This window comes from Spermophilus citellus (assembly GCF_964194105.1).
Source record: "Spermophilus citellus genome assembly, chromosome: 11".
NCBI classification, from domain to species: domain Eukaryota; kingdom Metazoa; phylum Chordata; class Mammalia; order Rodentia; family Sciuridae; genus Spermophilus; species Spermophilus citellus.
The window spans coordinates 44,884,814-45,173,171 of record NC_138192.1 but is presented as its reverse complement, the minus strand read 5'-3'; the positions used below and the strand labels follow the sequence as shown (position 1 = coordinate 45,173,171).

The 288,358-nt window shown below is 35.6% G+C and overlaps 1 long non-coding RNA gene across 1 annotated transcript; it reads right to left on the bottom strand.

Annotated features, from left to right (window-relative positions):
- Positions 1 to 105,365: 105,365 nt before the first annotated feature.
- On the bottom strand, positions 105,366 to 267,894 carry LOC308631030. The gene is made up of 4 exons (XR_014018096.1): positions 267,823 to 267,894; positions 160,170 to 160,245; positions 109,812 to 109,914; positions 105,366 to 105,870 (listed from the first exon to the last, which is right to left on the bottom strand). It is a non-coding gene; the product is annotated as an uncharacterized lncRNA (long non-coding RNA).
- Positions 267,895 to 288,358: the final 20,464 nt, after the last annotated feature.

Sequence of the window (288,358 nt, the reverse complement as noted above, 5' to 3'; positions counted from 1 at the left end):
TCTATATTTTCACATTGTAACTACAAATCATCTTATGCATTTGTCTTGTAGTATATTTTCCAAATTGTTTGTTAAATATGCACAGAAAAATTAGGAAACACATATAAACAAAATGAAGAAAATAAAAATCATTTTTAGCACATCTTCTGAAACATCTATGTACATATGATTTATACTAACTTTTCATAAATGATATCAAGCAGGGCAAGCTATGCTACTTTGCCATCTGTTCACTACTTAAAATATTGTAAATACATTTAAATTTTGTTACATATAATTTTGCAATATTTTAAAATTGCTATTTCGGCTGGTTGTATTTAAAAACATATGTTCAACAAATCTCTTATAGTTGAATGTATATGTTTTTTTCCTAAGTTTTACTATTGCATATAAGCCTGAAGTAAACATTCTTACCATATTGGTGCAAATTCTTAATTATTTGTGAGCATAAATTTATGAATGTAGAATTACATGTCAAAGTGTTTTTTTGCATGAAGTGCAAAATTATTCCTTCAGTGAGACTGGGCTATTTTATAGGAGTGTTACATTACACAATAAGGTTGATTTTGATGTCAGGGAATTAGGCAAAAATCACATGTGGGAAATTATCTTAATATCTACTAGAGTATAGCATACACAGTTTTATGCAAATGAATTGGAAATAGCACATAAGCCAAGGTAGTTTTACTGGAGCACACTCATGATCATGGTCACTTGATGGCACATTTAGAGACAGTAACAACATTCAGAGTCCCCCATATCTTGCTCTTTCCAACTCTCCTAGGAATTGTGATTATTCTAGACTCTGCTCACATACTTCATTTTTTTTACTATATCATATTTTATTATGATTATTTTTTAAATGATGAACTTTACTACATGAATTAAGAGATAATTGAAGTCCAAAAAAATGTCTATTTTATTTTATCAATTAACTCAGGATCTAGCATGAGCTTACCTAGAATAATTAATGTAGTAAACAAGTATCGATTGAAAGAACAGTTACTTCTACATAAATACCATAGAACACATTTTGTTTCAGGAACTGTGTTTCTCCTTGCACAATTTCATCTCAGACCTTATGATATTTGTATCATTATTATGCCCTATTACAGAAGGGATATCTGTCTTAGTAACCCAACTAGGATTTACAACTAGGCTGTTCCAGAAAGATATTACAGGGTTTTTTTTTTTTTTTTTTAAAGGCATAATACTGGACCAGCCTATAGCTTATTTATGGATGTCGGTGAAATTTTGTCCCATCTTTTCAAGATATACTGATTTTTTTTTAAAGCTGCCAAAATACAAGGGGGACATCTGGTCTAATTCAGGAAGGCTAGTTCTTTTCAGGAAACTTAACACAAGTTTGGCATAATTTTTCCTCCTTCATGTTTATATACTTAGGATACATTTAACTGTGACCTAGCTCTAAAATTTTGCCCATTATATTCTACTATCAGTTCTGATATTTACAGAATGAATGTAAAGAGAAAAGTAGGAAAGGTAAATTCATATCAAAACTCTAAACCTTGGAATGCAAATGGGTAGTTGGGAAATTTTATAATCTACTCATAAACCACAAGAATTAATATCTCTTATTCAACAAAAAATTTAGCATAAGACAAAACATCTTCTGTGTGAAATATTTCTGATACATTTATATTTATGTCCTATGCAATAAACCCTAAGGAAATTCAGGCCTAAAACTAACACATAAAAAGGTTAAAAAAAAAAAAAAGAATTCATATTCATGACATTGTGAGTACTCCAAATTTTGTTGAAGTCCTGCTTCCTAGTATCTATGAATTTGACCTTATATAGAAATAAAATATTTACAGATGTAATCTCATTAAAATGAAGTCATTTGATTGGGTCTCAAAGTGATATGACAAGTAAAGAGAAACAGATTGACACATGAAGAAGCATATGTGACATATGTGACAATGGAGTCACAGGTTGGAGTGATGTATCTACTGACCAAAAATTGCCAGAAACACTGGCACCTAAGAGAAAGGCTTGGACAGACTCCCTACTAGAGCCGACTGAGAGAGCATGGCCCTCCTCACACCTTGATGTCAAACTCCAGCTTCTACAACTGTGAAGCAATGAATCCCTGTTGCTTCAGTCCACTCAGTCTGTGTGCCCTTTTACAGTAATCCAAGAAAACTAAACACACCCCCCACTGACAGTGGGAATAAAGCTATTAACCCTCCAATGTGAACAGAAATAGGCATGTTTTTCATTAGATTTGGAGTAGGTCACCATTTCTCAACTGGACATCATTCCCCATAGTTAGCTCATGAATAGGAGCCAATGTGCATGAAAACAAGGTAAATATTTCAGACACTAAATTTGCTCTTAGTGCAGTGAGCTGTATATGCTCTGAGGGGAACCATGGGCTGTAGACCAGATAAGGTACGGCATTGCTTCCCATCTCTTCTCATATGTATCCCCCATGATGGGTGAAAAAACAGAGTGAATCACCTGTTCTGAAATCATTCTCTCTCCTTTTCTCTTGTCATCAGCCAGACTGAATTTGTATAGGTAACATCCAATATTTTGACATTTGCACAGTATTTGGTACTTTATACTTCATTTATTTTAGTTGTCTCACAAGAATATGATTTACCATAAGCATTCCAGTTTTCTGAGATCTTCAATTATGTAATTTTCATTGCCCTTTAATCTACCTAAAATTAATTTTAAATTTTTGGAGTATTTTACATATAATACATAACTTTTTTGCTCATAAAACTATTCTGCTTGCTTTACCGAGTACAGACATATGGTTCATTTGGGCAGATAATACATACCACTTTAATTTACTTTTAAATCAATTTAAATTTAGTTATCAATGCAGCTATGAACTGCTTAATTTTAAGAAATTTGCATCACATTTTTATCTCATTTCAGAAAAGGCAAAACTGGGAACAAAATCTACCTTCAACATAAAAAGAAAAATTTAATAATTCTTGTTGGACTAAATATTTCCGTTCTGTCAAGCACTGCTCATTTTATAAGAGGAAGTGTTTTTGAAATAAATTACCCTTTGCCAGCTACCAAAAATTTTTTATAAACAGATGCTACTAATGGATTCCATGCCAGCATGAGTCTTTTCAGATCTACTTTGCAGGACAAAAACACCTCCACCAAACACAGAAAGAAAATAAAAGTGTGTGTGTGTTGGGGGAGGGGGTAAGAAGCCAGTAATTCCACACTTCCCCATGTAACAATAAAGACTCCACAGAAGCAAAAAATGCTTGTCGTTTAGTATGGACCACAGTACACGCTTTGTCCTCACTGAACATGACCATAATGTTTCAACATAGTTTAGTATAAAAACCTGCTAGTCATGCCCTTATAGATTTTTTTTTTAAAGAGAGAGTGAGAGAAGAGAGAGAGAGAGAGAGAGAGAGAGAGAATTTTTAATATTTATTTTTTAGTTCTCGGCGGACACAACATCTTTGTTTGTATGTGGTGCTGAGGATCGAACCGGGCCGCACGCATGCCAGGTGAGTGCGCTACCGCTTGAGCCACATCCCCAGCCCCCTTATAGATTTTATTTAAAATAGAAGCCATAAAGAAACCTTGTATGTAAATACTTTATTCATTTTCTCAAACATGAAGTATAAACTCTCATACTTTTCAAGCCAAAAAGTGAAATTATATATTTTTTTAAATTTCCTTAGTTTTGACCACTTTTACAGATTGAATCTTTACTGACACCATGCCATGTTAGACCTTTACACAAGGACTTAAATGATTATTTTAAAACCCTTTCCTGTATGCCATTTTTTTTCCCTTTTCTTGACAAGGTATGTAGAAAAGGCTTAATAAAAAATGTGTGATATTACTATACACCTTCTACTATTTTACTTGTAAATAAGTCAGCAGAATTCAACTTTCCAACAAGTGAAATTTAATTTACCACTTTATTTTGTTCTAAAGACTCCTATGATGCAGCTAATAATTAACAGATCAATTTCAGATGTCCCCACTTTTTGAGTCTCTGAATCACACTTAATTTAATTGTTTAATAATCTGCCCATCCATGCATGGGAAGTTAATATTCAGCTGCATTAGGAGAATCTGTATGTGTACTTCATAATGTAGCTTATTTACAGAGGAAAGATGGTCAAATTCATAAACATTAAATGTCTGTATTTTTCTATCTGACCATACTTTCTGCAGCATAGATATTACCTATGTTTTTCCATCTGATTCATAGCTACATATATCCTAAGGGATTTATCAGAAATAGATATCAAGTGCCGATTCCATCCAGATTTTATGAAATTCTGAAGAAATTAACTTTTAATTAATAGACTATTTTTGGGTGGAGTAGACTCTTTTCCTAGCACTCCTGAATACCCATAAAATATAGGACAAGCTCTCCTTCTGCGCCATTATACTAAAAAATTTAATTAACAGAAAATACTACATAAATATATCCAGTAGTATGTAGCAAGGTCCTTATTACCTCTCTTCTGGAAGACTATAAAAACCTCCTAATATTCCCTTCACCTCTGTTGACTTTTTTCCCCAGGCTCTGACTCAGCATCACATTTATCTTCTTAAAGCAAAACCCTTCAATGCCTCCTATTGTTTAGAAAATTAAATAAAGTTCTAATTAAGTGTTTAGGTGCTGAGACATTCTATGAAAACTTTTACTCTAAGAAATTTATTCCTCTCACCACCTAGAGATTTTTTTTTCTTCCTAACTTGTTTTCTTTTTGCATTTGCTCTCCTGTTGTAGAACTTTACTTAAAGAAGTGAACTTCCTTTTTCTCCAAAGCCCAAGCTGGATGCATCTTCAAAACAGGCACTTTCCTCTTTACCTCACACACCAAGATCACTCAGCTCAGGAGGGGAGCAGGAAACTCAGCCTACCTCCTGCCACTTGCCTCAAGGAATTAAGTGGTTATCAGTTACAGTAGCTGCTGTCTCCAAGCATCTTGGGTCAAGCCACCATGCTGATTTTTCAGACACACATTTTCTACCCTTCATTGTACACCATGAACACATGTGAATTCTGTAAGGATTCCAGGGTAGAAATTTTCCTAGAGGTGACCACATATCTCCAGTTTTTCAATTATGTTCTTGGGTTATTCAGGGACAGATTTGCATCCCCCATTACTTACTTGTTTACTTGCAGAGCGCCTTTGTCCACTCAGTTCTCAGGCCTTGCTCCTCTCTTTCTCTGAATTCTTGCATAGGTATATGTGGACATAAAGAGATACAAACAGATAAAGCACATAATAAAGTATACATATAAGTATGTAGATACAGGTAGAAAGTCTTATTTTAACACCAGAATTGAATTAATGAGTAGATTGATATGAAAATGTAAAGTTGGTAGACATTGTTTTCTTGCATCTCTCATATTCTTACTTCTCTTTGTAGTGTAGGGTCTTTCTTTAAAGCCTGAGTTTCCTCCTAAGACTCACAATAAGAAATCTTATATATGTCCATTTCTAAATAATGTTAGGGGACGAAGAGATGTGAGTGGTGGGAGCATGAGATTAAGGGAATTCTCTAAGATGGACCTACTGCGCTGACTCTCACATGCTTTCTTTTCTAAAAAGCATTTACCTGCAGTTCTGCCTCAATTAAGTGGATAGGTTATGTCACACTCCTCAGCAAATTACATGTTATCTCCAGGAGAAATTCAGGCCCAAAATAATGTCAAGAGGAACCCAAGTTACCCTGAATGGGGGAGAATTTTGTGACCCTTTTTCTAGACTAGATACCAAAACTCAGAAAGATAAGGACAATTCTTCCTAGCCATAAAATCTGTAAGAATTTATGGTTAAGAATACAATTAGAATTAGTTAGCATGAGCCAAATGATAACTGTTGGTTGTGGGTGATGAGTTGAAGTCTGAATGTTAGGAAAGCATGCCAAGGCAAGCATTATTAAAGCAGGGTTTATTTAAAAAGGGGTAACTTAGACTTCTCCAGCAGGAGAAGGGGGCCATAGCTGGTATCCTGGCATCCCAAGAAGCGAGGTGTTCTGTCCTTTATATATTTCCTAGGTTTCCTTTGTTCTCCTATCCTCTTCCCCTTTTTCCTTCCTTCTTACTTGACTAGGCCTAGGAAATCCTGGGTGGGATAGCCAAAAGTTGGGAAACAGGTGGGCTGAAGGGGGAAGGGCAGGATGCAACAGCCAAGTACACAACTTATAGCTTCCTGTAGGGAGGGGCAATTCCTGGGACAGGTTACCTTAGCAACAGGTTGAAGCAGGGGGAAGTTTTTCATAAGAGTAGAGGAAGGGCTCTGAAGGAATTAACATTTCCATCCCTCAGGGGACAGTCTGGAACTTGCAGACTCAACTCAAAATTGGCCTTCTTGATCTGACCTGACTGGATTTACCTATCTATATTGACTGTCTGTCTAATTCTTGGCTTCACAAGGTGAGGTAGAGTTGTCATGGCAATGAGGACTTGAAAGTCTGATGTCATCATGCTATTGGTCAAAAGTCAAGAAGTGGACCTGGGTGGCACTCTCTGGAAACTTCTCTGAGATTCCCAAGAAAATTAGAGTGCAGGAGATACACATTACACCTGTCCTCCCTGAGAGGACCCACTCTCTCCCTTGAGAGTATACCAACCCCCTTTTTCTATTCCTTCAGTAAACTCATTCCTGTTACTGTGAGCAACATGTCTGAAATCTTTCTGACTCGATTCCAGGATTCAGGGTTTGAAGGGAATTCTTCATACTGCCTCAGTTTCCTGGAAGGCCCCAGCTCTGTAACAATAGCATCTCATATTATCCTTCATCTTAGTTCAACTAAACAAACTTTTACAGAGATTCCATCTTGAAAAAAATTGTTTTCAGTCTCTTACAGAAGCATAACAGTTACATGGGGGAGCTCTTTCTTATGGAGAAAAATTTAAGCCATGAGACACTGAAGAGAAGTTTCACTGGTAAAGTTGATTTCATGTCAACAAAAGTGTGGCTGAGCACAATACATCCAAATGATCAGAGAACAAAACTAGTACTTTTCTTTTTGTTAAAAAAAAAAAGTAGGGGCGGTGAATGAGAGGGATGAAAGAGTGATTTGTAACTATCTAGAGAACTCAAAAAATAAGTAAGTATTCCCCAAACAGTAACCTAACACAATCTCTGCTGAAAACGTTGTTTGCTACTATTGATTTGGATCAAAGATATGACATCACTACTTTTAGATGACATGATTTTATGAAAGTTTCTTAATTCAAATGAAAGGTTAATAAAATAGGTACTTGTCACTCCGTTTTTCTGTATGCTTAACAAAACACTGCTGAAATCTTGAGAACTGTTTGCTAATCTTGTTCCCAGAATGTGCTGTCCCCAACTGCCAAACTGCAGAATGCACTCCCTTACTTGGTTGCAGGCAAACCGCCCACTCGCCCTGACCCGTCAATGAACTTCCCTCCCTGCCCTCTCCAAGGAAAGTATATAAGCTCTGCTTAAGCTGTTCTCAGGGCTCTCTCTGCTCTATTCAAGTGAGCTCTGAGCCCCAGCATGCTGGTCCCAAAATAAACCCCTTGCTGTTGCCCGACCTTTACATCTGGAGGTTCTGCCGAGATCTGGCAGCGACGGACGAAAGACCCCAAGGGGCTCCTCTCAGGGTAAATAAGGTGCCTCTTTCTGGTTTCTGGTTTCAGGTTTCAGGTTAGGGCTTAGCAAAATGGCTGTCGGTGAAGAGCGTGAGCTCTCTCCGACAATGGCCGGCTACTCAGTCCTGGTCTCATTGTTGGACATCCATTGTCTGTCTTTATTGTTTTGTCTGTGTCGTTGCTTTCAATGTTTGTGTATCTTTCATTATGGGACAGAGCACTTCAACACCTCTGTCCCTGACCCTTGATCACTGGACCGAAGTCCGCTTAAGGGCTCAGAATCTTTCTTTTTCAGTAAAACGCCGGACCTGGCAGACTCTCTGTGCCTCAGAATGGCCCACCTTTGAAGTCGGATGGCCCCCAGGAGGATCTTTCTGCTTCCCGCTAATTCGAAAAGTCAGAGATATTGTCTTTCAGCCGGGGTCACATAGCCATCCAGATCAACAGCCGTATATCTTAACCTGGCAGGACCTCTGCAAGTCTCCTCCTCCATGGGTGAAGCCTTTTCTTGTCCCTGCCCCGGCTCTACTCCTTCCCCCACGATTCTATCTCTCAAACCCTCTGCTCCTCCTCCTCCACCCTCTGTTCTCCCTGAGTCTCAAGATTTGACTGTACTGGACTCTCCTCCCTCTCCTTATCCCCTACCCTTGTTCCCCAACCCCCAACACCCTCTAAGTGATTCCCCTGCTGCTGACTCAGCCTCTCCACCATTGGAGGAGGCTGAACCGGCCCAGCGCCCTCCAGATGACTCCCCCGCGGCACACACAGCCCCTCCTCCCCTGGAGGGAACTAGCCCAGCTAAAACAACTCACCAGTGGCAAATGATTAAAAACCCTGAAGCCCCCATGATCCTCCCCCTCCGTCCGTATGGGCCAATGATTGATGACGGCCATGGGGGAGAAATGCAAGCCTACCAGTATTGGCCTTTCTCCTCTTCAGACCTATATAACTGGAAAAATAACAATCCCCCTTTTTCCAAGGACCCCACCCGGCTCACAGGTCTGGTTGAGTCATTGATGTTTTCACACCAGCCTACTTGGGATGACTGCCAACAACTCCTAGGCACTTTCTTCATGACAGAGGAATGAGAGAGAATCCTCCTGGAAGCTAGAAAAAATATCCTCGGACCAGATGGGCGACCGACTCAACTTCCCAACATAATCGAAGCTGACTTCCCCTTGAACCGACCCAACTGGGACCCCAACACCTTTGAAGGTAGGGAGCATCTGTCCACTTATCGCTGGACTGTAGTAGTGGGTCTCCAAGCGGCCGCTAGGCGGCCAACTAATTTGGCCAAGGTAAGAGAGATTATTCAAGGGCCTGATGAATCTCCCTCTATGTTTCTAGAGAGAATTATGGAGGCATATAGGAGATATACTCCTTTCAATCCTCAGGCAGAGGATCAAAAAGCATCTGTCATGATGGCCTTTATTAGGCAAGCTGCCCTGGATATTAAAAGAAAGTTATAATGCTTAGATGGATTACAAGATATGACTTTGAGAGATTTAGTCAGAGAAGCCGAGAAGTTATACTATAAGAGAGAAACTGAGGAAGAGAAGGAACGAAGGAGGGAGAAAGAAAGGGAGCAAAGGGAGGATGGGAGAAGCAAAAGACAGACTAAGGCATTAACTAAAGTCCTGGTCACAACAACAAATAGGCCAGAAATTAAGAAACAGGGAGACAGGAAGGGATACCTGGGCCCATGCCAAAAGCCACCTCTGGCCTCAGATCAATGTGCCTACTGTAAAGAAAAAGGACACTGGGCCAAAGAGTGCCCTAGAAAGAGAAAGCCACGCCAACCAGCCATTCTGACTCTGGAGGATGACTAGGAAAGTCAGGGCTCAGATCCCCTCCCCGAGCTAAGTGTAACTTTTGAAGTGGAGGGGACCCCAGTAAACTTTGAAGTGGATACAGGGGCAGTATACTCAGCCCTTAAGGCCCCATTGGGCCCTCTATCAAATAAAAGGTCTCTAATTCAAGGGGCTAATGGCAGTTAATATCGGGCTTGGACAACTAAGAGGACCGTGGACCTGGGGAAAGGAAAAGTCCATCACTCCTTCCTAGTGATCCCAGAATGCCCGGCCCCATTGATGGGCAGAGATCTGCTCACCAAGCTCTGGGCCAGAATAACTTTTAACCCTGAAGGCCCCCAAATGGAATTTCTAAATCCTTCAGTAAAAACTCCTATAGTCATGGCTTTAACTATGTCAGTAGAAGATGAACATCAACGCTTCACACACCCCAAGACTGATCAAACAGGCAAGCTACCCCAGAAATGGATTGTTACCCAGATGCCTGGGCAGAAACTGCTGGGTTAGGCCTGGCCATTAAAAAACCTCCAATAACAGTGGAGTTAAAAACCTCAGCCTCCCCAATTAATGTCAAACAATATCCTCTGAACAAAGAAGCTAAAGATGGGATAAGGCCCCATATTCAGAAATATCTGGCCTTAGGGGTCCTAAGGCCCTGTCAATCGGCCTGGAACACTCCCCTGCTACCAGTAAAAAAGCCAGGAACCGGGGACTATCGCCCCATTCAAGACCTAAGAAAGATCAACAACAGAGTGCAGGACATTCACCCCACGGTACCTAATCCGTACAACCTGCTTAGCACTCTGAACCCTGAGCGAAAATGGTATACTGTTCTGGACTTAAAAGATGCTTTCTTTTGCTTGCCTCTACATAAACATAGTCAGTTGCTGTTTGCTTTTGAGTGGGTAGACCCAGAAACAGGAACGTCTGGTCAACTAACTTGGACCAGACTCCCACAGGGGTTCAAAAACTCCCCCACTCTCTTTGATGAAGCCCTCCACAGAGATCTCAACAACTTCAGAACTACGCACCCCGAAGTCACCCTACTTCAATATGTGGATGACCTGCTACTGGCAGCAGACACCAAGGAAAACTATGAGTCTGGGACCCAAGCACTATTATCTGAGCTTCCTCAACTCGGGTATAGAGCTTCTGCCAAAAAGGCCCAAATTTGCCAACAAGAAGTAATCTTCCTGGGCTATTCCCTTAGAGGCAATAAACGATGGCTCACTGAGCCCAGAAAACAAACCGTTGTGCAGATACCACCCCCATCTAACAGGAGGCAACTCAGAGAGTTTCTTGGGACTGCTGGCTTTTGCAGGTTATGGATACCTGGGTTTGCGTCCTTAGCTGCTCCTTTATACCCGCTGTTAAGGGGAGATGCCCAATTCCAATGGACCCCTGAGCACCAGCAAGCTTTTGATAACATCAAAAGAACGCTGCTATCTGCCCCAGCCTTAGCACTCCCGGATGTAGAAAAACACTTTACTCTCTACATTGAGGAAAAGAAAGGAATAGCACAAGGAGTGCTCACTCAGACTCTAGGACCCTGGAAAAGGCCTATAGCCTACTTGTCTAAAAAGCTGGACCCAGTGGCTAGTGGATGGCCCCATTGCCTAAAAGCTATAGTGCTAGGAGCCACAAGCAAATATACGATGTATGGCACCTTTGGTTGTAAAGTGACGCCAGCTAGCCACTGAGATGATTATGTTAAGATTTACATTCATATGGAAATTGGACTCCCGCTGTTCACCTTGGCCTGCTACGGGATTCATGTTACGGGACTCATGGAGAGTTCCCATTGGTTGGGGAAGGATAGTAGGAGGGAATTCCGGGGGAGGTCCGGGGACCCCCGGTTCCGGGGGACGCGCGGTTCCGGTAGGACGCCCGCGTGGGAGGACCGGTTTTGGCTTGCTGGCGCTGAGAGTGTTGGCGGCCTTTTCAAAATAAAGTTTTGTTCCTGCTTGAGTGGCTCGTGATTCTGTGCCCAGCCAAGACTGCGTCATTTGGCGGCCCGCACAGGGAACGCCTGGAACTTAGAGGTGAGTAAAATTGCTCGCCCCTGAGGGAAGGCGACAGGATTGGTGCCCATCTCAAAAAACAATGTGTTCTTGTTTTGATTTATTTTGTTTTTATTTCGAGCTCCCTAGCCCTAGAATTTTCTCAGGTGAACTGGGAAAAATGGTTGGCTCAAGGTTTGAAGTTATTCGGCCCTGAGAAAGAAAAAATCGATACAACCATTCTCTGCTCCGTTTTTGTTTCATTCTGTTTCGGCTTTGTTTTATCCTATCTTATTGGGTTACGTTACCTTTATAGTAGATTAGAATCCAGTAAAAAACAAACTGAAAAACTGCTAAGTAAATTGTTAGAGGTCCAGACTATGGTAGAAAAAACGCTAGGTCAAGCAAAAGAGAAGGTCTCTCAAGCTAGTCAGACAGAGGAAAATTTAAAAAAAGCAAGCTTAGAGGAAAAGCAGCCATCAGGTGGAGAATTACAACAGGAGGTTGCTACCAACTCCGTTCTATCACCAGAGGGCATAACTCAGCCAACAGCTCCATCTACCGCTGAGCGGCCCTCAACTCCCGTAGTTGATGGACGGAATTCTGAGGCAGGACCCCAAAGATTAGCATGCCCTGTACTTGAGCAGGCAGGAGGACAACGAATTCACCGTGCTTTAGATTTCAAAACAATAAAGCAATTAAAGGAGGCTGTAACGACCTATGGGCCGCAAGCTCCCTTCACAATAAGCATGGTCGAATCTGTTACCAACTTGGACATGACACCAGCAGATTGGGCTAACATGTGTCGATCTGTGCTAAACGGAGGACAATATTTGTTATGGAAGGTTGCCAATGAGGAATTTTGCATGGAGACAGCTAGGCGAAATGCAGAAGCTGGTTACCCTCAAAGAAATATAGAAATGCTTTTGGGAAAGGGACCTTATGAGGGTCAAAGACAGCAAATTGAATATGACCCTGGAGTATACGCACAAATTGCTGTAGATGCAGTTAGGGCATGGAAAACTTTACAGGGGCATGGAGACTTACAAGGTCAATTATCTAAGGTAATACAAGGAACTAATGAACCTTACGCTGAATTTGTAGATAGACTTATTCAGTCAGCCTCTAGGATATTTGGTAATACAGAACAGGTAATGCCATTTATAAAACAACTGGCTTATGACCAAGCAAATCGTTGCTGCAGAGAGGTCACTAGACCATGGAGACATGAAGATTTAAACACATATATTAAATTATGTAGAGACATTAATGAACAAGGGCAAGTCTTAGCAGCAGTACAACAGGCTTTAGATGCCAGGCCAAAAACATGCTATAATTGTAATCAAACAGGACATTTTAAAAGGAGTTGCCCCGTAAGAGGAGGGTTTAACAAAGCTGGATATCAAAGGAATAGAATACCAGGTATTTGCCCACGATGCCATAGAGGAAAACATTGGGCTAATGAATGCCATTCTCAAACCACCATAGAGGGTATTCCGTTATCAAAAAACGGACAAGGACCAAGTGTTTACCCACGATATCATGGAGAAAGGTATCAAGCTCCACTGCCAAAAAACGGATTAGAGGGCCCAATGCCCCGGGGCCCAAAACCACAAATATATGGGGCAATGGAGGAACCCAACAGCACCATCAAGGTAGTGCCCAGGACGCATTATCCATTAAATCCCTCATCAGACAAACTAGAGGGAATGCAGGGCTGGACATCTGCTCCTCTGCCAGAGCAGTACTAACTCCAGAGATGGGAGTTCAAATCATTCCCACAGGAGTAAAAGGACCTCTTCCCAAAGGAACAGTAGGCTTATTACTGGGACGCAGTTCTTCTACACTAAAAGGACTTATGATAAGTCCTGGGGTAATTGATCCCGATTATGAGGGTGAAATAAAAATTATAGCTAGTTCTCCAAGAGGTATATCAGTAATTTCACCAGGAGATAGAATAGCACAGGTATTAATAATACCCAGCCTGCATGATAAATTTTCCAGTTGTAATGTAGAAAGAGGTTCCAAGGGATTAGGCTCCACAGGTGTAGATTGGGCTATGCTGTCTTTAAATTTAGATTCTCGCCCAATGCTAAAATTAAATATTCAAGGACATGACTTTAATGGGCTGCTGGACACAGGAGCTGACCTTAGTGTCATCTCTCGTCAAGAATGGCCAAAACATTGGCCATTACAACAAGCCACTCAAACGCTTCGAGGCCTAGGAGTGGCGACTAATCCCGATAGAAGCGCAATGGTATTAGATTGGAGGGATCCTAAAGGATGTGAAGGAACTATACAACCCTATGTATTAGATCATCTTCCTGTAAATTTATGGGGACGAAATGTCCTAGATCAATTAGGATTGACATTAACAAATAACATCAATCCTAACGCGCCCACTACTAGGGCTAAACAAGGCTTTAGGAAAGAAAAAAGATTAAGAGAACAAGAACAAGGTATGACAGCACCTATTCAAATAGATCAAGAAATAAATAGACATGAATTGGGTTTTCAGAAAGGGCCACTGAGACAATCAAAATTACTTGGAAATCAGAAAGACCAATGTGGGTTCCTCAATGGCCCCTGACTAAAGAAAAGATACAAGTAGCCCATGACTTGGTCAGACAACAATTAGCGGAAGGACATATACAACCTTCCGTATCCCCCCATAATACTCCCATTTTTGTCATTAAAAAGAAATCTGGTAAATGGAGATTATTACAAGATTTAAGAGCCATTAATAATGAGATGGTTATTATGGGACCTGCTCAATCAGGGATTCCTCAATTGTCTGCTTTACCAAAAACCTGGCATGTTTTAGCTATAGATATTAAAGATTGTTTCTTTTCAATTCCAATTCATCCCGAGGATAGTCCACATTTTGCATTTACTATCCCTGCACTGAATCATGAAGGTCCTGATCAGAGATATGAATGGAAAGTACTCCCTCAAGGGATGGCTAACAGCCCAACTATGTGTCAAATTTATGTTAATAAAGCAATCCAGCCACTTAGAAACCAAAATCCTGAACTACAAATATTTCACTATATGGATGATGTGTTATTGGCACATAAAGATAAAAACACATTACTAGAATGTTATGCCACACTTACAAACTTATTGAAAAATTATAATCTAGAGATAGCAATAGATAAAGTACAATTAAATCTTCCAATTAATTATTTAGGAGTTCTATTATCCTCAACCATGGTCCGTCCGCCAAAAATTCAAATACGAGTAGATCAACTCAGATCACTTAATGACTTTCAAAAGTTATTGGGAGACATAAATTGGATAAGGCCTTATCTAGGCATACCAACAGGAGAGTTAAGACCTTTATTTGATATTCTAAAAGGTCCATCAGATCCAAATTCACCCCGCATGTTAACGCCTGAAGCAAGAAAAACATTAAAAATCATTGAAACATATATGGAAAATATGCATTTGGATAGAATTGATATAAGTTTGCCTTTATTATTTATTGTACTACCAACAAAAAATATTCCTACAGGAGTATTTTGGCAGGAAGGTCCATTATTGTGGATACATTTATCTTATTCTCCTAACACTATTCTTACTAGATATCCTGAGGCTGTAGGACAATTGATACTCAAAGGAATAAAAGCAGCTAAGGGAGTATTTGGGATTTCTCCCAATAAAATTATTACTCCATATACTATGGATCAAATTGATGAGTTAGCTAATGAGTTAAATACTTGGGCAATAATCATGTGTAAAACTAGTGTTTCATTTGATAATCACTTACCATCTAATCCTTTGTTGTCTTTTTGGTCTAAGCATCCTGTAGTTTTTCCAAAAATGACAAGAAAAACCCCTATCATAAATGCTCCAAATATATTCACTGATGGGTCAAACAATGGTACAGCAGCAGTAGTTACTCCTGATCAAACTTTTACATTTTTAGTACCCAAGCAATCAGCTCAAAAGGTAGAGCTTAATGCAGTATTACAAGCTTTTATGATGTTTAAAGATTCTGTATTTAATTTATTTTCTGATAGTCAATATGTAGTTAATGCTATAGTATCCCTTGAAGATGCTGGTAGGATTTCACCTTCTTCTACTGTTTTCTCTTTGTTTTCCGCTATACAAAGTCTAATCTGGGACCGAAAAGATCCATTCTTTATAGGTCATATCAGGGCACATACAGGATTGCCTGGAGCCCTTAGTATGGGCAATGAACTAGCAGATAAATCTACACATGACATACATATTTTCTCCACAATAGAAGAAGCTATAAATTTTCATAAAAGGTTCCATGTCAATGCTAATACTTTACAAAAACATTTTAAAATAACTAAAGAACAAGCTAGACAAATAATAAAACAATGTCAAAATTGTGTGACATTTTTACCACAAGTTAATCTTGGAGTCAATTCTAGAGGACTGATACCTAACCATATTTGGCAGATGGACGTCACACACTTGCCAGAATTTGGAAAATTAAAATATTTACATGTTACAGTTGGTACCTCTTCCGGATTTTTGATGGGTTCCCTTCATGCCGGAGAAAAAACTAAAGATGTTATAGCTCATTGCTTACAAAATTTTGCCACTGTGGGCATTCCAAAACAGTTAAAAACGGACAACGGTCCTGGTTATACTTCCTCCTCTTTTAAACAATTTTGCTCATCATTTGGTATTACTCACATAACAAGAATTCCATACAATCCACAAGGACAAGGCATAGTTGAAAGAGCTCATCAAACTATCAAAATGTACTTATTAAAACAAAAGGAGGGAATTGGAAAGGGGTATATATCCCCCAAAGATAAACTTAAAATAACCCTTTTTACTCTAAACTTTTTAAATTTAGATTCATCGGGACTTAGTGCTGCGGAAAGACATTTGTACCCCAAAAATGTACATAAGCCTAAGGTACTTTGGAAAGATATTGTAACAGGACAATGGAAAGGCCCAGATCCAGTGATAGTCTGGAATCGGGGCGCTGTCTGTGTTTTCCCACAGGATGAACAGCAACCGATTTGGATTCCAGAGAGATTAACTAAAGCAATATCTACAGAAAAAGAAGATGATTTGACTCAAATCCATAACAGCTGACATCCAGAGCTCCGGCTTGGCTATTCTTACATCTGCGACAGTGATTAACCAAGGTGGTTTTTTTTTTTTTCAATATCTATTTTATTATTGCATTTTTCCACATCATAAAGTTCTATTTTATTTTTGAGCTCATACAAACCTAGGTTAATGTTTTTCTGATCAGTTTTATTTTTTGACTGTGTTTTATTTTTTTGACTGTGGAGTTTTTAAACATTGCAATGGAGATTTCACCTAGGTATAGTTACAAGGCCTTTATTTACTATTGTCTTATGTGTTGTATGTTGTGTGCACACTTCTGTTTAGTGTTGTATGTCTGTATGTGTGTATGTCCATATTTCTTATATGAGGAGCGCTCATGAAAAAATGGATCCAAATTTTTTCTTTATTCACGTGATTTATATGGTTTAATTTAAATTAGGTGAACAGCTGTTTATGATTGTTTTTAAAGATGGTTAACAGATCTGTTTGTTTACTAATTTAAATTAGGTAAACAACTGTTAAGGATTGTTTTTAAAGGAGTTTAACAGATCTGTTTGTTTACTTTCACCTTTCCTTTTCATTATATTTAATAATTCTGTTCAGGATAATGTCTCTTTAGCATCATTGCCAGAATTTCCATCTCCATCCCAATTCCGGTGAAGACTGAGATAAAACCAAACTACAGCTTCTATGATAGCTATCACAGTAAACTGTATAAACTGATGCATCAATGAATATAATTCAACAAGTAATGCTCAATCAAGGACTTGATTTACTTTGGGAGGAAATGGACATATTGATAGACTCCTCCAATTTGAACTGCTTACAAAACTTGCCTGGACTATATATCAGTTGCATACATTGTAAAATATCATCTGGTGCACCGAATTGTGGTACTGCTGGCATATATTTGCTGATGGTGTCACCAGTGATGCAATTTCCTTGCCAGCTCACCCCATGTTTATTGTGGTAATACTGACATATCTTTGCTGATGGTGTCACCAGTGATGCAATTTTTCCAAAGGAGCCATCAATTGGCTTGGTGTCGTGGCATTTCTGTATCCTCCTCCCTTCTACTAGTGATGGTCTAAAATTTGGGGGCCAACAGAGGTGAGGCAAAGAACCTCACCCCCCCACTGGCACCAAGGCAAAATTTGGGGGCCAACAGAGGTGAGGCAAGAACCTCACCCCCCCACTGGTGCATAGGCCTATCCACAAACATGGCTGAATGCTGGACCGGTAGTCAGTGACGGGTTGCTCTGATTACAGTGGATTCAACCTAAGACAGGAAGCTGACGCCTAAAGGTCAGTTCTCCCATGACGGGTAAGAACCATATGTTAAATTGGACAACCTACCAGGCACGGTCCCTAGCCACATTGCTTGTTCCTTAATTAAACAGAAGGGGGCAGATGCTAGGAGCCACAAGCAAATATACGATGTATGGCACCTTTGGTTGTAAAGTGACGCCAGCTAGCCACTGAGATGATTATGTTAAGATTTACATTCATATGGAAATTGGACTCCCGCTGTTCACCTTGGCCTGCTACGGGATTCATGTTACGGGACTCATGGAGAGTTCCCATTGGTTGGGGAAGGATAGTAGGAGGGAATTCCGGGGGAGGTCCGGGGACCCCCGGTTCTGGGGGACGCGCGGTTCCGGTCGGACGCCCGCGTGGGAGGACCGGTTTTGGCTTGCTGGCGCTGAGAGTGTTGGCGGCCTTTTCAAAATAAAGTTTTGTTCCTGCTTGAGTGGCTCGTGATTCTGTGCCCAGCCAAGACTGCGGCACTATAGCATCGGCAGCCCTACTAATCAAGGATGCTGATAAGTTAACGCTGGGGCAGAAGCTAACCATTATAGCCCCCCATGCCCTAGAGAGCATCATCCGCCAGCCACCAGACAGATGGCTATCAAACTCTAGAATAACACACTACCAGAGCCTGTTGCTCTACAAGGACAGAATAATGCTGGGACCTCCCGCCCCGCTTAACCTGGCTACACTACTACCTGAACAATCTTCAGGACCCGTCACTCATGACTGTCAACATATACTGGCAGAAGAAACCAGTATACGACGGGATTTAAAGGATCAGCCACTGCCACACCGTGAGGTCATATGGTTCACTGATGGCAGCAGCTTCCTCCAGGATGGTAAGCGGTAGGCTGGGGCAGCAATAGTTAGCAGAACTAAAGTCATCTGGTCCTCTAGCCTCCCAGAGGGAACATCGGCTCAAAAGGCAGAGCTGATCGCCCTCACGAAGGCATTAGAGTTAGCGGCAGGCAAAAAGGCCACCATATACACAGATAGCCACTATGCCTTCACTACCGCTAATATACACGGGGCTATCTACCAGCAAAAGGGACTATTAACCTCAGCGGAAAAATAAATAAAAAACAGAGATGAGATCCTCCGCCTCCTCTCAGCATTGCAAAATCCTAGGGAACTAGCTATAGTGAGTGCACTGTCCAGGACACCAGAAAGTCAGGAACAGGAGGGCGGATGAAGAGGCTAAATTGGCAGCCCTAAACGAAGTAACCATGTTAACACTTTCCACACGGGGGGAACATAAGTCAGAAGATTTAACTACGTCAGAGCACCCCAACAACTTAACATCTAAGGACACTGACACTGAACTCCTCGATTTCACTGAGCCCAGCCTGCAATTTCAGAAAGCCCTACACTACATTAAAAATGTACATCAACTCACTCACCTTGGTTCAAAGAAACTGCAGGCACTCCTGAAGGATCAAGAACAGAGTTTTCCACTAACCGACTCACAGCGAAAGGAAATAGCTGAACGGGTAACAAAAGCCTGTCGGGTCTGTCAATTGGTTAATGCTTACCCTTCCAAGCTTCCTGCAGTAAAGTGCCTATGAGGAACCAGACCAGGACAATTCTGGGAAGTGGACTTTACTGAAATTAAGCCAGCAAGGTATGGACTTAAATATCTCCTAATCTTTGTAGATACATTTTCAGGATGGATTGAAGCCTTCCCCACAAAAAAAGAAACGGTGCAAATGGTGGTCAAGAAGATCCTGGAAGATATTTTTCCAAGATACAGCCTGCCTAAGGTAATAGGGTCTGATAATGGACTGGTGTTCGTGGCCCAGGTAAGTCAAGGGTTAACCAGGACCCTGGGGATTAATTGGAAATTACATTGTGCTTATAGACCCCAGAGCTCAGGACAGGTAAAAAAATAAAATAAAATAAATAAACCATTAAAGAGACCTTAATGAAATTAAGCTTAGAGACCAGCATAAAAGATTGGACTATGCTCCTGCCTTATGCACTGTTTCATGCAAGAAATACTCCCTCTATTTCTTTGTGTAACCTCACCCCTTATGAAATTCTCTATGGTGCCCCTCCTCCAGTAAGGGACCTAACCCCAACTCTAAGACCTAACAATTCCTTTCACACCCCCTTGCTTGACAGACTTAAAGCTCTTGAAAGAACCCAGCAATACCTGTGGAAACATCTGGCCACTGCCTACCAACCTGGGGACGAAGGGACTCCACACCGATATCAAGTGGGAGACTTCATCTACATAAGACGACATCAGGTGTCATCCCTAGAACCCCGCTGGAAAGGACCATACCAGGTGCTACTTATAACACCTACAGCGGTAAAGGTAGACGGAATCACTTCCTGGATCCATGCCTCTCATCTCAAGCCTGCACTCTGTCCAGACTCTGGCTGGAAATTGGAAAAGACTGGTAACCCTCTCAAATTGTGTATTCACCTTGTGGATAGAGCTATGGACTCTCCCCTTGACCACCAGTAGTCCTAACCCTCATCAGCCCGTTCAGCAGCGATGGCTGATCACAAATCCTTCTGGACAGGAAGTATGGTCTATCTCGCATACAGCCCCCTTAGGGACCTAGTGGCCATCTCTCCACCCAGACATTTGTCAGCTGGCTATAGGTCTTTCCTATTAGGATATCCCTGATGAAGAGGATCCCACTAAAATTCCATTAAATCCCTTCCGTACCATAGATAATGGAAACAAACATTATGGATGTAGAGACACGCAAGCCAGATGTAGGTTGGCTAGCCTGGATTACTGTTTGCCCAGCGGACTATCGAAGCCGCAAACAGTCACGGCTGTGTGGGGGAAAAGCCGACTTCTTCTGTAAGTCATGGGGACGTGAGCGTACAGGGGCTGCCTGGTGCACCCTGATAGTCTGATTCAGGTAAGAAGAAATAATACTAAGTTAAGCCCCAAACAATGTCTCCCATTTAAACGGGACCCCCAAGCGGGGACTTCTGGACTAGCTGACCCTACTCCATGTGATACAAGTAGCCTATGTAACCCCCTAAATATAACCTTCACCTCCAAAGGAAGAAACCAAAATATCTAGACATGGCTTTCAGGAAAAACCTATGGAATGCGATTTTACACCACAGGATATGATTTTGGCCTTTGGTTCACTATCTGGTTTGAAAGAAAAGAAATTCCCTTAGCCATAGGGCCCAATCCCCTCAAGCCAGGAATTGGGCCTCATAGACCTCCCGAACCTAAATCTACTAGGGTTCCTTCACTTTCCCATACTCCTCAAGTTTCACCTTCGTTTACTTCCCCAATCCAGAGTGAAGTCAACCCCTTCCCCTGGGGGCTAATTGAAGGAGCCTTTGCGGTACTGAATTCCACGCAACCAGACCCCACTCAGTCTTGTTGGCTGTCTCTCGGCTGCTCCTCCTTACTATGAAGAGATAGCAATTGACAGGACTTATCCAGTAAAAGCGCAGAGTTCCTCCTGTAATTGGGGTGGAAATCCTAAGTTAACCCTCCCAGAAGTAACCGGGGCAGGCTTATGTATAGGGTCCCCACCTAAAAGTAAACAACACTTATGTACCCAGATTAAAAAAAAAAATTAGCATCACACAGGGTTTCCTTACCCCTGAAAATAGAACCTGGTGGGCATGTGACATGGGGTTAACTCCTTGCATTTCAGCCCAGGTATTTAACAGCTCTGTAAATTATTGTGTAATGGTGCAGATGTTCCCCAGAGTGCTCTATCATGACACAGGTTAATTTGAAGATCAAATAGGGGGGCATACAACCCGGTTCCGCCGGGAACCTGTATCCCTCACTTTAGCCATCCTATTCGGAATAGGAATTGCTGCAGGGGTGGACACAGGGACCACTGCCCTGGTCCGTGGGACACAACAAATGACCCAATTAGAAGCAGCAATGGACCAAAACTTAAAGATATTAGAAACCTCCATCACATCTTTTCAGGCATCTTTAACCTCTCTCTCTGAAGTTGTTTTACAGAACAGGCGAGGGTTGGACCTCCTCTTCATGAGAGAAGAGGACCTTTGTGCTGCATTGAGGGAAGAATGTTGTTTTTATGCCGACCATACTGGAGTTGTAAAAGAATCTATGAGGAAATTGAGAAGACGCCTTGAAGTGTGTCAACAAGAGAGAGAGGCCCAAAAAGGGTGGTATGAGTCTTGGTTCACACAGTCCCCCTGGTTAACTACGCTTTTATCAGCCCTTCATATTATTGCTAACTGTAGGACCCTGTTTGCTCAACCGTGTAGTTTCCTTTCTCCAAGCTCAAATTGGACAAGTCAAACTTATGGTAATCAGACAACAATATACCCCACTAGCAGACATAGAATGTGACACCCCCCAGTGATCACTTTTATGATTAAAAGTAGCCAGAAGAAGAAGTGAAAATTGAAAGGTTAATAAAATAGGTACTTGTCACTCCATTTTTCTGTACACTGTTGAAATCTTGAGAACTGTTTGCTAATCTTGTTCCCAGAATGTGCTGTCCCCAACTGCCAAACTGCAGAATGCACTCCCTCACTTGGTTGCAGGCAAACCGCCCACTCGCCCTGACCCATCAATGAACTTCCCTCCCTGCCCTCTCCAAGGAAAGTATATAAGCTCTGCTTAAGCTGTTCTCAGGGCTCTCTCTGCTCTATTCAAATGAGATCTGAGCCCCAGCATGCTGGTCCCCCAATAAACCCCTTGCTGTTGCATGAGACAGTCTCTTGGTGGTCTCTTCCTCAGACGCTCGCCCAACCTTTACACAATGAGACAAGTTTTTGTTGTTGTTGTTGTTGTTTGTTGTTTTGTTTTAAATCTAATTTGTTTAGGCTGGATTATAAAAGTATTAATGACATTGACCTTTAAATCAAATTTTGGGTAACTCTTGGGTCCAGCAAGGGTGCTTCAGGGATTCCAAAAAAATGTATTCATAATTTGTTTTATAATATATTTGAACTATAATAACGACAATTACACTCCACACACATGTAAAATGCTAGTTAGAAGTCAAGCGAATGGGTAATAAGAACTTCAAACAAGAAGTTAAGCTAAGCAGAAAAATATAGAATGATGTCAAAGTAAACCAATGTTTCATTTATCTTATGATTCTCGCAACATAGTTTGAACTTGGTTTCAGGGAGAAGGAAACAAAATCTTTGGAAGTCCTGCCACTTCACTCTTTTACCATTTCTCAATGGATCAACCATTATAACAATATGCTGCACATTTCTAGTACTGCCTCCTTCCATTTATTCTGAAATAACCCATTTCACTCCTTAATGATTATTTTTGCCTTCTGCAACTCTGAGACCTTTCCATTCTCTTCCCTCATCTCTATTCTTGGTCAGCCACATCTATGTTAAAAAAATGGTTAAAGTAGTTATTTACTTATTTTTGCATGAAAAAATCATTTCTATTCTAACATGAACACTTAATAGCCTTTGGTCCCTTCCTCAATACTTGGCCAATACTTGGTATCTGCAACATGCAGGAGGTCCTCATTGTGTCTAAGCTTCAATAATCTCTCTTAGCCCTAGGGCCAGTTTTAGATATGGTTATCAAGATATTAAATCTGGTCTTGCAGAAGAATGTCATTAGTAAAATAGGTCTTGTCCTATATTATATTTCACTCCCCTTAATATATAACCACTTATATAAGTGTTCCCCTGAAAAATACAACTTCTTCCCTGAGCATAATATTTTCTCTTATAGTGTAGGTAACATTTTCTCACTTGGGCTATAATGAGAACTGAATCTATGAAGACAAGTGAGAGTGAGCTAGTGAATCCTGAGAGATATCCATCTCAGGAGAGGCTTTTGTGTGGTTTATCGGCAAATGGAGGCTGGTTTCTTCTAGTGGGGGTTGGGATCATCTTGCCTGGAAAGTTTGTTGGAATCTGGAAAAGCAATGTTCTCCAGGTCAACAATTCATATACTCTACCCCATCTCACAGAGGCCTGCATCTTCTAGGACCCTATCTTTAGCACAGGGCATATGTCAAGAGCCATAGTTTAATATCCTTTACAAGGTTGGGCAATCCTTATGATTCAAAGACAAGTTTTTTTTTTTTTTCAGCATAGACTGCAATTCAGCTTTAGGAGACATGGTCAGTTATAAATACTGCCATTAGGGCTGGAGATGTTGCTCAGTGTCAGAGAATTTACCTAGCTTGTCCATGGTCCTGTTTTTAACACCCAGCACTGTGGAGGGAAAAAAAAGAAAAGTGGAAAAAAAAAAAAAAACTTCCATGAGACTTTTACAGAATTCTTGAGTAAATATTTGACCCAATTGTTCAGTGGTCGAAATTTCAGAGCAGTCAACAAATCAGTCAAACACATAATTTTTATAATTACCATTGTGCCATAGATATCAAAGAATAAAGATTTGACATAAGCTAATTTTTCCTTCAATCTACAACTCATTCCAACCCACAACTGTGAGTCTTAGTCATTGTATGCCAAGAGATATAACCACCCTACTTTCCATGAATAATGAAGACATAGTTGCCTTCTCACCAGTGAGTAACCAGTTCTATAATTCCATCGTAAAGATCTGTTTTGGAAAGCTACTTCTAATACTTACTGTCTTAACCTGAATTTCCCTGAGAGGAGATACTAAGAAAAGGACTTGAGTGTGGGTAATTTATTTGGATCCTAAGATACAAAAAATGAGGGATTAGAGCTAATGATTTATGGGAATGGAAGAAAGGAATGTTTATGTTAGTAAGTTCCTTATTGATGTGCATAGCTGGGATTTATTCCTGCTGGGTATCCTTTGTAGAATTGGTCTCAACATTGTCCCATGAGGTATACTGAAACTAGGGTGTTTATCCTCTAATTACCATCCCCTACTGATTTAGGCCATTTTTTTTCACATTAATTCTACCACACATCCACTGGCATGCAGACAGCTCAGCTTCCTCCAAAGTTAGAGGAGAAAGCTCAGCAGAGGAATACCTTTGCTTGGTTTAGATATAGGTCATTGTTAATGGTGCATGGAACTGTCTATCTTAGTGATGTTAGAACCAATAAGGGATTATGTGGTGTAATGTGGTATATCATGAGATCAACTTGATATAATTTAGTAGCATTTTTTAACTCTCATATTACATGAAACTCTTTGTAGTATTTAATATTTTTACCAAATTCTACCATAAAATGTTTTTTGTAGTTTCCATAAAATGGTAGATTTTTTAGATCCCTTTGTATCTCTTTCTCCTGTAAACTCACTTTTTTCCCCAATGTATTGGAAATATTTCTCATGTATATTTATCACAATCATATTATTGTTTCTAGTCTTTCTTGCTTTCTATTTTTCAACTTCAACGATCACCTATTAACCTGTATTTCAGTGCTCTGGCTTCCAATCCCTCATTCTTGAAAGCAAATAAAAGAGAAAGAAAAAGAAATGGAGACAGACCTCAATGGATCAGCGATTCTTTATTAAGCAGCAGAGGGGCACATTTTCAAGAGGAAACTGGCAACTGGTTACAATAGGGGTCTTAGTGTTATAAGGTTCAGTGAGACTGAGACATAGCAGAATGTGTCAGTTAAGCAGTCAGGGGAAGAACAGTTGTATGTATTGTGAAAGTCCTGAGCCCATTTTTCTCCGTTTTTCCCTGGGAATTGTTAATTTGCATGCGCTTCAATTTTTACCTCCTATGCATCTCCAGTGAGAAGTGCCCAAAACAATATGACTCAATGTGTCCAAAATGCACAGATCCAGAACTGCTCATTTTTCTGATTGCTGTTCTGTTTAGCTGTCATCTTTCCTTGCTGAGAATAAAAATCTCAATTAAAAAAAAGTACCAATCCCTCTTAGCCCATTCCTATTGAGTTTCTAACTTCTCTCTATGGCAAAGTTTACTTGGGTCAGTTCCCTCAACACTTAATTCTCGCACTTTCTATTCTCATTCATGCCCTCCTTCCCTCCAATTAGAGGAATTGCAAAAGCTTTTCTAACATGTTTCTTTTTGATTTCTCATACCCAGAGCTGGCACACTATTTCTGGCTCAAGCACATCATTGGTTCAGACATATTCTTGTAAAATATGTTTGATGACCAATCAATATTAATAAGTGATGTTTATATATTTAAAATGCTTTCTACATGACAGGTACTATTCTAGAGCATTTGAATGTATTAACTAACTTGAGTGTCATAATAATTATCCTCCCCATTTTAGAAGTGCAAAAAATGAAGCCCAGAGAGAATAAGTGAATGGCCTAAGATTATATACTTAGAAAACAAGCAAATAAGAGATCAAATAGGGAGTTGGTTTTAAAAATAGGCTCTTAGCCCTCAAACTAAAATGACTCAGAGTCGACATAGCACCAGTGACTAAAGAAAAAAAAAAAAAAACAACTACAAACATTTAGGGCCCTGTATAACTTTAACACAATTTTTCAGAACTTCCATTTTTAATAATTTATGAATTTCTCTACTAAATTTTTAATACACATTATTTTGTTTTCTCCTCCAATGACCCTACAGGTTGTTATTACACTTATCCTTATTTTTCTCAGTTAGCTGAATCAAGGCTTGGAGAGAAGATACTGTTGTATAGTCCCTTAGCCAACAGACTGAAGATCTAAGAACTGAAATAATGACTATGTGGCCCCTAAACCTACATTCTATATAGATGTACCATTCTGCAACCATTCCTTCCTCCCTTAAGAGAAATAGTCAACTAATCCCTATTCATTTATGTTTCTTAGTATCCAACCCCCATGCCATTGTCTGTATTTTTCCCTCCAGAGAAAGTTCTGACTATAATTCAAATCTTAAATTCAGTAAAGTCTTCCTAGATTTTTATGTTAGTTGGAGATAATCACACCATGTTCCAGATTTGAAAAACCCTGTGCCTCCTTAGGTATTCTATCATGTTTTTTATAGAATTTAGCCATCAAGAGGAGAAAATTACATATACTGTCCTGAAAAAGTTACCTGCATGCAGAAAACAAATAATACTTAGGAAAAAAAATATAAAACAAGTCTCATACTTTATAACGATTGCATTCTGAACTGAATAAAAGTGAATACATAAAAACAAACATTATGGAAGAAATATAAGATGTTCAGATGCCTTATTTTAAAGCCTATAAGCATAGGTGTTCAACTTTTTAGGAAATATATAGAGTTGCCCTTATGGGCCATGCACCATGTGGAATACTGTGGGTACAATACTGAGCATCAAAATGACTTTATCCCCTGACCCTAGGCCCAGCCTGGTAGAAGAAACACTAATAAAAAGATCATGCAGATACATGAAACTACAATTACAGTAAGTCCCACAAATAATGTTTTGAATAGGAGATTCTGACAGGTGAGTAGAATCAAGGACACTGTTGCTGAGATCTGAAGTTTTAATTGCAGTTAACTGGAAGACAAGGAAAAAATATGTGGAGAATATTTAATGGGTCAGTAGGGTGACTAGTGCAAAAGGCATGAAGAGGTTGATATTTCAACGTTTCCAGTTATACAACTGGATGATGCAATGGATTGGACTTAAGGATCAGATCTGTGCACTTGAGTATAGAAATGTAAATGACATGAAATGAGAATATGAGTCATAGCAAATTAATCTATGAATATTCCTTAGATTATATAACCCCCATCTCAGTATTAATAACTATAGTGAAATAATATTTTATGTTTACTATTTTATCATTTGAAAGTACTCAAGTGATCCTCTAAAGAAATTTATTTATGTCCTTTGGACTCTTTAATGTGATAGCTGTCACAGAATCTTAAATATTTTCAAAATTCTATTGAATTATTTATTGGTGACCTGATATAAGTTAATTTGTTTCTTCAATACTTTTGACGGTACAGCCCCCAATTATTATCATTTTAAGAATAATTTTAACTTTTTACTAAAATTTAAATTATCTTAATACAATGCTATCATAAATATTTTTATCATTAATTTATATATTCATGACAAAACCATTAACGCTAATTAAATTTATTTTCTTTCCCCCAATTTTTTTTGCTGAAAAAATATATATATTCAGTAGAATTACAAATCTATTAATTTGAAAACACTTTCAGACTGTTGTCATATTTGCACAAATTATTGGTAGCAGAAGAGAAGATTCAAGACCACTCTTTACTTAACCTGTGCTTTCCTTTAGAAATGTGCCAGCCACAAATGTAAAGTACGTTTGAAATCTGAAGTCTTTTATTAGCCAAATTGTTTTAGTCAGTGTTTGTGCTGCTGTGACTAAAAGATCTGACCAGAACAATTTTAGGGGAAAACGCTTTATTTAGAGGCTCATGATTTCAGAGATCTTAGTCCATAGACAGCAAACTCCATTCCTTGGGGCTCAAAGGAGACTAAACAAATATCATGGTGGAAGAGTGTGGCAAATGGAAGCAGTCCCCATGATGATCAGAAAGCAGAGAAAGGGACTCCATTCTACAAATACAAAATATATACCCCCAAAGAACCATTTCCTTCAGCCACACCCCACCTGCCTCCAGTTACCACTCAGTTAATTCACTGATTAGGTCAAGGCTATATATACCCCAATCGTTTTTCCTCCAAACCTTCTTGCATTGTCTCACACGTGAGTTTTGGGGGACATCTCACATCCAAACCATAACACAGATTAAAAATAAAAAGAAATAGATGAAGTTCATCTTAAAATGTTACATTTAATACTATACAAACAATATAAAAATCATAAATTAGAAATTGTACAGTTTGTTATTAAGTCTTCAGATTACCCTGTGTATTCTACAGTGCATCTCAGTTCTGACTGTCATGATAGCACTTGCTTAGTACACATGGTTGTATAGTGCGTACTGTACCAAACATTGTCAGTTGTAGGCTAAATCAGTCCTTGGAACAGTTTTCTCAAGTTATATCCTACTAATTGGTAATCTAAACTGCTGGTCAGGATATCAACCCACTTCTCCCTGTTTACTTAGAGGTGCTTACTTAGTCACTTCTAGGATTTACTCTCATCTTTACACTTCTCTTGACGTATATCCCATGATTGCAAAATTGTATTCAGTGTGCTCACTTTTAAATACTGTAATATCATAGATATAAACATAGATATTTATGGGTTTACTAAGCACTCTCTGTATTGAGCTCAGAGTAAAAAAAAAAAAAGATGAAACCTAGTGTTGCTGCCCTCCAGGAACCATGTAATCTCTCTGTGGCCCTCAGTCCCTGTGAGTACAGGTACAACCACTTTGTGTTTCTCAGTAAAAAACATAAAGGTACTACACTGATCCTCTGTGTTTGCTATTAATCACTTAACCAAATTACTTCAGTAGCATAGACACTTCGTTGATTACCGAAGTTTAAATTATTGAGTTCTTTTTTAATTACTTTCTCATATTCTCTCCACATTCACAGATATTCTATACTTCATAATTTCAAATTAAAAATATCACTCAGGTTTGTCTCTTCCCATTTTCTGAAGTACTCTGCCTCTCTGCATGCTTTTTTTTGCTCTTGTCAAAGTACCAGTATATAGTATTGTTCTCTTCCTTTCCCTCCCCTCAAAATGAAAATTCATTTGAATATAAATTATAAAATCACACATGTTTGTTGTAAAAATGACAACTGAAAAGTTAATGTAGCATAATAAAATCTCTGCATTTCCTAGAATTTCAATTTGCTGGGAAAAGTGGCAAAAATTGTAATTTACAGTATTAATCATTTATCATTTTTCTGAGTGTTTCTTTTATGAACCCACAAAACGTTTACATTATAATAAAAAAAGTTTGCAGGCTTGGGACTATATAGAACTATACAGTTTAATAATTAGTATATTGATGTTGGTAAAACTATGACACTTAAAAAAATGGATAAATTATATTTGTGGAGAAAACTAATATAGAAGTTGTTCCTAACAGCTGAACTTGAAGATTGTTATAAGTTTCACTTACAAAAGTTTATATTCTAAATTTAATTAGATTACGCATTGATGCATCCACATTAGATTTCTTGGTTAAATTAATGAGGCAAAAAAAGTGCTTGATGTTGAGATCTTAGTTTAATATCTTTGATAATATGTCATTAATAGCAGATCAGTGGAGAAAGTGCAGCTATTAAGAATAAATATTCATTATTTCTGAATACAAAAATAAATATTGATTGTATCACTATGCTTCCCTTTCACAAAAGGGAAAGGATGGAAAACTGCCAGAATTCAATTTCTGAAAATTTATAAAATGGAAAAAGTTATTCAATAAGCAACTTGTCACAATGAGTATCATTCACAATTGTGATGCAACCACTTTTTATGTGACTGGAAAAGAAATACAATAACATATATAATAAAAATATAAAATTCTATAAGTTTATTTCTCAAACTAAAAGTAAGAGAACATATTCTTATAAAAAATGTCTATGCATGTCACCAAGGCATAGTGATGGAAAATAAAATAAAATAAAATAATAAATGATGTTTGTTGAATGATTATTTCTGATCCCTTAAACTACCTTCTCCATCATCAGATGAAATTAGTTTAGTCTGGTATGACTTATACTTAATAGTGATCACTGATTTCATTTCTAAGTACACATACATCATCCCTTTAATAATATTTGTTAGGATCTTCCCCAAAACTAATATTGAGAGTTTCAGACTCAAATGTCTAGAGACCAAGATGGTGACAGAAACAAAACGGCAGGATAATGTGTAACATTTTAAAGGTAGCAGATGTGACTAAGCTCTGGCCAACCACAGAGGTGCAATCTTTTGATTGCAAATGTTTGTCACTAATTCTAGACTTCTGATCATTCATCTCTTCATGCTATTTTAAGCATTGTATTCGTTTTAAACTTGGAAGAAGTGACAGCTCCCCTCCTCCACTTCCCAAACTCTGCACACACTTTGCCAACAGGTAAGATAGTATGGGCCTAGTCAATAAAGGTTGTATACAGATGGTCTCAGATGCAATTACTACTGAGACAATCTTTACTTGGCATTTCTGTTGATGACACAAGCTCTTAAGCAGTAGGCATTCAATTAGACACTGAAAACAACTTGCATTTAAATAAAAAAATTTAAATTATCATTTTTTTAAATTCTTGTTTTTAGGCTCTACTTTCACAAGTTAAAAATTACTAGCAAATGGATTTGTTCAAAGAATTGGTTCATTATCACTAAGTATGCAATTATTGTATACTTGATATAAATTATTTTAGTATTTCTCAGTGAAAAGATGAATCAGGTAATTTATATGATTTAAATCACTGAGCAATTGATTCAGTTGTTTAGTGGAGATGCAACCCTATTGAATAATCCTGATATCATACCACAGATGAGCAACTTTTATTAATTCCATTGCAATGAGCATCCTTCCTCTGAGCAATTTTCCATAACTCTGTTTAGAAATCTTTCCTTTACGTGGTAAGGTCCAAATCTTCTCACTTTCCTCTTTAGCTGCATTCTCCACCTCATGTTTTTATCTTCCTGAACATGAGTGAGTTTATCTTGTCAGAATTTTTTTGTTGTTGTTCATGACCTTATAGATTCTAACTGCAAGAGGAAGACAGAATGGAGCTTGCAAGAGTCAGTTTTGTGGTTTGGTCATAAGATGTAATTTAAGACATTCCAGGTGGAAATGCAAGGCATCTTTATCTTTCCAATTTGCCAGTGAACACTTTGATTTCAATCTTTAGTAATGCCATCTTCTCACACAGGGTTAGCTATCTGAATTCCACTCAGGGTGACAGCAGACCATGACCTAAAATAAAGATATGTTAACTCTGGAAAGGATCTCTTTTCCCCATTTTATCAGTTTCAACCTTTTATAATCATTTTAATTCTTGTGAATCTTATAAAGCTCTTTGTTTAGAAGGCTGAGCAATCCAACAAAGATTTTTACAGAAGCTGTGGAATTTTTTAAGCCACTTGTAATATATTTTTCTGATTTCCTTTCATTTAACATTTATGTTTGTGAGGATGACAGGTAAATTAAAGAACTAATAAGATCCTTGTTAGCAGATCCATAACAATAACCTTAATATTATAATGTCAATTTTCTAAACAACTGCACTAACCAACTACTGTGGTAGCCAAACCATTGTGAAAAAGAATGTTCATCTATTCATCTAGGGAATCATAGATGGGCTCTTGACTTAGCTGTAAAGGTGCTCAGTGTTTTTGAACAAATGACTACATGCTAATGTTTATTCATTATCTGCAAACATTATCAGTTCTACTAAATAGTAATGAAACCAAAATCAAATGCACATTTTCTTCTTCATTTCATAATTTACTAAATATTGTGATTGAAGAGAACTGGGAAACCAAAGCTCAACATATTTAAGATTATAAACTGACTAATCTATTTCTCAAGGTACTTTCCTTTTGACTGCATATTTATATTATGCAAAAATATGCACATTCTATATCAATATTTGTAATGTAAAAGCACCCAAGGTAGAAAGATACTATTTACAATAATGTTGGGATATTCAAATCTGTCTGGTGAATGCAGTGATGTTAATACAGAGAATGCAGACAAAACCCACTGTGAAACCATTAATATTCATCTTCAGTAAAATGTAAAAAAGTCTCAATATATACAACATCAGAAAAAATACAGCCTTCACCCATTGTATATTACTTGATTTCCAAAACATGCCTTACAATCTCATTACTGAAATGCTTTATTCTAGTTTAAATGTCATGTTGGTTGTGACAAAAAAAAAAATATCAATTTAGCTCTGAATGTAAGGAGTTGGAATATTTTACAGAGTTTTTTATTGGTAAACAATATCAAAAACTGGATAGACTAGGGAATTAAAAAAAATACCTTAGTCAACTTTTCATATTCCAGCCAGGAATTGCAAGGTAGTGGTGTTTTACTTTGTGTTTATGGCAGTCAGAAGTATGATTATGACAACATTAGAAATCGTAGACACAAAGTTAAAAAAGAACCTGATGCTTTGTATGAAATGAATATTGAAGTTGATATTTACATTTTATGTTGATCTCTCCATTTTGTGATGATTTTCAGTAATTATACTACATATTCTATTCTGATGTCAGTAATGTTTAATTTAGCACTTTATTGTTTATTCCTGTGATTATTCTTTTTTTAATGTGAAATTCATTTCCTCTGCAAATGATATCCTGAACCAAACATTTATAATTTTTCTCAGTGCAGACAACATTTCACATAACTCATTTACATTCCCTTGCTGGCACAATTCAAGTCAAAAAGTAGATGTTTAATAAGTATTTGTTGAACTAAATTGATAACATCTTGAATAATTTATTCATATATTTACTAAATAAATAGTGCAATTACTATGTATAAAGCACTTTGATGTAGATGAGTTTTTCCTCATTCAGAACACAAATACATTTTAAAATTGCCTTAGATTATATCTACATAAAAAAACTTTTAGATAGGGGCTGGGGATGTGGCTCAAGCGGTAGCGCGCTCGTCTGGCATGCGTGCGGCCCGGGTTCGATCCTCAGCACCACATACCAACAAAGATGTTGTGTCCGCCGAGAACTAAAAAATAAATATTAAAAAAAAATTCTCTCTCTCACTCTCTCTCCTCTCTCACTCTCTCTTTAAAAAAAAAAAAAAAAAAACTTTTAGATGAAGATTTCAATGGATGATTATTCATCATGAAAATTTTTTTGAACTCTGAATTTTTAATTTATACATATAATATATATAATATGCATACATATATAATATATATATAGGTAAAAGATTTTTAATGCATGCATGCTCTGTTTTGAAGATATTTATGATTTACTGGAGATATATTATCACTTGTAGATACCTAATTACTTGCAATAATAAATGTTTAACTTGAAGGATAAAAATGCATTTGCCAGAATGTATAAATTTAATTAACTACTGAATTCAAAGATGATTTTCTTTTTGCATCCAATATCTGGGAGTATGATAAGTCTAAAAAATTATTCTTTCTTTGTAAATAAATTAACAGATTTTCCTAATATTTTGCCAGTATCTGATATAGATGGGCCACATACACCTTATCTGATTATTATGTCAGTCAACAAGAAGTTGATATGATAATGAATCATTTCTCACAAGCTCCAGCTTCTCCACTAAAAGCTACATGTCACTCTTAGTTGATACCTGTATAGTTAAATATTCCCTGTACTGGTAAGTCCTGACACCTGGTCACTAGACATATATCTTATAAGTAGCTTATGCTAATGGATTGCACCATTGGAGCTCCTAGACATCTGTTGAATTTCAAGGAAGAAAATGGAGCTTGCTATAAATTTGATAGAATGATACACGTTGATAGGCAAACTTTGGTATATACACACAATGAAACATTACTCAGTATTCAAAGAGAATAAAATCATGGCATTTGCAGGTAAATGGATGTAGTTGGAGAATATAATATTAAGCAAAGTAAGCCAATTCCCAAAACTCAAAGGCCGAATATTTTCTTTGATATGTGCATGCTGACTCATAATGGTGATGGGGGGGAGCATGGGAGTAATGGAGGAACTTTAGATAGGGCAAAGGAGAGGGAAGAGAAGGGAGGGGGCAAGGGGGTAGAAATGATGATGGAATGAGTTAGACATCATTACCCAGATACATGTATGAAGACATGAATGGTGTGAAAATACTTTGTGTATAACCAATGACTTGAAAAATTGTGCTCTATATGTGTAATATGAAATGAATTGCATTCTACCATCATGTATAACAAATTAGAATAAATAAATAATTTAACAAAAAAAGAAAAACTGGATGAAATTATATGATTGTTTTTTTGTAAAAAAAAAAAAAAAAAAAAGATCTAGTCCTGTGCTCTCAAACATAATAATCATTTGCTATGTGTGACTGTTTTAGTTTAATTAAAATACAACAAATCATTATTTTTCTTAGTGACATTAACTTCACTTGAAAATTTAAGTAACCACAAAGCTAGGAACTGCCATTATGAACAAGGAAAATTATAGAATATTTCTTTCATCACAGGAAGTTCTCTTGCTCCCTGCTGATTTTGAAAGTCTGACCTGTTTCATGATTAGTGAAACAAAGTCTTGGAAACTTAAATGATTAGCCTAACGCTCAGATAGATTGACAGAGAACTATGCATAAAGTCCAAGTCTTCTGAATTCAGAAACGTTCTTCTATTGCATACTGATCTAAACCATCCTCAAAAGCAACCCTCTCTCTCAAATGCATGTGGGCGAGGGCTCGCACACACATACGCCCCCCCCCCAACCTAAAAGCATTAGTTCTTCCTTTTCTAGTTTGCATTCAGCATGAAGTTTACATTCTACTTTTAAACTACAGGTGATGGAATAGAGAAAAGTTTACAGCCTGTATTCATGACATGAATCAGGAATACAAAGGGAGACAGTGAAAGTGCAACTTTTCTTCCAGAACATTCTTAGAATGAGACAGTGTTGAGCATTATTAGCCACAGAGAGAAGAGAAAGTAGAAGAATATGTATAATTGATATTATTCATAGGTGTCAGCTCTGGGTACTCTGGTTTCTCCCAGAAATGTATTGCAATAAATTTGCATAAGAATAGTCTGTACTACTTTGAATGTTTTGTAAGGATTTTGATTTGAATTAAGTTTAAGCATACAGAAAGGTTGCAAGAGTAGCACAAAGACCTTTTGTCCTTCATCCATGTTTTGATTTATCATTTTCACTTCTTCTCCTCCCCTTCTCTCTCTTCCACCTTCTCCCCCCTCAATATATTTTTATTTGAAAATAAGTTCCATAAGTCATGACTTTTTAACAACAAATACTTCAACATGTGAAACTATATAATCACAGAGAAACTATCAAAATCAAGAAGAAATAACCTTGAACTAATAATTTCTACACACTCTAACCCTTATTTTCACATGATAGATTCCATAAATTCCCTGTAACAACTAAAGAAAGATATCCTCTTAATGTCTTCTTCTAAAGCTACTTCCCCATATGGACCTTGTTTACGTAAAATATTTGCTAAAGTTTTCCAGGAAGACCTTGTCATCATATTTGTTTTATTTCAGGAGTAAACCTCAGGCTAAGCAAATATTTACTCATTAGCATATTCAATAATCTTCTCCAAGGTCAATCACCATGTATTTCCCTCTTCTAATTCCGTCAAGACAAGATCATGAACATTTAGAAATTAAATTAATTGATCCCACCCTCAAATCAAAGAGTTATAAAATTCTGAATCTCCTTCTTTTATTCTTAGTCCTTCCCTTTCTGTTTGTGGGATTTAAAATCTTGTTAGACATTAAGGAAGTAAAAAACTAGAAATTAAAGCAGGATATGTAAAAACAAAATTGCCCTTTCGCGTGGCAATTATCATGCTCTATGTCTCCATTTTATCACTGCATTTTTAATTTTTTAAACTAGACACTGGGTTTATTTCTCTCACATGAATATTAAGTAGATCATTTAGGTTAATTTGGGCTCTAATATTCTGGTTTCATACTGTGGTGTATCAGTCAGTCCGTTCCGTGCAAAGGACAGACCTCGCCCTTTAGAAGCCGTGCTTATGCTCTTAGATGAGTGGAAATGCTCTCTGCCAGGCATATGTTCAGCAAAGATGACATGTTTCCTCAGGATGAGTTATTTAATTGTATTTACAGTGAATGACACATCTATATCTTAGATGTAACTGTTAATTATTCTCATACAAATTTGTTATAGAATAGTTACATCTATGCCCTAGATTTCAATATTGATATGTTGGTATTAATATTTGTAAACATTAAATCAACAGTTCTTTTCCTTCAGGAAAAAAAAGCAAAACATGCATAGGCTTTCCCTAGCTACGACTCTTGCCTCTTGAAACGAGTAGGTAATCCTATCCATACGGAAGTTTTAAGAACTGGGCATTGGCAAAGCCTAAGCATGCATTTCAGTTTTGGATATTCTGTGATCTCTGAAGTCTATTTTGTACACAGGGGGAAATTGTTTAGCTAGCTCAAGGCTGGCAAAAGAAATCTTCCCTTGACAGAGAACAGCTACAAATTCTCAGTTCCTTGTTTCTAAATTCTCCCCTTCAATAGTTTTTTTTTTTTTTCAATTGTGGCATTTAGAAATTAAATTAATTGATCCCATCCTCAATTCAAAGAGTTATAAAATTCTGATATAATATGCACACACAAGAAATTGCTTTTCTTTCCTTAAGTTTTTGAAAAAAAAAAATAAATTTCCCCAGACTCGAAATCCTGCTTTTCTTCCCTGTAGTGGAAGTGCAACATTCTGCGCAAGCCCCATGGAGCCACCGTGAAGCTTTTCTGATAGAAACTGGTTGGAGCAGAATAAAGCAAACAAATGCTATGTGCTTGATTCTGAGATTTTAGAGGAAAGTCTTTTTTCCTAACTCCAAGCACTGCTACAATGAAAGAAAAAAGGAATACCAGAGTAATTCATAATATGAAAACCAGCTTAAAGGGATGTCGGTTTAAGTCATCTTGTTGCTCCGCCAAAGAGTCTTTTGTCTCCATTTATTCCAATTCCACCACACAGCATATTTACAACACTTTTACAGCCCTCTTTCTTATATCGACTGCTTTGGTAAATAGGATTTGCACACAGAAAAAGATTCCAACACCAGGTGGCTATTTGTGTGTATGGATGGGGTTTTCTGTTGGTGGCAGTGCTTCCAATTAGAATTTTTTTCTGAATTTCCCATTGTTTGTCTGGGCTACCAATGAAGAATAGCATGTATTGTATTTCGCACTCTATTAGACTCCTCGATGTGTAAAGCCCCAAGGGACTTTAGAGTTCATCTAATCAAATTCACCCAATAAGTTTTTAAAGACTTACAGGGCATCTTGCTTTGTTTCTTAATCTTAGCACCTCATGTAGTACTCAATTCACGGCAGGTATTCAAGAAGCATTTTAGTATTTGATGGTATAAACCAACACCTTTACTGACTTGATAAAACAGTAAATTCAGATCTAGAGAAGCTGAATAATTTTGCCGTTGTCACACATTCTGTGAATGAAAGAGCAAAGAGGTTGAAGTACACAGGCCAGTATTAACTCCAGGGTGCATCTATTCCTCGGTAGGACATTGCTTTAACCCAGTTGATGCCAAACAACTTCTATAAGTACACTGCTTAACTCAGCAAGCTGTCACTCACTTAGTATCATTGTTTAGAGCAGACAGAGTTTCCTTCTAGGTTGCAGATAGATGTGCATGATGGAAATAACCCTGAACTTGGAGTCAAGTAGCAGGCTTATGGATTAGTCCCTTCATATTTAGGTGAATTATACAAAAAATGTAATAATTCTGGCAGAATTAGGAAGAGTTGGAAAACATTTTGTGGTCTTAGATATCCTATTACTTAACCACTAAAGTGCTTAAATATAATAGTGAAGCAGGTGTTGTTGTTTTTTTTTTTTTATGTGTGCTCTTTCTAATAAGGGAATTGTATTTTCATCACAAATAGTATATTTATTTATAAAATAAATTAGTAAGATAATTAATTTATTTTGTACAATCTGAATCAAAAAGGACCTGTCAGGCTTATGAACATGAAAAACTCCTTGCTAAAATTTCAAAATACAGGTTCATATATGGGTATATATCTGTTTACAGGTAAGGTCAAATAAGAATAATTAACACTAAATAGGAATCTCTCCAGATTTCCTTTTTGCTCCTCCTCCACCTCCATATTATTCCCTGAGAGGCCTAATTTGACATGCTTCATTACCTTCCTGGCCCAGCCCTCATGAGCCAGGAGAATAGTATATGCTGTGTTCTGAAGCAAAAGCTCTTGGTGTGAGACAAATTAACACAGCGCCGGGAGCCATTTAACAAATTACCTCTTGCAGTGCCTACACTGGCACTACAGTTCCCCCTAAAGCCCAATGTTCACATCAATTGGATGAGCAGTTCAGTCCCCCAGGTGGTTTTCTTCATGCCGACTCAGGCGGTGAACTTCCCTTTAGAAGCAGAAAACGAACAGACCTAAGATGGGCAGATGAATATTTGAGATGATTTCTTTAGGGAAGAAAAAAAACATATACCTTAGACTGTCTAGCTATTTCAGTTTGGCTACTTCTAACTGTATCCACAGTTCTTACTTTCTAAGTACACACACACACATACTTACTTCAAGGTCTCTCGTATTTATTTCTAACCTCTGTAATTTTTTTCAGTATGAATAATAAGCAATTACATAATAAAATTTGATTTTGGAGATTTTTTTGTCCTTTTTGTTTTTCTCTAATTTAGTTGACCACTATTTTCTTTTCCTAACCCTGAGAGTGTTTAATTGACCTAGATACTAAACTGCAAACTAGGAAGAAGTTTTTTATCATGAGAATTCTACATAAGGAAACCAAAATAGATAAACTAGAAAAAAAAAGAAGAAAAAAAAATAAAGTTCAAAGTATCTAAAAATATTTCTGAAGAGGTGTACAGATATAACACCTTTACTACAATCTTGGGGTGTTTATGGCAGTGCAGAATGTTTTGTAGGAAAAAAAAAATCTAACATGGGACTTTCTATAAATACAGCACTTTTCTTCAAGAACTCAGAAAGAATTTTTTCATTTATTATTTAGTTGATCCTCTCACAATTCTTACAGAGAGACTCTGGAATGATAAAAGATTTCTCATTTTATCCTCATTCTTTTGTGGGAGGGTGAGAGGAGGAGGGATACAGACAAGAGACAGGAAAGGCAAATGATCAACATGTCTGTGCCTCACCAGTGCTTCCAGGGTCAGGAGCAGTGCCTATACTCCCAGGTGTCCTGGCACCTTGAATAACTTTAGATCACTGAGGGTTATAATAAAAGAGTCGCGGCCACAGAAGTCCCAGCCAACTCCCTGACCCTTAGATTTCATGACAAATCCCCACTTCCACACAACACTAAGACGACCAATGCCCTTACACTCACTAGCTGCTTCCTTTGCTTTCTCTCTTTATTCCTTAACTCCCACGCAAGCCTTGTTTCTGGTACACACACACACACACACACACACACACACACACCCCACTTGGAGGGAATAAGTGAATTAAATAGATACAGAAAAAAAAAATTAAAATCCTCACCAATCCCCCACAGCGATCAAGCAGACAAATTTTCAAGGCAAGTATACACTCCCCAAAGAGAAAGGGGTTAACTGGTCTGTTAATAAAAAGGAAAATGAATAATTTCTGAAGCTATTACAGTGTTTCTGGGGAGAAACTAAGGAGGTAACAAAGGAGAGGTAAGGCAAAAAGAAAGTGGGAACTTGCAAAGCTATTCCTCTGCTAGAATCCCAGCAAATGATCCCAGTCAATGTGACAGACTGACATAGTAACTATCATAAAGCACATGAGTTTTCCTTATTTGTAATTAAGGTGACATTGGGCTCAATTAAATGTCCAACACTCAGGGTCAAATTTTATTTTCTAGTTCTAAAGGGGCATATTTGCACCTTAAGGAGATAGAGTGTTTCCTGGCCATTGTATGCCTAGGATTCAAGGTCATGGTCTTCTTAAGGTCATATTCTTGAACAAATAAACTGGAAAAGGGACTGGGAAACAAATCAAACAACATCATATGATACTTCAAATGAGCTGCTTTGTACAATTTTCTGATCTTAACACTGAGTTCATAATTTCTCCCAGACAACTGGATGTGGGTTGAATATAAGAAGTCCGTTGAACTCTAAGGGGGCATTTTAATTACTCTGGTGATTTATTGCTTACTAGGGGTAAATCCTAAGAGTCAGCAGAATTGCTTACTGGAGCTATGAGAAATTGCTGGTTGTGAGTTACAGGTGTGCCACATTAATCATTTCTGGAGCTTCTTCAGTGTGGGTTTTCACTCTATGAAGCTCCTACCCCATATAACAGCAAGACATAATATGTGAACCTGGCATCACAATGCTTTCAGGTTAGAAATCAAGATATTTTTATCTCTCCCACCTTAGTGGCACTTTAAAATTCAAAAATATTGGCATATGAGATTACTCTGTCTAAAAGATAATGAGATAGGATAGAAAATATCTGTCCTAACTTTGAGTACACTTTTATTGATTGATTTTAAAAAATCAGTTTTGTATTGTTTTGTTTTAAACATCTATTTTTTTTTATTATTGTTGTTTTTCACTATTCCAAGTTCTTGGACCACAGTAGAAAACAAAATCCTAATCCTCACACTCATGGACCTTACATTCCAGATTACTAAATTTATAAACCTCCTATGTGACAATAACGAGATAGAAAGCAAGAATGAAAAACGCTACTTTATGTGGGGCAATCTGTAAAGATTCTTTTGCTAAGGGAATATTTGTACAGATATCCATAGAACCTGAAGGAGAGATAAGTAGCAAATCTGAGTAACTAGAATATTCGGTCCTCAAAGGGCCTGATATGAATGTGTTTAAGAGGAAACAGTAGAATGATAGAGCTAAAGTGATCAGAATAGGGAATAATAGGAAAGGTGGTCAGGAAGTTGATGGAAAGTAATGATCAGTGGGTACTTTTGTACATAATTTGAAGGCATATGTGGTGACAGATCATCCACGAGTGGGAGAGTAGTTGTGGATGAGTTTAAGGTGTACAGACCAGTCAAGTAGTAGAATGCAGATACATCTAAAGAGCTAGCCAATTGAGGATAAGGCAGGTTACGCACAGTTTGAATTAATAATTTATTTTGGAACATGTCAAATTCAGGCTCTTTTTTGGAATCAAAACAGAAAATTCAAATTAATACTTGTACATAAGTCTGGATTTCATTAAAGAGGTATAGATTGGAGGGATAAGTCTCATAAATCTTATAAATCAAGTTTATTTTTATTTCAAGCTACAAGAATAAATGAGATTGTTTAGATATCAAGAAGACGATCAAAAATGGAGTTAAGAAGATCAAGGACTGTTAGAGTCTGTAAATAAGTCAGGATGGTGCCTGGCATTTTGCCAGAGGGAGTGGTTAATGTTAAGGTCTGTAAACAAGTCTGGATAGTGCCTGGCAAAATGCCAGAGGGAGTGGTTTGTGAAGTAAGGCCAGCGAGCCATTAAGTGTAGAGATTTCTTATTGGTTGACTGATGTATCTAGTTTATGCTAATTAAGATAAGCTGTGTGTCCTACAATAAACGCTTCCACTTCTGCTGTATCAATCTACACAAGTTGCTCGTCACCCCCCTGGTTATTTTGCTGCAGCCGGACTGTGGCAAAGGACCTTGTAACTCATATATTTAGACTGCAGGAGAAAGAAGTAATAAAACAAACAAAAATGGAGAAGCATCTGGCAGTTAGAGAAGAAAGTAAACTAGGAGTAAACCAGTGCGCTGTTGACTGCTGAAGTGGACGTGAGAGCTCAGAGGTTTATTCTGGGTTTGACAACATGGATGTCTTTAGTGTTGTTGGAGAAACCCAAAGTATCCTCTCCATCATTTATCTGAAGGATCAATTAGCCACAGTTATCTCCTTTACAATCAAGAGGCCAAAGTATTTTTTTTCAAAAATGTAGTATCTGAAATAGCCAATGCCAATATAAAAATTACACACTGTGATTAATATTGACATTGATATTGTGATTAATAGGGAGAATGTTATGATTTGATATGAAGTGTCCCCCCCAGTGCTCAGGTGTTGGAGGCTTAGTCCCAATGCAGCAAAGTCCAGAGGTGGGACTTTTAGGAAGTGATTGGATCATGAGGGCTCTGATCTGGTAGCTGAATGAACTACTGGGCTTTGATGGAAACTGTAGCAGGTGGAAAGAGTTTGAGGTAATATGGCACTGAGGGCATGTCCTAGAGGTCTTTTACCTGGACCATTCTTCCATTCCCCTCTCTCTTTCTATGTCCATCTCTCAGTGTCTTTGCTTCCTGGATGTCATGAAGATAACAGTTTTCCTCCACCAAAACTTTCCACCATGATGCTTTATCTCATCTCAGATCTAGAATAATGAAACCAGTTGATCATGAACTGAAACTTCTGAAACCATGAACCAAAATTAGCTCATACTGCTTTAACTTATTTATGTCAGGTGTTTTGGTCACAGCACCAAAAAGCTGACTAACACACAGAGGAAAAAATGAATCAACATCTCCTTTTCTTTCTTTCTTTTTTCAAATAAAATCACACGAATTTTCAGTCATGTAAAAATAAGATATTTTTCTAGTTTCTCCTGGGAGGGGAATATATATTAATAAAAAGTTGTTTTTGTTTAGTTTTATTTGCACCAACTATAAGCAAGTGAGTTGGACATTCAAGAAATTAATTAGAATGATTGATCATTCAAAATAGTTATTTTTGACCATTTGAAATCAGAATTATCCATTAAAAGGATATGCTTTATTCTCTTGAAATATTGTTTGTTGGTTGCTTAAGTTTGAATATTTTCTTCTTTTTCCCCTATTATTCTTCTTAATGAGTGGCAGTTGATTCATCTGATCAATAATAATAGTAGTCAAAATGTATGATTACAGTCTAGAATTTGTCTTTAATTATTGCAGTTATGTTGGAACCTGAATGACACCTTTATCTTATTGTATTTTCAACTTATATATTTGATTTTATATATCCCAATAGAGAACTGGTATGGTACCTAGTGATATTCAATCAATACCCGTGTAATAAACAAAAGCATGAGTAAGCAGATTTTTCTATGGTCTATTCCTTAAGTTTTGGTTCAACATGACTGAATTATCTGCCTACTCAGTTTTGATGCAAGGAAAATAGCATCTGGCTAAAACAAATATTTTGACTTCATATTTTTATCACAAAATAAAATATTAAACTCTCACATGCCAAGATTTTATTTAAAAAGTTAGTAATGTGGGTTAACATTCAGAGAACATTGCCTAAAATATATAAAAATCCCATATGTTCTGCTAATTTTTTTAATTGCTATTATTGAATGTTTCTCATTAATTCCTTAAGACCAACCTATTCTCTTCAGAAATCCTTTCTTAATCCACCTTAATACCTAATCCACCATTCTTGCTATTTCCCCAATTCTTAGCATCCATTTTAATTTGACTTATTTGTATCATTGCACCTAAATCACTTATTTGATATAAACTGACTACGTTTTGTGTTCTTTGAAATTGAAGCTTTGATTTCACTGATATTATAGTCCTAATCCTAAACTATGTGTTTTGCATATATCAGTACTCATTAAATATTTATGAGTAATTAACAACTTAAAAGAAATAGTTCTCAAAATTTGACATTTTATGTGTTTGAGTCTTAAAAATTTAATATTTTATACCTTGTATATATTATGAATAGCATTGTACTACTCATCATATCATATTATTTTATGAGGAATAATGGTAGAAATTAAGTTTAATTCATACAAATAAAAAAAAATAAACGAAAACATCAACAATAAACTTTTCCTCCAAAAAAAAAAAAAGTTGTCTGGTTCTTCCTTATGAACACTTTTCATCTTGTTTTTGGTTTTTTGTTTGTTTTTGCATCTTGTTTTTTGCATTTTTGTTTTTGCATCTTGGTTTGATTTTGTTGTAGTCCTTCTTTCAACATTAGGGGTTTAAAACTGTATACTCAGCTTAAGTCTAGTAGTCTTAAGAAAATTGTGACATACACTAGCTTTATTTTCCTATACAAGTCAGTATGATGCCAATGCCTATTTTCTGTCCAGTATATCATAGAGTTTAAGTATAGAGCCAAGGGATATTAATCAATAACAAAAATAATAAAATAAAGCCAATCATTCCATTTGGAAGAAGCAAAGTAGATCAACTAAGCACAAACTTAGTTTCCATCAACGACTCTTCTACAGGAAGCCAGGTAAACTTCAGATCTTCCTCTGAGAACATGAATGAAAGAGGATGCTTACTCCTAACATTTCTATGCAAAGTAGTGCTAGAAGTCCTGGCCAGAGCATTTAGGCAAGAGAAATAAGTGAAAGATATCCAAATCAGAAAGAAAAATATTTACATATATATATATATATAAAATCATGTTTCTGACAGCATGATCTTATAAACAAAACTGTTAAAGATCCCACCCAAAACTGTAAGAATAGATGAATTTAGTAAATAGATGAAAAAAAAATGAATAAAGTACTTATACAAGAAGGTGAAATATCTGTGCATTGAAAAACTATAAAATATTGATGAAAAAAATTTAAAAACAGATATTCTATATTAATGGATTGTAAAAAATTATATTGTTGAAATATACATACTACTCAAAGTGATTTAAAGATTAGTTTAATGCTGAGTAAAATTCCATTGTGTATACATGCCACTTTTTTTAATCCATTCATCCACTGAAGGGCATCTAAGTTGGCTCCACAGTTTAGCTATTTGTGAATTGTGCTGCTATAAACATTGATGTGGCTGTGTCCCTGTAGTATGCTGTTTTTAAGTCCTTTGGGTATAGTCTGAGAAGAGGGATAGCTGTGTAAATAAAATCATGGAATTTGCAGGTAAATGGATGCAGTTAGAGAAGATAATGCTAAGTGAAGTTAGCCAACCCCCCCCCCCAAAAAGAAGCTGAATGTTTTCTCTTATATGAGGAGGCTGACTCATAGTGGGGTAGGGAGGGGGAGCATGGGAGGATTACATGAATTCTAGATAGGGAAGAGGGGTGGGAGGGAAAGGAGTTTCATTGATGGAAACTAAGTTTGTGCTTAGTCAAACTACTTTGCTTCTTCCAAATGGAATGATTTGCTTTATTTTGTTTTTAAAGAAAGCATATAAATGGCATTGGGAATTAGCAAGGGTGATGGAATGTGATGGACATCATTATCCAAAGTACATGTATGAAGACTCAAATTGGGTGTCAACATACTTGATATGTAAACAGAGATATGAAAAATTATGGTATATAATTTAATAAGAAATGTAATGCAAAAAACTAAAGTACATGTATAAAGGAATGAACTGGCATGAACATACTCTATATACAAAGATATGAAAAATTGTACTCTATATGTGTAATAAGTATTGCAAAGCATTCCACTGTTGTATATTTAAAAAAATAAAATCAATAAAATTAAAAAATAATAACGATTCAGTTTAATTATATCAATTATTTTTGTATTATAGCCCTCAAAACACAAGTAATAAACACAGAAATAAATGAGATTGCAACAGATATTCTTATGAAGAGCAAAGGAAACAATCAACAGAAGGAAGAGACAGAGTATGAAAAGGGTACATATATTTGCAGACTACCCATCTGATAAAAGGTTCACATTTGGAATATATAAAGAAGTCAATAGCAAGAAAATAAACAACCAATTAAAAAATAAGCAAAGTAAACTGAGTGTATTTTTTTTAAAGAAAGCATATAAATGGCAAGTAAGTATATAAAAAGTGTTCAACAATACCAGGCGTGCTGGTGCACACCTGTAAAGACAAGGACTTCAGAGGCTGAGGCAGGAGGATTTCAAGTTTGAGTTTAAGGCCAGCCTCAGAAACTTAGCAAGACCCTTTCTCAAAATAAACATAAAAAGGGATAGGGATTTATCTCAGTGGTGAATTGGTAGAGCACCCCTGTGTTCAAAATCATAAACCATCAGAAAAATACCACATATTATAACCACGCTGGGATGGTGAGATGTCACCTAGTGCCTGTTAGAATGGGTATTATATAAAAAAAAACATACATATAAGTGAGTGTTGGAGAGAATGTGGAGAAAACCTTTGTAGATTGTAGGTCGGAATGGAAATTGGTGTAACCATTATGGAAAACTGTATGAAAGTTCCTTCAAAAACTAAAAATAGAACTATCACCAGTCCAACAATCCTACTTCTGGGTATAAATCCAAATGACCTCAGAGAGATCTATACTTCTATATTCATCACACCTTATTCTTGTGTCAATCTATGGAGAATAGATAAAGAAAATGTGGTACATATACACACAAAGAAGCACTCATCAGCCTTCAAAAAGTAGAAAGTCTATCATTGGTGACAACATGGAAGAACTTAGAGGATATTTTGTTACATGAAATAAGCCAGGTACAGAAAAATAAAATCCTGTTTGATCACACTAACATGTGGAATCTAAAACAGTACAAATCATAGAAGGAGAGATTAGATGATGGTTACCAGAGGCCCGGTTGAGGGGGATTGGGGACATGTGAGTCACAATATTAAAAATTTTTAGTTAGATGGAAAGAATAAGTTCAAAGTAAAGTCACATTGTGGTGGCTATAGTTAATAGATATATATGTATATTTAAAATTTTCTACCAGAGTAGATTTTAAGTTTTCTCACCACAAATAAGTATGTGAGGTGATAATACACTAATTAACTTGATTTAGATATTTTGAATTTGTTCACTTAGCAAAGTTTTGTAAACCATAAAAATGTATAAAATTTATTATATAATCTTTTATCAGGTGATTTTGATTATTTTCCAGTAGGGTGGATACACTTACATACACATATGCAAAATAAAAAATATATAATAGTTTGAAACAGTAAGTTAATATATGCTCTGACTGTAGCACAGTTAATATTTCCCACAATTTACAATGGAGTAAGTTGAGCGCCATTAGTACCTGCACTATCTTAGGTTTTTCCTATCTTTCTCCTTTGGGACAGCACAGGACTGTGCTTGCCTTAACAGCTTAAGGCAAAACTGTTTGTGAATGTGCATTGCAGGGGAAAGCAGAGTAATATGCAATAAGAGTAATTTCTGTCCCAGTGCTTGCCCTTCCTAGATTATGAATATGCAGTAGAATTTGCAGGTTTCTTGTTTTGTATATGTGCACCATTGCCAAGTGGCCTCCAGGTGCATGAACAATAACAGCAAAGATGCAGTGAATAGCAATATTAAAAAAGAGGACTGCTTATTACAGCATTAGGATAAACACAATGTGTGAACAGTGGTTTACAACCTTCACAGTACTGCCCCTCTGAGACAGACCAATTTAAAATCACAGTCTTAAACCCCAGCAGGAACAACCACAGGAGTTCTGTGGGATGTACAAACAAGTTTTCCAGATTTCCAAAGAAAATATTCTTCCCTTCATTTCACACTGGCTGGATCTGTAAGTCATTATGGGAAGTGTAAGAACTAATATTAATTGCAAACGATATCACAGAGACAGACACTATCACAAAGCTGTCCAGAAAGCAAATTCTAAAGGATTTGTAAGGAAAAAAAAAAAAAAAAGCTAATGTTAGATCCTGGAATCAGACCCAAAAAATGCCACAGTACATTTTGAAAATTTTGGTTTATCCAGTCAATGCAGGTACTTGTTAGCAATATTTATTGAGAATGCACTGTATTTTGAATGTTATAAAGTCTATAACAGAATGAAATAGGTGCTATTGTCATGTCTGTTAACTGCTTATAAAGAAGTGAAACCTAACAATAAATGTGAGTTGGGTTCCCCAACACCTAGACTTCAGAGTGGGAAATCAATGAAGGTCATTTTAGGCCCATGACAAAGATGTCATCTAAAAGTAAAAAAGGCAAAGTTTATCCGGATAATGTCCATGTAAAAAAAGAAAATTCTCTAAAAATTAGGTGCACAGAAAAAGCCCAGTAAATATCATTGACAAACAACCAGTTTGGCTCGGCACCCTGAAATTTTCAAAGTGCCAAGCATAAATGGACCCTATACTGTAAACTTAACGTTTACCTACAAAAACTGTTTTTTCCCATAATATATCCAGATTTTCTTTATTAAAGTCTTGATAATAAAATAGAAAACTTAGCTATAATTTTTGGATATTCATTTATTCAAAAATTAGCTTCTGTGTTTCCATGGTGATATTTTGTTACAATGTTCTTATTTCTTAGGCTAACAGAAAGAAAGTCTTAAAGTCATAACCCATAGTTCCATATCTGAGAAAGTCTTTGGATATGGAACTGTTATAAACAGCAATCATCCAAATAAAATTTTCTTCACATTCGGATCCACTCTATTCCTTCTCCTAACTCTTTCCAGGTCTAATTGTAGAAATAAAAGGGGGAGAAATCTTTCATGTCTCTCACTGCAGCTAGGTGTACTTTCAAAATGCCAAAATAGACAAAATTCAAACAAGAAATCTCCTGGTATTTAATTTATTTTCCATTCCTATGGGAAATTACCCATACAAACCAATGGAGTAAATCCTCACAGAATTTAAAAGGCAAATATCAAAGAATCAACAGTCCTAAGGCATACAGAGGACTGGGGGACATTTGAATATGAAGTCCAATTTGGAGAGACCCTCAGTTAATTCATCAATCTGTCAATATACCTCAAGTGCCAAACCAGACTTGGGATCTAAACTTATCTCCAAGCTTATTTTTAACTACTTGGATTAGCTCTACATTAAAAAAAAGATACATATCACATAATTTATATAGAGATCAGAGGAAGATATAAAATGCATTGGTAAAAGCATGTGCATTTTAAATTCCTAAACACTCTTCTTGTGATTATCTTACCTTGAGAGATAAAGAAGAGGGAACCATCCAGTTGCTTCTACAATTACGAATTTCACGATAAGAAAGCAATTGTAACAACCTTGTAATTACTGTCAACCAGAAAATGCATTGGTTGTTTTGACTACTAAATTTTACTATACTAAGAAAGATAGAAGAATTAAATCAATGTGAAATAAAACCTCGCTTTGATGTATCTGTTTCAGGGGAGATAACACGAGGAGGAGCACTCTGTCTCTGGTGAATGGATGTGAAGAGAACAACTTGACAGGGCTTAAACTTGGTCACCAATTGGAGCTAATGCTGAATACATGTTTGGTGTTTCAAATGATACCTTGAGATTCAGTTTGACTTCTCAGCTTTCCCTCAAAGGAACACACTAATTAGTCAGTGCAAGACTGAAAGGTAATCTTCACCAACTTACACCTTGCCAGGTAATTGCTGTTATGGAAGTATACGGTCTTATATCCAATGATCACAAAAATGGGAACATTGTAAATTGGTAGCAGGCATAGATTTCTCTTGTGTTTTTCTACCCAGGTCATTTTAACCACTGGAGAACTACCTACTACTTCCTACTAATTCTTGCAATAGTGAAATTTTCCCAGTTTGTATAAGTCCCTGTTCAGGAGGTGATTGCAAAGTGATTGGCCTTAGAGATGAGCTCAAAGGGGAAGTATAAGAGTCCTTCTCAGTGATTTAGAAGATACCTGTTGGGAGAGAAAATACTTTCCTCTTGCAGTATTATCAACCCTAGGGTGTGGAAATATTCATGGACTTCATACTAACATGGATCACCAGTCACCAATCTATGCAGCCAGCCCATTGAGCCCTTCAGAGAAGTGGCAATGGAACAGTGGAGCAATGAATCAAAGCATTGACCTAATGATGACCTGGGCTGGAGCACAGATTGCTTCTGTCAGGCCTGAGATGCTGTGAGCCAAGGCACCAAACCTGTCACCCTGCAGGAGCCAGGCCTGGGCATGGTAGGGACACCTACTGCAGAAACTCACTTCATGCAGTGCTGCAGCCCAGAACCTATGAGCATAGGTGAGCCAAAGACCTCAACTTCCTGCTTCATGGCTTATAACAAGAAAGTAGAAGTGGGGCAGACCTGAATGGAAGTAGGGACTCATAAGTTCACCAAATAGTGTTAGTACTTTTCCAAAGCATAATTAGCATAAATTTGGACCAATAATGTTGGTGCTTTTTGCAAACCCTAAATAGCATAAGTTTTGACCAACAGTATTGGCCCAAGTGCTATATAAACCTCAAGACTAGCACACTATTTTTCCCCTCTCACAATGCGAGAGTACATTTCCTATTCTTTAATAAATCCTACTCATACATGCACTCATCCTGGTTCATGGATTTCATTCTTCAAATTCAGGAGACAAGAACCCTGAAAAACAAAGAAATTGACAGTGAGCTTCTGGGCTCTATTGCAACACTGGAGGGCATGTCAGGCAATTAAGAACTGTAACACTTCAACACTTCTCTCCTCCAGAGGCCTACAGCTTGCACAGACCCCATCTGCCATCCAACACAGAGAAACTCCAGTTTCAATACTTGTTACGTGATACAAGCCTCTCTGAGTTAGGAGAGAACGAGGGCAGCACAATAAATGGAACAGAGTTAAGCAGAAATAAGCATAAGAGCAAGATTAAAGGAAGGAAGTAGAGGAGGAGAAAGAGTTTGGACATTGTTTTGAGACTTGGATCCATTAAAGAGTAACTATGATCACTTCTTAGACTTCCTAATTAAGTTACCTAATAAATATTTCCCATTTGTTTTTTAAATCTGAAGTTGGTTTGGGTTAGGTTTCTGGAATTTCCAAATTTTCCTCCATTTTGCTGTGTCATACATTCTACTTATGAATTTTATCCCTGATAAGCAAACCCCTTTGAAGCATATGGGTTAAGGAAATAATCTCATCCACGTGGCTTTGGTAGGGTTTTGATAAATAGCTCTTCCTCCTTGTCTATCAAATACATCAATTCCATAGAAAGAAATTCTTCTAGCTCCATCTCTTCATTTTTATATTTACCAAATGTCACTTAAAAAGAATATGTTACACTTTGTACTTGCTTGCGATCAGCAGCTCAGAACAGTCTTAGGCAAATTTTCTGTAAAATTTCTTCTAGTCTCCATTCCAGTACCAGGAATCAGGAGCAACAGAATTCCCTCAGTAGTTTCAGAGTAATCTTCATAAATTCTTTTTGGAAAGTCTCCAACATGTTCTGTTGTGCTAATATTGGTCTGTCCTGGTCATTCAATAGAAAGTCAAAATTTTGAAAAGGAATGGGAAGAGATTACAATATAATGACACTGTCTAAAATTACAGGGATCCTACAGGGAATTGACTTGCTTTAAGAAAGAACCATCACAAAATGATGAGTATGATCACTGACTTCCTATCTAGGATCTACATACTTGGAATCCTTCAACATACCCAAACTCTGAAAAGGACAAAATAGCATTGCCTTATCTGATTGTTTGTCCTAAATTGAAACTTACAAAGTATCAGGTAGCTGAATCATAAGCAAGCATTTCAAAAGTTAAGAACAGCATGCTAAACTTTGACCACCGCAGAATTCCTCTACGTAAGAGTTAAGTTTTCAGAGATCACCCTTTAGAATACAGATCTTCAGTTCCAAAGACTAGAAAACATTATTCTCAGAGATGGGACATTTAAATAAATGGTAAAGTCCTGACTATAATATATACTACTGTTGCCCTGAGTGCATATAAACGTGTGTTAGCTTTCTATCACTATGATAAAATACCTGTGATAAACAAGTTATAAGGAGGAAGAGTTTATTTTAGCTTGTTGTTTCAGCGGGCTCAGTCCACAGTCAGTTGGCTTTGTTGCTTGTGGGCCTCTGGCAGCAGAGTATATCATGGTTTGAATACATGGCAAGGTAAGGCCTGTTTACCATGGCAGCTGAGAAGGTAAGAGATAGAGATAGAGATAGAAGAGTGGGACGCCAATAACCCCTTGAAGGTCATGTCCCCAGTGACCTTTCACTACGCCCCATTTTTTAAAATTCCATCTTTTCTCAATAGTTCCTTGGGCAGGGGACATGGCCTTTAATGTGAGAACTTTGGGGGTAAATTCCCAGATCCAAGTTATAGCAATGGGTGTGTATTGAGTATAATGTAAAATTTGAAGGCTCACCTTGACTGATACCGTTAACTATTCTCAAATGTTCCCCAAAACATTCTTAGTTACACAAAAGTTTAAGGTTTGATGGACAAGGCTGCTCTGTTATATACCATCTGATTTATACAATTTTTCCTCTACTTTATCATCTAAAGTTTTATTTGAGGAGTTACACTTTTCATGCCATTTGACTTCATTCTTTTATTTAAGATTTTTTTTTAATTCTCAACCCATTTTTTTTTACCTTCAACCAAATGTTTTGTGAGAACTATTTGGATTTTTTAAAAAATTTTCAGTAACAGAGACCAATTGCCATTTTGTTTCATAATTATTGTGTTATCTACTATAATTCAAGCATGTTTATCTTTAAGTACTCCTTTGGATTAATAAATATGCACATACATGCATGCACACACACACACACACACACACACACACACACACATCACACTCCTTAGTAGAATGCAAAGATCCCTTGGTGTTGGTGATAACTCTTGAAATTACCAGGTTCCAGGTAGAGAGTAGTGTCTGGTCTGTGTATGAGCCTCACTGTTAGGACCATAAGGAAAAGTATTCACATCTTCAACATACATCTCATGATCGGATCCAACACATTAATGGTAGCAATCAGCTTCCCGGCATTAATCTCCAATTGGATATCATATAATAATCATGCTCCATTACTAGTCATAACCATTTGATTGAATGAAATGCAAATCCTTTTCTCTTTATTAGAAGATACCAAAGTTGTCAGCAATTAAACTATCTATACTGCAGATACTCCATTGATAATTTCTTCACAAATTATTTGTCATCCATAATCAACATTGAATAGCAAGTCTTGGAAGTCACTGAACTGCTCCTTCATCATCTCCCCATGGTTGTTAGCATATTTCTATCCAATATAATTATCATTAGAAGTTTTAATGCACAATATTCTGTGCATTAAATGCACACCTCTCATGGGTGCATACTCTATTTTTTGTAATTTTTTTATTTGTTCTTTTTAGTTATACATGACAGTGGAATGTATGGTTGCACATTCTTTAAGGGCAGGGGCTGCTTTTGTGAGTAAAGTCCAGCACAGCATCTGATTTTATATGTATTTGATATATTTTTGGCAAAATGGAGAAATCTATCATCAAAACACCTCAAAATAATTGTACTGAAAATTGATACTACAGAGAAAAGGAAAGTTATATAATTGATTATATTGATAAAATGTTGCATTTCTAATAAATATGATAGATTTTTGAACCTTAAAACTTTTAATATTTTAAGGGATAAATGTGCCATGTTTGTCACTGACAGGTGGAGAGTATAGACTACTGTGTACAGTATTTCCCTAGTTTATTTCACCAGGATTATTTGTACAGATTGCTTTGAGGAGTGAGTTCTAAAGACCTCATTTTTGGAAATAATAGTGCAGTGGACAAGAGGATGGGATTGGGAATATGGGCTATGTTCAGTACTTATTAACCACTTACTAGTTGTGTTTTTATAAATTATTACACTAGATCCTAATGTAGCAGTAATCAAATTGCTGATATGTAAAATGGTAATAACAATAGCTATCCACTATCTCTTTGTAAAGACCACACATAATATATATGAGATGTCTATCAAAATGACAAATATGTAAAGCATTTACTAATTGAAATGATTTAATCAAATGGGTCATTTTAGTACTGTTGATGGCTATTAATTCTCCTTTCTATTCAAGCAGTCTTCAATTCATCCGTTTTAGGCAATCCTTTTATTTTCCCATAAATTTAGACCTCTTTTAAAGGACTTTGTAATTAATATCTAAGCTCTAAGAGTGTATATGAACTAAAGCAAGCCAAAATAGAATTGGGAATTTAAAAATATTCTTTGGGAAAAGTGGCTCTTCCAAGTTTCTCATGCTATTTCAGTTCTTCAGTTTGCTGACAAATCAAGCTCCTTTTCCTGGTAGAACAGTGTTTTGTTTTCCTTACAGGATATTATTTCCATTGTTTGGTCAAAGTTCACCTCATTAATTTGTCCTTGGGCAAAGAATAAATCTATTGTCAAATACACATTCCAAAGACTATGCAAGCTCTTTGGAGAGCTGCTTTCCCCCTTGTAGTAGATTTTGGGGAAAAAAATGTGCCTTTTCTCTAGCTATTTTCAGAAAGCCTCCCTTTGTTTCAGAGACAATTCTGTTTAATTTTGGCCTTTTGTGCATGTGCAATAGAAGGTTTAATTCAATCAAGGGACAGCTTTCCTTCATAGATTATCAACTACAGCCAGAGTGAAGGGCTATTGTCTGGCCATGGACCTGACTTACAATTTGCATGCTGCCTAATTCCAATTCCACCCTATTGTTCTGCGCTACTTTACCTTGTTCTCAGCTAGAAGAAAAGCCCACCAAATGCAGCAGTGTCTCAATCAATGCAGAATCACAAAACCATGTCTAAACAAAAGGTCATAATGTGAGCTCAAAGGCTTTAAAAGTAATCAGCAGAGGAAAACAAAAACATACATAGAAAGTGTTTTTCCCTCTTGTTGCTGCATTCTCTTTACTCTCTCCGCCTCCAGTGCAGCAGCCTTCTTCTTGAATAAAGTAATGCATACGTCTCAGCATGATGACTTCCCGTTTGTGGCAAACTGAAAATAAGCAACTACAATAAAGAGAATAGTCACAGAAGAATATACTTCAGCAGGTGAATAAAAGTCTTTTGCAAAATGAACAAAAGATGCCATCAAAATGGATAGATACAGTATAAAGAAAAGAAATACATTACAAGTTCTGGTTTTTATTCCCAGGATCATTCGACACTGAGAGTTTTCTATGATAATCAACATGTAAAGCAGACGAAATTGCATAAACAGCAAACCCTGGGAGAGCAAAGGAATGTATTTTAACCCCAGTTGCATCATTTAATAGTGAGAAATATAGAAATCATCCAGTTAACACTTAGCCTTAGAAATGATAACAACTATTTCTTTTTTTCCTCTACAACTGTATCAATCACTCACAGATGTTCCCAGGCAGAGGGCCTTTTGCACATCATTATCACATTGAAGGAAAGCAAAACAACAGACATGTTCTATGTTGTCGAGAATCTAATGTAGAAAAAGGAAATGGGAATTCCTAGTCAACATTAGAAATAATTCAAGTCTTTGAACTTCTGAATTTTGAATACACTGGGCAGTGGAGTAAAAAAAAAATGCTTTTCAATTGACAAATTATTTTGAATGCAAAGGAATAAAAATAATTGTTTTGATATGTACAGGTATGGACTAAGGTAAGATGTTGATTGATTTTTTTTTTTTTCTGGAAACCTGTATTGAGTGCCTACAAACATAGTAAATGTTGGAACATCAATGAATGGTCATGGGGTTCAAATCAGTGCTTGGAGAGTTCAGGGGGCCTTATTTACCCAAATCACTTGGTAATAAAGTCTACTCAATATTAGTGGATGGTGCAGATTTCAGGGTATTTAAGAGACTCTTAATAAATACAAAGATTTTACTAATCCTAAAGATGAGGTGGTGGAGTTATAGTTTAGTTAATTATTTTGTAAAGACTCATTTTTGTTGTATTAATCACTTTATGATCATTCTCAATATAGCAAGTTAAAAATAATTCTCCATAACTGTCAATACCCCTTGTAGTCCTTTTCTTCAGGACGGTCATTATTCATCTCTTGCATCCCTTCATAAGCGTTGCAGTCTCAATACATCCCCTTCAACAGAACTGAGTTATGTCACCATAGCCAATGTATGAAACCTGAAGGATCAGGTTGGCTATGAATTATGAAGGACAATACCAGTATCTTATTGATATGTAGATATCATTTCAAGATGTGTAACACTTGACTTAAGCCTGAATCTTCTTTTTTTTTTTAAAGAGAGAGTGAGAGAGGAGAGAGAGTGAGAAAGAGAGAGAGAGAATTTTTAATATTTATTTTTTAGTTCTCGGTGGACACAACATCTTTGTTGGTATGTGGTGCTGAGGATCGAACCCGGGCCGCACGCATGCCAGGCGAGCGCGCTACCACTTGAGCCACATCCCCAGCCCTGAATCTTCTTTATTTTAAAAATATTTTTAGTTGTAGATGGACACAATATCTTTATTTTTATTTATTTACATGTGGTGCTGAGGATTGAACCCAGGGCTTCACACATGCTAGGCAAGCGCTCTACCACTGAGCCACAACCCCAGCCCATAGCCTGAATCTTCTAATTGCAGCTTTTAGTCTCTTGATTTTATTTCTGTAAGAGTCTAGTATGCACCAGAGTGTTCTTTCTTCCCTTTCATCTTCCTCAATGTTTTTCTCGTGTTGCCATCTCATTTTCAGGCAGCTTAATTGATTATATTCTGGTAATTCTTGGTTTAGGGATTTACTGTGCAATAAAAATGCATGTAAGTCTTCATGGAGCCAAAGTGAATTCTGATAGAGATTGCTGAGGTTTGCATATGAGTTGAATGTGTCCCCCAAGGGTTCATGTGTTGAATTTAATACTCATTATAAGACATTAAGAGGTTATAAATTTAATAGGACCATGATATTTACAGGCAGGACCTTTGTCACTGATTAGGATTATATGAAGTTTTTAAGCAGCATCCTTTATGATTGCTCACTGGTGGCTTTTAGAGAAGAGAGAGAAAGGACATACACATGTCTACACTCCCTGTCTCTGCCATGTGATGCCCTGCACAGCCTTGGAACTATGCCAACAAGAAGGCCATCACAAGATGAAGTCCCTTAAGGTTGGACACAAACTGTGAACCAAAATAAAGTTCTTTCTTAATAATTTCTTTGGCCTGTGGTATTATACCATTAGTAAAAGAAAACTAATACAAAGTTGTACACACTCATGAAGTTTCAATTATGTCGATACTTCATAAATAGTAATAAACATGACTCAGGTGTGTATTTTACTTTGACAGCAATATCTTTTATTCTTCTGAAAGTGTTAAACTGGTGAAACCAGAAGTTTTGCTATTCATTGTTTGTGAGAGAAATCTGTAGTGAGAAATGTGTAATTCACTTATAGAAATGTCTTCTATCTCAGAAAAATCCCCCAAACCTGCCAAGAAACCTGAAGCTTTACAACCTCACCCCTAGCATTCTAGGAATTAATTATAATGACATGCACCATATCAGTTCAATGCAATTCAAAGTCATAGACAGATTAGGTAAATCCCCAAATATAAAAACATATAGACACATGATGGGGTAAAAGCTCTGTATATTTCATTCCTTCTCTACATTGTCCCCATGTCTCAGCATAAGCCTTGATATGACTTACTTATTTGTCCTACAGATATAAATTCAGAAATATCCTTTATGAATTTAATTTTCTTGCAACATATTATAAATCCCTTTTAGAAAGGGAGATCACTTAAAATAAACCGTTCTCTTATTTATTCTTCTGTTAAATAAAACAGTTGTTTCAGTTCAGAGATTAGATTTTTCTGCAATCATGAACAAAGACCTGGTGTGGTATGAGAGGAACCTGAGAAAAGGATTTGAAGTCCCTGGTGAGCCAAAAATCCATTGCAGAATCAATGAATCAATGAACAAATGATTGAACACATATAAATACTCTTAGCCAGTGAATGGAATTAATTATTTTACAACCACAAACAGAAACAGCCCACCTTAATCTGTAGTCTAAACAAACAACAAACAAACCCAAATGATAAAAGGGGTGAACACTCCCTGTCACCCTACCTCCTGTTTGCCACCAGCTTTGGCGTTTCTGCCATTACGGTTACAGGACATCATAGCACTTTAGAGGTCAAAATATGATTTCATTGATAGTATCTCATACTTGACAGCCACTCTCAGTAGCCAAGAGGCAAAAGATTGTATTTCATTTCCTACAGATGAATAAATAAGGAAGGGTTTTGGGTTTTTTTTTTTTTTTTTGGTTGTTGTTGTTCTTTGTCTTTCTGCACTTTCTCTATTAAGATAAAAGCATACACTGAAATCAATTCTTCCAATTCTTGAGTTAGAGCATTTCATATAACTCATATTTTGGCAGAGAAATAAAGAATAAGTTCAGTGGGCTTGAACATCCTGGATAACCACAGATTATCTTTTGTTTGAAGCAACAATGTCTTTAGTATAAAAATAATATACCCAAGCCCCAAACTAGGGAATAGCATTGAGTCACAAAGTGGATACGTAATAAAAGTGTAAGATATTTACTCCAAGAGATCCCTCATCACTCCCATACCACACTGGACTAGCAATGGAGAGAGAAACAGGATGGCATGAGAGTCCCAATGCTAAAGTAAAACTAATCATTACACCATCAAGTCTGATGATTTGCAAAAATCAACAAATCTATATGATTTGATTCATGACATTTATATCTGAATGAATCTAAAAATAGAACTTGATTTCTAGTCTTTGATTTCTGGTCTTAGTAGTGCATTCAAGCATGTCTTACATCTTCTTATGACCCTGGAGCATATGTGCTATTGCTTGGAGCCATCTACCTGCTTTATCTAACCAAGGACTATGTAAGCAAGTATATCTCCCCACACTGTGCAGTCAGGTTGAGCAGGCTCCAGGCAGTTCCCCAATTTTTATCTCCCAGTCAGCAGTGCACTGCTAGGCATGCAGCTCCCACATCTCCAGCCAGTCCCTGGAAGCACAGTGACAGGTAATTATAAACACTAAATAGTTTTGGTATTGTCATTTCAGAAATTGCTTGCAAAGCACCCAAACTCCAGTTCTCCAGTTGCTGCACCCCCTGCCCCACTTCAATATCCAAGACAAATTAAAAAGAGTTTTACTCAGAATTTTATATTCCATAACCATTTTATGATATTTCTCTCTATATAGAGAACTTTACTTCTTTTTCTTTGCTATTTTTTTTTTTTTTGTAACCAAGCAATTTACTGTGGCTGACCAACATTCCAGGTTATTACAGACAATTAAAAAAAAAAAAAGGATGGACAGGCTTCAACTCCAGTGATGCATGAGATAATGAAAAAGTCTCCATTCATCATTTTTCCAAGTTTTCTCATGAAGGAATTTGTTTTTTAAGCTACCATGTTATATTTGAACAGCAGTTTCATTTCCTGAGGTCTGTTCATTTAGATAGCAATTTAACTCAGACTTCTCTATTCCAGGATTGAGGGTTAGAGAGCAATAGTATAGTAATAGTAAAGTACTTGGGAACATAGAGTTGAAGCTAAAAGAGCAGTCATGCCCTGCAGTGGCTTACAATAATTTGTTTCTATTAAGGGAAAGAATGTTGTCGATTTACACACATTGGCCCTTTTAGCATTCTTCCTTCATATTTGCTTGACTTTAATAATTTTGATTTAAATCATCATGAAAGAACTATTTTTTATACCCTCCACATCTTAATCAACTTTTGAAATGTACCTATCTTAGCATTGTCAAACAGATTTTTGTTTGTGTTCAAAGAAAGATAATTGTCCTTCCACATGTAAATTTTACCCTTTGTTCCATCTTTAAAGTTTTTACCTGCTCAATAATTTCATAATAAAATGTAGTACCCCAAAGTGGTAAACTCAAATACAGCAAAGAAGATATTGTCAATTCTAATTTGGCAGAAGTTGCTGATTTTAAATCCTAAGGGTGTCTGCACAGCACTTAAACTTCCCATTGAGTGATAAATACTATTTTTTTCTTCAGTTTCCCTAGTAATCCAACTCTAGGACTTTCTGTTATAATGATGTCTACTGATTCAGTGTGAAAAGGCATAAATTAGACATGGTGTCCAGAGGTCAGTTCAATAGGAGAATCAGAGGAATAGGAAGATTGTCAGACATGTGCCTGAGAATTCTGGTAATTTTGTTTGCTGCCTGAGCATCTGATCATTTATTTAGCTTCCCTGAGAGATTTGGTAACGTTTTTATTTGCTATTTTGCAATTGGAGTTTTTCCACTGAGCTTGTGAAGGAGGGCGGGAAAGATCAAAACCAGTTAGTATCAACAAATGTTGAAGCATCTCTTCTGGGTACTTAAAATAAATTGAATTCAAAAACAGGGAAGAGAGGAGGAGGAGAGACATGGTATGCAGAGTGGGAAAATGGAGAGATAATGCTGCACTCCTTCATATTAATGCACCCACTTCCCATCTTGAATATCCCAACAGGAAAGGCTGAGCGAGGCAATTAATGTAGCAGAATTTCAGAGACTAGCAAAGGCCAAAGTTAAATCTTCTGGAATTTAAATGGACTGGAGTATCTAGTCTCCAATGGACTAAAATAAGAATTTATTGATGTCAGATCTACTATGATAATGTTAATGGGATCAGATGGAAGAACTTTCATTGAAAACATGACCTGCCCTGATGGAAGCCAGAGAACAGAGTGCAGAAGGGTGACTGCCTTCAAGGTTATTGGGTAGAATCTGGGTTGTGCCTAATCTATATTAGATTCTTGATTGAAAGGAAATCTGCAAATCACACTGGCTGGACCATTCATTTTACCAAATGTTAGAAGGCTCCATGGGAAGTGTCAGGCTTCAGAATTTGTACTGGGTTGCAGATGGAGTCTTCTAGTCCTGCTCTCCTCTCTCTCTCTCTCTCTCTCTCTCTCTCTCTCTCTCTCTCACACACACACACACACACACACACACACACACACACACACATTACATCAGCCTAAGCAAGGAGTTCAAAGGACACAAAACATGCCCTCCTTCTGAAAGTGCCTTCTTGTGATGGTTCCAGATCCTTTAATTCCACCGCTTCATTCCCATGTTCATCTCTCATTTCTGTCAGACACGCTGGAACCCATAGCAACCTGACTTATTCTGAAACTGCTTTTGTCATCTCTAAATTAAGGTCCGCCCAACCTCACTGCCCACAACTCCCAATGCTTATTAAAACTGCTTACTGCCTACCTCTTCTGGCAGGCAACAGAACTTGATCTCAATGTCCTTGATATTCAAGACATCACTTACCATTCCTTCTCTAACTCTGGTATTATTATTGGCTCCCACACATCCACTGATAGATGCAGGGAAAACTTAGGTTATCTTTTAACTCCTCTACTTTCTGCAACTCACATTCAATATCTTCTCAATGTCCCAATTGTTCAAAAATAATTGCCTCTTTATTTTTATTCTACTGTCTTTCTTGTTGCCTGATTCACCTTCTGAAGGTACAAACTAACAATACTATTACCTTGCTTTACAGAAATTAAAAAGGAAATTCAGTCTATGTAAATAATATTAAATTCCTATATTACCAGTTTCCAGCCTCATCTCTAACTTTTGCCTTCATACATCATTATGGGCTGAATTATGGCCTCCCCTCCTCCAAAACTGAAGCCTCAAATTTAATAATTCAGAAGGTGACTACATTGGGAGTTGGGGACTTTAAAGAAGAGGCTGTTAGGGTGATTCCTAATCTGATCTGACTCGTGTCTTCATAAGAAGAGATTAGAAAACAGCTGTACTCATTTGCAGAATAAAGGCCACGTGGGACATGAGGAGAAGGTCCTGCTCAGGTCAAGGAGAGAGGCCTCAGAAGAAAGCAATTCTGCCAATACCTTTATCTCAGATTTAACCTCCACACTGTGAAAAATATAAAATTTCTTGTGTAAGCCTCTTAGCCTATCATATTTTCTCATGAAAAATCAAACTAATGCATGTGTTAAATTTAGTAAAACTGCACTATTTTACATTCATGGAAATATCAGGCTTATTTCCTGCTGACCATTTTGTAAAATTTTCCTTATATTTACTGCCTTTCCCTGTCCCTAAACTTATTGTTTTCCTAAGTATTTTGCTCAAATGCTATCTTTTTCCAAAGGAATCTCAGACTACTTCACTTGAAGATGCCCTTTGGTCACCAATAGCACTTTATTTATAACTCCAGTAAAGGAACAACCATATCCTGACACATAACTAGAGTCATGTGGTATATTTCTCATTTCCTTAGTAAACTTCTAGTCTTTAAAAGCAAGCACCTTGCCTAACACCTTGTTGGAGTCTTCCTGGCACCTTAACCACTCTGCACACAGTGGGTCAGACTTCATGTTCCATCAGGGAAAGAGTCATGGTCACCTTATTCATCATCAAACCTCCAACACCATCACAGTTTTGTGTAAACTGTTGAGTATTGGTGCAATGAATGTTCGCTTAAACAAATGGATTAAAATGAAGCTTGGAAACCACATTTGAATTTCCTCCCATTCGAAGCAACAAAATCGAGGTATCTAGAATTCAGTGCCTAACTTTCTGTACTTAATTACTAGAGAAACTAGGGCTGCAGTTTGATGCCCTCAGTCCTATGAAAAGAGCCTATGAATATTTCAGATAATGCCCACCTGAAATACTATGTGAAAAAGAGTATTCTCAAGGCAGAGAAAACAAAACACCACGAAGTCATTAGAATGTGTTGTCTTATATTTTGTTTATTGTTTTAGCAACTTCTTAAAGTTTCAGGAAATGGGGTCTGGAAAATCAAATGTGTAAAGAGTAACATATCAGATGACAAAGTTTTTTCAGTGAGTCACCACAGTTTGTTGGGAGTCAACATAATGATGTTAGGACACCAAGAGCTGTCTTACTGCTGATATGCACATTTTCACAGATGCCTGACTGTTATACTAAAAAAGCACTGAAAATGAAGTTCAGGAAGAAAACAGGGGGACTGGAAAGCCCTCAGAAAATGAATTCAATTTACTTCTAAGTTTTATCTAGTAATTGTTATGGTATAATATTGACTGATACCGTAAAGAATGTTCTAAAATTTTAAATTCCATTAGCCCCAGCTCATTAATTGTTAGTCTAGTATATTTGTAATAGAACTCATTTTGAGATAAGCACAATGTGTTTTTCAAGCTAACAGTTGATAAGACTTACACTTTATCATTCACCTTCTGAATGCAAGCTCTCATCCTCTGCACTATTGGCATTTGAGGCCAGATCATTTTTTGTTGTGGAGCTGTCTTATGCGTTGAGAGATGTTCAGCAGCATCCTTGACCTCTACCTACTAGATGCCAATTGCACTTTTTTCCAGTTGTGACAATCAAAAATGTCTAAGACTTTGATAAATGGTCCCTGGAGAGTTAAAATGCCCCTAGTTGAGAGCCACTGTTCATAACAGAAGAACTTTTCTGAGGTTATATTGATTAAGTCAGGATAACTGCCGTTACCTGCCACCACCTCCCAACACCTGAACAATTGCAGTAGTTGAACATAGTAGTTAAGATTTTGCTCTAAAAAAATATAATGATGGGCTGGAGCTGTAGCTCATTGGTAGAGCCTTTGTCTAGCATTGTATAAGGCACTGGGTTTGATTCTTAGCACTGCATAAAAATCTAAACAAATAAAGGCATGCTGTCCATCTACAACTACGGAAATAAAATTAAAAAAAATAATGATAAGTCTGGATTGATAAGTACTGGCATGTCAGTATTGTCTCATGCCTTATGTCCTGATTGCCATTGGCTTTGCCACCTTCAATGTTTGCTGACTGTTGGCAAGCAGTTAGCAGATGGAGGCAGCTAGAAGGACAGTGACTAGTGAAAGATGGACTGGTGACTGGTTGAAATTCAGTTACAAGGCCACACTTAAATGCAGAGAAACTAGAAATAGAGTAGTTCTGTGGGAAACAAGGACACAGTTTTACTAAAATAGTTATGTTATTAGAAAAATTATGGTAATTATATTTCCATTGACCATATCAGAGGGAACTCTTTGCTTGTATTGATACCACCAATACAGGTGATGAGTTCTGCTTCACATGTTGAAGTATAACATTAGAGAAGCATGCAAAACCAAGCATATAAAACAGGGTCTATTTAAAAAGGGGCAACAAAGATTTCTCCCAGCAGGGAGAAGGGGGCCATACCTGGTATCCTGGTATCCTGGTATCCCAAGAAGTGAGGGGTTCTGTCTTTATATATGTCCTAGTCTTCCTCTGTTCTCCTCCTCTCTTCCTCTTATTTCTCCTTCCTGCATAAGTGACTAGGTCCAGGAAGTGCTTGGTGGGATGGCCAAAAGGTGGGAAACAGGTGGGCTGGAAGGCCCCCCTGAGGAGTAATTGGGCAGGAAGGGGGCATAATTAACAACTCCTTCTAGGGAAGGACAATCCCTAGGACAGGCTACCTTAGCAACAGGTTGGAGCAGGGGCAGGTTATCTTGATAAGAGTGGAAGAAGTGTTCCGAAGGAATTAACATTTCAATTTTCCATTCTCTGGATCAGACCCTTGTCTATCTGCCAGTCTAATTCTGGCTTCAGTGTTGGGTTCAGAAAGTAGTTTTTGTGTTTGTTTGTTTGTTTGTTTATTTGTTATAATTAAAAGATTAACTACAATAATCCCCAGTTAGTCTTCTCAGATTTTGCACCAAGGATGACGTAAAAAGAGCCCTTCTTTGAGCACCTTTGATCCATTTATAAAACTGGCCAAATGTGACTTTATGTATACTTAATAAAAATAAGTGTATATTTCATGGAAGTTTTTTTGTGACTCCTCTGAGATGATGTGTATTATTTTTATTTATCCAGATTTTGGAAGATTCAAAGTTTAAAACAAAAATGTAAATGGATTCAAATGATAAGCAGTCCTTATTATGCACAATTGATATTTATGTTCTCAAGAGAACATATGACTGAATTCATTTTTTGCTTTAGTTTTGGTAGAAGTCTATTTCTACTGTTCCACTGAGCACAGATACTTTTAAAAAGGTTGGTGGAGATGGAAAGAGTCCTGCTTGTAATCATGGTGCCAAGCAAAACTATCAGATCACAAGGATCAACTCTGATCCCAGAACCATAATACTATACTACTACTTACTATGAAAGTGATCTGTCCCTCAATGAAATATCTTCCTTCCACTTTATCTCCATTATAGAGTTTTTTTTTTCCCAACTGTTTCCTGTCAATCCAATAAACATCATCAAGAAAAATCCTATTTTCAAAATACATGCAGATGCCATGGGTGATGTAGAAACACCAACTCTGCTCTGTAGGAGAGAGTCATGCCAACAGCTAACCATATTCAACATGATAGAATTGCCTAGCTATACTGGCTTTGACACACTATAGACTACAGAAATGGAATAATTAATAATTAAATTAATAATTAATTTAATTGGTGAGCTACTAGGAAATGATTCAGAGAAGAATTTGAGGAAACTTGAAGGGTATGATTTTTAATAGGCTGGCAATGGAGAGAAGATAATTGTCAGCTAAAGAAACAGTTCAATCAATGGTGCAGAGGTATTTTCATGTATCTGGTATGTTGAGGGAAGACTGGGGAGAGGGAACTGAGTACTGAAACAGCAAATCTAGAGGCTGTGATAGACAATCTGTTCCACCCTCGCTCCACCATATTTATGTTGCCTCATAACATCTACTTCTTTAAGCATGCCTAAATGAACTAAGTTTACATTTATTTCCAATTTTCCTATTGAAGTTCTGTGCCAACAAAGTATCCTATCTTCTAAATCTGTATTTATTTAGAGTGAATCTTATTCTTTGTCCACCTTGAAGTTTTTCCCTTTAAGACTATTTTCTTATTATAAATCCATTTGCCACAGATTCACAAACATTCCTCCTATGCCATTTTTAACATTTAGGGGCAAATACTTACATGTACTATATTGTCTCATTTCTGGATATGTGATAGGCTTTATTCATTTATGGAACTATACAATTCATTTGGACAAGAACCATGACTTACCCATGCAGTTAACAATTGCAACTTTAAGACAGTAGCCAAAAAAGAAACCATACCTCCTTTTAGCATTTAGTATGACTCAAATCACTGAATGTTCCTTTGTCTATTATGTATCTTGTTGACACAGCAGGATTTGCACCTATAATCCATTTTTATGTTCTAGATGGCTGTATTTCTTCTAGGAAGACATGGTAAAAGGCATCTTTCTGCATTGTGTTAGTAGAGGAAAAGAATCCCTTCTTCTTTAGTTCATGGAATGTATCTAAAACATTTGAAATTGAGGCAAAGGAAACATTTAATAAACAAATCAAGGACTGAGAAGACTTGGAAGACCCACTAGGACTATAAGCTCAGTCCTCAACTATAGACTCTCTCCTTATCTTTCTTTGTTCAGTTCAAATGAGTTCCCTATTCAGAGGAGATGAGTCATGCCAATGTTTCATATGAACAAAGGGCTGAAGTGAACACATGGATGATATGAATAGTTTTTGGCAGCAATCATGATACTCCACAATTTTCAAAGGGAGAAAGATCTCTCAAGAGATGTGGAAAGATCATTAAGGATAAAAATTAATTCCAAATCAAAATTGTACAGAACCAGCCAGCATGAAGATTTGGTCATCTTGGTGTGATATTACTCTATGCTAAAATCCACAGACTACCAGTTTTTACAATTTAAGGCACATTTGATTAGAAAAATAAAATAAACTGTCCTAAAATTTTCTGGCCAACATCCATTCAACCAGAGTTCTTGGTATACCAGGCATGTACAGAAATGCATTTTCTAATGGTAGAATAAGAGTTTTAACAAGAGTTTAGCATTTAGTGGTAATAAATGGCATTGGCCCACTCTGAGCTACCTCCAAAGACTTGTTTGCATTTGTGAAAGTAATTATAATCAGGTCACCTTTAGTTCTCTTGCAGTAAGAAAGCTTTTCCTGAAGGGCCCTTAAAAGGTACCTGAAAGATTGTGCTCAGCATATTCTCAAAGGATTTATATACATCTTCACAATTCAGGGATGTGAGAGTATATGACCCAGCTACTTTTTTTCTCTGAAAGTAATATAGTAAAATAATAAATGGATTTGAAATTTCTCAGTGCTTACAAAGCATTTAATTCATAACTAAAGGTGAGAAAAACTAACTCTCCATTTTCAAATTGTTTTAAAAGACAAAACTGGATTAGGTTCACTGAAAACCTCTGTTCAAAGAGTGAATAAGTCAATGTACTAATCTATGTCCTTTAAAAACTACCTATTGTTTGTGTGAATTTGATTTTCTATGAACATTTCTTCAAACAGAAACACAATTATACACATGATAGGAGCAGACCCTAGAACTTGTAGCTTTCTTGAGATGGGAGAAGAAAAGATAGCAATTATAACAATTAAAAGACAAACTCAGTTTCCTTTTCAAGATAATCCACAATGCTGTCATTCTTTCCAAACTTAGAAAATGGTAACGAAAATATAAGTTACTGCCTTAGTAGCTTAAGAGAAAAATGGAGACTTTTTCATGTACAAAAAAAAAGAATGATAGAAGCATTTTATATTTTACAAAAAAAAAAAATCTGCTTTTCTATCTTCAGCATCCGTGTCTCTGCTATGCATATTTTATGGAAATTCATTTTATGGCATTAAACTTGAAGCATTGATTTTAAGTTTTTAATAGCCACACATATTTTCTTATATTTTACACAGAAACATAATATATTTAAAAATATAGACCTATTTTAGAGTGGTACTAAACCCTTCCAAACAGATTTACTTTCAAGGTCATCAGATGCATCTCTATGCATAATTTGGAGATGAATGTGTTCTCTGACTGCAATTCAACTATATTTGGGCTGTGGTTTACATAAAAATACAATTTTTAGAGAAGAATCATCATCTTATCTGAAAGTGTTTCTGGGGATAGCTGGTTGCCCAGTAATCCATTTGCACTGTTGATGGCAGATAAGCTGAATATATTTAAAGGCAAGGAATGACACTTTGTGCTACAAGATGAATTAATTTTTCAGGTTTCCACCTTAGGTGGTCTGCTGGTGGCTAGGACTTAGGAACTAGGTATCATCATTGTGGTTATGTTCCTTAAGAGCAATCTCCATCATTTCTCTGATATTGGCTGCAAATTACATACAGCACTGTTCAGGAATAAACCATAATGCATGGCTATGGCTCTCAACATGTGTGTATTACTTTATTCAGTGTTGTAAAATGAGCATCCTGTGCTGATAACCATTATTTAAGATACTTTGTGATAGAGATAGGCCATGTGCTACATCTACATTTTCACTCTTTTTCATATAGATGCATGGAATTATTATTGAGAGTTGGTTGTTTCTACACAGAGGACATCGAAAGGTATGACTTGGAGCTTTCTTATGGAAGAGAAGATGCTATGCTAGATGTAAGTCATCAGACTTTGAAATCCAAGTACTAGACAAATCAGAATACAATACAATACAAATGTATTTATTATCTCACATAACAAGGAGCCCAGAGAACAGGTATGTTCCAGGGTTAACTGATGCAAGGGCCTGGTGGTGTTATCAAGGATTGTTTTTTTTTTTTTTTTTTTTTTTTTTTTAGCTTTCTTTTCTTACCCACTATTCTTGAAGTATGGGCATTATCCTGAGAATCCAGATGCTTCTGCTCTTATTAAGGGATAGTGCCCTTATAAGCCTATTCATCCTAAATTTAAAATGTTGCAAGTAAAAAATGTATCTAACCTACCAAACAAACAGAGCTTAGCAACATATAGCATGCAGAGAGCATTGTCTTTCATATAATTAGCCTGGAAAAATACAAAAATTCAAAGAAGCCTTCCACTGAATGAGTATGGACTTTGCACCATCATAATATATAAAAATTGTGAGTCAAAAAACCATCATAAGTTATGGACTTTATAGTTCTGGCATTGTTTCAATATACCTGCTCTAGAGTAAGAATGTTCTAGGTTAATAATCACTGGGGGGGGTGGAAGGACTTCAACATTGAATATTGATCATTTTCTTTGATCTGGTTGAGCCTGTCTTAATCATGAGTTAATTCCCTATGCAATGCAAGAGAAATGTGTAAGCTAAAGATCTTAAAGTTACAGGGCTCTGTTTTGGGAGAACTTTCAGGTGCAAAAGAATGAATATTTCACCAATCAAGATCAGAAAGGAGGAAGAAGGGGAAGATGGTAGCTCTCCTATGAAATCAACAGTGTTCATCATAAATCATACAGACGTGACTACTCAATTGAAACAAGCCATGAACTACTAACTTGATTCCATATGGCAAATTTTATTTCCCTGGTGCTCTTTCATGCTATCTGTAAAATAGGATTATGATTCTTTCTCTCACTGTAGTTGTGATGATTGGAAATGCTATGTGAGTACCATTTAGCACAGAGTCTGGCATCTATGCAAGGTACCTGCTCCCAAAAGGCAGTGAGAAAGAGGAGAAAGCATTGGTATTGTATTGTTACTAGTATAATGGACTACACTATGGAGGACTTGGCAGCAGACATGCAGATAAGAAAGTAGGTTTATTTCAAGGAAAAACAAATGTCAGTCTCTAGAATGTGCCTAATTATCTTGTAAAGATGTTCATCAAAATCTACCGAGACTTAACCATTTAGAAAATAACTATATTGATCTAATGCCAGCAGACGTCACTTCAGAAATAAGTCAGGGACTCCAGGGCCCTTGCTGTCACAATGCCAGTCATCACCTTGGCTCCCCGTCTTGCCTGGGATGGAAGGGAACACAAAGAATCCAACATCTGCTATGGGCCCTAGAGCTGAATAGAATGATATGACAGTTTCCAAAGGGAATTATTCTCAGCTAACAAAAAATAAATGCATTCCAATTGTATTTACTCCTATTTTAGAGTAAAGTGATTCTTAACTGTCTCTTAATTGATTCATTCATTAGTGTTATTTAGGGTATTTTTAAACCCGTGAAACATATCCTAATAGTATCCATTTGTTATTCTTTCCTCTTGTAAACATTCCTTACCTTCCTTTATAGAATGTAACTGTGATACAAATAAACTTTCTGTTCCAATTGCTATAGGATGCATCATATGATTGATTTCTATGCCACAGAGGTACAAGTTGATACTTTAATATAAATTATTTCCCAGAAAATGACTCATTCATATTTTAATTCAATAGATCTAAAATGTATTTAAGTCCCGTCTATCTAGCCTCCTGCAAGATACTGTAATAACTCCTCTAACCCCTTCTTTTACTTTCCTATTTTTATCTCTTTATTCATATTTCAAGGTTCGACAGTGACGTGCCTCCTCGTAAAGTTATATATGATCTATGACATACACATTAAAAGGTAGCAATCAACTGCAGGTGCATTGATTAAATTTGCCTTCATGAAGAGCTGATTGAATTTTACATTTATTTAAAGTTCTTCATCTATTAATTCTACCCACCACTGTCTTTCATAGGATGCTCACTTTAGTTTTAGTGCATAAATCATAAATTCCTATCTATAATCAGATGTTGAAAGAAAATGAAATAATTTTTAATTGTTTCTTAAAAATTGAATTAGTCACATATACTTGGCATTTGGGGTAGAGCATATGTTTCAGTTTAAAGGAGTTGCTATTCAGTACTAATAATGCAAAATAGGAAATAAAAAATGTCAAAGGTATATAGTTCTTACCTTTGCAAATATTTGAAATTTCAGGTCCCAATAAAATATAACTGGTTAATATATACAAATTTGAGTCTTTCAGAAAAATTGAAAGACAAACATGTTGAAAGCACAAGAGCCAGATGCAGTTGTGTGTACCTGTAATTCCAGTGACTTGGAAGGTTGAGGTAGGAGGATTGCAAGTTTTAGATCAGCCTCAGCAACTTAGCAAGGTCCTCAGCCATTTAGTGAGATCCTGACCCAAAATAAAAATGACTAGGAACGTGACTCAGTGGTAAAGTGACCATGGGTTCAATTGCTAGTACATAAATAAATATATGAATGTATGTGTATATGTATATATGAAATAAATACTTGTCACATGTCTTAGTAAGTTCAGTCTTCTATAACAAAACACCGTATATTGGATGGCTGAAATAAAAGACATTTATTTCTCACATTTCTGGAAGATCAAAAGTTCAAGACCAAGGTGGAAGAATATTCAGGTCTTAGTAAAGTCTTTTCTTAACTTGCAATTGGCAGCTTCTTGCTGTGTTCTCACATAGAACAGGAAGGAAGCTGCTGTCTCTTTCTCTTTTCATAAATGCATTAATCCTGTCTTGGGGGCCCTAGCCCATAATCTCATCTAAACCTCATTACCCTCCCCAAAGGCCCTCATTTCTAATACCTTCACACTGGGGGTTAGGGCTTCAACATGAGTTTTAAGGTGATACAAATATTTAGCTTATAAAACCATATGACTCAGAAATACTATGCTTAAGTGTTTACTGCCCCCCAAATTAAAATTCATGTCCATACACTGAGTGGTCCTTAGAAGTGTATTCATAATTATGAAAAACTGGAAACAATTTACATGCTTCAACTGTGGAAGAAATGAACAAATAGTGGAACATCCATAAGTGAAATACTACTTAGCAATAAAAGTAGCCTAATCCAGATCTATGTAATACAACATCAGCACATTTCAAACCATTATGCTGTGTAAAAGATGGTGGACACAAAAACATAATGAATACATGATTTTGTGACTATTTTGTTTATGTGATTCCAGAATAGGTATGAGTAGAGGGCCAGAAATCAGACCACTGGTTGGCAGGGGCTGGAGTTGATAGAGATGGGTGGTATTGACATCCTAAATAAGCATTTAGGAAATTTTGGAACTGATTAAAATATTCTATAATTTAATTGTACTGCTGGTTATATGACATTATAAATTTGTCAAAATGTATATAACTGTACAGCTAAATAAAACTGTACTTCAAAAAATCTAATGTAAAACCCTCTAGACTAATCTACTCAAAGGATACCCATAGAAAACTTTGAACGGACATCAACTCTATCAATTCCTTAAGGCTGGGGTTGTGGCTCAGTGGTAAAGCGCTTGCCTAGCATGTGTGAGGCACTGGGTTTGATCCTTGGCATCACATAAAAATAAACAAATAAAATAAAGGTTAAAAAATTTATTTAAAAAATGGTTTCTCCTTAAAAGGTCAGTAGAACATTGATGTTTGAAAGCTGGTATGATCTAGATAATACACTAGTTTCCAGTTGCAGAAAATGTCACTACTACCTGATTATCTGAGAGCTTTGGAAATACTATACTATATACCAGCAGCTGCCTCTGGCATAGGCAGAATAGTGATAACTATATGACAATGTATTCAAGAACCTCGAGCCCAGTCTGTTCAAAAGTTTCTCCATGGTTTATAAATGGGCATGACACATTTATCAGTATTTCTCTTTTAGATGAAAGAACTGAAACAAGAAACTGTGATGGGAACTATGATGGATCATATCAAAGCCAATGTGACTTTTTAAGAAACCACAGAGTTAATGAGACAGTCCATGAGAAGCTCACTAAAGAAATATTCTAAAGCACATTTATATAAGTTCTGATCTGCTCATTTCACTGAAAGCACAATAGAAGATACAGGGTAGACATTAAGATGAATTGCAAATGCTGACTTTATCTCTTAGAACTTTGTCATGATAGGTAACTTTTTACTTTAGGTCTCCATTTTCTCATCTGTAAAATGAGGAAGTTACATTTATCATTCAGAGTGATTTTCAGTTCACACACACAATAACATCAGTTCTCATACATATATTAATTTGCACATGGCAAGTGCTCAGTAATGAATGTTGTTGTTGTTGTTATTATTATTATTATTATTATTATTATGTCATTTTCTTCCTACTTTAGGCATTTTAGTTATTAATTGAGTATATAAGTTAAAGCTTAGTATTCACTGAGTAAAAACCCACATCTACCCTTAGTGGCTTAAATAAAACATAAAATGTTTTTAATAACAAGTTCATGGATCAGCTGGGAAGTTCTGTAGATAGGTGTCAAGCTTTGCTGATATAAGTTGTGCTTGCTTTTGTAACTTTGATGAGATGTAAGGGTCTCTGAGAACTAGCTCTCATCAGGTGGTTCTGGGTCTTCTGTTATATGATCCAGCAGTTAGCTTGGGTTTGTTTGCATAATGAGGCATCCCTTAAGAAGCCTTCAAATTTAAGCTTAAATATGGCACAACATCATTCCCATGTGTATCAGCTTTCTCTCCTGATACTTTCTCTTGATATTCTTTAGTCTTGAGATGTCTCTTGTCTCTTTCTGATTTTAATTAGTCTTACAACAAATTCTAAGCAGATCTTTTAAAAATGTAATACATAATCACCACAGAGAATAGCAGCCCTAAACAAAAAAGCATAAATAGTGATATTTACATAGTAAATTCATACACCTGACATATTAATTGATTGGAGATTGCACTTCTACATTGAACATAATTCCTTATATGTCATCTCTTTTTTCTTCTTATAGTATAGTTGTCTATTTATACTCATGGAATAATGAATTTCTGAAAGACAGATTGAATTATATTTTCTTTTATCCCCACTGCCTCATGCATTTTATATTGGTAACATGTATCTGTTGAATGAATCCTATTAGAGTTCCCACATTGCATGAGAGAGATGACTGTGGTCAGGGATTTTCAAGATGTTGGTGAACCTTTTAGTCTGGAAAGGAAATCTGTTTGGGGACTACTTTTAACAAGAAGTTTACCCTGTGCAAAGACAGCCTGGAGTCAGAAATAGGCTGCAGGTTAAATGGGCAAAGAAAACACTCAATTGTTTGGCATTAACAACGCGTGTGCTAGACCATTAACAAGAGTTGGGGATGAAACAAAGTCAGGGAAAAAAATTAAAAATCCAAACTCTCTAACCTCAGGTTAGAAAGCTTAGTTTAAATCCATTTGTTATTTAATTAATGATAAATAATTAACATATTAATTAAATAATGAGGGATAATTAAGCCATTTACTCTCATTGCCTATTACACTTATCAGACTAGTTAGCTTTTACCTTGATAAGCAAGGGCATGTACAAATTTAACAGAGATAATTATACTCAGAAGAATCAGGATGACATTGATGGAACTGGTCATGTGATTGCTTATTGTATGGAAGGTCAAGTTCTTGTATATTATCTGGATAAATAGGAGTTTAAGAACCTCAAGAAACTAAAGAAATAGGAGACACTTGAAAGACAGTCACAAGTCACTGCTCCATTTGGAGTCCTTCACTGGCTGTCTCTGAAATAGAATTATTTTGCTATTTTATGATGCAATGTTAGACATGATACATATAATTGCTCCCTCTCCAGACCTAGTTTCAAGTTCTCAAATCCCTGCAAGAGAGCTTGGCAAAGATAATCTTCATTTGGCTAATCCTCTTCGTATCACTTAAAATATGACATAAAAATTTGTACAACAGAGCTCAACCCTCAATGCAGGGCACAGTATAACATTTGGTGGGTCAAGTTCTATAAACTTAATAAGTGCACATTTGCATACAGACACAAACACACACACACACACACACACACACACAAATTGGCATTTACAGTGTTGAATTTCTCAGCTGGAACTCCCATTGTAGTAAGTCAGCATTTAAACCAAGAAAAAAATACATAAGTCTAAGGAGGAAAAGCAGATATATGTCAGAAAAAGATAAATTCATGATTTTTAAACTTTATAGCATGGGTTCATATTGCTTGAGGGTCTTATTAAATATATAGATGCCAAGATCTAACCACAGAGAGCATAATCCATTTTAGGATGATCACTGATGTCATCAGGTTTTGTAGTTCGAGAAACATTTCCCTGAAAATTTCTATTATTGGCTCATTCATGGGATATGTCTTGAGGATATTGAAGTCCATCATCATGGTAATGATATTGGCCTGTCTAAAACTTTTCTAGCTTCCTGAAAGAAAGTGATCACTGACTTTGTAAGTCTACAAACTTATTTCACAATTTTTTTATTTACTCTGGTAGCCAAGTATACAAGCCAAACATATATTTTCTTCAGAGGAGCAGGTGAGAGAGAATCTGACACTATAAAAAGTAAAATGAAGCCATACTGTTTATCCAATGCACAGTCTTCTTATTAGACTTTTTAATGCCAAAAGTAATGAACAGTTTGTTCAACATATTTGAGATTATCAGCTTTACTTTGAAAAATAATAACTAAAAAAATGGGTGAAAATCACCCTAGATTGTTTGGGGTAAAAAAAAAAAAAGGTTAGAACATTTACAAAAATCCAGAATGTCTTCATTGCCAAGCCTGTTAGGGAAAGTCATTCTCTGAGTGACCCCTCATCCACAGGTCACCAATAAATTCACATGGATGGTTCCATCTGCCACATAGAGGAACTCTTTTCTCATAGTATATCAGAGTGATTAAGCAGATCTTAACTTTCACTTTTTCTCCTTACTCTTGTTACCTGTTTTACCATTACATCAAGTTTTGAAATATTTGTGCTTTATTTATTTTAAACACAGGAGTTATTTGTTTGCTTAAATAATTTCAAAATAACAGAATTTGCTTACTGCTGAGGAAGTCCTTCATTGGAAACACTAATGCAGGTGCATTTAGGTTATGTTTTTTACAATGATCCATCATAAATATAAACTAAATCCAAGTCTATCCTTAAAATTTTTCATTTTCATTTTAATGACAGATGGCAAGCTTTTACCTCAAACCTGGGTTAGTTACGAAATTATTTCTTACCTATTATAGTCCCTCACACCTTTAATATGTACTGTGTACAGAAGCACAGTAGTGTTCAATATCCCCAATTACATTTTTTTAACTTTCTTTCGTGATAATGATATCGGCCTGTTTTTGTTTGTTGTTGCTTGTGTTCAGTACTGAGGAAATCCAGAACGCTCTATCACTTACCTACATCTCCAGCCCTTTTTACTTTTTTTTTTTTTTTTTTGGTTTTTCTTTTTTTTTTTTAATTTTAAGACAGTGTCTCACTAAGTTGCTGAGACTGGCCTCCAACTTGTGATCCTCCTGCCTTAGACACCCTAGTAGTTGGGATTATAGTTGTGCCACTATGCACGGGACTAATCAAAGTTTTAATGACTTTCTACTTCCTAAAAGAGAAATATTAAACTCTGCACCTTCAATTTTGTGTTGTGTAAATTCAGACATTAAATATATCTTTCTAGCTAGACAGGTGGATCCATTTTCAGACAGACCTTACTCAGCCTTTCCCTGTGGGTTTTATAGGTGACGCAATTCTCCCCTCTTCTTATTCCTACCAAATTATCAGGCCCCACAACACAGTGGATTTTTCACTAACTCAGGGCAATCCCATGAATCACTCTTCAGTAAATGGGAATTCATTCTCTCTTTGCTTCTGCTTGTTGCTAGTTTTGAAATGGTGAGTGGGACTTCTTGTTTCTACAACTGATTCCTACTTTGTATCCCTGTTCACATTAATCTTTCCAAACAAAGAGAGTGGTTTATTCCTGTGGATTTCTCACCAGGCAAGAACCGAAGCCCCAATGCTGAGCTTCAGTGCATTACCTGAGGCCATTTTACCTGCTGTTTTCAGCAGCTCCTGCCATTGACTTCCAGCCAAGCTCACCTAGGATGATGGATGTACCTGGACTGTCATGGCTGCATCCCACCTAACTGGTAGTTCATGCATTAATGCAGGTAGAAACCCCTGATACCAGAAACTTGTCTGATTAATAACTCATTATGATGGCTTCCCAGATGGGTGGAAGCAGAGCTGTGGTGGATTCTGCTTTCAGCTACTGTCTTAAGGCAAGGGATAGGGGTTGGAGAGAATACCTTGGGAATGTTATAAGTGGTAAGCTCTAAGAGCTCAGACTTAGATGCAGCAAAAATGGGAAAGACAAGGATGATGCTTAAAAGAAAGTATAACAGTACTGGATTCTAGAAGTAAAACTATAGAAAGAAACCATTCGAAGATAACAACAGCTATTGAGGATTTAATAAGTGCCTTAGGACAGGTACTTCTAAGGTCTTTTTTTTCTGTATTAATTTACTTAATAATTACAGCATCTACGGAGATTGGTTTCATTATTATGCACACTTTCTAAATGAGGAAGAGGATGCACAAAAGTTAAATAAGTGGCCAAAAGGTTGAATGGTTAGTAAGTGGTAAAGCTAGTATTTCAAACTAAGGTAATTTGATTTCAGAATTAAATAAGATCAATTGAAATGGCTGAATCACTGACACTGTCAGGAGTTTTCCATAAAACAGCTCACTTAATTCAACAACTCTGCAATGCAGAACTTAGTGTGTTCCCATTTTTAGTGGGGAAACTAAAGCTCAAATAGGCAAAGTTAGATGTTTTAAGCTTTTACATCTGGCATACACATAGCAAAGCAAAACTTAGAATCCCAGAATATCCAAATCTGTTTTGTTCTTTCTGCTAAACCATGCTTCCCCCCACCCCGCCCACTTTGAGACAAGAAGTATCATTGTTTTCTGTTTGACATTCAAACAGAAAACGATGCTTGAGGGAAAAATAGGTGGCAGAAGTATGCCAGTCTGATGAGAGGTAGAAAAGTTATGGTGAAGAGTTAACTTCTCCATGAAAGGATCTAGCTATCAACTTCAATGTCAAACAAATGTAGACATAACCTGTCCAAAAGGGGTTTCCTTATCACTAATGCAGATGGCTGAGGGGTGTTCATGAAGGCTGAATGTAGTATTTATGTATATTGATGTGGGAGTTTCTAAGAGGAGAAAATGGAGGAAAAGATCCATAGTGTCTTAGTCTATTAGTCTATTTCATGTTATCAGAATGTCATAGACAGGGCAATTTATAAAGAAAAGATACTTGCTTCTCACAGATCTGGCAACTTTGAAGCCCAATATCAAGGTGTCAGCAGCTGGTGAGAGCCTTCTTGCTATATCATCCCATGGCAGAAAAAGGAAGGGCAAGAAAACAGGAAAGCAAGAGGGGGCCAAATTCACCTCTATAACAAGCCTATCCTAGGATAATTAACCCATTCATGAAGGGGGGCGGTCTGCATGACTTAACCATCTTTTCTTATCAGGACCTGCATTCTACCACTGTGTACTGGAGATGATGTTTCTAATACATGAATTTTGCGGACATTCAAACCATCACACATATCTGAGAGAAAGGGAGTAGGAAGAGGAGTGGGGAAGGAGAAAGGAGTCAGAGCAAGAAAGAAAGAAGGTCCAGAGTCATTGGGATACAGTACTAACTCTCCTTAATGATTGTTATAGACAGGTTGATTTCAGAGTTTTCTGTGGACTAAATCTTTGCCAAGGGTCAAATTACCTGTGCTACCAGAATAGCCATGATTTATGGGTAGTTTTAAGGGAAGATCATTGACATTTGTAGAATATCTTTTCTCTTCTGTACAATAGCCATCCTATAATGTTAGGGTTCGACTTTCATCTTCAGATAAAGAAACTGAGGTTCAGAATATTTAATTATTTCACTAAAGTCATAAATGCAGAAAGCAACAGAGCTAAAATTTAAAACCATATCTGTCTTCCACCAAAGCTCATCCTCTTTCCACTAAAAATACTTTAAGTGAGATCCTTAAACCTGTATCACATAAGTAGACCAAACTCTTAAATCAACTCTTATTAATTACTGAAGTAACCCTCTATTTTCTGAGTTGGCCTCTATTAGTCTTAGGCTTCAGTTTACCCATTATTTTTTTCTAAATTTAAATGCTGGTTTTCTAAAGACAAGATTGAAAAATTCTTGTCTGGCCACACCCCACCTATGTAATTGTTTCCACCATTTCTTATACATATAGTCAACCAACATAGCGGATCTCTTCACTATCACAGACCACATATTATTTCCTCTCAGCATTTGGTCGTCCAATAGCCACTGTCTTCTTCCCTTACCTTCACACTGGATGAGTGTTCCCAGTCTTGGCCCTCATGGTCTCCAATTTCAGGGCTACTTCTCACATATATTTGTGTTTTGATATACTTCAAACTGCCTGTTAATACAATCAGTAAATATTTTATATTTTAAGTGAATTTGACAAAAAGCTTTTGAGAACAAATTATGAGATGCACTATATGCTGGAAGTTTTAGATAAAGAGAGGCAAAAATGTCTGTCTAAAAGATTGACCCATTACTCTTCCCACACAGAACCTGGGGTCCTGGCGTCAGTAAATACTCAGTAAACGTACATGTGAAGTAATAGCTAAAATGATATCAATAATGACATTCCACTCTCAAGGGTCTCCAACTTGTTTCATGTTTTCCTAGATTTAAAATGCCTGGCTCATCTACATCATCAACACCACTCGGCTCATTGTAGTTCTGGATCATTAGTTCCTCTGCAAAGCACTCCATCTTGTGCATAGGTTTTCATAAAGCTCAGTGGTTAACATTATTAAATTCCTCCGTAGTGGGCTTCTGCTCAGACGATTGGAATAGCAGTTTGCTTTATAAATGTGAATTTAACTCCAGTGAGAGCTTTTCCTCCCCTTTCCTTTCATCTGTCATTCTTTTTTTTTCCTCTTATTTGTGCTTCTAAGCAGAGACACTGCCCTAAAGTGACGCGTAAACTCCACAAAAACCATGACTAATGAAAATAAGGTTGCTCCTAACAAGTCTCCACCATTTCTTACACTTAACAGCCAACAAACACAGCTGATCTCTTCACTGTCACAGACCACACCTTAGTTCCTCTTACTTGTTTCTCCAATAGCCAATGTCTTCACTGTCTTCTTCCCTTGACATCCTTGAGGGTTATTTAAGACTACAATGGCCTCTTGGGCCTAGGTACCTTGAAATCTCTTTGCGCTCTTCATTTGCAATTGTGAAAACTCAAGGTAATTCCCAATCATGTTCTTTCACTTCAGCTACTGTACATAAACTTGAAGCCTGAACTTTCCTGCAACACATTTAGCTGCCACCATCATTGATAAATGTTTTTAAAAAGAGATTTTTTTTTTTAGATATTAGGAAAAGCTAAGGTTCTCTGGAAATACAATTTAAGAGTCATTTCAAAGAATTCCAGCTTACTAAAAAGAGTTGTTAGTAAATCAGTGCAAAAATACCATCAACCAGTTTCTGTCGTTCTAATAAATTAGGGCCTCCTTTAGGGGTAATATATAAATGTACACACATATAACACATATACATGTGTGCAGGCACACACTCTATGTGCATGTGTACACATGTATTTGAATACGTGAATAAGAGTACTTATACCATATGCATATTTACATGGGAGTATGGCATTTTGGCACATTATATATGTTATGGCATGTTTAAGTTCTATGTTTTTCTGCATTATTAGCAATAATCACTTATTGAGATTTTATAATCCAGACATTATACTTGGAACTTTACGACCATTGGCTTAGTATATACTCCAAGTAGCAAAACAACTTTATTATTCCCCATTTAAAAAATGAGCAATCTTAGGATTATAACAGCTAAAATTAGATTACCAAAGTTCAGCCCTTAGTCTTCTGCATGGTATCTCAAACAATCTCTTTTCTTCTTTGCTCAATTTGAGAACCAGGTTTTTCTTTAATTATAAAGGAAAATGTGCTTCTCCTTTCCCCTCATCTCTTCGTTTGGTTGTCCTTTGACATCTTCTTAAAATCAACTACGTTCATCTAAGTATCAATTTCTGGGAACTGAAGGCTTGTGCTGGGAGTAAAATGTGCAATTCAGCAGGTCTGCAGCATTTGACAGGAGCAGACATCTGCTGCCTCACAGAGCTGCGGCCCCTGAGGGCAGGAAGGTGCCCAGTACTCAGACACCTACTCTTTGTCCTACTTCATACAAAAAATGCACAGAAGAAAAAATGTCTAATTAGTGACAAATATGAATATGATGCTGGTGGAAAGCAAAATCCATAGGCATAAAGGCGGACATGGTCTTTAGTTCATTTTGTTTTATAAGATGGAAACACTTGGTGTTTTAATCCTGTTCTTCATGGGTATTTTATGAAGCCTCATGGTTTTTAACTCACCATGAAAATTAATTTTCCTTTGCAGTTCCTTTAAGTTGACTTCTGAATTCTGTCTGTGTGTATTTCACCTATGTCTATATTCTTTCATTGTTCACAGTCAGGATTTTCTACATTCATATTATATATCATGCATTGCAATATAGAAATACTTATCAAATACAGAAAGCCAAAGAATTGGGATGAGATGAAGAAATTCTCTGCTAAATTTTGATTTAGATAGAACACACTCAATTGGAAAGAACCTTGAGAAATGGCAAAAAAAAAAAAAAAATGTAGCCTGCTATTCTATTTGGCTGGTATGCACATTTGCCTTGTAGAAGACATTCCTGTGAATGGGTATGAGGCATTTAGATCAGAAATGCAATGTTAGATTCTAGATTTCAGAGCAAGGCTGGATTAGGATGTCTTAACTACCCTCCAGTACAAAACTTAAAGGAGCATCAGAAATTAGTAACCAAAATAAATAATACTTGAATGAAAACTTTTAAAAATATCACAATTAATTCAGAAATTCATGAGGAACAACATAGGTCAAGTATAAAATAGAATCAGTAATAGGGCCAAGTAGAGACCTTACAGCTTGAGGCAAAAAGAAACATTACCCTTGTAAAATGTGGGGCACCCTCTTGACTTCTGGTCCTCACTTTCTTTACCTTAATCTTCACCCTGTTTCAAAGATAGAGATTTATATTAACCCAACTTTATCAAAGCCTTGTGCATCAAACAAAGCAAAACATAAAACCCAGTAGGTAATTTTCAGTGAGAAAAAGGATAACATGATTGCCCAGTCCACTTTTGGACTCAGATGAGAATAGTATTTGTTGGTTGAAAAATCTACCAAAATGATTTTATATCTCAATCAAACTTCAGGGATCACTACCTGCAGGTTAACTAGATCCCCCGTGATTTGAAAATATATTAAAGCCTGAAAAGCTCTGCTTTAAACTAATCTCTCATATCATGTTTTACACTTAATGTGCAGAAACTCTGATTCCGTTTGATAGAATACATAATGCTTTTCCTGTTTTTGAACCTGTGCATCCTGTATTTTGTGACTCGAATGCCTCTATCTTGTCTTTTCTGCAGACTAACTCCTACCCATCCTTTGAAATTGAGCACAGGGATGAGCTCCATTAAGCATCCCTGTCTACCACCTTTAGCTTCCCTCTAGCATTTCCATGCTATTTGTTTATTTTCTCTCCTTGACTATGATCTCTTTAAGGTGAGGTTCTCTAAAATATGTAGCTTTGTAACTCTTAGATCTTAAATAGTTCTGAAAAAAAAACCTAGATTCTTTTTTGTTTTTAAATAATTTACCTTTTTGACACAGATCAGTCAGTTGTTCTTGATGAAATTCAATAAATAAAAATATTATCTGTCCTTCCACCTACCCACTTCCACCTACTTCCTTTCTTCTCATCAGTAACTGTGGCTTCCTTACAATTACTAAGTAACTAAAGGAAAGTCGGATATCATGCAGATTTCAGAACTGTGAAGAATGATGCCAGCCAGCAGTATGACACTAGGTGACAGAATAGCTTATGCTTGGCTGAAGAGACAATACTGAGGCAAAGCTTGGCTAGATTATTGTACAGAAGTACAAACTCTCGACTCTATGAGTGGAACATTTTATATGTAGCAATGTATACAAAAACCATGTTCAGGTTAACATCGCCTCCTTGTGGAACATATGTACAGTCCTCCTCTCCACCTCCTCGCCCTTCAGTAGTTTCTGTTCTGTGGACATAATGAACAGACAACCCCAGGGGAAGCAGGGAAATACACCCGTAATTCACCTCCAGTTTGGAAATGTCTGTCCTTATGCCCATAGGAGTGTCATAAGACAATTTTATCTCCTTTCAAGAGCTCTATGGCTGCAATAAATGAGTTCTGCTCACATCTTGGTACCAATTGAATCAATTAGATACACATGAGGGTTGGGGATAAAGCAAATGTCTAGAATTCCAGCTCAAATAACTTATATATTTGTATTCACAAGGGATACTGTAAAATGTTGAATGATAAAGGAGAATTCAAAATGATAGAATGTTAAAGCAATATCTTTGGAATCATATAGAAATAGAATTCTGGTCAAGGTAGGCTGATTGCCATCTTAAACTGTGGCAAGAAAGGCTTATTCAATTGTATTTATTTATCTATTTTTTCAACTTTTGCCATAATGCACTTTGCTTTTTGAATTATAGGGCTGCAAAAGAAATGGACAGTAGCAGTGAGAAAATTTATTTCTTAACTTTTGAAATAACTATGTTATATGAGGAAAAAAAATCCAAATTGCCTTAATCTTTGTATCTCCTGAGATCAGAAAAGAAGATCCCCTTTCATCCAAGCAAATAACTAATTGGAATAAATTTTCTCTGATGATATTATTGAACCTGTGGGTGAAAAAAAACTACCACTGAAATATCAGTTGCATTTTGACATTCAATTAACATTCATAAGGAAAAATACCAATTTGTCATTTATTTTTCTAGTTATTAAAAATCTTCTAAGATAATGCTAGTATGTACAGATTAATCACCTCCAGTTTCCACATTTTTTCCATTTCTTAATGCAATTAAATTCCATTTTTCCTTTGGTTTTTCTTAGTTTGAAATCTTTAGATAACCCAGAGGAATTTGTTTATTCTATAGTATAAAATGTAATATATTGCTTTTAGACAACATATTGCATAATTAGATACTTGATACAATTTTGTCCATTTTTATAAATATACAGTTTTATAACTATGTAATTATATTCCCTGTGCACACTCATAGTCATTTTGCACTCATTTAAACATTTTACTTGAGGACAGGTTAGCCTCTGTTCAAGACTTTGGCAAACAACACAGTGAAAAAAAAACATTTAAAAAGTTGTTTCTGCTTCATCAAGTCTGGTCTCGCAGTCATCTGCCTGTCTCAATCACTGTTGGGAAGAGCAAAATGTCTTGGTAATATGCTATTCAGGAAGCTTAACTCATGAGAACTAATTAAAATAACAACCTGACATGTATGCTCCCCTCAGATTGCTGTCTTATGAATTGGTTGTTCATGACTTCCCAATGCCAAATCAATGTCGGCAGAGCATAACTGCTAATTAGAATGAGAAAGTGGCTAATTCACAATCAGAAAACTGTTGACTTAAGAACATAAATGTCAACTATCAAGGGTAATGATTCACTAAAACACAGAAAAAAATGGCTTGTCAAATATTACAGAGAATATTTTCAGACCACATAATAAATAAATATATATTATGTATATATATATATGATATATATGTGTATATATATACATTTTATATATATAATGATATAAACAAGATGAATAGATGTAGGAGGAGGTAGCAAGAGGAAGAGGAGTTGACAACAGCAATGGCAGTGGTCACATTAAAGATGAACAAAAATTATATTCAGAATCAGTTTATCTCCAAGTGCCTATGTGGAATCTCTCATCAAGCCTCTTGAGAGACAAGCCTCAGGAAAACTAAAAGATTCGCTAGATGATACACAATAAGCATTTGGCTACATCACAGTGGACAAATATTCTGGGATGGGGTCTTACAGCTGGATTTCATTTCAACAGTCACTCTATCAACAGCACACAGTGATACAAAGTATGTGTAAAGAACTTAATATATCAAAACTTTAGAAAGAAACAATAGTTCTGATTCATGTTTTTAAAGAAACTTCAAAGGCAAACCACACACATAATATCAATGACTACATGAATAAAAGCAAAATAAAATAATATCATCATAATTCAGTGTCCAAGTAGAACTGCTAAAACAGAAAATTATAAAGTACATCCACAGTCTCATAATATCAGTACAGTCCAAGATTTTTTAAAAAATTACCCATGATATCAAGAATCAGGATAATCTGAAGTTGAGTGAGTGAATACAAGCAATGAATGTCAATATTGTACTGAAATTACACTAATGTTGAAATTATCTGGCAAGAATATTAAAGCACTCATAAAATGCTTAAATAAGCAATTATAAGCATGTTTGAAGTAAATTCAAAAGAATAAAATTCTCAGTAAACTGAAAGAAAGCCAAGAGGAAAATTTTATATTTGCAAAAGATGATACTATAATAATAATAACAAACAGTGTATAGGATCAGTGGCAGAATGGAAAGGACAGAATAATGAATTACTGGATTTGATGTAGAACAAGAGAGATTACACAGCATGACACACAAAGAGAAAATAGATGCAAAAAGTGCATAAAAACTTGAAGGCTTATAAGACTATTACAATATTGATCATTTTTCTCATTAGAGTCAAAGAAAGAAAGGAAAGAGTAAATGGGACTAAAAGAAATTTGAAAAAAATAAAGGCTAAAAATATTCCAAATTTGTTTAAAAACTACCTAATCCTATTTTTAAGAGGATAAGACAACTCCAAATGTGATAGAGCCAAAGAAATGCATTCCAAGAGTTGTCATAATCAAACTTCTGAAAACTAAAGACAAAAGTAAAATCTTTGAAGTGATGAGAAAATAAGTAGCAATTTACATATAAAGAGAAAATCATTCAAATGACAAAGGATTCTTATCTTGACAATGGAGGGCAGTAGGAGGAGCATTTCTCAAGTGCTAAAAAAAAAAGGACTATCAACCCCCAGTTTTACACTTTGGAAAAATTACCTTTGAGAAATGAAGGCAAACTAAGACACACTCAGATAAAGGAAAACTAAGAGACTTTTCACTTCTAATAAATGACAAAACTAAGTTTTGTAACCATAGATTTTTCCTCTCTGGACATTTCTAAAATTTGTTTTGATATTTGAAGCAAAAATTATATCAGTATCAAATATGTTTCTCAAAATAAATAGAGAAAATATTTAAGACAGTATATTACACAGGAGGGAGGGCAAAAGATATAAATAAAGGAACATGAGTTTTCTATACTGGAACTGGTAAATGTTGACATTCGTAGAATGTGATGAAGTGATATGTACACATGAAATGGTTAATGTTATGTTTAAATTTGACTTGGCTAAAGGAAGCTCACTTAGCTGGTAAAGTTATATTAAAATTTGAATCATTACACTGAGTAAAGAAGATACATCCTCACCAATATCAAGTGAGGTGTATATATCCATTTTCTGCCCTGAGACATTGGAGACCTTAGGATTCTGTTATACCAGTGCCCCATCCTGTTCTTGGGTCTTCAGCCTTGGATTAGAAGTTACAACATCAGCTTGCCTAGGTCTCAGGCCTTTGGACAATAATTGATTTTCACCACTATATTTCCTCATTCTTCAACTTGCAGAGGGCTATATTATAAGGTTTCTCTATCTCCATAATCATATGGTCCTATTCCCATAAGTACCTCTTATATATCCATGTGTATCTTATTAGTTCCTCTCTCGGGAGAACCTCGGATAATATATAGTGTAACATCTGAAGCAACCACTAAAGCACTGGAAAATACTATAGTTAAATCAAAATGTATTAAAAAATGTTTAAATACCACAAAGGAAATATAGATAAGTAAAAACATAGGGAACAAAAGCAAAATATCATACTTATGCCCTAGGATATCAGTAATTATATTCAATGTAAATGAAATACATATATCAATTAAAAGTCAGCAATTTGGAAAGTGAACTTAAGAAAAAAAACAAAAACTCAATGCAGAAGCAAAAGTAAGAAAAGCCAGCATGTACAGGTCACATACCCCCTGATTTTATTTATATATCATTTTTGAAATGACATTTGGAAAGATGGAGAGTTTGGCAGTTATTGTCAATGGTTAGAGACTGCTGGAAAAAGGAACTAAAAAGGGGTAAAATTAGCAACATCTTTATGATGATGGAACAGTCTGTATTTTTATTGCAGTGATGGTTACATGAGTCTACATATGAAATAAAATGATGTAGTACTATACACACTGATGATATCAATATCAATTTTCTGGTTCTAATATTGCATTATTGTGTGGGCTTTCTCTCGTCCAGTGAGGAGATCCACAGAACAGAGTAGAGGAGAGTGTGGCTGCAGAGTCGCTAATCAAGACCTCCAGAGACCAAGCAGGAAGCTGGCCTGATTTTATTGTGCAGTTACCATGAATATATACTCAGGCAGTAGTAGCTAAGCAGTTACAGGCAGCCACCAATGCAATTTCTGGTAACTGTCCTTGCAGTGACGGATCAAGGAGTGAGCCATGGAGCAAGCACAGGGGCTGCAACACATGGCTTCACGCCTAGGGTTGTGCCTACAGGGTGAGCAGCCTGCTGTTCACGTGCCTAGCATGAGGGGAGTGGCCTGCCACACAGATACCCTTAATGCATGCCATGTATGCAGTTCTCCATGCACTTGTCCCCACACTCTATACTTCATATAATATGTAATTATTTGGGGACTCTAAGTGAATACTACATAAAGCCCTTCTATACCATCCTTTCAACTTACTGTGGATCTACAAATATTTCAAAATGAAAGTTTTAAAAAAGAAAAGCAAATATATATATATATATATATATATATATATATATGAATATGTATTTATACATATATATGTATATTTCCATAAATTTAAGGGAACTTAAGGACAGTATCACATAGTAGAGTTATGGTAAGAAAAGCAATAAAAGTTGAATATAATTAATGAGAAAAAAGACTGATTTGAAAGAGTAAGTTTATTAAAGGTGAATAATGATAACTATACCAACAAAAATTTTATTTCAAATATCTATAAAGAAAAGTGTGTGTTTGTGTGTTTGTGTGTGTGTGTGTGTGTGTGTGTGTGTGTGTGTATGCATCAAGTATGGAGGGATTAGTCTTTGTAAGAAAAAAAGTAGTGACTAGTTCTTAAAGAAAGATAAAAATTTAACTTGTGTTTCTGAAGTTTTTAAAAGAGAGTGTGTTGGAATCTATCAACTGAATAACCTGTTAACCTCCTGAGAATATGCATTTTCTTTTTGAAAGGCTTTGAAAACACTTTATGATCTATATCATAGAGCTCAGGACAATTAAGATGATTTTTGCCTTTCTTGGTTTATTCCTTGTAATAACTAAATCTTTAATACAACCTAACTCTAGGAGAAATTCAGTCCTTGAATTTTAATTTCCATCTATCTTTACTTGGTCTTGGCAATTAAGTGTTCTTATAACAGTGAAAAACACTATATTGGTGGTGAAAAACAATGGATATAGAGAAAGTGGCTGAAGGGTCATAGTAGTTTTCTGCTTGTGTAAATATCTATTACTAACAAACAGAATTAAGGAAATAGTTGCAGCATTTCTTCAAAATAGTTTGATTTCATAAGCACTAAAGAATTATTGTATATCTGTTGTGATAATTTTCAGAGAACCATTCATGTAATAAATAGAATATCTCTTCAAAGGGATACCTCCACCTCTCTTTTTTTTTCATTATCATCAAAAATATAATCAGTACCCACTTAAGTATAGCTTAGTGTGTACCATACAGAAGTTGAGTATATGAAATAAACCCCAACTGAACTCAGCTCAAACAGGACAGGCAATCAACCACATTTATGTGTTATATGAGTCACTGAATTTAGTGAGTAGATACATGAGTTTAGAAAAACTGGTGAGGGAGAAAGAACAGAAATATTCATTAGAGTTCTATGTAATGCAAACCTGGCATTTTGAAGCATAATATGACTACTCCAACTCTTAATGTTTGCAGAATTGTTTGTTCAGACTTCCTCCTTTATCTTGGAGCACACCTCCACACCATATGTGAGGAGTCTGTGCATATCTGACATCTTGAGTTTATCACTTTTTGAACTTCACTGAACATTTTTCTCTAACAATTTTTTTCCATAACTTGATGAAATATTTTTATGAACTGTTATATTTGTCTCTTATTCTAGAACTGTAAAGAACTCCTTGCCAACACACAAAGGATCACAACCTCCTGTTCTCTGGCCACTAAATATTTTTTATTAGTTTTAATCCTTAATGCAAACTCAACAATAGCCATATGAGTACATTCATTAGCTGAGTGACTATCTCCTCAATGCCAAATAATAAAATTTAAATATTACTATATTTGGAAGTTAGATAAAAGCTTTTTATTATATTTGAAACAGAATTAGCAAGAAGCACTTTGATTAAAAGCATATAAATGGAAAAATTACATCATGTCCTTCTGATGGCTTCTCACTAACAAATAAGCCACATAGTATAAATGGTATCTAGAGTAATGATTCATGTAAGAAAGCCTGTCCATTCATTACAACTAAAGTAAATTTAAGAAAATGATAATTTATCATTAAAACTTATTTGCAAATTAGTTAATTATAAATTTCCTGTATTAAAATTATTTTCTTCAATGGCAAATAAAAACATCTCTGCAGATGATTATCGGTACAATAAGAACCACCAAAATAATAGTATATATGGTTTATTTTCAAAGAAGACCTTAGGTATACATGTGTAGTTTGTAGCAACCTAGTAAGTACTTATTACCCTGTGATTACAAGACAGCACACTTTATATCAGAATTTTCTTCCTCATCTTTTAGGGAGAAACAAAGTGTAGATTGTTAATGTTAACAGATTTACACATAAGAAAAGCAGTCAGGATTATCTCTGGAATTGAATCGTGTATAAAAACTAAATTTGGCAGAACTAATGCCCTTATAATATTGTAGTATATTATTCCAGAAGACATCCTCCCATTTGCTCAAGTCTAGTTTTGTATTTTTCTAGAATGTTTTAAAGGTCTCCGCTCTTTTAATTTTATATATTGCTTCTTCAGTTTACACCAAGTTTTTAATATTTTCCTGGCCACTATAAATGAGGATTTTCTTTACTGGTATGAGGATTTTCTTCACTAACTGGTTATTGGTTATATATATGGTTAATGACTTTTGTGTACTAATTTTATATCTTATTACTTCACTGCGTTTTTTTATTTTTCAAGTTTGGTTGATCATTAATTATCTGGAGTTTTTCAGGTTTCTAGTTTTCATATCTTCTGAAAATAGATGTTGTTGCCTGGTGCAGTACCACACGCCTGTAATCTCACCAATTTAGAAGGCTGAGGCAGGAGAATCACAAATTCCAGGCCAGCCTCAGAGACTTAGTTGGGCCCTAAAAAACTTAGTGAGACCCTGTATCAAAATAACAGTAAAAAGGGCTGAGGGTGTGAGCAGTGATTCTGAGCAGTGGTTAGGCCTCCCTACCCTAGAACAAAAAACGAAAAACAAACAAAAAATAAATAAATAGATATTGTTTAACTTCTTCTTATCTACCTATTCTTACATTCTATGTAAATTTCTCTTTTCTAATTGTATTGATTATATTCATAGAACAATTTTGAATAATATGAAACTACTAAATATCTTTGTCTTATTCCTTACCTTAGGTGAAATGTTTCCCAAATTCCAAAGAATTTATCCCCTCCCCTTCTGTACCCTCCTCTACCCTCCCCCACCAGCTCTCTCTCTAGCTCTCTCACCCTTTCATGAGCCCGCACATAAAGAAAGTATGCTTTTCAAAATTCCCCCTTCAAATCAATATGACCTTTTTAGTTCCTTTCTGTAGACCATGCTTCACTGTATGGGGACATTCTTTTTTTATTCTCACCCTTAGGTCATGGGGAATGTATTTGGATCAATCTTAAATTAGCTCCTGTCTCGCTTCTCAGTGATGTTTCTTACCTGTCTTCTCTTGCCACTAGGTTTGTGGCTGGTCCAATGCCTCGGATATCACTTGAAGTGATTTGATGTGCTCTATTGTTCAACTTCACTTATAATGAACTTTGTGTCATCTCTGTATTTGTTTTATGGTGCAGATCTAACATTGGTTTTACTTTTCTTTCTGTTTTCCTCCATGGCTTTTAAAGGTAAGACTTGGAGATCCTTGTCTCCATTAGTCTATTTGTGCTCCTATAACAAAGTACTTGAAGGACCTAAATCACCTGCATAGGTAACAAAGAACAGGGATTTATTCTGGTGTTCTAAATGCCGGAAAGTTTAAGATCGAGACACGAGAACCTAGTGAGGGCGTTCTTTCTGTAAAAACACATGTCAGAGGGTGGAAGGGCACGCCAGCCCAAGGCTGCATGAAGCCTCTTATATAAGGGCCTCAATCCTTTTCAGAGGGAGTCATCTTCATGGCCTCATTACTCCTTAACAGCCCACCTTACAATACTACCACATTAGCAACACCTGCATTTGGACAGCCTCCCTCAGACCATAGCAACTGGGATTTCAGCAGCTACCATTGCTTTCCACAGTATGCAGATCCAAAAAGGCACAAATTGATGCTTTGCCGGATACAGTGAAATTGACTTCTGAAACTCTAGTACCTATGCATCTTTTCATCAGCCATATAAAAGTTTATTCTCACTCGAGTTTCTCATTCTAAACTGAGAAAAAAATAGTAGCCTGGTTTTTTTTTTTTATTTCCATGATCATTGGTAATAGAATTTTTATTATAAGTGCCTAGGTATTTTGTATTTCTTCTATGAATCATGTGCTCACAGGCTTCAACTGTTATTCTCTTGGATTCTTTATCTAATTTTTTTTTTTTATTTTTTGTAGAAGTACAATGAATTAGGCTTAATGACCCTTCTTATATGTCACAAAGATATTCTCATTTATACTATAGTTTACCCCTAAATATTAAAAATAAATTCAGTGTTTGATAGTTCAGTCGTCTGTTTTCTGATATTCCATTTTACATCTTCCTTTAAAAGCCCTTCTCCAAGTTAATAAAAATATTATTTCCTTCTACTACTTTTTAAGTATCTTTACTATTTATGTATTTTTTTATAACACTTTAACTTATCTGGAGTTTATTTTTTATTGTGTGTTAGAGTGATGCTACATAAAGTCTTTATTCAAAGTTTAGAGAAATATTTAATTTTTTCACCCACATATACCCAACAATAATAGGACAGTAATGCCCATTTGGGGAAAATACTGTATAATAAGCTCTCTCTGTAAAAGATATTTATTAATCAAAATTATTTAGCCAAGTTCTTAAAACATTATAACTATGGCACCATATTAATAATTACTTGGCAAATATTATAATAATTAAATTATTTTGCATAATCTCCAAAAGCATTTGAATAAATTTTGAAATTAAATTTGCTTTATTATATTTCAAATCATTTTAAATTATGACCTATTTTAAAATGGTAATGAACATTTATTAAATTTATTCAATTATACACTCTAGTCATTCAGTGAACATACTTAATTAAGTCAGATTTAGAACCTCAGTTTTCAGTCAAATGGAGTATAACAGTCTTCTATTCTAAAAAGCCAGAATTTGTGTCCAATTGTTGGTTATTTAAAATAAATTGCCATATAATCCACTTCTTTAGGCATTGGCAATGTTTGTCACAAAAACATAACTATCACATAGTGTAATTTTGAGAGTAAACCAAAGATCTCTTAAGTTTTCCCTCATCATGACAAATTAAGTGGCAGTCTGAAACATTGATTTCCATGTTATGAGAATGTAAGGAAAATAGAAATATGACTTACTGTTTCTAAAACCAATCAATTAGAACATGGAGTGTTATGACACATTTATTGTAAATCTTAATATATATATATATTTTTTTTTTTCTGGGTGGCTAATGCTTTTAATAAAGCAGATAATTAAATCATATTTCTACAATGCCAAAATCTAAATGCATAATTTTTCTCTTTCCAGAATTTCTTCTTATATTAGAATCCCTAGTGATTCAAAAATGTATATTTTGGGCTGGCAAAAGACAGAACTGAAATCCCGCATGGTGGAGCATACCTATAATACCAAAGACTTGGGAGGCTGAAGCAGGAGGATGACAAGTTTAAGGCCAACTTCAGGAACTCAGAGAGACCTTGTCTCAAAATAAAAAATAAAAAAAGGGCTGGGGACGTGGCTCAGTGGTCAAGCACCCCTGACTGAGTTCAATCCCCCCAGTACCAAAACAAACAAACAAACAAACAAACAAAACAAAACCAACAACAAAAAAAAATCCAGGAGCTAAAAATATATTTTACAGATAATTCATTGTTTCCTCACTTTCCTTATTTACTGGAATCTTACAGTTGCTTTCTCTGTTTTGGATTTAGCAAAATCATTGTCACTTCTTTCACAGAATAACAGGTTAAATATTTGTTTGAATTTATTTAAAATTGAGTGCCAATCTCTTTGCCTTTCCTCTTTGAATTGGAATCATTCCCTGAAAGTCGCTTCCAATCTGACATTCTAAGTAATTTATTTTATTTTACCAGAACGTAAGAAATAAACCAAACTGATGAAAAGGGAATGATCTGTGCCATAAATTAACATTTAGTATTCTTTATTATTATGGAGAAAGGTGCAGAATCAATATATTTTCAGACAAAATAAGTATTTTATAGAACTATAGGTTGAATTTGATAATACTCCCTTGGTAAGAATTTTTTTTTTTGGCAGCCAAATATAATATTAATTCCATTAAAGATAAATTCCCATTGTGCACTCATAGGAAAGTCCATAAATGTCATTTCAAAATGTAAAGCAGGGCTGGGGATGTGGCTCAAGCGGTAGCGCGCTCGCCTGGCATGCGTGCGGCCCGGGTTCGATCCTCAGCACCACATACCAACAAAGATGTTGTGTCCGCCGAGAACTAAAAAATAAATATTAAAAATTCTCTCTCTCTCTCTCTCTCTCTCTCTCTCTCTCTCAAAAAAAAAAAAACAAAATGTAAAGCAATTGTGATGATTTTAAGAATAGATCTCTGTATATATAGTTCAGTATTGTCCAGCAATTTCATGGAAGAACAGATTTCCTGATCTGGTGGATTGTTTCTGTTTTCACTTGGATTTCCTAAGTTTAAAACTTATTTCAAATTTTCATCCCTCCTGCTTTCCACCACATTAGAGAAGACATGAATTGGATCTACCGAGAGACTGGAATTTCAGGAGCAGGATTCTGAGAGAAAAATTAGTCTCAGTCAATTAAAGATGACAGTGGAAAGCATTTGCCATTATTTTCTACTGGCACTAGCAAATCATATCTTATAATTTGAATTTAAACTAAAACAATGAGTGGGAGATTCTATTCAGAAACAAGAGGTAGAGTATTAAAATAGTAGTTGAATCACCATATATCCATTCCACCCATGAGAGTAATATAGAAGTTCTACCATGAATTTGTTCTTTAAAAGCAAGGAGTTTCATTACAAATAACAATTATATGAGTAAACCAATATCATGGGACTGGTCAGCTATTTCCAACAACTTATCTAAGAGGAAGAGGGCCATTTGGTTGGCAGAGTCTCAACTTAGTTTGTGAACTTATTTAGAGTCTCCCAAGTGTAAGCTCTAAAAACTTTTCTTTAATATGCAATGTTAAATCACAAAGGAATGCAGAAAATTAAAATACTCAACAGATTAGTATGTGTAGCATATCATACTATTAAATATTTAGTAAGCACTAACAAATACTAATTCTACAAAATGTAAAGTAAGGTTCTGCTGCTCCCCAGGATGCTACTAAAAACAACATAAAACAATAACACCTGCGATAGTGCACTTAGCTCTAACTCGCAAGACCCACAAATTTACAATACAATGCATCACTTAGATGAGAGCCTCATTAAGGAATTGTTTTAGTCTCTCTAGGGCTTTTTGTTCCCACAATGAATGATCTTTCTATGTACAATCAGCACCTTTAATTACACACTATGTATATCTGAAAATAATCTAATAATAAAATATGGTGTTTCCTAATTCCAGAATGACTTCCAATCTCTCTGTTGAACTTAATTATTTGCATTGTTGTCTGACTCTAAGAGGTCTGCTCAAACCCCTCTCTTGTGAAACAACAAAATCACTTAATGATTATTATGCTAGGAATCATTGTTTTAATTCTAAATTAAGGTGTAATAATACTGATGGGATACAGACCACACTTTGGGGCACTACTTTGTTTAAAAACTAACAAACATCTTCTGGAAGGTATCAAGAACAAATGATACAAGATAAGGAGGTGTTTGAGATAGGCCTCATACTTCTAAAGATATTTTCATCATTTGAAAATATCAACCATAACAATAACAACAATGTAAGATGTATTGAAATGAAACATTTGCTTTTCCAAACAAACATTCTAAGTCTTCCCTTCTGGACTGACTCATCCATCTGTACCTTCTCTATGGAATTCCATCTGTCTGCCAGGCTTGATGTCTGCCAACACTCATTCAGAAAATGATGTATCAATTGGTTTCATTTGCTGTGACTCTGTATGGTGGTGTTTCATATTGAAACATGGTTAGGGCCTGGGAACTGAACATGCCCCTAAAGAAAGGCAGACAGTTGTAAAGAAAGCAGGGTAATAAGGCTTCTGAGACCTGAAAAGAGAGTGGGGAATGCACCCCTAAGTTCTACCTTCTGTGGAAATGCATATATGATTAAATAAACCAGATTACTGTTCATTCATTACACACTTGGTGATAGTGTTAGTAAAATGAAAGCCACTGTTGTAGATGCTGAAGATATCAACTAATGACACCATTATGTCTTTGAGAAACTTAAAGTCTAATAGAGGACCATATCAAATACTGAACTCAAATACTATTTTTAAGACACCCCCCCAATTTTCTAACCTCTTAGAATATATTTATTCATTATCTAAAATGAAGTCATTGTATTTATACATGTATCATTAGGACAATGTCATTAATGAAGTTTAGTGTATGCACATTAAATAAGAAACTTGTTTTCTTTTAGGGTATGAAACTGGTGAGAGGCTCAAGAGAGAAAATCTGGAAATTTGTACATTTCCATTCTACATCATTCCTAAAAAAAAAAGAAAAGAAAGAAAAAGAAAGTGAAGTAAAAAAAAGAAAAGAAAAGAAAATGAAAAGAGGACAAACTGCAGGACAGTTCTCCAGACAGCGTTAAATCAGCCTAGTTCTGTCCCCCATTTCTTGCTAGTAGTTCTAAAGAATAACTATAGAATGTTCCAGGATTACAACATCCTGAGACAGGGAGGGACTTTAAAAAAAAAAAAAACCCTGCAATAAATATCTTCTGGTTCCCACCTAGAAACAGAATGTCCTCTCATGCTCCAGTCCAGTATGTCACATGTCCCATGAAGTTTACAAACCAATAGGCTATATATTCCAGGGACTTGTAGGAATCTTCCAATGAAATGCAAATGGGACACATGTAAATCAGATCTTGTCCACTCAGGCAGCTTTCCTGAGCCTTGCCAGATAGGCCCATAAAGAATCTCAGGCTTCTGGTGTTTCTGCTGCCTGTCTGTAAGTTTTCTACTTGTTTCACGTAACTTGTTACATACTCATCAGATTCAAACACATTGGTAACCAGTGCACAACCAGCCTACTTCACACCACCATCTTCCTGTGGTCATGTATCTTTATATCTGAGGTCAATATCAAAATGTGGGATTTCCTCAGTTACAGTGTTCCTATTTTCTATCATGTTCTTAAATCTTCTTTGCTTACTCTAATTTCTTCCATACTCACAACCCAGTCAAAATATGCTTTGTCCTTGAAGATTTCCTTAGCTCCACAGTCTGTATTGTCTTCCACTTCTGCTGTTCAATAACTAGCATTCTTCTACAGCTTCAAGACATACCACTTAAGAGGTTAGGGCTTATTTGTAGATGGTCTTACAATAACTGCTCAATAACTGCTCTATAACCCAATCCCCTTGGATTTATGGAATTGAGTTTCAACTCTTAGGAAGAGCCATTGTCTTTGTATCTGTAGTATTACCTGTTTGTGAAAATGCTAATGCAGACACACACACACACACACACAAAGCTCAAAAATTACTTATTGGTTGATGAATGGATTGGCTGCCTTGTTACTAGGTAGCTCCTGTCCAACTCATACTAATATTCATCACATAAGAAAATAAACAGAATCTGCTGCTGCTGCCACTTTCCACATTCACCTTCTGATGATATCTCTAGATTCTGCATTTTTTATACTGCTAGAAAACTATTATTCTGAGATTGCTATGATTTTTATTATGATAGTAATGACTAATTTGTTTCTGAGAATGAATAATTTGTCTTTACTGGTTAATATTCCCTTATGTTTTTATCATGCATTATTTCTTTTATCTTGTTAATTTTATTTCTACATGAATTACAAAAAAATGATTTTTTAGTATGTTTTAAACATAGAAACTCACCAATTAAGGAATAATTTGCTGACATCATAAAAAAATCAAATATTTCCTATGAAGAATTATAGCCAAATATTTTTAATATTTGCTGTGTGCTCAGAACTTTCTTGTTATTAGAGGGCAGCATACCTGTTTTGACTCTTTCAACCAGATCCTGCCCAAACAAATAGAAAGAGACATATTTCTCTGCCATAAAACTGAAAGAACCCCGTGCCATTCATAGATAGCAACTGCAGAAGAGAAATTAGGCTTTATACCTTTTGCAAGTAAGAAATAACTGCTTTCAAGTATTCTTTATATAAATACTTTGCAGCTATTTCCTGTAATAATACTAAACACTGTTTAATTTTAAAAGCATTTCTGGTCTAAAAATCTCAGTTTCTCTTCAAAATTTTATAATTTAATTGAACTATAATATTGATACTATTTATTATTATATTTATAACAATAAGATCTGAGCTCTTACATTGTTTCTGGCACTGTCTTAACTGCCTAGAATGTTCTGGTCCTTCAGGTTTTTTTTTTTTTTTAACTGGGGACTAAACTCAGGGGCACTTAACCATGGAGCCATATCCTCAGCCCTTTTTTGTTCAGTCACAATATATGCATGTTTGTACGTAATTAAAAAAAAAAACCAATGTATGTTATATAATATGTAAAATAATAATCACAAAATCATATAAAATGAACGTATATAATATGTATTATATATGCTGCACATATGTACTACACATATGTTCATTATTTATTATATAAATGTATATATTATATATTAACATAATAATATTGTAGATTTATAACTATGATTATTATAACTATGATATATAAAGTATTATTACTATAAAATGCTATATATGATCACAATTTACAATGTGCAATATTATGAAAGAATATAATAATATAATTACTATAATATTAATCTAAGGATATTGAATATTTTTAATTATAATATGATAAATATTATATATATAATATATATGGCATAGTACACATTTGCCAGTATGCACTAATAATAGATTGAGAGTTATTTAAGGAGAAACTGTAGGAACAGTCTTTTTCTTGAGCTTCTAATTAGGGATGAAGGATAATACACATACTGGGAAGAAAGGTTACAAAGAAAGAGATTAAGAGAAACAACAGCATCATTTCTGGTTTTCCAAATTCTCACTAAAAGCAGAAGAAAATAAACTTTTTCCTCTGATTTTTTAAATTTCGTACAAACATGCATATATTGTGACTGAGATAATCGAAAACATAATTTCTCAATTTCAAATATATTTTAGGTGAAAAAACTTCAAAGTACTGTCTCTGCTTCTAAAATGAGCCAATGTATATCCAGACAAATTAAAAATTTATGATGTATAATAATGATATTATAAGTTTGTTATGATAACACTATCATCTACTTATGATGATCTTTTCTGGATAGCTAATGAACTGTCCAAAATACCACCTAAATTTCTGCAATTATTAGTTAAGCTTAGAAATTCATATCACTTTACCATCCCTTGAAAACAATATACCAGAGCAGGGGTGTAGCTTAGTGGTCGAGAGTTTGCTGAGCATGTGAAAAGTTCAGGATTCAATTCCAGCACCACAAAAATCAATACCAATAAATAAAGCAACAGCAAAACAGAGCACACCAAAGAATTTCTCAAATGTACAAAGTAAACAGTGACATTTCTTATAGTCTTCATATTTTAGTCTTCCAAGGGACAATTGTAATATTTCCTTTCAAAAGATATAAACCATATGAATCAGAGAAGAAAGTATGAAATGTCTAAGTGTAAAGAACTGGGCTAATATGTTGATGGTCCATTCCAGCCAGTACATTTTTTCTAAATTTATGCAATTCTAGACAAAATATACAAATCTTGGTTAATACCAGGTTAAGATACATAGATGACAGAGACAATTAGGCTTACTTTAAAACTAACTGAAATGTTATGAACAGAGGCCTGAGAATATGAGGAAGAAGAGATGTGACAGAGATATTGACCATGAAACCAGAAGCTGACTTGGCCACAAAGGAATAAAATCAGCAGACACTGGAGTGCCCCACATCTACTGCTCAGGGTAAATAACTGTCATCTCAAAATCATATGCACAATAAAATTATCATTCATGAGTGACTGTGCAATAAAGACAGCTTGACAACAGTCTGTGGATGTACATCAGGAAAAAGAAAAATGATCCCACAAGAAATTCTGAGACATGAGAAGAAATAATGAGTGAAGAAAATGACAACTATGTTCCTGAATCTATAAATAAATGAAGGAAAAAATAAATAAAAGAAATTTATATTAAATAATAATGACCAATTTGCATTATTAAAAGTATAGCATTGCAATTTATAGGTAACAAAGTAATAAAAACATGATGTAGAATTTCTAAACCACTAAAGAGATAAAATGAGTTGAGGAAAAATGGAGAAAAAAAATTTCCAAAAATATATGGGTAACTAAGACAAATAATAGAAAATTAGTAGCAGAATGTATGAATAATCAAGATAATTGTATTAAATTGTTCAGTTTGTTGGACTGAATACTATATTAAAGAAATAAAAGAATTGTTAACCAAATAAATAATTCATTAAAGAAATAAAAACCGCCTAAATACTGTTGAAAGACTTCACTGCCACATAAACCAAACTGGAAAAGATTGGAAAAAATTCCACCAGACAAATGCTATCCCCAAACTGCTATTGTGGCAGACATATAGACTTGAAGTTAAAATATATATATAAACATGAATGATCAAATTAGAAAGATTCACTTGAAAAAGTATTCAGCTTACAAGGAAGCTATGAAAATTTGAAAGTAATTGTACATAATAGTCCATACAAACAATATATATAGAAAAAATAACAGAGTTACTGGAAGGAGAAGGCAAATTCTTAACTAGAATTAAAGACAGCAACTGAAATATCAAATAATTAAAATTGAGCAGAATTAATAGACTTGTTATTAACAAAAGAGCATATTTTTAAACCTCACTTGAAATATTTTTAACAGTGTCTCCATAGGACATTTTAATGCAAATTTTTAAATTATTAATGCAAGCATTTTTAAATTATTAATAGATATTTTATATATATTACATATTTTCTAATCATAAATAACTGGTTTATAAATCATCACTCATAGCTTATGAGTTAATAATATTATTGGAATTAGTGAGTACTTATTAAAGATATTAGATGTTAAATAGGGAGGGGAGCAGGGAGTGGGGAAGAAGTGCCGGGGACTGAATAAGAGCAGGTTGGTTTTCATGCTTTTGTGATTACATCAACCTGTATCTTGGTATTGCATTGTAACTAAAAAGAATTTTTAAAAATTAATATGAGTTAAAGTTCTCCGCATTAGTTTTAAGAAATCAAAAATGTAGAATATATTCATATCTTTTGCACAACAGAGGATTTATTTTTATTTATTTTTACTTTTTTATTGATTTTATTATTTTTAAAAAATACAACAGTGGAATCCATTACAATCCTTATTACACAGAGCACAGTTTTTCGTATCTTTGTATATAAAGTATGTTCACGTCAATTTATGCCATTATACATGTACCTGATAAGCAAGAGAGGGGAGGGGTCTAAAAACTGGGAGCAACTCAGAGGGACTAAGATTAGGGAAGCTCCAGGCAAGAGAAGAAGAGCTCTAGTCTTCTCACACAGGTTACCTACACCATCCTGAGGGCAGAGACTCAAGCTTAGATTTTTTTTTTTTTTAGATGACACAAGCTGGGTATGGTAGTTCACACCTGTAATCCCATCTATTTAGGAGGCTAATGCAGGAGAAATGTAAGGTTGAAGCCAGCCTCAGTGATTTATTATAGAAAATAAATGGGTTGAAATGTAGATTAGTGGAAAAGCACTTCTGGGTTCAATCCCTAGTTTTAAAAAAAAAAAAAGGAAGAAAAAAATCTCAAGACACAAAATAAGATTTAAGAGATGAGTAGTAATTTCAGTAACCAAAATATAAAGCCACTCACCAAAATGTGCCATCAATGAATTAATTTTTTTGATATAGTTGGCAATCGTGACATTTTTGTAGTTCAACATACTTTAGAACTTTATTATAGGCAACCAATTACTCATGGTGTATTTTAAAGCATTAGGGGTGCTATGGAAAAAATTTTTCTTTACCACAAATTAAAAGGGTTTTCATGAGATTTCCCCCCCCCCACACACACACACCTTTTTAATTCCTTGTTTCTCTCTAGCTTCTGCATATAAGAGAAAGCATTCAACCCTTGACTTTCTGAATCTGAGTTATTTCACTTAGCGTTATCATCTCCAGTTTCATCTTTACCAACAAATGACATGATTTCATTCTTTATGACTGAGTAAAACTCTACTGTGTATGTGTGCCACATTTTCTTTATCCATTCATCTGTTGATGGGCACATAACTGGATCCATAGTTTGGCTATTGTGATTTGTGTTATTATAAACATTTGTATGTGTGTATCATGAAAACAAAAGGAAGACCAGTGGAGTAGAGGGAGGGGATGGACAGGGAGGGAAGAAGGGTGTAAAGGGGGAGGAACTGTGAAATAAAATTGACCAAATCATGCTATACGAATGCATGAATATATCACAATGAATTACATTTTTATGTATAAGAATAATGCACCAATTTTAAAAAATCTTTAAAAAAGAGGAAAAAGTTTATAACATGAATGCCTATGTAATTGAGATAATTATACCTATCTCAAAAGCGTTGTTTTGATTATTAAATTAGTTAATTTTAAAATACTCATAAAAGTGCCTGAAATATAATTAAGTCCTATAAACGTCAGGCAGGATGACTTTAATATAGATTATGACATCAACAGAGACAGAGAGACAAAATATATTTTATTAGACCCAAGAAATTTAATATGAAATCCTCAACATTATAAAATGTTCAGCCCATTCAATTTTACCCCAATTTGAAGGTTGTCCTTTGAGTGTTTTTTTTTTTTTTCATAATAGGATTATTTCAAACAGGATACTATGTCCTTTGGAGGGTCCCAATAATCTTGAGTATTTGTTTGCTTTTAACTCAAAAAAGATGCTTAGTTTTCACTCCTGCTTTCTGTGAACCATATCTGGACTCAGTTATCTCTCCAAGGAGCTCTTGATTCTTTTCCAGAAGAAAGTACTTAGAAACCAAGATATGAACACTAAATTTGTCCATTGCTATCCCAGATCCCTTTCTGTGGACACTGATAGACAAATATTTTTAAGTCCTGAATTCAGTTCCATCTTCAGCCACAAGAGAGTAGCCAGTATTGGACTTAACTCCCCACCTTAATCAACTATAAAGCTGAACAACAAAGAATATCCTGATATTTATAATAGGTGAAAAATTAGAAATTACCATTAATTTTGAAAACTTAAAAGATAATTGTAATTTAAAAAATATGACCTAGAGTTTTCCTCCACCTATTTATCAAAGGGTATTGTATGTATTCATGTGTGCATATTTAAATACATAAATGCATGTGTCTTCTTTGATTGATGAGTGTTAGGAAAGTCCCCTTAGACAAGATAATAGCTAACCACCCTGTTCATTTATGCCCAGAATATAACCCAGGAAACCCAAATATCCCTAGTGTCTTCAGCTCTAGATTACTTATTTGCAATCATCAACATAGCTAGAGTTGCTCTATACCATGTCCAAAAGAAGTCCAATGTTTGAATAATCATCACTGAGATTCCTCAGGCTTATTAATTATATAAACTTGCTGTTCTAAAGATCACAGACCCATTTGAAGATAAATTTCAAAAATTTTATAAATCTGTCAGATATTATTAATGCAGAATTAACCTTACATAGTATGTCATTGCTACAACAATATTAAAAAGCCTAGAATCATTTTCATCTTAATTCTGTTTATTTTAAAGAATATTGATATAATGAAGAAACTGAATTATTTAGTCTCTAGTAAGATATCAAAGAAAGATTTAGTTTTAATCAACACATGCTGAGTTTTTGATACTAATTGTTTTAATTGTTAGACATGGCAAGTTGTATATGAGAACTCCTACATAACCTATGAGCATCCGTCCCATTGGCAAATCCAGCTGAGTAATTAAGGGTTTTGTTCCATTTTTTTTAAAGTACAGCATGCATTTTACAATCAATATCTTCAATGATTTTGAGTAGTCGTGTACTGCAAAAGTTAGTAGAAAAAAATTGATGTGCGGCAATAATACGAATGCATAATAGACACTATCCAGTTTTATTTTTGAACTTTTCTTTGGCAGTTATTTGCCATATCTTATAATGATGCAACAGAATGAACCCAGAAAAATTTCCATCTACATTTCATGTATTATTCATATTAATTTAAAAAGCAGCTAGCTTTCAAAGGGTTAGCTCCAGAGAACAAAATTTTATGGTCCCCTTTAAATTATATTAACATAGCCAGGAGCTAAGGACTTTAGTTGTATTAAACACAACCTAAAGTAAATTCAAATCTATGCTTGATAAATGCCCCTATTTTCTCAGTAAAAGCCTTTTCTAAATCTCTTATGATATTTTAGAATTCAGACAGGGTTACTATGATTGCCTGACTTCAAAATAGAAAAAGAGTTACCAATATCCTCCTATAATTTTGCTCAGAACACCCAAAGAAGGAATCAAAGCCTAACCCAACAATAGTTTTAAGTGACCATAAAATACATAACACATTTCCAAATTGCAACTATTTAATTTACTTTGGGGAAAAAAATTATTTTGAAAAAAAAATGTGCTGTATAATATCATGTTTTAATGAACTTTCCTTACTCTGAATTGTATACAAAATTTAAATTGCTAATATTTCATTTGACTGAGTGCCATTTCCTAAAACAAATAGTGCTTTAGTCAATTGGAGATTTAAGCATTTGTTTTACATATTAGCATAATTGAGTGAATATTTGCTTATTGATTAACAATGACAATTTTTGGCTATTTCATGGGTGTTAAATAGGAACAAATATGTTACTTAGTATCTTTGTTCCAGATGATATAAAACATTTCCAAAGTAAAAGACTTACAATAAAGATTAGGTCTGGCTTCCGACTTTGATTTCAAATAATCTTTTAAATTATTTTTCTTCTTCTTCATATTCTTTTTACTGGCCCCACTTGAAGAAAATCTCTACCTTCATGCTACCAAGAAGACTGCTAGAGCTCCATCATCACATCATGTTGTTCATACTTGCTCACAATGTTGGGAAAAATTAAGTCTGCAACCATGATAACTAAAGCGAAATAAAAATAATAAATAAATAAACACCCAGATCTAATCTCTTTTTGTCCAATTTAGGGTCATGTGATCATCTGTGAATTAATTACTCCCACAAAATGTCTTTGGTATTTGGATAATTAGTGTCACATCTTACACAGAACCTCTGACCTAGAATAAAGGCTTCAACTGAAGCACATAGTCTGAGAGTTTTATGCTGGTAGTTTCTATAAAGCACAAAGTGGGTGTTAGGGTGGAGGACATGTTGGGCAACAAAAAGTAAACAAATCTGCAATGCATAATAAATAAAAGAGAAAGTGACAGTAGACAGATGAAATAAAATTGCCTTGTTCTGAAGAAAAAGATAACTAACAAACATAAAGATCAACAGAATGTCAAAAGAATATCTAAGAATGATGCCAGCCACAGTGATCATTAATTCATGAGGCCAACCAACCAAATTATGGATATATAAATGCTTCATCTCTGAGATTCATGTTGTCAAACAATTTTCCATACCAGTTAACAACACAGGAACTTTGAACTTAGGAAAAAAACTTTAATATAATTTTACTTGTCAATAAAAATAAATAAATAAAAATAGAACTTTGTGTGATGCCAATATTATGGATTATAAATGGCATGAGGGCTGAAAGGTCATAAAAATTGGAAAGTTTACTGAGTGTGTGGGTACTCTATTGCTGCATGAGAAGTCACCACAGAATTTATCAGCTCCATACAACAAACATTTTCCATGTCATGGGTGAATAGATCAGGAAGATGTACATAGCCTCACTTGGTCCTCTACCTCAGGGTCTCTCAAAAGGCTGAAGTCAAGTTGCTGACTAGGATGGCTTGTATCAGGATTTGCCTGGAGGAGGTATTTTGTGGCATATTCATACATGCATATAACATAGTTTGATCAGTTTCACTCCCCATTACCTATGTTGCTGTTCCCTTCTCCTAATCGTCTCCCCTCTTCTTTCCAAACATACTTTTTCCTCTCCTACCCCTCTAGCTTCCACATATGAGAGAATACTACCTTTGATTTGTATACTACCTTTGATTTGTATTTGAGATTCATGCTGTCAAATAATTTTACTACCTTTGATTTGTCTGAATCTGGCTAATTTCATTCAACATGATGCTTTCCACATCCATGTATTTTTCTGAAAACGGCATAATTTTTCTCTTCTTGAATAAGGAATCCACATACTGATTTCCACAGTGGCTGTATTAATTTATATTTCCACTAATAGTGTGTAAGAATTCATTTTCCCCCGACATCCTTGTCCACATTGTTATTTGTATTCTTGATGATTGCCCTTCTTGTTTGAAGAAGATGCAATCTCAATGTAGTTTTCATTTGCATTTGCCTGATGGGCAAAGATGTTGAACATTTTTTCATAAAATGGTTGGCCATTTGTACTTCTTCTTTTGAGAGGTGACTGTTTAATTCATTTGTGCATTTATTGAATGGTTATTGGGGGGGTGTGATTGAGTTTGCTGGGTTCTTTATATATTCTGGGTATTAGTCCACTAAGAGTAACTGGCAGAGATTTTTCTCCCATTCTACAAGCTGTCTCTTCACTCTCTTTGTTTCCTTTGCTGTGAAGATTTTTCATTTGTTGTCATCTCTTTTACACTAAAGGTTGTACATTGGGGAAAGGAAGAGAAAGAGAAAAGAAATAAAAATACAGAGAAAGAGAACAGATTTAAAATAAAGGAAAACACCTTTAAATTAATTAGCATATATTCTTGCAACTGCAGTGGTTGCTTCTAGGGGATGGGACAAGCAGGTAGAATACTGGTGATTTTTATGTTTGTATTGTCCTAATGCTACTAATATGTATATCTTGGGTGTACTTCTATTTCTGGGGGGAAGCACTCTGTATCAAGCCAGAAAACAATATTTAAAGTCTATGAAACTTTTCCTTTGTGTCTCAAATTGCAATGGGTAAAAAATACATCTTGAGTAAATCTGCTATTTTTATTTACAAACGGTTCTATCTCTTGTTTTCAGATTGTTTGATAACATAAAACTAGTAGTGGGTAAGAATACTTATTTCCCCATAACCTCTTCCACACTGGAAATTATCAATATATTAAAAAAAAACACTTTTAGTTTTATGCTAAGGAATAGAAAGCAATGGCATTAATGTTGAGGACATCCAGCAGATTTGGCTTTGCTGGGGATGGAGATGGAGGAAGAGGTCAGTAAGATAACACTGCAGTCCCCTGACACAGGGAAAATGGGATATCTCATTTAATTTCTGCATCTAATAATAGCTTTGGGTTTCTTTTGTCAGTTTTGATACCCCCATACCACAAGTGTTTAAAATTATTAACTATAACCATGACCACAGCGCTCAAAAGCACTTCACAGAAATAATACAGACATGGATCCTCAATTTAGAAACAGAGCATCCCTGAACAACATAGGCTACATATATAATCTAGAAAAATATTTGCTATTAAATCTGTGTAGATGGCTTAGTATACAGGCAGAACTGAGGAAAATTCCACCCATGTGACAGCTATCCTCTTAACTATGCCAGTTAAGGGTTATCATTTTCAGAAAAAAAAAAACAAGATAGTAGCAATTAATTAATTAATAATTTTGGTATGAATGTTTCATATATGCAAATTCATGCCATAATCTGTACTTCCCCAAATGTTTTTACCTTTAATGTCCATAATAAACTTTTTCATGCTTGTATAAGGAAAGCAAGACACAAAATATTTAAAATTGCTTAAGGACACATGGGTAATAAATTCTAATTTGAAATAATAGCTTTTCATCTGTATTCTCCCTCTTCAATAAAGCATAATGCTAAAAGCATTAACTCTGTAATCACAATATAGGAGTCAAAATCTTTGGTTCACCTCTGTTAACTTTATTAACCTGGACAACTTAATAACTTTATGTTTTGTTTTCCCTATCTATAATATTCAGATGATAACAGTACCTATGTTAATGAATTATACTAAACAAAACAAGAAAGGACTTATAAAGCTTCTAGAACATACAGGTATATACTATCTGGTACATACTTTTTTTTTCTTATTATTTTGTAGATAAGTTGAGATCTAGTTACATTAAAAGTTTTCTTAAGTGACCTAGTTCAGGAGAACCCAGGTCTAATGACACCTTATGAGATGACATCTGTGGCCTTACACCTTCAGTTTATGACATCTGCTGAGATTTCATCAGCCTCTTAACATTTCAGCCCTTTCAAAGGGAAATTAGCCAGAGTTGGAAACATACTGAAAGTGATAAGACATAGTGACATGTAAAACCAAGAAGATATATGATTAAACTCAGAATCTATAATTTTCTCTGTCCAAAGTCCACTAGAATATATTCATTACTTGATTTTTACAACAAATGCCTGAATTCTATGATTGACCAAGTATACAAGATCGAGAAAGAATGTTGGAGTGGCAAATATAAAATCAAAGGCTATGTTAAAAAAAAAATTGTGTACTACTCAAGAGACAGCAGTAAAATGATTTAGTCTTACTGCTCTTTTTCTGCATATTTTTACACGTGCATTATAATTGTATATGCCAATGGTATCTGTTGTTACATACTCATAAACATATAATATAATAATCTAATTTGGCCAATATCTCTTTTATTAGAATAACCAATGAAGGGGACTACCATTTATGGGATTATTACTCAGCTCCTCCTCAAAAGCCCACAGAATACATAAACTATTCTATGTATTGTCTATTTCACTTGTGTCTATAATGCCGGTAACAAACAGTAGATAATAAAACAATTATCAAATTAATTATTTCATGAATGAATCTAAAAACTGCAGGCCTTGACTGACTGTCTTGCATTCTGTGGAGATTTCCAAATATCTATATACCCCTGTGGTTTACTTTAATCAATGGATTATATATTCATTTATAAGCCATAATCATGTGGAAAATTTCCTTAAATGTCTGTATGAACTGCTATCATTATATTTTGGTTCTGATATCTTGATTAATTACTTAAGCTCTCTGGGCCTCAGTTTTATACTTTATAAAATACTAAATGCTTTATATTTATATTAAACATAAAAGTAAAGGTATTTTATTATGAAGATCAGGATAGCATCTGCTTTTGGACTAATTCTGAGGATTACACACACTAATAGAAGCAGAAGCATTTGAAATACTGCATGGCACATAGTAAGCACTCAACCCATTTTATTTACAACAATGGAGAAATCACTATCAATTTAAAATAATATTACTATATCAGTTAAAAACTGATTTTTAATATGTGAGAGGTAAAAGCAAGAGTTCATTTATCTGATAATTTTAGGGCCCAGATATTATTTGGTGGCTATGGATATTATTTGCATTATCCTGTGTCCCACATGGGTTGTACAGTATATTTTCGACAAAGGAATATTTGTTTTTGTTATATTTTCTAAATCATTTAGGATGGTGCCTTGCAGGTCAATATTCAATACAGTATTTCCTGTTTGGCCCTTAAAGAGAATATGAATATAAAAGTAAGTGATTATAAAGACAATGAATTGAATATACTAATTAATGTTTATAATCACGATAGGCACATTGTAGCTTTTCAACATATTCTGGTATACTAACTTTCTTAAACAAACTAACTTTATATAGGTTTAAAAACAGTTGACTCCACTGCATGAGAAGATGAGGGAGACCTAAAACATGTTTACATTAACTAATGAGAGGAATACAGTCAGTGATAAAGCTCTACCAAATGGCTGTGGCCATGTTGATGGATAGGTAAGGGAAAGCAAGTGAGCAGCCACTGCCTCAGGACTACCAGTAGTTACTGCCTTTTCTAAGTTTCCCTCCATGACCTCTTTAGTATTGAGAAGGGAAAGAAGAACATTAGAGCTGAGGATGATAATGGGCACCAGATAAGCTCTGATCAGTTGTGGGTACACTGGCAACTGCATCTTCCTTCAATTGGACATAAAGTCAGTAACATAAGAATTCCCATTACTCTAGGCTGTGATGTTAATGAGAGTCAATACTAATGAACTAAAAGCCCTGGAAAATCCAGGCTTTAGAACATGAAAATAATTGGTAACTCACAGTTCAATGAAGTTCATTTGGAAGAAGAGGTAGCAAATAATTCTTAGGCTTTTGGTAAGAGTCTTTGGTTGGAGAAAAGCTGTATTTTTCTCAAGCAGTAGACACTTACACAAGTTTATGTCCAGCAAATGCTGAACCTAATAGCATGTGAGATCTTACACATCTTAGGGTCCATTAATGTGGTATAGTCAAGCTATTTCTAATGAAGTACTCTCATTCTCTCACTCCCTCTTCTCTCTCTCCAATCTCCCCCGCCCCATCATCCTCAATCATTTACTCTGTGTGTACTTTAGTCCAAATCCATCATGGACCTATACATTGTTCAAATGCCCATGACTTGCTCATAATTTGTATCAATGTAACTCACTATGTAAGATCCAAACAAATCTACTCATTTATACCTAGTTCAATAAGACATCTTAAGATTGAAAGTTTGAAAGTAAAGGCAATGTCAAATTGTTATATAATGTTTAAACATTTAATCTTAATTTCTGTACTCACCTTATTGTGGATCAGTAAGTTGTATACTTAGAGGACAAACATCGTCTCGTGTACCACACTTTCAGTGGCACTGTATTTAAGAACCTTTTTAAGATATAATAACCTGGATAAGAAATGAGGGAAAGATGAAACAGAAAGTCAGAAAAGTTTATAGGCATATTGCCATGAATGAGATAGTGGAAAACACTATCATAGAAAATTTAAGAGTATACATAAGAACTTTAACTTTTGTAATTGGGTAAAAGAAACTTCAGCAGTAAACCATAAGAGTGTTCATTCTATGAATGGAATTCTCCAATCAATTGCTAATAGATCTATAAAGAAACATGATATTTAATGTTGGATCTTAAAGAGCTAAAAATATAGAAGGTAGGCGAAAGACAGGTGAATGAAAGTTTATATCATAACACCTAAACACTAATATTAAATTAATGAAAATTAAAGAAAATATTGAATTCCATATGATATTGAGATTAGCTTCTCCTTGGAACATGAGATATTTCAGGTAGCAATTGAGAAAGGAAAATAAACAGAAATTTATGAACAATCTTTTTAAAGATTGATATATTGTAGCAATAGTCACAATAACCATTACCTATTGAGACCCCATTATATCCCAGGCATTGTTTCAAATGCTTAGAAGATCTTATTTAACCATTACTTTAATATTGAGAAATGAATGTTATTAGCCTCATTTAATAAGTGATGACTAAAAAAGTTAAATAACCTACTCAAGGCCATGCAGCTAATAAACTGCACAGACAGAAATTGAAACAGTTTTTTAGAATCCTGCTAAGACAACTCTACTAAATAATGGCTGTACAAATATACCATTTAGAAAGTTTAGCTCTAAGCTATTACCATTAGCTATTTAACTAATGGTAATTTCCTGGGTTATTATATAAAATGTTGGGTTCTATAAAAATGTTAGTTATTGCTGTCCTTGTGTCTATGAAAATTGCACAAGAATCAAAATATATATTATTACTAAGAGCTGAAAGAAGAGTTGAGAATTTCAAAAGAATTTGTATTTTTGTATTTATGAATGACTAGTTCAATATGTAAACTGGAAATACAGCAACAGTATTTACAAATTCATGATAAAAGTATTAAAGAAAATTGAAAGTCAAAGATCTTAATCACAACTTCTCTTTCATTTGACCTTCTAATAATAGTTAGAGACAGTTTTAAACAATATTCAAATAATTATCCCTAATGTAAAAGAAATCTGAAAGCAGACAACTTAGAGTAATATTGTGATTCTATGGTTCTTGTAGATATATCAGTCCTCAAAGCCACTTTATGATCCAAGATAGAGTCTATGAAGGGTCTTGGTATGAATTTCTACAGTTTCATCTCATCCGATGTCGTGTGGCTTCCTGGTTCTGGAAGTCTATTTACTTTCCCAGATTCTGTGTTCCTAGGAATAAGCTTTCCACCCTTTATCTCTGTTCTCCTGTAAATTCCATAAAGCTCATATTGGTTCACCTGACAATGCCTCATAACCTTTTTAAACTTTGTTCACATTTTTTTTTCATTCTTTCCTTTTTTTTTTTTTGTTTTTTCATCTGCATGGTTTTTAATGACCTGTCATTTAATTCACTCATCTTTTATTCTGCTTGATCTTGTGTACTGTTGAATTTTAGATCAAGTGTTGTATTTTTAATCTTTGTGATATCTGTTTAGTACTTTTCTGTACTTTCTATCTGGAAAACTTTTCGCTTTTTAATGTATTATTCTCCAACCTTGATGAGTATCCCTATGGTTATTATTTTGAACTTGCTGTCCAGTAAATCAGATATTTCCATTTCATCAGGGGTCAGTTTCTGGAGATTGATCTTGTTCTCTAATTTGGAAAATGTTTCTTTGTTTCATCATTTTATTTGACTCTCTGTGTTAGTTTCTATACATTAGGTGAAAAAAATACCCTTCTTCAGTCTTCTAGTCCACCTTCAAACAGTCCCTGAGTCCCTGTCAAACCTCACATCTCACATAAATTGCTATCTTTGTTCATAGTGGCCACTAGGAGACTAGAGACACTCTGTCTCATGAAAGCCCCATGACATAAACATTCACTTGAGACGACAGAAAACATTCACTTGAGAAGTAGACAGAAAATTTGGGGTGTTAGACATATGGTCCAACTCTTTCTCTCTCGGGGAAGAAGCTAAGAGCTGAAGTTTATCATATATGTGCTCTGCTTTGAGTCAGAAAGAGGAGTTATGATCAATTACTGCTTTTTTGTTCAAACACATGTTTTTTTTGTCTTTTTGTCCAAGAAGCCTAACAAATCCTAGGCTCTGTTGGCAGAGACAAAGGGGATACAAGCCATTCCCTTGGGTAGCAGCTAAAAATGTTGGGGTGTTTGATGGATAGTCCCCCTGCTAATAGCAAGGAGTTGGAGGCTTGGTTTTATTGTAGGAGCAAGTTAGGAAGAAGGGACCCCATTAAAATCCCCAAGAGGCTGGTTGTTAGAACTCCACCCTCATGTCTAAATTCCAGCTTAGTCAGTTCCTTTTGGGATGCTTTTCCCACTTACTATTCTACTTGGTTTCATTTTACTGAGATAGGAAGGCATACTCACATAGCTAAAAGGAAATAGGAAATGTCTTTCAGGTGAGCATGTTGCCATCCAGAATAAAAGCAAGATAAGTTAGAAAAGGAAAATGGATATAGATCAATGACTAGCATTTTCTGCCACAGACTTTGTGCCTAATTTATGGAGACAGAAACCATGTTGTAAAGCTTTCAGGCTTATATGGACACCAGCGTATTTATAGTAAACACATTTGAGAGGATTTAGGTGATAATTTCATTCTCATTTAAATTTTGTCTGTGACACTAACAAAAGTACTTACATTAGCAAAAGATGGTATCAAAAGGATCTGATTTGCTCTTCTGATTATATTTGCAGAGAATTAAGAAGTAAGATCAGCACAGATTTATTATTTACAGAATGACTGAAAGTTGTCTGTTGCTGCCTTTCTTCTCATGAGAAAAAATAAACAAGATAATCTCATGTACTAAATTCCATGCTCTTTAAAAGGAATGCTTAAGTATGAAAACTATGTAACATTTGAGCTCATAGAAAGATGTCAAGAAAAGAAGAATAATTTATTTGTAATTTTAAAATGATCAAAGAAGAAAAGGCTAAGTTACCCATGAAAGGAATAGTGGAACTAGCTGTTGCACTTGTCAAATGTGTTGACATGAGAAAAAATATTCAAGGCTTTGAAACGATGCCTATGAATTGTTGAAAAGTATTTTGGGCTAAAATTGGTTAGAGAGCTGCCTAGCCTACAATTTATGACATAGACATAATCTGGGCTAATACAGACAAATACCTGGGAAGAAACAGGCCACAGTGTACAGAAAAACATACCAAAAGATCAAAACAGTTCTACAGAGAAATGTACAACAAATAATCGGTGATTTCTTTGCTGCATAGTAAAGTGGTAAAATAAAACTTGGATCAGGATGAAATATAATCAGAACTAAAAGAAAATTAAATAACCTAATATTTACTCATCCTTCTGTTTTTACTATTCATAATTATTCTTTGTAAATTTCTTCCCTAAAAGCATATAAAGTTCCATAAAAATCTATAAATATACCTTTACTTTTGAAACATGTAAATAAATGGGTATGAGATTAAAATCATATATAAAAATGAGTAAAATACTGAAGTTTAAATTTAGCAGATTTATCATTGGAAGTACTAGGTGAGAAAGGAGGAAAGGGTTAGTTTTTAAAAAAAGAAATAAGAACAAATAATTCCCCATTTCTAGGGGATTTAGTAAACTAATAAGAATAAATATTTAATTTTAAACTGCAACTTTATAGTAATTAAAATTATGTTTATTAAGGACTGTCACCTACTAAAATACTATATGGACATAAAAGAAAAATTACAGCCTCACTCAATGTAGTTAATGAGCAATATAATGCAAACTTATCTAGAATTTCCTCCTGCCAAATAGAACACTAAAAGCAAAAAACTTACATAGAATAAAATAGATTTAGAAAAAAAATATCCATAATTTTTATTGGTGCATTATAGTTGTTCATAATGATGGGATTTGTTGTTATATATTTATATGTGCACATAATATAACAACATAATTTGGTCAGTATCGTTCCCCATTATTTCATCTTTCCTTTCCCCCTACCCTCCCTCTGGCCCCTTTTCTCTACTCTATAACACCAACCTCCTATCTTTTTTTTCCTCCCTCTCTAGCTTACACAGATAAGAAAAAACATAAGGCTCTTGAATTTCTAACTTTGTCTTATTTCACTTATCATAACGTTCTCAAGTTCCATGGATTCTCCTGCAATCTTGCTTAGATATATTCCTAGGTCTTTTGTGGGGTTATTTTGTTTTTTGTTTGTTTGTTGAAGCTATTGTGACTGAAATTATTTTCTTGATTTCTTCTTCAATTGATACATTATTGTTGTATAGGAAGGCCATTGAGTGGTGAGAGTGGACAACTTGTCTTACTCCAGATTCAAAGAAACTACCATCAGATTTACCACCTTAACTAGGAAATTGGCTTTGTGTTTGTCACATATAATATTTATGATGTTGATGTAGGTTCTTTATACCCTTAATTTCGTCAGTGCTTTATCATGAATGGATGCTGAATTTTGTCAAAGGCTTTCCCCTGGATCTATTGTGATAACTAATTGATTTTTTTTCTTAATCATATTTATGGGATGAATTATATTTATTGATTTATGTATGTTAACCCAGCCTTTCATCCCTGGGATAAAATCAAATTAATATGTTGTTGAATATGATTTGCTAATATTTTACTAAAGATTTTTGCATCTAAGTTCATCAGGTATATTGCTCTACAGATTTCTTTCCTTGGTGTGTCCTTATCTGGTTTTGGTATGACTGTGATATGTCTTCATAGAAGGAATTTGGCAGTGCTCCATTACTTTTCATTTCACAGAATAATTTGAGGTACATTGACTTTAATTTTCCTTCAAAGGCCTGGTGGAATTCAGTTGAGAATCCATCTAGTCCTGCTATTTTGTTGTTGCATTTTTTTTATTACTGCCTATTACTGAGTTTGTTTAGGTTTTTGATATCCAGTTGATTTAATTTTGGTGGGTTGTATGGCTCTAGAAATATATTTATTTCTTCTCAGTTTTACAGCTTATTGAAATACAAGTTATCAAATGATCCTAATGATGCTCTGGATTTCTGTGGTGTAGGTGGTGATTTCTCTTTTTTTATGCCTAATTTTATTAATTTGGGTCTTTTCTCTCTTTTGGTTCATTTGGCTAAGGGTTTATCAGTCTTCTTTATATTTTCAAAAAACCAACTCTTCATTTTGTTGATCCTTCATATGATTTTTATATTCTCAAAGTCATTGATTTTGACTCTGATTTAATTATTTCCTTCTTTCTACTGGTTTGGGAATTGGTTTTCCCTCTTACAAGGGCCTTGAGATGCATCATTAGGTTTTTTATTTGAAATCTTTCTGATTTTCTTAGTTAAGCACTCATAGCTATAAGCTTTCCACTTAGAACTTCTTTCCTAGTGTACCATAGATTCTGGTATGTTGTATCACTCTTCTCTTTTGATTTAAGAATTTTTAAAATTTCTCCCCTAATTTTTTCTATCACTCATTCATTATTCAAAAATGTATTTTTCACCAATGGTACAGAATAGAGGACACAGTAACCAATCCACAAAACTACAACTATCTTATATTTGACAAAGGGGCTAAAAGCATGCAATGGAGGAAGGATAGCATCTTCAACAAATGGTGTTGGGAAAACTGGAAATCCATTTGCATCAAAATGAAACTGAATCCCTTTCTCTCGCCATGCACAAAACTTAACTCAAAATGGATCAAGGAGCTTGATATCAAATCAGAGACACGGCGTCTGATAGAAGAAAAAGTTGGCTATGATCTACATACTGTGGGGTCGGGCTCCAAATTCCTCAATAGGACACCCATAGTGCAAGAGTTAACAACTAGAATCAACAAATGGGACTTACTCAAACTAAAAAGTTTTTTCTCAGCAAAAGAAACAATAAGAGAGATAAACAGGGAGCCTACATCCTGGGAACAAATCTTTACTCCTCACACTTCAGATAGAGCCCTAATATCCAGAGTATACAAAGAACTCAAAAAATTAGACAATAAGATAACAAATAACCCAATCAACAAATGGGCCAAGGACCTGAACAGACACTTCTCAGAGAAGGACATACAATCTATCAATAAGTACATGAAAAAATGCTCACCATCGCTAGCAGTCAGAGAAATGCAAATCAAAACCACCCTAAGATACCATCTCACTCCAGTAAGATTGGCAGCCATTATGAAGTCCAACAACAACAAGTGCTGGAGAGGATGCGGGGAAATGGGTACACTTGTTCATTGTTGGTGGGACTGCAAATTGGTGCAGCCAATTTGGAAAGCAGTATGGAGATTTCTTGGAAAGCTGGGAATGGAACCACCATTTGACCCAGCTATTCCCCTTCTCGGTGTATTCCCTAAAGACCTAATAAGAGCATGCTACAGGGACACTGCTACATCGATGTTCATAGCAGCACAATTCACGATAGCAAGATTGTGGAACCAACCTAGATGCCCTTCAATAGATGAATGAATAAAAAAAAAATGTGGCATTTATACACAATGGAGTATTACTCTGCTTTAAAAAATGACAAAATCATAGAATTTGGATGGAAATGGATGGCATTAGAGCAGATTATGCTAAGTGAAGCTAGCCAATCCTTAAAAAACAAATGCCAAATGACTGCTTTGATATAAGGGGAGTAACCAAGGACAGGGAAGGGACGAAGAGCTTGAGAAGAAGATTAACATTAAACAGGGATGAGAGGTGGGAGGGAAAGGGAGTGAGAAGGGAAATCGCATGGAAATGGAAGGTGATCCTCAGGGTTATACAAAATTACATATAAGAGGAAAGGAGGGGTAAGAGAAAAATAATACAAGTGGAAGAAATGATTTACAGTAGAGGGGGTAGAGAGAGAAAAGGGGAGGGGAGGGGAGGGGAGGGGAAGGGGGATAGTAGAGAATAGGATAGACAGCAGAATACATCAGTCACTAGAATGGCAATATGTAAATCAACGGAAGTGTAACTGATGTGATACAGCAATCTGTATACAGGGTAAAAATGGGAGTTCATAACCCACTTGAATCAAACTGTGAAATATGATATATTAAGAACTATGTAATGTTTTGAATGACCAACAATAAAAAAAAGAAAAGAAAAAAATGTATTTTTCAATCTGCACATTTATATAGCTTTTTTCCATTTGAAGATGACATGATTTTATATTCTAAAGACTCCACCAAAAACCTGTCAGAAATAATAAATTAATTCAGAAATATTGCAGAACACAAGATCACATGAAAAATCAATATCATTTTTTATGTACCAACACCAAATACTCTGAAAACAAATTAGGGGGAAATCCCATTTATAGTAGCATGAAAAAGAATAAAATAACTAGGTGATGTATAACAAACCTGCAGTCCCTTGTATAGGAGGCTGAGGCAAGATAATTGCTGAGCCTGAGGGTAAGAGGACAGACTGGAAAGAGAACCAGACCATGTCTTTAAAAAAATAATAATAAAATACTTAGAAATAAAGTAACCAAAGAAGTGAAAGACTTTTACACTGGAAAATACAAACTTCGGACCATTGTGAATGAATAAAATTAAGAAAAAAATACAATTAAATGGGAAGATATTCTATGTATATGGATCAGAAGACATAATATTATTAAATTACCCATACCACCCAAAACTATATATAAGTTCAATGCAATCCCTATTGAAATCTCTACAGCATTTTATTTTTACAGAAGTAGTAAAAATAACTCTAAAATTCCTATGAAACCACAAAGCATACACATAATCAAAAGGCTGGAGGTATACTTTTTCTTGATTTATCAAAGTAAATTCAAGCCAGGGCTGTGGCAACCATCTATAATTCTAGCAGCTCAGAAGGCTGAGGCAGGAGGATTTTGAGTTCAAAGCCAGCCTCAGTAACTTAGCAAGACACTAAGCAACTCAGCAAGATCCTATCTCTAAATAAAATATAGAAAGGGCTGGGGGTGTGGCTCAGTGGTTAAGCATTCCTGGGTTTAATTCCTGATACCAAGTAAATAAATAAGTAAACTTCAAAAATAAATAAAGCCATGGTAAATAAAAGAGTGTGATACCAGTATAAAGACAAACATTTAAATTAGTGAAACAGAATAGAAAATCAATAAATAAATGCTTGCTCATAAAAGCAACTGAGGTTTTCATAAAGTTGCCAAGAATACAGAATGGGAAAAGATAGTCTCTTCAAAAATTTGTGTTGTGAGATTGGATATTCACTTTATAAAGAATGCAATTGGACCATTATCTTACATCATTCACAAAAAGTAAATCTAACTTGATTAAAGAATTAAACATAAAGACTTGCAATAATAAAAGTCTGGAAAGAAAACATAGGGAAAAGTTTATCATTGATTACAGCAATGATTTCTTGTATATGCTTGCATATTACAGAAAAAGCTCAAAAAAGTCAAAAGTTACAATAGATAAGTGGGACTAAACCAACTAAATAGCTTCTTCCTAGCAAAGGAAACAATTAACTGAATGAGAGAGATATTTTCAAACTATATATCTAATAAGGGATTAATATCCAAAATATATGAGGAACCCCTTCAACTCAATAGCAAAGAAAAACCAAATGACCTGATTTAATATGGGCAAAGGACTTGAATAGACATTTCTTCAAAGAAAATATACAAATGGCACCAGTTTAGATGTTTAGCATGATGTTTAACATCTTTTCTAAAGATGATCATCAGGAAAATGAAAACCAAAACCACAATGAGATACCATCTCATGCAATTAGGGAAGTAAAAAAAGATAAACATTGGCAATGATATGGAGAAAGTTTTGCTCACTGTTGTTGGAAATGGAAAATGACACAACTGCTGTGGAAAACAGTATGGAGTTTCATTTAAATTGTGAAATAGGTTTATCATATGATTTAGCAATCTTACCTCTGGTATTTATCCAAAGGAATTGAAGTCAGGATTGATTTCAGATGGATATTTGCATTTCTGTGTTCATTTTAGAATTTTTCACAATAGCCAAAATGTGGAAACAATATAACTTTCATCAATAGATGAAGATAAAAATAACAGCTCGCTCTCTCTCTCTCTCTCTCTCTCTCTCTCTCTCTCTCTCTCTCTCTCACACACACACACACACACACACACACACACACGAATCTTATTCAGCCATTTAAACAAAAAGGAAATCCTGTTATTTTTTAACAATATGGATAAACCTTGAAAACAGTATGTTAAATGAAAAGACAAGCATCATTTAGATGAGGTATCTAAAGAAGCCATACACATATTAAACGAAGAGTAGAGCAGTGGTTGGCTGAGACTAGGGAGTTGAGGAACAGGGAGCTGCTTTTAATAAGATTCCAGTTATGCAAGATGACTAATTTCTAGTGGTCTATTTCACAACATTATGCTTACTGTTCACTATACTGTATTGCACACTTTAGCATTTGTTAAGAGGGTAAATTTTATGTTAAGTACTCTTACCAAAATAATAATTTGGAAAAGAATAAAGGAAATGTCCAACCCCCAAAATATACATACTTACCTGACAGAACTTAACATGAATTAGAATTTATTCTTAAAAATATAATGCTAACTTGGAAAAAAGAAAAGTAATGAGGAGGAGGAGGAGGTGGAGGAAAGGAAGATTGGGAAGAAAGAAAAAAAATCTTTTAAGAAAGAGGAATAAAATAAGAAGCCTAACAGAATAACATCATAAATCCATGTCATCTTAAAAGATAATATCCCATAATCCTTTGATGACTTGAAAATAGCCCAGGGATTTTTTAAAATTAAGAAACAAAGATAAATGAAAGAGCAAAATAAATCTTAAAGTTAAAACAATTCTGAAAGAGCAGAGTATTTTATTAGATAGTGAAAGCAGGAAATTGCTCAATGAAATCTGAAAAGTACTTGGAAATTAAATCAATGGTACTATGAACTGATGCAGCCCATCATCGATTCTGAAACCGCTATAAAGCAGATGACAACCACCAAGTGTAAATTCAACAATAAACTAAAGAAAATGGTCAAAGTTTAACTCCCTGTGAATGGTTCTATCAGGTTGATATGTAAACATTAACCAAGGATAACTAAGGTGTCCAGGATCCCGGAGAAAAAAAATGTGACCTGTTATGTTTTCCCTTTTCTTGAGTAGAGGGAGAGTTTTTGTTAGTTTGTTCTATTCAATTATTTTGAGATTTAAATCTTTAAGTGAGCTATCTCAAGACAATTCTTCAAACACATTCATCATCGATAAGATATTTTCTTCTTTCAGTAGAAGACAGAATATATATTGAGTGGCAAATTCATCTTGCTTTTTAGAAAACAATGTCAGCCATTTGCAGCTAACAAATGTAAAAAATGCTTTTAAAATAGGATCAGAAAGCATGACATTATCTCAGGAGAACTATAAAAGTTATTGATGAAATACAGCTAGGTTACAGATAAGTGCTATAGAATCTCAATTATTTAGAGAAACTCTTTTTACACAAACAAAAACAGGGAAGAAAGGTAAGAAAACACCAAAGTCTCTGCTGCCAAAGTAAAAAATTAAATGATAAAGATGTTTCACCTACATGCAAATATCTTAATACTTGCTAACAGTTGGCCTCATTTTCACTTTTTATCTAGATCTATGAAGTCAAGCATCCATGACTTATTAGTTTCAGAGACCTGGTATGATCAAGAGAATGTGTTATAAGTTTGTCTTACTTTCTCTTTTAATCCTCCCATTCTGTTCTATCAATGTCTTTATTTTTCATGCCTTCTCTTTATTTTCTCCTCTTCTGACCACATTCTTATATTTTTTCAACTTCAGAAGAGCAACTTCCCAGTTCCCACTACTGAAAGCCACTCACTGACTCACTAATCTATCACAATGTTCCTTAATCACTGTCTTTTTCTCGGCCATTACACCAATTCCATCCATTCTTCTGCTCTTGGCTTGCACTTTCCTCAGAATTTAAGCACTCCTTGGTGTCTACATTTATCTCTAGGTGTTTGAATAACAGTTTTTCAAACAGCAAGCAATTTGAATTCCGTAAGAAAGTGTTTTCAGAATCCATTTAGCAAAGAGGGAATTTTCTGGATCTCTAGTCTATTTTCAATAATCTGCATTTATTTAAATTTCTCATTTTATTAATTCTCCCCAAACATAAAATAGACTCAACTGATGATTTCTTAATAGTGCTTCACTAAATACCTTGGTATGGGACAATTTGAATAAGATCTATTGTTTTGCATGGAGACTTTTGGCAGTGAGAGAACATTCCTTTAATGTAACTGATAAGCATTTTTGGAAGATACTTAGACTCCAGTACGAAAAGAAGATCAAGAACATAACCTCCTCACTAAAAATAATAAGTATTTAATTCTTTTTAAGTGACTCAAATGTTTCTCACTCTATAAACTTAGAATTCGATTAATCACAAAAAGTATTGATAGTGGTTGAACTCAAATCAGGGAACTCCTTTAGAATTAAAACAAGCATGGCATATCAGGTACAAATGTTCTAACAACTGAAATGCTTTGATGTGAATATATAAATTTGGTTTCCAAGCTTTTCAAAGGATGTTCATAATCAAGCATGTATTAATTGATAATAGACAATATGATAAAAGAAAATAATAAGAACAAAAAGACTATAATACTGTCTGAAATGCTAGGGACAAAATTTCCTGAGCAATTCAAGTCAGGCTTAGATGAATACTTATTCATAAAGTGGGATTTCTTTAAGAAATGCTACAGCTATAGGATGTGGTTGTCATGTTACTCATACTAAGAAGTGTGACTCAAGAATTATTGGGGACAAAAATCATTCAGTGTGACTGTGATTCCAACTCGGGGATCTCCAGGATGTAAGGAATCCATGTGATAATGAACCTTCCCAAAGTAGGCCCAGTGACTTTTTTAAGCCTAATGGAAAACATACAGTTGCTATGCAATGCTTTCATTGTTCACTTTGTACTGTGTTGCCCTAAAAATCATATATGGGGAAATAGCTTAATATATATGTGGTCAAAGAGGAAATTCAAGCCCATATTAAAAATACTTCAAAGGAGTCACGTTCCTAATACATTACTGATTTGAAGTTAATAAAGGTTTCTTGAAATGTGAAGAAGAAATCTCAGTCAAAAAATATGTTGTACAGACACAGAAAATGCCCCTTATATTTAAGCCAGATTTCCCAAGATGACTCAAATGACTTAAAATTTGACTTTGCTCAATCAGCTATAATTCTGTTTCAGGTGGCTCTGTACCAGTCCCTGGGAGTATAGAGATTATCACTAAAATTTACAAGGAAGAGGCTGCATTTACCTCAATTAAGCTGAAGTAATTTGTGAACAGTAAGTTTTCTAGACTTACTATTTTTCTTCTTATCTTCAAGGACATGGTCCTTTTAAAGTGATAGACCAGATTGCCAAGGACACTCTAAAGCTGGTGCATAGGAAACTCTATTAAAATTTGCCAGTTTTCTTCCCATAGCTCCATATTCAAATTCATTTAGTTCAATGTCATATGATAGTAAGGTTGAAACTTACAAACTGTGAATCAGATATGCAAAAAAAAATGTTTACATTTTAAAACTGAATTTGACTTTGCTCTCAAGCTCCTCATCCATCTAGACTGGTTAACTTAGAATATTCCACTCCTGTCTCCTCAGTCCAATCCAGTCATGCTTCGGCCATATTCAGGTAGTATTTTTTTTTTCAGGTATTTCCACATTAATGTTTATTTACTTCTTGGAAAATAGTTGTCTTTCAGGGTTTCTTCACTTTCATTCTAGTTTGGCTCTTCAATTGGGAAAGGATCTGAATTTTGGGAAGGCTGAAAAGAAAAGTTTTACCCCAGTTTCAGGGAAAGAACACAAGTGGGCACCTATTGATCTCATCCAGTTGTCCTGCTTGATCAAGGGCTGACTACTCACTAGCCTTCTGCTCTGATATCTGCTAAGACAAAGACTGATCCTTCCTGGACCCTGGTTTTATGCTTGTGCATATTGTTAATGACTTTTCAAAGTCACAGTCTTGAAAAGGTCCCCATGCCCTGCAACTGACTTTTCTTCCTATTTGTGAAAACAATTTGTTAGCAACCAATAGTAATATCCCATAATATTCTTAATTTTTATTGTATAGAAATCATTGAAGATTCATGTATGCTTCTAAGAAATCATTTGGAGAGATCACTTATACAGTTTTTCCAGTTTCCCACAAAGGTGACATTCTGCAAAGCCATAGAATATTGCACACCAGAATATCAATAAGGACACAGTCCATGTAGCTTATACAGATGTCCCCAATTTGACTTAAATCCACGTTTGTGTACAAAGCCTTAATAATTGTATCACCTGTGTTGCTTCATGTACCCACCTCCACAGGCAAACTATCAAATGCTTCCAAACTCACAAGGATCCTTTGGGATGTCCTTTTGTTTGGTTGATCCTGCTATTATTCTCTCCTCTCTGTCCCTTATACACAGTATCCACTAACGTGCTTTCCATCTCTAAAATTGTATTATTTCAGAAATGTCATAAAATGCATCATATATTACACAATGTGAAGTTTTAGGAAGTTTTTATTCTATTCCCTGGAGATTGACTCAAAATGCTACAGATATCAATAATTTGTTCCTTTTTGTTGGAAGACCTATTTCTTTATGTGTATGTACCAGGATTTGTTTAAATGTCCACCTATTGGAAGACATCTGGACAGATTGCAATTTCTTTTACTATTACAAGTAATGGTATTAACAAGATTTGTTTGTAAGGTTTTTGTGTGAACATGAATTTTCATTTCTCTGAAACAAATGCCAAGGAGTACAATGTTGGGGATCTCATAGTACTCCCATGTTCATTTATTGACGAAACTGTCAAAGTGGCTACACTATTTTATATTCCTGTCAGCAATTTATGAGTGATCCCATTTCTCTGCATAATCACCAGCATTGGGACTTAGAGCTATTTTATATTTAGAGCATTTTGAAAGCTGTATAGAGATAATTGATTTTGGCTTTAATTTGTATTTGTCTAAATACTAGTATTGGTGGCCATTCCTCATGTAATTATTTGTCTCCTTTAGTGGAATATCTTTGCATGTCCTTCGCCCATTGCATAATTAAAGTATCCACTTGGCAATTATTGAATTTTGAGAGTTTCATATATTCTAGACATTCGTCTTTCATCAGAGATGTGGCTTTCCCATTCTCTAGCATGACATTCATCCTTCTCACATGGGCTTTCACATAGCAAACTTTTAAAATTTACTTATGTCCAGTTTATTAATTATTTTTTATAGATCACAGTTTGGCTATCATGTCTAAAAACTTTTTTGAGTGTGTGCCATTTCTAAGAACTTAGAACTAAGTAAATAAAGATAATCTGAAAAGTCTATATATTGTAGGCTTTCCATAATACAACATTCTAGAAAAAAAGAAAACTTCAGAGACGGTAAAAGGATCAGAGACTGCCAGGGCCGACAGTAGGGTAAAGGATGAATAAATGGAGCACAGAGGCTCTCCAGGGTGGGTGAAAATACTATATATGATCTTATAATATTATACACTTGTCATTATTTACCTGTCTTAAATCTATAGAATCCCTACTTTTCACTCAATTTTGCTAATATGTGAAATTTCCATAAAAGCTGTCTATTAAAAATAAATGGCCCATATTTATGGACAATGTCTGATTATTCTGTTCTACTTATCTATGTCTACCCTTTGACAGTGCTCTATTGTTTTGACTAACCTTAGTATCACTGAGTACTTTCTCCCACTTTATTCTTCCTTGTCAAGATCATCAACAAATTTTAGAGCTTATGCCTTTCTATCCATGCCTTAATATAAACCCGTTTATGTCTAAAAGAAAAAAAATTGCTAAGACTTTAAAAGAAATTGTATTAAACCTGAAAATCAATTTGGTAATAATTGACAGCTTTACTATGTTAAGAGGTCCAATCCCTTGACATTTATTTAAGTTTTCCTTGCCTTATTTTATTAGCATTTCATAATTTTCAAGAAAATGGATTCTGAACATTTTTAAGTATAAACCTAAATATTTCATTCCCTTTGGAACAACTAAAAATGGCATTATGATTTAAATTTCAGTCTGTATATAATTATCATTCCCAAAATTTGGTTGATTTTTTATATTCATTTTGTACTCTTTGATTTTGTTGAACTCACTAATATAAAGGGGTTTTTGGATAGAATCCATAATATTTTATATGTGTTTAATGAAGTCTAGGCATTATTTATTACTTTCCAACCTATTCTTTTAATTTCTTTTTCTTGCCTTATTGCAGTGACTAAAAATTCTCATCCTTTATTTAATAACAATGGGTGATTATAAACATTCATGTATGCCTTGTTTTCATGTTTTAGAGAATCATTGATTCCCTTCATTATTAAATATGTTAATTGCAGTTTTTTGTCTTGTTTTTGTTTTCATTTTTGTAGAGGTAATCTACCTTTCTGCCCAACTTGATAAAATGTTTTCATCATTGTTGGAATTACTTTTGGTTTACAGCTAGCGGCTACAAGCAACTCGGAGTACTTGAAAAATCTATGCTCATTCAGGCCTGACAGGAACACCTGCAGGATGGGGTGCTAGCGAGCTGTCAGTGAAACCACATCCTTAGTACTTGTGGTTAGGGTTGCCAAACTACCAGGCCAGGAAACCAAGAGTCAGGAGCTTCAGGACATGAAACCCCTAACTCAGAAGGTCCCCTACTCTAGGGACAATGAGCCTTCCAGACTGCTTTCCACCATGACAGCAATATTTAGAGCTTCCTTATAGTGTGGTTACATTAGGCATAAGATGATTGTTTTATGGATATTATCTTGCTTATGTATGATTGGCACACCCCACCCTAACCCTATAACAGTTGTATGCATTCCAAAAATAAACAGGCTGCTGGACATAGAATGCCATCATCACCAACCAGCTTCTCACCAGCCCCAGTGTCTGTGTGTTGATTCTGCATCTCTATCCCCTGCTACTGAGGTAGCCGAGTGATCAATTGACCACACCAGTGAACAGAATGACCACACATTATGAAGATTATGGATTTATGTGAAGTACTTTTTCTGAATAAACAGGTGTAATTATATTATTTTTCCTCTTTAATTTATTGTTATAGAAAAATACATTGATTTCTAATTTTGAGCCACCCTCCCATACACACCAAACCTCATTCAGCCATGGTGCACAATTAATTTTCATGTTCTTTGATTCGATTTGCTAATGTTTCATTGAGAACTTTTGCATTCAAGTATGTAAGATATATGTGGTGTTTAGTTCCTTCTTTTGTTTTTGCACTGCCTTTGGCTTGAAAAAGGTTAAAACTAATGTCATGCAAATTTGAGAAGTACTCCATCTTTTTTTTTTCTGGAAAACATTGTGTAAATTGTACATCTTTTAAAATGTTTCACAAAACTCTCCGTTGAAATAATCTAACTAGAATAATTCTTTGGGGAGGGGGGCATTTTAATCATGAGTTCATTTTCTTTGATGATTGCAAGACTATTCAGACTGTACATTTCATTTTGTTACCAAGAAATGAAAGTTATTCATTCCTTCTAAGGGGTCCGTGTTATGAGCATCATTTTTTCATAAAGTGTCCTTACTGTCCTTTTAAAGGCTACAGGATCTATAATGGCACACTCTACTTTATTCCTGAATTGGTGATACATGATTTCCCTCCCTTATTTATGGTCAATTTCGTTGTAACTTTATCAATTTTATTGATTTCTTGAAAGATCAAGTTTTTTGTTTTATTCTCATTTTCTCAATTAAATTTCTTTTATTTCTGCTCTTATATTTATTGTCCCCTTTCTTTTTCTTGCTCTGGGTTTATCTTGCTCTTCTAGTTTAATGAAATGGGAACTTTTTGACTTATGAACTTTCTATTATTTCTAATATGAACATTGTGTACTACAACATTCCTACTAAATATTTTTTGTGTTCAACACATTTTATACATTGTGTTTTAGCTTTTATTCAATTTTGTGTTTCTTCTGGATATTTAGAAGTGTGATTTTTAACTTCTCCATATTTAGAGATTTTATTGGTTTTTGTTATGTTTTTTTTTTTTTTATTCCACTATGCTCACAGAACACAGAAAAGAATTCTTTAAATTTCTTGAGTTTGTTTTATAGCTCAGGGTATTATATATCCTGGTAAATATTCCATAATCAGGTTTAAAAAAATGTACATTTGTTTTTTTCAATGTATGTCAGTTAGTTCCCAGTGCATGATTATGTTATCCATATCATCTACAAGTCCTTGTCTGATACTTGTATCAGTTGCTGAAAGAGAAATGTGAAAGTCCCCATAATTGTATATTGTATATTTTTTTTCTCCTTTTAGTTCTAACATTTTGTTTGGGATATTCTGAGCCTCTGTTGTTTGGCATATTGATTATTGAGGTTTTTTTTTTTATTGAGTTATTTTTGATGGCTCTTTTAAGATTCCTCTCCAATAATTCCATCTTACAACTCATCTCAGCGTTTATATCAATGGATTATCTTCTCGCATTCAAGTTTTTATTTTCCCAGTTCTTTTTATGACAAATTATTGTTGTGGAATCCTGGGCTTTTTGTTAGAACACTCTGGGTCCTATTTAAATCGTTTACTTTAGCAGCAAGTCACTCTGTTTAATTTAGCTGGTGAGTCTTGGCCTACTTTTGTGGACTTTGGTTCCAATGGCAGTTTAATTTTCAAAGCCTGTGCCGTGTTAGTTGGATCTGCTTGTTTTATCTGGCACTGCCAGAGCTCCCATTTGTCCCTGTTATGCCACATGAGAGGATGGAAAGGTCTTCCCAGGTCATCAGTCGTCTGTGTATCAGGAAGTCTGGGTCCTGACAGATTAGCACACATTACCAGGATCCACAAGAATGCTGAACGTTACTGGAAGACTGACGAGGGAGGCCGCTGTTCTTTAGTTCCTGCAAACTTAACAGTATCTCTACCACTTTGGCATAAGTTAAAACCTAAGGAAAGAAACAGGAAAACAATAGGGGTATTGCCAAATGCTCCAAACTGCAGCTCCACTATCTAGTAAAAGGAGAGGCAGTACACTTTTCCTTCCTGTCGGTCAGAAATTACGATTCTATTGTACCTTTCTTCTTGGAATATCTTATAGATAGAGTATTTTTATCTTATTCAGGCTTAAAAAGTATATTTTTATGATTTTTTTAATTTCATCCAAACCTCATTTTTTCAAACCAAAAGCTTCAGACAATTTCTTCTTTTTTAATTTTTATTGTTGGTTGTTCAAAACATTACATAGTTCTTGACATATCATATTTCACACTTTGATTCAAGTGGGTTATGAACTCCCATTTTCACCCCGTATACAGATTGCAGCATCACATCGGTTACACATGCACTGTTTTACATATTGCTGTACTAGTGTCTGTTGTATTCTGCTGCCTTTCCTATCCTCTACTATCCCCCATCCCCTCCCCTCCCATCTTCTCTCTCTACCTTATCTACTGTAATTCATTTCTCCCCCTTGTTTTTTCCCCCTTTCCCCTCACTTCCTCTTGTATATAATTTTGTATAACCATGAGGGTCTCCTTCCATTTCCATGCAATTTCCCTTCTCATTTTCCCTCCCACCTCTCACCCCTGTTTAATGTTAATCTTCTCATACTCTTCGCCCCAAAGAAGACATTTGGCATTTGTTTTTTAGGGATTGGCTAGCTTCACTTAGCATAATCTGCTCTAATGCCATCCATTTCCCTGCAAATTCTATGATTTTCTCATTTTTTAATGCAGAGTAATACTCCATTGTGTATAAATGCCACATTTTTTTATCCATTCATCTATTGAAGGGCATCTAGGTTGGTTCCACAGTCTTGCTATTGTGAATTGTGCTGCTATGAACATCAATGTAGCAGTGTCCCTGTAGCATGCTCTTTTTAGGTCTTTAGGGAATAGAGACCAAGAAGGGGAATAGCTGGGTCAAATGGTGGTTCCATTCCCAGCTTTCCAAGAAATCTCCATACTGCTTTCCAAATTGGCTGCACCAATTTGCAGTCCCACCAACAATGAGCAAGTGTACCCTTTTCCCCACATCCTCGGCAGCACTTGTTGTTGTTTGACTTCAGAATGGCTGCCAATCTTACTGGAGTGAGATGGTATCTTAGGGTGGTTTTGATTTGCATTTCTCTGACTGCTAGAGATGGTGAGCATTTTTTCATGTACTTGTTGATTGATTGTATGTCCTCCTCTGAGAAGTGTCTGTTCAGGTCCTTTGCCCATTTGTTGATTGGGTTATTCGTTTTCTTATTGTTTAATTTTTTGAGTTCTTTGTATACTCTGGATATTAGGGCTCTATCTGAAGTGTGAGGAGTAAAGATTTGTTCCCAGGATGTAGGCTCCCTATTTACCTCTCTTATTGTTTCTTTTGATGAGAAAAAACTTTTTAGTTTGAGTAAGTCCCATTTGTTGATTCTTGTTATTAACTCTTATGCTATGGGTGTCTTATTGAGGAATTTGGAGCCCGACCCCACAGTATGTAGATCGTAGCCAACTTTTTCTTCTATCAGACGCCTTGTCTCTGAATTTGATATCAAGCTCCTTGATCCATTTTGAGTTAACTTTTATGCATGGCGAGAGAAAGGGATTCAGTTTCATTTTGTTGCATATGGATTTCCAGTTTTCCCACCACCATTTGTTGAAGATGCTATCCTTTCTCCATTTCATGTTTTTAGCCCCTTTATCAAATATAAGATAGTTGTAGTTTTGTGGATTGGTTTCTGTGTCCTCTATTCTGTACCATTGGTCCACCCGCCTGTTTTGATACCAGTACCATGCTGTTTTTGTTACTATTGCTCTGTAGTATAGTTTGAAATCTGGTATCGCTATACCGCCTGATTCACACTTCCTGCTTAGAGTAGTTTTTGCTATTCTGGGTCTTTTATTTTTCCATATGAATTTCATGATTGCTTTATCTATTTCTACAAGAAATGCCCTTGGTATTTTGATTGGCATTGCATTAAACCTATAGAGAACTTTTGGTAATATTGCCATTTCGATCATGTTAGTTCTGCCTATCCATAAACAGGATATATTTTTCCATCTTCTAAGATCTTCTTCTATTTCTCTCTTTAGGGTTCTGTAGTTTTCATTGTATAAGCCTTTCACCACTTTTGTTAGGTTGATTCCCAAGTATTTTATTTTTTTTTGAGGATATTGTGAATGGAGTGGTTGTCCTCATTTCCATTTAAGAGGGTTTGTCCCTGATATACAGGAATGCCTTTGATTTATGCGTGTTGATTTTATATCCTGCCACTTTGCTGAATTCATTTATTAGCTCTAATAGTTTCTTTGTAGATCCTTTTGGGTCTGCTAGGTATAGAATCATGTCATCTGCAAATAGTGACAATTTAAGTTGTTCTTTTCCTATTTTTATGCCTTTAATTTCTTTCGTCTAATTGCTCTGGCCAGTGTTTTGAGAATTATGTTGAACAGAAGTGGTGAGAGAGGGCCTCCCTGTCTTGTACCAGATCTTAGAGGGAATGCCTTCAATTTTTCTCCATTCAGAATGATGCTGGCCTGTGGCTTATCATAGATTGCTTTTACAATGTTGAGGTATGATCCTGTTATCCCTAATTTTTCTAGAGTTTTGAACATAAAGGGATGCTGTACTTTGTCGAATGCTTTTTCTGCATCTATTGAGATGATCATATGGTTCTTATTTTTAAGTCTATTGATGTGGTGAATAACATTTATTGATTTCCATATATTGAACCAGCCTTGCATCCCAGGGATGAATCCTACTTGATCATGGTGCACAATTTTTTGATATGTTTTTGAATCCGATTCGCCAGAATTTTATTGAGGATTTTTGCATCTAGGTTCATTAGAGTTATTGGTCTGTAGTTTTCTTTTTTTGAAGTGTCTTTGTCTGGTTTAGGAATCAGGGTGATGTTGGCCTCGTAGAATGAATTTGGAAGTTCTCCCTCTTTTTCTATTTCCTGAAATAGCTTGAAAAGTATTGGTATTAGTTCCTCTTTAAAGGTTTTGTAAAACTCTGCTGTATACCCATCCGGTCCTGGGCTTTTCTTAGTTGGTAGTCTTTTGATGGTTTCTTCTATTTCCTCAATTGATATTGGTCTGTTTAGGTTGTCTATATCCTTCTGACTCAATCTGGGCAGATCATATGACTTAAGAAATTTATCTATGCCTTCACTATCTTCTATTTTATTGGAGTATAATGATTCAAAATAATTTCTGATTATCTTCTGTATTTCTGAAGTGTCTGTTGTGATATTGCCTTTTTCGTCCCGTATGCTAGTAATTTGAGTTCTCTCTCTTCTTTTCTTCATTAGCGTGGCTAAGGGTCTGTCGATTTTATTTATTTTTTCAAAGAACCAACTTTTAGTTTTGTCAATTTTTTCAATTTTTTCTTTTGTTTCGATTTCATTAATTTCAGCTCTGATTTTAATTATTTCTTGCCTTCTACTTCTTTTGCTGTTGTTTTGCTTTTCTTTTTCTAGGATTTTGAGATGAAGTATGAGATCATTTATTTGTTGGTTTTTTCTTTTTTTAAGGAATGAACTCCAAGCAATGAATTTTCCTCTTAGAACTGCTTTCAATGTGTCCCATAGATTCCGATATGTTGTGTCTGTGTTTTCATTTATCTCTAAGAATTTTTTAATTTCCTCCTTGATGTCTTCTATAACCCATTGATCATTCAGTAACCTATTGTTCATTCTCCAAGTGATGCATGATTTTTCCTTCCTTCTTTTATCTTTGATTTTTCAGTTTCATTCCATTATGATCAGATAAGATGCATGGTATTATCTCTACTCCTTTATACTGGCTAAGAGTTGCCCTGTGACATAATATATGATCTATTTTTGAGAAGGATCCATGTGCTGCTGAGAAAAAAGTGTAACTGCTTGATGTTGGGTGGTATATTCTATATATGTCAATTAAGTCTAGGTTATTAATTGTGTTATTGAGTTCTATAGTTTCCTTATTCAACTTTTGTTTGGAAGATCTGTCCAGTGGTGAGTGAGGTGTGTTGAAGTCTCCCATGATTATTGTATGGTGATCTATTAGACTCTTGAGCTTGAGAAGAGTTTGTTTGATGAACATAGCTGCACCATTGTTTGGGGCATATATATTTATGATCGTTATGTCTTGTTGGTGTATGGTTCCCTTGAGCAGTATGTAGTGTCCCTCTTTATCCCTTTTGATTAACTTTGGCTTGAAATCTATTTTATTTGATATGAGTATGGACACTCCTGCTTGTTTCTGAAGTCCATATGAGTGATATGATTTTTCCCAACCTTTCACCTTCAGTCTATGTATGTCTTTTCCTATCAAATGAGTCTCCTGTAGGCAGCATATTGTTCGGTCTTGTTTTGTGATCCATTCTACTAGCCTGTGTCTCTTAATTGGTGAGTTTAAGCCATTAACATTTAGGGTTATTATTGAGATATGGGTTGTTCTTCCAGCCATATTTGTTTATTTATGTGACTTAACATGGTTTGTTTTTCGTCTTTGATTATTTCCCCCCCTTTACTGTACTACCTCCGACTGTTGGTGTTCATTGTTATTTTCCTTTTCCTCTTCCTGTAATGTTTTGCCGGGGATGTTTTGAAGAGATGGTTTTCTAGCTGCAAATTCTTTTAACTTTTGTTTATCGTGGAAGGTTTTAATTTCATCTTCCATCCTGAAGCTTAATTTTGCTGGATACACAATTCTTGGTTGGAACCCATTTTCTTTCAGTGTTTGAAATATGTTATTCCAGGATCTTCTAGCTTTCAGAGTCTGTGTTGAAAGATCAGCTGTTATCCTGATTGTTTTACCCCTAAATGTAATCTGCTTCCTTTCTCTTGTAGCTTTTAAAATTCTCTCCTTATTCTGTATGCTGGGCATCTTCATTATAATGTGTCTAGGTGTGGATCTCTTATGATTTTGCACATTCGGCATCCTGTAGGCTTCTAGGATTTGGGATTCTGTCTCATTCTTCAAGTCTGGGAAGTTTTCTCATATTATTTCATTGAATAGATTGCTCATTCCTTTGGTTTGGACCTCTATACCTTCCTGTATCCCAATGACTCTTAGGTTTGGTCTCTTTATGTTATCCCATATTTCTTGGATGTTCTGCTCATGGTTTCTTAACACTCTTGCTGAGCTGTCTACTTTCTTTTCAAGTTGAAATACTTTGTCTTCATTGTCTGATGTTCTATCTTCTAAGTGTTCTACTCTGCTGGTAGTATTCTCAATTGAGTTTTTAAGTCGGTTTATTGCTTCCTGCATTTCTAGGATTTCTGTTTGTTTTTTATAACCTCTATCTCCCTGTATAGTTGATCTTTTGCTTCCTGGATTTGTTTATGTAATTCATTGTCGAAGTGATCTTTCATTGTCTGATTTTGCTGTCTAATGTCTTCCTTGAGACTCCAGATCATCTGAAGCATGTATATCCTGAATTCTTTATCTGACATTCCATCTGCTGCAGATATTACCTCTTCTAACGTTGAGTTGACCTGCATTGCTTGTGGTCCTTTCTTTCCTTGTCTTTTCATACTGCTCACGTTTCTTTCTGCTTGGTGAAACTGTTGTGTTATTGACTTTTCCCCCTGTATATTTATATTGCTCTTATATAGTTGCAAAGTCTCTCTCGAAGGCGCGGGCGGCGGCTCTGCCCCTCCTCCAATTGGGACAATGTGTCTACCCCGCCAGCAGGCCGCTGGGCCTGATCTGTCTGTCGGTTGCAGGTCTGTCTACCTTGCAGGCGCGGGGGGCGGTTCTGCCCCTCCGCGGGTTGTTGGGCCTGTTTTGCCGGTGGGTCGCAGGTCTGCCTACCTTGCAGGCGCTGAGACGGCTCTTCCCCTCCGCAGGCCGCTGGGCCTGTTCTGTTGGTGGTCGCAGGTCCGCCTACCTAGCAGGCAAGGGCAGCGGCTCTGTCCCTCCCCCAACCAAGGCGATGTATCTACCACGCTGTGGGGCTTCTGGGCCTGTTCTGCTGGTGGGTCACAGGTCTGCCTACCTTGCAGGCGCTGGGGTGGCTCTGCCCCTCCACAGGCCGCTGGGCCTGTTCTGTCGGTGGTCGCAGGTCCGCCTACCTAGCAGGCGCTGGGACGGCTTTTCCCCTGTGCCGTTTGCTGGGCCTGTTCTGCAGGTGAGTCACAGGTCCACCTACCTTGCAGGCGCTGGGGCAGCTCTTCCGCTCTGCAGGCCGCTGGGCCTATTCTGCTGGTGAGTCGCAGGTCCGCCTACCTAGCAGGCGCTGGGGCGGCTTTTCCCCTGCAACTTTTGCTGGGCCTGTTCTGCGGGTGCATCACAGGTCCGCCTACCTTGCAGGCGCTGGGGTGGCTCTTCCCCTGCGGGGATTTCTGGGCCTGTTCTGCCAGTGAGTCGCAGGTCCGCCTACCTAGCAGTCGCTGAGGCAGCTTTTCCCCTGTGCCTTTTGCTGGGCCTGTTCTCAGCTTCAGACAACTTCAAGGCTTAAAATCTTGGAAGACTTTTGAAAGGCAGAGCCAACACCAAGCTTCTAATTCTGACCTGCTATCTACCCTTGTCCTAAAGCAATAAAAAATTTATTATAATGAATCTAAAGCAGGTTGACAACTAGGAATAATTACTAGGTTCCTGGAAATGGAAATATTTTAGTTTAATACATTACTATTATATGTGACATACTAATGGAATATTATTCATTCATCTTTTTTTATGGAAACGTGTGAGACAAACAAGAATAGAGATCCCATTTAAACTTTATTTATTTATTTTGGATTTGGGTTGTTTTATGTTTCTTGTTTTTGTTGTTGCTGTTGTTGTTGTTGTTTTGATAAAGAGTCTTATTATGTTGCCCAGGCTGCTATTTAACTTCTGGGCTACGGCTCCGGTCAACCTCCCGGCCTCAGCTTCCCCCATGCTGGCATGAGTCACCATGCCTGTAAACTACATTTATTTTTATGAAACAAACTAAACATCAAAAACTTTAAAATTGAACCAGATTCATTTCTGCTGTGACCATGGAGGATCCTGAGCACAGGTCACTAGAGCATGGAGGTTTTGTTTTACTGTACATTCTTCCCAGGCTAAATTGACAATGGAAGATGCACTAGAAGAATGTCCTCCAGAGGGAAGATTGACAAACTTTATGAAAAAGTAAATGTCTTAGGATAATGAGCTTTACTCTGTTGCAGCTCCCCAACTCTCCCTTTGTAGCATATCTGCAGCCATAGACCATCTCTAAATAAACGACCATATTTGTGTTCCAGTAAAAGTTTATATATGGACATGGAAATTTGAGTTTTATATAATTCCACATATCATGAGAAATCTTCATTTTCCCCATCCATTTAAAATCAAAGAAGCTTGTCTTAATTCATAGAAAGCACAAAAGTAGATGATGGACTAAATGAAGCTTATGGGCCCAAATCTGCAAATCTTTCATTTAGAGCAGAGCCACCCTGCCTTTGCTGTGGCTCCCAACAACCTCTAAGACTATTTCAAAGGAAGCCATGTATTTTCATTGAGTAGTTTACCTAACATTTTTTACCTTATTAGTATATAAAGAGGTATATACAAACTCCCACCCCCCACAAGCACATCTCAGTTAAACCATTTTGTTAATTGAATAGGTAAGAACAGTGCATGTGACAAAGGACACTGCAATTCAATTGTAATGTTAAAATCCTTACATATCCCTCACACACTATCTAATGATTCTTTTTTTTTAATGTCCTTAAGTACTAGGCTCTGAAATTTTGTTACCTAGAAATGGAAAGCAAAAATTATGATTAATTAAAAAAACAGCTGCTGAAGCCCCTTTAAAGTTGTAATTACCTTAGTATAACTATGATATCCTGCATTCTACTTACTTGAGTCGTATACCTTTCTCTTTGGTGAAATCCACCAGAAACTCTTAAATCAATTTCATAATATAATTCTCAAATTTAGACTCATTTAATTATAAATGGTAAGCTATCTAGTGACTACCATATGCTAGATGCAGGTTTTCTGATTCACAGAAGAACAAGAAGTTGTTTAGATTATACTGAAGTGTGCCAAGCAAATTATTTGTTACATCATTCCTTGAATACACAATCAGAATATACACACTCAGAAATACATAGACACAAAATCAATGCAGATATAATAGAAAACAGAAATAGGACTTAAAATCTGGGGGAGTTATTAGGGAAGTCATGCCCATGCCGAACTGTGAAGAATTTTTTCAGAATTAATGGAAAGGGCATTTTAGAAACAAGCAACCAAATGTCCCAAGCATTGGAAATGGGGAGCCTGATGTCCTCAGGGACTACTGAGGTGATATCATGGGTGGATATAAGTATGCTAGTACAGTTTTCAACATGCTCACATTGAAATGCCAAACTTCCATCAAAATGTTAGTAAACAAGTTTAAAAAATAGTTTCAAAAACATTCAGGAAAAATTTCCACTCTCCTCTCAGATCAAAAATAGCATTGACTCTCAGGGTAGATATTAAGAGTCAAAAACCTCACTCTCTAAGTGAAAGTTATTCTTCCTTTTAGTATAAGAAATGTGAGCACTAATAAGGACCCAAGTAGGAAATAAAATTTAAAATGTCAGTGATGGCTTCAATGAGCTTCCAGATTTCCACAGAAGTTATTAAGATATCTTAAGCACTAGAAGAGAATTCAAGAAATTGCATATGCTCACACTTCAAAAATTATGTCACCCAAGATGTAAATATGTACATTACAAACAGAAAATAGGGTGATCTGTTGCCTCAGTTGGGAAAAATAAAAGCAATATTGGAAGAAAAAAATCAGTTTCTCTAGAAGCTAGTTTTCTTCAAACATCACAGTGTGATGGAAAGAGCATGGTCTTTTTAGTGAGACAAAACTGAGCTGGACTCCCAACTTCATACCTCATTAAATATGACAAGTAAAAAATATGGTATTTATTTTCTCTGAGCTTTCGTTTTTGTATGTGTAAAAGCATCTCTTTCATTATTTCGTACAAAGCAAATGGGGTTTTGTTTGTAAACTAGCACACAGTGGGTGCTTAATAATTGGCCATTTATTACCATTTCAATCCCTGAAAGCACACACCCAAAAATGCAAGGACCAACCAGGTCAGGAGAAGAGCTCAGACTCCTCCTATATTTTTATGGAACTGTGGGTGTCTGTCAGGTTTGGGGAGTGTGAACTGAAAATAGAGCATATTCTCAGCTCATTAGGAATATCAGTATTAGCCATTACAATACACAGTATATGAGTGTTCTGAAACATCACACTTAATCCAAGAAAGATATATAAATATTATCTATCAAAAATTAACTACTTAAGTTTTCTAATGGTGGAGATTTGCTTAGAAAACTTTGCAACATTCCCTTAACAGTCCAAGATTCCACAATGTGGCCATGACAGAAAATGAGGCAACCTTTCACTGTTTTTTTCCTCACAGTTATGTCTTTGCTACATTTCAGGCTTTGTTCCATCAAAGATGAAGAGGTCAGAAGCCTGGCAACACAACTGAGATTGATGGTCTGCCTTGGAGCAAAAGTCTGACTTGTCAGAGACAATGATTTCACCCTTAGTTTCTAGATCAAACCCAAGACTCAATGTCTTAGTTATTAAAAGATCAATAGTATCTTGGAGGAAGGAAGGAAAACAACTTGCTCTGAAGATTTCTCCTCCCCCTCCCAATCTAGAGTTATTGTATTTTCAGTCTTGTATATATTTTCCAGTTTCTGGACTGTTTGTAGAAAATACAAAATAGGGAAGTGTTCACCTCTAGGAGTCCTTTCCAGGAGACAGTCTCTGAAACAAGTTGTCTGTAATTGAATAAAACATTATTGAAATAAATTGATCACTATTTCTCTACAGGGGACATATCCCTCCTCAGGAAAAGCAGCACTATGTAAGGACTCATAGGAGGATGAGTTTCATGGACATGATACCTGGAGCTCTCTGAAGAATCGCATGTATTTCACTTTCAGCAAAGGTCAGATGGCTGCTTCGCTCATGTTTCAAAGAATTTCCAAAAAATCATGGGGAAAAACACAACAGTCAAGAACTAATGAATCTAGTGGTATGTAATGCTTCCAGATAAACTTAGAGGGTATTATCAACAGACACTAATAAAAAAGGCTTTTGTCTATTTGCCAGCTTCCCAGCTAAATTACTTTGGCCAAATCAGCTAAAAGTTGAAGTATAAGTTTCTTCACCTATGAAATAAGTACTACATTCCTATCCACTTAATACAAGCTCAAACTATAAAAAATACTCATGATTGATACTAACTTATTCAATTTGAAAGACTATAAATAGAAAGCAAAAATTTGTACCATGTAGGAAACCTTTGTCTGTTTCTTCATTTTAGGTTAATATACATACAAGTTATACTAAATCAAGATGCTAAGTTGCAAAGGAGTTTGTGAAATTCCTCATTAGTAGCAGGCCTTTCTCACCTTAGTTTGAGTAAAACGATAGAAAACGAAAGTGTTCACTCCTTGAACTATTATACTCCTGAAGAGTTATGTCTACATGACAATAAAACATGTACTAGAGGGGTAAGCAAATCATTCATCATTTATACTTTCCATAAATAAATTTATCTCTGAATAATACTAATTGAAAATATTAAGGCTTTTGCAGTTCTTTAGTGGATGTAAATTTACTAAATACAAGAAGAATCAAGTGAATTACCAGAAAGGTCCAGACACATTCCAAAATATTTCACATTCTTGGTAATAAAAGGGCAGCCCTCTTGATAGTTCAATAAAATTAATAGCAATACGGGTCTACAATATAGTCAATTGGTCAATCAATATTTGCCAAGTATCTATTAAATGTCTAGTATATTATGTGAGCTATGGAATGAATAAAACAGTAGTTCTTATTAACAAACATTTAGGCTTCAGAGTACAAAGAAATATCTAGCATGTTTTTATATTAAAGGAAAACCTAAAGAAGTGATGATTTTGATGACTACCATGTCATCAAAGTAGAATGCATATCAGGAAATATTTATGCACACCTGCAATAAAAAAATTTTGGGAAGTAGAGCCAATTCTCTTACCCATGCCAATGCATGGAACCGTGTGATGGTCAACTAAACCTTATTTTCCCCCAAAATAGCCAAAGGGGGCTATTGTGACCTTGCCAAAATTTCTTGGTTGAATAATTGGAACTATCCTCTTGGATGAAAACCCCAGAGTATGTGCTTGGAGAAGGAAGAGAATTCAGATCCAACAGCTTCCTAGCATGACTCATCCTGATGCTGATTAAGCAAATTAAAGGAAATGGTCCTTACTGTCTGACACAAGTAACAAAACCTAGACTCCTGCTGCCATGCCTGATTAATTAGATTTAGTCGCCATGAGCACTGAGCATGAGTCACAGGTGTGGAAGCCTCCTCTGCACAGTTTAATTATATCCTAGTTCATTTGACACCAGAGTGTGCTACCGAGATAACTGGAAGAAAAGAGATGCCAGGAAATAATTCTCATACTGGGAAAGACAGAGTATGATTATTATGACCTACATGCCCTTCAGGATCATAAAAACACTTTCCAAATAAAAGACTGCATATAAAACCCTTGACGAAAGAATTTAGAAGAGACTTAATAAAAGTACTAGAGAAAGGAGGTTTGCTTTAATGAGAGACTATTAGCTGAAAGGCATATGCCTTCCGGTTTCCCTACCAAATGGGGATAGCTATATGTAATATACAGCCATTGTTAGAGTAATAGAACTCTTTTCCTTTGCATTTTAAGTGCTGCTGTCAAACACACCCAAACTGGGCTTGTTAGTTTTTAATTTGCCTTAGAGACCTACTATCTTGCCCACTTTAAAGACCTGCTATATCACAGCATGGTTTTCCAATTAGCCGGGATACTGGATCAGATTCAGGTCACCCCCCCAAAAATCAATTTCACAACTGCCAAAGTCAATTGCCAAGGGCAAGGAGAATCCCTATGATTAAAAATTTTTAAAGTGTTTGTAAACCCTAGAAAGCTTACAGCGTCTTTAATTGGCCAACCTATATAGAAAGTACTCTTTTTGCCAACCAAAAAATGATACAGGGATAAGATTTTCCTCTAAAATATATTTTAAAGATTTGTTGGATCAGTTTAACAAAGGAACATATTTTGTAAATGCTAACTAACTGACAATATCTTAAATATTAGTAAACAATAGCTGAGAGCCAGTGCAAATCACGTTACTTTTAACATGAGTCAGATATTCTTTCACATAAGTTACTGTGATTAAATTTTGTTCGTGGTTACTGTGAGTATGGCATCTGTAGAATATTAGTGTATTTTTATATTTTAATTATATTGAACTTGATATGTTTACTCAAGATTCAAAATTATAAAATGATTTCAATGTTAGAAAACTGGAATAAAATATTCACATCACAAATTTGTGTTTAGTGATACAACTACTAATCCAACTTTCACCTACAAGGAAATTCACTTTTTTTCTATTTCCTGATTCTCAGTGTTTTCCCCAAAGTTCAAAGTTGGTCTTGCCCACTACCAAAACTTTCTTTTTTTTTTTTAAAGAGAGAGTGAGAGAGGAGAGAGAGAGAGAGAGAGAGAGAATTTTTAATATTTATTTTTTTTTAGTTCTCGGCGGACACAACATCTTTGTTGGTATGTGGTGCTGAGGATCGAACCCGGGCCGCACGAATGCCAGGCGAGCGCGCTACCGCTTGAGCCACATCCCCAGCCCCAGAAGAAAGGCCCAAAACTTTCATTTTGACTCATGGAAGCCCTGTTCAATTTCAATGCTTAATTTAATTTTTTAAAAAATTCTTTTTTTATAAAAAAGATCTTCAATATATTACCATAGTTATCTCCATTATCCATAACCATTTGAAAAGGAAGTTGTAAATCTGTGTTATTTAATTACTGCTTTTGAGACTCCATCTCAAATGATATGTAACTTAGTTAATATCATCCCAGGGACTTGGTACCTAATGGATGGTTATTAGGAAAACAAAATCTGAGCTGTCAATGAATTCATGGGTAAAACCAAATTAAAGGGTGTTTAAATTTCATATGTTGCTTACCCAGCTCTCCATAGGGTTATTCTGTGAGAAATAAAATCCAGAATACTATAAATGGGAATAAATCCTATCATACAACACTGCTATCACCACAACGGCTGGTTCCACTTTAACTTACTGTAATTAAGTTTATGAATAGATATTACAGATCTTTTATGATCAAATTCAAATCACTATGTATTTTCAGAAACACCATTATATAATATCATCACACTCATTCAATGAATATATCAGTCATATGATGAATCAAGAAAAAATTTATTTAAGGTGAGGTATCTTTTCCAATATATGACACATCATAGTTATGCATAGTACTGCAGACTTCCAGTGAGTCACCTGACGAAGCAATACTCTTATACCACTGTAGTTTTCCTTTTTCAAAATATTATCTAATTCTCCTTTTGAATTTCCCTCTTGAACCACTTTATACCTCACTCAAGAAAAGCAGTCTAGCTGGGCACAGTGGCACACATCTGTAATTCCAGCAGTTTGGGAGGCTGAGGCAGGAGGATCACAAGTTCAAAGCCAGCCTCAACAATTTAGCAAAGCCCTGAGCAACTTAGCAAGACCCTATCTAAAAAGTTTTAAAAATAAATCAAATTAAAAGAGCTGGGGATGTAGTTTGGTGGTTAAGAGCCCATGGGTTCAATCTCCCATACCAAAAAAAAAAAAAAAAAAAAAAAACAAGGTAAAAAGAATGCAATGCCAATCAGAATCCCAACAGCATTTCTTGTAGAAATAGAGAAAGCAATCATGAAATTCATACGGAAAAATAAAAGACCCAGAATAGCAAAAGCAATTCTAAGCAGGAAGTGTGAATCTGGCGGTATAGCGATACCAGATTTCAAACTATATTACAGAGCAATAGTAACAAAAACAGCATGGTACTGGTACCAAAACAGGCAGGTGGGCCAATGGTACAGAATAGGGGACACAGAAACCAATCCACAAAGCTACAACAATCTTATATTTGAAAAGGAGCTAAAAGCATGCAATGGAAGAAGGATAGCATCTTCAACAAATGGTGTTGGGAAAACTGGAAATCCATATGCAACAAAATGAAACTGAATCCCCTCCTCTCGCCATGCACAAAAGTTAACTCAAAGTGGATCAAGGAGCTATATATCAAATCAGAGACTCTGCGTCTGACAGAAGAAAAAGTTAGCTCCGATCTACATATTGTGGGGTCGGGCTCCAAATTCCTTAATAGGACACCCATAGCACAAGAGTTAATAACAAGAATCAACAAATGGGACTTACTTAAACTGAAAAGTTTTTTCTCAGCAAGAGAAACAATAAGAGAGGTAAATAGGGAGCCTACATCCTGGGAACAAATCTTTACTCCTCACACTTCAGATAGAGCCCTAATATCCAGAGTATACAAAGAACTCAAAAAATTAGACAATAAGATAACAAATAACCCAATCAACAAATGGGCCAAGGACCTGAACAGACACTTCACAGAGGAGGACATACAATCAATCAACAAGTACATGAAAAAATGCTCACCATCTCTAGCAGTCAGAGAAATGCAAATCAAAACCACCCTAAGATACCATCTCACTCCAGTAAGATTGGCAGCCACTATGAAGTCAAACAACAACAAGTGCTGGCAAAGATGTGGGGAAAAGGGTACTCTTGTACATTGCTGGTGGGACTGCAAACGGGTGTGGCCAATTTGGAAAGCAGTATGGAGATTCCTGGGAAAGCTGGGAATGGAACCACCATTTGACCCAGCTATTGCCCTTCTCGGACTATTCCCTGAAGACCTTAAAAGAGCGTACTACAGGGATACTGCCACATCGATGTTCATAGCAGCACAATTCACAATAGCTAGTCTGTGGAACCAACCCAGATGCCCTTCAATAGATGAATGGATAAAACAATGTGGCATTTATACACCATGGAGTATTATGCAGCACTAAAAAATGACAAAATCATGGAATTTGCAGGGCAATGGATGGCACTAGAGCAGATTATGCTTAGTGAAGCTAGCCAATCCCTAAAAAATAAATACCAAATGTCTTCTTTGATATAATGAGAGCAACTAATAACAGAGCAGGGAGGAAGAGCAGGAAGAAAAGATTAACATTAAACAGAGACATGAGGTGTGAGGGAAAGGGAGAGAAAAGGGAAATTGCATGGTAATGGAGGGAGACCCTCATTGTTATACAAAATTACATATAAGAGGTTGTGAGGGGAATGGGAAAATAAACAAGGAGAGAAATGAATTACAGTAGATGGGGTAGAGAGAGAAGATGGGAGGGGAGGGGAGGGCGGATAGTAGAGGATAGGAAAGGTAGCAGAATACAACAGTTACTAATAGGGAATTATGTAAAAATGTGGATGTGTAACCGATGTGATTCTGCAATCTGTATTTGGGGTAAAAATGGGAGTTCATAACCCACTTGAATCTAATGTATGAAATATGATATGTCAAGAGCTTTGTAATGTTGTGAACAACCAATAAAAAAAGAAAAAAAAAAGAAAAACAGGATAGTGGTATTTGAATCATACAGCTATTTCCTTAGCTAACCATTATCTATATTATCTAATCTCATCACCTGTACTATTAAAAGAATGATACTTAATATCATGGGTGATGTTTTATAATGATATGATCTCCTTGACTGTTTGTAGAATACTCTTTGCTGTGTTTCTGCTCTCCTCCTGAACAGGAGGTATGTGAAATCAAAGACTTGAAAAATGTTGTAAGAAAGATAGGTAACAACGTAACAACGTATTAACTGGGACAGAAGGAGTAAATTTCACATGTCAACTTGATTGGGAAAAGGGATTCTCAGATAGCTTGCAAAACACAATTTCTACATGTGTCTGTGAGGATGTTTCTGGAAGAGATTAGCATTTGAATTAGTAGACAGAATAAAGAATCTCTGCCCAACTCATTGAGTGGACAAATCAAAAAATAAAACAGAAAAGGGCAAATTCTCTCTACTGATGCTGAGACATCCAACTTCTAACCCTTAGATAGCATAACTCCTGTGTTTCTGACCTTCAAACTTGAACCATGGCTTAGGCCAGCCCCAGGCATTTGAACTTGGATTGAAACTATATAGTTTCAACCTAAAACTGACAAGTTAAAGGATGACAGAAGACAGTTTTTCCTCTAAAATAGAATTTAAAAGTTAATTGGATAGGTTTAGCAATAGTACATGTTTTTTAAATGCTGATTTAGAATACTGTCAAAATTAGCCAACAATAGCTGAGAGCTGGCTGTCTAGTACATGGGTATTAACATGAGCCTCCAGGGCCACAGCATGCTGATGGCAGATTGTGGAACTTTTATCCTCCTGAATCAAGTGAGCCAGTCCCTCAGAATAAATCATTTTCTACATGTCTACATCTATGCCTGTATCATAATGGTTCTGTTTCTCTGGGGGACCCAGACTAATACACCCTCTAGTGATGGATAGGCAGGAAAGACTTGAACACCATTTACATTAATATCGAAGACAGTACCAAAGGGTCATCTGCTCTGACTTGTCTTTTAGAAAATGAAAACTGGAAAGAATTCCTGTTGGTTTCTATCAGATCTACTTTGAACCTTTGTAACAACTACAGTTCAACCCAAAATCTCTTATGGGAGTGCTCATAATTCTCAAGACTGTGGGTTCAAAGAGAGAGGAACTCTAGGTCCCTGCTATCTGGTATTGTGACAGATGACATCATTTAAGCCCTGGAATGAACCATGGATTCTAAAACAAATGGGTGCTTTGATCTCTTTTACTGAAAATGCTTTTTATCCCAAGTTCATCAAGCTTTCTCTATAAGTACAAAATGATCCTTTATTAATTAGAAAAAAAATAACTCTTCAGAGAGAAAACACCTACACACAGATCTTTTATAGACTATTTTTTAACATAACAGCTTGGTTTTCCTGAACATTTTCCAAGAAGAAGAGTAAGAGGAAAAAGGAGAGGGAGAGAGAGAGGAAGAGGGAGAAGAAATAATTAAAGAAAGAAAGAGATAAAGAGGAGAATGAAGAAGGGGAAAAAAATTCAATGCCTCTAAGTACACAGTTATTCCAGGTGTGAGGAACATATTCATGTAGTAATTACGAAAATCATATATACTAGAAATATTTGTAAAACATTTAAAATAATGGAAGGGCCATGATACTTACTGCTTTTGAAAGTGACTTTTAATGGCAATGAGCAAGTTCCAGAATAATTAAAGGAAATAAGCCATTGACCTTGAATTGTGTCCTTCATACTATTCATTAAAGAAATCATTTCTAGAATCACACTCAAGAGTCAAGAAATTGTGACGTTCCTGATGAAAGTTGTTGCTTACTGTCTACTAGTGGTAGTCATGGAATACAAGTAAACTACTTCTAATGCTATGCTTATATAAAATCATAATTTTACATGTCTAAATTTGCTAAGGAGATACAAAACAAAATTTGAGGAAAGTGAGTTTTGTTCTTACATTTTTCCCTGCAAATCAAATAGTTAAATGATAGAAAAATGATAGATAATCCTTCCACATCATTTATCAATATCTTACATTACACATCTTATCTCCCTTTTTATAAAATGGGCTTATTAAGGCAAATTTTATTTTAGTTTTTGCTGAAGTATTTTCATTGGTCCTTTTTAGTTATACAAGACAAGATTAATATCTCCCTTTTATGTTTTTCTCTCAACTTAAAAGTTTATTAAAATCCATGTACCTATCATATAATAGCTTGGTTGTATAAAATATGTAGAAGTGCATTACACCAAGAAAGCTATTGAAAATTTTGAGTGAATATTTTAAAATTACAGTGTAGAACATGAGGCATGGAGTTAGAAACTTGAAGCCAAAAGGATGACTTCAAAGGGAAAGTGTAGTCATAAGAAGGAGATGATTCCCTTGAAAAACTTCCATTGTCTAACAGAGGAGGAATCTTTAGAAAAATTACAAAGTCCTTTTCACTTTCCTTTTGTCCATCTCAATTTGCTTGTGCCCACATGTAGCCCCAGGACAGTAACATTCAAATATCTACAATGTCCCCCTTTTCATAATGTATTGGGACTCAGCTGAGTTCCTAATGATGAAAGATCCAAATGAGAATTTGGGAAGCATTGACTAATACATTTTTTTTTAAATTAGCTGGGTATGGTGGTGTCCACCTATAGTTCCAGCACTCAGGAAACTGAGGCCAGAAGATCACTTGAGTACAGAAGTTCAAGAGGAGCCTGGGCAACAAAATAAGACCTCATCTCAAAAATAAATAAATTATAGTAATAACAGCTAAATCTATTTCCAAACTCATCTTCCCTTTAATGATATTTGTACATAAATAGCCATCTGTGGATGGATTCATGCAATAATCACAAGCTAGAAAGAGAATGCTTGGGAAAAGAGAGTCCCTAAGCTTTCAGAGGGTATTTCTGTTTCACAAACATGAATTCAAGCACAAAGTTAAGAAGAATAAAATTTCAGAATGGAAAACTTACTGTGAATCAGCCACCTTTGTGACAGATATCAGGGTCCTAAGCAGTAGAATGCATTTTTTTTTCAGTGTTCTTCTTTAAAACAGAAACCAATACTGAATCTTATATCAAACTCGTGTGTGTGTTTCTTCATGTGCAAAACAGGGGTAATATTATCACCTAAAGGATATGTCTGTGTTAAGGATTTGCTGAGTGGTTCCATGTAGGGTGTTTGTTCTGGCACATAGTAAGAAATGCTCAGTAAATGATACAAAAGGAAAAGACAGGAGAAGGTACCAGCAGGAGGGAGAGAAATGAGGGGAGCAGGTTACCTGTAATTCTGCCAGGAAAAAGTGAGACCTTTAATGCCGCCACAAGATCTCAGTATGCCCCACACTTGAGCAATGTGCTCTCCTGCCTCAATTCTGATTCCAGTGATCCTCACTCTCAGCTGTATACTAGAATAATAGAGGAAGCCTTCAAAACCTGAAGCCAAGATTGCACAACTAACCAGTTAAATCAGAAACACTGGGAATGTAACCCAGGCAGCAGGAGGTTGTAAATCTCTGCGGGTCATTCTATTATGAGCTAAGGAACAGAAAAATTGCTGTTCCTTTTCTCAGCTCCATATTCTTAACCAACACCAGCTGAGCATTTATTAGCTCTGATGTAAAAAGTATTTAAAGCCCAGTAAATCTAAAACATACTGAAATATTTTTTAAATGAGCACATTCTTTCAGCAAAGAAGAGGATGTATTCTAACATATAACTTTACAGCAAAAGGCATTGTTCTGCATGTTAGGCTTATTTTTAAAAAGAAGGTCAAGTTATCCCATAACATATTGACTCACAAATAAGAATTTCCTGCCCTACTTACAAAATATAGAATGTGATGTGGATCCCAATGTCAGTGTAATCTGTGTGGTTTATATGCATGGACACAATAAGAAGTTTCAAAGCCTATAACTACAGGAATTTTTCCTAATGCCACATCAATAAAGTCTTACTCTGGATCACTTAAATGCTTGAATAAAAAGTGGCTGTTTATAGAAAAATTATATGTCAAAAAATGTACTTATAAAATCACACTACCAACCAAGGGTTCTCAGAGCCTCCTCTCAAACATGCTATATGCAAATTTTTGTTTCACTTGATGCTGATTTCCGTAAAATTTATTTCTCACATCAATTAGAGGAAGACATATGGATCTGGCTTTGAAAGGATATTTTAAAAAAGAAAACAGAAAAATACTAACCACCTGAGCATGAAAGAAAAAGGATTTATGTTTTCTTATCACAATGGGAAAATGGTTACAATTATGAACAAGCCCTTTAAGGCAATAAATGAATTTTTCATAAGATGTTATATTTTACTAGCTCTTATGATAATTTTCTCCTTTTTGTGTTCTCCAACTTGCCAATAACATCATTTTCACATTCTTATGCAACAAGCCATGCTCCACTATGTGGCCTAATATTTCACTTTAATATCCATTCATTTTCAATAGCTTGGGCTCTCCAAGGCCTTACAGAAGCACTCTGTCTCTAGTGAGATGTCAGTTTAAGTGTGATGTATTATTCAGCTTGGTAAAGGAGGTGTAACCACTCAGTGGCAATCATGGGAATCATGAGGAAAAAGTGTACAAACATCTGGGACCCAAAAGTCATTTCACTGGCTAATAGTGTCTGGGCTTTAGTAATGGATCTTATTTAAAGTGTAGGACACTATTTATACATTTCCTAAAAACCTGTATAACACAACTAAAAAGATATTCTATTTCAATTACAGTATTGTACATAGTCCGGAAGGCAATCCTTCCAGTGTGTCCTGTTGTCACAGTCAACAGTCAGAAATGCTGTTCTGATTTATCCTGACATGTGTGGAGTGAATGTCAAGACTGACATTTCCACATACAAACAAGGGAGAAGATTAGAGGAGCTAAAACACAGGCTGCAGACTCAGGATGCCTGCGTTCAAATCTTACTATATGAACACAGGTAATATATTTCCTATGCCTCGGGGTATACAGTACTCTGTATTTGCTACTACATCCTGGAGAGAAAAGTGTACTCTCCTGACTCATTGTCTACAGGCGTGGAGGTTTGTCTTGTTTTATCTGATGACATCAGTCAAAGTGGTATGTGCCCCTTAAAAGCAATCACGTTGTGAGCCATGTCCTAGTCCCACTGTGATCTCTCTTGCTTCTGTCACAGGCTCAGAATGTCCCAAATGAAAGCCATTTCCTCTACCTGTTCCCCTGGAGCAAGATTGCAGTGCACCCTGACAGCATGATCAAGAAATAAACTTCTATGCACTTAAGGCTATACAATGTGGATAATAACAACACTCTAAAAATAGATTGCATAAGTGTTAAATGAGACAATAAGTTATGATAAAGTAACTGCCCAGGGATAGCATTCAGTGTTAGCCACTGTTGTTATTGACATTACAAATATATACCTAAGCCAAAAGAGGAGATGATGATGATTGTGTGTCTGTCCTTTACAAATATGATAACTTTATTCCTCATTCACAAAATGTGGCATCCCTTAAGTATACAACTAGATTAATAAATAATAAGGCAAACCTTCAAGAATAAATTAGATGGAAGAATGGGTAAATTCTAGTTTGAATAACTGAGATCCTAGAATAATTTATTGTTTTGGATGACAAAGAATGGCCTAAAGTTAGGCTCTGGTTTGAACATTACATAAAGGCTGACAAAGGAAGATTTCAATCCATTTAGGGTGGAAATTCATAATTTGGTCTGATTTCTCTTCAGAGTTTTTAAAAGATCTTTGATTAAATACCTTAGACACCTTGAAATTTTGCAATGCAAGAATGTCACATAGCAATTACAGTAAAACATGAAATGGTGGTAAAAGCTAGTTTTTGAAAATTCTGAGCAAGTCATCTACTGAGTGAGGGTCACTGCCCATCATTAATTGTGTCTGTGCCATGAGTAATGGGAAAAGTGACCACTAGTGAATAGTTTTGTTTTCTGCCTTCACCAATGATAACAGTAAGTGGAGACATTGAACATCAGTGCCTAGTTATGGTGGCCTTCAAAAGGCTAAATTAAGAATATGGTAGATCAGGCCGAGTGTGGTGGCACACACCTATAATCCTAGCAGCTGAAGAGGCTGATATAGAAGAACCATGAGTTTAAAGTCTGCCTCAGCAAAAGTGAGGTGTTAAGCAACTCAATGACACCCTGTCTCTAAATAAAATACAAAATAAGGCTGGGGATGTGGTCTAGTGGCTGAGTGCCCCCGAGTTCAGTCCCTGGTGCCTAAAAATAAAATAAAACAAAGAATAAGGTAGATCATCCGAGCCAGACGCAGTGGCACATACCAATAATCCCAGTGGTTTGGGAGGATGAGAAAGGAGGATTATTAGTTCAAAGCCAACCTCAGCAACATAGCAAGGCCCTAAGCAACATAGCAAGACCCCATCTCAAAATCAACCATAAAAAAGGGCTGGCAATGTGGCTCAGTGATTAAGAGCTGCTTGATTCAATTCCTGGTACCAAAGAAAAAAAATACAGTAGATCATGACATAATATACATACAAAAATGAGACATGCTTAGAAATTGAAACTAGATTATGTTAAGGGGATTAAAAACACCACTGTAACGATTAAATTTTCACCACTGTAATGATTAAATGTTTGTGATAAGGGTAATGGGGGTTAGTTTTAGTTCAACTCAGTATTAACATGAAAATATTATTAACTCTAAATTTGTCATGAATTTGTCTCATTGGCTAGGTTTTATTCCTCAAGGAGATGCATATTGGTTGTTGAGCCCTACAGGTTCACAGAAATTCTGCAAAGTGTCTGAAACCCATGTGTTCACCAAAAATTTTCTTTCTCCTGAATATATTATTTCATGTGCATTGTTAAAAATACTTGTCAAGTTCATTTGCATGTTGCTGTGATTAATAAAACAAAAAGTTAAAATATTTACAGAGTTTGGGGAAGTTATTTTTATTTCAGTTTTTTTCCCTCTTCATACCATGGATATTAGTAGCATGTAGAGATTTGACAATTATCCTACCGAAAACAAAACAAAACAAACAAACAAACCAAAAAAAAAAAAAAAACTAAGAAGCAGATCTCCAAAGTACTAGATATTAAAGCTATTTTCTACATGGTCTGTTTTGATAGACTCCAAATAAGACATTTATTCAAAGATATTTCCTAATTCAGATATATGAAATTTCACCATCAGAGTTTGTTGCATTAACTACACCCTGACATTTTTAGGAAGCAATTAGATTTAAGGGGCTGAATATTTTCATTAGATGGTCAAATATACATATTAAAAAATATAAACTTCTTTGTTCACTAATGATTTATATGACCCTATTTTCAAGTATTAAAAAGAATCTGTGGTGTGTGTGTGTTTTATATTTTTCTCAAGAATGTGCTTTCCCAATATACCAGTCTATTTATTGATAGACTCACACTTTTCTGGAAATAAGAAACTATCTGGTTGTTTATAAACTGATTCCATCAAATCCTACTAAATCCTTATAATGTCCTTGAAGGAATAGATGTTAATACAATAGTCTCTACTCATCCACAGGAGATAAATTCTAAGACCCACAGTGGATACCTGAAACCACAGATAGTATGGAACCCTAAATATGGCATTTTTTTTCTATCCAGCTACTTAATGCCTTCAAGCAGGTAGTATATACAGTGTAGATACATGGGACAAAATAATGACACATCCCAGGTAGGACAAAGATAGATGGCACAGGATTTCATCTTCCAATGCAGAATGGCACACAACTTAAAAGTTATAAGTTGTTTTCTGGAATTTTTTACTTAATATTTTGTGACCACACTTGACTGTGCAAAACCACAAAGCAAAACCACAGAAGAGACAGAATTATTGTACCTCTATTTTAAAAATAAAAAGCTAAATGTCTGGCTGTATGTCCTTTTGACTAAGCAAGCAAATAAAACTTTTAACCCAGAACTGGAAGCCTTTATTTTTCCACTACCCTATAGGGCAAGAGACAGCTGGGAGTCAAATCAGACTCACTATCTTTTTTTTTACACAATGAGCAAAATAAAGGTGATTTTTACATTTTTAAATGGCTATTCTTTAAATGGCCACATGCATAAATCCACAAATTTCTTTCTCTTGGTTCATAATATCTGAAATAATTCTTCTGTTCCTTTTGTTTCTGGAGCCTGCCATTCTTTGAATCCATTTCTATGTTTCCTGTTGTAGATCTGGAACCCCAGGTTTCTGTGCTACACAGGAGCTGAAAAGAACTACAGTGGGGACAATAAGCATACTGAAAGCCAGAAAATGAGACAGTGTTTTGCTGACTGACTTAGAATCTTGCTAAGTAACAAGCAGTATTTCTACTTGGGGTCCTCCTGCCTCACCCTCTCAACTCACTGAAAATATAGGTTCTTAATAAAGGTGGTATGAAAGAATGTAAGACAGGAAAATAATTAAATATTTTTACTGTGGATCACTAGGCAATGCTGAGCTGACGTGGATCTGGGGCGAACAGTCTGGGCCTCTCAGAACACACACTGAGCCCAGATCGGCTGAATTCAAGCTCCCATTCGCCTGCTTCCCGCAGACAAACAGCTGTGACTCAGCACTAATCCATCCGGCTGAAACAACTGGTCAGCCCTCCTCATCCTACGGAGGTAAATGCCTACCGAGCCTTCATAGGTAGTGGCCACAGGTTTGAAATGGGGCTTGGGAGAGACAGTAAGGACCCACCCATTGCATTGGTCACCCGGCAAAGGGAAACGAACTGTCACCATTTGCAAGAGACACCACCATGGCAGAGAACTGATGTCATCAGACTGCGGCGGAGGAGATAACTTCATTGAAACCTTCGGCTACAGTGACTTCTTCCCTTCCCTTCTAATACCTTTCCTCCCAAGCATCTAATAAATTTATAGGAGTAAACAGTAACTCATCAGTCAAACAGAACAAGAAGTAACATGAGCAGCTTCAAAAAGCAAGGAAGAAAAGGAGTACAAACAATGCAGGACAGCCTAAATATTCAGGAGGACCTAGAGTCATCAGAAAAATGGTCATATAAAGACCTCAAGGAACACCTTAGACAGATGGAATGGAACCTTAAAGAGGATACAAGACAGCAAATTCAAGCAGCGAAAGAACACATAGAGAATGAATTACATAAACAGATAAAAGAAGAAGTTAAGCATCTTTATCAGGAGATAGAGATTATAAAAAATAATCAAACAATAATTCTAGAAATGAAGGCAACGATAAACCAAATTAAAAACTCAATTGAGAGTATCACTAACAGAGTGGAGCAAGTAGAAGCCAGAATGTCAGATAATGAAGACAAAATATATCATCTTGAAAAGAGTCTAGCCAACTCAGAAAGGCTGGTAAAAAATCACGAGAAAAACATCCAAGAGTTATGGGATAACATAAAAAAACCAAACTTACGAGTCATCGGGATAGAAGAAGGTACAGAGATTCAAACCAAGGGAATGAGTAACCTGCTGAATGAAATAATTACAGAAAACTTTCCAGAAATAAAAACGGAAACAGATATACAAATTGAAGATGCATACAGGACACCGAGCACACAAAATCACAGTAGACCAATGCCAAGACACATTGTTATGAAGATATCCAATATACAGAACAAAGAGAAAATATTAAAAGCTACAAGAGAAAGGAGACAGATTACATTCAGGGGTAAACCAATAAGGTTAACAACGATTTTTCATCACAGACACTGAAAGCAAGAAGGTCATGGAACAATGTATTTCAAACACTGAAAGACAATGGATGCCAACCAAGAATTCTGTATCCAGCAAAATTAAGCTTCAGGTATGACAACAAAATAAAAATCTTTCATGATAAACAAAAGTTAAAAGAATTTGCAGCCAGAAAACCAGCATTGCAAAGCATTTTGAGCAAAACACTACACAAGGAAGAAATGAAAAACAATAACCAAAACCATCAGTAGGAAGTGCCTCAGTAAAGACACAGGGCAAGGGGAAAGATAATCATGGAGAAACAAACTAAATTTTTTAAAAAAAGGATAAATAATCAAACATGGATGGAAGTACAAACCATATATCAACAGTAACTCTGAATGTTAATGGCTTAAACTCTCCAATAAAGCGACATAGGCTGGTATCATGGATTAAGAAAACAAATCCAACAATATGCTGCCTCCAGGAGACACATCTGATTGGAAAAGACATACACAGGCTGAAGGTGAAAGGATGGGAAAAAATATACCATGCACACGGTCCTCGTAAGCAAGCAGGGATGGCCATCCTCATATCGAATAAAATCGACTTTAAGACTAAGTTAATCAAAAGGGATAAAGAAGGACATTATATACTGCTAAAAGGAACCATTCACCAACAAGACATAACAATTATCAATATTTATGCACCAAATAATGGTGCTGCAACATTCATAAAACAAATTCTCCTCATAATATCTGAAATATTTACTATCTGACTCTTCAAAGAAAATGTTTGTTGACTGCTGTTCTAAGGCCTCAGTAGCTCCACACAGCACTTTTTGTTTGAAATATCATGTGACACACATATGAAATATAAAAATTTCCAGTGGCTATATTTAAAGAACCCAAAATAAACAAATGAAATTAATTTTAATAACATCTTTTTAAATCAAAAATTCCATCATTCAACAGACTACCAATATATAAAACTGTTGATATTTTACAACCTGTTGTCAACCGAAATCTTTGAAATCCAGTGTATATCTTTTCTTACAGTTGATATCCATATGGGTTAGCTGCATTTGTAGTGCTCAGTATCCATGTGAATCAGCGATGGCTGTATTGGTGGAGAGGGCAGGTCTAGAAGTTTATGAGAAGTGTTTTGTTCTCATTCATCCTCCTTATCATTAAAGACATTTTATCAGATGCTTCATTAAAATTTCAGCACCAAATATGATCCAAATTCAACTTAGCACCAAATATAATCCAAATTCAACATTACAATTTCTCTCTTATCACACTATTTACATATTAACTTTGATATTAGATGGCTGAAAAGTTTTTTTAAATTTATTTGATACTTAGGACTTTCATAAAAAATCATCTTTGATTTTGAGAAAGATATATAAATCTCAACAATCTCTCAATATCTCTTCACCCTGTTTCACTTAACACTTGATCAAATGCATGTGTACCATGTAATCTCTGGATGGTGTTTTGCTGCACCTTAGTAGGCAAGGCCCTACTAAGGTGGATGATGCAAGGCATCCATCCTCTAGAGGAGCACAGTATGTTTCTGGGAATGGGCTGGTTTGTTTTTGTATTCCTGTTAATAAGTATAGTTTTGACTTCTCATATGACCAGTAAGTATGATGGAAAAAACATGACTTTCCCAATTAATGCAACTACTTCTAAAGAATAAATCTGTTTACTCTAAATGCAATGATTCAGCTGTGTTAATATTTAATGAAAAAACCCCTGTAGGAAAAAGAGTCAAGGAAGTTTTTGAGAAATTAAATTAAAATCTAGAGAAGAAAAATTAATATTAAGAAGACAGATTAGTGCTTGGTACTGGGCAACTTGTTCTTGTTCCTGTGCACAATGGTTTGGTGCTCTTACTCTTGTTTGATTAAAATTAGTAGCCTCTCTTTTCAAGTTAACCACTTGCCATAACTGAGGCACTGGTTCTAGTCAGTAAATCGAGAAAGAATAGTCAAGATATAGGCCAATAGTCTGGGACATTTCTAACTATTATTAAAAGCTAACTAAGCAGAAACAGCTCAAAGCAAAACGCGAACTGAAAGTAAAAATGCTTGCTTATGCATAAGCCAAGATACATTCTTATCTAATATTTTGTTTCTTTGAATACTGATTCCTGTTTTGTAACCACAGAATACTGTGAACCTGCCAAAAAATGAAAAGTATATATGATTAACTTCACAAGTAAAGATTGGGATTCAGCACCTTCACTCTTGTGTCTGTGTTGTTTCTCTGCTGCCTGAGACCCCCTGCCGGAGCTGGACTCCAACTGTGTTTGTCTTCCCACCACTGAAATGCAAGATCCATAACAGTGGGGATCTTTAAAAGCCTGTGTGCTTCAATAGTTCTAGGGCCTATGATGGTGGTTGGCACATAGTAGATGCTCAAGTATAAATTTTTAGATGAAAATGTTGCAGCTATGACCAAAAGAAATAATAACAATTTTAGAGAAGGAAATGTTTATTTGGCACACATAGTTTCAGAGGTCTTACTCCTTAAAAGGCTGAATCCATTCCTCAGAGCAGGAAGTGATGCAGAATATCATGGTGGAAGTGTGTAGCAGAGGAAAGCAGCTGGGATCAGAAGAGAGGGGTGGGTGGCATGCTTTCCTACAGTTACCACACAGTTAATCTGCACCAGGGGATTAATGCACTGATTAGGTTAAGATTCTCATAACCCAATCATTTCACTTCTAAATTTTCTTGCATTGTCTCACACATGAGCTTTTGGGGCACACCTCATATCTAAACGATGACAAAGTTTCTTATATGAAACAAGATGATCAGAAAATACCCTGCATAGAGCAATGCAGCCAGGCACTAGCATCCTACTGTGAACTGGTTTACCCATTTGATTTAGACAAAACACTGGACTCATTGAGCAAGATAGGAGAAAATCATGAAAGGAGAGAAAAGATTAAATAAACATTGGTGGATGCCTGCTTGATATTTTTTCTAGAGATAACTAGAAAACTAAGTTACAAAAGTAAAATATTCCAAAGATCACATGGCTCTCATTTTTATGGACTGTCTGCATGTATCTCTAATTACATGAACAATATTTTCTACTAGTTCCTTCAGCAGAACAGCAGGTGAGTGAGGAGAGAGTCATATATATTATATATTTTATATATATATATATATATATATATATATATATATATATATATATATATTTAGTTTATTATATTCACCAGCTATTTCTCTTCCTAAAATTTTTGCCAGCACTATGTGGTGAAGTTAAACTAGCAAAATGAAAATGGAAGTTACATTTCAATGCCCTGGAGAAAAGCCTTGAGAAAACTTCACAAAACAAAAACTTTAGTTTTCATTACATCTACTGGGCCTTCAGGTCCACCTAAGATGCCTTCACGTCCTTGGAGACCTTTTAAATGCAGTAAAATGCCTGCCTCAGGTAAAACTGGCAACACTTTAGAACAAAGGTTTCGTAAGTGGTGGTTTATAACGCATGTAGGATTTGAAAAGTACATTTTTCCTTGTGTTGAAGATATGTCTTATTAAGATGGCATACCCCCTTGGAGGCAATATTACTTTTTCAATAGTCCAAGCTTGCAATAACACTATTTCTTGTGAGGAAAGCTGGAGTATTTTTATATAGAATAGCTTCTTGCTATTTGAACAAATATTATTTCAGGATATTGTAGATTTGCAGGTAGAAACAGATAGGCAGGTTTTCCTACACAGAAGCAGGCTGAAAAACAGAGAGCCTATAAGGAAGTTATCAGCCCAGAGACAGCAGCACTCTGTTGCAGAAGTCACTTCACAATGGTGTCTACATCGAAGTAAAACCTCCATATTTTGACATTTCCTAGATCCTTCTCACTGCTGCTATTAGAGACAAGTTTGAATTTTTTTCTAAAGCAATGGGCAAACAAATTAATAGGTGAGTATAAACTTCATTCAGAATGCCATCTACCTTATCTAGGTAAACATGGCACCTTTTAAGAACCCGAGAATTCAAATTTACACACACACACACACACACACACACACACACACACACATATACGTGTGTGGAAATGTTTATTTGTCTGGAGATTGTGTTCTAATGAATTAAAATGTGACTACTGAAGCACTGTTAATTACTATATATATATATATATATATATATATATATATATATATATATATTTATTTATATATGTTATATGATATATACATGAACAGAACCATACTAGAATATATATTCTGGAATATAAAGGGGTAAATGTTAATAAACCTCAGCACAGACAAAAATAAAATGTTCCCTGTAGTACATTCAAAATTTTCTAATATTTTAAGACAGATTAATAAAATCACCAGGAAAAGAAACCATCACACAGGCCTCTGTGGGTGTTTTGTCTTCATTGTAAACCTTCCCACTGGTGCTGCTGAACGCTATGTAGAACTGATTGGTTTTCTGAACAGTGTGTGGCCTTTCACAATACCAAGTCAACGTCTTCACACCACTTCACCTATATTCTCCCTCCTGTAGCCACTTTCCAGATGTGCTTAATTCCAATAACTATCTCCATTACATTTCTGGGGCTCTTCAGATCTCACCGAATACTGGGAATGCTTTTAGAATGTTCATTTGAAGTCCTTAATACCAAGTCAAGACTAGAATGCACAATCCTTAGGACACTGGACAATTAATTCTCTACCTCATAACCACTAAATCTTTCCAGAGAAAGAGAGACTGCAACTTGCCCTGCCAAGTCTTTTTACACATACAGCCATCTGAGTGCTCTGTGCTTTTGGCCAATCCAAGTTGTCTATTACCAACTTCAGTCACCATTATCTCAAAAGCAATTCATCTCCACCTTTAATTCCCTTGCTGGTTTGCCTTTCTTACCCTTAGCATGATGCTCTCTAATTTAAAGAGAAAAGAGACTGTCATATAAATGCTCTGAATGTCCTGACCCTCTTTTCAAATATGTTAAAATTTAAATGTCTCTTTTGTTTTCCTTTTATCCCTGATATTTTCTATGTGAGATGCTTGTTTTGGCCACTTGCTGAAATATTCTTTCTTTTTTTTTTAACAGAATTCTAAAAGATTTTGATATATTACAAAATACATTTCCTTTCTCCACTGGACTTATAATCTTCAACATACAGGTATATTTTTTTTTTAAAGAGAGAGTGAGAGAGAGAGAGAGAGAGAGAGAGAGAGAGAGAGAGAGAGAATTTTTAATATTTATTTTTTTTAGTTCTCGGCGGACACAACATCTTTGTTGGTATGTGGTGCTGAGGATCGAACCCGGGCCGCACGCATGCCAGGCGAGCGTGCTACCGCTTGAGCCACATCCCCAGCCCCAACATACAGGTATATTTCTTTTGTCATTTAATAACAAGCTGCAGAAATCTTGCCCAGGTGTATATTTCTGGATGTCTACTACATGCCCGGAATTGGGCTTTTATCAACCCTTTCTTTATGACCAACCTATCAAAGAGTGTTCTATCTAGCACGTCTTCTCCTGCATCCAGCCATTTGGACCTCAACCCCTAAAACAATACTTTATCTCCCACCACTCTACTAAAACTTCACTGACAAAGATGATCAATGCATTCAATACCTTTCAATTTGTTATATGCTTCATTGAGTTTGACACTGTTAATCACTCATTAGAACCAGGAGCCAACTCCTCTTCCATCCAAGTTCTGTGTTCACCCCTTACCAAATTCCCTTAACTTTACTCTGACACCTCTTAGATATTGATGCTGCCCTAATTTTGGTCTTCCATACTTTTTCTCCTCATTTTGCTGCACACCATAGGCAGAACTTTCCAACACGGCATCACGTGGTGTAAGGGTCTCCAGGGCCTTGCCTAGTGCCTGCTATGTGATTCCACCTCCACGATGTTCAAACTTAAAACCAGCATCTTCCACCTTTTATCTCTATTTTAGTCCATGGAAATCATGTCCATTAAATGCCCAAATTGGACTTTGAGACTTTCTTTGTATTCCTTCTTTACTGTAAATCTCAAAGTGTCCATGGGCAAGGTCTCTTCACTCTACTAACTCATCTGTCTTTTGAACACTTTCTCTCCTCTCTACTCTCACTTCATTTCTTCAATCCTCATTCACTCACTCCTGAGTTATTGAAATAGCCTCTTGAATGCTTCAGAACCTATGATTTAGTTTTTCTTAATCTAACTTCTCTATTCTCACAAGATAAATATGTTAAAAGTAAAAATCATAGCACAATATTTCCTGTTGGGAACTATTCAACACAAAATAAAAATTCTTATCATCCCCTTATTAATTCAGATGCCAAATGTTTATGAATAGTTATGTGTTAGAAACAAGTCAGGCACTGCATAAACAGTGGACATAAAGTAGATGTAGTCTCTATCACAGCAGAGTGTATACAATGGATCCTGGCAAACTCTGCTCTCTTAATGCCTACCATTCTCTCCCACTCCATCCTCTCACCAGTTATTCATCAATCAGAGCTTTCACCACACTTTTTTGAGGGGTGGGGCATCAATTTATGTCTGTCTCTTCACAGAATTTTTGGTATCTCTCAGTGATTGAAAAATGACCAATGTACATGATACCTGAGTCTGACATATTGTTCTTGCTCCTGACAGTGATCACAAATCTGCACCAGCACGTATTATGCCCCATGCACTGTTCTAAGTGATTGACACATATGAATCCTTTTAATCTTCACACCAGCTCTCCAAAGTAAGTACTGCTATTATCCTATTTTTACTGGAAAAACGGAGGGCCCTGGAAATGAAGTCATTGACTTATATTTACCTATTTTGTAAACAGCAGACTGGCATTCACACTCAGGCAATGTAGAGTTGAATACCAGAAAACAAACGCTAAATACTTTTTAAATGAATATATATATCATCCAGAAATATTTAAAAATCACCCAATTAATGCCTATTCAAAACTTTTAAATATTAATGAGGTAAAATAAGGGGAAAGTACTAGAGCCATAAGCAAGCATTGTCAGAACTTTGTGTGTAAAATGATAGAATATATCTCACCTCACATGGTTCCACTGAATATTAGCCATGTGATCTAGGCTGAGTGGTCTCATCTCTTGAGCTGCAATTTTCTCATCTGTGGGAAGAGGTGACAGAACTTGACAATCTCCACTTGATAATCTAACTCTCTGATACATATAACTCTTCTTATTCTCCAATAACCTTCAATTCCTCCCTGAACCTGAAAGGCACACGTCCTTGACTCTAAACTCAGTAATGTGTAAATAAATCTCTGTGTGGTTTTTAAGTTAAAGAGAAATGTCAGCAGCATCAATTCTTAATTCAACATTATTTTTAATTCCTGCCAAATATACACAGTGAATTAAGACAGTGGTCTCTAAAAATAAAGGCACTGTTTTGTATTGTTTTTTTAAATTTTTGGAAAATGCAAGCTGATGGTGTTTGTAGGGAAACTCAGACTCCATTTTCAGTATGAAGAAAGATGAATAAAAAAATGAATGATTAACCTCTATGTGTTAATTTAGAGGAGAAAAACATAAAAACAGACTGAATGCTCATTAGTAGGAAAATGAATAAACAAACTACAGATACATTGAAAACAAGATATCAATTTCAAAATGAAATAGCACTTTCTCATAAGACATAGAATCACCTCCTGTTTTATCATTTTGAAAAGCAAGACACATGCAGAAGTATATAGAATATGGTCCAATTTTTGTAAACAAAACAAAGTATACAATCTGAGAGAAATTAGAACAAAATGAGAAGCCAAAACAAAAGCACAAACCTATCCCGGTGTGTGTATTGTTGAATGAGAATGGAAAAAAAAAAAAAGCCCAGAAGGATACATCTCAGGAAACCTCAGGTCTGAAGGTTAGTAAAAATAAAGAGGAGGAGAGGAAGGAAAGCAACAGTCAGAGAATAAGTGTCCACAAGAAATCATCTCATACATGTAATCACATGAACATGACATCACATGTGTCTTCACAGAGATGAAACAAAGAGTGTTAGCAATAATATTAATACTGCTTATATAGTTAATGGAACAATGGGGAACTTGTACTTTTTCCTCTAAATCCTCTGTGCGTTTCTCTCTTTCTCAATCCTGTCCGGCCCCCCACCTTTACATTAAGCATATATGCAATCACACAAATAAACCAAAACACAGAGTTAGGGCGAACCTCTATCTTGGTACATAAAAGTCTGTGTACTTGTTCTGTGTGCAGTGAATTGAAATAAGGTAATATGTTGAAAATATTAGTTTCCCTGCCTAAAGATTGGCTGCCCTTCTTGACCATGTTAAAAGGGTATAAAATGCTTCATAAATGCCACAGCAGAAAATAAGGCAGTATTGACCATTAGACACAGCCCACACATAGGCTGACTCATTGAACTTCATAAAAGTAGAAGCAAATAGTCAGAGGAATAAATTACATTCGCCAAGGGCAAAAGGTGGACTGTTCATAGCAAGACAGAATTACGTGACTGTGAGGATGCTAAGACTATATTCCATTCCTTTGTGTTCTCCTAAAATCTGCTACAATTTCTGTTTGCAATCTTTAAAATTCATGCCATACTCATGTTTAAGGATGTGCTTACATGTATACTTATAAACCTGAGCACAAACTACAAACACCAACCCCATATATATTTATTGTATACATATGTCTAATCACTTTTTTTCTTCATAAGGGTAAAAAACTATCTTGAATAAAACATCTAACTGGTAAAGTCTTTCAAGGAGCTCTTCATTCAAATCCTTCTTTCAAAAACTACACGACCTGGCTCACCATCACAAAACCCAAGATAGAACAAATAAATACCTAGGGAGCAATCTTTCTAGCCTTAAAAACTATGTTTGTCTCAATTACTGACATAAGTCACCTTCAACACTTCATTACAGAAAGCATTTATTTCTGTGCATACTGATCTCTGTCAAAGGGTTCAGTTCTTTTTGACGATAAAATACAAATGATACTGAATCTCTTGCAAGTCCCTAAGCTCATTCATTATGTCTGAAGGACCACTGGATTAGTCTAGAGGGAAAAACAGCAGCCTTGGAAAGGAATTCAGGCTGTTATGGCTGGAATGCACTAAATTCATCTTCCTACTATGTCCAGTGACATCATGTATGTAGCTCCTTCTCTAAATGTGGACATTAACAGATGAATGCTCCACTTTTTAGGGGATACAGACAGAGTGAGATAGATGACAGAAGGCTGGATGGATGGGTAGTAGGTAGGTAGATATATACAAGATAGATGTAGGAGGAAGGAGGAAGAAAGGGAGAAAGGGAGGGAGAATGGGATGAGAGAGGCAGGAAGGAAGGGAGGGAAAGTGAATTGAAAAATTGTGACCTTGGGCTATAGGTCAGTAGTGGAGTGTTTGCTTAGCAAGTGTGAAGTCCTGGGTTCCATTCCTAGCACCAAAAAACGAGAGAGGAAAGAAGGAAGGAAGGAAGGAAGGAAGGAAGGAAGGAAGGAAGGAAGGAAGGAAGGAAGGGATGGATGGATAAAGGATGGCAATTTTCTGTGCATGGTGGTGACTGCCTGTAATCCCAGTGAATCAGGAGGCTGAGACAGGAGGATCATAAGTTCAAAGCCAGCCTTAGCATCTTAGTGACACCCTATCTCAAAATATAAAGTAAAAAGGACTGGGAATGTAGCTCAGTGGCAAAGTGCCCTACGTTCAATTCCTAGAACCAAAGGGGGGAAAAAAGGCAATTACTTTCCTGTGGGAGCTTAAAAGGCATTATCATTTTCTGTAACTTTTATTTATATATTCAAAGGAACCTTATAATTTTCAATAAGGCTATAAAACCTTCCTGTTCAGTTTTTCAAGTGTCTTTGGCTTTAAATGGGTCATTAAAAAGTTGCTTTTGCTTTAATTAAATAAACAAAGTAGTCACTTTATTCTTACATGAACCTCCTGGATTTTCAATTAGTTATTTTTGCATTAAGCTTGACTGAGTTGCTATGCTAATGTGTTTTTATCATTTTGCCAAAAATAAACATGTGACTGGTTTACAGGAGGATGGGATGCCTCCGACTTTCATATGTCTCCTGCCATTGGCATTATGAATATAAGTACAAGTTCCCCTGCTCAGTAAACACCATTAATCTGCAGCTTATGCAAATCAGAAACCTATTATTTTAACTACTTTAATAAGCAATGAAATCAGGGCTATTGTTAGTCCACTTACTGAAGAGAAGTGTTCTGAAACTGCGAAATATTATTCTGCTATCATCAGGATTGTCATTATTATATTAATAAAATAATATTACAAGACACAGACTTTTGCAAAAAAATAATATTATATCTAAGAAAACATTCTCTTTTTCAATACCACTGTAAACACGTTAAACATGGCAACACCATCAATGTTCTTGGTTTTTGATGTTTATTAGTTTAACAGTACACTTTGATTAACTTTCATTTCTTCCTCAGTACCTCTGGTTTAATTTATTTTGTGGTAGAACATGTGCCAAAATAAGAAATACAAATACAAATCTGGTCTTTACCTTTCTTGTTCCTCCGTGCCTTCTTAACACAAAGCTTCTGAAATCCTGTTAATTCCTATGTGATAAAAACAATAGGAACATCCTTTGTTGTATTTGGTCTTAGTCCCTGGTTCTTGACACAACAGCTTCTCTATCCCTTGGAATCTCAAAGTGCCACCACCAAGAGTGGCTAAACTAGGATGGGAGATGAGAAAAATAAAGACTCAGGTATGCAGATTTTGATGATAACAGCTGGGATTGGGTGGATCGCTGCTCTCTAATGGAGAAGCAAGTCTAAAGAATTATGCCAGCAATCTTTATTATATATGTCTCATTAATAAGATTAAAGACTATGAAACATTATTCTTTGTATTCATGAAAATTACTGAGTTAGCAACATTATGCAGCTGATTCCACAGTTACATTCTACAGTTATAATGTGCAATGTTAGGAGCTTTGTGTAGCTCTCAAGAAACTCCATTGTTTAAAGTTATTGTTATGTGGTCAGGCTCAGAAGTACACAAGTGCACAAGTACGTGTGCACATGGGTGTATTTCAAACCAAGTTTTTGTAAGATATTGTCCATTTCTCCATGGTCTCCACTGGGTCTGATACAATACTTGGAATACAGGCACTCACCAAGGGAGGAATTTAATGAAAAGTTAATTCAAATTAAGCTTTAAGTGCTCTGAATTGCACAGGTTCCTCTCAAGACTCTTATCTAATTGCACACTTGTAGTTATATATTTGTCATTTTATATTATGTTCCTAAGGGCTACAAAGTTGTTTGAGCTTTAAGCCATGCAAAACTATTTGGTGTATAAATATGTGAGTAGATAAATGAGTGAATGAAAAATTCAGTAACCATAACCTGAAGATAAGACATCATCACTATTCTACCTCACTTGTTAATCAACAGGATATATTTTGGGTTTATTTTTTTTAAAATGGTGTTTCTTATGCCTAAAACTCTCTAAGTTTCTCTAAGTTTCTACACATCTGTAGTCTTCTTGACACCACTTCCTCCGATTCCCACCTATCTAATAAATATGCCTTTTCATGGCAAGGTACTGGTGGTTGAGAGTGATCAAATTCTATTTTAAACATGTATAAATATGGCATAATGAGTCCCACTATTATTTATAATTATAATGCACCAATTTAAAAAATATATATGTTTTCCCCATACCTCCTGGAAAGCCATAGTCTAGAAACATTTTTTATGTTCCTAGCTATTTGTTCCTCTTTTAATTCATTTCCTCCCAGTTCAGAAACATTATGGAAATGTTCTTGACCCTTTTACTCAGTCTTAAGTGACTGAGTCCTGCTGGAGAGAAGCGTTGAATAACACTGAGAGTCTGACTTAAACTGTGATATATGCTTTTATGCAGATTTTGCTGACCCTCTAGTTCATCCCCCATAGTACTATTCTAAATCTTCTTCAAATATTTGAAAAATCAATATTCTTTAATGACATCCCACTCTCAACTATGGTTCCATCTCTCACTTTACAATAGCTACCAAAGCACTTTGAATATGAGAGGATCCAATATCTATAGGTGAAATTGAAATTACTGGATCTCAGTCAGCTGGCTGAAAAAAAAATTTCTTCAACGTGAAAAACTTCAGATGGTTTTGACTGTGAAAAAACACAAAACACAATTTTCATTGTACTAGGATTAATTACTACTACCCTCATGAAGAGGAATCTTTAGTTAAATTAAAAAGAAGTATTAAGGACACAGATCACTGAAATATCAGCGACCACTTACAAAAACTTAATCATAAGTGAAAGTTTAAGTGTTCTTAATAGAAATGCACAAAATTATTAGCAATGTCTAGGATGCCATTATTTCAAAGTCCATCACCTATAACTTGTTGGTAGTAGGTGCATTTACATGCTCATGGTATCCCAACATATAAATTAAACACCACTGTAAGGGATTTAGAGCCAGTATCAGAAAATATGTCAGAAAACCATAGAAAGCAGTCACTAGAATTCTAATAAGAACTTAATTTTTTCTGTAAACGAGTGGAAGTATTTTTATTTCATTTAAGTAGACAGGAACCTCATTAAAATTGTCATATGCTTCTGAGCTTTTCACAAATTGGAGGAATAAAAAAATTGTTTTGCTATTAAAAAAAAAGCACAGCTGCTAATGAGAAAGGACTTTAATTAACAGATCCACTTAGACAAAGGTAAATACATTGCATTTCAAAAATTCGAGAATTTTTGACCATATTGGATGCATACTAAATATCTTGCCAATCACAGACCAATTGATGCAAGATATTTCCATATGGATCATTGGAATAACATTAAGGAGTTTACTATATGTTAGCTACCAAGTACGGGGTACTAAGTGCCTTGTATATATTTGCTGATTTATGCAACCAAAACTAATTAAGAAAACACTGCTTAACTTTCATCTTTTAGATAAGAAGACTGAGGCTCAGGAAGGTTAAATATTGTGTTCATGCAGAACTAGGTTTGAGCCCCAGACATACTGTCCAAATCTAGTTATCTTACCCACCTCTTCATAGGCAGATATATATAATTCATTCTGAGACTCATGTTATCATAAGTGAATGATGCTATTAGAGTGCCCTACCTTCAATGTGACAAACAAAAGGCACATTGAGTGCACCAGAGATAACTCAGTGATTGGATTTATATATATATATATATATATATATATATATATATATATATATATATATATATTTTTTTTAATCTGGAAGACTAGGGAATTTGAGTGTTTGAACTCTGGACAGTCTAGTTCTAAAGTTCACTGTCAGTCACTAGCTGAGTGACTATGAGCAAGTTACTCAGTTTTTCTGAATTTCTATTTCCTCATTTGTGAAATTTCGAGCTAGAGCTCAGTGCTAGAAACCATGCTTAGCATGTGTGAGGTCCTGGGTTCAATACCCAGCGCTACAAATAATAGTAGTAGTTGTAGTAGTCATAGGAATAGTAGTGATAATATTGTATGGTATCTACTGAATACTTAAAATTCACTTTTACATTTTCAATTTTGAAGTAATAAAGACTCAAGATTCCCATTTCTAAAAGAGAATGCATACTCAGAAAAAAATTAAATTGTAAAGTTAATATTAAAAAATAATATAAGTTCTCTAAGAAAAAAAGAAAAAAGAAAGGACAAAGAGAATTCTCTCATGTTGTAAGTGAAGGTCCCCAAAATATCAGGACTTAGTATAGACTTCAAGACCTTGGCCATCTCGCTCAGGAAAGTGGCAGAGAAGTAAAATCTTAAATCTCTATAATTAATGGTTATGGAACCAAGTATTTCCCACCTGGTAAAAAGGAGGAACACCAAGCTAAAAAATTAAAGTGAACTGTGTTCCTAACCAATGACTCCTGAAGGCCCAAAACAGAAATAAGAGTCAAATGTGGCAGGCAAAGTGCTACATTGTGGCCAAAATGTTACCGTAGAGGAGAAGAGCTCCTGGGGAATGTGGGCTTACAGCAAATCTGTAATGCCAGTGAGAAATGATGCTCCTGAAGAACAGACAACAGACCTAACACACTCCAGTTAGCTTACTAAGCTCCTAAGAGTCTAAAAATAAGAACTGTATGTTTAAACAAAGTAAAAGCATTAAGCCAGAATAGAAATCATATGAAAGTGCAGAACAAAAGTATAGGATTTAAAAATCAACTAAATGGTAACCCTATAAGTGAAAAATACATAGTTTCAGAAACAATGGCTTAGAATATTGGCAAAATTGAAGACTGAATGTAATTAAGAGAATCTGTGCCATGGAAAACATTTTTGAGGAAATTATTGGTATGTACAGAAAAATGAAGGGAGAGAGCATAAAAAGTTAAAAAATATTAAAGAAATTTAAAAGTTGAGGATAGGAGGCTCAACATATGTCTATTAAAATTTCCTGAAGGAAAGTATAGAATTCACAAAAGAAAGATTGAAAATCTTTAAGAAAGGAGAAAATAAAATATTTCATTGGTGTTTAAAATCAAAATGACTGAAAAATTACTAGCAATTGTGAAATTTATTGGAAGCTGATTAGATTCCTTTCTACCATAGATAAAAGGGTAAAGTATAGAAATTACCTTTAGTATAAAATCATAAATTTTCTTATGTAAAGCACATGAGTTGAAAATATGATACATGATGTAAATTTAATGTTTCAGAGAATTATATGTATCATTTCAATCAGGTTTAGTAAATGTCTATTGAGGTTTTATTTATGAAAATTAACAAAAAGAGCATGAATTTTAATAATTACATAGCATTCAATCATGTGGATATGCAGAGTTTGACTAAACTGGATGCATTTTGATTATGAAGATTAATGGTTTCTGTTGGGGGGGAATGTGATTTCAAAGATAAAACTAAAATTAATTGACTGTGCTGAGAAAATACTATCTTAATTTACTTTGCAAATAACAAAATATCTGTGACTGGATAATTTATTTTTAAAAAATAGGAATTTATTTCTCACAGCTTTGTAGATTAGCAAATCCAAGATCAAGATACCAATAGGTTCACTGTCTAAAGAGGGTCTGTCCTCTGCTTCTGAACTGGTACTTGGAATACTATGTCCTCTGCAATTAAAGAATGATGTATCCTCACATGGCAGAAGGAAGAAAGGCAAAAAGGGGCAAATTCCTTCCATAAGGTCCTCTTATATTGGCACCTAATCCCTTTTGCACAAGGAGGTACTCTAATTACCTAATCACCTCTTGAAGGATCCAGCTCTTAATATTATTACAATAGCCGCACCTGAATTTCAGAGAGGACATGTTCAGACAACAGTAAAGACTATTGTTCTTTTATCATACATATTGTTCATTCACAGAACCTATAAATTTTTCTACATCATAATGTTCAGTCAAATAAATTAGGTCCCACTATGCTTCACATTCATAAGAAAGTTTAATGTAATTAATTATATGTGAAATAACATATTTACAAATAATTGGTATTTTTTTAAAAAAACATATTATCCATTCTATATTGACATTTTAAAAATTAAAACATTCTTATCCATCTTAAATTAACAATGCAGAATATTGTCACAGCCATCAGAGTAAGCATGAATATAACAACTCCAACACTTACCAAAATCTTACTTAAGACATTTTTTTTTTCATTGCTGTGACCAAAAGACCTAAGAAGAACAATTTTAGAGAAAGAGAAATTTATCTGGGGCTCACATTTTCAGAGGTCTCAATCCATAGACAGCTATCCATTTCTATGGGCGAAAGCTCAAGCAGAACATCAAAGTGGAAAGTCCTGGTGGAGAAGAGCAGCTCAGGACATGGCAACAAGAAATCAGAGTGCCTCTGCTCACCAGGAACAAAATATATGCTCCAAAAACCTGTCCCCAATGTTCTACCTCCACCAGTCATATTCTACCTGCTTAAAGTTACCAAGCAGTTAATCCATTCAAGTAAATTAATGTATTAATTTGGTTAGGGCTCTCATATTCCAATCATTTCACCTCTAAATTTTCTTGCATTGTTTTACACACGAGCTTTTGGTCAACACCTCATATTTAAACCATAACAGACTTTTAAGTGAGAATGGACTAAGGTGCATTATCATGTTGTCTTCTAGCCTCTCTCCATGTTACGTAAACTATTAAGAAAGCAGAGTCCCTAAGTTATCTAATGATTTCACTAAAATAGAATTGATGTCAAACTGCCAGTTTTTATAATGCAACAATAATATAAAAGATCACTATATGAATAGCTATATCTGTTTTGTTATTGTTGTTGTTTCTGTGACAGACTGTTGCTATATTACCCAAGTTGACGTCAAATGACTCCTGGGATCCTTAAACCTCAGCTTCCCCAATGGCTGGAACTGTAGGCAAATGCCACCATGCCCAGCTTACCTGTATCTTACAGTTCAATATTTTGCTTAATGTTAGTCAAAGTCTCTTATTTAAAGATTCATATGAAGGACCTAGAGAGACAAGCCAGATAAAGATTCTTTCTTGAGACAAACTTTGATGATTATTTTTGAAATTCAGGTATACTAATCATATTTTTGTATTTTGCATTTTTAAATTACCACACTAAGCACTGGCCTTTCTTAAATATTAAATAACAGGCAATATAATAGCCTCTCCATTAAAGAACTGGTGATATTGTATTAGCATACCTTCTTCATTATTCTTCCTGTTTAAAAAAAGAATTAAATTGTTTCATAAACACATAAAGTATTATTAAACAAAGTCAAACCTATTTTTAATAACACTTCATTAATAGCATCCTAAATATTAAAAGAGGTACATATTCTTTTTGCTATTATACTTTTGCATATATGATATGCAACTGAAGTGTGGAAATTCAAAATGTAGAATTCAAATCTTTCAAAAGAGTAAGTAAAGTTTGTGAATGATTTCCACAAATTTTCTCCCTCTTGAGTGTTGGCAGTGTGCCCAAATCTCTCATCAGACAATGATTCAACCAGGATGCAGAAAGTGGAGGATGCACATAGATTAAATTTTTGACAGTTCCCGTTCAGAGTTACATTCTTTTAATGGAGCTTCAAGAGGCCGTAGGCTCACACAATGCACGCCAGTTATGATTGATGGAAAGTGTAAGTTTGCTTACTCTAATGCTTGGCAATGAGAAGCAACAGTGACTCCTCTCATTACAAATTAGGGCACTAACAGCTCAGGCAGGTAAAACGTGCCTCTAGACCTGCAAGCCCAGCATAGATTGAATTCATATACGTCATCAGAAAAAAAATAGATTTCACTGAAAGACCTTATTGCATCTCACTTGGTTAATAAATAAAGAGTTTGGTAGTATGTTAGTCAGCTTTTCATCACTGTAACCAAAATACTTGACATAAACAAATTAAAGGAGAAAAGATTTATTTTAGCTCACAGTTTTAGAGGTTTCAATCCATGATTAGATGATTCTCTTGCTTTGGCCCTGAGGTGAGGCAGAACATCATAGCAGAATGGTGTGGTAGGAGGAAAACTGCTCATTGATGGCATCCAGGAAAGGGTGGGGGCAGGGAGTGCCAGGGATATGATACTCTTTTACAGGGCATGCCTTCAGCGACCTAGTTCCTCAAACCATGCCCAACTATCTATGGTTCTCCCCTCTCCCAGTAGTTCATTCAAATTATTAATCCATAAAATGAGTGAATCCACTGACAGATCAATGGTCAGGAGGGTTACAGCCCTCATGATGCAATCACTTCCCAAAGCCCCACTTCTGGACATTACCGAATTGGAGACCAAGTCCTCAATACATGAGCTTCTCTGTAACAGTCCAGATCCAAACAGTAGCAGATAGAATCGGGGCTTTTTTCTTATCCCAAATATGAACATGAATTGTTGACTTATTCAGCAACTATGTTTGAGTGCCTCTGATTTACCAGACATTTTTCAAGCACTCTAAAGATGCAGCAGTGATCCCCTGCCTTCATATAACTTGTATTTGTGGTTGGGAATAAAATAAGTATAAAAATTATTAAAATACAGCAGAAAATGTAACCGAATTTCAAAAGAGTATGGGTTCATCGCTACTTAAGTCAATTAAGGAAATTTTCATGGAGGTCATCTTCATGTGTTACAAAGTGGTAGCTTTATATTAAACAAACAGTAATTATTTTACTTGTGTATCTCTGTGTGATATATATATTTCTTTTTTTTTAATTATTTTATTGTTGGTTGTTCAAAACATTACATAGTTCTTAATATACCATATTTCACAGATTGATTCAAGTGGGTTATGAACTCCCATTTTTACCCCGTATACAGATTGCTGTGTCACATCAGTTACATTTCCATTGATTTACAAATTGCCTTTCTAGTGACTGATGTATTCTGCTGTCTATCCCATTCTCCACTGTCCCCTCACCCCTCCCCTCCCTTCCCCTCCCCTTCTCTCTCTCCATCCCCTCTACTATAAATCGTTTCTTCCACTTATATAATTTTTCTCCTACTCCTCCTTTCCTCTTATATGTGATTGTGTATAACCCTGAGGCTCACCTTCCAATTCCATGCAATTTCCCTTAACTCTCACTTTCCCTCCCGCCTATCATCCCTGTTTAATGTTAATCTTCTTCTCCAGCTCTTCGTCTCTACCCTGTCCTTGGTTACTCCCCTTATATCAAAGAAGACATTTGACATTTGTTTTTTAAGGATTGGCTAGCTTCACTTCTTATAAAAAGAAAAAATCATTTAAGGGAGATAACTGACACTATTTACAAATGAAAAATTCCATGAAGTAAAGCTTGTGATACCAAATTCTGTATTGCTTAAAAAGTATTGCAGGATCTAGCATGGATTTGGGAACCCTAATCTGGGTGCTGATGATAGAAGCAAGAATGTGAGTGTGAGATTGATGTGGACTGGTTATTGAAACGTGGAGTGGTTATGGCAGATGCCAAAGGAAGAATCAAAGAAGGAAAGAGAAAGACACTGAGAAACAAAGCTTTGTAGGAAAGGCAATACTTGAAGAAAGTAAGAATGTGGGGGCAGAATCCCCCAAACAAAAACAAAATGGAATAGAAGTTAAGAAGATAGACAATTGTCATAATTATCAAGACCATCACATGGAAAAAAAATACTCAGCCAGAGTTGAAAAAAAACCACTATTTCTACAAAGCTACCACATCCCTAATATAGCACTTTGTCTCAGTAATTATGAGTTTAATAAAAGAATGATCCTAATCTATGTAATTTGTCCTTCTTTACACTCAGGCCTCCTATTTGGACTTAAGACCTTGAATATGTCATCCAGTTTTACTTTAAGCTTTCACCCTCTTAAAAAGGTAACTATATTCTCAATGTACAAAACATGACTCAATCCAAATCATGATCTCAAGCACGTCGCTTTAGCTTTCTCCCACCACAGCCCTGATCCTACTCCTACTCTTGGCATCCCTTGTCCTTATTTGCCCTTAGCTCAGCTTATTCCAACTAGTCACTGGCATTATTTCCAAGAAAATGCTTCAAGTTAATTACATTTATTTTTTAAAGCTGAGCATGGAAACCAGGCTACCCTGATTCCCATGTACAGAGACCACCGGGAAAATGAGCTCATTGTGGTTTAGACTAAAGAATCATTCATGCCTCCAATATGTGACAGGTAAAAGAATTGAGACATGAAGATTTGTAATGACTTGCTTAATTAGCACTGTGTGAAGCCAGATCAGCATGAAAAATCATGGAACTCTCCTTTTTCAGAAGTGCTCCAGCACATAAGAGCAAATTAACCTTCTACACTTGGTAAAGCTCCCTTTAGTCTCAGCGCTTCTGTAGCTACAAACCTATTCCCAAAAGGGAACTCCTGCTCTAGTGTTGACTTATCCATTCTAGGTTTGCTTTGTTGGTTTTTTTCTTTCCATATGATTTAATTTGTCATGTGGAAGTACATTGCCAGTACAATATGAAACGATGTGCTCATTTTCATCTCAGTTGGATCCTCTGCTCTATATGATTGCACCCCAATTATGGGCTTTTCCCTTTCAGTCACATGGTTTAGAGATAGTTACTTGTATATTACCTAATTGTATGACCTGTTCTCTGTATTGCTTTCTTCTCTCCATAGGGTCTCTCCATAGGGTCTCAATTACCTATATACATTTTTGTAATGTATTAGCAACTCAGACTATTTCTTTTATTAACTAGATACCTCTTTCCTACATCAGAGACTTTTTATCTCTAATTTCTAACATTTATTTACATGAACCCAATAAAATTATTCTTATTCTATCTTAAGTATAAGTTCCCTTGGTTATACAAATGCTAGTTGTTCATTCATATTTTTGAATCTATAAAGTTCCTGAAAAAGTTAGCTTTATAAACAACAATTTAGGTCTTTAAAGGGGAAAACAGGGACCAATGAGATAAAATGTGAATTCTTAGATTATTGTATATTATTTTTGCAGGTTTAAATAATCAATGAGATCTACATTACTCTACCAGAGCCTTATCCAAAACAGAGACAAATTTATTTTAGCAAAGAGAATATGCTGTGTACTTAGAAATAGAAAATCATATTATAGAATTGTGAGTCTATATTTTACTTTACATATTGAAAGCTCTGTGAGCAGCCCAAGTTAAAGTTATGAAATGACAAAGTTGAAGTGAAAAAAATATTTTAAATGAATTCTATTTGAAATTCACCAGTTTTATAACATAGTCAAATCTAACTATGTTAAATATTTGACTCTCAATTTCTATTGAAAGTCACTTTTCTGTAGGCAATTCAATCCTGATTCTTGAGGGAGAAAAAAATAACTTTGGCCAAAATCTACCAGACTTGTTTTTTCTATACCTTTCCCTCTAGTTCTACTGAAATCAACAAAAGAAGATTGCCATATTTTATAACTAGAAGTTATAGTGAAAAAAAAAACAAAATGCATATATCAGAGTTTGTTATAAGTACTACAGAAAGTACAAATATCAAAATCATTTGAAAATTCAAGATAATATTAATTTTCTCATGTTTTAGTCTGTCTTTACCCCAAAATCTGGAGGAAGTATTTTGAGTCTCAACTCATTCATATTGTAGTTCAATTTTGTTAATTTGTTTCTTCAACTCAACAGATAACTTGAATAGATTAGGCATTTTATTTTATTTTATGGTACCAGGGATTGAACAGGGGTACTTAACCACTGAGCCACATCCCCAGACCTTTTGATTTTTTTATTTTGAGACAGGATCTTGCTAAGTTGTTAGGGCCTTACTAATTTGCTGAGGCTGGCTTTGAACTTGAGATCTTCCTGCCTCAGCCTCCTGAGCCTCTGGGATTATATGCATGTGCCACAATGCCAAGCCTACATCAGGCTTTTTACATGAATTGAATGAATATCACATCTTTTTAAATTTTTGTTCATACTTCGAACATCGATAGTAAGAATACTTTTGGAAAATTGCCTTAAAAATAAAGTAGGCATGGTAGGTGATGAAATAAAGATACAACAGCAAGGTTAGAATAAGAACACCTTCAGAGAATGCTGAAGAAATTCATACACTATGCATGAAGTTGACAAATCAGATACATTCTCAGGCAAACACAAAATGGGTTCTTATTGAATGCTGTGCTATTGAATATTGTAGAAGTGTCACACAGTTGTCATGACATGATAGCAATATGGAAGTCAGAGGTGGAGGGTCAACAAACAGTCTAAAAGGGAAAACCTTGCTGGTTCTTGACTTGGGAAGAAGTCTGAAATTACAAATATATTTTTGCAGTGTAGCCTGTAGCATCTGTGTAGTAAAGAAAAGTAACTGATCAGGTCCAAATATATTTTTAAACATATTTTTAATGTTTCCCAAAGAATGTGTGATTTCATTTCCAGAAAATATGTATTAACCAAGAAACTTTCTTTCTTGATATTTAGTTTATTGAGGGAAACTACTTTCTAAAAAGAATGAGAATATGCCTTTTATAAGCTATAGTTTTTAAGTAATTTGATGGTCCACTCTCAAATAATAATTAGCTTTTCAGTGAAGTTCATTTTTGCATTGTTATTAAAAACATTCTTTTACATGATCATCTCAGTATATAATTACAACCATAACTCAAAGATCACTCTTTTTCCTGAGAACCCACAAAGGATCAGTTTATACCACAGAAGAATTCACAAAATTATACATTTTGATTGTAGTCTTAAAAAATTGTGATAACAAATAATATAATAATCAAATGCTAACATTTACTGTGATAGGATTTTTAACTTGTAAAATAAATATTAAGCTAAGAAACTGGCATTTAAAAACTTCCCTTCTCTGACTCCAAACCACATTTTTTGCATGGCCCTTACTCTCCATGTCCATTAAGACCTAGGTTTTCTCTCCCCTTTTTCTGTTCTCAATAATACACCCCCTGCTATTTGATGAAATGATCAGCCACTTGAGTGTGCCTGAGACTCAGGGGGTTCCCTGGATGGGGGACTTTCAGTTCTGGAATAGAGTCCTAATCCATCCAATAGGGGTTGTTGACCTATCTTTGAAGGATGATTTCAAATGCCACTTCATCAGTGTCTTTGTCCCACTATACAATGTCACTACTGTTCTAATGTGTTCTTAAGACAGTGCATAAACTTTCTTCTGCTATGCCATTCTCTTCCTATTATTCACTCCTGACAACTTTTGTACAGAATTTTTATTTTTTTTTAATGAAGATGGGATATCTTTTTGAAAAGAAGGAGCTGAAAATGACTGCAAAGATATTTTCACTCATGGCTCAGGATGATTGACCAGGAACACATTTCTTCCTTTTGGTCTTTGTAAAAATTCACTTAAGAATTGCAAAAGACTTGCTTTGTAGAATAATATATGGTCTATTTCAGAGAAAGATCCATATGCTGCTGAGAAGAAAGTGTATTCACTCGTTGATGGATGGAATATTCTCTCTCTATATATATATTCTATATATTCTCTCTTTCTCATAATATATATATGTTAAGTCCAAATAATTGATTGCATTATTGAGTTCTATATTTCATTGTTTAGTTTTTTTTTTGAAAGATCTATCCAGTAGTGAGAGAGGTATACTAAAGTCACCCAGTATTATTGTGTTGTGGTCTATTTGGTTCTTGTATTTGAGAAGGGTTTGTTTGACCTATATAGATGCCCCATTGTTTGGAGCATAGATATTTATGATTGTTCTGTCTTGTTGATATATGAATCCCGTAAGAGTACAAAATGTCCTTCTTTAACCCTTTTCACTAGCTGGTTCAAGGACTTAGGAATTAGTCCAGAGACTCTGCACCTAACAGAGGAAAAAGTAGGCCCAAATATTCATCACATCAGATTAGGTAGGCCCTGACTTCCTTAACAAGACTCCTAAAGCACAATAAATAAAACCAAGAATTAATAAATGTGATGGACTCAATCTAAAAAGCGTCTTCTCAGCAAAAGAAACAATCAATGAGGTGAACAGAGAGTCCACATTAGTTATTGTGAATTGAGCTGCTATGAATATTGATGTGGCTGTGTTACTTGGAATGAAACCACCATTTGACCCAGCTACCCCACTCCTTGGTCTATACCCAAAAATTTGGGAGCAAATTTTTGCTACATGCATGTCAGATAGAGCACTAATCTCCAGGATATATAAAAACTCAAAAATCTTAACACCAAAAACCAAACAACCCAATCAATAAATGGACTAAGGAGCTGAACAGATACTTCTCAGAAGATATACATTCAATGAACAAATATATGAAAAAATGTTCAATATCTCTAGTAATTAGAGAAATGCAAATCAAAACTACTCTAAGATTTCATCTCATGCCAGTCAGAATGGCAGCTATCAAGAATACAAACAATAGGTGTTGGCGAGGACATGGGGGAAAACTCATACATTGCTGGTGGGACTGCAAATTGATGCAACCACTCAGGAAAACAGTATGGAGATTCCTTAGAAAACTTGAAATGGAACCACCATTTGACTCAGCTATCCCACTCCTTGATCTATACCCAAAGGACTTAAAATCAGCATACTATAGTAACACAGCCACATCAATATTCATAGCAGCTCAATTCACAATAACTAAACTGTGGAAGCAACCTAGATGCCCTTCAATAGATGAATGGATAAAGAAACTGTGGTATGTATACACGATGGAATATTACTAAGAATTAAAAGAGAATAAAATTGTGGCATTTTCAGGTAAATGGATGGAGTTGGAGAATATCATGCTAAGTGAAATAAGCCAATCCCCCAAAAAACCAAAGGCCAAATGTTCTCTCTGATAAATGGATGGTGATAAATACGGGTGGGGTGGGGGGGGCATGGGAAAAATGAAGGACCTTTGATTGGGCAAAGGGGAGGGAGGGGTGAAGAGGATTATGGAGGCAGGAAAGATGGTAGAATGAGATGGACATCATCACCCTAGGTACATGCATGACTGCACATATGGTGTGAAACTACATTGTATACAACCAAAAAATGAAACGTTGTGCTTCAATTGTGTATAATAAATCAAAATGCATTCTGCTGTTATATATACCTAATAATATAGATATATTAATAAAAAAGAAAGAAAATGAGGCAAAAGCAATAGTGTGTGGGTTTCAGGGCTTAGTCCTTAAGAAGCTTGGCAGCTTCCACTTTTACTCTCTTAGGATCCTTCCACAAGTGAAGAAGTTCTGGCAAGATTAGCAGTTGATGAGAAGAGGGAAAAAATCCAGCCAGCCCATGGGCATTCTAGTTATCACAGCATAGTCATCGTCAGTATGTATGATACCATCATGAACATGCTGTCCCTGCCACTCTTCCAGACAAAGGAAGCCAAATATGTACACATGTATATCTTCAGGCAGCACCATGTGGCACAGAAAAAATGCCCAGCAGAGTCAACAAATTTGCAAAATATTAAGGCATATTGAGAAATAACAAATCATTGTTGTTCTAAGGTACTAAACTTCAGAAATAGTGCATTACATCGTAATTTGCAAGTGAAACATTATTTTCAAGTGTAATATTTTTGAAAAAAATTATTTTCCACTACAAGAATAAAGGACTAAACTGACAAAAAAAGAATTGCAAAAGAGATTTGAAAGAAGAAAAACATATTTCCGGCAACAGTGGATAACTAGAGCAGTTTTCAGTGGTATGAGTTTGTTTATATGAAAACACAGCAACCTGTTCAGGGGAGACTGCTAAAACACAAGAGACACCCAGGAGTACTGAAAACAGTTACTGGGAATAGAATGGGCCCCACAAAGCCATTCAAAGCTAGTTAATTAAAAGAGTAAAGATTCCTTTAATTGACTAATTCCTTTAATTATTTTGACTTATTGTCAAAGCAGGTAAAAGTCCTATTGGCTCTCAGGTGAAAGGCAAAAGAAATACTTTCTAAATCAAAGAGATCTTCTGCATAGGATAGATGAGATAAGAAGAGAAAATGAGTGAGGTAGTGGCTAGATGCATTCCCTAGAGATGGAAACTGGCATACAAAATGCATATTTTTCAAGGTCTCCAAGTCCCTCTGTCCAAAATTCCCCCTATTTTACAGGGGAATAGTGACTGCCACATGTTCTGAGAATAGAAATTATTTTTTCTGAATCAAGCACTAGAACTAATTATTCATGAGCATGATGATACTGGAAAGTTTTGCAGTTCAGGTTCTTGTGTCTTCATAAAAGAAGATTCCAAGCAAGACAAGTGTCGTAGTAAAAGTATAGCCAAGTTTATTGGAAGAGGAAGAGTGAGGAGTGAATGGGTTGCCTTGAGGATGAGATGACAACTGCCTTCTTGGTAGACCTGATTTTACTGGGGTTAAGGGGCAGTTTACAGAGGGTCTCAGCAGAGCACCCCCTCCTAGTTCTTGATTGACAATTGGATTACATCATATTAGATTTGTAAATCTCCATTAAGTATGTCTTACTTGTGAGTGTCTAAGTGAAACCCAAGGGGTGAAAATTTATGAATACAATAAGATTAAATAATATGCCAAGGATTTAAAGGCAACTTCAGTCACCCTGACCCATGCCAGCTGATTTTATCTGGAATTTGATTTCACAAATCTTGAGACCATTTAGCTCTCCTTTAGGGCAATCTGCCTCTCTCTTATCAAAAGAGGACTCATGGGCAAATACTCCTCAGTCCTGTGAATAATATGCTGTTATGCAGTTATTACCTTACATCAGAACAGAGCCAAGATAACTTCATATAAATTGTTTCTTTAAAAACAAGTTGAAAACACATAGTCTATAGAATTAACCCTTCAATCTCATGTTTCTACTGCTCATTTCTATCTGTTCCCTATCAATGATACAATATAAGCAGTAATCAAGAATCACCATATTTGGACCTTTTTTTTTTTTAAATGGGCAGGAAAATGAAAGATTTTACATTACCTTTACTCCTTTTCAATGTTTTTCCTTTTTAAATATAGCTCCAATTTTCATTTTCCTTTATACTGAACAATTTTTGTTTTGCTTTTAATTTCATGTGAAAGAAGACTTCTGGTAAGAAGATTTTTGGTTTTGTCCTCTGGCTTTGTTTTTCTTTTGATTTTTTTTTAAAGAGGGAGTGAGAGAGGAGAGAGAGAGAGAATTTTTCAATATTTATTTTTTAGTTTTTGGCGGAGACAACATCTTTGTATGTGGTGCTGAGGATCGAACCCGGGCCGCACACATGCCAGGCGAGCATGATACCTCTTGAGCCACATCCCCAGCCCTTTCTTTTGATTTTTTGTTTTTGTTTTTGTTTGTGTGCCTTTTTATCTTCTTTATTTTGAATAATAATTTTACTGGGGGTGGTGACATTATTATTTAAATATTTTTAAATAACCATTTGTATTACATTTCTGTTCTTTCTTGTAAAAATTTTAAAGACAAGCCCAATGGAATTCTTATCCTTGTTTTTCTCTAAGGAAGGTATTTTTCCTCCTCTGTCTTCTTTTAATCTTCTTTGTCCTGGTTTTCTACAATTTGAATATGATAGGCTCAGGAACACTTTCCTCTCTTAGTGTTTCTTTGCTTGGCATTTGAGATTCCTGGATCTGTGGCTTAGTGTTTTTCATTCATTTGAGGAATTACTTTGTTTTATTGCAGCATTGGAATTGAACTCAGGCCCTTGTGCATGGTAGGCAAAAGCTCTTCACTGAGTACATCACTGGTCCTTGGAAAGTTCCTGACCATTTCAGTTTCATTCTCTTTTTCTTTGCCCTCTAGCATTCTCATTTGTATCAGACATTTCCCCTTATCATATAGTCCCAACATTCTTGAACGTCGTTTCCCGTTTTGTTTTAGTTCTTTTTGCTTTGAATTTCAGTTTGGAAGGCTTCTGTTGACCGAGCCTCAAGTCACTAATTTGCTTTCTCGCCACGTTGAACCTATTGATGAATTGATGAAAGCCACTTTGCACTACTTCTCACAGTGCTGTGTTTAGTTCTAGCCTTCCTTGGACTTTCCTCCCTCTGTTCACATTCCCTATTTGTTTTCAACTCTTGCCTCTGCCTCTCCTTAACATATTAATTACAGTTACTTCAAGTTCCCTAATTGATAAGTCCAGCTGTGTAGTATATGAGTCTGATTTTGCTGAAGTTTCTTTTTAGAGTGAGCTTTTTCTTGCCTTTGATAACATGTTTGTAATTCTTTGTTGAAAACCAGACAGGGTGTATCAGATAATCCAGTAATAGGAACTAAGATATATAGGCCTTGAGCCTGAGGATTTATGTTAATCTGGCAAGGAGTTGACCTTTGTTATTTATTTATTTATTTTCTCCTCAACAACCAGAAATTTCCAGTTCCTCTAGTGTCCTTATTTTTCTGTCCCATGTTGTCTTTGTGAATCCCCAAAAACAGCCCTCCACAGCCTGCAGCTCAGTTTGCAGATCTGAAAATTGCAATCCAGTGATACTGGAGTTCTATTGGTATAGTGGGATTTTCTATGTCCTTCTAAATAATTTCAGTCTTTTGCAGGCCTGTGTCTCAGGGATGGACATCATAGATGCTTCTCTAGTGGTGCAGCATTATGTCTCTGCCCCCTTAGTCCTTTTCTTGACTGCAGATTTACCTATTTCCCTTGAAGCACTGGTCCTTGAGTATTTTTCTCCCTTGGGGTGGATAGAAAACTAGAGAGGCTGGAATGAGGAGGGGTTTCCTTTCCCCAGCTGTGATAAGGTGTCAGAACTGAGTTTTGTCAAAGTCCTTTAATCTGGAGAGTAGGTCTATTGTGAAGGAGACTAACTTTCTTCCCTTTTTCCTACTAAAGCCCTAAGGGGCTCTTTCTTAGCTCCTCCGAGAAAGAACTTGGTAGAACCCCTGTAGTGAAAATCCATGGAAGTGTGCAGACCCTTCTGAGACTGTCTTGCTCTTGGGCTCTGTGCTGGTCCACACTCAGCCTCTAGGAAATTATGAAAGTTATCATTTAAACACTCCAACCAGTATGTGGCTTCCAGAGCTTCTAATCTAGGTAGGCATGCCTAAACTGTGTGCGCACATTGCTCTTTCTCACTGGAAGCATCTATCCTCCAGACTTCTGAGAGGTAGATTTTCTAGTGACCTCCCTGATAGGTCTCAGAATAGTTCTTGATTTTTAGTTCATCTACCATTTTTCTTGTTGCAAGATCAAGAATGACAACTTCCAAGCTCTTTTTATGTCAGAGCAAAAGCTCGAAGTTCCTGTAATAAGCTTTTAACAGTAGTTTATACTATTCTTTTTCTTTAAATATTTTTTTGAAATCATACTTGAAAAATGGAGTGGATGCTTCAGGAGGTAAGCATAACTTACCTAAAAACAAATGCATATACCCAGAGCCTTGTTCTTTAACAATAGCAAAATGAAAAATAATGCGTTTAAAAGTGCAGACTTCAAGAATACAACAGATTGCCTTCTCCAAAATTATTTATCATCTTTACATATAGGAGAAGAACTTCAATTAAAGGAAATTTCTCTGATGTTTTTATTTACTGTTTTGGCTCCCTTCTCTGGAATACACATCCACTCTGAATTGTATCATAGTTCATGGTGTTTGAGTCTATCTGCTCCATGAGATAGGATAAAATTGTACCTTTGTATTTCCTAGAGGTGCAAAAACTAGGCTTTGCATATAATAAACATTTAATGAATGTTTTAAAACTTGAATTAAACCCAAATACAAAAATGTATCATTTTGTTTTCGCATAAGTAATATAATTTTACAAAATGTAAAATAATTAGCACCCTTTTCACCCTAAATTTATTATTCTTACTGTGTAGGATAAGTTCAATAAATTATTTAAGACTCATTAGCCTGGTTGTCAAAAATACCTGAAAATCTGACCCCAATTTTAGTTTCATAATTCTCAGGCAGCTTTATTTTTGTGCTAGGACAGTTTTCAGCTACAAAAACTTTGTTCATGTCTGATTACACTGTGATGTAACTTCTAATCATGTTAAGTATTTGTGTAACTGAGATGGATGAAATGACTTTGGCTTGGATGTGGTCTTTGTCATTTTCCCAGAAAATTCATGTGCAAAATTGTTAAATTGAAATAAGGTCACTGTTATTTTTCTAGGTGGTCTAATATGACTCTTAGCCAATGTTATTCTCTGGACTCATCCATTAAACTCCTAAAACAAGGAAGCTGTCTCTCAACTGTCCATTGTGGGTATCACTGAACATATTGCTACTACGTGTCCTGGTTTTGCCAGAACACACTGTTACATGTCCTGGGTTAGCCAGTGTCCTTCTCCAGCTTTAAGTTAAGCAAATACTGCTGAATTTCCTTTAGCAGAGTTTATGTTGGGTGTTATCTTTAGTATTCCTATTGGTACCTGTCATTATGGAGGTTATGAATAGGTCATTCTTTTAAAGAACTAGTTTTATCAAAATAGCATCCTAAAAGGGATTGAGTCAGGAAGAAGTTGTATCCTCTTATATGACCTTGCCTCAGAAATCACAGAATGTCACTTCTGTTACACTCTTGGTCAAAGTAGTCACATTGTCCATCTAGGTACAGATAAAGGAAATATGGAATCTCCCTCTTGATGGGAAAGTGACAAGGTCATAAGGTAAAAGAATACTTTTGATGGGAGATAATATTATGCCATCTTTGAAAAACACTGTCTGCACAGACTATACTCTGGCTACAAAAATTTATATTCTTCTAAGTATAAAATGCATTCATCCTCCCTCTCCTCATAAAACTTCTGAGTCTCATGCCCTTATAGTATCAGTTAAAAGTCTAGGGTCTTGTTATCTAAATCAAACCTAGGTGTGCAAGAGGCCCATTCCCTTTCAAGATGGGAAGAAACCCGAGACACAAAGAAGTCATTGTTCCATAGCAATTTAGATACCTTTGGTATCTGTTACCTGTTCCTTCATTAGGTGTTTATTTGCGTGAGAAATGTTCACCATGGCCTGGGGTCTATCTTCTGGGCTCTCAGCTTTGCCTTTTGGCTCACCTTTTATTTTCCACAAAAAAAGAGCAAGCACCTCTGTTTTCAGCTAAGTGAAGTTCCAACTTGCTTTCTCTGTATGCACGTTTGGGGCATACAAAGACCTGTCTTTCTTTTGTTCTTTCCTTTAGATCTTCATCATTTTTGTCCATGATTATGCAGTTCCTTTAGAAACTTTGCTAGCTCCCTATTAATCAATTTATAATTAATCAGCTTATAATAAAACAAAGTCTGCAAATCACAAGAACTTCTCTACCAGGCTCCTGATAAACCTCCTAGAAGACAATACCTTTAAGATTGATAAAAATCTGATTGTCTAGTGCTTTAGTCAACTTTTACACTTCCGTGACTAAAAGACATGACAGAGTGATTTTAAGAAAGAAAAATTTATTTGGGTGTTCATGGTTTCAGAGGTCTCAGTCCACAGGTAGCCAGGCTCTGGGTGAGACAGAATATGATGGTGAAAGAGTGTGGCAGAGGGAAGTGGCTCGGGTGATGATCAGAAAACAGAGAGAGACTCCACTTGCCAGATACAAAATATATACCCCTAAAGGCACACCTCTAATGACCCACCTCCTCCACCACAACCTACCTACCTTCAGTTACCACTCAGTTAATCCCTATCGTGGGATTAATTAACTTATTAGGTTAAGATTCTCATACCCCAATAATTTTACTTCTAAGCTTTCTTGCATTGTCTCACACATGAGCTTTGGACACTTCACATCAAAACCATAACATCTATCAGAGAATTTATAATGACCAAGTTATTTACTGGATAAGTGCATGGCCAGGTGAATCAATGAATACATTTTCCAGTTTGTGTTTTGTGAAATTGGAGTTGTAGGATTGTGAAAACCATGATCAAGAAAGAATGTCATTCATCCATTTATAAACTTTGGTTGTCAGCTAGAACTTTAGGAACTGTTGGATTATAAACCTTATTAATTTTTACTCATACATGACTAAAAAAAAGGCATAACCTTTAAAGAAAAACATTCAAAATAGTAGTATGACTATAGCTACCTATGACTAGAAAGAACCCCATAAGAAATTAAAAGGCAGTTTTAACATAATGGTATTTTATGTTAACTTTTGTTAACAGCTTATCATCATATTAAACTAAGATCTAAATTAAATCATACTTTTTCTCCATCATCAATAGTCTTTAGCTTCTGAGTAAAGTGACGTTTGTCCACTAACCTTAGAAACTGTCTTTCTCATTTTAGGGTGCAATAACAAAATATCTGCTGGATGGCTTAAACAACTAAAATTTATTTCTCCTAGTCATAGAGTCTCAAAAGTCCAAATCAAGATGATGGCAAAGGAAATTTTGCTTTGAGGCTCTCTGTCTTGGTTATGTCACATGATGTGTTTATGTATATACAGAAAGAGGGAGACAGAAAGGTCTCTGGTGTCTCCTTTTATACAATCACTAAACCTATCATGAAGGTCCAATCCTCATGACCTCATCTAATCCAGCTTACCTCCCAATGACCCCTTGTCAAAGCACAATTACACTGGGGTTAGGGCGGGCACAAACATTCTGTCCACAACATTCTGCTACTGATCCCCCAAAACTTATCTTCTTCTCACATGCAAAATACATTCATTCTACTGAAACAAGTTCACAGTTCTTAACTCGTTCCAGAATCAACTCTAACACACAAAGTTTCATGTAAATGCCATATAAATCAGATATGGATGAGAAATGAAATATGATTCATCCTGAGGCAAGATCCTCTCCAGCTGTGAACATACAAAGCCATAAAAGCTGTGTGTTTCTGAGACACATGATGAAATAAGAACACCACAGATATTCACATCCTAAAAGGGAAAAATAGGAAAGGAGAGGGTGATGGAATTCAAAACTTAGCAAGGCAGATTTTATTAGGTCCTCAGATAAAAAAAAAAAAAAAAAAGACTTCCTTCCAGATCACTGAGGTAGCAGTCTCACCTTCTAAACACAAGGAGGCAGAGTTTCTTTTATCTTACATTGTGTATATTGGTGACTTAAGTGGGATTTTGTTCTCAGTCTTGAAATTCTGTACTTAATAGAGAATATGCTAGGCACAGTTTCTTTACCATCATGGGAATTTATTAGAAATACATCTGAAAAATTTTATTATGCCTATATTTTGGTAGAGTTCAAAACAACCAATGTCATGTCAAATGACTAGGAAAAAGTAAATATCACTTTGAGACATTGCTTTCCATGGATTTATACAAAATAGTACACTTTAGGAGTGCTTTGGAAAATTATACAGTTCTGCTTGCTGAAAGCAACCACCCTAAGGTGCAATGCCTCATGCCTCAGGTGTTAAAATGCCTGTAGTTTGAAACAGTTTTTCACCCTAGCACTCTCTTGGTCCTGTGAATTGTAACAATAGAACATGGCTTTAAGTGAATGCTAGTTATCTCTAAACAACATTGGTGAAAATGCCAATATTCCTCTCAGGACCATTTGACAGGGAGATTACAATACAATGTTAAATGCTCATCACCACAAGCAAACGTGTTCTTATTTTGACATTTTGCCAAACCTGACTCTGGACTTTTATTAGCAGCACTGATAGCTTATCCCCACTCTCTCCCATCATTATCACAGGCTTTCTCTATGCCTCACTGGATTCTATTAAATTTGATCTTAATCAAAACATAAAGTTTAAGACCATGTGAAAAAAGATCAGTCTCCATAAAGCCTAAATCTTAAACTAGCATTTTTCCAGGGGAGCCCAGAGAAGAACACCTCCCTAAATGTCAGAGAAGTAAATCTGAGTACCTAATAGTATTTGTGACACATTGAATTGTAGAGCATAGTAAGTTCATTTTGCATATTTGGGCAAGAGAGATAACTACTCAAATAGCTAATGTCAAGTTCCTATTTCTAATTAGCATAATTTGTTTAGGAAAATAAAAACAAATTAATGAACTATAGAAATATTATAGACATTTTTTAAGATTGACCATTCCAAATTTTTCTAAACTTTTTTCTGTATTTCTGATCCTGCAAAATTGATAAAAATTCCTATGCAATTTTCAAGTATGCTTACACTTTAATATTATCAATTCTCTGAAAACAATAAATATTTATCTCTCTCCAATGATGTTCTGTTTCATACAAAAATATACTTGAATTTTAATATATTTTGTAATTTTTCCTAAATTGGCACATTTGTTCTCAAATATAATCATGTTACTCAAGCATATTTAGAAATTTAAGAAAGAAAAGGATGATAAAAGGGAAAGAGTGAAAGTGGCTCAACCTCTCATTTTAAATTATATCACATTTGCTTTTCTGTAACATAAGACAAAAGAAAATAAAAACATAAGTTACATGATGATAACCATTACATTCATGTTCTGCTTACTGACATTTTAGCAACACTTAATTTTAAATTATATTGATTTATTTTAGGCTTGAACCCAGGCACTCTACCACTGAGCTGCATCCCCAGTCCTTTATACTTTTTATTTTGTGACAGCATCTCACTCAGTTGCCCAGGCTGACCTTAAACTTGCCATCCTCCTGTATCAACATCCTAAGTAGCTGAGATTACAGGCATGGGGCACTCTGCCCAGCAAACATTATTTAATTTTACAACCAATGGTATTTAAAGTATGTCATTGGGCTTTCACAAAAAAGTTAATGCTCTTTTTTATTAGTTGCCTTTTAAATAATATTAGATTTCACAAATGGTTTCCTTAAATTCACTACTTTTTATCCTTTTAAAATTAAAAACACATTTCTTTACAAAATAAAATTTTCAAATCCAGTTTGTTTCCCTCTATTTAAATTATAATACTAAGTTATTATAGATACTAATTCTGTGAATGACCCAATCTTCAAGCCATTCCCTTTCTCTTACCTAAGTCACAGCTACCATCATGTCTATATTATATAAGTTCACCATGATTCCATTCTTCTTGCTAATGATCACTTTAGGAATGAACATGTTATATAATGGTAAATAACAAAATATTTGGGCTGGGCTTTTGTAGAACATCTTGGAAAGTGGTACCTGAAGAGATGACTCTTGTCCAGACCATTTTTATGGTTGGATGAGCTATCTAGAGCTGTTATAGCAATGTACACTTGAGACAAGATAAAGTCATAGCATGGAGTAAGGCACATTCAAAAGAATTTGGAAACCCCTACTTATATATTTTCAGTTTACAGTAGTGCAAGTTAGTTTTCCTTGTCACTTAAACCCAACATGGTAACTAAAACCTCAACCATCCTTTAAAACAATCAGACAACAATGTACAATACTTAAATGCATTCAGACAAGATTCATCACTTTCATAGATCAGGAACATTGCCTAAAACAAAATTTTCTTTGCTTCTAGCTTAATTTTTGTTTAAATGCTACACATCACAATAATGATTTTTTTACAGTAAAAAATTTACAGGTAAAATTATATTACAAGTAATGTTATTTGGCTTTCACAAAATGGTAATTGGGCAGTAAGCAAACAAAAATAAAAGCCCAGAAGGTTACTGACTTTTTAAATCTAAACATAAAGAAAAACTCATTGAACTTTAAACACAAAAGAAATGTCTAGTCCCTTGGGGTGACTACACTCCTGTGTGGATGCCTTTTGTACAGTTTATGGCTTATGATGCAGATAATACCTTAGCAGACCTGTACTACTGTGAATTCGGTAATTTTTTAAAGAAGATATAATCATACCGATGTCTCAAAGTAAATAAAAGCACTATGAAAAACACTTTTTCACTAGTGAGCCTATAATCAAGATATTTTGTGTCCATAGACTATGCTGATATTAAATGTTAGCAATGTAGATAAGATCAAATTAGGATCTTTGCTAAAACAGCTGAATTAAGGTAAGATAATAGAAAGCCAAAATTAATAGGCTTATCCTTTTTCAAAAGTTTGACACAGAAGAAATCAATTTGCATTATTTTCATGTTTTATTTTTCTGCAGTTTCTCTGCCATGCTCTGGTACTTAACATAACCTTCACCTTTTAAATACTGATTTCAAAGCCAGGCCTGTAGTTAAAAATAGCATGAAATGATATACTGTATTATAAAAAAAAAAGAAAAAAAAATCAATAAGAGGAGGGCAAAACAACAAAGACTGCCATCTACAGAACAGGAATCTTTTGAAGAATTGTCTAAAGGTGTAATCCATAGAGAAACAAACATTTCAGAAAACCATCATTTAAATGCCTAGAAGTCTTCTATTGAAATGGGAGTGACTCGGGGACTTCTAATCTCAGAGTATGTAAGAAAGAGTTGCTGAGATATCTATCATCATGATTAATTAAGGAACTATATTTGAAGTCACTAGGCCAGGTGACATTTGTTTCTTTCTGCATGTGTTAGCAGCTGGCAACAGTAGTATTTGTATATAGGTTAAGCCAGCAGGAGTGAGGGTGAAGAGGTAGGGCCAGGTATAAGGTGACTCCTGACAAGGGAAAGAATCGGAAACACACATACACTTTCATAACCCAGGGTCTGCCATTGACAACTAAAGGAAACATTTCTGAAAACAATATATTTACATCCACTAGGACCTAGGAGTCAAAATACAGTAAATAGATGTGTAACAGATATCCCACAACTATCACTGTCAGGTGGAAGGAGCAAGCCCACAAAACAGAATCTTTAACCCTGGCAGGAAATCAAATCCTGTGGTGAAATTTAAAATCATGAGGGATAAAAATAAAGCATGAAACATTTCAGGTGATGAATTAAAAATTCATATTAGTATCAGACATCTTTATTATCAATGCTGGATCCCAGAACACAACAGAGCAACATCTTTAAAATGCTAATAACAACAACCAAAAAACAAGTCTTTGAGCAGTAATCCTATACCCAAGGTAACATACAAATTTTGGAAGGTAAAAATAAGAAGTTTAGCACACCCAGACACTGGAGGAAGGTGGAGGTGGGGGCATGGGAAAAATGGAGAAACTGATTGGGTAATGGGGATAGAAGAAAGGGCGGGAGGAAAGATGGTAGAATGAGAGGGACATCGTTACCCTATGTATATGTATGACTGCCCTTATGGTGCACCAGAGAAATGAAAAGTTGTGCTGCCATTGTGTACAATGAATCAAAATGTATTCTGCTCTCATATACATCTAATTAGAAAGAAATAAATTTAAAGAAATCTCTTGAGACTATTGGATTAGAGATTAAAAAAGGCATGAAATACAAAAAGAATTGATTTTAAAAAAATGAAACTCATGCACCATGTATATTTAAATTTAATCATTGATGAATAATGTAGGGGAAAAAAAGTTAAATGGGGAAAAAATTCCATATGATCGGAATAAGGAGAAGAAGGGATAGGATGGAAGGAAAAGTAAATGTATATGAAAACTTGCCATATCCTTCCTTTATTAAAACTGTATTAATATATTCTGTGGAATCTCAGGGTGGATTTCTGTTGTCTAACCTTATGAAATTATTGCACGTGGTCACACATTTCCAAATCTAGTTCAATAGGTGATTCCATAGAAAAGTAAAAATTACAAAAAAAAAAAAAAAATCACAAGAGAAATAAGATATCTGTTATCCCAGGGGACTTAGGGGCAAATGAAGAGACAGATAAAAATTCATCACTAAAATAGGGATTGAGTTGAAGTTATTGTATCATATCATAAAATATTCCTTTGTTATATAATCTACTTCAGAGAATAAGGATTGAAAAAGATAGAAAAATTGGGGGTCTTACTTTGATTCCTAAAACAAATAGAAAATGTGTGTATATGCACTGCCTTTAGTTTTAGGTAGAAATATAAAAATTAGAAATTATTACCAATAAAAAAGAATTTCAAAACATTTAACATGAGAAACTGCTCCAGTTTGGATCTTGAATGTCCTCCAAAGATCCCATGTTGATGGCTCAGTCTCCAGTTCATGGCACTATTGGGAAGTATGGAACATTTAGAGGTAGGATCTAAGGAAGGAAGCTAGGTCATTAGGTATGTGCCATTGAATGGGGATCTTAGAATCTTGGTCCCTTCTCTTCCTTGGTCTTTGCTTCCCAATGACTATGAAGTAAACATGCCTCTTCCACCACCTGGTCCTTCCATGATGTATTGTACCACCACAGATCAAGGCAATATGGCCAAGCATCCATAGACAGAAAATTCTGAGATTGTGAGCCAAAATAAATATTTCCTCCTTTTAAGTTGGTTATTTCAGGCATTTTGTCACCATGATAGAAGTTGACTAACAGAAAATAAGTAACTCACTGTATTAAGAGACTTGAAGAAAAGCCCATTATTTTCTCAATAGGTGCAGAAAATCATTGGTTTATGAGAAACATTACAATTTTAAAAGAAAAATACAATATTATGATTGAGAGGAAAATGCCATTATATATAGTTATTTCTCAGCACTTTCTGCATTTAGTGCAGTGAAAAAAATTAAGAGAATAAAAACAAGTATAAATATTACAAAAAGATCTATTTTAGATGCAACTAGTTTCTCCCTTAAAAAATGCAAGAAATGAAGTGAAGAGAGTTTAAGATAAAAGGGAGATATTATATGACTGAAAAGATATATCCTTTTGCATGGAGTCTTGTACAGGGATTATATATTTTTAAAAATAGCAATAACAAATCAGATCCCTACTTTGTACCTCTTAGAGGCAGTTATATCATAAACAAAGCTAAAAGTGACAAACTTAAAAACATTTGCAAAATATTTAACATCACACAGAAAACACAGTGAAAACCAACCTCAAAAATAGACAAAAGCAAGCTGAAGAAAATAGTTAGGGGCTATGTCTGGGTAAATCACAGAGAAAAATTTAAAATAGCCAACAAATATGTAACAATGACAAATATAACATTTTCTCATTGTCCTCAAGTTTTCAGAGAAACTCATTAAACTAAGGGAAAACAATAAACATTAAGTATTGCTCATTCTAAACAAATTGCTATGAAGAGATTTGCAAAAGAAACAGCCAAATATGTGTTCCACTATGAGTATGCAAGCACCTGTCTCAAATCTGGATGAGAAGTTGAATTTGAAGAGGACTTAAGGAAATTTTTGCAGGAGAGTATTTTAGGTATTCCTCACTGAAGAAGAAGTGTGGTGCCTCATATAGTGTGGGGTCTTCGATTAATGCATGAAACCTCTGCAGAAGAAAATCAGACTGGGATTATTTTACAAAGGAATCAAGATACTTTTAATTAGGTCAGATTACCCTGCAGCAGACCATTGCTTCAGCAAGAATAGCTGGAAGACCCTGGCATGGTGGCTAATGCCTGTAATCCCAGAAACTCAAGAAGCTGAGTAAGAAGGATAACAAGTCCTACTCCAGCCTCAAAAAATTAGTGAGGCTCTGAGCAACTTAGGGAGACCCTGTATAAAAAATAAATAAGTAAATAGAATTGGGGATGTAGTTCAGGTGTTGTGCACCTTTGGGTTCAATCCCCAGTACAAAAAGCAAAGAGAATACTAAACAGCTGAATTAAATACAAAAATCACCTGATTAAAGGCATCAGAGAACTAAAGTTAGTGTAGGTGAGAAGGACTAAAAGGCCAGACAGCAGAAAATCTTTGCAGAGCTCTTGGAAATGTTACAGAGCAAGAGGAACCCAAATGTAGTCCAGGGATATCAATAAATCAGAACATGAGTGTCTACAATCAGGAGCAAAGGCAAATGTGATAGAGGAAACCCCTCCATCAGCCCCTTATCTCTCAAGAACCCACTGATCCTTAGGCAGCTCAGGCTAAGGGAGAAGCTGAGCAAAGAGCAGCTACTAATGGTTGAGAAGATAAGCAGATTGATTGGCAGCCTCAGAAAGTAGGAGACCCTTGAGAATTTCAGGTTTCAGTGTGGACAAACTAAAGATGACTATAAGAGTAAATGCAATCTTTAAATAGAATAGTTAACAGTCTAAAAACAAACTTGATATATATGTTATCACTGCTTGAATTAATGAGATTCTCTGCTCTAACCAGCTACAAGAAAATTTTAAAAATCTTCAATGGAATATGGCATAATTTAGACTTTAACTGTTATTAATTGAATACTCCTGGTAGTCAATCACAAAAAAATAAACCTATCACAAGGAAAAACAGATAAAGAGAAGATCTTCAGGTGATTCAAATATTTCACTTATCAAAAATAGATTTTCTGGATGATTAATGTCTTCAAGAAAACCAACAGCAACACAAAAATATTAAGAAGAACTATAAAAGAAAATGAGTTGCATTGGAAATGAAAATGCTTGATAGAAATGAACAATATAATTAATTGCATTAATTGACATCTACAAAGATAATTAATGCTCTAAAAATAGACAATGGGGAATATGTAGACTAAGTACAAAAAGGAAAAGTATGGAAATACAGAAGTTAAAGATCTTAAAATCATGAGACAGGTTGAAAGGATCAAATAATAATCTAAATCTCAACATAGGACAGAAAGATTTAGATGTAAAATTGAGAAAACAATAGGTAAGAATTTTCAACATTGTTGAAAGATATGAAGCCACAGATTAAAGGTGCATCATCACAAAGAAAATCATATTAAGCACAATCATGTAAAACTACACACATCCAAGGAAACATACAAGAAAAAAAATTTACTTTAAATAGCTTTATATACTTACTTCCTAAAAGAAAGATAAAGGCCAGAAAACAATAAAACTTTGTTAAAAGCTGAATTAGAGGAAAATAAAAATATTTCCAGAAAGTAAAGGGACAGTTTTGTTTTCCCAACTAGTCAAACAAAAGAAGAATGAAGGAGGAAGAAGAAGAGGAGGATGAGGAGGAGGGGTAGGAAATATGGAAAGGACTTCTTTGGGAAGGAGAAAAAATGATACTTGATAGAGCATGGAAATTCAGGAAATAATGACACAATTGTGTAACAAAAATTGCAAATGTGTGGATAACTATATATTAATATAGATTCTATAAAATAATACAGTGATTCAAAATAAATGAAACCAAAAGCACAGAAGCCAAGAATTTGAATGAAATTAAAGTGTTTAAGATGTTTGCATTATTCAGAACATGTAGTACATAGTAATTTACATAAGATTTAAAGAAGCCCAGTTTATGTTTGTTGCAACCTCAAAGGTAACAAATAAAAAGTCTGTAGTAATAGAGTATAACATTAAAAACAATAATAGAAGAGGAAAATGAAATAACAAATACATTTGAGTAACACAAAAGATGGAAAGGAGAGAAACAGAAAAGCTGGATTCTTTTTAAAGAGAGAGATAGTAAATTAAAATTCAATACATGTGCAATTTTATTAAATAATGATACTCTAAACATTTTTGAAAGACAAGAATGGTAAGTCTATTAAAAATATAACCACATGATACTTCAAAAACATGCATGTTGAATATAGCACATACATAGAAGATGGAAAGCTAAAGTTCAGAGAAAAGATGTGTGCCACAAACATTTACCAAAAGAGAGTAGTTGGCCCTATATTTAGTAAAAGAAAGTAATGTCAAGGTCAAAAGCATTATAAGAGATAAACAAGCAAAGCTGTAAGTTAACAGTGTTTGCTGTGGGGTCATGGCACAGGGAACAAAGTAGTCTGCGTTGTGAATGTAAGGATATACTCACTTTAGGAAAAATCCTGAAGTTGTACCCTGTTTTAGTCAGCTTTTTCACTGTTCTGACTACAGCATCTGACTGGAACAATTATAGAGGGGAAAAGTTTATTTGAGGGCTCACAGTTTCACAGGTCTTAATCCACCGAAGGCTGACTCCATTTCTCTGGGCTCAAGATGAGGCTGAACATCACGGTAGATTGTGTGGCAGACAGAAGCAGCTCACATTATGGGGATCAAGAAGCAGAGAGAGACTCCACTTGTCAGATACAAATATCTGACAAAGTCACGCCCCCATTCCAACCTCCTCCAGTCACACCCTACCACTTTAGTTAATGCCATTAGGGATTAATTTACTGATTAGGTTAAGGCTCTAACCCAATAATTTTTCCTCCAAAACTTCTTGCATTGTCTCACATGTGAAATTTGGGGGGACACCTCACATCCAAACCATAACATTCCCTTATTGCATGTACTTTTCGGTCCATGTGCTTTATGCCTTACTAAAATTAAAATGCTTTAGCATAGTCGTAGATGAAATATTACTTTAAAAGGGACTTCTACACCTCAAAACCACCTGAGGATGAGTAAAAAGACTGTAACAGAGGTGTGGACCCCTGGAATCCCATGGCCCACAGAAGGTTATCCCCGAGTTCAGAAAGCTGAAGTGGAGTTTCTTCCCAGAGAAACAGCAAGAATATTTTAAAAAGCCCCCCACAGAGAAAAAGTTTTAAAGACACAATTATTTTATATTTGTTGCCAAGAGGACTCTACCAGAGATTAAAACTCTACCAAGACCATGGCATTGTGTCCTTTTTTCCTAATCCTTTTCTCACTAAACTGAACCCTTAAAGTGTTAGAAAAGTAGGTTGACAGTAGGGGTAGAAAGAGTAATGAGGAAGGGAATGCACACACTGTGCCCCTCTTCACCGCAGAAGATGTCTAGCTGGGAGAGGGGAAGAGTTTAAACCTGAACAACAAGCATTAGTGTTGATCTTATATGTCATATAGTTTCTGAAACCACTGAGATGAAAATGTTCTGAAAACGGAAATGACCCAGAAAAATCTATGGAGCCTGGCCCTGATTTCATCTAGGGGCAGGACAGAATGAATCCAGAAGCTAAATTTGAGGGGTTAGCAGGGGGGAGAAAAAGAGTGTATTTGATTCCTGCATCACATCATAGTAACTATAGCTTATTTAACAAACGTTTTATATGTGCAAAGATGGAGTTATGTGAAGAATTCAGGGAAATGCAAATTAATGCATTGACCTCATTTTCACATTTCATATTGGCAAAATTAAAAAAAAAACTGCTAAAGTCTATTTTGTAAGAATAAAGGGAAATTAGAAGGCTCCCACAGTTTTGAAAGGAAAGTCAAGTGTTGACATGTTTGGGGGTGGCCTTTTGGCATTTTTAATACATTATGATTGCAAACCATTTGACTCCATATTTTCAATCCCAGGAATGTATCTTTTTTTTTTTTAAAGAGAGAGTGAGAGAGGAGAGAGAGAGAGAGAATTTTTAATATTTATTTTTTAGTTTTCGGAGGACACAACATCTTTGTTGGTATGTGGTGCTGAGGATCGATCGAACCCGGGCCGCACGCATGCCAGGCGAGCGCGCTACCGCTTGAGCCACATCCCCAGCCCAGGAATGTATCTTTAAAAAATTCTCACATGTGTGAAAAAAAAATAATTAACTACATAGAAATTTTTAAAAGCTATAGCCTGGACGGCTGGGTACGTAGCTCTGTTGTAAAGTGCTTCCCTAGCATGTGAGAAGCCCTGGCCTCTACCAACAGCACTAAAAAAAAAAAAAAAAAAGAAGTTTATATACCCTGGAAGATATCTACAATTTATCATCAGAATATATATAATGAGTCATTAAAGAGAATAACATATACAGAGATGTAGACATAGACATGTGATATACATTGATATACATGTAGATATATAGACAGATGATATAAATATACAGATGCAATCACAAAGATATATAGAGATGTAAGATAGAAACTGAGATATACAGCACTTCAAAACTAGTTTTGTTAACTTAAAAAACAAAATAAAAACACAAATTTGGGCAGTATAAGAATGTAAACTCCATGAAATAAGAGGCAATCCAGAGAGTGCCTGGGACATGATAGACATTCCATAAAGATGGTTGAATAAACACTTAAATCCATTCACACAGATAAAATAGAGGGATCTTTAAATATTTCACATTATACATTCTGTATTGTGGAAATTACTGAAATAAAATACTAAATCGGTAGTGTCCAAAGTAAAATAAAATTTAAAACTTAAATATATATGTTTCATATATACTAGTTGTGACAATTTCTATCTTATTCACCTACTAATCTACTAGCATCTCTGAACATCTATATAAGAGAGGTAATGAAATACAACTAATGGGCTTTTTGTGAGATAAACATCATGTGAACAACAGCCATAACTACTTGATGAATTGTACATGTTCAGGAAACAGAGTGTACTCTGCTAACTCCCAACATAACTCAATGTCCTTTTATTCTTTAATTGACATAAAACATGTAAGTTTTCATGAGGTATACCTCATGTTGTTTTCACTCATGTACGGTTAGATAGTAATTAACAGTGTAATTAGCATGTTTATCAACTTAAAGATTTTTATTTTACATTTTCCAAAGTTTCCAGGTTTTTTCCTCACCTAGGATTGACCTAGCTAGCTATCCCCCTACTCAGAAGTTGTATGGTGCATACCAGAAAAAAATATGCTAAACACAGATTTAACCCACTTATTTGTCAATGTTCTGAATATCTCTTATAAAATATAAACAAATCTTTAAAGATACCTGGACAAAAGACAAATCATGCAATTCATTTCCCACAAAATTCATTTGATACTTAGTTTTTTTAAAAAATTACTAATTATTTTTAATATTAAAATAATTCTATATTATAATTTATAATTTAACAACTAAATTACTCAATATATTAAAATAAAAATGTTTAATATATCCTTATGCCTTATTGCCAATTTGTTTCAATCTTTTTGATAAATAACTTGGCTATCTATGTCAATAATATCACCAACACATATAAGATATGATTATATCATCTCACCTTTAGAGATGTACTCAAAATATTCTCTTAAGGTTATTAAAAGACACACAAAAAATATCTTATGAGAGTTCATTGGCAATAGTGGAAACAGTAAATAAAATATAACTTTTAACAAGTAGTGGAATGGTACAATAGTATTATAAAGTCACTATGCAAAGAAAATAATGTTAAGAAAATAAAAAGACTATGCCATTGAACTCAAAAGTCAAATGTATGTTATAGAACCAGGCAGGGTGGTGCATACTTATAATCCCAGGTGTAACACACCTATAAATTGAGAGACTGAGGCAGGAGGATCAAACCAGAAACTGTGTCTAATAGAAGAAAAAGTAGGCCCTAATCTTCATCATGTGGGATTAGGCCCCAACTTCCTTATAAGACTCCTATAGCACAAGAATTAAAACCAAGAATCAATAAATGGAATGGAATCAAACTAACAAGTTTCTTCTCAGTAAAAGAATCAATCTGTGAGGTAAACAGAGCAAATTTTCCCTATATCCTGGGAGCAAATTTTTACGCCATGCACATCAGATAGAACACTAATCTCTAGGGTATATAAAGAACTCAAAAAGCTAAGCACCAAAAAAACAAATAACCCAATCAACAAATGGGCCAAGGAACAGATACTGTTCAGGAACAGATACTTCTCAGATGAGGATGTACAATCAATCAACAAATATATGAAAAAATGTTCAACATCTCTAGCAATTAGAGAAATGCAAATCAAAACTACTCTAAGATATCATCTTACTCCAGTCAGAATGGCAGCTATTATGAAAACAAACAACAATAAGTGTTGGCAAGGATGTAGGGGAAAAGGTACACTCATACATTGCTGGTGGGACTGCAAATTGGTGCAGCCAATATGGAAAGCAGAATGGAGATTCCTTGGAAATCTGGGGATAAAACTGCCATTTGACCCAGCTATACCTCTCCTCAGACTATACTCAAAGGACCTAAAAACAGCATACTACAAGGACACAGCCACATCAATGTTTATAGCAGCACAATTCACAATAACTAAACTGTGGAGCCAACCTAGATGCCCTTCAGTGGATGAATGGATAAAAACAATGTGGCATATATACATAATGGAATTTTACTCAGCAATAAAAGAGAATAAAATCATGGCATTTGCAAGTAAATGGGTGGAGAAGATAATGCTAAGTGAAGTTAGCCAATCCCAAAAAACCAAATGCTGAATGTTTTCTCTGATATAAGGAGGCTGACTTAAAGTGGGGTACAAAAGGGGAGCATGGGAGGAACAGATAAATTCTAGATAGGGCAGATGGGTGGGAGGGAAAGGGAGAGGGCAGGGTATTAGCAAGGAAGGTGGAACGTGGTAGACATCATTATCCAAAATACATGTATGAAGACATGAATTGGTATGAACATATACAACCAGAGATAGGAAAAATTATGCTGTATATGTGTAATAAAATTGTAATGCATCCCGCTGTCATTTATTTTTTTAAAAAATCAACTAAAAAAAAAGTTCAATGCCAGCCTCAGCAACTTGGTGAGGTCCTAAGGAAGCAAGCAGAACCCTGTCTCAACATAAAAAAATAAATAAATAAATAAACAAAAGGGCTGGGAATATGGCTCAGTGGTAAATTACTCCCTGGGTTCAATTTCCCCATCCAAAAAAATTATGTAAATGCAATATAATTATACATAAAATAAAAAGTTACATGGAAGTTAATCAAAACATTTACAGTGTTAATCGCTGAGATAGGATTAAGACAGACTGACCAGAATTGGGAGGTTATATTCCACAGATAGAGAGCAAGGGCTTTGAAGGCAGATTGAGGAGGTTTGAATCTCAGCTATGGTAATTTAGGAAAATTATTTAATATTTCTGAACATCAATTTCATCATATATTTTAAAAGAAAACACATATTTTGTAGAGATTTTTAGAGCATCCATAAATTAAGATATGGAAAAGAATCTAGTCTAATTTCTGGCACACAGAAGGCCCTAAATAAACATTAGACCTTTTAAGTACTTTATAAAATTTTATATTTTCCAAGTTTTCTACCAGTAAATTTATTATTTTTCTTTGGAGTAAAAAAAGTTCTCTAAATGTTAATTACCCTATTTTCATCTGCTCTCCTATGTTTAAGACCTAAAACATCCAAATTTCCCATATCTGATTCCACTGATATGGGTTAACAAGCCAGCAAGGGGAAAGAAACTCCTCTAAGCCAATTATATTATTGTTTATATGTTGTATAAATATAGACATTCTGAAAATACATGTTTTTAGAACATTACTTGTAAACTCATGCCCTTAGAAGCCTGAAAGAAGAAACAGTTTTATTCCATTTTATATCTCAGCATATAATAGAGTTGGCAACAAGATATTCATGAAAATCTATGAAATTAAATGGTTCTGAACATATAAAATGCCAGACATTGATAGCAGATAATGGGAAATATTTCAAGGGCAAGAATAATTCTGGTATGGAACATTTGAACAAAGTAGGAAGCCACTTAGTCGACTGTATCTGTGAGGATCCAATCAAAAGGCAGACACCATACAGTGTTTAATCAGAAGTATAATACAAAAATTACTAACTTAGAAAGGAGATTCATACTATAAAAGGGTTTTCTGGTAATAAGGTATTTAAGAAAAAAACTCTTAAAACAGTAGATATGAGAAAACATTCATGGAAAGGGCACCAACCCATCTAGCTCCAACACCCAACACCATGTACTTGAGATACAGATGGCAAAGTTTACTGAGTTGCCACATGGTCCAAGTTCACCTTCTGCAATATCAAGGGAAATGTTCTGGAGGGACAGATTACAGAACCTGCTGAAAAGATGGCCAAGAGAGCTACAGGAGCATTGCTTACCAGTGCGCACTGATGCTGACAGTGAACAACAGCACTTAGGTTCTGGAAGAAGTTGGCTGCACAACAGGGGGCTGATGCTGTTGAATCCACCTGCTTGAACAGAAGCACACACCTCAAGGACCAGAGAAACACAAGAGACCAGTTCTGCTTTTCCAGTATCCCTCTAGTGCCCTCTACTGGCTGGCATGCCCTCCCATAGTAGCTGGCAGAAGAAAAGCCATGATAGGGCTCTTTTCTCTTATCAAGCAGTTAATGAAGGTAGACTTGTGACTACTATGGTAATTGTCAGAGACCACCATTCCAGTTCTTCAGCTACTATATTCACCTCTCTATACATCTCTGTAATTTACCATAACAAAATAACTCTTTTTACCTAACAAGATAAAGCCATTCTTTTTACAAATGAAGATGTTCTCATATGCTCCCTAAACTGAAGAAAAACACAGTCCCAATAGTCATTATATCCATCACTGGCTTTAATAATTGCTACTCAAATTCTACCACAGTTCCATGGAATGTTTTGTTACCTAATGATTAAATTTTAAAATTAACTTCTAACTTATATAGAAATAATCAAATATAAAATAAGAAGCCAGAAAAGAAGAAAATTATTATCTTATACCAATAAGTGCATACATACAAAAAGCAAAATATAGACATACAGAGTTACTACAGTCCTCATCTTTGTGACTGGTCACAAGGATCAATTTATTTCATATTACTTCACTCTTCCACTGTCCATTTCATATTACCCGTGTCCTCAACAAGAACTTGAGCTGTTCAGGGTTTTGGGTTTTTTTTGTTTGTTTGTTTGGTTGGTTTTTGGTACCAGGTATTGAACTCAAGGGCACTTGACCACTGAGCCACATCCCTCACCCTATTTTGTATTTTATTTAGAGACAGGGTCTCACTGAGTTGCTTAGGGCCTCACTTTTGCTGAGGCTGGCTTTGAACTTGTGATCCTGCTGTCTCAGCTTCCTGAGCCACTGGCATTACAGGTCTATGCCACTACACCTGGCTTGTGCAGGATTCTTTATGTGGTGGAGTAATGCAAATTTTCTTTTCAAAAAGATCTGAGTTTTCCGTCATGTTGTAACTTGTTTGTTTCTGTGATTTCCCATGAATGTTTACTATTCAGCATAGAAGTAATAAACATTCTAGAGAATGCCTAATTTCAGTCTCTTATAAATCTTTATCATGTTATGATATATACTGATGAGCATGCACAAAACTACAGCCAGGTGTGAGAGACTACATTCAGCTCATAATGGAAAGCTCAAACTACATGGTCACCTGCAGTCCCTTGGTTAAGAATTCAGTCTCTTCCAACACACCCAGTAGGAAGTCAGTAGCTCTTCTCAAAACAGTTACAGGAGAGGACAGATTTCCTTTAAAATCCTAGACCTCTGAGCTGGGATTCTCTTATTGGTGCTTCCAGAAACTCTATACAGGGTCCTCATTTGCCACCAATATTCCAAATAATCAGTTATTGTTGGATCTGCTTTATTAGAAGGCTCAAGGCATGGTGTGGCTTTTACATATCCTCAACTTGATGCAGAGATTTGCATTCATTTCTAGATAAAGGGACAAACACAAAAACAATCTGGAATCTCTAGGAATTTTAGTCGGACCAATTAATTTGGAATAATAGAGTGTTGTACTCTATTGCTCCTTTTGTCTAATACCCTTTGAATATACTCCTCCTTATGTTTCACAAATTTCTCCTAAAATGTTTTTGTAATGCTTAGAGATTCTTTTGGTGTGTAAACCATTTGTTCTAGGTCATAACTTTTACTGGTTTCCTTAGGCTGATACTTTATTCTAATCATGCAACTGGTAGAAGTAGGAGGAAGTTGTGGGATTTGAGAGGAATGAACCTTCCTCAAGGAATACATGCCAAGTGAAGTTATGTATCAAAGGGTATTCAAGCAACGTAAAACTCTTCTTTTGAAGTACCAGAGTGCGAATTATTTCCACTGGAAAAAAGCAATCAAAGGTGACTTAGGGGTCAAGATTGCCTCTTTCATTTGGTCCAAACAGATGTCCCCATTCTAACTAGATCTCCATTCAGAAGGTATTTCTTTCCCAATCATTGTTCTAATTTTCTCATTAAAATCTTGACAAGAAAGTAATTTCAGCATCTATTGTGATTTTTCTATATGTGAACCTACAATTAAGATCTTTGTTTGATTTTCAGAAGCAGCTCTAAAAGAAATTTAAAAGTTATCTTTAAGGCTCTCATGAAAGCTCCAGTGTTTCAGAACGCAACTTTAATGTAAAGTTAAAGGATTTAAAATTGTTATTTTGTCTGTAAGCACTCAGGGATGCTAAAAAGAATCCATACAACACCACAGTTCTTATAATGGTTATAATTGGAACCTTGACCAAGAACAGAACAAAATGTAGTACATTTTCTCCTGATGAACAAAATCTTCTCTACCAAACCTCAAAGCATTTCTTTGAAATCAATACAAGACTTTATAGAATATTTATATTTTTATAAGGTCTAAATCAATTAGAGGTGATCAGGTTGCCCCGGGTGATTTCATGTAAATTTAATGCCAATTGGACCCATCAGTTATAATTTAATAACAATCTGTGTTTCACTTTCTCAAGTTATGAGTTTCATAGAACATAAATCTCAATACTGCAGTAATCATGTTTAGAAAGCACAAAGAATTGGTGTGTATTCAGGACTTGGAGAAAGTATTTCTTCTTAAATTCTGAATAGAAAAGAAAACTGTTTAAGAAAAGAAAGATCCGCTCTGTCCTTGCTTCCTGTTCTTGGGAGGTATTTGTTGCCCAGTGAAAGTGTGTGCATCACTTTCTTCTCCTGGCTATTTAATAAGGCAGAGAGATTGCTGAGTATATTAGTCTAGAGGAACACCAAAGAGAATATTCTTTTCCTTCTCTTCTCTCTAAATTAAAACAAAGTGCTTCCATATGATATGGAAAAATCATAGCCAGTTTGAGGACAGATATGCTCATTTTCACTCATCTTCCTGCTGGAGTGAAGACCAACAGGAAGAAATTGATTATATCTCTATTTGGGCCACTGAGGCAGTGAATCATTAATAACAAGGCAATCTAGCAAGAGACTAGCTGTAAATCTGACTGCTGGGAAGCACCACAGGAAGGGGAGAATATTGGAATTAAGACAGGCACCTTCCCCTCCTATGTTCTTATGGTATTAAAAAGAAAAGAGGGCTGGGGATGTGGCTCAAGCGGTAGCGCGCTCGCCTGGCATGCGTGCGGCCCGGGTTCGATCCTCAGCACCACATACCAACAAAGATGTTGTGTCCGCCGAGAACTAAAAAATAAATATTAAAAATTCTCTCTCTCTCTCTCTCACTCTCTCTCCTCTCTCACTCTCTCTTAAAAAAAAAGAAAAGAAAAGAAAAACTCAAGGAAGCTTCATCTTATAACAACAAAAACAAGAAACCTTGAATGTTATCCTCTCTAAAGTAGCATGCACCTATGCTGATACAATTATTCATGAAATTTATTTTTTTGACTCAGTAACATTTTGTTTCTAAGGAAAGATTTCTAAAAAAAGAAAAATTTCAAAAATGTTTTATCCTTCAACCTTACTATATCCAAAACAAAAGGTTGCAAGTAAACTATGCAATCATAACTCTGACATGAAAAAAACTTTTTCAAAAGCAAAACACTCAGGTGACACCTCTTCACTCAACAGCATCTAGCTTCAATAACCATGCAACTCGGGATTTCATAGAAAAGATTGAGGTTCATAACAGCAAAAGCAAGTAGGTCAGGAAAATTTGAACTCAATCATTCTGTATGGTTGCTATTTGGCCAATAGTTACAAAACAACATTTAATATTGTTTTTTGCATATAAATTCATTGTTATGTAAAAAATTTCTTCCTAACATTGTTGAATGTTGCAAGTGAGCCGAATTGAAGACAACCACTGATTAGAAATGTATTTGGGGTAAAAAAGGGGAGTTCATAACCCACTTGAATCAAATGTATGGAAGATGATATGTCATGAGCTTTGTAATGTTTGGAACAACCAATAAAAAAAAAAAGAAAGAATAAGGTTAGAAAATGTCATATGAGAAAGTAAATATAATAAAGGTCAAGTAGAGTTTCAGTTCATTTGCTTAGATAGGCCCTGATCCAATTTAGAAGTTGAAAATTTAAAGAGATTCTGACATCTGAGGAAGAAAAGATAGAATAGAAAGCATAATCTGCACTTGCATTTTGCTTATAAGAAAATTTTTAGGAAGATAAGATATTTTGGTAGAATTAGATTTACTTGTGACAATTTGTCAAGATAATGAAAAATGGGAAGAACAAACCACCTTTACAATTCAGAGTTTAGATGCTGAGTGTAGAAATATATATTCTTAACAATTTTTGTCTGTCTCTACAATGACCCATCCTATTTCTGCATTTCACATAGAAGTTTCCAGCATTGATGTACAAGGCTCTCAGTACTAGCCACATAGACTTCTTGTCTGGGTTGGCATATTTCCTCACTCCAGGAGGCTGACAACTTCAAAGATCATCCTAATGGGTAAATCTATCAAAATGTCCTTCACTCTGCTCCCATTTTTCTTCTTGATGCTTCTATCTTTCTCCCTCTTTTCTATTAATCATATAAAAGGAATCTTTCTGAAAAGGTTGTCTCTGAAAATGATGGGCTAGGAAATTCCAAAAATGTTTCTTTCCAGTAAAGCAATGATTAAACTGCAAAAAAAAAAAAAAAAAAAAAAAACTGTCAGGATAAAGTTCTGAGGATCCTACCACTGGAGACAACAAAGGGAATTCTTAATGAAGAAAGAGGATGCTGGAATTATATAAGAAAGTGTTGTGGTACTTAGACTAACTACCTGCCACTGCTTACACTCCCCAGATTGGTGATAGCCATGAAGCAGCAGCCTGAATTCCTGGTACAGCACGTTGATGCTGGAGGAACAATATCTATATTATTCTCCGAGAATTGGCATTGTATATTTTGACCTGAAGGAGTTCCTCATATATTTTGGTATTTACTGGCTCCCTGAAGGATCTGCTCAGAAACTTGCCTTTGTTTCACCTACCTCAGAGCCTGCTCAGAGGTGAAGGACACTCTGGGGATGCATTTGTTAAAAGCATTGAAAAGCAAATATATGGGGCAATAAATAGAAGCTGTACAGTGAGCAGTAAACAGATCAAAATGCATAAGAAGGAGGAAGGCTAAGAAAGGGAATAAAATCTTCAAAAAAATCCTGCACACAATGGAGAACCTAGAAGGTCATATATGTTCTCCCAACCAGACACATGCTTAGCAAACTCCTGAAAAGATAGTAATTTCACCTCTGGTCAACATTAGCTTCCCCGTAAGTGGAAAGTGAAGGCCAAGACATAGTGGTTAGGCAGCCTGGAGAGGCATCCAAGGAGTTCCTCAACACAACCTACCCTCAAAGACCAGGAGACATGGTGGTGGTTTTTGCTGTAAGTATTTAAAGATGTTAAATATAATCCCCATGGTAACCACAAAAAATTATCTATAGAAAATATAGGATATGCACAAAAAGTACTGAAAGAGAATAAGAAGAGTTCATTATTAAACACACACACACACACACAAAAAAAAAAAAAACAGGTAAGCAAAAAAGAAGACAATAACAAAAGAAATGAGGGACAAAACATCAGTAAGAGATTGCTATCATTTGGATCTTGAATGTCCCCAAAGGTCCTTGTGTTATGGGCTAGGTTCCAGAATGCCCTACTGGGAGATACTATGGACATTTAAGAGGTAGGGCCTTATGGAATGTCCTTGAGTCATTGAGTGTATGACCCTGAAGGGGATTGGGGAACCTCAGTGTCTTTCTCTCTTCCTTTTGGCTCCTGGCTCAAAAGGTTAGTATTTTACTCTGCCAACTACCCTCTCCACCAATGCCAATCAGCATCCCCACCTGAGGCCCAAGGCAACAAGTCCACCTGATCTTGGGTGAGAATCAAAAAATAAATTAAAAAAAAAAAAACTGTGAGCCAAAATACAAAAAAAAAAAATTCTCTTTAAAAGTTAATTATCTCTGCTAGTACATTATAGTGATGAAAAGCTTATATAATGAAAATAAGTACAAAATGTCATAACTTCTTCCTTTTCAGTAATTACTTTAAATGTAAATAGATTAGACTCTACTCAAAAGTCAAGTGTTGGCAAAATGGATTTAAAAAAAATGATCCAACTATTTGTTGCCTACAAGTGACTCATTTTAGAAAATCACACAACAACTCTTAACATTGATTAGCACATTCACTGGCAGGAACAAGTTGGGAAAGGGTGATTGGCTAGTACAATAGGGGGATTCCTTTGAAGTTTAAGCCACGAGGGATGTACATGCTAAACTACATGGTTTCCCAACATGTTATCAACCACCATAGACTACTGGGGGGTCATCTGGCATCCCAGATATTTTCCCTGTCTCATACTGATTGGTGGTTGATAGGGGGTTTCTATGGGTCCTCATCTAGTCTGAGTCAGGGACAACTGGCATACAGATCTCTCTTGTCATTTGTAGACAAACAACTCAGCAGGGTGGATATGTGCTTAGGAGTGCTCTGTGGGTTTTTCCAAGGACAAGGGTCATGCCCCCTTCCTTGGACAGGCTTTGCTCTGAGACAGAGGCTGGTTTCTCAAAAATGGAGTCACATCCGTTTCTCCTGCCATCAACTGTTGAGTAACAAAATCTATACAATGCAACATTATTCACAATTGAAATAAATGGACTATTGGTACAGGCTACAGGTGAATGAGCACTGGAAACAATGTTCTGAGAAAAAGAAGCACAGAAGGTTACATATGGTATGCTCACATTTGTATGAAGTATCTAGAATTGACAAGTCTGCACAGCAAAGAAACATCCGTTGTTTCCAGGGGGAAAAGAGAGGCCTTTGTTTTTGTTTGTTTGTTTGTTTGTTTTGGTATGGGGGATTGAAGTGAGGGGCACTTAACTACTAAGCTACATTCCCAGCCCTTTTTTACTTTTTCTTTGGAGGCAGGGTTTCACTAATTCGCTTAAGACCTTGCTAAATTGCTGAAGTTGGCTTTGAACTTCTGCCTCAGCCTCTGGAGTCAGTGGGATTACAGAGGTGCATCTCGGTGCCTGTCTGGGAGAGGCTTATTAATGGATACAGTGCTTCCCTCTGGTACTAGATAGTGGTGACAGTCATACACCATTGTAAATGTAGTAAATGTCACTCAATGGTATCCTCCAAAATTTATGTCATATAAGTTTCACAATAATAAAAATGACAACTTTTCTCAATTAGCAGCACCTACTATATTTTGTAATTTAATTTTCAAGGAAATGAATGTTTCCCCTTTCCTTTTCTCTCCTAAGTAAATGAGCCTTTTCAAATTCTAATTATTTCCTCTTCAGCATCCTTTACCTTTTCAGCATGACCCTTTTATACCTAAATCCTTTATTTTTAGGATGTACATGACAACAGAAAGAGAGAAAGTTCATTTACATATCTAGAAAAAATTACATCAATGACAATGTAATTTTCTCCATTTGAATTGCACTCTTTTTAAAATTTTTAATCAAAGTCCTATTTAAGTTTACCTCCTCCAAAAAGATATACCCTTTCCTAATTGAAGATGTCTTCCAGCTGAATTCCTTGTTCATGAATGGAAAAAAAAAAATCCATGAATTTCTTATTTACAAGGAAGTCTTTTTTGCATGATTACAGATCACTCTGAGGAATCACTATTCTCTACATTTTGTGGGTGTGGGTCATTGCAGCATGATTTGTGTGCCTCCTGCTGACCTTTATAAACTTTTGAAAGGATGTAAGAAAGATTTGTGATTGGAATAAATCAGCTTGGAAGCTGTTGAAAACTCTTGACAAATTCTAGCTCCATCTCAGAACACAGCATTTAAGAGAAACAAAAAATACCCACCAAAGCAGAGAAACCAGAAGGAGCTCAATAAAGTCCACTTTCCACTTGCCCTTTGAAGTAGATATCTGTTGTTCTTGTACGCACGGAACCATTCCCATTTTTTCTGAGAGTGGCATCCTAAATTTCCTCACATCCCCTCAGTCCTTAAGATGCAGCAAGTATCCCTCTGACTCTAAGCATGGGAGCAGGGACTTGCACAGGCCTGCCACAGAGACTGCACAGACTTAGCTCCAAGAAGGCCCAGCTAACATGGGGCAGAGCAAAAGAGAGCCAATAAGGATTTTCACTGGGTTCTAAAGCATCCCTTTCTCTTTAGGGAAAATTTCAGAGCCTGAGATAATTGGAAACCATGGCCACCTAACAAAGAAATATGCCCTGAAATAGTTAACCCCAGAGAAAAATGGAGCCAAAGGTTGAAAGGAGGAATTGGTGGAGGCCCTGGATACAGCGGAACTCACTTTCCTTTTTTATTTATGCTAATTTTAACTGAATTTCCATATCTTGCTGTTTTAGTCAGCTTTTTTGCTGCCTCAACTAAAAGAACAGACCAGCACAATTGTAGAAGAGGAGAACTTTATTTGAGGACTCACAGTTTCAGAGGTCTCAGTCCAAAGACAGCTGGCTCCATTTAATGGGGCTCAAGGTGAGGCAGAACACAATGGCGGAAGAGTGTGGCAAGGAAAGCAGCTCTCTTGATGATTAGGAAGCAGAGAGTAGAGAGGTCTCCACTTGGTAGATACAAATATATGTCCTGAAACCAAACTCCTAATTCCCACCTCCTCCAGCAACACCCCACCTGCCTTCAGTTACCAATCAGTTAATCCCTACCAGGGGATGAATTCCATGATTGGGTTGAAGCTCCCTCAACCCAATAATTTCTCCTCTGGACCTTCTTGCATTGTCTTACAGGTGAGCTTTTGGGGGATATCTCCCATCCAAACCATAACACTTGTAGATGAAAGAACCCTGGTGCTGAATTCATTAAAATAAATTGAGTCAATATGTATTGCTAAGGCCAGGAATAGTCCCCATAAGGATGAAGAATGGAAGAGAGAAAAAATATGGTTAAGGGCTGGGGATGTGGCTCAAGCGGTGGCGCGCTCGCCTGGCATGCGTGCGGCCCGGGTTCGATCCTCAGCACCACATACCAACAGGGATGTTGTGTCCGCCGAGAACTGAAAGATAGATATTGAAAGTTCTCTCTCTCTCTCTCTCTCTCTCTCTCCCCTCTCTCACTCTCTCTAAAAAAATTAAAATAAAATAAAATAAATAGAAAAAATATGGTTAAGTAAGAAGAAATTCATCCAACTAATTGTGCTAACCTTTTGATTCCCTTTGAAAGCTCTGTCTCCAACAAAAGCTAGACCTAATTTTTAAGCTAGAATGTCATCCATCCTTTTCATGTCTCATCTGGATTCTAAAATTTTGGAAGCAATGGACAGTTAAAGAGGAGGCTTGGGATTCCTCAGAAGCTATGTGAAAGTAGTAGATACAAAACAGTGACTATTTTGCCTCAAGGCAATGCTAAATGAATTTAAATTGGCCTACTATGGCTTTAACATTAAATACTAACTAAGCAAAATTTTGGAAATATTGGCACAGTTTACACCCCAGTGAGACATATAATTAGGGATTATAGTATTTTTCAGAAACATTTATAATATGTAGAATTTTGTAATGAGCTTATCACATTTCAACATGAAAGATGTGAACTTTCTGCTGCCCAAACTGATTGCAAAGTACTTGAAAATTGTTTCTTGTTCATATGTCTCATTGATTCAAGGGGATCATTATATGAACACACACTCATTTTACACATGTGTATAGTACATGTGTATATAGTACATGCACGTGTATTTATGTGTGTGTGTTTAGGTATGCATATACACAAACATCTATCTTTCATATCAAATAATAGGTGCTTACTAAATCTTTGGAAAAATAATGGTTGAGTTGAAAAAAATTGTGTGACAATGGCCCATGTACGGTCTAATTCAGTGAGTTTTAATAAGAAATTGCTATGTTCAATATCTATATGAAACAAGTTCTCAAGAACACAAAAATAAACAGGATATATATTATTTTCCTCAAGAAAAAAAATCCAGTGCTAAAATGTAAGAGCTGGAAATTCGGTCTGATTAAGTCCAGTATCAGGTGGATCTCATAAGAGCAGTAGGAGAAGAAAATGTGGTTATGATCACTCAGGCCAGCTTGGATTAGAGAGAGTCCTCCTCTAGCTTATAGAAGGATAACACCTGAGCTGGGTACTGAAGGAGGTAAATATCCTACCAGAAAGAAATCTCTATCCAGGTAATTGGAAGACATAACTAGAAGCCTACAGGTGAAAGAATATATGCCAGTTGCAAGAAATGGTACAAGAACAGAGAATAAGTCAGCAAGGAGAGGTCTGGAAGAATTTTGAGGACTTGGGAGAATTTGATTAAGAAAATCCCAAGTCGTTGCAAAGTAACAACTCTAGAAATGTGAAAACCAAATTTGGGAAGTGCTTATAATCTCTCCTGTGTTTTAGATTTAAGCTGCAAGGATTTGGGGGCATCTGTTCATAGTCACTAGGGAAATGAAAGTTTGGAGAGTCAAAGCAAAAGTCATTTTCTGCCTTAGGGATGTTTAGGTCTATGTTCAGCTCAGTTAATTTAAGTGCTTAACTTTAACTGATTCACTTAGCAGAAGTTGCAGTTAGAAAAAAAAAAAAAAAAAAAACCAAATCTCAATTATTATATGACCTTTTGGGGATTTAAAAGACAGTCTTGTCACTGGGTTCAAAAGCATCCCTTGCCCTTTTAGGAAACTTTTTCTTCATAGAAGGAAAGGCTTCCCTCTCTTTATTCACAGTTGTGTGTTCTCTAATAAGTGTGCCTTTTCCTTTAGGGCTGACCCGCTTTCACTTCAGTGCATGTTGTTTTCAAAGAGCCATTTGATGTACAAGAAACCTTTTGCTTAAAAATAAAAAAGGAAGCTGGGAAAGTGAAATAGAAAGAAAGGGATGGAGGGACGGGAAAAGTTGTTTTGTCATGTTTATTTTTGTATTTGGAGGAGTGGACAGATAAATATGAATGCAAAATGGGCACTGAAATACTCTAACTTCCAACAAATTGAAAACTTTATAACTTTATATGTGCATTATTTCATTCTTCCTTAATTCTGTGCCTTGTTTTGCCCAAATCCAAAGAATATAAACACACAAATTCCAAAGGAACTATTTTCTTTAGAAATGAAACAGGGAGGAAGATAAATTGTCACTTTATGGTCTATTTATGGAATTCAAACTCTTTAATATGTTCTTTGAAAAATTCCAGGCAGAGATCCATGCTCCACTCAAACATACTGCTCTCTGAATCAGCACCTTAACTTCTGGGCTCTCTTCTCCAGTAGAGCTGATGTATTTTGTTTACAGATGTGTGACTTGCTTTTGTTCTTGTGACTATTGTACAAATCATTCTTAGCATCCAAACAATGTCCTCCCCTATTTTTTATCCATTCATCTCATTCATCTACTCAAGAGCTGTCTTCTTTTACTTTGTCTAAATAACTTTTATTTTCTGCCCTAACAGAATTTATGAACTCCAGTTTTCATATTCTATATTCTATAAAATATATGAAATATTTTATTTGTATTGCATAATTGTTTTATTTCAGTTAGATAATTTTTTCTAGAGAAAAAAACAATATTACATTTCTCTTTATACCCTTTTTTTTCTTCTATCTCCTAATGGTTTTTGACACACTAATTTTATTTTTGTCCTTCCATGCTATTAACAGGAAAGAAGCTGACACCTACATATACTTATGAATGTATAAACATATAGAATCAACAAGATATAATTTACAGACCAAAGTACATAGAGCACTGAAACTGTAACAAATTCTTAATTTTATATGCTTTCAAATATCTCTTGTATGAATAATGTATGATTTTCATACATTATTCCATTGCACTATTTTAATAAGAAATCACATAAGGACATTTATAACCTTCACCAAGGATGGCAAGTAAATCACATCATCCACCATTCTGCCTATTGCTTGTCAATCACCACATTCTTTACCAATAAACTTGGAGGGAACATCAGAAATATTCTCCATGTAGCAAAGTATGTTCCAGGGAGACATTAACAATGAACTAAAATTAACTTAAGAATAAAACCCATAAAAACCCATATTTAATTTCTGTAAAGCTTTAGGCTTCCTGAGAGCACATGCCATGTGTACCATCTTCCCTGTGTCAGTATGAATTGTGTTTTGTTGCATATAAGAGAAACCTACAAGAGAAATTTAAACAAAGGGAAACTTATTTTTCCTTAGACAATAAAACAAAGTCTAGGTATCAAAAAAAAAGGTTAATGATCCAATCTCCTTTCATCTCTGCTTAGCTGTATTTATCCTTATGGTCAAGAAGAAGCAAAGTGTAAAGGACAATAACATGTGCCAGCTAAATCAGAACCTTTTGGAAACTAAATAGAGTTGTGTATAGTTAGATGAGAAAAAACTGATAATTTCCTGGGAAGATCTATTCTTAAGACATGCACATACATTCTGTTGGCCAAAATCATATCACACAGCCAATCCTAGTTGCTAGAAATCCTAAGAAACCCAATTTTTGTTGTTGTTGTTCTTGTTGTTGTTGTTTTTATCTAAGCACATTGCCCTAAACAAACAAACAAAATTATTTTCTTTAAATTAAAGAAAGAAGTTTAAATTAAAGAAAGTTCCTCTATGCTGAGCTTTTAATGCATAGCAGAGTGGTTGTTGCAGAGTTTGTACTGAACAAGAACATAATAAATGAATTAATGAATGAGTTATTAATCATAGTAATTGTTATGTTTGACTTTTAAAGGCTTCTATCAATTGTATATAATATACCAACAAGATCTTAAAATGATAAGTTATGACTTATTATACCTAGTACAGTAAAGCACATGTATAGGTAATTAGGAAAGGCTTTCTAAACTATAGTAATGATGAAAACTCCAAAAGAAATTGTTTTCTTTCTTTTCAAACTTATCTCACTGTACCTAGATAACAGTTGTACTCATTTCCAGTTGAAAGTGTATACTTCATTCTTCATTGAAGTATTTCAGTCTCTTATAACTATCTATGCCTTGGGAAAGAACACCCATGACTTAATGTGAACATGTTGGTTGCTGTTGACTGAAGTGGGCAGGTGCGAATCTACTCACTGCTATGATTCTTCAGTCTTGAACAATTACAGTGGCTAATGTCATCTCCTTCCAACTAGAAACTTTAACCACTGATGAAAGCTGTATTCCTCCTGGTGATGAATCTTGTGTAACTTAGGTAATCCCTTTTAAAATTCTTTAAGAAAATGAAACAATTTAAATTCATAAAAAATTGTAATGCAGAAAACAATGCCACACATACACATTGACATTCACAATATAGGAAGTTAGAGTAAGAGGCAAGGCATAGGGAAAATCCATGATCTGTAGACACAAGTCCAGAAGGAGAAGCCAAAACCACTTGCTTTTGTACAACATGAACAGGCAATGTACATGGAATCTACTGTTTTTTAGGCACTGAGTCAAGTTCTTTGCACATACCACTTTACTTAACCCACATACCTTGTGAGATAGGTACTTTAATTTATTACAATTTTCCAGTTTGGGAAGTAAAGCTTATGTGGCTTGCCCATCTGCCAAATGACAATCTTGAATGTACAACTAGGTGTCTGGCTTTAGAATTAGGGCTCCTAACTAGTAAATTGCAGTGTCTCCATGTGACTGGAATGAATCAAGGTTTTGAAACTCTGCATTTGAGAAGAGTCATATTTTCTTAATAATTATTAATATGTCAAGTTAGGAAGAATTAGGCTGAGCAAGAGGGAAAACAAGCCAGAATGAAACAAAGAACACAGTTGTTGGAAGTATATGATTGCTGAGGAAGAATCATGAAGGATGTCACCTAGAAGAAGTGACATGTAGAAAGCATTTTGATCACCTTTGTGGTCACCAATCCATAATGAAAACTATTCTCCCTGATAACAAGTAATTTCATATATATAGCTTAAAAATGCCATTCTATTCTATAAAATCTATTAGCTAATAAAGGTTTAGGAAGATTAGAATGAATAATCCAGACAGAATTGGGAGAGTGTATATACTCGTGTTATGAAAAAATGACATATAAGGTCTTTAGCAATCGTACCTCAGCTCTGGATTCTGAACTCAATTATCCCACCCCAGATAAAGGAGCAAGGGGAGTGTGTTTATCATTCAGCTAAATGGTTAGCCCCTTCATTTTTTTGAGTGTACAGAAGTTTTGGTTAATTGAGTGATGTGTCTTCTCAAATTACTAGACAAAGACAGAAGAGAAAAGAAAAAAAAACTAGTGACAGAAAATTTCAGGCATTTCTTCCTGACCATTAATAATGAGGTGCTGGCATGAATTAGGAACTGTCCTCTCTGATACCTACAGTACAATTAATTTGCATATGCCATGGGTGGAAATGATAAAACAGTGTTTGTTCTTATGAACTCTGGTGAGTCATTTGGCAAACACTTTGCTATACAGCAGCCTGCTGGGTATTTAAAATAGCTCCATCATAAGGTTCCCCCCTAACGATCTTCCTGGAAAGCAGACCTTTCCTTTTCACTGACAGATACCCTGAAATTCATTGTCATTTCAACACCAAATATGACATCCTCCTACACTAGTGAAGGCTTTTTTTTTATTATTATTGCAATCCAAAGAAATGCATCAGAAGAATCCCAGGCAGCTCAGAATTTCCCTGGGAATTAGGAATTAGCAGATGTCTTAAGAGAAACAGGTTGGACACAAATTCACCAGGATGAACAAAGTAAAAGCCAGATACAAGGGATTCTTTCTTTCTCTCTTCAGTGACAGAAAGGGAACATCTGATTTCTTAATGGAGAATATACTAGAGTTTCTGTTCATTTCTACCAGACTGTGTCTATGGTGAGTTCGAAGAAATTTCCACAAAGGTAAATCTGACTGGGATCAAGGAAGAGAAATTATTGTAGGCTATTTAGGGAGACCAACTTATGTCAGTTTACCCAGGATTTTTCCAGTTTTAGCACAGCTTGTCCCACACACCAGGAAACTCAGTCACAAGCAAACTGGGATGGTTGGTCACCATAAGGCTAGGCTCTGCATTTACACAATCACACACATGTGTGCACACCACACATGCATACAAACACAACAGACCCCCTCCTTTGCTTTCCTATTCTCTCTTAGAGCTCAATTATCCCATAAATTTCTTCATAAGACCATGTCTCTTTGTTGTCTTTCACAATAAACCCCAATAAAACCAAAGGCTTGAATCATTAGCAGTCCTCTATCCCTGCCAAAAAAAAAAAAAAAAAAGCTTTTTTTTTTTTTTTTTTTTTGTCCCTCAAGAGTAAGGAGAGTTTATTTTTAACTGTAGAGAGAAAAAACTTAGATACTAAAGCAGGCTGAATGTTCCCATCCTGTCATGTTCACTGGATGTTCCCTAGGGAGTTATGAACTCATACACACATACAGCCAAACTGTATCATTAAGCAACTTCCTAATGAAGATGGCCATATTTTAAATTGTGCTGCCAATCAGAAAACTGACCATCCTTTTAAATTGTGCCTCTGAATGTAACCGAGATTCCAGTGAGTTCTACGATCATATTTGACTAACAAGAGAAAATGATAAAGGAAGGACACAATGGCAGCGGTCCTGGTGACTTGGAGGTCTCACTAGAAATCTCCAACATGGAAAGTGATTTTCTCTCATTTTCCAAAAGAATATTCTAGTATGAAAAAATAAACAAAGAATTAAGATATAACCAGAATTTCCAATGGATTATGTGAAAGATTCAGATGGAGCGTGTTTTCTTTCTTTCTTTCTTTTTTTTTTTTTGAGAGAGAGAGAGAGAGAGAATTTTTTAATATTTACTTTTAGTTTTCGGTGGACACAACATCTTTTTTATTTTTATGTGGTGCTGAGGATCGAACCCGGATCCCACCCATGCTAGGCGAGCGCTCCACCACCGCTGAGCCACAATCCCAGACCCTGGAGCGTGTTTTCTAAATGTCAAATTATAGACATCATTCCTGACAGAGGTTGGGTTCGTTTGTAAGTTACCTAACTCTAAGCCAGGGATTTAAGACAAAAAGTTCTACAGGTGCCAAGTAGAAAACATAAATACACAGGATAGAACAACTAGAGATGCCATGCCATACCAAAAAAGGAGCTATCTCTACACAGCCCCCACCCAACCATTGCCCTGGTGGAGTGTGTCAGATTTTCTGATATTTCCAGTATAACAAAAACAAAAATGCATTTTGATTTTATGTAAAATCCTCTAGCTTGTTAGTTTTAGCAGCTAATTCAACACTTTCAAAGATAACATGAATGTTAAAACATACCCACAGGCCAGCCATAGCAAAGTGACACCTTTGCTATTTCTGCCTCTAACGCATTGTTTTGTTAAATTTGTAAAAATTGTGGAAGAAAAGAACCTGATGGAACATCCAGAAGCATGAACACTCCGGGTGCCAGGTGGGGGGGGGGGGGACTAAACACTCATTGAAAGTGATATAGAAGCTGGAAAAATACACTGGCTAGCCACCACTCCCCAGACACTCTTGGATGACTCCAACTACTTATAGTTGGTGGTTACAAATAATATTTAATTTAAATGATGGTTTTACAACTTTTAAGAATTTTAAGTATTCACTAATTTCAACAAAAGACAAAATTTTATGGTAAAACAAAGACCCAGTTAGGACCACATCCTGGTTTAAATCCCAGATCTCTAGTTTTTCAGTCCATTACTTTTTTCAGTAAATTTCACAAAATTGGGATTGGGCCTGGCCTTCTAATACCAAAGCCTTGTTTGAGGGATAAAGTCAGACAATCTATATTAACAGCTTAATAAATCAAGTGCTATGCAAACATAACTTACTGTGATGTCACTAACACCAGGAAGACTGTGGCTTGGTAGAAAAAGCATGCTGATTGAAAGATTATATTTAATTTTCAAGAGAAAGAGTCTTCAGAAAAAGCTGTAAAAATCTGATGCTAAGGTATCCATGGTCTAGAGCCTAAAAATACTACTTCGCAAGTTTCTGGAAATACAAACAATGATAACTATCAGAAAAGGAAAAACACATAAATTTTAAGGTAGAAGGAACCAAAGGAAATTTTAATAAGAAGCAGAATAACCGAGAATCTTTACTGTTTGAAGACAATTTCACCTATGAAGTGAAGACTCTGATTTAAATGTGGGACAAAACTCTCACAGGTTCTTTCAGTTCTTTATTATACCTCTTTCCATAGCAATAAGAACACGAGCCATTCTAACTCATTGCTCAATTTCACCTACAGGAGGGAACACAATGGAGGAACAGGGTGCCTTAAGCCCAGGGAAGAAAATCCAGGCACAAAAAGTACTTTCTTAAAACGTACATTTCTGGTTCAATGAAATTACAGAACTTTTTCCTCTCCTGTATGTTTTTCTCTTACACAGCTGCACACACTCTAAAACAACAGATGCAAACCAAGAACAAAATAACTACTTCATTTTTTTTTTTTGGGGGGGGGTGAATCTTAAACATAGAAGTAAATAATTTTCCTCACAATTTACACCTAAATAATTAGCATACCTGTTTTTTTTTTTTTTAAAAGCTGGAACACGCATCTGGATTTAATTAGAAAGGCAAGAAAACAGCATCTGGAAAGGATCAGACCATTCTGTTCTTTAGCAGAGTATAAACATTAAAAGTGAAAATTCTCTTTATGCCAACACCTCACTTCAGAAACAAGACCGTCTAAATGAAGTTATAAAATGTTCCGCACACGCTAATAATAACATTTAATATCCTTCAGTGATGGGCACTACAACTCACAATACCTCTGTTGTTTTTCACCTTTCTGCTGTAATGTTTCCTTAGGAATCCAAGTCTGGAATGACCACGGAGACACATGTCATTGGCCTGTGGACTAAAACAAGTGTGTCTCTCCCTCTGCCCAAGTCTTATCCTGTCCTGGTCACCAGCCCTCTCTCCACCTTCTCAAGTTCTCTTCAATCATCTCCTTTCTGTTCTGTCAACAGAGCCTCCACCTTAGTTTTTCTAAAAAAAAAATGTCCTGTTTATGTACTAATTATATACTAATTCTGGTCAAATTCTTAGCATTTTGAAGTCTTTCCCTCCCCATTCTTTGTCCTACTACTCTCTCTCCACTTTCATAGACAAACTTCTAAAATTATCAAGCAATACTCAGGGCCTTCTCTTCCTTACCTCCTGCCTGCAGTCTATATTCCTGTCGTAGGCTCTGACAGCCACAGAACACCTCCCCTAGTATGAGCTGTGAATTTGCCAAATTCAACAGCTGTTTATCTTCATTTGTTTATACTCATGGTGGCATTTGACAGGTTTTTCTTTTCTTTTTTTTTTTTAATTTATTGTTGGTCGTTCAAAACATTACAAAGTTCTTAATATATCATATTTCACAATTTGATTCAAGTGGGTTATGAACTCCCATTTTTACCCCGTATACCGATTGCTGTATCACCTCAGTTACACTTCCATTGATTTACATATTGCCATTCTAGTGACTGATGTATTCTGCTGTTTATCCTATTCTCTACTATCCCCCTTCCCCTCCCCTCCCCTCCCCTCCCCTCCCCTTTTCTCTCTCTACCCCCTCTACTGTAAATCATTTCTTCACTTGTATTATTTTTCTCTTACCCCTCCTTTCCTCTTATATGTAATTGTGTATGACCTTGAGGCTCACCTTCCAATTCCATGTGATTTCCCTTCTCTCTCCCTTTCCCTCCCACCTATCATCCCTGTTTAATGTTAATCTTCTTCTCAAGCTCTTCGTCCCTACCCTGTCCTTGGTAAAAAACAAATGCCAAATGACTTCTTTGACAGGTTTTCTTAAGAAAGTACTACTCTGTTCTGATGTATTCTCATCCTCACACCAATCCTAATACTCTTGAGATTCCATAATAGCCTATCCTGATTCTTCTGCTCTTGTCAATTTATTTTTTTAAGTAGTTATAGTTTTTTTTTGGTTGTTCAAAACATTACAAAGCTAATGACATATCATCTTTCATACATTTGTCACTTTACATACATCTGTATTTTCATAGGCTGTTGACTCCATAGACTCCTTCCTAGTACCTACCTACCTTAACTTCCAACTAGGTATCTCCACCTGGAAGAATCTGAAGCATATTTCCAAAGCTTTCTTTGCCATTAAAACTCTGATCTTCCTTTACTTCCCCCAAATCCCCACCCTCCTTTATATTGTCAGGGATTATCACCACACACTCTCATTCTTTCTCACATTTACTTGTTTATCCATTATTAACTACTCTATTTTTGACCTGACCTTTATGCCTTTCCTTTCTCCAACTATCTCCCTAATACCAATCATGTACATGGGAACATGTCACTTTGTACCTTCACATACTTAAACAGATCACTTTAATTACAGGATAAAGTAAAAATTTCTTGCCATTACATATAATGCCTTCATAATCAGACACCTTCTTGCTTTGGAAAATTAATAACTATTGGTTTCTGGACATACACCCTAAAATTTAACCAAATGAAACTAATGAAAGGCTTTGGAGGATAATTTGATTCCCCCAAGTCTCCAGGTTTTAATACTTTCTTACTGATCTTATCCCTTCTCCATGTATGCATCTACTTCAAGACTCAATTCAAGTCCCTTCCCCTTATTTTCTGATGCCTCCTCACTGTTTGTCACCTGAAGTGTTATGGTCATCCTTGATCTTTCTGGCAGCAGTTACAAAAAGTACTTTCATGAACGCCTGCTGCTGAGATTCTCAATGTGATTCAAACTTCTATGCTTGTGAAGACCTCATTATCTACCTCCAACTCTGAATGTATGAGTGATCTGGTCTCCTTAAAATAAATTCATCTTGTAATTTATCATGGAATCCTACTACACAGAAAAGGCTGTGATTGTACTAAAGTTATTAGTGTAATCTTGAGAGGTTAGTCAACCTCTTTTAGGTGTAAGTATGAGACAATTAGCCTGGCTCTGGAACACAAGAAGTGACCAAGAGACAAGGTCTCTGCCTTTCTCCTAGCAGAAGACTTAGCATACTGATCCTAATGCATCTCATTATGGGTTTTGTTGCATGAATTCTTCTCTGTACCCTGAGCAGTACCCTGAACTCCTAGTGACTGACAGTGCTCTTTACATTGTATATACTCGGTAAATATTTGAAGAGACTAATAAGAGAAAAAATGACTTTGTTGGTGTTTTTATCTTTTTGTCTCTATCTATTTTTTCTTCTTTCCTGAAATCTTCCTAAACTGCCATTGAACAAACTTCTGTCCCCAATTCTAAGTCAGTACAACTTGACCCAATATGTCAGCCCCAGAGATTGGCACCAGTTGCCTTAAGCATATCTAGTTTCTCATTTCATTAGTGGCAAAGATTAAATCCTAGAACAACACATAACTAAAAACAAAAAAACTAATAAAATGCAAAGAGACATTTATTACTGATTGTCACTTGGATATCTACTTACATGACATTACCTCTTCTCCCTGGTTTTTGGTATAAAATATGAAATTTGGAATTAACAATACATTTTATTAACATCAAACAAAGTATATGGAAGTGTTAGAGACACTCGTGGCCAAGAAAATAGATGAGGAAAAGCCCAGAGCATTTTGAATTTGTAAATCCACAAGATCAAGCCTTCCCTAAAAACCAAACCAACTACAGGATGTTTTGTTACATGAACTGATGGTTTCCTTCTATTATTTAAGCTCTATTGAATTTTTCCTTCTTACTTTCAACATAGAATCTTAACTGATATAACATCTCAATCATTTTACTATCTCTGTATTTTCTGGCAGAATCATTTTCTCTAGTAAATACCTCCAGCTTTAGCAGGTCACTAAACTTAGAGCATCAGTTTCCTATTTTTTTCCACTGGCCTTTATTTGACTCAAATAAATAGTGGTGTATAAGGGCCTCACTATGGGCTGGGGATATAGCTCATTTGGTAGAGTGTTGCCTCACATACACAAGGCCCTGGGTTCAATCCCCAGCATTAAAAAAAAAAGTAGGAACTCATACATCATACATACCTATATTGATACTTATAAACATACCCCTTCTCTTACATAATTCTCAGAGGCATTTTTACCCCATTCACAGAATCGTATTTAAAAGCTGAAAGTTTTCTTAGAGATAACCTTATTCAATGAACTCCTTTGATATACAGGGAAACAGAGGCCCAAAGTTTAAGTAATTTTTACCAAAACCATACAATGCATCATCTGAAAGAAAATTAGGTCCTTATTTAAGCTAATTAATCAATTTGCTTGAGTAAATTGGTCATTCCTTACAAATAGCTAATTTTCTTTTCCTACATTAAACAAATACAATGCATGTTTTCTATTCATGGAGCCTTGCACAGCACTCTGTTATGAGAGGTTAAGTAATATTTTATTTTGTTCCAGGATAGGTATGGACAAACACCATGGAATTTGGAAGTGTTGAGAATACCTTCTACTGTTTCTCTCAGTCACTCATTTATTAATCTAACATATATTTATTGAAAACTGGAGGATCCTCTGTTCTAGACTTAGACAGTTATTAAAGAATTTCCATGAATCAGGTTGAGATGTAACTAGGTTTTAAAAAATAGTTTGCATTTCTGGTTAAGAAAGTTTCATTAAAAAGCATTCTTAAGAAACAAGATTTTATGTTAGCAAAAACTTGAGAAGGAAAAAAATCAGTCACATTCAGAGAAAATAAGATCAGATTATTTTCCTGGAATTTGTCACAGGAAAGGAAACTGAACTAAATGGAAAAATCTGAAACTAAATAAGTGGGTCATTCAAGTTATCATCTGATGATGCCTACATGTGAAGAACAGAGTCCGTGTAGGTGGACATTTTGGGCTTTACTGTGGCCATAAATGGTGAGTAGTTATGGGTGTCTGCTATGTGTTACTTGGCTAAGTCTTTTTCATATAACATCTCATAAATACATATACTCTATTAAATAAGCAAATATCAATATACAAATGAGTAAATAAAAACTCATATGGGATAAAAGAAATATGCTACCAAGTTAGAACAGGGATAGTCTAAAAGCTTACTCTTTTACCAAACTTAGATATTAAGTTAAGGTGGAAAAGGAATCTTCCCACCACTGGAGAAGAAGACCAGGCTTTCCTGCAATTTGAAGTGTGATCAAAATGACAATATTAATGATTTGATGCTCTTGTAGACATTAGACTGAATGTGCTGGGTATTATGCCACTGAGACAAATTTTGGCCATTCAGTTGTGGTGTCTATATTTCTTCTGGCTGTCATTCACTCAGAAAGGTGGACGATATTTTTTCAGGGAATATTGAACATTGTATCCAGGGTACCATAGATTAGAGCCTTCGTTGTCATTATGCAAACCTCTGCCTCTCGTTCCTGAGACTGTTTCATATTTGGTGTCTTTTCATGAAGACAGTGCTAGACTGATGCTTTAATGACTGACCTGCAGAGAATGTTGGTAAAGAAGTCTCGCCTCACTGCAGACTTGAGAAGAGCAAGCACAATGTGCCTAAAGTACAATGAAAATTACAAGATGAGATTTTCTATCATTTGAAGACAAAAATGGTAGGGGATGAATGCATAGAAAAAAACCTTCTGTTTACAATTGAAGTCACCAAAATATTAGAATATACTAAGTTGTTGTCCCTTTGACTTTCAAAAACAGTTGAAAGAAAGGGGCACTGAGAGAACACTGTGAAATCTTCAAGGATATGGTTGCACTGACACACATAGTAATTCACACTGATCTCCTGTATGTACATCAACCTGCATTTCTTGCCACCTCCATGCAGGGACATTAATTGTGTCTTTTCCACTCCCTTCCTTCCTTTACAACTTGGTCTCATTTATAACATCAACAAAATAATATCAACTCAGCATTTTGAAGGACAAAGATCTTTCAACTCAAGGAAAGACCTAAAGTCAGCATGAAAATTTTTTGAAAATGTTTTGGTTCTCAACTTGGATCTCAAACATACAAGAAAATCTTGTCTCCAATAAAACAAACACATTCATTCCAAGACGTAAAGAGAAATAATGACAATCTTTTATAATTCCCCACCACATAGCAGACGTTACTCGAACAGAAGTTTTCCATAATTGCTTTGACAATTAAAAACATACAAATACCAAGCTGCTGAAAGAAGATTATCTAAGTCCAGTAATTTTCTGTTCCACTTAGCAGACACACTGCTTAAGGGCATATCACAAGAACATACAATTTGTTGTATAATGGTAGTGACATTTTCAGCCATCATTACTGCTATAGATAAAAGTCAACCAAATGTATTATGTCAGACACTAAGGGGGTGATGGTCTGAATTTTAAAAGCATATTTAAACAAGAACTGGTAAAATGATCATGAAGAAATCCAATTTTGCCCCTTATTTTAATAACAGCCCATTTGAGTTAACAAGCCAAGCTTAACATTTCACAGGCACTAAGCTGTGAGTTTATTTCCCATTGATGGTTAATATAAAATGTTTTTATTTCACCTTTATTGAACATTCACATTATTATACTGTGTGCTAAGCTTTTATAAAATTTGATAAATAATTTTCAATTTAACATTCCAGGTAATTCTCCAAGTTCATGATGGTAAAAGATTCTGAAACCTTTATGATTTTTCCTGTCATCTATGCTTACATCAACATCTCAAGGTTTATTGTCTAATAGAAGTGAGCATCATGTAATAAAATATCTTGGTGATATTTTATTTATGGTGATATCGTACGTAGAATGCAAGGAAGATAAACAGTGTCTCCTCATCAAAGGACAGGATTATAATACTATCAATCAGGACTTTGTCATGAGTAAGAAACTATACTGAAAACCTAAGCTAATGACCCCACTTAAATCTCAACACAACCAACGTGGTAGCTATTATTACTTTCCTCAGTATATAGGTGAAGTAACTGAAACACAAAGACATTACATTTCCTGCCAATAGTCACAGAGGTGCTAAATGGAGAAATCAACCCAGATTGAGTTAATCCAATTATTTGTATCAAAGCTAACACACACATATTCACTTATCCAACAAATTTTAATTGAATGTCTTGTGTTCTTCACAGAAGCTTCCATATCATAGCAGCAGACACTAGGGGAAAATTATCACAAACAAACCAGTCTCAGCTCTCACAGAACTTAGGATCTATAGGGAGCCAGAATGTAACCAGGGGATTTGGGTACAAACCATGCTTTCATTTGTTGTGCTTATACTTGAGAAAGCTAGTTAATATTGTTGTCTAGCTCTTATATTTAAAATCTTAACCAGAAATGAGACCCTATAACACTCTATTTAGTATATTAGTATATTTAGGGGAGCCCTGTAATGCATAACTTCTTAATTCTGTGTAAGTTTGGGCTTTTAATCTCAGAAATCACAAAGAAAGAAAGTGAGCCAAAAGGAAAAATTCTGAGAACTTAGTCTGAGAATCCATAAGGAACTTTTGGTTTTGTCTCCTCTCCAAAGGCTTTGACCCAACTGGAATCTCTCTCTCTCTCTGTGTGTGTGTGTGTGTGTGTGTGTGTGTGTGTGTGTGTGTGCATGTGCACACGTTACTAGGGATTGAACCTGGGACCTCATAGATGCTAGGTAAACAGTCTGCAACTGAGCTCCATTCCCAACTCGGTTTCTTTATTTCTATATCAAATTTTATAGCCATCATCTGGTTCTGTCACATGATTCACAAACAAAAAGAACTATTAATGTTGACTTGATTTATTGGTAGCATGTGAAGAACAGTGACTTGCTTTTTGTTTATTTGCTTGCTAATTTGTATTCTAAGTGTAGTTAGTTTAAGGCAGGAATAAAAGCATTCCACATTGTCTATAGTAAAACATTTAGGAAGTCAGAGTTCCAAGTATTTATGAACCTTCTCTACTCAGCATGCCAGAGCTCTTTCATTCTGGCTATCAGTCTTTCCCTTCATGAACATCAGCACATGTGCCACAAATGTCCTCTGTCATTTTCTACCTCATCAACCATCTGTGTATTCCATTTACACAGATGCATATTCAATAACTATCAGTTACTTCACCAGGAAAATACATTTACGTGTTATCATGGACATCTAAGGCTTTAACCCCAAGAACAGGAAATATGAGTTCTGGTTGGGAGGAAACTTGGAAGATAATTTTAAGTAGAAAGATCTGTCAATAATCATCAAATCTTCCTTTATGGAGGTAGGCTGTGGTATGCTGTAAGCAGCTCATATCAGTTCATGAAAACCAATCCTTAAATTTTCAGGAATGTTTAATCCTGTTCTTAAATACAATCATTATTAAGAAGACAATCATATAAACTTGCAATTATGCATTTTTTCAGAATTTAACAAAAACTCAAATACTCAAAAAATTTAGACTTCCTAAATATTATAGTATTACATGTACTCTTTGAATTATTTAGATTTATTGTATCCTTAAAATATAAATGCTATATACTGTTATGCTTCTAGATATCTTTTCTCAACTCTGCATTCACTATTTGGCAACTTGAAATTGGCCACAGTAGAAAGGAGTATTTAAATTACAGAAATGACAAATACTACAAATTGAACCTTTTTTTCCCTACAGAGTCTATTATTAAACATTTATCATCACAGGGTTTAATATAGGTTTCATTTACCTACCCAGATATTAATATGGTGAGTGTGAAAACTACTGCCAGAGTTACTACTGCAGGGAACAACTAAGGAAAAAAAAACAGAGGTAGTGATTCCAACCCATGCAACCCATGGACAATACTATGTAAAATCCCCAATACTATGTAAAATACTTGAGTAAATGTTTTGGTACTACTGATTTTTAATCACAAGAACCAAAACAATTACCTCATTAGTTTATCAATTAGGCAATTACAAGTAAGGAATGTTCTCACACAATAATTTTGTTTTGTTTTGTTTTGTTTTTCTTTCTCAGAACCTTGCCTTAAGTACCCCTCATTTTATGAAAATAATCCATCAAGAATGTGATATTAGACAACTGGCAGAATAGTAGATCTCAGCCATTGTCCCTCTGCAGAAAAAAAACAACTTGATAGTCATTTATGGACAAAATATCTTTTCGAGAGCTCCACAGTACAATTGTGAGTTTCCAGCACTCTGGTGGGCCAGAAAACATATGGTCGACAATAAGGAAAGGATTAAATAAAAGCAGTTTCACTTTGCCCATGTAGTTCTGAAAGAAATCCTCCAGCCCATGATTTCTGCAGCAGACTAAAGAGATCAAAGAGAGGTTCCAGCCTTCCCAGAATTTGAGGGCACTGCCCAAGAAGTCTGCTTCCAACAAATCAAACCCATAAACCTTAGGATTGGATAGCTGAATTATCAGGGAGCAACTAAGAAAAAAAAAAAGAGGTAGCGATTCCAACCCAGGCAACCCATGGACAATACTATGTAAAAATCCCCAAACCTGTGCCATTTGCACCCCTGCATACAGAACTGGCTTTAAACTGTGGAACTGGGAGAATGTGTACAACCCTGAAAATATTCCTTTAGGAGAGACAGAAATGTGTGACCATATTCCAGCATCTCTGTGCATGGCCCCAAAGAAAAAAGAGCAAGTGAATGTTAGCATTGTCATGGCTCTGAATATAATGGGAAGAAAGACAGCTTCCTAAAATACCTCTTTCAGGAAAAAGGAAGAAAATAAGTATTTGTACCCAATGCCCTGGCAAATCAGAGTGATGCACTTGGAAAAAGGAAGAGGTGGTTCACAGCATGTGAAATAATTCTGTGAAATCAAGAAAAGGCATGCAATCTTAACACAACACTTCACCCCAGGAGCAACAGGAGTACAAAAGATGTAGCTGCAGAAAAGCGTTGAGACCTCCATAATCTCTACTTGGGCCACCTGGTGAAAAGTTCTTTCTCTTCCAAAGCTAGTTTAGAAATACTATTTTTTCAAATGCAGAGATATCAATCAATAAGAGGCTAAAGATCAAGAAAAATCAGGGAAACACTACATCACCAAAGGAATAAAATGAAGTTCCAGTATCTGACCCCAAAGAAATAGAAATATACATTTTGCCTGAAAACAAAATCAAACCAGCAGATTCAATCAAGCAGAAAAAAAAAAAAAAAAAACATTGTTAAATTTGAGAGTGAGTCATTTGAAATCATCAGTCAGAGGAGCAAAACGAAAAACATAAAATAAAAAGGATGAAGAAAACCTATAAGACTCATGGGACATCATCAAATAAAACAATGTATGCATTATGAAATACCAGAAAAAGAAAAAAAAAATGATTATTTAAAAAAATAATAGCTGATAACTTCTCAAGTCTGAGAAGAGACATGAATATCCAGATTTATGATTCATCCAAGGAATAGTAAAGAGGTTTAATCTAAAGAGATATGTTATAACTTTTTGTGAAAAGTGAACACTAAAGGCAAAAAGAGGTGAACTCACATACCAGAGAGCTCTCATTAGACTATACATGGATTTCTCAACAGATATCTTAATAGTCAGGAGATCAAGGCACTGAAATGAAAAAGTAAAAAGGTTCAAATATATTATGGCCAGAAAACTGTAGTTTAAAAATGAAGAAAAGATAAACACTACTACAGGTAAACAAAAGCTACAAAGTTCAAGACCATTTGAATTGCCTAACAAGGGCTAAAAAGGAAGTCTTCAGGTTGAAACAAACAGATGCTTATTAGAAAAAAGATAGTATCTTTGTAATGTTTTGAACGACCAACAATAAATAAAAAAGAAAAAAGATAGTATAAGAAAGTAGGAAATTCTTTGGTAAAATACAGAGTTAAACATTAAAAAGTGTAATGCTGTAAAAATGGTATATAAATTACTTAAAAAACCTCATATAAAAGTTAGAATATGAAATGTTAAGAATTACTATAACCATAAAAATTAACTAATGCATGAACAATAGAAAAGACATAAACTGCAGCACCAATAACAAAATCATGGGGGTTGGGGGCGGGTAACAAAAGAATAGAACTTTTGCATGCAATTGAAGTTGTTATGAGCTTAAAGTAGATTGTAGAACTATAAAATATTTCATGTAACCTCAGGATAACCACACACACACACACAAAAAAAAAAATACCTAAAAAGTTTATAAAAAAAAAAAGGAATCAAACAATATCAACACCAAAAAAAGTCACAAAATCAACAAGAGAATAAGAAATGAACTCTAAAAGAGATAAAAAGTGGTTAACAAAATGACAATCATATTTATCTATTAATAAGTACTTTAAATGTGGATGAACTAAACTCCTCAATCAAAACAAATACAGTAGCAGAATTTATCAAACAAAAAGATTCAACTAAGCTAGGTGAGGTGGTGTGACTTTTAATACTAGTACCTCTGGAGACTGGGGCAGGAGGATCACAAGTTCAAGGTCAGCCTCAGCAACTTAACAAGGCCTTTATCGACTTGGTGAGACCATGTTTCAAAATAAAAATGAAAGGGCTGATGATGTAGCTCAGTGGTAAGGGCTTCAATCCCCAACACTGGTAGGGTAGGGGAGAAGATCCAAGTGCATACTCACTTGAGATTAAAGGACACACTGAGCTGAAAGTGAAGAGGATATCCATGCAAATGATAACCAAAAAGATCAGATACTTTTATGAGCCAGAATATATTTTAAGTCAAAAACATTTTTAAATAGCAAAGAGCATTTTACAATGACATATAGTCAATTCAATAGGAAAACATGAATAAAAATGCACCCAAAACAAGAAACCAGCATATGTAAAAATTGACAGAACTAAAGGAACAAATAACAATACAAGTAAAAGACTTTAAATCCCCATTATTCCTGTTGGATGGAATATTTAGTCAGAATAGCAGTATGGAAACAGCAGACTTGAACAACACTGTAGAAATAATGAGCATAATAGATAATACACAAATTGTCCCACCAAAGAACAGCAGAATACTTGATGTCTCAAGTACACATGAAACATTCTCCAGAATAATCACAGAATAAGTACTGACAAATTTTAAAAGATTCAAGTATCCCAAGTAGGTTTTCTAATCAAAATAGAATGAAACCAGAAATCCATGACAGAAGGATAATGGGAAAATTCACAAATATATGAAAGCTTAAAACACAATCTTGAACAACCATTTGGTCAAAAAAAAAAAATCAAAGGGAAACTTAAATGATCTAAAGACATACAAAAGTGAAATACCACATACCAAAACTTGTGAATGTATCAAAAGCAGTACTAAAAGAAAAGTTCACAGTGATAAATACTACATTAAAAAAGAAGAAAGATCTAAAGTAAGCAACCTTACTTTATACATCAAAGAACTAGAAAAGAACAAACCAAAAGATGGCAGAGAGATGGAAGTAATAAAGGTTAGAGCAGAAATAAATTATACAGGAAATAGAAAAGTAATAGGATAAAACAAGAAAACTGTTGTTTTGTTTGAAAATAATGGGCAAATTCAGGAACACTAAAAAATATTCAATAAAACCAGAATGAGAGAGATGTTATACCTGATATCACAAAGAAAAAGAAAAAGAATTCTAAGAGACTATTATGAATAAGTGCGCACTAAAAAATTGGACAACCTGGGCTGGGGATGTGGCTCAAGCGGTAGCGCGCTCGCCTGGCATGCGTGCGGCCCGGGTTCGATCCTCAGCACCACATACCAACACAGATGTTGTGTCCCCCGAGAACTAAAAATAAATATTAAAAATTCTCTCTCTCTCTCTCTCTCTCTCTCTCTCTCTCTCTCTCAAAAAAAAAAAAATTGGACAACCTAGAATAGATGGATAAATTTCTAGAGGCATACAACATACCAACCCTGAATCAAGAAGAAATGGAAAGCTTGAACAGATTAATAACAAATAAGAAGATTGCATCAAACTAAAAACATCCGAGCAAAGAAAACTCCAGGACCACATGGCTTCACCTGTGAGTTATTCCACAAACTATTCAAAGGAAGGAAGGAAAGGAAGAAGAAAGGAAGACTTCCAAAAATATTTTATGAGGCCAGAAACAACCTGACACCAATATCAGACCAAGATATCCCTTAAAAAGTTAGCTAAGAACTATGTAATGTTTTGAACAACCAATAAAAAAAAAGTTAGCTACAGATTTATATTCCTAATGTACATCTGTGCAAAATTCCTTAGCAAAATACTACCAAATTAAACGGAACTAGATGCCCCTCAGTAGATGAATGGATAAAAAAAAAATGTGGCATATATACACAATGGAATTTTACTCAGCAATAAAAGATAATAAAATCATGGCATTTTCAGGAAAATGTATGGCATTGGAGAAGATAATGCTAAGTGAAGTTAGCCAACTTCCTCCCCCCGCAAAAAAAAAAACCAAAACAAATGCGAATTTTTTTCTCTGATATAAGGAGACTGACTCATAGTGGGGTAGGGACGGGGAGCATGATAGGAATAGATGAATTCTAGATAGAGCAGAGGGGTGGAAGGGAAAGGGAGGGGGCAGGGGGTTAGCAAGGATGGTGGAATGTGATAGACATCATTATCCAAAGTACATGTATGAAGACATGAATTGGTGTGAACATACTTTATATACAACCAGAGATATGAAAAATTGTACTATATACATGGAATAAGAATTATAAGGCATTCTGCTGGCATGTTTTTTAAATCAATTAAAAAAGATCATACCCCATGATGATATGGGATTTATCTCTAGAATGCAAGAAAAGTTCAGTATGTACAAACTAATAAATGTGATATACTACATTTATCATTAACAGAATAAATGATAAAAATTATGATCATTTCAATGCATGCAGAAAAAGTATTTTATGAAATGCAACATTCTTTCACAATAAATACTCTCAATAAATTAGGTATAAATTTGGAATTTATCACAACACATTGAAAGCAATATATGAAATGCTGACAAGTATTGTCATGTATCATCTTGCTTGATGGTGAAAAACTAACTTTTTCTGTAAGATCCAGAATAAGGAAAAGGTGCCCACTCACTACTTCTCTTAAACACAGAACTGAAAGTCCTATCCGTAGCAACTGGATAAGGAAAAACTATTAGGAATGAAATTGATCAAATTATGATTTATGTATACATATGCCCTAATGAAACCTATCATTCTGTATAGTTACTATGCACCAATTAAAAAATAATACAATTAAAAGCTCAAAAATCAATAAAATATCTTGACTGCTTGAGAATAAACAAGAAAAAAAAGACAGAAGAGACATCCAATCAAAAAGAAACAGTAATATCACCTCAGTTTGCAAATAACATGATCTCATATATTGAAAACCCAGTATGAGATCATGTTATTTGCAACTAAAAAGCTATAAGAAATAATGACTAAATTTATCATAATTGCAGAGTATAAAATTAACGTACAAAATTAGTTTTGTTGCTGTACACTAATAATAAACTACCTGCAAAGGAAGTCAAGAAAATGACTTATTTTAAATTAGTGTCAAAATAATATCTTTAGTAATACATCTAACAAAAAGTAAAGACTTGTACAATGAAATAATAAATTATTAATCAAAGAAATTTTAAAGGATATAAATACATTCTACATTAAGGATTGGAAGAATTAATGCTGTTAAAATGTTTATACTAGTCGAAGCAACTTATAGATTAAATTTAATCCCTATTAAAAATCTCAGTGGCATTTTTATAGGATAAAGTAAGACCCTTACTACTGAAAAGTAATTTTGAGCAAGAAGAACAAAGCATCACCCTTCCTGAGTTTCAAAACACATTACAAAGTCTTAGTAATCGCAATTTATGACTGCCATGAAAACCAATATGTAGAAAAATAGAATAGAATCTACAGCCCATAAATAAGCTCATGCATGCATACATAGTCCACTAATCTTTGACAAGGGTACCAAAAATATAGAATGGAAGAAGGATAATTTCTTCAATAAGTGGTATTGAGAAAATTGGATATCAACATTCAAAACATTTAAATTTGATTAATCTTACACCATAAACAATAATCAACTTAAAGTAGATTAAAGACATAAAAATAAAACCTAAAGCCATAAAACTCATAAAAGAATATATAAGAAAAAATATTAATGTTGATTTTTGCAATGATTTCTTAAACATGACACCAAAGCACGAACAACAAAAGCAGAAATAACAAGTGAGACTTCGACAACCTGAAAAGCTTCAGCACAGCAAAGGAAATAACCAATGAAACAGAAAAACAACCTACAAGATTGGGCAAAATATTTACAAAGCATATATTTAACCAAAGATTAATATTTAAAATACATAAAGAATACTTCCAACTTGGTAGCAAAAAATAATAACTATTTAAAATCCAATCAAAAATGGCCAAAGGAACTAGAAAGACATTTCTCCAAAGGAGGTGAACAAATGGCTAACATGGATATAGAAAGTATTTACTGTCACTAATCATCACAGAAATTAATATCAAAGTCAAAATGACATATAGCCTAACACCTCTGACTAGTGGATATTACCAAAAATAAATAAATAAAACCTAAAATCCAAAAAAGAAAACAAAAAACATATCAGATAAGGAGGAATGGTAAGGATGTGGAGAAGAGTGAGCTCTCATATATTGCTGGTGAAAATGTATGGAAAACAGTATGGGAGTTTCTCAAAAAATTAAAAAGGGAACTTCCACCTATACCTACTGTAGTTTGAATATGGGATGTCCCACAAAGTTCTGTGTTTTAAAGCCCTGGTGCCCAGCTTGTCACTACTGTGTAATGATGGATACTTTAAGGAGTGCAGCATAGGGGGATGTCTTTGCTCATTGGAGTCAAAGTGGAACTGGAGAAAAATCAGATATTCTTTTACTATTTCTCTTTTGCTTCTTTGACCATAAAGTGCGTAGTTTTGTTTTACCACATGCTCCAACCTTAATGTGCTGCTAAAGGCCTACAGAAAAAGGGCCAACCCATATGGACTGAAACCATAAACTGTAATCCAAAACCTTTTATCTTTATAAGTTGATTGATTATCTCAAGTATTTAATGGAAACCTGACTAGCATAATACCCAGACAAGTTGAAAATAGTATCTAATAAAACCACCTGCACTCCCGTGTTCATTACAGTCTTACTCACAGTAGCCAATACATGGAAGTAGTTTAAATGTCTAGGATGCATGGATAAAGAATATAGAGATATATGTATGTATATCTCACATATATATATATATATATATATATATATATATATATATATATATATGTGTGTGTATACACAAACACACACACACACACACACACACACAGAATGTAACTAATACTATTCAATCTTACAAAAGAAGAAAATTTCCCCACTTGTTTACATTAAACAAGGTAAGTACTATAAATCAACATAGTTATAACTTGGTTAAGGTAATAGATCTTCTGTTGTGCTCTTATTGCAAGAAAAATAACAATAATTAATACACAAAGTGAGATGAAACATTTGGATGATACAATGTAAAAACGTTTAAGACATAGATTAAGGCAGTGGTTTCATGCACATATACTGATCTCCAAACTCATTGACTTGTACATATTAAATGTGTATAGCTTTTGTATATCAATTTTTTTCTCAGTAAAGTGATTTAAAAAATAAAATAAAAAGCCCAAACAATCTAAAGATTCTCCTTTTTTCCTGACATCCCACTCTAAGAACCAACTGCATATTTACTTCTTATAACAAAATTCCATTTCAGAAGATGTGGCATTCATCTTTACTGCAGTGAGTCAACATAACAGCAGATCAGGGTTTTGTGTTTGTTTTGTTCTGTTTTGAGTAAATTAGGAGGTGAATTTCCAATCTATAGTTTTCCAATCGGTCATTATATGGATATTTATGAGCCATTATTCCATGGTTGAGGTCATAATCAAGGTACAACTTGAAAATTCAATCCCATGTAGGAAGTTTTGCATCACATTGACAGTGGCCTCTAAAATCCCTCCCTGACAATACTGCACACTTCCCATATCTGCACATTTCCTTCTTTTTTCTCTTTTGGTAAATGAGAATGTTTCCATTTTATGTATTATGTATTATGAGGAAATCTATTGATAAGCTCTTCTGGTTCTATAGAAGCAGTTCTCTGTCTGTCTTTCCATAGGCAATCTCTGGTTTCACCTCATACTAGTCATGTAGTGGGACTCAGCATGTTATTTCATTCCCCCAAGTCAAATCAATATGACGAATCATTAGTAAACCTTATAAATTGAAATGAAATTTTGGAAAGAGGAGAATAAGAACGTTACAAGACATATCCCATAGCAAAATAATCATTAGGTAAGTTTATTTATTTATTTATTTATTTTGGAGTGGTAATTTCATTGCCTACCAGTTTTTGTTTTTAACTGATCCTTCTTTATCCAATCATCAGTTCTTTCTGTCCCACTACACTTCTTTTATTCTGCAGAAATTGCAACTAAGTAAATAAAAAACACAGTACTTTTCAGTCTTCATTTTGCTAAATACATGGTGAATCTCTAAATTAGGAAATTCTCAGATAAGTTTTACTTTTAAAGGCCATCTTTTTCAATGGTATACTTTGTGATACTAGATTTGTACCCAATGAACTTTGAAAAATGCAATATACTGAGATTCCTAAGCTTCAGACAGCCAGTGAGCCCTGTGGACTCAGCTGTTATCTTTCATACTACAAATAATGATTTCACTGGCATCCCCGTTAACTAAATTATGCTCATGACTCCTTTCACAGGCACGAAATTCACCTCCAATGCTCTAACTTCTAGACAGGAGAGTGTGATGCAGTCCTAGGAGGTGGAGAAAAGATAGGAAGAAGTAACCAGGAAGATTAGAACTTGATGAAAAGCCAAGAAACTTGTGGTTAAGAGACAGATTTTTAGACTGCCTTCAATCTAAACACATTAATTACCCTTTCAGTATAATACATTGTAAAAATGAATGCAGAAAAATATAACTTTAATTTAGTGTTTAATAAAATATTTAGTAACCAGCTACATAATTCTCTGTGGTTTCTGGAATGTAATTTTTAGGTCATTTAGAGTATGATCCTTAAAAAGAACACCATAGGACCTTTGTATTCATTTAGATTTTTCAAAACATTTTTGAGAATATGTAATAGCAAGCATTGATATATATGTTTTACTTAATGTATCACATCCAATTCTTAAAATAAAAGTTTATGAGATGGGTGTCATTACTGTCATTACTATCATTTTAATTAAAATGAGAATCAAATGTCCTGAGTCTATAAAGAAGCAGGATCAAAACTCTTCTTGATCCCACAAGATAAGACAGAAACACTCTGGTGCTAACTATCCAAATAACAAGGATATATAAGGCCAGCCAGATTGTTGTAATTGCTGAAACATTTTCTATCTTATTTTTGACTATTTTATTGCACTTGGCTTTTACTTGCTTATATTTCCCATGCTAACAGAATATCACCAAAAATACCTATCTGCATTTATTTGAAATGCTGTATTTTAAAGGCAAAGAGAACCAAAGAAATTATATACATCTGAGTAAAGACAATATATACCCCCAAATATTTTAAAGTGTCAGAAATATACAGCAATGCACCAAATGAATGGTAAAGAAGATAAGTACCTCCAAAAACAAAGGCCAAATTGAAGTTTACCATTGGAAGAGGCCAAATTGAAGTTTACCATTGGACATGCATTGAGCCTGAAAAATGTGCAGAAAAAAAAATGGAGAAGAAAAATCAGAATGTGTATAAAAATCAGATGGAAGCCAGGCGCGATGTCACACACCTATAACCCCCAGACTTGGGAAGCTGAGACAGAAGGATTGCAAGTCCAAGATCAGCATTAGCAACTTAACAAGACCCTATCTCAAAATAAAAAAATAAAAAAGTGCTGGGGATAAAGCTCTGAGATAAAGCACCCCTGGTTTCAATCCCCACTACTGAAAGCAAAAATAAATCAGAAGGAAAGAGAGAGTAATGCTAATTTGGCACAAATTTATCTTTAACTTGAAAATGCATTTATAACCATGAAGGAATGAACCATAACCTCAGAGGAAATTTAAAGAAAATAAATGATAGATATTCTTCTCTGGGTCCTAGCTAAGATGCTGAATTTCTCATTCTTCTCAACAATGGCATACTATTTCATATTACCACAAATAGTGTACAAGAATTTCCTTTTTTCTACAACTTTACAAGCACTTTTTATCTTTAATAATTTTAGTAATAGCCATTCTCATTGGAGTGAAAGTGATATATTTCTGGTTTTCATTTGCATTTCCCTAATTGATTGGTGATATTAAGCACCAATTGTATATGTATATCTTGGCCATTTATGTTTTCTTTTGAGAACTATCATTTTAGGTATGTGGGCTATTTTTACATTGGGTATTTATTTATTCCACAGAGATTTTATGTGTCAGTTAAAAAAATAAAGTTAATTTTTTAAAGTACCAAGTTTCCCAAAGTTTTTTCTCTTTTTTATACCTGTGCTGTACAATCTTTGTCTTCTTCTCAATATTCATTCTCCATCCTTTTTCATCCTGCCCCAGAACACAGAAGGCTGACTCCCCTGACAATAAAACCAGTCTCACTGGTCTTCTGGCTTTTGGTTGAATTCTACCAGTGGAAGGCCTTAAAAGAGGTCACAGGGCACAGAGAGAGATGGATCAAATGGTGGTTTCATTCACAGTCTTCCAAGGAATGTCAATAATGCTCTTCATATTGGCTGCACCAATTTACAGTCCCACCAGCAGTGTATTGGTGTACCTTTTTCCTCACATCCTCACCCAAACTTATTGTTGTTTGTATTCTTAATAGGTGCCATTACGACTGGAGTGAGATGAAATCTTAGAGCAGTTTTGATTTGCATTTCTCTCATTGCTAGAGATGTTCAACATTTTTTCATATATTTGCTGATTGATTGTATATCATCTTCTGAAAAGTCTATTCAGTTCCTTTGCCCATGGGTTGGTTGGTTGGTTATTTATTTGTTTGTTTATTTATTTATTTATTTATTTATTTATTTATTTATTTATTTATTTGGTGTTAAGATTTTTGTGTTCTTTATATACCCTAGAGATTCATGCTCTAACTGATGTGCATGTGGTAAAAATTTGCTTCCATTTTATAGGCACTCTATTGACCTCACTGATTGTTTCTTTTGCCAAGAAGAAGCTTGTTAGTTTGAATTCATCCCATTTATTTATTCTGAATTTTAAATTTTGCACTATAGGACTATTATTAAGGAAGTTGGGGCCTAATCCAACATGATGGAGATTTGGGCCTACTTTTTCTTCTATTAGGTGCAGAGTCTCTGGTTTAATTCTTTAGTCCTTGATCCACTTTGAGTTGAGTTTTGTGCATGGTGAGAGATAGGGGTTCAATTTCATTTCATTGCATTCTGGAAAACTGGATTTCCAGTTTTCCCAGCACTATTTGTTGAAGAGGCTATCTTTTCTCCAATACATGTTTTTGGCACCTTTGTCTAAGATAGTTATAATTTTGAGGGTTAGTCTCTGAGTCCTCTATTCTGTACCATTGGTCTACCAGTCTGTTTTGGTGCCAATACCATGCTCTTTTTGTTACTATTGCTCTGTAGTATAGTTTAAGGTCTGGTATAGTGATGCCTCCTGCTTCACACTTCCTGCTAAGGATTGCTTTAGCTCTTCTGGGTCTTTTATTTTTCCAGATGAATTTCATGATTTCTTTTCCTGTTTCTATGAGGAATGTCATTGGAATTTTGATTGGAATTGCATTAAATCTGTAGAGTGCTTTTCCCACTCCTCAGTCTATACCCAAAGGACTTAAAAACAGCATAGTACAGGGACACAGCCACATCTATGTTTACAGCAGCATAATTTACAATAGCTAAACTGTGGAACCAACCTAGATGCCCTTTAGTAGATAAATGGATAAAGTATATATACACAATGGAATATTACTAAGCAATAAAATAGAATAAAATCATGGCACTTGCAGGTAAATGGATGGAGTTGAAGAATATAATGCTAAATGAAGTTAAGTCAATTCCAATAAACCAAATGTCAAATGTTTTCACTGATATAACGAGGATGGGGAGACAGCCTGGGAGGAATTGATCAACTCTAGATAGGACAAAGGGTGGGAGGGGAAGGAAGGAGGCATGGGGGTAGGAAAGGTGGTGAAATGAGGTGGACATCATTACTCTAAGTATATGTGTGAAGACACGAATGGTGTGACTCTATGTTGTGTACAACCAGAGACATGAAAATGTGTGCAATATACGTGTAATATGAATTGAAATGCATTCGGCTGTCATACATAAAAAAAATTAGAATATATTAAAAAAGAGGTCACAGGGTATTATAAGAGAGAGTAGATATCAACACCCCTAAAGAGGCCCCCTACATGAAGACACAGGTTTGGCAAAGACAGTTCCTTGACCTAAGACCACAGTCACTTAGTTGGACTGACTCCAGCAAATATAACTTCCACTGGTTTCTGGTCAAGCAACAAACTCCATCTAGAGAAATCTGTGAACTTCTGTTAGTTCCATCTCTCCACTCCTCCTTTTGGCAGTTGCCTGCAACTTTTATGTCTTTGTGTATAACTAGGTCCAGATCAAGTAAAAAATAAAGGTGAGGGAATAACCAGAGGAAGAAAAATGACATAGGAAAGATGGACAATGGAAATAAATGAAGGCAGAACTGAAAGTCAAAAGTGCAGTGCGATGACTGACAAGGTGGAGAATAGAAAAAGAAAAATCTCCCATTCGATTGCCTCTTCCAACCTCACTCTCTTAATGAAAATAGCCAAGGTAAGAATGAATTTCAAAAACCTGAGCAAGGTGCCCCCATTGAATGGCAATCAGAATGTCCATTTATCTCTAATAGAAGACCCATCATTCATCCTGAAATTGGGGTTATCAGACTGAGAAGGGCCAGGAGAATTATCAGGCCAACTGAAGCTCAGGATGCCCAGAAGGAGAAAGAAAAGGAAAGACGGATCTATGTGACAGACAGGTTAAAGAGAGGCCGTATAATTTTATGTCAAAACCAGCCAGTGTCTCAAGCCTCCTTCACCCTTGTAGGGCCTGACAATTACTGCTGTCCCTCTAAGCAAAAACACATGCCTGACCTACAATCAGAATTCAGTCTGCCAACTCTCACTTTAATTCTGTCCTTTTCATCCCTACCATTCCCAACCTGAAACATTTCATAGATATTTTACAACCTTGCTATTATTTAAAAATGGCCACCAAGACTTTTTTTTAAATAACCAATACTTAACATATTTTAGAACACTTTTAAAAATCTGATATTAAACTCACACTTGCATTAACCTAACAGAAGGAATAATCTCATTTACTTTTCTCCTGCATGTTAACACACTCTACTTTCTGAAATAGATGCTTTCCATTCTCAAAATCTCAATCCCAAGTTATAAAAATGAAAGAGAATTAGCCTAAAGAGGGGAGCTAAATGTTAGAGAGAAATCTGGCACAAATATAACAAAATTCATCCAATTCCCACAAATGAAAGAGGATGAAGGAAGGTTCTTCAAATAGCCAGAGATGGTGAAGCCAAAGAGTACATAGAAAAGATCTGACATGCAAGGAGAAAAATCCACCAATCCGAAATCATGGTAAAATATCACAGATTTGTTTTTAAAATCATCAGGGCTATTTGTTCCAAGTATTCATTTGTGTCCAATTTTCCATAAATCTGCATAATGTGTTGATAAGCCCCTAAGTCCAAGTATGAAATATTAAATCAAGTGCATTAATTAGTGTGACTAACTGGAGCTAAATCCAAAACCAATATGGTTAGCTCCCAATTACCTGCTTTATTGGAGAGAAACGGCACTGTGGGGGATAATCCCCTAAGCATTTCTTCTTGGCTCTGGCAGGCATTATTATGCTGAATTTTTGTTAGATGATTGCTTATTTGTTTTTAGCAATATTTTCTTCCCAGTTATTTTTACTTCAGTATAAAAAAGTAATTCATCTTCTGAAAAACAAACTGACTGACTTCTAACAAGGGCATTGAAGCAGGACCACGCTTAGAACTGGGTGGGGAAGACTACTTAAGAGTTACCTATGCCTCTTTCTGATGCTGCCTGCCGCAGTTCAGGAAATGGAATGCCCAGATTCTTCAGGATCCATTGCCACTGCTGGGGTTTTCCAAGTCACTCAAGCTTGCATGGGAACAAATTCAGGCCAGTGAAACCAAACCATTATGAACTGACAAGGCATTTATTTTAAAACTCCAACCATATTCTTTCTCCTTTTCATTTAGTAAATATGGTTGCAACACATTTCTTTTTTTAACTCCTCTTTTTACATCTTTCTCATTCTTGGAAAATCATAATAGAGTATGGTATACATTAAAAGTCCAGATGTCTTTACGATAGTGAACCAACACCCATGAAAAGCTATCTATTGCACACCTTATTTTGTAAAGAATATAAATAATTTAATCTATGATGATCAGTGATCCTTTCCATGAAGAATATCCACAGTTTAATGTTATAATAGAAAGGTCCATGGACTAGACCTAAATCAAAAAGATGATGGATTATATAACCTTATAGAGCAGGTAATTATAGACACCATAAGAGGCTAAAATAAATTTCTTAAATTAATGTTACTGTTCATACAATACTCTGTGGTACTCTTATAACACTCTATATGTGGCTTCCCATTTCATCCAGATGGTGATCCAAGAAAGAAGAAAGAAAAAAAATTGGCCTGGACTTGATTTTTCAAGAATTTTTCAAGAATGAATTGTAAATGATACCAGCTGTTAAACAAAGACTGAGATCTAGGTGGTAAATATGATGGATTTTCCTAGGAATATCTTCTCATTTAAAGATTTAAAACTGAAAGAACTGACAATTTTTAAAATTTATATATTAAAATGCACACAGATTTTAATGATTGGACTTCAGATCTCAAACACAGGCCTAATACCAACTTTGCTCCACATTCAAAACTTTAGTGTCTGGATACTCTAAAGATGAGGGTCAGTCAGTGAATTTAATATGGCTTAAAATGCCCTCAATGAACCATTGATCTCTGCACTAACTTCCAAATCTTCTTCATGTATTTTTAGTGTTAGTTTCTTATAGCCTTTACTCATTCTTTTTCTTTTATCAAAATCATTTCCAAACTCTCAGTAAACTCATTCACATCATTCAGATCCCAGGTCAAATGTCACCTACCTGGGCATTTGAGAGTATCATCTGAGAGTATGTTGGATCTTTATAATACCCCTGTCAGAGAACCCTGTGCTCACTTCATAACACTGATCAAAGTTAGTAGTAATAGGAAGAGTAATAAATTTACATCTCTATGTGTATATATTTTTTGTTACTGTGACTTTAATGTCTGTATCACTAAACTGAAAGCTTATTGAAGTCGGCATCATGTTTACTTGGATTATCTTTGTATCTTTTGAAGCTGAATTTAGTAAACACACACACAAAAAGCTAGCGAATGAAAAGTGCATAGATATCTTAATGCACATGCCTTCCTGTATCCAGGAGAACAAGTAAAAGTACTGTCGCGACCCCTTGCCCGCAAGGAAGACGCAACAACAGGAATCTTCTTTCAGCCGTTTATTCAGGCCCCTGATGTTTCTTCTTCTCCCTCTCGGACGCCCCTCCCAGCCTTAATAAAGCATCCCAAGCCCCAATGCGAAGCTGCTACGTGGAGCTTTCTCATAGGGTGTTAAAAAATCACGTGCCAACTCTCCCAAATAAGGAGTTGTTTGTCACAGACCACAGCGGAGCCAGCGCCATCTTGTAATGGTGACCACAGTCCGAAGAAACGGCTCACCACAGTTCCCCCTTTTGTTTTCTAAGAACAACACAGGAGAGAGTAGAGGTCCTATCCCACTGTGCAGAAGTGGCTGCATAGTATGGCTCAGCCCCAAGGAGGCGCCTTCCCCAGATCTGAGGCCATATCAGCCGACGCTTTTCTCCGTGGGACGGGGCGTGGACGCGTCTAACCCGCATACAATAGGACATGCTCTCCTTGAGGTCCACTTCAAGGATCACTCAAGTGCAGTGCCTTGCCTCGCATCCTGTATCGTGACGATGGTGGACGAAGGGGGATAGCTAAGGCTGAACTGTGGCTGTATAGAAATACAACGATAAACAAGTTGGTAACACCCTAAAAGAAAGGCACGGGTCTTAAGGCGATAGAAAGGCACTAGTGTGGAAACCCATCTGCGTGCAATGGTAGGAAAGCCGGCAGAGTGCAAGGGCTTTCCAACACTAAGAGAATAACAAGGAAAGACATGTCGATCCCAGTGCAATGTCCGTAAGACTTGGGGTGCGACGACCATGTCAAAGATTTACTGTTTAATTTGCGCAAGCCAAACTTGAGGTGAGTTGCCATTTTCTAAAGCTGCAAGAGCTTGTATGATCATAGCTTTATCGTGAGCATTGCGGGCCTTGAGGCGACAGAGAAACCACAAGCAGAGAACCATACCGAAGCAACACATTGCACCAAAAATGCCTACCCCCACCCACTCTTTAAAAAAGGAAAAGGCAGAGGCTATCCAATCGGTGAATTGACCCAAAGTTACGGGATCGACATGGGTACTGTTCAAGACAGCTATCTGGGTTAGTTGAGACTGGATCATGTCTTCCGCTGCCATGGACCAATTTCCGGCCAAGTATTCGCCAATGATACGGGAGGCATTCCTGGAATCATTAAATCTGACAGAGGTTATACATAAATGTGCACGTTGGTCAACACAGCCCAAAAGCACCAAATCAGCCAATTCTTCTACCTGAGCTTGGAGTAAATCTATTCTTTGGTTGGCAGCTAAAATCCCTGACAAAATATGTTGATTAATTGTATTCTGGGATTCAAGTATGGTGGAAGTTTGTTGAACAACTTGATTAATGGTGGCAGCAGTCTGCACTTGACTGGCCATGGCCACTCCGGCCGTGACCGCTGCAGCAGCAGATACCGCCACGGCTGTCACTATAGCAGCTGTGATTCCAAAATCCCTGCGGACTCTAAGTAGCTCAACAATGGGGAATTCGTCAGGGTCCGCAGTGACTGGGATTGGGACAAAAGTTGGAATTTTCATAACCACCGCTACAGTCCAAGAACCATCCCAACACTCAGATAAGAGACAGGTAACATTAGAACAATCCAGCACCCCTGACGAGGTGTCATTAGCCAAAAGGAGTAAGAACGGGGATTGGACACAGACCATTGCAGGGGGCAATGCGGCATTATATAACAGAGAGTTGAACGAAACAGATGTGAGTCTTTTACCTCGTTCACTCTCCCTAACAGTGCCAGAAACATTAGCCAGCCAACTTTTGGCTCCCAGCAATTGAGCCAGTGCAGAAATATCAGCTGAAGCCCCCTTTTCATTGGAGATCAGCCATTGAAACCAGGACCAACCCACTCCTGTAGAGGAGTTGACACTGTTGTTAAAGTTATAAACATACCTCTTAAGAGAGGGGGAAAGGGAGAAACCTTTAGCAACTTGACGTTGCTCCCAAGAATGATCCTGACAAGGCGTAAATGTTGGGGGGAAACCAAGATTAGGGGTACAGTAAGGAGAGGCCTTAAAATGGGTGGCATTATAAAGACTATTAGAAGAAGGAGGCACTGGGATTAGTACCTCGGAGATAATAGCCAAGGTAGTTGTGTTTAAAGCAGAGCTATTTGCGGGGGTTCCTGAGCCTGTTTGTTCCCTTGAGACTACTTGGCTCAGCACAGCACTGAGAATGCTCCCTGAAACCTGACTGGACCGCAATGGGTCCTCCCAGTTAGTCAAATTCTTGGTCTTAAGACTAATACAATGAGTGTTCCCAAGGCTGAAACAAAAAACTCCTGTGAGATTAACTTGAGATTGATTAAAAATGCTATCCACGTCCCCTCTAGGAGAGGCACAGGGAGCAGACATCTCACATGAGGTAGAGAAAAGAGTGGGGAGGACACTAGAATTACCATGAACCGGCATTGGCATAGGGGGATGAAGAAATGTGACACAATGGGGACAGTGTAATATGTGTGTCACATCCATTTGCCAGACAACCAATGGCTTCAATCCCCGTGGGTTCACTCCATAAGTCCTTTAAGGTGCGATGAGCACGCTCAACAATGCCTTGCCCTTGAGGATAAATATCCTCGTATCCAATTAATATCTCCCAGCAGTTTTTGAAAATCATTTAGAGTTTGGAGATCCTGAGCTCGTATGGTGATTTTCTGTGGTCGTAATTTGTCACACCCAATTGTTGCTCCCAAATACTTAATAGAATCCCCTGTTTGAATCTTTTCAGGTGCGATAAACCACGGTGCAGCAATATCCATCTTCTGTAAAAATCTTTGTAAAGTACTATGTTTCACTTCCAGGCCCTTGGAACGTAACAGGTCGTCTAGGGCCAGAAGAAGCGGACTTGAAGATGCGGCACCCATGACACAGCAACAAAAGAAACACAGAAAACAAAAGTGAAAGTACACAGTGCAGCTGCAATAAAATATAAAGCTCTCTCTTTCTTTGTAGAGGAGCTGACCCCGCTTTGATCGCGGATCCCACTTACTGAGACTATCCCCGCTTTGGTCGCGGATCCCACTTACCTGGGACTAACCGGTGCACCACCCCTGACGACTGAAAGTTCTGGTTCCCGGGTTTCGGCACCACTTGTCGCGACCCCTTGCCCGCAAGGAAGACGCAACAACAGGAATCTTCTTTCAGCCGTTTATTCAGGCCCCTGATGTTTCTTCTTCTCCCTCTCGGACGCCCCTCCCAGCCTTAATAAAGCATCCCAAGCCCCAATGCGAAGCTGCTACGTGGAGCTTTCTCATAGGGTGTTAAAAAATCACGTGCCAACTCTCCCAAATAAGGAGTTGTTTGTCACAGACCACAGCGGAGCCAGCGCCATCTTGTAATGGTGACCACAGTCCGAAGAAACGGCTCACCACAAAGTACATGTGATATTGATGAGCACTCAGAATCATCATGCTCCCATAGAAGTAAGCTAGGTAGGTCATTTGGCAAATGTGAATGCAATATTGTTGAATTAAAACTGGTAATGTTCAGTATATTAGTAAGGGCTGATATAACAAAGTTTCACAATCTGAGAGTCGTATACAAAAGGAATTTATTATCCACCAATTACAGAGCTAGAAATCTGTGATCAAGATGTGGAGAGGGCTTTTCCCATTTAAAAGCAGTAGAGAAGGATCTGTTCCATATTGTCATCCTATTTTCTAATTGTTCCTTGGCTCGTGACAATGTGTAACTCCAGTCTTCACATATAGTACTTTCTCTGTGCATGTGTCTGTATCCTCCTAAGACATATCTCATTAGTGGCTCAACCATTATGACCTCATCTTTAACCTAACTAATTACATTTGCATCAACTGTTTTCAAGTTAGGACCCATTCTGGGGTACTAAGGGTTACAACTTAAACATATCAATTTTAGTTGGACATAATTCTACACATAACATTCAATGACAGCTATTAGAGTTATAATTTAATATGATACTGATATAAGAAGTCTGTCTACATAGTTGTCTATCTTCATTTATTTGTCACTATCTCTGGGGAAAATGTGTTATTTTAGAGTGAATAGGAGAAAAACAAAGAAAGAAGAAAAAAATCATCCCCAAATGTATTGCTGAGGGCTATAATCTTAGATGCACTCACATTCTTAAATGTTACTCCTTGTGAGAAAATTTTTCAGGAAGGACACTCCAATGAAGAATTCATTCACAAGAAGATTAATGTCATGAAGGTCTCAGACAAGTCCTATGTATGTTTCTAAACTGGTCAGTTTGCTTACAGTGTGTAAAATGAGAGAAAATAAAAGGTGTTGGGAAGTCACTACTCAGCTATGGATATACCATGTTTTGGATTGGATTCTGATATTTAGCAAACAAGCTAAATTCACTTTTTAACTTAATAATATTTTTGTAAAATATTTTATTATTTATATTTACTTTTGTATCTTCTGAAAATAATGAACTTTCGTTTATACTTTCTAATTCTTAAAAGTACATTTACTTGTCTTTTCACATCACATAGGGCCACTAGTAAATGGTTGAATAAAGTAATTGTGGCCATTGTGCCTCATTTCTAAACTAAGGGGGAAGATTTTTATACTTCAACATTTAAAAAGTGTTTTAGTAGTTGCATCATGCATAACCTTTTGTCAAATTAAGCGAGTCCCCTTCTTTTTCTACTTTGCAATATTAATTCATGAATGAACTATGAATGTTATGAAGAGATCATTTATTGAGATTATAATATAGCTTTTCTCTTTTGTTATGTTGATTTATTTTAAAATGTTACATCAATCTCATATTTCTAGAATAAAAACAATTTAGGATGTATTACCCATTATGCATTTTATTTGCTAATACTTTGCTCAGAATTGTCGGGTCTGATCATGGGAGAGACAGACCTGACATTTTGTTTTTTAGTACTGTCCTTACAAAATTTTGATATCAAGGTTTTGCTAGTTTAATAAAACAAATTAGACATTTTTATTTATTCTCTGATTTTGTGTAAATTTTGGCTTTTTTTAACTTAAAGATTTGGGAGAAAAATTCACTAGTGAGGTTTCTTTGGAGATATAGCTTCTCCAAGTAAGGTCTTAAATTATAGTAAATGACTCAGTGCTCAAATTTGATTAATGCCCATGTGTCTTTAAAAAAAATACACACACACACACACACACACACACACACATACACATTTCACAGCTCTTGGTTTCCACATTCTTTTGATGTTAATATAGTCAAGTTTACTAGTCATTTTATTTACATTTCTCCATCTTCATTATTTTTTTCTCCCGTTTTCACAAACATTAAGACAGATGTGTTAAAACATTCTGATGCAATTGTGAATTTGTCAGTTTCACTATATAATTCTGTCAAGAACTTCCATCATCAACTGATTCTGCAAAAACTCAGTTGCAAGTTTTATCATTGTTAATTCGGAAATATATCTTTTCTTTCTGGCTTCTTTTAATGTGTTCTCTTTTCTTCCAATTTTCAACAATTTTACGTTGACTGACAAGATGTGATTTCTTTTACATACTTGGATTTACAATGGCCTCTTACATCTAAGGTTTCATGTCTTTGATCACTACCAGAAAATTTTCATCGATCATTTTCCTTCCATTTTTCTGAGAATATATGTATGATAGACGTTTTTCATTTTCATATGTTACATAACTCAGTCTCTTTTCTGCATTTTTCTATCCGTGTGTGTGTGTGTGTGTGTGTGTGTGTGTGTGTGTTTCCGTCCGGATATTTTGTTCTGATCTATTTTCTGATACACTAAATCTGTTTTCTCTTTGTTCACTGAGATACTGAACAACATTATTACATTTCTGATTTCACTTTTATTTTCTGTTTTATTCTTTTGTTGTTTGTTTTCAATTGTTTCCATTTCTCTGATTAAATTTTTCAGTATGACATTTCTTGAACATACTATTAACACTCATTTGAAGTTTGTGACTGATATTGCTAATATCTAGATCTTCTTTGTTTGATTCTGTTCCCAGTTTTTTTTTCAAGTAGCTGTTTAAGATTGAAATATTTAATGTATGAGGAAAATATAGAAGTAATTTGAGGCACTCAGAGATTATTTTCTTCCAGAATTTATTTACTTTTTGTGCCAAGGAGGAAACCTGAAGAAGGCAAATTATAGGCCTTAACCTCTCAAATGCTCACTTTATTTGTTGCTCTCTGATGCCCTCAAATATGTGTTTTTTTTATATTGTATATTATTCTTGGTTGTTCGCAATTTAAATATTGGAAGAATAAAAACTAGGATGAATATTGTCTCAGGGGAAGAAAATTGGCCGTGTTTTGTTTCCACTTAAGGCCTAAAGTTTGTTTTCCAGTCCCTCAAGGTACATTTTGCTTCATACCATCTGATAAATACAATTGCACATCAATATTAGTAAGAATATATTTTATATATTGTATTTTAAGTATTTTCAAAGCTTGACACACAAATTGGATATATTTGTAAAACATATAGGGGTTATAATGCTCATTATTTGATAGACCTTGTTCCCTTTATTTACTGTTGTGTAACAACTTCTCTCCCCAAAACTTAGCAACATAGTTCAACAGTGTTCATTTATTTTGTTCTGCAGTCTACAATAATGCAGTAAGAACTCAGGGAACAAAGTTTTTCCTGCTTCCCATGGCAGCATCTAAAATATCTCAAGGGCCATGAGTCTCTCTCACACCATATCTGATGGTTGATTTGGGCTTTAGCTGCTACAATTGAAGCTGTGACCAGATTACACCCCTAAGTCCTCCCTGCAAGTCTTACTGGGTCTTTACAGCGTGGTAGCTCAGACATGAGAGCAGTGACTGGAGAAAACCTGGTGAGAACTGCATGTTCTTTTATAACCCACTCCTTGATGTCCCATAGCCTCATCACTACCATTGTTACAAGTCTCACCTAAAGGGGAAAGAATCATAGATACCATCTACCTATGGGAAAAATGTAAATATCATATTTTTACAGGTGTTTGGGATGAGAAATAATATTGTGACCATTTGGAAAAATACTATATACCAAATTTTCAAGAAGCTGTGGGCAGTGTAACTTTCTGGAAAAAAAATGAAATCTAACAATGGTGTTCACGTTTTAAACACTGATGAAAATATTCAGTTAGTGCTTAATTTTTTTTCTATAAAGCAAATTAATGTCTACTTTTTATTTTACAGAAATTGAATTTCTTATCCTGAATTTGGTTAAGTCTCAAATCTATATATCTTATCCTGAAGAAACTGTTATAATTTTTAATATTCTAATGTCAGTCATACATTAGTTATATTCTTCCATCTAATCCTTATTTCCCTGAATGATATAAATTATTTTGATGAGGCCTGTCATTGGCACTGTCAAGTGTGTTGCTAAACCTGCTTCCATTATTTTGTGCCATTTGGATTTTTCTAAGTGCATCTACCATATGGACACTGTGTTTATTGTCAAAGTCTGAGATGCTCATTTAAGAAGCTCTCTGGAGTATTTTCATGTTCGAAAATATCATGTGGCCAATAGTTTCTTTTCATAGTCTCTTCAAAATGCTTACTAAATCCCTTCAACAATATTCAAGAAGAATAGAGTAAATTCAAATTACTCTAACCTATAAATTTATGGTTGTAAGCTCCATAAAAGATGTACAGAAAATATAAGAGTAACAATATTTTATGACAGGACTGTGATGGAACAACACTTGATTCAGACTGTTGCATACCTTGCTTTCCTTCACAAACTGAAGAATGTCCAGCAAGAAAAGGTATCCTGTTTTTATTCTACACCATATGTTCTCTAAATCTGAGATCCATGAACACACTGACAAGAACTGCAATCATCTCTGCAGCTCTGTAGTAATGCAATGCACTGGGCACTGTGCAGGCTCCTGCCCACACTCCCACCTGAGCAGCTTCATTAGCTGCATTCATGAAAAGATTTCAAATTTCATAAAAATTACAAGGCAGGAGATGGAAACTGAGATGTGGTATCATAGTACACTGGGGAAAATAGGCTTGTATTTTAAGTAGAGACAGAAAGTTTTAACACAACAGGATGAAACTTATGAATTTCAGTCATAAATTAGGGTTAAGATGGAAATATCACCTCAATAAATTATAGGAACTCCAGAACGACTATTGATTGACTGGTTGACTGCACCAGAAACATCTGAGAACATGGCATTTAACTAAATTACAGTGAAAGAGAGCATAGAAAATTCTACCAATTACCACAAACAATAGTTCAGATTCCCTTTTTCCACTTGCAAATATAAGGTTCACCAATAATAACTAAACACCTGAGTTATTCATGAGTCAAAGTAGATGTAGAACTGCAATTACAGATTATGGAAATGTTAAGTACAATTTTAAAAAACTACATATTAAAAACCAATAAAATTTAAATCAGAAAAGTGAAAACCTTAAATTTTCTCTCTCTCTCCTCTCTCTCTCTCTCTCTCTCTCCATATATATATATATATATATATATATATATATTGCATTTTGAAGCACAGCTCTATGAAAACAATTAAGGTAAATAGTAAAAAGAAAAATAATAAAAATCCAATTCATTATTTTAATTACAATTTATTACTATTGCTTTATTAATTAAATTTAATATACTGAAAAAAAACCTGAAGACCTGTTTTATTGAAGGCATTTATAAAACAAAATTCTGCCAAGTCTAAATAATTGTGATTTCGAATGATGGATAACATTCTAAGCAAAGATTCATTTCTAAAATTGATTTATCAGAAATAGTTTGGATCACTTTATACAGCTTTGTGTATTTGAGTTTATACTTAAAAATGAGTGAAGAAATTGATGCATGAATACAGAATGAGCATCTATCATGCTATCTTCAAAATCAGTTTTGAAAGAGAACAAAGTTGGAGGACTTACACTTTCTGATTCAAAAACACTATGAAGCTACAGAATCAAAACAGTAAGATACTGGCATAAAGTTGAACAATATAGACCAATGGGGAAAAAATTGAGGATACAGAAAAAAACCTACATATATGACAATTGATATTTTTCAGCAAGAGTGCAAAGTCCATTTAATGGGGAAATATTGTCTCCTCAACAAATGTTTCTGGGACAACTGATTTAAAAATATGAAAGAATGAAGTTAGCCCCACATCTCACACCATATAGAAAAATTTACTCAAAATAGATACATGACCTAAATTTAAGAGCTAAAGTTTAATATTTAGAAGATAACATACAAATCAGTCTTCATGACCTTGGGTTTGGAGATGGAGTCTTCAATATGACACCAAAAGCACAGGAAACAAAATAAAAATAAATAAATAAATTTCATATCAACTTATGTACCTCAATGGACATCATCAAGATAGTAAAAAGACAACATACAGAACCAGAGAAAATATTTTCAAACCATATATTGATAAGAGTTCATTACCTACAACTATATAAAGAACTCTTACTATTCAACAACAAAAAATGCAAACAATTTGATAAAAATGGGCATTATTATCCAAAGTACATGTATGAAGACAAAAATTGGTGTGAATATACTTTTTATGCAACCAGAGGTATGAAAAATTGTGCTCTATATGTGTAATAAGAATTGTAATGCATTATGCTTTCATATATAAAAATAAATAAATAAAAGTAAAAAAAAATGGGCAAAGAACAGGAATAGGCATTTTTCCAAGGAAGACCAAATGTTGAATAAAAACATGAAAAGATGCTCAACAACATTAAGCATTTGGAAAATGCAAATTAAAACAACTGTGAGATGCCACTACACCTATAAGTCTGCTATAATCCAATATAAAATATTAAATAATAAATGTAAAAGAAGGTGTGGAGAAATTAGAACCCTCTACATTGCTGGTGGGAATATAAAATGATTCAGCCACTGAGGAAAATATCTGAATAGTTCCTCAAACCATAAACATGTAATTACCATATGATCCAGTTATTGCACACCTAGGTATATACAAAAATTAATAAAGAGCGGGTACTTAAATATATCTCTACACACACACACACACAAACGCACACATACACACACACTAACATATATGTAAGTATATATATATATTTTTTTTTTGTTCAGGTCAGTATTATTTACAATGGATTCTTCAGTATGTCACCAAAAGCACAGGAAACAAACTAAAAATAAATAAATAAATTTTATATCAATGTATGTGTATCAATGGACATCATCAAAACAGTAAAAAAAAAAACAACATATAGAACCAGAGAAAATATTTTTAAACGACATACTGATAAGAGTTCACTACCTAGACTATTTAAAGAACTCTTCCGAAGTTGAAACTATGCAAGTGTCTGTCAACAACAGATGAGTGGAAAAACAAAACCACTATATGGTATATGGTAAGTGAAATTAGCCAGACACAAAAGAACACATATTGCTAAAATTAACAGGGAAGGGAAGGGGCACTTACTGATTAATAGTTTTGGAGTTTCCCTTTGGGGTTAAAAAAAGCTTCAAAAATAGATATGAATGATGTTCTATGATATTGTGAATATAAGTAACACCAATAAATTTTACATTTTAAAACAGTTAAAATAGCAAACTTTCTTATATATTTATATATAACATGCATAATATGTTGATATTCATTCATTGAATATATTTTATTTATTTTTGTTTCACTATACATTTTATTATTTATAATAAACATTTTATCATTTATTATAAACAATATAATATAATATACATATTACATACATCAGACACACTATGTGTCATATACATATAACATATTAGTATTTTAACATATTATCCTACTTATATGTTGATATAATATGTAAATCACATAATGAATACATCATGTATAATAAATTATTATACATATAAAATATGTTATATATTGTTTACCACAGTTTAAAAAACACAAGTTTCTCATTTCTGATTGGTCTGGTTTGAGATTCATATACACAGAATATATATTCTGTGTATCCTTGTGTATAATCTCTACATTCTTTACTGTGAAGTATGAATAATAATACCACAGCACCACACCTCTCTCATAAGCCTGCAGTGGTGAGCAGCACAATTTGGCACCTTCCAAACATCCTCGCCATGGATATACCTCATACTGCATATCCTCCGTTTTCAGAGGTATTTTTTCATTAATTTTTAAATCAGATTGTGTCCTGCAATTGACAAGCACATGTAATGAAATACTTGTTCCTAAGAAATGTTTTTAAGTATTGATGTGAACCTTTTTTATTTTGTTCATCTAAAATGTGTTCAATGGGCACGTGTTCTTTGCATAATCAGAATAAACTAAATTCTGAAAACATATTAACTCTAGTGAATGCAAAATAGGTTAATATTCTAGAGAGTTTTATAGGCAATCTATAAATAGTTTTCTGGTAAAAAAAATATGACACTAGTCTTTAGTGGATTTATATTAGTTTGCAAGCACATTTAATGGCATAAAGACAGATTAATGGAAAAAAATAGCAAATATTGTGTATAGTATGATTAATTTTAAAACCAAAATGTTAACAATGATGAATGAATTTTGACTTTTTCCTTTTAGCTTCTATATATTTCTACCATTAGCATTTTTGACTCTCTGATTCAAAAATATTTATTATGCTTCTATTATATGCCTATCAAGGTTAAAATGAATGAATGAATAAAAATGGACTAAGACAAAGAATAGCTCTGCTGAATTTGAGCCACTTTATCCATGAAGCATAAAGGTATACATCTAGAAGCTAGCAAGTTGATTGGCACATTGTTCCATCTATTTCTACCTGTTGTCCTGGACCTACCCTCAACAGGAGCTGCTTATTCTCTCTAGTTCCTAATTTGGAATTATCACCTGAACTCAAGATTTTTAAATTTATTTCTCAATGATTGAAATAATTTTTATGTGAAGAAATGATCAGGCTTCCCAGGACTTTCTGATTCTCAAAATGAGATACCCACAATATTTACCCTCAACCCATATCTTTCTCAGCCATTTCCCATTTTGACATTAGGAAGTCAGTGGACCTAAAATCTTCCAAAACATCCAAGCAAACATGTTTTCTAACCTAATCTTTAAATGATATAATTCTAACTGAGCCAAAAATCCTCTGGACTGAAATAGTCCCAATTTTTTTCATTTGTTTCACACAACAGATGTGCCTATCCATTATGGCTGTCTTTGAAGCCAAAGGTTGGTGAGAAATTTCCTTGTCTAGCAGATAACACAGATAAGTAAGGGTGCATTTCTTATGAATTTCAATCCATGTGCCTCCAGCATACATGCCTAAGAAAATTCTCTAAAGACAGCAATACCTAAAACATATGTTCTCACTTATGGAGAATATAATTAGAGATGGCAGGAATCCTTTACTTCATCTCTGCATACAGTTAGTTACTCTTTCAAAGGCATGCTAACATTTATTTCAAAGTGATGACATAGAAAATGTTTAAGAAATTCAGAATTAACTTTAAATGAAAAGAAAAAAACATTCAGGTAAAGAATATTCCCTGATCCCAGAACTTCAGTGCTCTCAGTTGTAATTTCAACACAGTTTACTTACTCCTATTTTCACTAGTGTTTTTTTTTTTTTTTTTTTGGTCCCCTGGGACAGGTAAATAGACAAGAATCCATTGTCATCTTAGACTTCATAATGTTACCTCCCTTAATTAAGCAACAAATCTGAGTTGTTCCACTGTCAGACTGAGATTGTTCTTAATCCACTGATATTTTCATAGGGATTATATAAAACCTTTTTTTAATTTATACTGTTTTATCTCTCTAATTAGTGTCATCCCAATTTTATACTCATGCTTCTGTGATGATGAGAAACAGAACTAAAAGAGAACTTAAAAAATCATCTAACTGTGGACTTGCAAATTCAAATGCCTTAAGAGGTAGGTAGAGGGCTGGGGATGTGGCTCAAGCGGTAGCGCGCTCGCCTGGCATGCGTGCGGCCCGGGTTCGATCCTCAGCACCACATACCAACAAAGATGTTGTGTCCGCCGAGAATTAAAAAATAAAATAAATATTAAAAATTCTCTCTCTCTCTCTCTCCTCTCTCACTCTCTCTTTAAAAAAAAAAAGAGGTAGGTAGAAAATGCAAATGTGTGGGGCAACAAATTTCAAGATTAGAATAAAAGGCCTGTGCAATTTGAAGGAAACATCCTTATAAAACAACTCAGCAATTGATCGATTTTGAACAACAACAACAACAACAAAATCTACATTTGCTAACTAGATTAGTCTCATAGTTAATAAATTTTTAATTAATACATCCTCCTCATTTTACAGTTGGAGAAGGTAATATCCAAAGATGATAAGGGACAAAACCTTTGTGCATTAATAAAACAACCAAAAAATGGGAGAAATTCAATAAGAAATTCTTTGGGAGTGAGGGGCAAAGTCCAGATCTGTCTGGTTTCTTCCTAATCTTCAGCCACATCTTCCTCTACTTTTACACTCCCCAAACCCAATTAACTCTAACTGCCCTGGTCTTCCTTCAAGACCCTCTTATTGACGTGCCAAAGTCTGTTTTCCCACTCCTTGAACTTGGGCTGACGTTGCGACTTCCTTCTGCCCGTGGAACGTCAGCAAATGTTGATTCAGAGCCATGACCTGTGTTAGAGACTGTGCAGCCATGGTGTTCCTTGTGTTCTTCTTGAGAATCTGCAGAAAAGAAGTCTAGTAAAACAGAGATTGGCAAGCAAAAGTTGAAGAATGCATGAGAAGCCAGGGTAATGTACAACAAAGGAGCTGCATGTACTGCCTTGGAGGGAGGATGGTGTGGCGCTCAGGGAGTTGGATTTTTAAGGAAATTGAGCACCCCTGCTCTTGCCTCAATTTTCCTGCCCTCTTAATCATTAACCTTTAGATAACCCCTAGCAAACTTTCTTTGTGAGCTTATTGATATTCTGGTTGCCAGGGCGACTGGGTATTTGTGACTTAGTTTCTTTGATAAAGGAGGGTCCAGGTGACTCAGACAAAAGAGAAAATGACATGCCCTTGAAATAGTTGTTTCCCTTAAGAAGCTAGAATTAACTAGACCCCACTTTTCTGAAGATTGTTTGCTGAGATTAGGGTTCCCCATAATTTTAAGTTACAGTTCCTTCAAGGGATTATAATTATCTACATCTTGGGAATTGGGGGCATTCCAGCTCTCATTCCCAAATGCTTGCCTTTTGAGAGAGGCTTCCCTGAAGTTTGTTTCATGACTCCTGAGTTTTCATAATGCATAGGCCTAATGTCTGTCCTTCATGTCCTTTCATGGCTAATTAACCTTCCTAACAATGTGACTCAGGAACACTAGAAAAAAGTGTCCACATTTCTGCTCAATCTCACCCTCAGCTGGTGCCATGAGAATATGCCCAGGCCAGCTTGCTGGAAAATACAACCTGTAAGACAAGACAGTGTTCACAGGCAAAACCATTCTAGTTTAACACATAGCCAGCTCACATGTGAACAAACCAAACAACCTAAAAAACCTCTGCTTTGCCCAACAGTCCACAGATGCATGGGCAAATATAGCTCAGATTTCAATGAATAGACTAGATTACCAGAACCCCAGAGATTCGGGAACTAAATGATTTTTTATTGCTGCATGCCATTGATATTCTGCAGCTGTTTGTTACGCAGCATTACTGTCAATAGATAACTGATGCACTCTCTCCTTAATTAATAATTTTTAAACACTCCATCTGTGACTATGTTTAATTGAGTCATGTTGACAGAAGGACATTTAAATAGGCCTGAGTACAGTGAGAAATAGGTGTAACATAGATGGCCAGGTGAACATTTGCTCAGCTTGTGGATAAATATGGGCCTCAGATGGCAGGCATAATTAGTTCAGAAATGGTTTCTAATTGATAATTAGATTAGATCAAAAGGCAAGCAGATTTAGTACCTAGGGCAAGTTTGCAATATGGTCAGACTGATTCTTCTGATCAAATGATGAAAAGCCCTAATCAACATCAGCATTGTGAAAATAACAGGGAGAAACTTCTTTTTCCAGGTATAGGCATTTTGGGTTGAGACTGGGCTGGCTCTAATTGTGTTAGGAAAGGGCTAGACTTTGGATGACCCTGGTATTGGAAGGCTCTGTCTGCAGCAACAGCACTTGGTTCTCTCAACAGGGAGCTCCAATGGTGAGCATTCAAGATAACTGACAGAGAGACCTCATCCCCCTCACTTCTGAGTCTGACCAATCTTAGGGAAACCAGGGAGAAACATTTCATATATATAATTGGCATGAGTGTCATTCTGTTGGCATTCTGTTATTAACATAGGCCAAACACATTTCTGTCTTTCCCCAAAATCATTGATTAGCAGTAAATTCACAGGCTACAGCACTTTCATCTGTGACAGTTCACTAAATACTAGTGAGTCACCTGGTAACCATCAGCAGGGCAATCAGAGGTCCTTTTATTGCAATCTTAATTTCTAATATCTATCACACTCAAGTCACACATCACACTTTACATAACCGTGTGTGTGTGTGTGTGTGTGTGTGTGTGTGTGTGTGTTAAAGAAAGACTAAGTTAGGCTGAACTGATAGCAAAAACAGAAAGCAGATATGAATACATATAAGTCACCATTAAGTGGTCAGATAAAATTACAAATGAAAGAACCTTTTCAGGGAGCAGAGTGGTCAAAGCTTAGGAACTTATTCTAGGCCAAGGTCTGGACATTCAGCAGTTTCACAGTGTCAACTTGGAGGGTCACCTTGAGAAGTCAGTCTGGAGTGTCCCCAGCAGGAAAAACTGCACTCTGCTAAAGTCTGAGGACAGAGATTGAGAAATTTGTTGTTGTGGTGATTTTCCTGGGCAAGTCTTGTAACTAGTGACTGGGTGAGAGGGTCAGGGAGCTGCCCTGTCCAGTCTCAGGGTACTACTTCTTATATGAGCCTCAAGTGAGGGAGTTGCATCATTCATTGGTCTGGTGTGTTCAATAAACTCATGGGTCTCATTGTTAGGTTCACAGGTGACATTTTTGTCAGCATTTTTGCAACTGCAATCCAACCAGAACAATTGTAGATGAGGAAAAGATTATTTGAGGTCTCAGGGTTTCAGAGGTCTCAGTCCATATAAGTCAGGCACCATACCTTGGTGCTCCAGGTGAGGCTGAACATCCCGGCAGGAGAGTGTGACAGAGGGAAGCAGCTCACATGATGATCAGAAGCAGAAAGAGAGACTCCACTCTCAAGATACAAAAATATACCACAAAGCCACACCCCCAGCTGCACCTTACCATTTTAGTTATCATTCACTTAATCCCTATTAGGGGATTAATTCACTGATTGGGTTAATACTTTCACAACACAATCATTTCTCCTCTGAACCTTCTTGTATTGTCTCACACATGAGCTTCTGGGGGACACCTCACATCCAAACTATAACAGGTGGCCATTCTTATTAGCACAATTAATTTATTTATCAGTTTTTGCCATATGATTATGCCAGGCAGATGGTGATTGTTTACTTGGACAAACAAGGTGCAGAGGCATTACACCTAAGCATTTAAACCGAGAAGGGAGTAGCTTATGGGAAACTAATGCTCTACAAAATGGAATAACAAGGTTTAGGCACAGTTTGAAAACTGTTCTTCTATACAACATGGATCAATTCAGCAGAGCACAGCCTGCCTTCCACAATGACCAATTGTTGGTAGCAACCGTCTATACTTATAATAAGCAACAAACTTATTTTTAATTGTATGAACTCTGGATAGGATTGATAGGCAAATACAAGTTGCCAAATTTGTCTTTTTGAAAATTAACCTTAAACAATGTAAGTATGTCCCAAATAGTGCATGAGATATACTAATTGAAATATACTGTTTATTAGAAATTCAAATTAATCTGAGCATCCTGTATTTTTACATGGTAAATCTGGCAACCCTAACCTGGGGTGCCCCTAGATGATGCTCTACTTGAAGTCTACTCAATTTCCAAGGATCACAATCCATGACTCTCTCTCTCTTCCATAATGCTGGTAGAGGCAGGATATTATTATTACTTCAGTATTGATCATTATTTGTTTCTAAGTTATTTCCTTCTATCCTGGTGCCCCTTTCTCCACTTAATAACTTAGGCATTTCTTCAATGAGGATAGGCACGATGGCAGTAATAAAAAGAAAAAGAAGAAAAAAAGAAGTCAAAGAAAAGGAAAACATTGTAGTAGAAAACAAAAGAATGAAGAGAAGTGATCAGAAATAGGATTCAAGAATAAAAAAACTAAAAGAAACTATCCCTAGTATTTGAGATAATGGGCACAGTTGGATGGGACATGAGATAGTAAGAAATTAGTTGGTAGGCCCAGCAATGAAGGGATAAGACTTTAGGAGATGCCACAGGGAACAAACTCAGAACCCACAGATGTCTGACTCAGGGTCTCTAGGAGGTGACTCTCAGCTGACAGACTGTTGAACTCATACTGTGAGGAGAGTATATCATCTGCACTGGAGAGCTGGGGGAGCTTTACTTTTTCAGGGTGTTAAGGAGAACATTTCTTGAACATCCTGACTGCTCATCAGGCAGAAAAAAATATATATATATATAATTAGTTCAGATTCATTATATGGTAGCTATTAATAATGTTTTCATAATCATAGTTATACACAATGAAGGAGAATATAATCTCTATAAAGGAAAAGTTTCTCAAAGAAGAGAGATTTGGAAGAAGGCAGGAGAAAAATGTCTTGTTAATTGGAAATCACAAAGTAAATATGAGATTGCATATTGTAATTGTACGAGGAATACAGACAGAAATATTTGAATATATGCCAAATAATCAGCTGTCAGGTCACCCCTCCCCCAACCACCAGTGCCAATAGAAACACACTGATAGGAGTCTTTGCATTTGTTTGGGGAAACTTGTAAACTCTAGAAATGCAAAGGTAAAAGCAATTCTTTTGTATTATTTTTTTTAACCTTCTCTTGCCATCTTTTTGGAGGCATTTTTATGGATCTCAGTTTCATTTGTCAGTTAATGGAAATCCTTTACTCTGTATTTTTGTTCTTCCTATTACAAGAAATTCTTCCTGGACCCTTGAGGGAAAAAAAATGTAAAATAGATTCCAAAAACATTCCAACAGTCAGTTACAGAGTGAGAAAGGGCAGATTAATCCCCACAGACCTCCTCGTTGACAAAGTCCTCACTTAATGTGTTTAGCTATAGTGCTAAGAGAAATTTGATAACAACACTCTGGATGCCTCTGTGCCATTACATAAAATAATTACTGCCCTGGGGTATTGAAGGTAATCAGATATGCTGGGTCTCCTCATACTCGGGGAAGGGAAAGGGGCAGGGGTGATTATCTTTCTATAATACTAACAGCTATTATGTCTCATTTCTTAAATTCATTTCAATTAAATGGCACTATTTTTGTTTTCCTTAAGTGACTGTTATTTCCCTAGTTTCTCCTTTTTTTCCTTTTGGTTTTGTTCTCAATATAAAGAAAGCCAATTTGCTGCTCACGAACTTCATAGTGAAAAAGGAAATTGGGTGAGGACATGGAAAAAGAGGAAGTGTCCTATGCTCCTGGTGGGAGTACAAACTGTTAAAGCCATTTGGGGAGCAGTTTAGGATTATCTAGTAAAGTTCATGATATATATTTTCACTCCTAAGGTTATACCCTAAAGAAATGAATGTGCATATGCTGCATGAGACCTGCATGTGAATAAGAATCATAATATAATTCATAATGACCCACATTGGGAAAAAATGTCCATTAAAAATAGACTGCATAAATGATAATTATATTCATAATCTGGTATACTAAAAAGCAACTAAAAAGAATAATTGCAGACATTTACAAAAACTTGGATAAAATCCAAAATATATAATTTGGAAATCAGATACCAAAAAAATACACATTATCTGTTTCTATTTATGTAATGTTCAAAAATGGACAAAAATCCCTGGGCGCGGTGGCACCCGTCTGTAATCCCAGCGGCTCAGGAGACTGAGACAGGAGGATCCAAGTTCAAAGTCAGCCTCAGTAAAAGCAAGGCGCTGAGCAATTCAGTGAGACTCTGCCTCTAAATAAAATACAAAATAAGGCTGGGAATATGGCTCTGTGGGCAAGTGCCTCTGAGTTCAATCACTGGTACAAAAAAAAAAAAAATAGATAAAAATAAATTACTGTAGAATGTTAAGACTTGCATTCTTAGATTTTACCTTTCAGGAAAGTGTCAAATAACCATGAAAGTCAAAATAGTGTTTACAATTTGGGAAGAGATGAGACGGTAATTGGGAAGAGAATTTCACAGGACAGGATTTGGGGGTATCACTGACATTTAATTTCTGGACATGGTGTTTAATACTATTGATCAATATTTAATCCATTAAGCTATATAGTTTTGTCTTATGTATTTTGCTATATGTTTTTTACATTTCACAATAAAAAGGGATAAAGCATCTTTTTTTTTTTTTGTCTGTTTTTATAAAGCACTTTCCTCTAAACAGGGGAAAGGGGATTAACCATTCTTAGGTTCACACTGAGCTCAGGGTCACATAAACCAATGAAAGCAGAGCCTCAGGCTGAACTCACATTGGAACCGCATCGTGCTCTGGGTTTCTCATCATGATGATCACATCTACACTCAGCACAGCTTTCTGAATAGAATTTCCACATTTTCTAGTTGGAAGCCTAATTTAGCACAAACCCAAGATCTGAGTATTGATGCACAAAGGACTTTGAATATTTTAAATGAAATCTAAAAAAAAAAAAATCTTGCTAAAAATATATATAGCTAATTCTGCTCTAAAAGCCAGACCATTTTGTTGAATCATTGTCTTACATATTAGGCTAAATTATGTATTGTTTCTGTTTAAATGGTAAAACAATTTTGTTAATCATTAGTTCATAAAAAGAGGGTTTGGGAAGGAATAATCCCAGCCAACAATATCAACTTTTATTACAAGAATTTCTCCTATGTACCCATGGGTCACAGAAATGAAAGAAACAAGGACAAAATAGAAAGCTAATAAAATCTTGTAAACTTATGAAGCTGTGAGAGGACCCAGAAAAACATTTCCTTCATTTATTCCATATATATTTGAGTGCCTACTGTCACTCTTTGTTCTAGGCCCTAGGGTACATGGTGAAAAGATACACATGTGATAGAGATAATATTCTTTATGTAAAGAAAAAAATCTGAGGTGTAAAGGAATAGTAAAGTTTGAGTAAGAAGCAATTCATGAGTTGGGGATCACCAGCCTGAAAGAGGTTCAATGTCACAATAAAAAATCCTTAGGGCCAAGAATTTGAGTGGTAAATGTGAAAGCAAAGTAAATCATTTGGCTAATCTGCAATTACAAAAGGGTTTGTTGTTGTTGTTTTGTTTTGTTTTTAAGGTACCATATTGGAATGTCTGTAGTCACATAATCATATTAGCTATGTATTATTTCCTAAGGTTATGTTTTGTTCCTAACGTAAGCATTTACCAGAAATGACTCATGAAGTTTTGCTTACACTTGCTGTTTAAGCAAGTTTAAGGCTATTTTTAAGGCCTTGCTAGTTTTTTTGGCTCAGGAATTTTTTAGGCCCATTCTCCACTTTAATGTTGCTTTTACATATGCACAAGATTGACAAAGTACTCAACAAATGAGGCATCTTCAGTGAGAGAGGGGCTCTGAAGCTAATGAAGCTGAGGGTGAGGGTCATGGAGAGATTGTGGAGTCAACAGTGAAGGTGGGTTCAAGGACATGAGCCAAAGCTTCTTTCAAAGTGTGATGATATGTGAACAAATGCCAGAAAGATCATAAAGCAGCCACAGGGCCACAAAAATAGGGGACACATACCTCAAGAAGGGGTAATGGCAAGAGTGTGGCTGAAAAATAGGCTAAGACTATCAGGATTTGGTTCATCTTCAAATAACAAAACTTTTAAATTAACAGTACCTCTAATTGATATCACTGAAGTTACAGTTTGTGTCTTAAACGCCATCTCCCCTACCCTCACCAAAGGCACGTGTGTTAAGGGTTTGATCACATTTTCTGGTGCTAGTGAAGGTGCTGGACCTTTACTATTTGAGACCTATGGGAAACACTGTTAGATCTCTGGAGGCTTTTCCCTTGAAGGGAATATCAGACCCTGCCCTTTCCTCTCTCTCATTGCTTCACAGCTACCATAATTAAGTAGCTTCCTCTATCACACTCTCTCCTGCCATAGGCCTAAATTGGCAGGGCCAAGCAATGATGGACCGAAACCTCTGAAACGATGAGCTAAACAAAACCTATCCTCCATCTACATTGATTATCTCAGGTATTCTGTCACAGTGAAGGAGAGCTGACTAGCACAATTAGTCTAGAATTGGAAGAACAGCCTCTCGAATCATCCAGGACACAGATTATTTTCACATTATGGCCTCATCCTCTTTCTTATGATCTAAAATACTGCTTGAACTCATATCCTCACAATGGAATTATGAGAGGTTTGGAGGAGTGATAAAAGTTCTACCCCTCTCCTTTTAAGGATGCCTCCTGGAATTAAACCCAATAGTTTGATATATGGCTTATTGACAATGAAAGAAGTCAAATGACTATTCTAAGTACAAGAAAAACTGGTAAATCTCAGCAGAAAACCAAAACTGTTTCTTTTCTTTCTTTTATTTTCCACCCAAAAAGAAAAAGAAAACCTTCTATACAACAAGAAATTTGTTACAGAGGAAAGGAGATAAGAATTGAATGTGGAGAGGTAGGTAGAGGAGCCTCATTTAGGTACTCAGCACATCATAGTAATTTCAATTTTGTACTCGAAGACAAGGGCCACCTAGCCCTAGGATAACACCTTGCCTGAATGTGAGGGTTGCTAGAGAGAGAGCCTTTCCTCTGTACCTTGCATATAATCACTTCTCCAAGCCTATCTCAGAGATTGGCAGGACTATTAGGGTGATCACCCTGACTTGAAGTTCCCTAATTTCTCATTTAACCTTTTTCAAGTCAGTCACCACATTCTGCAATTCCATTATGATAGCATCTCCTGCACGACGGTTGTAAAATCTTGGTAAAATAGTAAAATTTGAGTCCAACAACTATCTTCAATAACAGCAACCATGGAGAAAAAGGGACAGAAAAAAAACACTGCTTTGTGTTATGGGTGTTACTTAGTCCCCACAAAATATTCAAAGAAGCATTCACATTAGCAGCTGTGATTGTGGTCTTATTTGGAAACACTATCCTTGAGGAAGTAATCAAGTAAAGACAACTCCATCCTGAATTAGGATAGACCCTACATTCAGTAACTGTTGCCTTTATAAGAAGGTCCCGTAAAGACACAGGATCACAGAGAAGTACAGAGAAAATGATACTTGATAACAGAGTTTAAAGTATTATAGTAGCAAGCCAAGGAACACCATGGGTTGACAACTACCACCCAAAACTGAGAAGTGGTAAAGAATTCTTCCTCAGATCCTCCTGAAGAATCAAACCTTGCTGAAACCTTTATTTCAGACTTTCAACCTCCAGAACTGTGAAATAATAAATTTATGTTGTTTTAAGCCACCCATTTTATGATAATTTACTACATCTGCTCTAGGAAACTAATTAACTTTATTAAACCAGTTCTGAGACAATTGAAGCAGAAAAAGAGAAATGGGGATCTAACCAGTAGTTGTTTGGGCTACAAAGTAAACAAAATCCTCCAGCAATACTGAAAACAGGAGCAGAAATAATTACAACCCTGAGCAGACCAATAAAATACCACTTGAGTTAGAATATGGTAACTGCAACATACCTATAGAGGAGTAGAAATTGGAAAGACTAAAATTATAGTCTTACTGGTGGGAGTAAATTAATGAAATTTTATTCTATTTTTTTCCCCTACATTCAACTCCAGATTGAAGATCAGGTAGGACCATTAAAACGTTTAAGGGTACCCATTGATCATTTATTGAATGATATTTGAAATACTCCTGAAAAAAATTATAAACAATGGAGGATTTTATTCTCATCTTTACCACCACCCCCCCAAAAAAAAAGAAATAAGGAGTTATTAACCTCTGAATTGTGTATCTGCAAAATTCATATATTGAAGTCCTGCCCCCAGTATATCAGCATGTGACTGTTTGGAGCTAGGGAATTAAATGGGGTAATTACATTAAAATGAGAATATTATAGAACTAATGTCTTTCTAGGAAGAGATTATAAGAGAAATATAACTTTGGAACGGTTACGTAAAGAAAGACCAGGGTGGGGAGCAAGTGAAGGCAGCTATCTACAATCCAGGGAGAAAAGACTGAGAAGAAACCAAACCCACCAATACTTGGTCCTTGGGATTACCACCTCCAGAACTGTGAGAATATAAAGGCCTGCTATTTAAGCTACTTAGTCTGTGATATTTCTTACAGCAGCCCTAGCAAACTAGTATCATGATTTGATTGAAATCTAGGCTGTGTTCTATTTTATCCTTTGCTAAGACCGTCTAGGGTTTCATTGGATCTAATGAAAGGATCTGATGGTTCAGAGAAGCAATCTGTGTGCATAGGCCTCAGCTGGCTCTAAGCGAATCATTTTCCACATCACACACACACATTTAAAAATCCTTACCATAGCAGTAATTGGACAGATCCTTTCAGGAGTGGCTTTGAAGAAAAATATACAGTTAACTCAGTGTGACTGCTCTATTCAAAGCCCTCCAGGTTTGAAAAGCACAACACTGTAAATTTCCAGTGAAAGAGGAATCATCAGAGCAACTGACACAGATACAGTGTAGACAAGAGGGTCTTCTTCAGGTGCTTCAGAAGCAGCTAGTTTATTGGTTCTTTATTTAAAATCTTAATAGAAATGTTAACACTCCACTCAATTCGCTTTTATCTACACCACGAAGATGACTGGGAAAACTCAACTGAGCACAGAGTTTTCCAGGAATGGCCCTCCAAAGTTAGGTCAATCTAATTCACTTTGGGCTGGGAAATGTCTCTCCTTGCTTCACATTTTAACAGGACAGCAAAACACCCCAAGTTCAGTTTGAGTTGGAATCATGCCCTCTGGGAATCTGTAAGATACACAGGATCTTTCAGTACAGCTTGAAAAATTCATGATCACAGATAGAGGCAGGAAGAGTTAATGATTAGATGTAACTCGACATCTTCTTTGTTCTCTCACCCTTGCCAACCTTCACAATATATACAGTGTCAGGTCTAATATATTTTTTATCATAATATACCTCTCAAATCTGCTCTTTCCATTCCTTCTACTTGCCCTCATCACATTGTATTTAAATTTCCAATTTGACCTAATTGGTCTTGAAAAAAATACTCTTTTCTCAAGCATCTTTTTATCTAATTGTTCTTATTGCTTTTCATTCATCATCTGAGTTTTGCAGCCTCAACCTCCCACAACATTTCCAATTACAAAGTCAATACATCATATATTTGGGAAAGGATGCCATATTAGTTGATGACATATATTATCTACAATATCTGTGATGGCTAGAATAGGACTGAGTAAATTCTACCTGCAGTGGTCGGAACAAACGTTCCAAGGTCCCAGTAAGAATATCAGCGATAGCTAACATTTATTCAGTCCTCAGTCTGTGTCAGGAACAGTGCTCAGCACTTCACATACATTGACTGGCATTTTCACAAGACCCCTATATAAGTTAAGACCTATTTAATAATTTCTGTTTTTCTGATCAGGAAATCAAGATACAGAGAAAATAAGTAATTTACACAATTCACAAAAACCTTCAAATTCAACCCAAGTTTTGAACCCTGCTCTGTATGATTCAAAAGCTAAAATTCTCATAATCAGATAATGGAGCAGAAACTTTCCAAGGTAAATTTCTTATGACTTTATGGATCCATAAGATCAAGCTACACAGGGAGAGGTGGAGAAAAGCCTTGTCTAGGAATGAGAAAACATGCTCTGATCAGAAATTTGTTTGGTGTGGCTACTATGAGTATGTCAGCTCTCCTTGTGGGGATTCAATGTCCTTACCTGTGAAATAAGCCTATTAAATTGCATTATCTCTAAGGCAGCAAGTTTTACTCTCCCCTTCTTTAGTGCATGTATGTATTCATTGCTGTGTGTGTGTGTGTGTGTGTGTGTGTGTGTGTGAGAGAGAGAGAGAGAGAGAGAGGCGGGGGGATAATAGTTTTGTAATAAGAAGTAGAAAGTTGAACTAAAACTACATAAATATACATCTTTTCAGTGGCTTAGGGATATGAATTAAGGGCCTCAGTCAGCACATTTCCAATGATCTTGGCCATGCATAGCGCCAAGATGGATGCAGCAGTAAGTGTGGGTAGGAGGGAATCACTTCATTCAGGAGTCCACTAGCAACTTTTCAATTACAACTTGATTACAACTAGGTTGTATCCTTACTCCTAAATCTGGCTTCCTTGAAATTGAACAATCTCAAACAATTCTCAAACAATACTAGAAGGGTAGTGCTTATAGGGTAGCTACAGACACATGCTACAAGCCACATTCTCCCATATACATCAGTTAGAGAAAATATTTCTCAAACACATACAAGGGAAGTCACTTTACGTTTCAAAGCTATTTATGGATACCATGAATAAAACAAATCCTTAGTAAGATATTGAACACCTTTTATAATTTAGCTACCTTTTGTCAAAGTCATACTCTTTATTCAATAATTTGGAAACCACACTATTCTCAAAATATCCTATGTGAATTTCAATCTCTGCTATATAAACTTATGTTTTTGCCTAGAAGATTCAACATTGTCACTTAACAAAATTTTATTGAGCATATTCTACATGCCAGACAAAATGGTGGTTACTATAAGAGATGTGCATATCAAAGAAAAATGAAAAAAAAAGATTATTTTCTGCAAATCCCAACAGTTCAGTTGCATGAATCTACATACAATTAATTCTAAAAAGTAATATATAACACTGTAATAGAATACTCATGTTTTTTCAATACCTTTCTTAGTTCTGTTCATGCATCTGAAAACTGCTACCTTCTCTAAGAAGTCACTGATGTCAGTCAAGAATAATCTCCTGTTTTAACTGCACTTTGTAGCTTACTTATTCCAGAGAATTCATTGACTCATTTAACACTATACACAAACATAACTTTTCATACTTTAAGAATGTAAGCTCTCTCTTCTAAATTTTATCTTTTGAAAGTACAGAAAACTTAACCCCATATTTATTTAAGACTCTTATTCATTGTTCATCAGTCACTAATTAATTTATTATTTACTTATCTAGTTGTCTGATTATATAGCATTGTGCCAGGTACTAGGCAGAGGAGAAAAGAAAACAGAAATATAACTAAGACAGTTTCTAAAATTAACAACTTTGGAATCCAGCAGGGATAATGAATGAGATAAGCACACTATAAGGCAAACTTTAACAAAACCAGAAATAGAATAACAGTCAAGAGTTACCATTAATGATGTGACTTGAAGAACAAGTAGGAGGTCAACAGATGTAGAGATGGGTAGGGAAAAATGAATGGTATTCTAAAGAAGAAAAAAAGGAAAATGAGTAACAATGTGGATACAGAAAACTTGGATATATGCTCAGATAGCAACTATTTTTTTTTTACTATAGTGCAAATTGCAAGCAAATACTATGAAATGATATAGGAGAGGGGTTAACATAGAAAGGTAAGTTAGTTCTAGACATCGGAGGTTTCTAGACAGTTTAATTTATATTGGAGTTTGTAAGTAACAGAGGCTATCAAAATTTCATTCAGAAAGTAAAATCATCAGAATTTTGGTTAAAATGAATGATTAAGAATGGAGATACACAGGTAGAACAGAAATGGTAAGAGGACACCAATGGATGGGGGGATTTAGAAGACTGTTCCAGCAAGTTAAATGAAGGGGAAAAAGAGATTCAGTCAACCAAGTCCCTTTTGTTACACAGATGAGGCATGCTTGCTTTATTTATTTATTTGTTTATTGATTGATTGATTGATTGATTGATAGCAGGGATTGAACTCAGTGGTACTTAACCACTGAGCCACATCTCCTCCAGCCCTTTTTAATTTTTATTTGGAGATGGGGTCATGCTAATTTGCTTAGGGCAAATTAGCTCAGTTAAGTTACTGAGACTGGCTTTGAACTTGTGATCCTCCTACCTCAGCACCCTTGCCCCCAGCCTCTGAAATTACAGGCGTGAACCACTGCACCAGGCAAAGCATGCTACTTTTCATTTAACACAGAGTTAGACTTTTATGCAAATAGAAGGAACAGGTATAAATGTTGGATTTGATGATTCAACATATGCAACAGGGACAAAACGAATCCAGGAATTCCATCTCCTACTGGAATTGAGGTCTCTGAACCAAGATACTTGCCTTTATCCAGTTGCCTTTATCCAGTCTCTCTGTCCCTGAAGTTACACAGTTTGTTCTTCCTTCTTTGCTCCCTTTATTAAACTGATTCTTCTAATTTTCTGTATAATAACAAAAAAATCTCATGCAATTGCCCTTCTTACATATTATTCACTTGAGGATGATGTTGCTTAGTCATTTCAAAGTTATATTCTCAAGTAAAATCTTGTTAGGAATAGAGAGCCACATATATAGATCACAGCAAAGGAATATCTTGTTCCCAACCGCGATAACCAGCAAGCAACACAGCAAAGAAAAACTTTTATGTAGATTCAGAAAGCAAAAGGTTGCTATGAAGAGCAGTGGTTTCAATGAAAAGATCACTAGAGGTCTGAATCCCCAGCACATACAATTGCCTTTGTTCTTTGATTTTCTCTGGCTCTGAAAATCTAGCCTAAGTCGCAGTCCTGACAGCCCCAGGACACAGGGATTTGAGACCTCCCAATTTTATTACAGCTTTGTCTTAGATCAATGAGGTGACCTTGAAAGAAACCCACCTTCCAGTGTTTCCATTGTTTGATAGGCAAAATGGGAAAGATACCAAGCTTCCATACTTGACTAGAAGCAGGAAGGGTAAAGCCCTTTGAGGATGTGAGGTGCTAAATAACAAATAAGATGGAATATGAAATATAATCAATCATGCCTCCACACTAGCTGCGCCCATTTATTATTACTTTTCAATTTCTAAAGTGATGGCAGAATGGAATTTCCACTAATTTTTCAAGAACTTGAATCTGATTCTTATAATCCTGGGTTTTATGTTACTGATATATTATAGATATAATTTTTGTGTGCTCCAAGAGGCTTTCTGCTCATAGGGCATTGCTGTAAATTGTGGATAATTTATTTTCCCCTGCTATTATATTGTGTAAATTACCATGTTGGCAATATTTTAGCCTTTCACACTTTGAATCAGTGCCCAGAATAATTCTAACAAGATTTTGATTCTCCGGAAGCAACCTCAGGGAAGAAAGTCCTTCAAAATGCCTGCATATTCATTTAAACTTCAGTTGGGACAAACATCTCCTCCAGGTCAAGTACAAGTGAATCTGAAGGGTAAGTGACATGTATCTCGTCTCTCTAAAGATATCTATATGCTCTTCTGCTGCTGGAAGAAAACCCACAGGATCCTGCCAGCTGAGCACACATTCCTCAGTCTTGCTACCGCAAGATATGCAAGTTCTAGAATTGGAACCCATTTGCCAGAAACTGCAAACAAAAATTTTGTCCCAGAGATTACCCAGACAGTGGCTTAATTTTGTCACCCAAAGAAGACATTTTGATTTTCAGCCAAGAAATGCCTTGTTTTTTAGTATTAGTACAAATCAGAAGGTTAAAAAAAATGAAAACTTGTCTACTGAATGAGGGAAGTTTAGGTTCTCGCTCAGGAAATAAATACAGCACATTGTGGTCATGGAAAGTCAATGAGGACATAACCTTTACACAGTTTTTTTCAGAGATTCTGCATAAAAATATAGACCCTAGAAAAACGAATCTATATACATAACATAGGAAAAAGAAAATATAAAGCCTCTGTCTTATTTTACCTCTTCCAAACCAAGAGTCTACTTCATCTTACTAGGGAAAGAGTGTCTAGAACTCATTAATTGAACCGCAGAGTCCCAATCCTGCCTCCACCAAAATTTCCTAGCCCAGATGCAGGGCAGGGGTTCCCCCTCCTCAAGCTGTGTCGGCCCTGCTGCACATCCAGGGGAGAAATTCTGTCTTAACCTTGTTGATTATGATAATGTGAGATGTTGTTAGTGCTGACGTCAGAGGATGTTGTAATAATTCCATGAGCAAATGCCTGTGTGCCTTGCCTAGAATATAATACAATAAAAGTTATCAACTGTTACCATTCATACAATATTATTAACAACTGTTACCATTCATACAATATTATTATCAACTGTTACCATTCATACAATATTATTATCAACTGTTACCATTCATACAATATTATTAACACTGATATAACATTCATAAGAAGGATATTTCAGCAATACAGGAAAAAAAGGCCCTGGCCAATATTGACAACTCTTTTGTACTTAAGAACCTGCTGCAAGCAACATTGATTATAGGCACTAGGGGAAAATGGACTCAGATATAGGGAAATTAATAAATTGACTCATTTCCTCCTCAGATGCTCCTCAAAAATGCATATCAACTTGTATTTGTTTTAGCTAAGCTCTCTTTTTATCTATTTATGCTCCCATATAAAAATGCAAAAGTAGTTTGAGAAAGGAAGAAAAAGGCCCTTAGATGTACTCTTAAATTTCATCCAGTTTTCTAATGAATTTAATAAGCTCCCCAGATGCATCTTACAAAGTAAAAAGACCTCCAAATATAAAAGTAACTTTATTTTCTCCAGTGGTACAGAGCTTACTAGGTGACTGGTAAAATACATCATCATCAATTTTACAAGTGTTCAGTTAACAGTGAAAGAAAATCACAAGAGAAAACACTTTCCCTTTGATGTGTTTTAATATATTTGGATAGAGTTCTGTTGCAGGGTTTTTCATTGTTTATTATTTCTGAGTTTCACCTTAAATTCAAATTGAATGATGACAATTCCAAATCTTCCTTCTCTAACATACTTGGCAGACCATGTGGTTTTTGACACTACCAGAAACTTGCCAGGGGTTTTGATCAAAGGAATTATTCACTAACTTGAAATTACTGTCACTCTTTTTCCTATCTTTACTCATATAGTGAGTGCTACTAGGACCCTTCTGGGGGCACCAGGATTTCAAAATGAAATAGCTTGAGTTTTGTCATCAAAGTCATAAATATTGTCTGAATGGCAGAAGAAATATCAGCCTCCTGGACTGGATAAGCATAAAATCTGAACGACAGAACCAAAACTAAGAGTAATATCTAAGGTGGAGTGTACATTAGTGAGCAAGTTCATTTGACCACTCTTAACTATTCAGTTGGCTTTCTGCAGACCAGATGTTACAAATCCTTTCCCCAGACTCAAAGATGACTAATTAGCTCTCTCTTTCATAGAAAAAAAATGGCTTTGCACTTCCCCACATCTGTGCACAGGACACCATTTTATTTAGCAGGGCAGCATTTCTCCAATTGTAGTTCATACACCACTGCATCAGACTCATCAACAGGGCTTGATGAAAAATATAGATTCTTGGATCCCACCCCTAACCTTCTAAATCAGAATGCCTGTGGTCCTGAAAATCTGATTAAAGAAAAAAAAAGCTAATTAAGTCAATTAAGGGAAAGCATGCTTTTGAGATAGAAATGGCATTATGACCCTAGAAAAACAAATCTATGCATATTATGTACAGAATAATTTCCAAGGTAAAATTTGGGAATTCTAAGTCAATTTAGTGAACCCTGATAAGCTTATAAGTATCTACAAAACAACAAGACTACCTATCTCTCTCTGAAAGGGTTAAAGAGTAAAATCCAGTCATCTGGTAACTGAGTTGTGTGACCTTGTTAAACTTGTTTCCTAATTTTCTTTTAGAGTGGGGGTGAACAGTTAGATCTCTGGCTTCCACAAAAATGAAGATATGCAAATTTGGGGATGTTGTCCCCTTAGATGTCCAGAAACTCAGTTTTCTTATATCCACTAAACAAGGTATGAAAACAATGTTCTTTCAGAATGATAAAACTTTAAATTAAAGAGATGGGGAAACAGGAAGTGTATAGAAGCCAGACACCATCTCTGCTCACTGCATTCTACAAGACTGCCACATCTCAAGTATCTGGAGCAGAAGCCTCACCTACAGCTTTAAGGTCTACTTGCTCTGATTTGAGTAGGGTGTGAATCAAGCAAATCTATCTAAATGGGTGCTGTGGCCTGCTTGCAGTACATGTATTTTGTGCTGCTGTATATTAATGAACTAGATAGACATCATCTCTTGGAGCTTATCATTTTAGATAAAAAGTTCCAGTTTTTAAATTATAACTGATTCATAAAATTTCCTGGAGCAGGAAAAAAATAAAGGAAATTGTGCATAGCTTCAAATATAGATTTCAAATCAGAGTCTAGCTTATCTCAGCTCATTATCTTATACACATTAAATGCTTCAGAGAATTTGTTTATTGGCTGTTTTGTTTGGTTGATAGATGTGTTATGGGAATAAGAACTGCAAAGCCCATTTGGACTCCAGGAATAATGGAACATACTTGCCCTCACATCAGTCAATAATAAAACAGTGCTCAAACCTGACATCATCCCTAAGTATCAATCAGAGAGTCTAGAGAGAAGGAACACATGAGTTCCTTCCATCTGGAAGATAGGAAAGTAGCTGTGGGAAATATTCTTGGTTAGCGGATTCTTTAAAGGTGGTATCAGCAAGTGTTTGGGTACAGATCTGATTCAGCTTTCTGTAAGCAGCACCGCAGTTAATGCAGGTCTGTATTCCCTGCCTGGCTTTTCGCATCTATAGATCAGAAAGTTGAAGCCTAAGCTGGGATCCCAGAGAGTGGGGAGCTACAGGGGCAGTGCAGCATGCTGAGATGAGCTCTGTCTGTCCCTGTTGGAGTGGTTTCTTACTGTGTCAAGCTCCTGTCATCATGTGCCATTATCTGAGGCAACATGTTGGGTCTGAGGCAACAATTCTATGAAAAGGGAATATTCTGAACTATGCCTATGAAAATGTAAAATACAAAGGTGAATATTTTCCAAGTAAACAGATTTCCAGCATAAGCAAAAGTGAATAATGAGATTGATTCTGGGGTAGATACTGAGAGAAAGATGGGAAAAAAATGAGTAAGGACTGAACCCTGCTGAGGAACCCATTCTGCAGGATTAAGCAGGAGGGTCAGAACATTTCCTCCCCACCATTGAACAGTGGTTTTCAGGACATCCACTGTCCCTAGCATACAAACTCTACCCAGAAGGAAAATATCACGAGGATGCTACCAGAAGCTATGGCTAGTACTGCATTTTCCAAATAGCTTGAGTAATAAACAGAGACATGCATGGTATGGGAAGACTTAGACTAATAAACATATCCACAGATTTTGACACAATACAAATCTTGATATTGCTTAAGGTTCCAGTCCATCCAAGCACACTTTTCATAGTTACTGAGGCCACAGTTGTCTTTCATTTCTCCAAGCTGAACTTAGTGTCCAATTATCTAATATCTCATACAGAATTTGCATTTGAAACAAACACCCAGCTCAAGGATGCCACTACTTTTAGTGAAAGAATCCAGTAAAACAAAAGACCCTAAAGCCAGGGGTCTAAGTCTGGTCCAGGGACTCCTGGTGGTCGCAGAGACCCTTTCAGAAGAACTATAAGATCTTTTTGCTGTGTTGGCTTTGCACTTACATTGCACAAGCCACAATGGTGAAGCTGCTGCAGCCTGAGAATGAATAATGTCAGTAGTCGTCTGTGTCAGACAGTTGCAATGTAAGGAAATAAGAAAAAAAAAATGCTAGCTTCCCTTAGGAATCTCCTTGATCAAAGAGTAGCAACTAATTTCATTAAAGCCTGACCCTTGAGTACACATCTTTTTGATATTTTGTGTGATGAAATGAGAAGTATACATAGAGTGTTTATGCTGCCTATCAAAGCACAATGGTTTTCTCAAGTAAAAGCACTGGTATGATTGATTTGTGTGCTGTTCTAGTTGATTATTTCATGTAAAATTATTTCTACTTGAAAGAACAACTGACAGACACCTATGGTAATTCAGACTTGAGCATTTAGCAATAAAATGAATGAAGTAAGCCTTTTATGACAAGGAAAACAACTGACATTATATGTTTCCAATGAGAAAATTTAACTTACAAATGAATATTAGAATGTTAGAAAACTTGCATGCACACTGTGACCTTATAGCTTTCCAATACTTAAAGACTTTTCTGAGGACAGCAGGGACAATATTAACTTACCTACTTTTGTATAATGAAATGTGTCGGATGTTAAGACGAATTGGTCAAGACATAATACTATAAAATCATGTATGGATACAGGATCCATGCAAAGTAAAAGATAAAATAGTGAATTGTGATATAATAGAAGACAAAAAGTTTATTTTATTTTATTTTTTTTAAAGAGAGAGTGAGAGAGAGGGGGACAGAGAGAGAGAGAGAATTTTAATATTTATTTATTTTTTCTTAGTTCTCGGCGGACACAACATCTTTTGTTTTGTATGTGGTGCTGAGGATCGAACCCGGGCCGCACGCATGCCAGGCGAGCGCGCTACCGCTTGAGCCACATCCCCATCCCCCAAAAAAGTTTATTTTAAGCATTTTTGTATTTCACATTTCAACTAACATATAGGAAACTCACACTTGCCAAGTTTTAGTGACATATCAGGAAAGAATATCCACAATTATCTGAAAAGACTTTAAGATAGTTTCCCTTTTTCCAAATATACTTCTGTGAGAGATCAAATTTTCCTCATGTACTTTAATCCAAATAACAGATTGAAACATGTTGAAAACAGAAGCAGATATGAGAAGCTACTGATTTCTCTAAACCAATCACAAAAGATATTTGAAAAGTAAAAAAAAAAAAAGTCCTTCCTTTCACTAGTTTTTGTTTTAAAAATTATAGTCAAATTTTCATGAAAATGCAGCATTTATATTAGTATATATAATGGAATTAGTGTTTATTAATGAAAGAAATACTTTAGAAGTTTTCTACTTTAACTTCTAACGTGGGAACACTCCACAGATATTACCACATTAAAAGAAAGCAAGTGTGTTCGTCAGCTGTCTGTCATTATAATAAAGACCTGAGATAATTAATTAAGATGAGAAAGGCTTATTCTTGTGATGGTTTTAAGGGTTTCAGTTTATGGTGGTTTGGTGTTGCTTTGGATTTGTGGCACCACAGCATATTGTGTGGGAACAAATAGCAGTGGTGGTTTGTTTACCTCATGGTGGGCAGGAAGCAAACAGAAAGAGGAAGGAGCCCAGCCAAGGCCCCTAATATCCCCCCTCCAGAGCTGTCCCCAGTGACCTATCTTCCTCCCAGTGAGCCACACCTTTTAAAGCTTCCACCTCCTCTCAATAGCCAGGAACAAAGTCTTCAACAGGTAGACCTTGGGGACATTTAAGATCTGAACCATAGAAAAAGGGGAAAAAAAAGGAATGGAGGGAGGGAGGGAGGTAGAGAGGAAAGAGGGGGAGAAAGGAAGACTGGCAGGCAGGAAAACTAACTTTATGTAGGTATTCAACAATTTTTAATACCACCACTTTAAGAACCACTGCCCTAAACCAAAGGAGACTCAGTGGGCCTATTCTCCAGTCCAAGAGAATCAAAGGGAAAGAGAAAGGAAAGTTCCCAACACAGCATGAGACAACATGCAAAGAGTATGAGAATAATTTGGTTTAGATTCTCTAATTGAGAAGTTAAATCATGAAAGAGATAGACCATCTTTTAGTGGTGCAATGAGCTAGAGACTGTTGGAGATCAAGCCATTCCTGGCAGACCTCCTTCCTTTTGGACTGTACAATGTATCATCATTGAACTGAAGGAAAGGACAATGATTTCTGGGAAAAGAGGTAGAAATATTCTCAAGGCAAGGATGGCATAGGCAGGAAACACTGAACTAGTGAGAAAGGAGAGGTAGCCCAGAGAATGGGATTTAAAAAGAAAGAAAGAAAAGGCACTAACATTGCAGGGGAGGGTGCCTGTCACCTGCAGACTGCAAGCTTTATCCTTCACATAGACCCAGTCATTCCATCCTTTAGAGGACAATGCATAGCAGTAAGCATTGGTCCCACAGATGCAGTAATCAAACATTGCCTTTTATATATCTTCTTCACAAATTTCTTCAAGAATTTTGGAATACATGTGTTGCATGCCTTGCTACCTGAACTCTGAACTTGTAGCACCTACCTGGGAATTTAAATGGAATAATGTCTGAAAAGCACTCATATATTTACTCATTTTCTTAAAAAAATACTTTTTAATTATACATGGACACAATATTTTTATTTTGTTTACTTTTATGTGGTGCTGAAGATCAAACCCAGTGCCTCACATGTGCAAGGCAAGCACTCTGCCACTGAGCTACAACCCAGACTGATATCTTTATTTATTTTTATGTGGTTCTGAGTAATTTTTTAAAATCCATATATGTTCACGAAAATGTTTTAATATTTTTCCTTTGATATACATTTTTAGTATGGTTTAGCATTATTAGACTTTAAAATATTGGGCCTATTATTGAAAATATATGCAAGAAACCCTAAATTTGAAGAAGTGACTGGCAGCATAAAAAATAGAATATACAAAATGCAAGCTAAAATAAGTCATAAAATAATAGCTCAGAAATGAATATCTCTTATGAATGATTATTTCTGCTGCATCAAACCTCTTTACATTTGCTTTTGAAAATTTATCATTGAATGCATATAGTGCAGATGACAAAATGTCCTGTATTGAGAATTTGAGCTGTGGTATGCATGCAAAAACTACTTATAACCATTTAATATAGACCATTTAATATTTTTCCTATATGAAGGTCTTGAGAACCCACTGCCTCTACAGTTGTACCTAGGGTTGTTTAAGCAGCAAGGAAGGTAGATTTGCAGTGTCCTTCTTCTACATGCTACTGATTGCCAACAGCAAAACTCTGTAAGCAGGTTGCTAGTGTTTAATGGTGTACCCTCTGGCTATGGAACAAAGTTTAAGTGGTCAATGTAGGGATCAAACTTATGAATGAGTCCCTGCTTAGTAGTGAAGTTGAAATAACTAAAATAACAGCTGGCATAATTAAAGAACCTTATGAAAAGTCGCTTACTATGTTAAAATCCAACATCTTTATTAAATTTGCCGAGGCTACCTTACTGCTCATTGTCAAGTAATTAAACAGGCACCAACATTAAGGGTGATTTTAGCTAATGTCAGAGTCATTCCTCTCATTAAAGTCTTCCTAATCACTACATCATGAATGCCTAAAAAAGTAAAATCCAGACTTGCTGAAGGGATTAAAAAATCTATTTCCACCCTGCCTCATTATCTGAAGTGTGAATATATCTGATTTCACAATTCGGGGAGCAAAATCTCTACAATGATTATATGCGGCAAATCTCTTCTTATAACTGAAAAACAACGTGAAGGAAAAGTTTCCTAAATCTACAGAAAAGTATTTGCTAATGTCTTCAATCAAAGTGTTGAAATTTCATTTATGCAAAGTTCACACCTAAATCCCAAGTACATTTCGTTGCTTTGTCACAACCAAAGAATATTGGAATTTTTATCTTTCATTTCCATTAAGATTCCTAAGTTTTCTTGATTTAAGAGTTCCTGCCTAGTTTCTTAAGCTCAATTTTACTGCACATGGCAGGGAGAATACAAGTTCAGAAGCATATAAATTTCCTTAAACAGAAAACAAGCTTAGCACATTTGATTTGCTGTTTCATTCTACATTTTTGTTACAGTAAGTAACATAAAAAAATAAGTCCTATAAGAAAGTATGCATTCTTGTAGTATTTAGCAAACATTTGCATTTAGTGAACATCAATCTACAGTTCAGCAAGAATTCAACAACTTATTGCATATGCTTCATGGTTTAGGGTGTTACAGGAGTTTCAACAATATCAAACCTGCTGCTCTTCATCAAGGAATTTACTGGGCATTATAAGAAGTGAAAAATAATGCACCACAACATGTCAACATACGAGCTTAAAAGTATTTGTAAGTTTTATGCACATTTCCCATATCTCTACCCTCTCCTAAACTTGCCCTCCATTTTCAAATATACAGCTAAGCAAATACTTATGATTTTTCTTCTTTATGAGTTGTGACAGCATTAAGCAGAGGAAAAATATATTTCTATTCTTTTCATTTCCAAAAGATTAGTGCTTTGGAGAATATAAGAGATTCATGCACAGAAAAAAAAAAAAGAAAATCCAAGAAAATACCATTAAAAAAAAAAAAAGCAAGCCATCACCACCCCCAAACTTTACCCATCCAGATTGGACTAGAATTCTGAGGACTAAGAGTGAGAAGAAGAAGCCAAAGGGAACTGACAAGGATATAAATATTGATGCATCCCAGAGAAAAAGATCCTGCACCTTGCATGAAAAATTTGAAAATTCTAAGAAGATCTGTGGAATCAGAAAGCAAGAAACTTTTGCCTTGCTTGCCATGTAAAAGTATAGTGAGATAGCAGTACTGTGTCCCAGACAAAGACATGGGGAGTGGAACAGCCACATGCTGCATACAGGTGAATGTGGCTTTAAGAAGCCCCACTGGGATTCCCTCCCCTTCATGGCACAGGAGCACAGAATGGTGGCCACATTCCCAAGGAATACATAGAAACAGCCGAGAGAGCAATGAACCTGTGAAAGCTATGTTGGTAAGATTCAGATGCATCTCTGAAGCACCCTGCATGGATGAAAGACCAAGGATTGATGGAGCAGTGAATATCTTAGGGATTTGAGTTTTGACACAGAACATTGATTATCTAATGCCCCAAAAACCACTGAAGTTTTTTCCACAGCTTTGGCTTTAAGTCCCTTGGAATTTGAGACAACATAAAACCTCACTGGGATTGTATATTGAATATTCAGTGAGATAGGGCTATCAAAAGAGAAATTCATTGATAACAAGATCTTAGGAAGGTTGTACTGAAATTATTGATTGATAACCATTGCCAGAACTCTCCTTTAAACTCATTAGCACACAATCAGGTCTTATCTTACAGATACTAAGAGTTCTGGGTTTTTACATTAATTAAAGGTTACTCATGAACCAATGTGATGTTATAATTGAGCATAAATTGTTCTTTAATTTAATATGCACCAGGGAGAATAAAGCAGATTGCTGGCTACTGAAGGGCAGCTAATATTTAGGAAAGTTGGTTATCAAGGAAGGCAGTTTTACCTGAGAGGAATAGAAAAAAAAACAAAGAAGGGAGAAGAAAGTGGGGTCCCAGAGTAAAATGAGGTGCCTGCTAAGAATGGAATGTGAATAATGTAGAATTTTAAAATGAAGTGAGTTGATTAGAACAGTACACCTGAGTTTGAACAGTCCTGAATTTTTCAGGATCATACAAGGTCAGCCTTGGAAAACTCAAGTTGATATTAGGAATCACTTCAATATGGTTATTTCCAACATTTATCAGCAGGCTCATAGAAGGGGTTTTCTGAGACTAATTGGAACACCAGATCATTCTTCCCACTCTCCCACATGTCTGTGTGGCTGAAGGCACAGATAATAAACTGCAGAGTAGAACAGCATAATAGGCAAGGAGGGAGAGTTTGCAGAAGGGTCTTTCATCACCAGCACTACGAGAGAATGGCATTTACATGAAATTGATTTCCAGTGGTGAAATTATGTTTGTGATGTTCCATTGTAAATATTGACAGCATTAAAAGGAATGTCCAAAAGATTGGCACTAAAATGTCACCAGAAAAAGGCTGACCAGTATTTATGCTAAATTGCTCAAATTGCATCCCTTTTTTACATAAGTAGTGATGCCTCATGAAACAAAGCAGATAATTTGGTCGAGCTATGAAGTGAAAGAAAATGAACATGCCTACATTCTCTGTCATGTAGGAGTGTGGGAAGACACTTACCGCCTCTCATCAGAATGACAGGGTTTTCCCCTGCTTCTTCGGGGTTTATAGACAAGAAAGCTTATATCTTTCCCGTATTGAGCTCAGAGGATGAACAGATAAAATAAATCACTATAAAAATAAAGGGCCCTTAGAAACATTAATGGATTGCTGGTATTGAGTTGAGAGTGCTGGATGTTGATGAGGCTTGGCCATTGAAGCTTAGAGACATGTTTATCTATTTAATGAGGAATCAGACTGGCAGCTTGATTGTGATGGGATACAAAAAAAAAAAAAAGTCAGATTTTACTGCTTCTCTATTAATTGTGGTAAAACCGAGGCTAAAAGGCACAATTTGGATTTTCACTCAGCTGAATTTCTGCAAGCTTTAAGTTTAGTCCTTTATCATTTCTACCTCCACATCTAGCAATTTCATTATGGACTATCCTTAGACTGCATGCTAAGTTCAGAAAATAGAGACTGCAGTCTTTTGATCTCTAATGTATTTTTTTAGAATTATATGCAATTATTTTGAAAGAAGAAACTGAAGAATTGTCCTGGAATTCATTTGAAGAATAATATTACTTACATAGTACATTTATTAAGAAATTTAGGGCAAAATATTTTATTGGATTTCTAATTATATTACAGAACATCATATTATATTTTTGAGCTGTGCTAAAATATCCCTGGAATGAATCATAATTCTAGGATTAATAGACTTACACATGTTTCTAAAAAAAATAGAAAAGCTTTCTTTGAAATATTGCAATTAGTGCTTTGCATTGCCACTGAATAATCGTTTCTCCAGTTAGTCTAAGGAATATAATTTAGAGTGCTTTATGCAGAATCATATTGTAACTTTGAATTCTGACAATGACATTTTACATCAAAAGATAAATTTGTAGAGAAACACTAAATGCAGTAAACCTAAAATTGTTCCAGAGTTGAAGTACCTTCCACTATGATCAATAACAAGCATATGCATAGCGGTATATATAGCTTATGGTTTCTGGATTTATGTAAGAATCCCAAGTAGCCATTTATTTGGGGTCATCCAAGTAGTAAAACTATTTCTTTGAGTTGAGTATTAATGCCAAAGTGATGATAGAGCTTATTAAAATGGAATAATTGGCAGAAAATAGGCTACCTCTTCAAATGCCCTCAGAACATTTTTGAGTTATAAAAAAAAAAGTTTCCTGTTCATTTCCTGAGTGTCTATTATGCTGTGGCTTTCTAACATCAAGGTAATAGATGACATCAATGCAAAGTCAATCAAGTAAGTTTCTGGCCTCAGGGAGAGAGCTGACATGAGTGGGCCAATGTGTCACCTTGGGCAGAACTGCATTTTGAGCACAAGCCTCCTTACTCCAAATAGGATCATAGGATCGGTACTTTATGATTCTCCTGATTTTCTCAGCAAAGGAAAGGATGGATGGCAATTTAGTATGTTGTGGTGGTTGTTTAGTTGGCTATGTGTGTGTTTGTGTTGGCTGTAATTGAAAGCTGGGGGAGGTATATATTTCCAACTTCTTAGATAGAGAGCTGAAGGGAGCTCAGGGTGGCCTCAAAAGAATATTCTGAGTTGGAAAATAAAGCCTGAGGTTGAGAACCTAACTGAAGAGTCTTTTAAAGTATAAATGAGCATAATGCCAGTGTGAAATAAGAGTGCACTAGAAAGGGAACAGAATATTCAGGTTTTAGTTGCAAAATTAAATCTGAATGGCAAGGTGTCTTTGACAATTTAACTTACAGATCCTGAACCTATAAAATAAAAAAGTGTGACTTAAAGCACCATCTAATACCTAAGACCTACTTCATTTGTTCTTTTTAAAAATGATATTAACATTTCTTAATTTTTCCATCAGTTAAATACTTTGAATGTTTTGATTCAACCCTAGTCCAAACAATGTATTGTGCTTTGACAACATTAAACTCTCAATAGGCACATGTTCAATGAATAAAGTCATTCTTGAGCAAATTTATATAAAGGGTTAAATAATACAGAGTATTATTTTGTAATTTATAATGAAATAACATAAATCATATTGATTATTTTACCCCTACCCCTGTTTCTTCTAATTTTGTCTAAATATAAACACTATATAGCCAATCTTTCAAAAATCCATTCAGTACTGTGTTTTTTTCCTCTTGCCACCTACTTGAACACTATTGAGTTCCAAGGCCACAACCTGTTTGTTCCATTGGTAAAGATAAGTGCCTCACAGACATTGCCAGCTCCTGACAGGCATAAATGCATCTTTGTAGATCTTTTAAAATTTAGCTATAAAAGAGCTTGTTTAGGAAGTAGGCATTGAGTGAGATTGCTGAAGAGTTCATCTGATACATTCCCCAAAATTACTGACCTAACAAGGCCAAAGATGTGATGTCTAAATACCTCAGTCAGTCTAGTTATTAAGTCTTATTCACAAAAAATGATTCTGATCCATTGCTATGAACTGATGCTAAAAGTGATTGAACTGATAAGATTCACCCCAATGTGTAGTGATGACAGAATAGTCCACTTGATCATGGTCCGCATTCATCCACCTCTTTTTAGGGAATCTCTCAGACCCCATTCCTTAACCTTGACAATCGTTCAGAGAGGAGAAAGATCACTATCAGTTTAGCAAAAATAATTCAGAGCCCACCGTCGTATTCAAATTATTACTAAGAACCTAGGGGAGGTGGGATAGTATGGCAAGGGAACTCTGAGGGGAAGGTAGGAAAATTCTGAAGATGATCTTTGTCCATTTGACATTTTTCCAAGAAATAGTTCAACTCTTCACGTTTGAAGATTATTTTTACTGCTGAACAGAGCTTCAAGGTGGCATCATGGGGAAGAGAAACAAGGTTTGCATACAAATGACTGGAGGCTTAAATTGAGGAAAAAGTCAAATTATTTATTATCTACCCCAATTTTACCTTGATACCTTTTTTAAAATTTTAATTTGTTACATATGACAACAGAATGCATTACAATTCATATTACACATATAGAGCACAATTTTTCATATCTCTGGTTGTACACAAAGTAGAATCACACCCTTCATGTCTTCTTACATGTACTTAGGGTAATGTTGACCATCGCATTCTACTGTCTTTCTTATCCCTATGCCCCCTTTCTTCCACTCCCTCTTCTATTCCCCTTTGCCCTATCTAGAGTTTATTTAATCCTTCCATCCCGCTCCCCCTGCAACATATGATGAATCAGCATCCTTAAATCAGAGAAATCATTAAGCATTTGGCTTTGGGGAATTGGATAATTTCACTTAGCATTATATTCTAGAGCTCCATCCATTTGCTTCAAATGCCATGATTTTATTCTCTTTTAATGCTGAATAATATTCCATTGTGTATATATACCACACTCTTTATCCATTCATCAACTGAAGGGCATCTAGGATGGTTCCACAGTTTAGCTATTGTGAATTGTGCTGCTATGAACATCAATGTGGCTGTGTCCCTGCAGTGTGCTGTTTTTAAGTCCTTTTGATATAAATCGAGGAGAGGGATAGCTGGGTCAAATGGTGGTTCCATTCACAGTTTTCCAAGGATTCTCCAAACTGCTTTCCATATCGGCTGCACCAATTTGCAGTGCCACCAGCAATGTATGAGTGTGCCTTTTCCCCCACATCCTCGCCAACACTTATTGTTGTTTGTATTCTTAACAGCTGCCATTTTGACTGGAGTGAGATGAAATCTTACAGTAGTTTTGATTTGCATTTCTCTAATTGCTAGAGATGTTGAACATTTTTTCATATATTTGTTGACTGATTGTATATCTTCTTCTGAGAAGTGTCTGTTCAGTTCCTTGGCCCCATTTATTGATTGAGTTTTTTGCTGGTTTTTTTTTTTTTTTGGTGTTAAGAGTTTTGAGCTTTTTATATATTCTAGAGAGTAGTGCTCTATCTGACATATGTGTGGTTAAGAATTTGTTCCCAATTAGTTGGCTCTTTTTTCAGTTCACTGATTGTTTCTTTTGCTGAGAAGAAGCTTCTTAGTTTGAAAAAAAATAAAGAAGAAGAAGAAGATTTTTAGTTTGGATGTAAACTTTTGCCAGTTCTAAATAAGTGTCATCTTTGGAACACATCACTGGGATTCAACACATGTTTGGAAGTACCTGACAGTATAAAACCCAGACCCAGTCACAAATGAGTGTGCGTGTGGAATGTGTATGAAAGAACTCTTAGCAGCGCAGCTTGGTCAGCAGGCAACCAATTTACAACCAGCCATTCAGCATTTATGCTGCTTAGCAAGTGACAAACATTTAAAAGGATAATGATCATAAGTAGTTTCATCTAAAGCAATGGTGCTTTTAACCCATCTCCAACAAAAACGCCTTTGAAAATGGGAGAAGGATAAAACAATGCGTTACCGTCATCCTCCATGAGCTAGGAAATGGAATGATAAGTGTGAAGTGAAACACTACCCTGGCTCTAAGGTCAAAAGAGCAAGAAGGAGTAACACACAGCCCGGTGCTCTGTGTGTCCAGATCTGCAGGAGGACAGACCTGAGCAGTGGTCTGGGGGGCAGGAGGGTACAAAGAAGCATGGCAATGGAAGACCAGGGAAGTCTAGGAAAAAGAAGAACAGAAACAGTTGAGAAGAGAGAAAATTTGGGAGGAGAAGAGTAGCCAAGGTTGAAGGCAAAGTTATCAGTGAGCATCACCATGGCACAATCGACCCAGATGGTTATGTTCCAAGTCCCTCTAATATCCCTACACTATCTGCTAAGCATGGTCATTTTTCTAGTTGTTAATACTGCCTCTTATTATCTTGCGGGCCTAATGAATTGAAAATTTGAGTTGGGGTGGAGAGAAAAGAGAATCATCATAAAGTTATTTCAGGAATATAGACAATAGCCACACAGTCCTCTGTGTTGGTGCAGCACCCCAGCATGTCACTCTCTTCTTAAGACATTTTAAATCAAGAGCAGCCTAGACTGCTGAGAGCCAGCATCATTCCTACTTGGCAATGGCTCTCAGCACTAGACGACAGGAAGAGAAAGGGTGAGAGATACTACCACACTCCAAAGACCCCCAGAACATCTGTTCACCACAGGCTATCCTCAAAGTTACATTCCTCTTAATTAGCTATATTTTCTCCTAAAAAAGCATGGAAATGTGGAGGATTTATAGATGAAATCAACTAACCTATATATGTTACCAGAAGAAACCAAATACCAAAGCCATTAAATTAATAGGCCAAAATAATACACAGGTAGGATCTAATTTTCCACCATCACCACAGGATAAAGCACACTTGTTTGTATATCTGTGGATGTGAAAACTACCCATTTCTTCTCATTTACACATAAACACCTTTAAAAGACCTCAGTTAATGTTTTATTTTTCTTAATTCATACCTCTTTAATGCCTAAAACTAGCTTGGAGAAAATAAAGAGCTTATAAGCAAGTCTTAGAAATGTGATTTCTTTTAATGTTTAGAGTCTTGTAATGCAATGTGTATAAATGTAATTACCATTAGTCTTAAGTTGATAATGTAACACAATGAAGAATTAACTTTGATTCTTTCTGTCTTAATAGGTTAAATTCTTAAGAGATTTCTAAAATGAAGACAAATGGCCAAAATTGAGTTAGAAAATGTATTTGAAACTTTAAATATAATAATGTATCTATTACTTCATAAATTTCACAATATTATATAAATTACATAAATAATATAAAATATATCTTAAGTCATATCAAAAACTAGGAGACTAAATACAGGTTTAAAGTATGGCATTAGTATGTCATGCTATTACAAAATGTTTGGCAAAAAAAAAAAGAGAAAAACAGTAATCAATCTTTGTATTGAGAAAATATAACTTCTCTTCAATTTAGTTCTATTATTACAAATATATATATTCTAAGTCCAAAACATTTCCACTAAGGAAATGTGTATTCTGTAAAAAGATGAAGTTAAGAAAAATGTAAAGCATAGGAACTTACTGCCATCTTGTGGAATGTTTGCTCTTATCTTCTGAAATACTTTTTCTCCTTATTTTCTGAGATGTCATTTTCTGCTGATATTGGCTACAACCTGATTCAAGAGTTCCCTAGCCGCTAAAAAGAGCCAATGTCTATTCATAAAACATGACGTGAGTAGACACATGTTTAACATTGTGGAGATTTTGAAGGTTCAGTGTTTTTTAACTACCCTTGTTCCAAATCATTTATTTCTCTACTGTTAGGTGGATTTAGCATTTAATCTAATATGTTTTACTTGTTCAGGATTTCAGAGGGAAGAGAGGCAATGTTAGCCGAGTGTTCACTGTCAAAATCAAAAATGAATACTATGCTCTGTTCTGGGACATTAAGGCCATCCAGGCATCCAGAGCAATTCTTGGAGAGTAGGTCCCAGCTTGGTCCTGGGATCAGAATTGCCCAGAGGCTTATAAAACTACAGAAACTTGGACCTCTTTCCAGACATACTGAATCAGACCTTTCATTTTTATGAGATCCCCAAATGATTCACATGCACAGTAAAATCTGAGTAGCACTAGCATTGGCCACCATATTTCATTCTACTTACATTTTTATTATAGAAGAATATGCATGCATACATACACACACACACACACACACACACAGCACATACTCACACACACTTACACATGCACATGAGTTGCTTGGAGACCATAGGAATATGCAAGCATTAAGACATTTTCAGATTCAACTCCATGCTATTTACTTTTGTGTATCTGAGTTCAAGCCCCAATAATTTCATTTTTGTGTACCTGAGATATTTCATCTGTAATGTGGAAGAAAGTATTCATAAGATGATTTTAATATCCCTTCTCATTTCAAAATTCTTTGATTTATTATTTATGCATGAATTGTTCATTTGGTTAAATATCCATGCATCACTTATTCATGCATTAGCAAATTGATTATTTGTCTCTATAATTCTGATATCAAGCCAATGATTACGTTTTAAATTCATACTTTGTGAACTGGTGGTGCAGCAGATGTATTTTGTCGAATAAACAAGACATTGCAAAATTTTGAAATTATTTACCTACCTTTTTAAAATAATTTCATTTTAAGTTCATGAATTTTCTACTTTCTTTGAAAAATTCATATCTATTGAAGCTGAGAAGAACTTACCTGTGTCTGGACACCTGTTTCTCTCAGACCTCTCTAGCCCTATTCATTTACACTAATGCCTTGACTCTATTGGCCTTGGGATCAGTCACCATGATTTACGTGATATTCTCAACCAAGTATTTTAGCATGTCCCAAAGTTGTAATAAATCAAATTTTAAAAACATACTGCTTAACAATCTCTAATCTTCTAAACAGAATAGCTTATTTTATTGTGGTATGAATACCCTTTTGATGTATGGCAGTTCCCTTTTAGGATGGTGAAGTATTCACAGCAAAAGATTGAGACTTGGCAAGTCCACATAGGCACGACTTTCTAATTCACCTCTTAGTCAACTTGTACAAGTCCACGTGTATAATAACAAAGAAAATTTAGTTCCCTTCATATTTGAAGATAACTACAGCCAAGTACGTGCTGTAGGGGAAGAAAAGGTTTTCCTCTTCCCTCTTAAAATCTCTGATTGGATCTGAAAATTTACTGATATAAGAAGGTTTTGCAGGAGAAAAACAGACTATTTTCATGAGACTTCTGCATGTACATGGGAGTCCTCACAAGAAAACCAAGTTCCAAAGGAGCGACCAGAAAAGACAGTTTACATACCCTATAAACAAATAAATGATAAATTTGTGAAGAATTAGGAAGAAAAAAGGGTTTGGGCTAGGAGTGTAAATTGTGGGGAAGTAACTAAGAAATATACCAGGGAAAGCTAGCAGAAAATAATAATTTTGGATACATTTGTTTGTACAGACCCATTTCAACAATGATTCCAATTGCCTGGCAAAAGGGTGTTCTCTTCCGGGACTAGGAAGGGCACTTTTCTGTTGGGAAACTGTACGATTTGTCGTTAGGTAGAGAAGAAGTCAGACAGGCCTTCCTGTACCTCTGATTCTATAGCTCAAAATAATCAGTATGCCAAAGTGGTATATTTTGAGGTGGCATGAATAACCTCTCTCAACACAAACAAGTAGAAGCTGTGTC